Source organism: Solanum lycopersicum, chromosome 1 (assembly GCF_036512215.1).
Source record: "Solanum lycopersicum chromosome 1, SLM_r2.1".
In the NCBI taxonomy this organism is placed as follows: Eukaryota; Viridiplantae; Streptophyta; class Magnoliopsida; order Solanales; family Solanaceae; genus Solanum; species Solanum lycopersicum.
Genome location: NC_090800.1, coordinates 87,991,059 through 88,209,753, shown reverse-complemented (window position 1 = coordinate 88,209,753; position 218,695 = coordinate 87,991,059). Strand labels below are relative to the sequence as shown.

The 218,695-nt window shown below is 32.5% G+C and overlaps 28 protein-coding genes, 1 long non-coding RNA gene and 1 other non-coding gene across 47 annotated transcripts; 13 read left to right on the top strand and 17 right to left on the bottom strand.

The window, feature by feature from the left end:
* Positions 1-2,315: 2,315 nt before the first annotated feature.
* On the bottom strand, positions 2,316-9,057 carry LOC101244716 (uncharacterized). Of its 2 annotated transcripts, XR_011213557.1 has the most exons (15): positions 8,389-8,937; positions 8,197-8,286; positions 7,999-8,060; positions 7,223-7,323; positions 6,853-6,942; positions 5,776-5,898; positions 5,163-5,240; positions 4,710-4,795; positions 4,522-4,570; positions 4,005-4,061; positions 3,787-3,917; positions 3,286-3,369; positions 3,039-3,181; positions 2,866-2,932; positions 2,316-2,732 (listed from the first exon to the last, which is right to left on the bottom strand). XR_011213557.1 is itself a non-coding variant. In XM_004230412.5 (14 exons), the coding sequence occupies exons 1-14, from the start codon at positions 8,637-8,639 to the stop codon at positions 2,673-2,675; spliced, it is 1,329 nt and encodes a 442-aa protein (XP_004230460.1). In that variant the 5' UTR covers positions 8,640-9,057; the 3' UTR covers positions 2,316-2,672. The 2 variants fall into 2 exon arrangements, 1 of the variants encoding a protein (XP_004230460.1); XM_004230412.5 differs by lacking the exon at positions 3,039-3,181 and having other exon boundaries at positions 8,389-9,057.
* A 470-nt stretch (positions 9,058-9,527) lies between these two features.
* On the top strand, positions 9,528-11,914 carry LOC101258604 (protein WHAT'S THIS FACTOR 9, mitochondrial). Its single transcript, XM_004231281.5, has 2 exons — positions 9,528-11,124; positions 11,224-11,914. The coding sequence occupies exon 1, from the start codon at positions 9,875-9,877 to the stop codon at positions 11,114-11,116; it is 1,242 nt and encodes a 413-aa protein (XP_004231329.1). The 5' UTR covers positions 9,528-9,874; the 3' UTR covers positions 11,117-11,124; positions 11,224-11,914.
* A 5,630-nt stretch (positions 11,915-17,544) lies between these two features.
* LOC101258312 (glyoxylase I 4-like) lies at positions 17,545-18,564 on the top strand. The gene is made up of 3 exons (XM_004231280.5): positions 17,545-17,792; positions 17,882-18,222; positions 18,337-18,564. The coding sequence occupies exons 1-3, from the start codon at positions 17,626-17,628 to the stop codon at positions 18,432-18,434; spliced, it is 606 nt and encodes a 201-aa protein (XP_004231328.1). The 5' UTR covers positions 17,545-17,625; the 3' UTR covers positions 18,435-18,564.
* A 1,810-nt stretch (positions 18,565-20,374) lies between these two features.
* Positions 20,375-23,749, top strand: LOC101244126 (probable sodium/metabolite cotransporter BASS1, chloroplastic). 2 transcript variants are annotated; one of them, XM_019211795.3, is made up of 8 exons: positions 20,726-20,867; positions 20,971-21,004; positions 21,472-21,612; positions 22,277-22,432; positions 22,545-22,666; positions 22,773-22,934; positions 23,013-23,073; positions 23,489-23,749. In XM_019211795.3, the coding sequence occupies exons 3-8, from the start codon at positions 21,505-21,507 to the stop codon at positions 23,675-23,677; spliced, it is 798 nt and encodes a 265-aa protein (XP_019067340.1). In that variant the 5' UTR covers positions 20,726-20,867; positions 20,971-21,004; positions 21,472-21,504; the 3' UTR covers positions 23,678-23,749. The 2 variants fall into 2 exon arrangements, with proteins under 2 accessions (XP_019067339.1, XP_019067340.1); XM_019211794.3 differs by lacking the exon at positions 20,971-21,004 and having other exon boundaries at positions 20,375-20,867.
* A 148-nt stretch (positions 23,750-23,897) lies between these two features.
* Positions 23,898-29,356, top strand: LOC101257414 (protein SlTIFY3/SlJAZ13). Of its 5 annotated transcripts, XM_026027675.2 has the most exons (7): positions 23,898-26,447; positions 26,692-27,172; positions 27,959-28,067; positions 28,190-28,301; positions 28,584-28,686; positions 28,808-28,865; positions 28,952-29,356. In XM_026027675.2, the coding sequence occupies exons 3-7, from the start codon at positions 28,030-28,032 to the stop codon at positions 29,052-29,054; spliced, it is 414 nt and encodes a 137-aa protein (XP_025883460.1). In that variant the 5' UTR covers positions 23,898-26,447; positions 26,692-27,172; positions 27,959-28,029; the 3' UTR covers positions 29,055-29,356. The 5 variants fall into 5 exon arrangements, 2 of the variants coding, with proteins under 2 accessions (XP_025883460.1, XP_004231325.1); XM_004231277.5 differs by having other exon boundaries at positions 26,692-28,067; XR_002026580.3 differs by lacking the exons at positions 27,959-28,067; positions 28,190-28,301; positions 28,584-28,686; positions 28,808-28,865; positions 28,952-29,356 and having other exon boundaries at positions 26,692-26,776; positions 27,017-27,923.
* A 7,097-nt stretch (positions 29,357-36,453) lies between these two features.
* On the bottom strand, positions 36,454-37,701 carry LOC101243831 (glyoxylase I 4). Its single transcript, XM_004230409.5, has 3 exons — positions 37,338-37,701; positions 36,923-37,257; positions 36,454-36,834 (listed from the first exon to the last, which is right to left on the bottom strand). The coding sequence occupies exons 1-3, from the start codon at positions 37,577-37,579 to the stop codon at positions 36,737-36,739; spliced, it is 675 nt and encodes a 224-aa protein (XP_004230457.1). The 5' UTR covers positions 37,580-37,701; the 3' UTR covers positions 36,454-36,736.
* Positions 37,702-51,987: 14,286 nt separating this feature from the next.
* On the bottom strand, positions 51,988-54,831 carry LOC101268616 (protein DMP3). 2 transcript variants are annotated; one of them, XM_010316222.4, is made up of 4 exons: positions 54,515-54,828; positions 53,509-53,630; positions 52,990-53,056; positions 51,988-52,769 (listed from the first exon to the last, which is right to left on the bottom strand). In XM_010316222.4, the coding sequence occupies exon 4, from the start codon at positions 52,758-52,760 to the stop codon at positions 52,092-52,094; it is 669 nt and encodes a 222-aa protein (XP_010314524.1). In that variant the 5' UTR covers positions 52,761-52,769; positions 52,990-53,056; positions 53,509-53,630; positions 54,515-54,828; the 3' UTR covers positions 51,988-52,091. The 2 variants fall into 2 exon arrangements, with proteins under 2 accessions (XP_010314524.1, XP_004230455.1); XM_004230407.5 differs by lacking the exon at positions 52,990-53,056 and having other exon boundaries at positions 54,515-54,831.
* Positions 54,579-54,681, bottom strand: U6 (U6 small nuclear RNA). The gene is given in 1 exon segment (NR_138085.1): positions 54,579-54,681. It is a non-coding gene; the product is annotated as a U6 small nuclear RNA (small nuclear RNA).
* A 1,250-nt stretch (positions 54,832-56,081) lies between the features above and the next one.
* Positions 56,082-64,679, top strand: LOC101268321 (bromodomain-containing factor 1). Its single transcript, XM_004230406.4, has 8 exons — positions 56,082-56,428; positions 57,139-57,890; positions 58,318-58,395; positions 58,887-59,121; positions 59,314-59,416; positions 61,698-61,836; positions 63,422-63,775; positions 64,229-64,679. Exons 2-8 carry the CDS (start codon positions 57,273-57,275, stop codon positions 64,430-64,432), a joined length of 1,731 nt encoding a protein of 576 aa, XP_004230454.1. The 5' UTR covers positions 56,082-56,428; positions 57,139-57,272; the 3' UTR covers positions 64,433-64,679.
* Positions 64,680-64,743: 64 nt separating this feature from the next.
* LOC101268033 (uncharacterized) lies at positions 64,744-70,304 on the bottom strand. The gene is made up of 10 exons (XM_004230405.5): positions 69,905-70,304; positions 69,680-69,736; positions 68,677-68,754; positions 68,295-68,348; positions 67,647-67,729; positions 67,152-67,251; positions 67,013-67,075; positions 66,160-66,438; positions 65,441-65,501; positions 64,744-65,350 (listed from the first exon to the last, which is right to left on the bottom strand). The coding sequence occupies exons 1-10, from the start codon at positions 70,181-70,183 to the stop codon at positions 65,235-65,237; spliced, it is 1,170 nt and encodes a 389-aa protein (XP_004230453.1). The 5' UTR covers positions 70,184-70,304; the 3' UTR covers positions 64,744-65,234.
* Positions 70,305-71,163: 859 nt separating this feature from the next.
* LOC104645138 (agamous-like MADS-box protein AGL19) lies at positions 71,164-72,614 on the top strand. The gene is made up of 2 exons (XM_019212837.2): positions 71,164-71,221; positions 71,381-72,614. The coding sequence occupies exon 2, from the start codon at positions 71,390-71,392 to the stop codon at positions 72,323-72,325; it is 936 nt and encodes a 311-aa protein (XP_019068382.1). The 5' UTR covers positions 71,164-71,221; positions 71,381-71,389; the 3' UTR covers positions 72,326-72,614.
* Positions 72,615-72,832: 218 nt separating this feature from the next.
* LOC101267743 (YTH domain-containing protein ECT1) lies at positions 72,833-79,205 on the bottom strand. Of its 4 annotated transcripts, none has more exons than XM_010316199.4 (10): positions 78,703-79,205; positions 77,550-77,605; positions 76,768-76,829; positions 76,059-76,203; positions 75,253-75,302; positions 74,766-75,167; positions 74,046-74,555; positions 73,706-73,918; positions 73,407-73,577; positions 72,833-73,255 (listed from the first exon to the last, which is right to left on the bottom strand). In XM_010316199.4, the coding sequence occupies exons 2-10, from the start codon at positions 77,575-77,577 to the stop codon at positions 73,124-73,126; spliced, it is 1,713 nt and encodes a 570-aa protein (XP_010314501.1). In that variant the 5' UTR covers positions 77,578-77,605; positions 78,703-79,205; the 3' UTR covers positions 72,833-73,123. The 4 variants fall into 4 exon arrangements, with proteins under 4 accessions (XP_010314501.1, XP_010314509.1, XP_004230452.1 ...); XM_010316207.4 differs by having other exon boundaries at positions 76,104-76,203; positions 78,703-79,071; XM_004230404.5 differs by having other exon boundaries at positions 77,571-77,605; positions 78,703-79,046.
* Positions 79,206-80,269: 1,064 nt separating this feature from the next.
* Positions 80,270-85,080, bottom strand: LOC101267452 (leucine-rich repeat receptor-like serine/threonine-protein kinase BAM3). Its single transcript, XM_004230403.5, has 2 exons — positions 81,678-85,080; positions 80,270-80,983 (listed from the first exon to the last, which is right to left on the bottom strand). The coding sequence occupies exons 1-2, from the start codon at positions 84,238-84,240 to the stop codon at positions 80,559-80,561; spliced, it is 2,988 nt and encodes a 995-aa protein (XP_004230451.1). The 5' UTR covers positions 84,241-85,080; the 3' UTR covers positions 80,270-80,558.
* Positions 85,081-102,111: 17,031 nt separating this feature from the next.
* On the bottom strand, positions 102,112-103,038 carry LOC138347288 (uncharacterized). The gene is made up of 2 exons (XM_069295207.1): positions 102,688-103,038; positions 102,112-102,552 (listed from the first exon to the last, which is right to left on the bottom strand). The coding sequence occupies exons 1-2, from the start codon at positions 103,036-103,038 to the stop codon at positions 102,112-102,114; spliced, it is 792 nt and encodes a 263-aa protein (XP_069151308.1).
* Positions 103,039-105,737: 2,699 nt separating this feature from the next.
* Positions 105,738-109,314, top strand: LOC101266871 (large ribosomal subunit protein uL3y). 2 transcript variants are annotated; one of them, XM_010316185.4, is made up of 5 exons: positions 105,738-105,925; positions 107,215-107,317; positions 107,721-107,831; positions 108,103-108,407; positions 108,493-109,314. In XM_010316185.4, the coding sequence occupies exons 2-5, from the start codon at positions 107,233-107,235 to the stop codon at positions 109,159-109,161; spliced, it is 1,170 nt and encodes a 389-aa protein (XP_010314487.1). In that variant the 5' UTR covers positions 105,738-105,925; positions 107,215-107,232; the 3' UTR covers positions 109,162-109,314. The 2 variants fall into 2 exon arrangements, with proteins under 2 accessions (XP_010314487.1, XP_004230449.1); XM_004230401.5 differs by having other exon boundaries at positions 105,814-105,925; positions 107,224-107,317.
* A 3,491-nt stretch (positions 109,315-112,805) lies between these two features.
* On the top strand, positions 112,806-114,494 carry LOC101267165 (uncharacterized). The gene is made up of 3 exons (XM_004230402.5): positions 112,806-113,075; positions 113,526-113,883; positions 113,975-114,494. The coding sequence occupies exons 2-3, from the start codon at positions 113,569-113,571 to the stop codon at positions 114,116-114,118; spliced, it is 459 nt and encodes a 152-aa protein (XP_004230450.1). The 5' UTR covers positions 112,806-113,075; positions 113,526-113,568; the 3' UTR covers positions 114,119-114,494.
* A 234-nt stretch (positions 114,495-114,728) lies between these two features.
* Positions 114,729-121,247, bottom strand: LOC101266565 (MACPF domain-containing protein At4g24290). The gene is made up of 7 exons (XM_004230400.5): positions 120,302-121,247; positions 119,623-119,861; positions 118,783-118,984; positions 118,074-118,142; positions 117,788-117,974; positions 116,802-116,968; positions 114,729-115,566 (listed from the first exon to the last, which is right to left on the bottom strand). Exons 1-7 carry the CDS (start codon positions 120,560-120,562, stop codon positions 114,886-114,888), a joined length of 1,806 nt encoding a protein of 601 aa, XP_004230448.1. The 5' UTR covers positions 120,563-121,247; the 3' UTR covers positions 114,729-114,885.
* A 6,444-nt stretch (positions 121,248-127,691) lies between these two features.
* On the top strand, positions 127,692-135,252 carry LOC101266270 (coatomer subunit delta). Of its 2 annotated transcripts, none has more exons than XM_004230399.5 (12): positions 127,692-127,899; positions 128,400-128,459; positions 128,598-128,637; positions 130,319-130,542; positions 130,774-131,016; positions 131,130-131,301; positions 132,007-132,311; positions 132,863-133,055; positions 133,160-133,313; positions 134,141-134,203; positions 134,301-134,397; positions 134,929-135,252. In XM_004230399.5, exons 2-12 carry the CDS (start codon positions 128,457-128,459, stop codon positions 135,016-135,018), a joined length of 1,584 nt encoding a protein of 527 aa, XP_004230447.1. In that variant the 5' UTR covers positions 127,692-127,899; positions 128,400-128,456; the 3' UTR covers positions 135,019-135,252. The 2 variants fall into 2 exon arrangements, with proteins under 2 accessions (XP_004230447.1, XP_010314473.1); XM_010316171.4 differs by having other exon boundaries at positions 127,694-127,866.
* Positions 135,253-139,589: 4,337 nt separating this feature from the next.
* Positions 139,590-140,231, bottom strand: LOC101257118 (3'-5' exonuclease-like). The gene has a single exon (XM_004231276.4). The coding sequence runs from the start codon at positions 140,229-140,231 to the stop codon at positions 139,590-139,592; it is 642 nt and encodes a 213-aa protein (XP_004231324.1).
* Positions 140,232-141,327: 1,096 nt separating this feature from the next.
* LOC101265966 (RAF-like serine/threonine-protein kinase PRAF) lies at positions 141,328-143,054 on the top strand. Its single transcript, XM_004230398.5, has 2 exons — positions 141,328-141,819; positions 141,923-143,054. Exons 1-2 carry the CDS (start codon positions 141,630-141,632, stop codon positions 142,861-142,863), a joined length of 1,131 nt encoding a protein of 376 aa, XP_004230446.1. The 5' UTR covers positions 141,328-141,629; the 3' UTR covers positions 142,864-143,054.
* Positions 143,055-143,151: 97 nt separating this feature from the next.
* On the bottom strand, positions 143,152-147,743 carry LOC101265681 (stromal 70 kDa heat shock-related protein, chloroplastic). The gene is made up of 8 exons (XM_004230397.5): positions 147,011-147,743; positions 145,997-146,249; positions 145,414-145,493; positions 145,161-145,303; positions 144,974-145,072; positions 144,667-144,856; positions 144,182-144,580; positions 143,152-143,949 (listed from the first exon to the last, which is right to left on the bottom strand). The coding sequence occupies exons 1-8, from the start codon at positions 147,551-147,553 to the stop codon at positions 143,545-143,547; spliced, it is 2,112 nt and encodes a 703-aa protein (XP_004230445.1). The 5' UTR covers positions 147,554-147,743; the 3' UTR covers positions 143,152-143,544.
* A 488-nt stretch (positions 147,744-148,231) lies between these two features.
* On the bottom strand, positions 148,232-152,170 carry LOC101265372 (phosphoribosylamine--glycine ligase). The gene is made up of 4 exons (XM_004230396.5): positions 151,697-152,170; positions 150,887-151,260; positions 150,261-150,791; positions 148,232-148,979 (listed from the first exon to the last, which is right to left on the bottom strand). The coding sequence occupies exons 1-4, from the start codon at positions 151,926-151,928 to the stop codon at positions 148,572-148,574; spliced, it is 1,545 nt and encodes a 514-aa protein (XP_004230444.1). The 5' UTR covers positions 151,929-152,170; the 3' UTR covers positions 148,232-148,571.
* Positions 152,171-155,638: 3,468 nt separating this feature from the next.
* On the bottom strand, positions 155,639-164,991 carry LOC101265073 (shaggy-related protein kinase kappa). 4 transcript variants are annotated; one of them, XM_010316161.4, is made up of 14 exons: positions 164,635-164,976; positions 163,796-163,887; positions 162,889-163,131; positions 162,023-162,115; positions 161,887-161,946; positions 161,468-161,740; positions 161,207-161,281; positions 160,266-160,322; positions 160,040-160,180; positions 159,902-159,952; positions 159,042-159,137; positions 157,591-157,674; positions 157,399-157,501; positions 155,639-156,016 (listed from the first exon to the last, which is right to left on the bottom strand). In XM_010316161.4, the coding sequence occupies exons 3-14, from the start codon at positions 163,033-163,035 to the stop codon at positions 155,928-155,930; spliced, it is 1,269 nt and encodes a 422-aa protein (XP_010314463.1). In that variant the 5' UTR covers positions 163,036-163,131; positions 163,796-163,887; positions 164,635-164,976; the 3' UTR covers positions 155,639-155,927. The 4 variants fall into 4 exon arrangements, with proteins under 4 accessions (XP_010314463.1, XP_004230443.1, XP_010314460.1 ...); XM_004230395.5 differs by lacking the exon at positions 163,796-163,887 and having other exon boundaries at positions 164,635-164,991; XM_010316158.4 differs by lacking the exon at positions 163,796-163,887 and having other exon boundaries at positions 162,889-163,182.
* A 5,625-nt stretch (positions 164,992-170,616) lies between these two features.
* Positions 170,617-182,840, bottom strand: LOC101264766 (regulator of nonsense transcripts UPF3). The gene is made up of 13 exons (XM_069292878.1): positions 182,387-182,840; positions 179,943-180,049; positions 179,635-179,730; positions 179,453-179,551; positions 179,226-179,305; positions 178,765-178,878; positions 178,189-178,333; positions 173,899-173,966; positions 172,533-172,896; positions 172,134-172,232; positions 171,897-172,003; positions 171,737-171,789; positions 170,617-171,280 (listed from the first exon to the last, which is right to left on the bottom strand). Exons 1-12 carry the CDS (start codon positions 182,524-182,526, stop codon positions 171,751-171,753), a joined length of 1,458 nt encoding a protein of 485 aa, XP_069148979.1. The 5' UTR covers positions 182,527-182,840; the 3' UTR covers positions 170,617-171,280; positions 171,737-171,750.
* On the bottom strand, positions 180,626-182,193 carry LOC138340759 (uncharacterized). Its single transcript, XR_011213555.1, has 2 exons — positions 181,920-182,193; positions 180,626-181,824 (listed from the first exon to the last, which is right to left on the bottom strand). It is a non-coding gene; the product is annotated as an uncharacterized lncRNA (long non-coding RNA).
* A 4,577-nt stretch (positions 182,841-187,417) lies between the features above and the next one.
* LOC101264467 (KH domain-containing protein At1g09660/At1g09670) lies at positions 187,418-198,240 on the top strand. Its single transcript, XM_004230393.5, has 8 exons — positions 187,418-187,623; positions 187,707-187,824; positions 188,708-188,793; positions 192,093-192,235; positions 195,636-195,770; positions 195,860-195,976; positions 197,494-197,637; positions 197,735-198,240. The coding sequence occupies exons 2-8, from the start codon at positions 187,721-187,723 to the stop codon at positions 197,891-197,893; spliced, it is 888 nt and encodes a 295-aa protein (XP_004230441.1). The 5' UTR covers positions 187,418-187,623; positions 187,707-187,720; the 3' UTR covers positions 197,894-198,240.
* Positions 198,241-198,421: 181 nt separating this feature from the next.
* LOC101264160 (uncharacterized) lies at positions 198,422-203,129 on the bottom strand. The gene is made up of 3 exons (XM_004230392.5): positions 202,683-203,129; positions 200,386-200,661; positions 198,422-198,837 (listed from the first exon to the last, which is right to left on the bottom strand). Exons 1-2 carry the CDS (start codon positions 202,756-202,758, stop codon positions 200,420-200,422), a joined length of 318 nt encoding a protein of 105 aa, XP_004230440.1. The 5' UTR covers positions 202,759-203,129; the 3' UTR covers positions 198,422-198,837; positions 200,386-200,419.
* Positions 203,130-205,223: 2,094 nt separating this feature from the next.
* On the top strand, positions 205,224-208,614 carry opr2 (12-oxophytodienoate reductase 2). 3 transcript variants are annotated; one of them, XM_010325628.3, is made up of 7 exons: positions 205,248-205,423; positions 205,725-205,800; positions 206,135-206,261; positions 206,402-206,542; positions 207,065-207,240; positions 207,539-207,649; positions 207,832-208,611. In XM_010325628.3, exons 3-7 carry the CDS (start codon positions 206,188-206,190, stop codon positions 208,395-208,397), a joined length of 1,068 nt encoding a protein of 355 aa, XP_010323930.1. In that variant the 5' UTR covers positions 205,248-205,423; positions 205,725-205,800; positions 206,135-206,187; the 3' UTR covers positions 208,398-208,611. The 3 variants fall into 3 exon arrangements, with proteins under 3 accessions (XP_010323936.1, XP_010323930.1, NP_001233868.2); XM_010325634.3 differs by lacking the exon at positions 205,725-205,800 and having other exon boundaries at positions 205,224-205,423; NM_001246939.3 differs by lacking the exons at positions 205,248-205,423; positions 205,725-205,800 and having other exon boundaries at positions 206,037-206,261; positions 207,832-208,614.
* Positions 208,615-210,087: 1,473 nt separating this feature from the next.
* Positions 210,088-213,179, top strand: LOC101263852 (ras-related protein RABA2a). Its single transcript, XM_004230391.5, has 2 exons — positions 210,088-210,540; positions 212,504-213,179. The coding sequence occupies exons 1-2, from the start codon at positions 210,376-210,378 to the stop codon at positions 212,981-212,983; spliced, it is 645 nt and encodes a 214-aa protein (XP_004230439.1). The 5' UTR covers positions 210,088-210,375; the 3' UTR covers positions 212,984-213,179.
* Positions 213,180-213,598: 419 nt separating this feature from the next.
* RAB1B (small GTP-binding protein) lies at positions 213,599-218,485 on the bottom strand. Its single transcript, NM_001246899.2, has 8 exons — positions 218,389-218,485; positions 218,229-218,301; positions 217,976-218,023; positions 217,845-217,892; positions 216,329-216,400; positions 215,074-215,229; positions 214,247-214,350; positions 213,599-213,868 (listed from the first exon to the last, which is right to left on the bottom strand). Exons 1-8 carry the CDS (start codon positions 218,400-218,402, stop codon positions 213,775-213,777), a joined length of 609 nt encoding a protein of 202 aa, NP_001233828.1. The 5' UTR covers positions 218,403-218,485; the 3' UTR covers positions 213,599-213,774.
* Between the last annotated feature and the right edge of the window lie 210 nt (positions 218,486-218,695).

The window sequence follows — 218,695 nt, the reverse complement described above, 5'->3', positions numbered from 1 at the left end:
AAATTATGTTAGCTCATAAAAAATTGTGATAATATGTAGCTCAATTGATTCATAAGTAACAAAAGAAAAGTAGTTTATTAAGTACTAAAAAGTGATAAAAAAAATTCAAATAAAGCAAGAAAAAATTAGTAGAAATTAAGGGAAAAAAATTATTCGTATCGGGTATTCACATCAAGTCAATGTAATTTTCATTATTATGTAATTTTAATGAAATATAATGAACAATTATAAGTTTCAACACATGACATACACGTATTGACTTGGTGTAAACACCTTGTGTGGGTAAAGTTTAACCGAAATGGAGGGGTGAAGCAGCAAATTTAACTGGGATCAATAATCCAACTATTTATCAACTGAATCAAATTTAACATGCTCAAATTCAGTACAACTTATCTATATGACAACTCTACATATAACTTGAAAAATAAAAGAGAAATTAATTTTTACATATTTTGTAAATACAATATATTTAATTATACACTGAGTTATTTATCTAAGACTAAAATGATGTTTGAATTGGCTCAAAGTTGGACAAGTCAATTTTTGAATAAGTTTTTTGACTTCTGACAATATTTTTAATAAATATTAAAAATAACTTAAAATTAATTACCAGGTATTTATAAGATAAAGAATAATACAAAAATAAGTTAAAATAACTTAAAATAAGTCAAAAATAAAAAATAAACATCCCTTTAGTTTTTACTTTTTTGATTCAAAAACCATTTTAGTTTTTTTCTTTTTTATTTTATTTTAACTCAATCCAAACAGGATCTACAGATTAAATTCTCATTAAAAAAATCTGGACTCACTCGGTATATAATTACTTCCTCCATTTTAAAAAGGATGGTCTAAGTTGACTTGAAACGAAGTTTAAGAAAAGAAAGATGATTTTATAATTTTGTGGTTCTAAATCAAAGTTATGTTAAATATATCAAAATATTTTTTTAATCTTGTGATATTAAATATGTCACGTGAAAAGTTAAATTTAAAATATTACCAAAAAAGAAAATCATTTTGAAACGAATTAAGAAAAAATAGAATCATTCTTTTTAAAACGAAAGAGTAAAACATAGTATAGCATAGTAAAATTGGTATATTATAAAGCACGTGCCTGACAGCATACATGTGAGAAAATGGAGTGCTTGTCAGAAAGACAAAGGGTGGGGTCTCCAACCTCACACTACAGTGCTCTCGATTTTTTATATTTGAAAAATAAAATAGAAAAAGAGTTTTCCAATTACTCGTCATTTCACTGTTTGTTCTCCGTATATAAAAAGTTGAATAATAATATTTTAAATTTGAACAATTACTATTTACCTTTTCTACCTTTTGTTGGTTATTTTATTCTTTTTGAAATCAACATACTATTTTTCATATAAGGTCATAAATTGAATTTCTAATATTCGTAATTTTTTTTAAATGTAATATATTATTTTAAAAATATATATATATATTATTTAATAAATATAATATTTTCATTTTGAATTAATAATATTTTATTATTTTTGAAAAAATTGTCGCACCACTATAATTTAATTTTATTATTAATTTTCACAATAAAAAATGCACAATTTTAAATGGTTTACAATTGTTCAAATTATTCGTAATCCGCTTTCTCAAAAGAAGAAATATTTCGCGATGAAACAAGAATCGTTCCTAAGAGATGTTGAACGTACATTCGGAGCTTTGTAATCATGTTTTACAATTATTGTAGGACAATCACATTTTTGGAAAAAAGACTTATTATATTACACAACATGATAATCGAGGATGAACGTGATCTTAAAGCACCAATTCAAGATATTGTAGATGCTCCAACGGTAACGACAAACATGATAGTAAATGAAAATATTTGATTTGAACAATTTTTAGTTAGACAAAAAAATTAAGGACAAAAATATTCATTGTATACTCCGTAACACATTTATGGAAACAAACGTAATAATTGAATATTTATGTAATTATATTTTATTAATGATTTCACTTTTATTTGAATGGTCTATTAATTTAAATATTATATAATTTTTGCTTCCAATTTATGTTATTTAGGAATTTAGAATAAAATATAATTTGAAAAAGTAATATTTTATACCAAATGAAAATTATATAAATGCCTTTTACTCATGTATAAAAAAACCAATCATTTGGTAAACAATTTACTAAACATATACAACAGACAAATAACAGGTCTCCCCTTAATGTGCATATAAATAATCTTTAGATCTATATTAATTTATTATAATTAAAAAACTCAAGTCGAAAATAATTAGCAACAAATTCTCAAAATGCTAAATAATTTTTTAAACTTGACACAATTTGTAAGTTGGACATAATAGTGACCATATAGATTCTTTTATTTGGCAAAATTGTCTCTTAAACACACTGACATAACAATCTTTTGCACTTCACATGACAAGTTGTGTCTTTCACACTTCTACATTGAGTTTAATCTTTTGCACTTCACATGTCACAATCAATTTAGCTAAATCTTTTTTATTAAGAACAAAATAAAAGTTTAAACTTGTTGGTTCTTGTTGAGTTTTAAATTTTAATACTGGTTTCCAATGCATTTGGTTCTTGTTGCACCTTGCCACTGTCAACACTAATACTCTCTCCTGCCTTGTCATCTTCGACGCCTACTTCACCTGATGCCTCGTTACTAACTGCAGTCACTAAACCGCCTTCTCTTTGGATGAGTTCAGGGGACTCTCCAGAACTCTATTGTTTTGTATCTGCATAATACAATTGCATAACTTAAGAGAGAGTAGAGCTATCAATCGATATAGCCAATTAACTATAGCTAGGTAAGCTTGTCTTTAAAATCATGAGCCAGTTAAAGGTGAGTGAGTGTGCAACACAGCATACCTTTGCTCTATGGTTCAATGAGCTGGAGTTCAAAGCACAAAGGAATTCATCAACAGCCCTAACCCACCTGCACAAAGGAAGACATGATAACTACTTCTCATCATGGATATCATACTACTATATTAGTCGCCAGACACAATTCAATACAAAACTTGAAGGTGTACAAGCCATACATCTGAATGCTTACGACACACACATTATTCAGTTCTCTAATATCAGGTCCCCTGCAATCACAAAGTGTATCTCACAGAGAGCTCATTTCTTTTATGGATCCTTGGTTTTAGGCCATTTTCTCATGCTAAAAGAATTGAGATGACTGAATAATAGCGAGATGCAGTGATGATTAGTTCTAATAAGATGTAAAACAAATTAGAGTGCCAAGGCAAAAACCATATCTGTAATGAGGGGAACATATATTACCAGAGGCTTTTTGCGGTCATCCCTTCAAGATATCCCAAGTGTCCCCCGTGTTGTGTAGTAGCTAGTACGACATTTTTGTTTGCCCTGAAACAGAATCATGTTGTCATGCTATATATATTTACAGTAGCAGAACACACAGATTTGTATTTAAAGCAAAAAAGGTTATGATTCTCAGGCCTCAGAGCATACAGTGATGATATGAAGATGATTTTGAACTAATAAAAGAGACTTCACAATATAAGCAAGCCTCAACTTCCGTTAGGTGATAATGTGTTTTCATATAATAATTTGGTGTGTAAAAGGTTACTGGAAAACTGGAGTAAGTAAAAGAGATTTGGCTACTAGGTCAGGGGATGAAATATGTAGTAAGCCTAGTTAGTAACCATACAGTTACATCTTTTTCCATATCATCTTTCAACTGTACTGCTTCACATTGGTACCATATTAAGAAATTTGAAATGAAGCTAAAAGGAGAAACTTTGCAATGCAAGGATGACATACCGACATTCATCCCATGGAATTGTTTCCCTTGTACAGACTGGATCATCCAAGGCACTAATGCAGAGAAGGGGAACTCCCACTTTTCTTATATAACTGCTACAGCTAACTGTCCTGTAATAGGTATCAACAGTCTTGGGGAGAGGGGACAGAAATAAATGCTGATTAATTAATTAGGCATTGGACAGAAGTATTGAAAAAAGGTGGTTAGGTTATGTTACCTCAAAATTACCAAGAACACAAACAACATGTTTGTCATAATCTCTGATACAGCTTATCTGCAAGAGAAACAAAAAAAAAAAGCATCAGAATAAGCGATACACGAAAGAACTCCTAGAGTCTCCATAAATTGCCTTAGAGGGACACCCACAATAATAAGAACACCATATGTTTTATAGGGAACTCATATGCGAGTTCTAAATAGCTGGCCGCAGCATATGAATAGACCTAATATCATTTTTTTTATCAGTCAAATAGTCAAAATATTATAAATCCTCCTAACATTAGATTTGCTACGACGTGCTCCCCTTGGGCACGTGTTATATCTGCACCAGGGTTTAGATTTAAATGGAAAGGGTTCCATGAATGGAACCAGCGTGAGCGCCAAATGTATATAGATAGAAGATTCATATAAATAAAACTAGTTTGGAATTGAGGCTTAGTTGGTTGGTTGATTGATTTGAGTGATTGACAGAGAAGTTAAAGCTCTGACAGAGATCAGTAAGAGAAATAGATGACCTTAGAAATGCTGTCCCAATCTGTCAGACTCGGCAAAACACTCCGATGCCTGCAGAACTCAGATTTCAATACACAAAAGAATTAGGACACCTGAATTAAGGCCAACACAAAAAGAAAGTACAGTAGTTTTGACATAGAATTAGTTTAGGATTAATGTCATCACAGACAACAACGAAGCCATTACTTACAGCTCGGCGTAATCTTTTAATCCAATTCCTAAAATTCGGTCATAGGATCTCTGCACAAGCCTGCGCTTAATAAACCTATCACCAATCTGGAGAAAACAAAGAAGCCAAGACAGAGAAACGTTGTCACGAAAAATGAGCATAGGTCTTTGTGGTACAGAATCAACTTAAGATATAACTAGTTTGACTTTATTAAAATATGTTGCTGCCATCACTATCTTCATCTAGCATTTCCACTGAATTATTTCAGACTAAATAAACTCTTCCCGGATCATGATAATCCAACAGATCGTACCATCCAAAGCAACCCTTAACTTAAGAAATAAACAAAATGTATCTGAATCCAACTTAGCGGAAGATATACCAGATAAAGAATGACATGTATGAAACCAAAGAGTTGGCAATCCACCAAACCATAAAAAAGTCAAAGTATGCATATTAGTTTCAGTTACTAACCAAAAGGTCCCAAGGAGAACAGATTGAAGCCGCCCCAACAAGCGCAGTATTAACTCCTTCCTCACCAAGATATTTTACCTGGAAATCATTAATAGTCAATAAAATAATTCTTGGCTTCGTCCAGAACAGTTTCCATATTGCATATACATTTACTTAAAGCCTTTGAAATCGAATTATCAGAATATCAATTCATGTTTATGGTTTGTAACATATCAAACTTAAGCAAATGGACCAACTAGTAAGCTGAGAATAATCTTGTTTAGATGAAACTTTGCTACTAAATTTTATTATTTTTTCTAATGGTCAAAATTTGGACAATATACACTGGGGAATTACTATATAACTTTGAAAAACTGACAACTAAAGCATTATCATAAACAGTATAGACAGTTATCATATGCTTCTGTATATGAACCATACTGACAACAATAACTTCTGTTAAAATATTTAAGGTTAGAACCTACTATAATTCTCTTCCCTTATCTTTCAAATTTTAGCTTCAGTTTCCAGGTAACCATAAAGAAGATTATTTAGCACAGCAGTGATGCACAATTTTGTGATCATATTAGGAAAGCCAACAAAATATTCAACAACAAAGTAAGTAATTATGTACCAGAACATTAGAACCAATGCTAGTGCCAACAGCATATAAAGGAGCTTGAGGGTATTGGGCGTGGAGATGATCAATGACTTTGCGGATGTCCTCCGTGCATCCGGCATTGTAGAGGCGATCAGACTGCCATCAAGATATCATGAATATTTTACTTTTCATTGGTCAATATTATACATACTGTATATTGTTAACACAGTAAACATATTACTAGCAAAGTCATGCACCTTAGACTACTGCATAAAAAACAATACTAGACTTTCGCAAGTCTTATTCATATTACATTGAGAAATAATACTGGCATAGATTTCAAGAGGAGAAATAAGAAACTGCAGAGATGAGAGGCACCACATACATCAATAATTCTCAATTTCCTAAGGGGTAGGCTTCTAGGCTAAATTCAAAAAATGCAATCTACTAACAGAATCGTAAAGAATGGAAAAACAAAAAGACTGAATCTTTCAAGAATGTCGACTCTCCAGGGGACTATAGAGGACCACTGTATTTCCTAAGAGATGACTCAACTAAAAATTAAGCATCTTCCTTGAGCAAAGTATAAAATCCACCTAGAGGAAACTTCATTCATAAGTGTCACTTTGACCAAGGGAGCAAGTACAATACTTATTACTGATGATCCCATCTGAATACACAATTACTGTTGTGATATTCTATTTAACCCAAGTTATGAGATTTTAAGTATGTATCGGTTAATTTATTCCTTATGACCAATTACTTCAGCAGGATCTGCAAATATATTAATACACAGAATATCTGTATCTCAAGGTTGTTAACATGCAGTTGAGCACATATAAGATATACTTGGTGCATGAAGCTGGAAAATAAATTCTAAAATGTTGTGCAGCTATGCACCTAATCTTATGGTTTTCTGCTTGTGAAATAGTAATAAGGCAGTTTCAGATCAAAAACAAGCCGACGCAGCAGCAATACAAAATTAGAAAGTTCACAGCATTGCTCCTCTCGAAGGCAGTTCAACTGAAGAAAATATAGATCTTATTTTCTCTTATCAAAAGCAACAAAACTGGAAGAGATTAAATCCTTGCTTAAGGAAGGAGTACTCACAGTTATTGCCACTCCCCCAAGACCCCGATGATTGCTCACAACAACATTCCATCCAGATTTAACCATCTTGAAAGCAAGATGCTTGACGTACTGTTAAATTAAAGCAGAGTTAAAGCAAATACTTGACACCGAAAGCACATTTTATCAAGTAATTATATAATAGAGCTCAACCAATGCCAGTGTTCAGTGAAAATGATAAGAGACGACAAGAGAGGAAAAATGCTTACACTAGAGAAGGAAGAGGAAAAATAATTCAAGGAAACAAAGAACTATTTTAGCACAAAAAAGAATTCTCCACAGGAGAAAGAGACAAAAGCTAGCAGAAAACTCAATATTCAGAGGAGTACAAAAAGAGTGAAAGAAAGCTTACAGCAGAACCAGAATCGCTTGTTAAACCAGGAATCACCACAACGATGGGAGTTTTGTCATCACTCTGAACTCCATCAAAACCTTTGATGGATGGTTTTTTATCTATCAAATTATAAGGCAGAAGTTGGCATCAATTTACACCTCTAAATAGCATATATAAAGCAACAGAGGATAGTCAAGAACGACAACATTCATTTTGTTGTGCAAAAATACTGACTTGATCTGTTAAAAGCTTGTAACTTAAGATAGGTACTTGTTGAAGTAAATGCTTTTACAACTAGTGGCTTGCAGAATCAGCAGATATATATCATAATAACATCAAGTTCTATCAAAAGGCAATCAACAAAAAAATATCAAATCCACCCTTAAACATAACTTTCAGCAAACTAACAAGTAGATATTAGTCAATCAAATCATTTATTATATGATCTCATTATATCAGAATTAATTATTCGCTTTGTATCAATTTGTTTGTGTTACTTTCAAGTTGAGTAATCTGCTTAACTAATTCTTCATCACTGTGATGAACTACTAGAACTAGGTGGCAAGTTTTCTTAAATTTAAACCCTTTATAACTGGTTAGCTAACATAGTTGGGAAGTTCTCCAAGACGGAACAACACATCAACCATGCAACTCCATGAAGTCCTTCAATCTTGCAAAGAGATTACAAAAACTATCTATTATGATATATCTATTCCAGTTCTTTATTTGTTTATTTAGAGGTTTATAAGCTTTAAAATAAAAGGTTGATCTATCATATTATAAATGTACTTTACCATCCACATTCCGTAGCCAATCCAGAGCTATTGTCCCACCATCAGATGTTTTAAATATCTGTCTGGAGGCAAAGAATGCATCAGTGCACCAAAAATCAATTCTTCACTATGTAAAAGATATATAAGTATGAGAATATTCTCTCTTTTCTCAATTTCAAGCGAGTAAAATTAACATGTGAATCCGTACACAATTGTCACCTTTGATAATTGCAAGCAGGTACTCTTTCAAAGAACTGCAAAAAGATAGTCTGAAAATGAGGACTGCAAAGCCAGGGAGTAGAAGAAAACCTGCATTAAGCAATAGTTTACAAATCACCATCACATTTTCCCTAACTGATTAGATGTATATCAAGATTTCATTTTTACTTCATCCCCTTATTCAGTTTTTACCTGCCATGAAGAATTTTACACTTGGAAACAACTTCTTGATACAGGTTAGAGCAAGAATTAAAGGTCAAAGAGACAGATTGTCCCCTAAATCCATTGATTAATTCTTTTATGAAGTACATTTCCACAAAATTGTAGAGAAATACAATGAGTAGAAACAGAAATCCGAATAAATAATGAGAAATGGGTATCAAGAAAGCAGCTTTAAGCATGATAACATATGGAGATTCTGAGGTTAACCCAATGCAATCCATGGGAATCTCAAAAAGAAAGAAATCAAGAAAGAGTGATGGAGAAGAAAATTGTTGCTGCTAAATTTGATACAAAGGACAGTAGTTGAGCTACATCAAATTTATAAAAAAAAAAAAAAGCCGTCAGTCTTGACTAAACACTCTTGAGCCAATGTTCTCTTCTCCAATAATAATTGATAAAAATTTGTATGTCACTATCACCCTATATATTAACATATACTAGTGGTTATAGTATTCTTAAAATTGAATTTGGTATGATAATAAGACCGGGCAAATGCCTGACAATATAACTATTAATTATATAATCATTTGCTCATCAGAAAGATGGCTGGAGACTGAAATAAATATATATACTCCTATATAAAAGCAGAACATGTATAGGAAACAATACATTAAACAACTTGATAATTGTTCTGTTGATAAAATATCTTTAATTAATGTCTAAAAAATATATATATATTTTAGAATTTATCTAATTAATTCTGGTTGAGAGAAATAATTACAAATTTATTAGCCATAGCCCATAAATAAGGCAGCATTCATGTGCTATCTTTTTTGGTCAAAAATGGCTGTTGCCAAAGTTTAGAATTTTTTTGTGATAATTCATTGCCTTTATGGCTTTGATTAGTCTTCATTTCTTGCTTTTCAACTTTTGCATATTACTTAAATCACTTAATAATCTTTCTTTTTCTCCACATTTTTTCTTTGCTCGATTTTTCCATTCGAATTTTTAATTTTTATTAAAAGAGTTTGTTAAGTATAAAAATACATTTATATCGACTAAAATATCCTTCTAAAAATAATATCAAATTATGATTTTTTTTCGTAATTTTCAATAATTCCAACATAGTGCGAATATATAATTTATAGATCCAAACTAAATTATGCCTTAGCAAACTTAATCCAGAAATTGTTAGTCAATGTGCACGCGCATGACTTTTCCGTATGAACATGGAATTGCATAACAAATATTCGAGTCCGAAACCACAAAAAAAATTACAAAGTAAGTAAATAAAACAGGTTTGGAGATTAAAAAAATTATTTTATCCAATATTTTAATTTTTACTTATTATCATTATATTTTAATATAAAACAAAACTATTTTTTACTTTTCTTAAAGTATATAAGTTTTTCTTACGCTTTTATTTTACTAATTTAAAAAGAAAAAAAGTTCATATTTTTAATAATTTAACATTTAATTATGGTCAAATGGTGGTCAACGGCGGCATAATGGTGAAATGGGGTCATTGTTAACTGAATTGACCACCATGGTTCACTTCGCCACCATAACCACCGCCATCCACCATCATCTCCGGCGACAAATTCGAACTTTTGTGAACGCAAGGGTAAAATGGGTACGAGATCCATACCTGGATGCAGCAGTAGAGAAGGAGAAAAACCTCAAGTCATTACTTTCTCTCAAGAACTTAATCATCTCTCACCCATCAAAAGCTCCTCCTCTTCGCACCATTTCCCCTCTGAAACCCCAACTGAATCTTCCCACAACAGCCCTTAAATTCATTCAGAATTACCCTTTTGTTTTCAAAACCTTCAGGCCTCCGATACCCTTATCGACATTACACGTAAAGCTCACTCCAAATGTAGAATCGTTACATAATGATGAGACCCTTTTTCTTAATCTTTCACATTATCGAAAAGATTTAGCGCAAAGATTAGCGAAGTTATTGATGCTCACAAGAGCTAATAGACTTCCTTTCTTTGTTATCAACAGGTTTAAATTTGATTTGGGTTTGCCTCATGATTATTTGTTGAGTTTTTTACCTGAATTTCCTGAGTATTTTCAGATTTGTCAAATGGGTTTTAAGGGTGCTGATGGTCGTGAGATTTTCGGGTTGGAGTTGGTTAAATGGAGGATGGATTTAGCTGTTTCTGTAGTGGAGAAAGGGGCGAAAAGGGAGGATTTTGGGGGTGGGAAAAGAGTGCACATTAGGTATTCGATGAATTTACCAAGAGGATTTGATTTGCAGAAGAAGGTGAAAATTTGGGCTGAGGAGTGGCAGAATTTGCCATATATTTCACCTTATGAAGATGCATTTCACTTGGCTCCTAATACTGATCAAGCAGAGAAATGGACAGTAGGGGTGATTCATGAACTGTTGAGCTTACTTATATCGAAGAAGACGGAGAGGGAGAACATTTATTGCTTGGGAGATTATCTGGGATTCGGAATAAGGTTTAGAAAAGCTTTGGCGCATCATCCTGGTATATTTTACTTGTCGAATAAAATCAGGACGCATACTATAGTTTTGAGAGAGGCATTTAACAAGAACATATTGATCGAAAAACATCCATTGATGAGAATGAGGAATAAGTATATCAGTCTCATGACCAAAGTGTTGAGAAGGGGAATTCCAATCAATGCTGCAGCACTTAGGCACAGGAAGCGGCTGGCTTCTGTAAAAGCAGCCAACAGCAAGAGGATGAAACAAGTTAAAAGTATAGCGCCTAAAGAAGATTGATTGATAATGTGAGTGATAACTTCATGATCATGCATTATGTTATAAAGGCTTGTGTTTTGATGGATTTGTCTATCGGCGATTCACTAAATGTTGGTCGAAACTTGCAGGGATATAAGGGGAAAGCAAGGGAAGGAAACCTTAATATGCATAAGAAGCTGGCAACTGCTACTGAAGCTATCTTTACATTTGATAATTTAGCCTTATGCCGGGTACTATTTTCAAAATTGCCTTTTCTTTCGCGGTTGTTATTATGGTGTTGGCGATCTTCCTAGCCAAAAGGATGCGCGTTGGCAGGTCTATATCAAACAAGGTCCTAGCTATACATCACTTTACACACCTTTGTGATACTTGCTCCTCCTATCCGATCACTTCTGATCTTGTTTAGTATTGTATGGCAACACATCCATTGTAACATTTGGTACATAACATTCAACCTGGAATTTCGTTCCAACTAACAAGAATATGAAAATATTGTGTTCTAATGGGAAGAAGAAAAGTTACAACGGTTTGAAATTATGAAGTGTGAAACGAGGGGATTGCAACACTTCTTTGAGAAAAAAAATTACTATTTTCACTCTTTTTTTTTTTTTTTACAATGCAGAAATGAGAAAGAGGAGATAAATGAGTTGGAAAACTATTTATCTAGTTAAATTCATTCTTAAATAAACTTTGATACTCTTGTTTATAGTGTGATATTACTTTTTATAAATATTCTCTCATTGTTATTTTTCTATGTATATGATCTTTGTTTTTTTAATAATTCTCATTATATAATTGTTAAGGTGTGATAAACTGGAATACCTTGTTTCTAGTTTGAAATTAGTATATATATAAATATATATATATATATAACATGAAATATGTTTGTATTGTGTTTTGTTTTAGGGGCTCAAGAGAGGAAGGGAATAAGAATATATATAATGAACACATTAAGTAGCAATTTACTACCCCTTTATTCCTTCATTCCAAATGATATCATATTTTGACCCGTTAAGTTATTTGCCTATCAAGTCGGTACAAAGATTTAAATGTGTATCCAGGCATTGGAATATCTATCATAACTCAAGATTTTCCCTTTATATGTCTTCATTTTAAACATGCCTATCCTCTTATTAACTATAAGCTATTCAAAATGATGATGATTTTCGATACATTACATTGGTAACAGGACATGTCATAAAGATTCAAGAAAATTAAGCTTACTTTATTCATATATATAAACAATATTTTACATGTATCTCTGTTTTCTTTCACCAATTAAGAGATGGGGGAGTTAACAAACAAGTGATCATCTATCACTACTAGTATAAGTGTGCTTACTTATATATCTATACTAGTTTCTGGATACGAATGACTAAAATGCAATGAAAACATATAGTGTGTAAACAATATGCAATGAATAATATAATACAAAAATTATAAATAAATCTTTAATAATATAACCATAAAACACCAATGAGGGGCACATTTTGATGTTTCAAATTAATTCTTTTTAAGCAATCTACTATAACTTTTAAACTTTGGTTAATAGTTAGCAAACTTTTAATAAAGTCACAAATGTCTAATTTGAGCTCAAACAAGTATTAGACTTACGACTTCATAGAAAACTAAATTAAGATGTCTAATAGAGACGGAAAAAACACAGAAAAAATAGAGAAGGAAAAAAAATACAATGTATACATTCTTCATAAGACGTTGATCAATAATAATGTAGATTAAAAAATAAATACAAAATTAGTAAATAATATTTCGAGTTCTTATTGACTCTTTCTCCGATATCCTATCAAATTCAAGAGTCTTCTTCATGATATACGTCGGTAGCATAAACTATTTGAACATACATCAATTTGAAAATGTCTCAGTTTTTAAAAAGTAGCTTATCGATTATGAAATTGAAATCTAAATAAAAAATAATATTAAGAGAGAAGTAAACATAAATTGTAAAAAAACAAGATATCTAGCAAAATTATGGATGAATAATCATTAAAGCTACAAAAATCTCAATAAGAAGAATGAGTTATAACCATCAATTTTTTGTACGTGTCTCTACAATCCACATTAATAAAAGAAGTAGAATAAGATATTGTGATAATCTATGAGCTGATATAATATGAATAAGAAAAAATGATATTTTACATGGCAAAATACAATATACAAATATAAGATTCCAAATAAATTCAAGAGTTCATAAAACAGCAAACCAGTTGAAAAAATAGTCATCTAAAGTGATAATGATGAAAGTAGGATACAAAATATCACTATTAAAATCTTATACCTGAAAATCGCCGAAATAATCTCATCAAAAGGAGGTAATTGGTGAACAAAAATTATTCCTCCATTAGTTAGAGATTTATATAAAAGAAGCTTACGAGCCTCACCATTTAGTTTTTTTTTTAAAAAAAAATATTTATAGGAATTATAAATGGAGAACATAACTTTACCTCTACAATTGATATTAAGATAAGAAATTAAAGACTATTAATGTCATTAACTCATAACTGAGTATTATTAATAATTAAAATAGAAGATGAAAAGTTGAAGAATTTGTATGTTTAATGAAATAATCTTATACATGGGGAGATGGAGGGTTGCTCTTTTTACTAACCAATTTAATATAATTTAATTTAATCATAGTAATTATAGATAGAGAATAAAACATTAATCAAATTATTTCGACATTTAAAATCTCAAAAAAGAAAATATATGTATTATAGAAAATAGGTATTATTAAGTTAGACATTTTAATTAGGAATTAACCTAAGGAATTGCAAAAGTCTATCAACATTTTAATTAAAATGAAACAATTTAATATTCTAAATTAAATAGTTAAATGTTTTATAATATTTTAATTTATAATAAGGGTAAAATCGTAATTCAACTTTTAACTTTTTTTGTTCCCATTTATAATATATATGATATATGATATATAAGGTAAGTATTTCTTTATTCTGATCGTGATGGAATGGTAAGTATTTGTTCGAATTTTAGTTGGCACATAAGTAACCCTGCAACAAATTTTATTTGTGGTTTTGAAGTACTTAACTTGCCTTAGCAGCAGAAGCGCAGACCAATTATTCTTGCTTCGGAAAAGGGTCAAAATTGCCCCCCTAAATTGGTTGGGCTTTTTTGTTGACGGTTGTCGCTGCTAAAAGTCTAGTTCTATTATAGTGAGTTCTAGTTGGCAATTTTTAGGTGGAAGGATTAGTTCCACGTGGCTTGTCTCGTCAATAAAAATTTGAGATGTTAACTCTTGATGATATTTACAGTCTCTTAAGAAAGAATAAGGGCGTTTTTTTTATCTCAAAATATAACAAACAATACAAGTAATCTATATCACATAATTTAGAGGCAATTTTGATCTTTTTTCGCTCTTACTTTAATTTGAGCCTAAGCATTTCAATCGAATATAGAGATTATCGAGATAATAATTCATGAGTTTGCACGTTAAAAATACCTATATTATTTGCTATCACTCAATGCCTTTAAAAGGAGTCATTTGTTTTAGGCACCATTTTTTTTTACTAGTAATAAAATTATTATAAGTATCTTTTAACAAAAAAATTATATTGTGTCTTTCTTTTAGTTCATTTCAAATTATTAAAGAATAGTTCTTTCTTTTTGTCGATCTTTTCATTTAACTTTCACATAATATGTTTAAATCACAAGATTAAAAAAAATATTTTAATATATTTTTTCTATATATCTTTAATTTAAAATCATAAAAAACTAAAAAGAATTCATAAAAAAAGAAATAACTTTGAATTTTTAAAAAAATAAATTAAACCAATGCCACTAAATAACTTGAGCTATATATTTAAAAAAATTGACAAGTGACTATTGAATTTTTGTGGAAGTGAGTAGATTTGAATTATTATTGAACGCATTTTGCGGGTTAAGCTCAATCCGCACCGCTCCATTACCATCCCCTATTTGCTTCGCAAGAAATTCGTTAAATTCATATAAATTTTGTAACTTTGTATTTATACAAAATTATTTCTGAAGTGATACTAACAGATTCCATAGAACTCAATGCTTTAAAAACGAGTTCAATTTATATATAATTTTTATATAGTGTTTATACATATGTTGTCCATTAATGTATGTTGAGAGAAAAACGTGGACAAAGATTGAAGACTTATCCCTTTGACCTACAATTGTATATTCTATCTCAAGAATTAAATAACGCTATTTCCAAGTAGATAATATTAATTTCCTCCATCCAGAATTAATTGTCATGTTGCGTTTTTCGAAAGTCAATTTGATTAATTTTCAAAAGTAAATTATATCACATTAGTTCAATATTTTAAACAAAAAAAAAATAGATATACTAAAACTATATGAAAATTACTATAAATTACAATTTTTTGCATATTAATATGATGGAAAAGAACATCTTAAATATTAGTCAAAGTTTTTATAGTTTGACTCTAAAAATAGAAACCATGATAAACAATACCAGACGGAGGGAGTATTCATCTATCTATCTATCTCTATCTACTATCTCTCTCTATATATACTCTCTCCGTACGAAAATGTTTGTCATGTTGCGCTTATTGAAAGTCAATTTGACTAATTTTCAAAAGTAAATTAGATCGCACTAATTCGATATTTTAAACAAAAAAATTAAATATTCTAAAACTATATGAAAAGTACTATAAATTACAGTTTTTTGCATATTAATATGATGAAAAAAATGTATCTTAAAATGTTAGTCAAAGTTTTTATATTTGACTCCAAAAATAGAAACTATGACAAATAATATCGGATGGAGTATATTAGAGAAAAGTTATTTCATGTCTGAGAATTAAATAATTGAATACTTAACCCTTGACAGACTTTAACTAGCTAGCTAATCCATGCATGCATAATAGAGTAATGCTTTTAACTTGAGCTTTCTTTTTCAAAAGATGAAAACAAGACAAACAAGTAATCAAACGAGTCAAGGAAGTAATTATAAAATGTATGCACCAACTTTCAACTACTCTATCGTTTTATTAAATAAATACTTTCTCTGTTCCTAATTACTCGTTTACTTTTATATTAATACACTTATTAAAAAATAATGATTGAGATATTGAGTTTATCATTTTACCTCTATTAATTATAAAGTTGATAAATTAAAAATAATTAATTAATTTATTATAAAACTGAATAAATAAATATAAATATTCTACATGAAAAATCTCACATAATTTGTCAAATAGAGTGGATTACGACATGATAATATAAATCGACTTTATATGCCTAAATTTTGTGATAAAAGAAGTTTTTAAGTTTACCCTTCAACTTTTGATTAGCATTTATTTATATTATATATGTTCAAAGTTGGCAAACTTAAAGAGTTTTTTCAAAATGACAGAATTAATAATTTAGATCAAAAAGTCTAACGTAACATAAAATGGTTCAATATCAAAGGAACATCTTCACAAAATTTGACCTTTTCCTGATTAAATGTTTTGGTTTTACTACGTAAGTGTTGATTAAGTTACATTTCATGCTGTGAAGTCAATATAACAGGAAGCGTGTAACGTTGCCATTTACATATAGCTCAGACTTTGTATCTATTTTTTAATTTTAATGTCCTCGTATTGAAATGACACATATATAGTTTTTTTAATTCATTATAATTCGTAATTGCTATAATTTTTGTCACAGTCCACAATCTAACATTTGCTTTCATGTGATTGGACAAAACTTTACCATGTAATAGCGTGTAAATCAACAAAAAAATGTAAATTAAATTGTACATTAAATAAAGCCCTATACGACATGTTCCACTCAGAAAACATTAATGAAGAGTCAGTCTCAGATCATCCATGCAATCATCCGCATAACCGCATGGATAATCACTCTCTCAACCAATCGAGCCATCCGTTTGTTTATTTTTCATTCCCTAAAAAATAGGTGTTTTGGTTTTATCATGGGATCGATGGAGTAATATATGGTGACCACTTTAACCCTCAATTTTAGCTTTGACTCCATTGCTTTCACAAATTTATTTAATTTCTGACAAGCCAAAAAAAGAATTAAGAAAAACGTGCTATTTGAACTCTCAAGGGCTACAGCTAGCTGTGTACAGATCTAAAGAATATCTTATAGTAATTAAATATAAAAGTGAAGAGAGATATTATGTGTTCTTTGAGGGCCTGGCTTATGTTTGTTCTTAGCTGGAAAAATTAAATTCTCCTCGTATACAAGGCGGAGTCAAAATTAGAAGTTTATGATTTTGAGTTAATTTTATTTGAAGATTCACGTCTTAATACACATATATTTATTTAATTTTTTAATACAGAATATTTTTTAAAAAAACTAGTAAATTTATCCGAATTCACAAACTCTCGCCTAGTTCGGCCTCTGCAATACATTCCCACCTAACCCAATTGAAAGACCTCATTCCTGCCTCTATATATACATGTGTCTGCCCTCTTTAAGTCTTATGTAAAACTCCACACACACAACTAAAAAGGAATATTGAATTTCATACTTTATTAATTCCAACAAAATTAAGAATGGGTAAAGAGATAATGAGATCAGAATCATCAACCATGCCTATGTTGGCATTGAATCATGTTTCCTATATCTGCAAATCTGTTCCCAAATCTGTCAAATTTTATGAACAAGTCCTTGGCTTTAGTCTTATACAGAGGCCCTCTTCTTTCCAATTTGAAGGAGCTTGGTATATATATATATATATATATATAATATTCTCCCTCCCTCCTAATTATTTTAACTGTCAATTAATATATATGTTTTTAATAATTATAGGTTGTTCAACCATGGAATTGGAATCCATTTGTTAGGAAAAGAAGATGTGCAATCAAAAAGGGGAAAAATTAACCCAAAAGATAATCACATTTCATTTCAGTGTACAGATATGGATCTTATTATTCAGAGATTGAATGAAATGAATGTGGAATATGTAACTGCTACTGTTAAAGAAGGTGGAGTTAATGTAGATCAACTCTTTTTTCATGACCCAGATGGCAATATGATTGAAATTTGCAATTGCCAAAACATACCAATTATTCCACTTTCCTCTTGCCCAATCAAAAAGCTCTCTAATCTCCCAACATTTGACCAAAAAACAATGCCTAATTCTTTGTATGGTATGCACTTCTCTTCTTCTTTCTTCTACAGCGGCGGAATCATAATTTTTTCTATAATTAAACGTGTTAACCCAGTAATATTGTTCTAATATTACGTGTTTGAAAAAAATGCAGGGAAAGGTAGCAGCAGTAAGGAGAAATATTGCGGAGGAGAAATGGAATATGTAATGATGGAGAGCTTAGCCATGAATATCATAGACATTTCATTTTGAAATATATTAAATAAAGTATATTACTGTCTTGTAAAAAATGAGTCTCCTTTTTTCACCCACAAAGAAATACACAAATTTAATGTATAACCAAGTTTTCTTTTTCGAGGATATGAGAGGTTCTTTATTACTACTATTTATTTTTTGCAAACTGTATTACGTGTAATTTAAATAATAAAGTACATAACACGAATATTTACTACATTAAAAATGATCTTTGATAATTATAGCTTAATTATCGTTGAATATATATTTTTAGTGATAACTGATATTCTTTAAAAAAATTAAAATTAACTAATATCGATAAAGAATGTTTACTATTCTTTGTTAATGAATATAGAGATAAGTATTGAAAATGCCCCTAAAATTTGACGTGAATTATTATTCTAATTTTTCGACTATTCATAGTCTTAAAAACAATTTTTTTAGTTTTAATTAAATTAATTTAAAAATACTCCTGTTATTACATGTGCATCTATTCGTAGAATGTTCTACTGATGTTAATAGAAATTTTTCAAAAAAAAATTAATCCCTAGCTTCACTCTTCCATCCACTAAAACAAAAGAAAAAATCTTTTAATTTTTTTTTGGAGGTAAGAGGAGTCTGATAAAATTGAGGTATGGCGATATCTCTGTACTTCTCTCCTCTCACTTCAACAACCCCAAAACATTATTCAAGAATCCCCTTTTTATAAACCCATCACCACTTTAACAACCCCAAAGATTTTAATTCCCAATTTCAAGAAAATAAATTCTGAGAATCTCTGTGTGATTGAAGAAAAACCCAGATGGGTGTCCATTGCAGAAAGTGTTTATCCTGTTTATGTAACTGTTGGTGGGGTTATTGCCTGCTTAAAGCCCTCAAAAAATAACTGTTTGATTTTTATCTTGATATATTAAGAAAATAAAAGGCGACTTTTAATTTAATGATATAAAGAATGTATTAAAATTTGTTTTAATTTTATGGAGAATTGTCGAAAGAAAGGTTTACATAAGTGATTATCTATTATTTGGAATATGGATTTTTAAATATATTTTTAATTAATTAATTGTTGAACTTTTATATTTTGGTAAAAGTTTAGTTTTCATATACTTATATGTGTATCTTCTCCGCTATTTTTTCTATCTCATTTATTTTTTTTAAAAAATATATTTATATGATATTATTTAAAAGGAATTTCTGTCAATAATATTTAAATATTGAATATACAATTTAAATAATATGTGTTCCGCTTTTTTTTAAAAAAATATAAATTCACTTGTATTTTATTAGAGGTTTATTTCATTAAATTTTACCATATTAACTATGTTTTAAAATATCAAGTTTGACTATTAATATCTTATGCATTTATTTAGTGATAAAATAATATCAAAAAACAAGTATATTTTTTATCTGAAATATATAAAATTGGTCTAAAAATAGTACTAAAAAAATAGAAAATGAAACAAAATAGGAAAGAGAAAGAAAAATGGTTGAGGAAAAATGAAAATTATGGTTGATGTTGTAGGTAAAAATATTTTTTCAATTTTACGCTTGGATTTTTGATAGGATGATTTTAATAAATTTAATAATAAGAATAAAAATGAGATACTATGTTTAATTTATATTGTAATTTACTTTTCTTCAAAAACATGAAATACCATTAAAAAATTTAATTAATATAAAATAATGGGACTATAAAAAAGTATCCTCACACAAGTATAAGTTAGTATGCCTCAATTATAATAATTTTTTTCATAAATATGTATTTCATTTATTACTGAAGAATTTATGTCCATTTCTTTTTATATGAAAAGGTTCAAAGTTGATGATCATTGATCAAAAGATTGCAGTATTTAATTTTTTAAATGTTAAATCGAGCATAAATTTTTAAAATAAATTCTAAACAAAAGATTTAAAATTAAAAGAATTAAGTATACTTAATAAATAGATCACCTAAATACTACTCCTTTTAGTTACTGTAAAGTTCCATTCCAAGAATCAAGAATGGATCCCTACTGATTCAAGAAAGCTTGAAACTTTTCTTCTTCCAACTCAGCTATGGCGATATCTCTTTGCTTCTCTCCCCTCACTTCAACAACCCCAAAACACTATTCAAGAATCCCCCTTTATAAACCCATTACCACTTTAACAACCCCAAAGATTTTAAATCCCAATTTCAAGAAAGTAAAATGTGTTCCTGATCATCCTCAGAATCTTTCTGTGATTCAAGAAAAACCCAGATGGGCAAATTGGTTGTCAACTGCAGAAAGTCTTTATCCTGTTTATATAACTGTTGGTGGGGTTGTTGCTTGTTTAAAGCCCTCAACTTTTTCATGGTTTGTCAAGTGTAGTCCCACTTCATATAGTTTGACTCTTTGGTTTATAATGCTTGCTATGGGTCTTACATTGGAGATCAAAGAGTTAACTAACTTGTTATTGCAAAGGCCTCTTTCTGTGAGTACACTCAATTTTTTTTTAAAAAAAATTCACCCCTTTTCAGTGGTTTGATTTGTTTTAGATATATTAATATGCACTTAATGATGCTAATTGCTGACAGATTGTCGGTGTTCTCTAATCTTTCCATAAGAGATGTACGTAATCTTCCGTTGCCAACTTCATTAGCTCTTCTGGAAATTCAATTAATAGGACGGTCACATATGTGTTGTCCACTGCTAATGTGATTACCTTTTTCCCCTTATTTCGAACCTATGACTACAAATATGCAGCACTTGCATTTTGAAACATTCAATTGACAAAAAAAGAAATATAGATATATCTACAGAAAAGAAGCATAGATATATATACTTGGTCCCACATTTTAGCTACAAATATAATATTCGCATGCTATAACATTCAACCTAAGCTTTCAAAGAAAGAATGTATATGTGTCCACTTGGACCAAACATTTGGTTCAAGGACATGGTGACTGCTTGATTTCTTGATTTGATGAAAAGAGCAAGTACTTTGACTTTGTTTCTTATACTTTAGTAAGATATTATATTTGCATATAGGTAAACTCATATAGGCCAAAATCTTTGGTTTTCCTTCATCTTTCTAGATTCTGTTTGGTTGTGCTGCTCAATATACTATTATGCCAGCCTTGGGAATGATTCTCAGCAAAATCTTGGGTCTGCCTCCTTCAATTTCAGTTGGTCTGGTATTGCTTGCGTGTTGCCCTGGAGGTACAGCGTCTAACGTGGTAAGGTTACTTTCTTCCGTATTGTTCTTCTTAACGGTGTTAGTTAATCAGGTTTAATTTTAGATTGTAGATGTCCAATGCTTGCATTATATTTCAACAATGTGATGAACCATACTAGGTTTGTTTTTCTTGTGGTTTGTCCACTGAATTTTTGTTGAATTTCCTTTTGGTGTTTCTAGGATCCATGTCATATGTAATTTGTGGTCTTCATTGTCACACTTCAAGTTCAAATTGACAAGCCCATAAAGGAGAAAAAAACAGAAAGGCATGATGTTGCAAGTAGAAAATAGTTGTATGGGAAGCAATCCCTTATAAAGACTGTCCTCCTTTTCATTATTGAGGAATGCAAGTAATTTGGGTGAATCATACAATCACCATGCTTTATAGAAAGGTGTAATTCTCTCTTTCACCATGGCTTTTAGCAAGCATTCAAAGTTGGTTAATTCTGTGTATTTTTCCATCCGACTAGAAGTTCACTTCTGTTGCAATATTTCCTCTGCCAGTTTCTTTTTTCTGATTGGAACAAAAGTTTTGAATGAAATATCTGCTTTTATTGAATGCACTCTCTTGTATTTGGATATCAACTTCTTGATATGTGAATATATATGCCTTATAGCCAAAGCTCAATGCAAAGCCTCCTTTTTGCTTTCTAATTGATTTACAGGTAACCTTAATTGCACAAGGAGATGTCCCGTTATCAATAGTGATGACAGCCTGCACTACAGTTGGTGCAGTGGTTCTAACTCCCTTCTTGACAACGATTCTGGCTGGAACTTATGTTCCTGTGGATGCTGTTAAGCTTTCTATCAGCACGCTCCAGGTTTTGTCATTTCACTATTATGCGTAAATATAATGATATTTTGAGTTGATTCGTGTCTATATATGTTTACTGGTGTTGATAATTTTTTTTTTCTTTGTTGCTTCTTTTTCAGGTTGTGGTTGCTCCAATTCTCCTGGGTTCTTATATGCAGCAGAAATTTCCGAAAGCTGTAAAAAAAGTTACACCTTTTGCTCCCCTTCTTGCAGTCTTAGCTACATCTCTTGTTTCTGCCAGGTTTAATTGTTGCTCCTAAATCATTTTAGATAAATTGTTTCCTCAACTGCCCTTTCCTATTTCATTCCTTTCTCATACTATCTTCTTCTTCTTTTTTTCTGCCCAGTATATTCTCTGAAAATGTTGGTCATCTAAGATCTTCCATGGTTGGCATGTCATTATCTTCTGATTTGCCTCTAATCAGTCGTGCTCAGAATGTGCTAGCTAGCGAATTTGGACTCGTTGCGGTGTCTGTCGCATCGCTTCATTTTGCTGGTTTCTTTGTTGGGTAAGATTATCTTTGTTTCAATCTATTGGCCAGATTTAGCATCCATGTGATGATGTCATATGATGAATTCTTCGTCAGGTATCTTTCTGCGGCTTTGGCCGGTTTTAGCGAACCTCAAAGACGAGCTGTATCCATCGAGGTACATTCTTGATGGGAGTAAGACTTCCACACTTACTACTTTAGTAAATTATTGTCAAGCATGGAAAAGAATCAAAGACTTTTTCTTTGATCACTTCTCAATGGCACATATATCTAATAAATGAAACCAATATATTCCTGGATATGATTTCCACTTTTGTTAGTTCTAATTTCTCAAAACCAAAAATATTTTACTCAATGAAAAGGAAGATTGCCTCACTATTTCACTTCCCTCCACAACCTTATACAATTTCAACTGAATTCAGGAAAATGGTTTTGATAATTATCAATCCTTGCACGACAAATCTTACGAAATGTATTCCATCTTGAACCAAGTTGTTACTCACAGCCAAATGGAGCTTCTTCGCACGATATATGCAGCCAATGATGTTAAAGTTTCTGTACTTCCCTTGCAGGTGGGCATGCAAAATTCTGCCTTAGGAGTGGTTTTAGCGACCTCTCATTTCTCTTCACCAGCAGTTGCATTACCTGCTGCAACTTCAGCCATCATTATGAACATAATGGGTAGTTGCTTAGGTTTCTTTTGGAGATGTATTAACCCTACTCAACCAAAAAGTAGCCTTGAAGTGACTGATAAATCTTGAATATTCATGTTGAACCATTGTGTTCTTTTTCTTTCCATTTGTACACTCATGAATAAATTTTTGTTTTCATCATTCTCTGGGTTGACTTTTGAGACTCATCTAACGAAGGTCTGCAATCATAGAACTTTCATAAAGGGCCTAGAAATTCACATTTGAACTTCCGTAATCCACATATTCTCCCTAACTTTGCTTTTTATTTTGGCAACTGAATTCAGTTCTTCTCCTATCCTTGAAGATCAGTTTTTCAGGGAGGGAGAGGTTATCAGGAAAGTACCCGAAAGAAGGTGAAAGCATGTTTAAAAGGCAGTCTGCTGTACAAAACTCTCACCATATTTGAGGCCATTGTATCCAGCCTTACCTTGCATTTATGCAAGAGGTTGTTTCCATCACTTGAACCCCTATCCTCATGGTCAAATGGTGGATGGATGGTCTCCCGGAGAAGTGACGGCTATGTCTGATGCACAAAATTACTCAATTGAGTTGAGAGTGTATGTGAAGGTGCAGGTAGAGCTACCTTTAGTTATGATCCACTAGGTACATTATATCTAGCGAGCTTAATCCAATGATCAAAATTTCGTGCTTAGTCAAAGAAGAAGAATGCTAGAAATTTCAAAATGAGTGTGCATTTCTGGACAGCAGGTGGCAGAGGAGCAGCAAATGAGTTTGATTGGACTGAAATATTCGATTATATGCTCAAGAATCCAATCTCTTTCCGCACATATGCTTAGCAGGATTGTTTCAGGAAAATTGTTCGACAAATTGGACAATATTGGTGTCTGTACCAACCATGAACCAATGCACTTGACATGGAAACTGTGGTTGCAATTTGTCCGTAACCTGCAGTTTTCTCATGTCTTAACTATACACTCCGAGGTATCTTCTCTTCTGTTTCTGTCTCTCTTTTCAACCTTGTACAGGGGAAACAGGGGAGTTTCTTCAAGTCTTTATCAGGCATTTTTGTTCCTCCATTGCTGCTACTTCAACAGTCAGGCCATTTTCAGAGATATGTCTGGAGCACAGAGATATGGGATGTGATTTCAAGAGTTCTTCCAGAGGACAGAAATGGTAGTCGAATTATTTTGACTTCAAGGAATGGATGTGTAGCTATGCATGTTAACCCCGAAGTTCATGCTTACAAAATGATGCCATTGAGTTTATATGATAGTTGGAAGCTACTTCACAAGAAGTTATTTGGTGTAGAACAAAGTTGTCCTGCAGAATTGGAGGAAATAGGGAGGGCAATAGTTGGAAAATGTGAAGGACTGCCGTTATCTATATTGGTGGTTGCATGGCATCTCGAAAGTTCCCATGACGAAAGAAACTTGGGAAAATAGTAGCTAAAAATGTTAGTAGAGTTGTTACAAGTGATCCGGAAGGACGCATAGGATTACTTGCTATGGGTTACCACTACTTGCCTATTCACCTAAACCCTTGCTTCCTCCATATCGGAACATTTCCCGAGGGTAATGAGATTGATGCTTGGACATTGATCAGATGGGTTGCTGAGGGATTTCTAAAGAGTGACAGTTGAGAAGTCCTGAAGAAGTGGCTGAGGAATGCTTGGAGGATCTTGTCAGTAGAAATTTGATAATGGTTACGAGGAAGAAGGTAGATGGTCGGATCAAAAGTTGCAGTATGCATGAACTGTTACGGGATTTGAGTGTGAGAGATGCTGAAAAGGAAGAGCTTTTGAATATGATTACAAATAATGAAGTTCCTAATTTTTCAGCAGCAAATGAACAGAGTGCGCCGAACTTTAGTGTTCATACCTCCATTTCCTTGGAAAAGTTTATGAAGTCCTCACAAGTTGTACTTTCCTTGTACCTCTTCAAGGAACCAACAGGAAAAACTTCGGAATTCAAAGCTTTGAGAGTATTGGTCATTCCTAAGTCTTCCTTTATCTTTCGCCATCACATGACATTAGATTCAGCTATCCTGAGATACCTTGAAGTTACTAGTGACAGTGAGTTCACGGAATTCCTTGGATATATGCACAACCTTCAAACCTTTATATTTTATACCCGTAAAATATTAAAGGTTCTAACTTTGCCCAGAGAATTCTGGAATCTTAAGCAGTTGAGGCATCTCCGTGTTATGCATAACATTCATTTACCCAATCCTCAAGGCAATAACTCATCTGATGTTGATCTGCATCATCTACAGGAGGTTTCAAATCTCTGTATTGCTAGTTGTACAAAGGTGGTACTATCTTGCCTTGCGAATCTAAAGAAATTGAGGATCGATGATTTCAGAAGAGATATCGAATACAATGAGATAAAAACATCCTGGAGCTTACTCAGTCTTGTCTGCTTAAATAAACTTGAATCCCTTTACTTATGTTTTAGGATGTGTTCACTGTCGTCACGCCTGGCGAATTGTTGTTGTTTCCCAACATCTCTTAAGAGGTTGACCATGTTTGATCGTCACCTTCCGTGGGAAGATTTAGCAACTATTGCGAAGGTGCGCAATCTCGAAGTGCTCAAACTCAGGAACAATTCATTCTATGGTGACGTGTGGAAACTAAATGATGATGTTCAGTTCAAGCAGCTAAAGTTCCTGCTACTTGATAACGTATGCATGAAAAGGTGGGAGGCTAACAGTGATAACTTCCCAAATCTTCATTGCGTAGTGTTACAACTGATGTGTCACCTGGATAGAATCCCTCTGGAGTTTGCGGATATATGCACCTTGGAGTCAATTGAGTTATATTTCTCCTTGAATCTCTTGAAATCAGCAAGAGAAATTGAAAGAGGAAATTAATTCAATGGTGGTAAGTTTCACCGTTTGTGTAAAAATTACTCAAATTTTTGAAGTGCTATTTTTATAGTTATTTGTGGCTTCTCAAATGTATAGCCATGTTTCTCAAGATTAATTACTCAGATTACATTAGGCTCCCCCCTTCTTACACTATCATATATTCTGCTGCCTTGAAATGATTAGTTTTTCTGCGAAGAAATAGTTGATTTCGTCGCTAGTAACTGTTGAAAAGGAGGGATTTTTCTTTGTCTTTGCAGATTATTATGAATTGGTTAAAAAAACACGGTGGAAAGGCTTTTGCTTCCTTTAAGCAGGGTGAAAAAATTAGCCCATAAAAACATGGTCAGTTCAATTCACTCAATTTTAGTTTCGATAAATATTATTCCTGGTGCAACAAATCTGTTTCCAAATGATATATTGCATACAATGATGTTGAAATTTCTGTACACCACCCCTTGTAGGTGAGCATGCAAAATTCCACCCTGGGTGTGGTTTTAACGACCTCCCATTTCTCGTCCCCTGAAAAATATTTACATCATATGCTAAAGAACCCCATCTTTTATCCATATATATGCTTAGCAGGACTGTATCAGGGCACTTGTTCGACAAATTGGACAATATGGTGTCTGTATCAACCATGAATCAATGCATTTGAGATGGAAACTGTGGTGGCAATTTGTCAGCAATCTGCAGTTTTCTCCTGTCTTGAATCTTTCTAAACACACAGCGCATTCCGAGGTATCTTCTGTTCTATCTATTTCATCAACCTTGTACAGAAAACAGGGGAGTTTCTTCAAGTCTTGATCAGACATTTTTGTACTTGCTCCATTGCTGCTACTACTTTGAATAATCACACCATTTTCAGCAGCCTGTCTTATTAGAGACCTCCCTTCTATGCAGAAATGAAATATCAGGAGAACAATTATTCCTGAAGAAAAGAAAATCACAGATATTATAACACCCATTATGCAAAAAAAGAACAAAATTATTACTATTTATTTGCCAAACATAAGAACAAGAGATACAGCTTAGCAATGTTTCTTATTTATATTTATAGAGACAAGTTATGCTTACAACGTGGTTGCATGATTATTACTTAAAAACACCAAATTGTTTTAAAATATCATATTCTCTTTCTTTGTAAAACTTGAAGTTTACTTCTTTTGTTTGATCAAGGTATATATTATTGTCTTTTCTGGGAAGAGAATTGGACCTCATTATAATTAGAGTATATCCAAATATTTAATTATCTAAAGGGTTCTTGTGAGAAACGTTTTCAATTTCGAATTCATCGATATATATGCCTGCAGACCCATAATTGGTCATTTTTAGACGTTATTTCCAATCATCCATTATTTTAATTTTACACCAATACTTAACTAACTAAATCTATCCACCATGCACAGACAATTACACTATATAGTTTAGTTGTACACTGACCACATTCCAATTTAATTTGTTGAAGATTAAACAGTCCAAAAAAAAAAAAGTTTAGAATTTCATGTTCGATGAATAATTCTACAGATCAATTAGCTCATGATTTATTCAACAAATATGTACAAAAAGGCAACAATAGTATTGTTGTTCAAAGAAGGATGTCTAATCTAGAGTTGGCTATTTTACCACAACTCGGGTAAGTCAATATATCTACTTTAGTTTATATTTAATCAAAGGTAATTAAATATTATCGATGAGATCGCGGGTACTAATTGTGTTTGCATTTTAATTAATTCCTATGGTATTTCTCAAATATAGGCATGATGATACAAAGGATCCAGTTTCACAAAGGGTCACTTCTGAATCAGAACAGTTAACTATATTCTATGCTGGAATTGTACATGTTTATGACAATATTTCTGTTCAAAAGGTATCTACAAATATAAGAAATTGCAAAAATTGTGCGTTATTTTTTCTTATATTTGTTAGTTTTGGAAATTTTCCTGAGATAATATCTCAAACTACGCATTTTTTTCTCAGAAACTTGAGTGACTTTTTTGAATTAAAATTCAAAATTGAGCGAGTGACATTCTAAGAAATGAGTACATGACCGAGTGACTTTTGAGTTAAAATTTAAATTTGAGTGCCTTTTTGATAAAAGAGTGCATAGTTGAGTGACTATCTGAGTTATTATCTCAATTTTTCTTAATAGGCAGAGTCAATTATGAATCTGGCAAGTGAAAACTGTAACGCAAAGGAAATTAAACCAACTCAGAAGTCACAAGTTCCACATCATGTCTACAAGTTTCAAGCAGGTGATCACGCTCGTGGTTTGACTAATTTGAATTCACGCTGTGTTAGACATACTTCTCACATCTTTACGTTGATTGATTATATGATTTTTTTTTTGGTGGATTATGTTGTTTTCTACTGTAGAGTTGCCAATTGCAAGAAGGAAATCTCTCAAGAGATTCTTTGAGAAACGTCATAGCAGGTGAATTAATTACTAGCTTTTAAAATAATACATGTTCAATTAATACTCTTTAGTAATTAGTAATTGATCAGTTGTTGAATTTACAGGATTACTAGTAAACAACCATATGCCTCTCCTGAATGTGATCATGATCAAAGTGAAAATTGGAACGATACAAAGAAAATTAACATAACTCATGCGCAGGAATAATACGCACAAATCGAGAAATGGTTTAAAAAAAAAAGATCCAGAGTGGAAATTATAATTTGAAGGAAAAAGAAAAGTTGGTTTGGGCTAATTTGTGTTGATCCAAGTCCAGTCCCATTTTTCATAAAATCATGTGAAGTTCAAGTCTCAAGTCCATTTTCTTTATAATCCAGACCAGATCATTGCATGCGAATCTATTTTGCGTTGTTTTATTTTAAATATTGCCCCTCATTATAAATTAAAATAAAATTGTGGGCATAAATTTTATAAATTTTTGTCATAATATTTCATACTTTATATTTAAACATGACTTCAATTTCTAAAGAATTTGCTTATGCCCTACTAAGCATAAGCTCAATTGCTAAATGACAAAAACTAAAGAACACTCATTACGACGAAAGTAGATTTTAGCGGTAATAAATATACATCTTAACAAAAAATGTTGAAACATTCATCAACATTAGTCATTTGAATCCAATATCGTCATAGGCTTTAGTGGTATTTACAAAGAATGGTAATTACCGTTAAAAATAATTATTTAATGATAATTAAGTAATTGTTGTTAATTAATTACAGCTAAAGATTATTTTTGATGAAATAGCCATTTGATGGGTAAAAACGAGCAATTTTAATATATTTTTTAGATCTTTGTGTACTTGGTCAACTGATAAGTTTTCATAGCGTTGTTCTTTGAATTGTTTTATTCCTAACAAGTTTTACAAAGTTTCAATCAATTACCTAAACATAGAATAAAAGACACTCATTAATTACGTCAAGTAATTATCTTAGCTAAAACAGAGTTAATCTGATTAATGAAAATGACAATGAAGAGAAGAAAAGTGAAAAAAAATGAAACCTCACTTGCTAACAAAAAAAAAATATTACTTAAATTCAAACTAAATTTCTATTGAGAAATAGACTTGTATTATACTTTCACAAGAAGGAATAATTATAATATAATATACTACATTAAGTTGTGCGGTTTAATCACTATGTGATTGTGATTTTGTGACACAAATTTGAAAAAATCAAATATAATTTTTTTGATTAATATGCATCACCTTTGAATTAAAATTCACAAAACAAGACCATAGTTCAGTGTCGTTGTTGCGTACTGAAATTGTGTTGCCAAAGTGAAATACAAGTTTTATTTGATAAATATAATGTCCATTAGCTTATCCAAACAATATGACATATAATTAATTATCAAACTAATTCCACTCTCAGCACAGTATTGAAGTTCGATTAATTTTGATTTGCTACTTCAAAAAAAAAACATTATCAACGAAATTTTTATAATAATATGGTCTACACGAGGGAAGAAAAAATCACGGAATATATTCTTTGAAAAATGTATGAGTGGGTGTGTTACTTATTTTTATGTTCAGTAAATAAGTCGAAATTACTAACGTAAAAGCATTTCTATAGTATAGTAAAGATAAATATTATAAAAGGAAAGAACGGGGAGGTAAAGGGTGTGAACTGAGGATAAATTAAGATGTTAATAAACAAGCGTGAACAAAAATACAACTTATGAAATTTGTTTTTTTTAAAAGAATATATTTTCGATAAAGGTTTTTTCTTTTCTTTTACTTTATTTCTCTTGATTTCTTTTTAGGACCCGTTTAGCCATAAGATTTTCCAAATAATATTTGGAAAAATTTGGCAAAATAATGTTTGTCCATACAATTTGCTATTATTTGGCAAATATTTTTGGCAAATATCCCAAATTTTCAAATACTAGTTTTTTCTACTATTTGGGTCAAATCTCATTATTTGGGATCTTTTGAAAATTAAATTTTTACCCCAAATTTTTATCTTTTACAAAAATACCCTCCATAGTAGTTGTTTGCGTTGTATTACATATTTTTTTACGTGGAACACCAAAATAGTGATGAAATATTTACTGAATATTAAGTAATGATTTGATTGTTGATGAAAATGATAAAAATTTGGCTCAAGGTAACAAAGTGATGCATTTTGGATACTTCATGATGTATGTAGTGATGTTTGTTGCGCTCACTCCAAATTATCACATTGCTCTAGTATCATGGACACTATTTGTTATTGTCGTAACGAACATCCAAGTGACTTGTAATACAAACCTATAGTTAGTTTTGATAGTTCTAGAACTTATGGGTATAAATCATATTTTTCTAAAAAAGTGAAATATATTTTTCAAATCCTATGACCAAACACATGGTGAAATTTCACTCCAATTTTCATTAAAATAATATTTACCAAAAATATTTAGAAATCTATGATCAAACGCTTGCTTAATCTTTTGTTTAAACTCCAAATTTGAAGAAGATCCCAAAATATAGTGACATCCATATGTGACTTTACTTTACTTTACTACTACTATTAGAAATAAAATAATGTAAAATATAAAACACAAACTAAAGGTCCAAATTAAGATGAAGAGTTGAATTATTTTTCTGACAGTAAAAATAATGTAGGGTCATATATATATATATATATATATATATATATATATATATATATATATATATATATATATATATATATATATAAAAATATCACATGTTTGTGGGTCCAATGCTTAACACAAAAATGAGTTATGTGAATTGAGAAGTAAGAGTACTATTCATTTGATTGATCATTTCTGTGCTTATCAAAATAAAGATAACATTTTTCCTAAAAGTATTTTTATAAAAAAACTAATATATTTTACTCATATCAAATACTTCCAAGTACATGAAAATGACAAGTTATTGTTGCTTATTGATTTTTTTTTATTTTTTACTTCTTCTTACAAATTGAGTGGGCCCTCTCATTCAATATACTATTTTTATTTTTCTGTTTATTTAGTTCACAATTCCAAATTATTATAATTAATAATGATATTAAAATAGGTTGATCGATGTTTTAAATTATGATTCGTAGAGATAATTTGGTAAAGTGCAAAAAGCGACAGTCTAGATCTAAAAAAAATGTGTGAAGCATGATGAAGCATGTCCTTGTATAAGGAGGGATATCGATCATGATAAATTAAGACATATGAATATCTTTTTCGAGATCAATAAATTTGTTCATTTTAATGAATATATAATTATTGTGTATCAATCATTCCTATTTAATTAAAAGAAAAAGTGCCAAATAGATTTATAGATTAAGTGATTAGTGAATGCTTCTACATATAAGAAATTAGTAGTGGACTTTAGGTTGAATTTTGTTTTAGGCATAATACATAAATATGCCCTTTAACTTGGCTTCAAATCACATTTGTGTCATTCAATTTTAGGTGTGCATAAGTAGACCCTTAAATTTGTATAAAGTTGAACAAATAGATACACATGTCTTACATGTCATTTTTTGTTTTACGTGGTGTCCTACGTGTATTGTGTCATGTAGGACTCATGTGTTTATTTATTTAAAAGTTAGATAGTTAAAGTGTCTGTTTGTGTATTATGAAAGTTGGAGGTCAAAGTTAAAATTTAAAACCAAATTTAGGATCCAATATATGTATTATGTCTTTGTTTTAATTGTAACAACAAAATAGTATGAAAAATTGAATGTTCAATACCAATATGTATTGCTTCTTCTAATCTCTTCAAGCATAACAATAAATGTGTAAAGACAGACCTAATATATTAATATCGTCATGTTCTTCCCATATAAATAAATAAAATAAAATATATCATAAAGTCAATTATAACTTGTGCCCAATATATTAATTAGGCATGCCTTTAATATAACATAATATGTCACTTTTAATTAGGCCTTTGTCTTTACTTTTTGTTACAACTTGCAATTCATTACTTTTGTGTAAAAGACATTTACATATAAATATCCTCTAAAATATTGTCCTTGATTTTTATTTATAGGTTTATTTAGAATACATATATCAAGTTCGATTTACAAAAATATAACCCCTTTATCCATCTAAAAGTTAATAATTCCCTCCTAATTAAAATCATCGAAACACTATTTTTCCTTCCTAATTAGGTATTTCCTTATTATCTACCCACTTTAATATCTACTTAATAACAATTTTAGAAAATTTTAATTAGACATCAATAACCATAAAGGTCATGGAATCACTTAAATATGATTGATGACTTGTTGACCAAGAGCGTAGATATTTATTTTCACTTTTATTGAATACTCCTTCTGTCCAACGGTCCGCTATAGTAATTTCAATACTCGTTCAATTTATAAAATTAATGAATAATTTTATGCTTAGTTTCTAATTTGTCTTTATACTAATTATAGTGACTTTTTTGTTATATTTTTTTAAAATATTGTATTTAAAAAATAATTCTTCTTTTTATAATTTCTTAAAAATTGTATCAAGTCAATAAAATATTTACCTGATATAGTGTACTCATCTTTATTGCCATAATAAATACAACATTGACTCTTTGTCCACTAGCACTCAATACTCATAACATATCACGCACTTTCATCACTTATCTTTTCACACGTTTATTTGAATGAATTTATAACTTATAATTTCTAACATTAAAAGTTACAAATTATAATTTATTTTTATATTTTAACTTTAAACAAGTGTTAGAAGCACTTTTAATTTTTTACTCAAGCTATTTTAATCAATAAATATCTAAAATAAATTAATTTAAATAAGGTCTATGTCACATATTTATTTTTATATGTACTTATAGCGATACAATATGTGGTTAGTTTGATACAAATGAAAATATATTTTTTTAAATTTTTCATGATCAATTAGTTAATATTTTTTTTAAAGAAATCATAATATGGAAAAAATCTTTAATTGAGTTAGGTAAAATAAATTTTGATAAGTGAAATACGAATTAACTTCTCTTAGCCCCATCCCTACACAACCACCCATTCCGTATGAAAATTTTTATTTCGTATGAGGTACATCAAATCATATTGTATGAGGCATTATTTAATTAATAAATGGGATGAGACCCATCTACCAATTGACAAGTGAGATTTATTAAGTTTTTTTGACATTTTTTTTTGTTTTTCACTTATTTCAATATGTTTTTAGTTTTATTTGTTTAAAATATTTTCTTAATCAATCTAATTAGTTTACGTATTTTAATTTTTAATTTTTTGTTTTACACTTATTTCAATATATTTTTTATTTTTATTTTTTAACACGTTTTTTCTTAACTAGTCTAATTAGTTTATGTTCTTTTAGTTTTGCACTTATTTCAATATATTCTTTTATATTTTTAAAATATTTTTTTCTTAACTAATCCAATTAGATTATGCTTTTCTTTAATTATTTTTTGTTTTACACTTATTTCAATATATTTTTGTTTTCATTTAAAATGTCCTTAACTAATCTAATTAGTTTCTCTTTTTCTAATCTGTAGTGAATTTTGATTTGATTTTTTATGTTGTATAAGTTTTTATTTTACTATATTAATTTTTTTCTATTTTATGTTATTTATTCATATTTTAATAACTAGTTGTTTGTATTCAGTTTTTGTATATAAAATCAAGATATAAATAGTTTGTTTAATTTTAACAATTATTTTTTATCAAAAGTATAAATAAAAATTTGTAAAGTCAAAAAAAGTCTTTTAAGGAATAAATTAATAAAATTATTATTTTATTTATCATTTTCTAAGAAACCTGTAAGGAAAATAAATAAATAAAATATTTATTAAATTTTCACCTGACTTGAATTTCAGGAATGAAAAATATCATATAAATTAAAAGAATGATTACATATTTATATTAGTGTTATGAATATTTTCTAACTTATCATGAGTAAAATTATTAATATAAAAAAGCAAATTTAAAACAATGGTCGAAAGAGAAATCAAATAAAAAGTAAAAGAGAAGAAGGGAAAAACGTCATATAAGGAAGAACGGAAAAAAAAGTTTGGGCCATTTTTTTTTGAAATGGAACCCAGTTAACTACTTGTCAAAAAATAAATGAAAAAGTCATAAAATTCTTACCTATTACATAATATTTACGTTTAATTCTTAATATTTTCTTCGTTTAAAAAAAATGACTTTAAAATGAAGGGATTTAAAAAAGAATTGACTTTAAAATGGAGGGAGTAAAATATTTCTATCCCCCTATGGTTCTTACATCAACCCATTATGTTTGCTTACATAATATAGAAATAATATTTTTTATCTGCTTTTAGAACAGAACAATTTCAATAATATTTTTCATTTCAACTATAAAATTACATTTTTTTTATTTGTGTAGCATGTTCGAGTTCCACACAATTCCGCTATTTTTGAGTCCAGAAGATTCGAAATTAGAATTTGTTTTTCTGTTTTCACCGATAATTGTGGCGACATAATAATTGTAGTACAAAGTGAGCTGTCAAATAATTATTAATCAATCACGTGCTTGATGCGTCCCATTCTCCAAACGCAAGTTCCGTACTCTTTCAAAAAAAAAAAATACATATGAAAGCTCGAATAAAGATATAGCGCTTCTTAACTTGGCTCAAATGCAACTCCGTATTCGAGAAATTAAATTCAAAATTTTAATTAAAAATAAAAAATTACTTATTATTTTACTATGTTCCACGACTCATGTTTCACAAAGGTTATAAGTTAAGTGAAATATGTTCATATTTATTACATACATTCAAGTTTGGTTAATTTAAAGACAAAATATATAAATATGACTCTTTAATTGATATTAATTAATAATTATGACTTTTAATTTGATGTGCAGAAGTAGACACTTAAATTTGTACAATAATAAGTAAATGAACACATTCGTCCTACATGACACCCTACGTATTCTACATGACATATCATGTGTATTATGCCATATAAGACATTTGTGTCTACTTGTTCAATCAATTTAAATGTTTACTTGTGCATATTCAAAATTAAAAAGAATAATTATTTGTTGACGTCAAGTTAAGGGTTATGTTTATATATTATTGTCTAATTTAATTAAATAAAGCTCATTTTAAAATAATTCTATAATAATATTAAAATACGTAATGCGTTAAATTAATTAAAAGAATAAATATTTAGAACTAACGAATTATTTTATTAAAAACAAATTATCTGAAATTTGATAACTAAACAATAACTATCAAAACTATTAATTTTTATTCCACGCATCAAACTCCAAAATTCCTTCTTTTTTTTTTCTATTCCAAAACTGAGCCTAAATTCTTTTTTAATTCTCCCTCTAAAGCAAATCATTGTTTTATTTTTAGATATATATTTTTCCATTTAAATGCCAGCTCGATTGCAGCTAAGCTGATCCGTTCTTATAGCTTATTTTTAGTATGTTTATAAATTTAAACTTTATATGTATCCAAAATCTTTACAGTATTTTTAAAATCTTCTTACTCAATCAAGCACAACTATATTAATTAAAATTGAAATATTACTAATTCTACTTTCTACATTTAAAGGAAAATATTTACAGTGAAATTAATAAATAGAGTTGACATTTTTAGAACACATAGCATGGCTTGTATCATTTATTTTTTGACATGGGTAGCAACAATCATGCATTAACATAAATCTTAATTCTAGAGTACAATAATATTACATTATATTTATAATAATATATATGCTCTTCATCACCCCTCTCTACACATACTACTAATACATAATAATAATAATATTACAAAAAGGATTTTTTATGTTATATTTGGGTTGGTAAAAAAATAAATAAAAGAGCTAATAATGATGAGCAAAATTCACTTTTCTTTTTCTTCCACATGAATCACTCAAAAAGAAATGTCCATCATATCCAAAGCTAAATTTTCCATCATAAGAGATTCAACTTCTCCTGAACAATTCATCTTTGTATTTGTTTTTCCATTTCCTGCAATTACAAATTCGGTAAACAAACGAGAAGCGAGACGTATATATTTATTAGTTTGATGTAAACATGGTGGATGATGCGTACGTACCATAAAAGGAATCTGACATTGTTTGGTTGAAAGTTGGACTTGACATTTTTTTGAGTGGGCAAGAAGAAAGTGGAAGAACAGGTAAATTCTGACAATTGCAAATTTCAATCATATTGCCATCTGGGTCATGAAAAAAGAGTTGATCCACTGTAACTCCACCTTCTTTAACAGTAGCAGTTACATATTCAACATTCATATCATTCAATCTCTGAATAATAAGATCCATATCTGTGCACTGAAATGAAATGTGATTATCTTTTGGGTTAATTTTTCCCCTTTTTGATTGCACATCTTCTTTTCCTAACAAATGAATTCCAATTCCATGGTTGAATAACCTGGAAAAAAAAATTAATATTCAAATGTAAAAATTAATACTAACAAATTAGGGATTAGAATATGTGTGTGAGGATTTTACCAAGCACCATCAAAATCAAAGGAGGATGGACGTTTGATTAGTACGAAACCGAGGACTTGTTCATAAAATTGGGCAGATTTAGGAACAGATTTGCAGACATAAGAAACATGATTCAATGCTAACAGAGGCATTCTGTTTTCTTCATCATAAGAAGATGTTGTGGATGATGAATCTGATGATGCTGATGACCAGTTGAAGCTTGTTTCCTCAACTGATTCTGCTTTCACTATTTCTCTTCCCATTAAAAAAAACACTTGAGAAAATGTTACGATATAATCTTGTAATTAGCTTAAGCTATATGGAAAAATAATCAGTAAGACTAATTCTTTTATGTGTGGAACTTTCTGTTGCCAAAGCACAGATATTTATAACCAAAAAGAGTAGCTTAGGGGGTGTTTGGATTTTTTTGAAATAAGGGTGGGGTAGGGTAGGGGGGATAAGGAGGAATGGTACATATCAAAATCCTACATACATACACGTCAATACGTATAATCTTATCCACCACCAACAAACAGGTTTTACATTAATTTCTTAGTATCACCGTTTAATATTCTTTCTGCTCTTATTTACTAGTCCATTTTAACAAATAAAAAAAATATTTTTACTTAAATATATCCTTTGAGTGATTATTTATAAAAAATTAAAACTTTTAGAAGATCTTAAGTTTTTAATCATTCACTTCATAATTAACCAGAATGAATAAACAAAATCACCGTATAAATTACTTATTTTCTTAAAAGCACAACTCTCAAATAAATTTTATAATTCGCTTATTCAAATTTAATCAGAACTCAAAAATTAACTATCAAAACGCTAAATGGAAACACTTCTTAGTCTCACCAAATAGTACACATCACTATCTATGCGTCCCAGCAGTTTCACGTTTTGGTTGTCCGTATTCTTGAGTCTTGACGCTGCTGATTTTATTTGAACCACATTCACTCATTATAACTTCCTTACCTACCCAACCTTTAAACTTTTACGGTATTCTTTTTTATTTCATCTAGCACAATTTATTTAAACCTATATGACTAGATATAAAAAATAAATTTAAAACTAAATCACATGACTTTTCAGTACGTTTGGATAAATATAATCCCTTACTCGATTTCACTATTTATTTATTTTAAACTCCAATTAGAAGAAAGTTATACAGCTTTTTGATAGAAGGATGGATACACTTTAATAAGTTAAAACGAAATTTTTGAAAATATGATTGATGTAGTAGCAAAAGTGGTCACTAATTTAAGTACTTATCATTTCTCTGATTAAATTATAATTATTATGCTTCCTTGGTCCTCATATCAAATTGGACCTATCTTTTTGTGTTTCAATTAATTGTCAAAAGAAAAAAAAAATGGAAATATGAAAATTACCTTTTAAATCTGGTTGAATATTTAGGTGATCCATGATTACGATTAATTATTGAAGCGAATAGAATAAATATTATTTTAATATTTTTAGTCAGTGGTTTAACATATTTTGCCTTATTGAAAGAAATAATTTGTATTTATTAAATATCATTTTAATATTTTTTGTCAGTGTGTATGTTAGTTAATTAATTATACATCAAATACTAACTTAAATTTGTAAAAAGAGAAAAAATTAAAATTATTTTTTTGTTGTTAAGATCTATAGACTGTTCATGTATGTAAAAGAGTCAAAATAATTGAGGCCAAAACTGTAGAATCTAGGACAAACAAATACATGTGAAAAAACAGGTATACTCAACAAAAACAAAAATAATCTGAGAAGATGCCCTAAAAAAACATTTTAAGAAATTAAAATATTTTCATACGCTGCCTATTCTTATAATAGTTCCAAAGATTATTTTTTTAAAAAATGTGTCAAATACACTAGAGTCTACTATCTCAACAAATCTGTTTTTGTTTGTTACTGCTAACAACTATTATTACTTTTAAGTCTGATACGTTTGGATTTTTTTTTAAAAAAAAAGTTTAGATTTTAGTTATTTAGTATATTTTGATTTGGTGACTTTGGGATACGCAAAAATTGTTGTGATTAGGTGTTTTGGTTATTTTAGTGTTTCTACCTTCATTCCCACTTGTTAAACATGCTATTGAATAATCAAAACAGTCACTATATGATCACGTAATTCACTAATAATATTACAAAGTCGTCTAACCAATTATATATATATGGTAGCTCAAAATAGAGGTCGATTAAATAATCCTTCAAAATTTTTGAGTTTTAAAGTTTAATACTTTATGTATATTACATGAATTATTTAATTCAAAAACATAATCGTGCTATAAATGCCTTAATGGTACATGTAAAATCTCTCATTGTGAATTCTATTCTAGTTGTACATACGAGAGTGTTTCATACAATAAATACGAGTACGATTCTTTAATCTTCTCTTCAAATCTCCTTATTTAATTAAAAAAATTTCTAAAAAAAAGACACATGTGAACAAAATCTAATATTAGAAATATGGCAAAAATAAATGGTACTCCCTAAAAAATATATGGTCATAAAATTTATTATTATTATTATTATTTCTCATTTGGTGTCTCATACTTACATTGAAGATCAATTAATTTTATATTCATATCAGAATATTTCACATTGAAAAGTTAAATATTTACTATTATATACAATTTGATATCCAAAAAAATAAAAATATATCACCTCATATTAACGATGAATAAATATTTATGACTTCGTCAGTATTCTCGTTAGATATGCTTATAAGATTTGAGAAAGAAAGTGTGTGGTAGATCTGCAAATTAAAGTTTAAAATTAAAATGCCAGCTTGTCAAACCAAGCTTAGTCACGTCTGAACAAAAAAACAAAAGTTTTACCAAATTGAAAAAACATAAAATAAAAAAAATATAATAAGAAAAAAAAGAGCAAGTCTTTTCACTTATTTGACCTAATTTTTTTTAAAAAATCCAACATGCTAATTCCGCGTCAGTTAGAAATTTAAAAGACAAATCATTACAAAAAAGTTAAAAATTAAAGAAGAGGGTAGCACCTTTTGGGTACTATTCAAATATAAATATTTAAGAAATTTTATAAAAATTAATTAAGTAGGATGAGAATAACTATGAGTAGTTGACGACAAATTATGATTTTTTTTAAAATAAGAAAATATGTTAACATGCACAGCGCATTGATTTGATGCTAATTGCTATTTTAAGTAATTAATTAGTGGTCGAAGTTATAATTGGCAACCCAAACTAATGACTATTTCTATAGTGGAACTTTCACTATTTATAATTTATAGCTGACAATCTCTTAATTACTTACTATTTTTCTAATTTGTAAATAGAAAATTTATATTTGTTAAGTCAATAATCTATTAAACTATAAAACTAATTATAAGAAGTATAATTTAGACTTCTCGAAGAATTAATAAGTATTTTTTTTAATTAATTTTTATTTTGTTGTGGTGGGTGCTTATATTCATTTTGTTGTCGGCAACACGTTCTTACTACTTCAACATCAATCATTTATATACAGCAGGTTTTAGTACACTTATACATGTTCCTTTTTTTTTTTTTTTTACAAAATATCTAAAAATTAATTACTTCCTTTATTTTCAAATTACACGTAGAGTTATCAAATAGATAAGTTAGACTGAATTTAAACATGTTAAAATTGATTAAGTTGATAAATACTTGGATTATTGATTTCTTGGATCAAAATAGATTACAACACAGATCGCAATTTAACCCCTAGTTTCTATTAAGTTTTTCTTGTTTTATTTGTATTTTTATAATTTTTTAGTAATTTTCTTTTTTTAACTTCTGAATCAATTGAGCTACATATTATCATATTCTTTTATGAGCTAATAATTTAGTAGACGTATTAATAATTTACTCAATCATAAAAAAATATTACTATATTTTTATAAATTGATTTTATCACCAGCACATTTGGGATGTTGTGAAAAAACAGCATTAATTAATATACCATCATCACACATAAAATAAATAAAAAATAAAATACAAAGTATTTAATAAAGATCCATACGCAGACCATGTCGGGTCGGATGACAATCTGGATCCACCAGAATTCAAGCCACGAAAAATCAATAATTAATATTTTTAAAAATGGACGTTCTTTGTCAATTGCATTAATTATTGTAAAATTAAATGTATTAAGATGACCTGCTCCATAGTGTTTTTTTTTAATGTATAAACAAGTCACCCTACGTGACAGAATTCTTTTGTACGTTTTCCTACTACAAGTTGTAATAAGCTACTATTTATTTACTCTTTAAATTAATATATATAACCAAAAAAAATTCTTAAGGATCCAAATTAATATATATATATATATATATATATATATATATATATATATATATATATATATATATATATATATTTCATGTATGGGCTAAAATTATTGATGATTGAATATTCGTTGAACTTTTTAATAATAAGGAATTTCAAGTTTTAAATTTGAAAATCTTTTGCCTACAACGACAGGGTTGGACTCGTTGTATAAGACTTTTTTAGTAAAATTTAATGTGTAGTTTATAAACTATTACGAAGGATATGAATATATCATGTACACACACAACTGTAGATTTCATTGTGATGAAATAGAAACTTGCAACATTATTTAAGATTCTTCAAAGCAATAATTTTAAACTGGGATTCGATACTAAGAATCGTATGCCACAGTTTTTTCCGAGTATATCTAAATATTTAATGTTTGATAATGATTGATGTTTACAGATTCAATATTATTTGGCATTTGATTCATGATTGCCTTATAAAATTATTGAAGTGTTTAAAAATGTAATACTAAGATTCATTTCCTTTTTTCACTAACTTGAGAACAAGTTTTGGAATCAATTAACATACAAACTCTACATTACTTTTTCACAACAATCAAATGAAAAAAAAGAGGAGTTAGTTTGCAGAGATTAGCTTATACTCGTAAGTTTTAAGGGTGACTGAATTAGTACCGAGGGAATAATTTTTTTTATCCTTGATAAAAAATTTGAGATATTAATTTAAACTAATAGAGTCAATGTGAACGCCAAATAATTTTACACACGATGGCTTTTTACATGATTACCTAAACGAAGCAAATTGTTTACCTGCCTGTACGCGTTTATAAGCAATTTAGTGATAGATAAATTAGCAACGAAATTTATAGCTGATTCTAGTTTCGTTTGTTATTGTTTTTGCATGCTTTCAAGAATGTTTGGGTATTTTGTAAGTGTTTTAGTCACCATGAAATTCAGATTCGCGTCAGAAAATTCCACGAAGAATGTAGGGTGACTCTATATCTAAGGAGAATTGAATCAGAAACTTCTAATTAAGAATGAAAAACAATTTATTATTCCATTATCACTTTTATCGGTTATTATTTTCTATCTTTAATTTCATTTTTGTCACTTGTGTAATAGTGCATTTGCCCAATTATTTTGGTTGTGAATGCGATAGAGATCATTATAGTAGCAAGTAGGATCCTTTTAGATTTATATTATATATATATATATATATATATATATACTATTACCTACTTGGCCAGTACACTCACTCATTTCATTTGTTAAAAGTGGCTACACAATTGTAGGCCAAGCAATAATTATAATTATTTATAATCTTGATTCACATTAATAATTGTTTATATATCGTGTTAGCTATAATCAACCCCATTGGCTTAATCTCTCACATTATTTACTTAATTAACAAACGTGTTCATATGCCTTGATTTTGACTTGTACATTAATCCAGCAAGAAATAGCCCACTGATCTTTACCTACTAGTAGTATATCAATAATTATAATTATAATTTATAAAAGTTAAATTACTTTAAGAAACTATAATAGGAATATTTTAAAAAAAATTAAAGAGCCAATAAGAAGTGGTCCAATTGATGTTCCACAATTACGACTTTTTCGCTGTGCAATTTTCTCTAATCATGCTTTCGTGGGACATTTTCATTTTAATTTATGTGGTATAATAGTGACTTTTTTTTTAAAAAAAATAAAATTTTGGTCTAAATAAGTGTTAGAATATTTACATGACTAAAAACATCTTATTAAAGATAAAATACAAATTTCAAAGTCGAAGAGTTTTAGACTTTTCAATTAATTGATCTCGAATTGTTTAAAGTAATACGTTTTGGATTGTTATATTCTAAAGGAAATCAGTCTAAGATTTATACTATTTAATTGGTTTAGATAATAACACAATGTGCTTAAATTTTATTTAAAAGACCTAAATATTTATTTAGTCATTTTAAAAATTCATCTAATATATGATACATTCACCAACAAATAGTAAGATGTATGAATTTATACGGTTTAAAAAGCTTAAACTCATAAAATTTAAATCTTATATCCGGCTTTAGTTTTGACTTCACATGACCTATGCTGTATTTTCCTACATTTGATAAGTGGATATGCCTATTTGAAAAGTTGCTATAAATATATACAATATACGTTGAACAGACACTGACGTAAAATTAACACTGTTAAGGAGGTGTTTGGCCTTTTCACTTCCTTTTTAAAAATTAAAAAAATAAAATTAAAATTCCCCTAAACTATTTTATGACAAAATAATACAACTGATTGCTTCGAAGGGGCATCTTACTCAACTGAATAAACTCATATTTTTGTCGCTTTCATTTTCTTTTTTAATTACTAAAGATGTATGTTAAGTATTTATTTTCTTGTGAGTAGGCATGACATGGAGCTGATTATGAATCACATGATAATTATAGTCCTCAAAAAACAATACACTGTATTAAGCTGTAACACAATCTTTATATTATGAAAAAATATGAGTAATTAAAAAGAAATACTGCTACAAATATGATATTTAATTTCAAGAAATCATGCATGGTATATCTCAGATAATGTCTCTTCAATTAAATTTTTTTGTTAATGATTTGATTTCATAATGTACAATGTAAATTTTTCACTCTTTTCATTTTAGTTGAAGTATACGTTTTCTATTAAAAGATAATATTGTTTTCATTTGCAAAAAAAGAAAAAGAAAATTTACAAGTACCGGTTTTCTATTAAAATTTAGTCTAACTATTTAGTTTTTTTGTTATAAATATTATATCCTAGTCTATACACAACCTGCGACTTAACAAATTCATCATCAACGCATTTGCTTGAGATATTCAATCTTGAACCATGCGTGACAATTTCTAAAATCAACAACTTAAAAAACACGATTAATATATTAGTGTTACAAAAGGCAAAGGGAATTGACATTTCTTTAGACGGAATTCATAAAAGTTCAATACATGTGTGGGCTGAAACGCCTGATGATGCTTCTGGACCTACTCATAGACAACTATTTTTCCTATCCAAATCTCAATGCTGAACCTATATCACATTCAATTTCTAATTCTAATAGCAAAAATCATAATGGGGACTTTTGTAAGCTTCAGACAGCAAATAGGAGCATTCTGCATCCATACAATTGGAAAGATATAAGAAGCTCTTGAGCTAACACACTGAACTTCAAGTCAATTAGGAAGATCCTACGAATCTATTCCAAACTAATAATTGATTTTGATCAGAAAGCTAAAAGTAAGCATAGAGGAGTTCAAACAAGTAACCAATAGCCTCCATAAGCTTCGAATTATGAAAATATATATATATGTATGTAGAAAATGGATTGTGTGCCTAGCCCAACATTAAAAAAAAAAAAAACGCTCTTGGAGTTTATAAGGGGTACATATTATATTTTAGGTACAAGGGGATCATTAAGACATGCATATGGAAATAAGTATGTAGGTACAGAACTATAGTATCTGGCATACCTCTCTGGTGTATAACTTGACAGAAAAAATCACAAGCTCTAGAGAATTTCACAATGACAGGAGTCTGGAGCTCAAAGGAAATCAGCAAAAGTAAGGTGAGAGCAATGTCATGAGTAACTTCAAAATCCCTCGGGCATGAACGGTCAGTACATTCCCTGTCATGTTTTTCCACCAAATGGCAATCCGCAAGCAACACGGGACCTGGAAAGAAAACTATGAGCACCCACCAAACACTAAGAATCTGTCATACATGACTTTCTATATCAGGTTTGATATGCGAATGTAAACACTTTCTATAAAATTATTTTTGTCAATACTAATCGGCAAAGCACATTACCTACATATGTATAAAAGGGTATTTCATGAGTCATAACCAAACTTTGAAGACAAGGAAAGGTTGAAAAGACAATTCACCTCATCTAACATGGAGAACAAGCACATATCATAAGCTTAGTAAATAGTTTTACGTCCAAAAGAAAAGAAGCAACCTATTCGTTTCACAGACTCATCTCCAAGTATCCATCAGTAGGCTCAACAACATACTGGTCTGGGAATTCTCAAAGTCGCATCCTTGTATATAGTTTGTGTGAAGGATCTCTCGTCAAAATGCTGTGGACACTGAAACAACAAAGTTGATTACCAAACCTTCCATCACCTTCACAAATCAATTTTAAGTAGGATATGCAAAATTAATTAAACATACCAACACAAGTACTTAATTAATAAACTCTGATACTTGCAATACATGTAGACATTATGCATTTAGGTTATATATGGATGTTCATCCTTAGCAGCAGAGCAACTCTGTTATGTAAATAATGCAGGAATTATGTTCAAAGCCCTTTCTTTCTTCGGAAAACATTAAAGTAATCCCTTTGTAAGATCACTCAAGTCAAAACCACACAAATAAATATATTTGACCACTGAAATTCAAATATTGTGGCATAAATTAAATTGGGTTTGTTTACTATTTGTTTATATAATACTACTTAATGATATCAATATAATATATGACACTTATAAGCGAAATTTATCATACTACATAAGATTCTCATTTAGTATCAGTTAACAGAAAATTATAAGCTTATGAATGGAGAGTATGAACTATAATTATTTATGAGAGAATGAGTATTTCAGAAATTACTTTGGGTTTGAATATAAAGGAAGCTTGTGTGAATTCTCAATTAACGTGCATACTTAATTTGTACTAATAATAACTTTGCAATAACATAAACAACAAAATATAAAGCATGTACTAAAAAATAACAATTAATAACATAGGTATACACTAATGAATGTAAATAAGGAAAAAAAAATATTTCACTGGATGCATAGTATCCCCTTAAAAAAATTATTCTCTTCTAGTACTCCAGGTTTTAATAAATAGTTTCCCTCGTGATAGAACAATTTTATTCACCTATATATATTGATATAAAATAATGGTGTAAGTGAGCCACTGAACGGGAGCGAGTGCACAAATTTTTAATTGTGAAGAATAAGAAAAAGAAATTCAGAATTAGTGTTATTTTAAAATAAGAGGAAATCCTTCTATTTATAGACAACAAAGAGTAATGTAAACAAATATTTATAGTGTTTTATTGGAAAAGTCGCAACTCTTTGAAGAAGGTGCAACCCTTCAGAAAGATCACTGTCTTTCATAAAAAATCACAATTTTTCATAAAAAAATTACATTTTTTGTAAAAGTCACAACTTTTCATAAAAGTCGCAACTCTTCATATTTTATTCACACATTTTAAAATCCAATATGTACTTTAGAAATCAATTCAATGCTCTGACCTTCAATTTATATTGTACCACCCATAGACAAAAAATAATTACCTCAAAATCACTGAAGATAAAACAAAATTATCGAGAAACGGTAGACTAATGCATGTCTTTCAAAAAATTGCAACTCTTCATTTTTTATTCACATATTTAAAAGTTAACAACATATACTTCATATATCAATTCAAACCTCTAATAAATGACATTGACCTTCAATCTATATTGTATCATCCCTAGACAAAATAATGATTAACTCAAATCACCATAGGTAAAAATATCATTATTGAGAAACGTTACATTAATGCATGCAACAATACAAGTATATATAGGATTATGTTTGATCGAGTATTCCTATCTGGCGATAATTTTCTAAGTAAGGTCAAAATGGGGCTGATATTAATACATATGGGAGATTTGGTGGAGACTTAATTTGTAAAATGGTGTGACGGTTGTGCAAGTTTCAGAGAGGAGGAGAATGTTAATTTTGAAAATAAAAACTTTAAAGGGATTTCTGATTTGTGGTGGTGCTACGTAGGCGGGCATATAATTTTTATGCCAAACTACATGCTTTAACACACTCATAAGCCGTAAATGACACGCAAAATGTCATGTAGGTAAAAAGTGCTCAACTAGCATAGTTTTGAAGTCCTACAAGTGTTCAATAGGTACAAGTCTTAGAGCCTATTTGGATTGGCTTAAAAGTAGCTTTTAAGTCAAATATAAAAAGTCAAACTTAAATATTTTCAACTTTTAAGTCAAAAAATAAAAAGTAGGGAATAACTACTTTTTGCTTTAAATTTATTTTAAATTATTTCTAATCTTATCAAATATTTTCTAACTTATTTTAAGTCATTTTTTATATTTGTTAACACTTCCAAAAGTTTAAAACCGACGTAAAAGTAAATTTGATCAACTTTTAAGTCAATCCAAATACTCTTAATTGAAGTGTTTAGGTAAATTATGTAGACAACATTATATGGAAAGCATGGATTACTAAAATAACCCTAATTTTTTTTTTGCTGACAATAACACCCATTGAAAATAGAAAATTTGAAGAATTTAAAATTGCTTAATAATTTATACACTAAATCGACTATATTCATCTACTGTGCATCTAGCTATAGCTGAAATGTGTAAAAACCTGTTTTAGATTATTCCCCCCCCCCCACCCCCCCACCCCCCTCATTTACTTTCTTTCTTTATTGAATTCCATTAAAATTCTTACATAAAATTTAAATTACAATTCTCCTATTTAATTAATTATTTTTCTCCTATTTAAGATTCATCTTTACGAGAAAAAGGTACATTTACAAAAGAAAGGTTTTTGTTTGCCTTGAAAAGAAAAATTGAGATAGTTGATGCCCCATCTTGCCTAATATCTCTTATATATGTGAAAGAATTTTTTTTTTTAATCAATTACAACAATTTATGATTACTTTTATTATTGATCTATTTTTTTATGCAAGCAGAATACCATACCATACATGCAAAAATATTTTTTTTTTGCGAAAATATTTATATGCAAATTATTATTATAACAGACAAATAAATCTCAAATCTAATATAAAAAAATAAAAATATTGTATTGTTAATATCATCGAGTGACATATATGCGTATGTAATATAAAGTAACTATTACAAATAGTATTTCAACTATCTTATTGAACTCAAATGTCAAGTAATTAAAATATAATATTAATCTTCTCATCCTTGAACTAGCATTTTTGATATACTTTATCATGTTTCTTTTTCTAATATATCAATTGAAGTTGTATAAAATATTTTGATACTAATTAATATCAATATACGTGCACCGTACATACTCAAAACTAATTATTAAAAACAATTCTATAGAAATTGTGTATAATCATATCTCTAAATAACCAAAATCAAAACAGATATCCTCTGTCAAAAACACTAACACTATATGTATATAAGTTTGGACATTCGATCGATTTAATTTCATTTTGTAAATTTCGATTCGATTATTCAATTTTCAATTTGGCCAAATGTGCAATTAAACCAAACTGAAATAAGTTCGATCTGATTCAATTTGATTTTCACTCTAATCAAATTTAATTAACAATGATCTGTGGCATCTGAATAATTATAGCAAGTTGAAAAAAAAGCTATAGAAATGCACGAATTGAAAAAGATTAAAAAAACTGTAGACTTCAACATTACATGTATTTAACATTGTTAATTTCTCATATTTCTTTTGTATATTCTGATATGTGTAGGAACTCAACAAGTGCATAATCCCATCTCTAGCACAACTTTTTGTGAGCACAATAAACGCATAATCTCATATATTTATAAGCAATTTACATGTATTAACTTTTTCATTCCCTTATAACTAATTAAATATATGTTGTTACATACTTACGAGGTATGACAAATTGATCAACTTCCAAATACAGTGCACACCCCTCAATACTGACGAGTGGATACTCATCTTGTATTTAAAATTAAATATAACATAATTATTTTTTTTACATTAAGTTAAGACTTAAATTGTGATGAGTGGTGGCCAATGATCAGTGAGTACTTGAGAGACCACAAACGAGAATTCAAACTTGAGACGATATTAAAGATTTCTAAATTTTCAAATTGGAATTTGGATTTGACATGGGCTATTGAGCTAAAAGTTAATAACAGTGATTCAACTATGAGCGGCTAGCCATAGGTAAAGATATATATATATATATATGATATATCTAATTTTGGTTTTTTAATTAGCATCGAATCGAAAAACTGAAATTTTGACAATCAAAATCGAAACCAATCGAAATGATCGAAAAATCAAAATCAAAATTTAAAAATAATTGATTCGGTCAATTTTTTTTATTTTAACCATATTATGCCCAAGCCTATGTATACATGAACTTTAGGAATCGAAATTATGTTAATTTATTAAATCTATAATAAAAAAAATTATAAAGTTGTTTTTTTTTTTGGGCAACTTTCACATATAACAAACAAAAAATTCATATTTGTATGCTATAGCAAACTTTGCATAGTTACGCTCCGTAGCAAACATAAAACTATATAATTTGCTATACATATACAATTGTATAATTCGCTGGCCTAAATTGTATAATTCGCTTGCCTATTTCGCTGCAATTGTATAATTTGTTTTGCATACAGTTGAATCGAATTAAAATGTATGTATATTGCATAATTATAAGTGTATAGCAATAAGATATATGTTTTTCTCGCTTTATACAAAAACAGAAACACAATATATACACTTCTGTTGTATAAAGATAGAGAAAATTGTATTTCACTGCAATTGTATAATTCGCAATTGTATAATTCGTTGGCCTTTTTCTTTGCAATATTTGAAGTAAAATGTTTGTAAATTGTATAATTAAGTGTACAACACAAAGATATACATTTTTGCATGTGTATATACAATTTTCTCTCGTTTTATACAAAATAGAAACAGAATTATACACTTTTGTGTATAAAGAGAGAGAGGCGAGCGAGAAAGGAGAGTGGCGAGCGAGATTTTTGGGAGAGAGACGCTGACAAATTTTAGCTAATGTTTGCTATGGAGCACAATTAAATCAAACCCTAGCTATTTCATTTAATTTAGGTTATTAGTTTGCTATTATATACATTTTCCCTTTTTTTATTTCAATTTTGTCGGTTCTTTCAATTTACTCATTTTTTTTACAATTACACGATAAATAAAAGTGTACAAGCTCCGACAAAAATAAAACAATTTAATTACAGAGCAAATACTAACAAATTCAATACGTAAAAGTAATGCAATAATAATTAACTACACCAAATATATATATAGGTTTTATTTAAATTATATTTAACTTTATTTTATTTTTATTAGTATCAAACCATATCAAGAATTGTTGATTTTTCTTGTAAACATTAAATTAGTCACAATTTTTTTCAATTTGACTACTTGACGATTTGATTTGTATACCCCTACTTCCATATGTCAAAATTAATATTTTAATTGTTTTTTTTTAAAGATTAATATTCGATGAAGTTGCCCTCTCGATTATTGGATTGATATATATAAAAAGTTAAATTTTACTGTACATTTTACGTAAGTTTCTCTAGTTATAGCAACGGGAAATCCAACCTAAAGCATCTATGTTATATAATTTATAAAATGTGTACCAACACACAAGTAGTATACTTTAACTGTGTTTATAGATGGTCAAAAGTTACATTTACATTGAAAATGTGAGAATTTATTGTAGTTAAATTAGTCTTGGATCGAAAGCATCTTAATTAATACTACTGTATAATTGTGTATAAATATAATATATCGAGAAAAGATAATTATATTAAATATATAATGATTATACATCAAATATCTATATAATACATTTTTATCCTGTTCCTAATCATTAACATCACAAGGAAATGAATTAATGTCTTTGTACCAAGCACCAAAAGAAAAAAACTTTGTATATTTTCAAAATGAAAACATATTGTGATTTAATAGCTAAAAACGGACGATTAAAAATGCTTCTTTTTTTTTTTAATATAAGGCTCACATGTGCTGCCAGTTGAGTTAATATTTGTAATAATTTAACATCATCGCATCACCCATAAATTATAATCAATGACATTGGAATTTGCAAGAATAAGACAAATCATCTTTCAGAACATGTCAATTTATATCATTAATGTTTATCTACTCTGTCATGAATATAATATAAAGATAAATTATGATGAAAACACCAACTGTCCTAAACATGTTTAAAATAATATTGCTTTAATTTGCTGCAATTCAATTCTTATGTTTGTATGTACTTTTAGTACTAGTTGACAATATTATTCCTCTATAACCTGGCAAAATTTAACTCAAAAAATAACAGAGATTCCACCTTTTTAAGTTTCTTTTATTATCATTATCTATTATTAGTTTTATAAATTTTCAAAGTCTCTCATTTTCACGCATCAAATTAGTGTATCATGTATAAAATATAATGTATCTTACCTAACAATTAATATATCTCGTGCATCAAATTAATGTATCAGTGCTTTATATTATTATATCAGTTTGAAGTATTTAATTTCTTTTCTTTGCCCAATTTAACTTCCATGACCCATAGAAACATTATGTTAAAAACTTTATTATTAGCATATACACAATAATATGACTTTACAAAACATTAAACAAATGAATGAATTAGCAAATAACAACAATAATTGGCTTTGATTTCAGCGTTTATCAGGTGTAACAGGGAAGCCAATTCCATGTCTCCTAGTTGGAAAAACTACAAATAACAAACTACAAATTACCCCAATTCCAATAGGAACAACATCAAGTACCTGTTTTGTTTCATGATCTGGTGTAGGATAAAAGCAATTCACCACATTTTTATCTCTCAAAGCCACAGCAACAAATACAAGAACAGAGAGAATAGCGTGAACAAAATCAATAAAACCAACTCTATACCTGCTCAATTCACCAGGCACACCAGAAATCGAAGCTGCCTGATAATCGAAAATCCATAAACCTTTGAAAGTAGCTAATCCGTAGTAAATTTGCCCGTCTGGTGCTTTGAAACTATCGGTGAAACAAGCTAAAAAGCACGAAAATGCGAGTAGTGCAAGGAGGACTAATGTCAATGGACGAGATGCAGTGTCACACGATCCGTTGTTGGTGAAAATTGGGATTAGTAATTGGAATGCTAAGAGAGTTCCTGTTGGGAGTAGGTTGGCTAAATGTGCTGTGCTTTCTAAGGCACGTTGGGAAATTGATGGTCGCGGTATAGCTGGACGCTCTGCTTCATGATCGTTGTTGCTTGTTGGAAGTAATGGAATTTCTGATGCATCTGTGGATGTTTGTTTAGAGGAAGTTGATCTGGCTCGTAGAGACATGTCCATCTATCAGCACTAAAACAATCGAATATAAAGAGTCTTTGTTAAAACTTCAGGAATTCGAATACTAGAAAAAAAATTACGATGAAATTGAAGGAGGAGATGAGCATGAGCTAGGTAGGTATGATGATAATCTAAATGAAATTGATCATAATGGGAGTTTTATGCGTGTAAGGGAAAGAGGGATATACGTTTAGTTTGGTATTATATTGACCTAATAAAAAGTAGTAGTTACCTATATATTATACTATTGAGGAAACTTCTTGCTTGTCCAAAATGACTCTCATGTCTTCCTTCATGTGCTGGCAATACACGTTAATATTAGCTTTCAATATATGTTTGCTTCTAAGAATTGAATGATTCATTTTTCACATTTTAAAAAATAAAATATGATTCAATGTTTTAGACTAAAGTCAGAACAAACTAGTGGAAGGGAAGTTGGTGAGGTGTGACTTGGCACAACTTTTTTTTTTTTTTTGGTACCTTCTTGTGTTGTAGAAAATTGAAGATTAGTTATTTATTAGAACTTAGTTTTGATTGATTTTGTTAAGCAAGTTGAAGAACACTATTATGAAGAACACAGAAGATGAAGACCGCCAATAAGAAAAGTTGGTTTTCTCCACACTGCAAATGATTACACATTTATAAATTTGCCACATTTAGACACTCAACTAAACTACAAGAATTTATGTACATAAATATTCTCAAAAGTGCATTTGAAAAGAGACTTAAAAAATTTCAAAGCACAACATACCCATTATCTAGATTCTAGATCTTCATTCATTCAGTGTGTCTGTTCTTCCCTTTTATTGCAAGCACAATCAGTTCTCCCATCAACCAATTTTCGCGCTTCACGTCCATGCCTAACAATGGTTTCTGCAAGAGCAGAAGAAGCTTATTAAATCTGCTCTATGTGTAGACTAAAGACCTATTTTAGCACTAGGCATACAAGGATTGGTCAGTTCAAATTGGAATTGTCAAGTTATCATCCATAATGATCTATTCAAAACAACAAATTATTTTGATACAACAGCTAGTGGTTAAGAACTTCCTAAATTGTATCATATCAGCTGCATTTTGATTCCTTCTGGAACATAAGCCAGTTAGACTCGGTTGCATTGCATCGTCAAGCAATTTTTGCTAGACTCCAGTTATAAATTACAACACCTATTATGAGTTTACAAAGTTTAGCACAAACTAAAACCACAGAAAAACCTTTTTGTTGGTTAACATAATTCAACTTTTTGGCAGAGATAATTTTTCTCCCTTGCTCATTTGTACGAGGGATAACTAATTGCGAGATTAGTTTTTGGATGAACTTATCTCAAATTTGATTTACTTATCCCCGAATTGTAGTGTTATTTATATGGGATAACAATCATGGAATGACTAATCACATGATAATTAATCCGGGATAACTTGTACCCAAACCAAAGAGCCCTCGGAGACTATTAAAGATACTTTCTTTCCTTAATAGTCTAATTAAACTTAAAACTCCAATATAAGCCACCAGAAGAGATTAAGATTAACCCCCCCCCCCAAAAAAAAACTTGAGACAGTCATTTCGGAATGTAATTACACCATATAACACAAATCTCCTTCTAGTACTTAATGCCCAACAATATACTTAAAACATTCATTTGATACTATATAATTTGAAAAGATAAAACCTAATCATTTTGACCTAATCTTTCAAGTCCAGAACAAAGAATAAGCTCAGCGACTAAAGTTTCAGACTGATCAGATGCAGAGAGACTAACCTCAGATAGGCGACTTCAAAACCCCCCGAAAATTTGACAATGGAGCTTGAAAAGAATGGCAAAAAAAAATTTGGACCATTTCTCGATTTGTGCGTGTCATCCTTGCGCAGGGGCCATGCTAATCTTCTCTGTATCGTTCCAATTTTATCGGATGTCCCCGAAGGGACAAACTACACTGTTAGATTTCGCAATATAAACAGCATATAGCTTTTTTCTGTAAGCGATGAGGGAGAAATCTCTGGTTGAGTTGAGTCTTCATGCTAACACGGGCCTGGAATCGGTTTTGCGCTTTTTTCAATGAAGCCCAGTTGTGTGACGACTTAATTGTAATGGCCCGGCCTTCTTATTTTACTTGGTTGGGCCCAACTTCTTCGCTATTTACTCAACGTGAAAACTTACATAAATATACTATAAATTAAAAAGATTTATCATTTTAATAATAAACTTTTTTTTAACCAATTGATCACCGTTAATACATGTTTAATACACTTTTAATTCATATTACAAAAAATAATCTATTATTCACTTATAATTCAAGTTCTAATGATAGATAATATATTTATTGCACATTCTAACGTACTTATAATACAATGCATCAACTTCTTATCAAACAAGCATAATATATTTTTAAATACATATCTATTGCATACTTAATTCACTTCTAATACATGTTGCATATTTAACATAGTATTATTATAAATGATAATAAATAAAAAGTACCGCTAAAATTAGTAATTATCCATTAAAAGACACTCATCCAAGTAATTTTTCCAAATTGAAACTAACTGATAACAATCCTAGGTTACATATCGACAAGACCTCCTATTTCAGGATTTATCCATTTCACACCAACTAAAGAAAAACTTAATTATTGAGGTAGAGTAGTATAGAGACATAATGCAACTGAACTAAGAGAAAACTCGCAATACGAGAGTAAAAATCGTGTGGAGAAAAATTTATTCAAGTTAAATAGGATGAATATTGAGCGAAATATGTATATGTGTGTATTTTAAAGCATAAATTAGTTGTATGTGTACATAACTACATATGTGAAGGGATCAAATGTATGACTACAAATTACGTGGGAGATCAATTGTATGTGAATGTACATATTATACATATGACAATATTTGATAAAAGTAATATCATTTTCTAAGGATCAACAGAAGCCCTCCTAAATTGAGGCGGTGAATGAATAAGATTGGAGCGAAAAAATCACTTTATTGAGTTATATGAAAAATATTATTATTTATTGTTTAATTACTTTTTGAATACACAATAAAATAATAATAAATATGTACAGTGACAGTATAAATATATCTACACAACCAAGTAACTGATTGAGTAATTATATAAATTGGTTGATATCAATTTTTGATTCAGTAAGAAATGTAAATGATGTGTTGAAATTTATAAACATAATAAGTATTTATTACATCATATAATTTAAATTCAATTTTAAAAAATCACACCTCAAAACAATAACGAATAGTTACCAAGAAAGCAAAAAGAAAAAACCCGCAAAACAATATAACTTGCAAAAGGACCTCTTTAAAATTAAATCGAGTATCAAAAGCGTAATTTGCACAAAGCAAAATTTGAGGGGAGTTAAAGTGACATATTTATAAAAACGGTGGGTTAGTATTTTAACAATATTAAAAAATTACATTTATAAATAGTATTATCTCCAACGTGGAAGGGGAAGGCGAAAAGTGAAAACAAAAGAAAATAAGGGAAAAAAAAAGGGTTTTTTATGGGTCTTGGTTTCTTGTAATTCCGACAGAGTTTTTCCTTCCGAACCTTAAAACTTTCAAATATTTTTGGATATTTGAATTCAACCGCCAACGAATATCGAAGCAAAAGAAAATAGAGTGCAAGTTTTTCCCAACTGAAGGCTAAATTGCAGAAGAAAAGGTGAGATTCTTGGCCCAAAGTACCTTAAAGTGTTTGGTTCTTCTAGGTGATTTATGTTTTCTTTTATTAATGGGTGTTTTATCTTTGTTTTCTTGTTTTAGGTAAATGGGGTTCTGTTGGTTTGTCCAAGATTGTGTCTTTGAACTTCTTGAATCTTGATTCTTGATCCTTTGACAGATTTTGAGTTCGTTATTTTTTCTAATACTTTTGCTAATTGTCTTTTTGATTCTTGGGTTATATGTTGGTTTATCGATGTAGTTATTCTTTTGATGATATGTTGAGGGTTTAAATTAGATTGGTTTATTTCTTTTATGTTCTCTTATAAATCTTGGTTGTGGGTGAATTCTAGGGTTTGGTTTTGTTTCCTCTTATTGTTGGGTTTTGGAGAAGAGATTTAACATTGGAGTGACGCATTATAGTTCTGTGTTTTTTGAAGATTTACTTGTATCTTTAGTTAACTTCTCTTTATGGAAGACAAGCATAGAAAGAATGTATTGCAAATTCTATTCATTTTAATCAATTTTCTTATTTTGAGGTGTTGTAGATCATTGAAAAGTAAGCGTATATGACACATTAAGACATTGGTGCTTTATGCCCAAGTCAGGGCTCTTGAATTTGTTTTGTGATGGATTTCATTATGTAGCTCGCAGCTGAAGTGGATGTTCTTTAAATCTTTTCTAACTGGGGCGTGTTTATTGCGATTTCTGTAGGCTGATCAGTTCCGTGCTTGCAGTAGCGTTGTGCCAAAATATACAACTTAGCCGATCCTTTCACATCGTTCTAAGAGTATCAATTTTCAACTGACTAAAGGCTATAGCTCACCTGTATCTGTTTTTAAGGAAAGATGAAACGCCGTCGTGGAAGCAAAAAAGGTAAATCAAAGAAGCTTCGGACAACAGGTACAAGTGAGGGAGCATCTAATAATGGTAGCATGAATTCAGAAACTAGTTCTGGTACTGAAGATATCGACAATGATGGAGTTAACTCTGGCGTTGAGGCTGAGACACCATCCTCTACCGGAACTGCTCAACCGGAGAAACCTGTGATTGTTTATTCTGGTGTGCCAAGGGACAAACCTCCAGGTTTAGCAGTTTATGGACGTATGAAAGTAAAACTCAAAACAAAAAAAACACTAGACACTCAGCTCAATTCTTCAGAAGTAGCTACTCATAGTGATACTGATAAAAGTAGCCAGCAAGCTGGTCCAGAGAAACAGGTTGTCTCAAATGAGAAAATGGAAGACAGTGCAAACTCATTGCCTGAGGCTAATGTAACTACCCCAGGAATTGTGCTAAAAAAACCTGGAGGCATAAAGATCAAGTCTTCAAAGGGCTTTTCTTCAAGCATGAGCCCTTGTAGTAATGTTGAAATAGTGAAGGAAGAGAAGTCAAAAAAACAAGAGCCTGAGTTACTTCACCGTGATTTGAGATTAAACAAGCAAGAACTAGACACTGCTTTGGAGGTAAGCATGGCAAAGAACCTATTTATTCTGGCATGTTCACAAGATGTACATTTAAACAAACATATTCCATATGCCATGTGTGGCTGGTTATAGCTGTTGCCTGTTAGTTGGCAGGGAGGCTAAAGTTGAGCACAAGTACAATGGGAAGTTACCCCTCCATACTAACTATTTTAGCCCCTCCAAGATTGGGCGAATATGAAAATTTATGTACCTTTTACTTTCCTTTCACCCTTACCTTCACTGCAGTGATAGTAAATACTGAAAACATCAATGAACTTCTCTTTTGTTTTCCTCCTCCCCACCTCCCATCTGTTTCATGGACCAAACACAGTTTAAACATAGGTTACCATGCTAAGGGGATTCATAATCTTAAAAGACATCTTAACATTATCGCTTTTATACTGATTTATGTAATCTTGTTAATTAGGTTATAAGAAAAATTATGAAAATGGATGCTGCAGAGCCCTTCAATACTCCAGTCGATCCTATTGCTCTTGGAATTCCTGTAAGTAAATGATTTTTTTTCTTATATTTCTTTTATTCCATAATATGTAATGTCATCTAGAGTTGGCTTTGGAGGTTCAAATTCAACAATTAGGAATCTCATGTCCACTGTAGGAGGGTTTTGTTAAAGTAACAGAGAACCGTTGAAAATTTATTTGATTGACTAATACTATTGTAAATAGTTTTCATGTAGACTGAAAAAGTCCGTATCTTTTGGGGTCAACATCACTCCAACCTTCATTGAAACAAGTTGCTTGTGGCATTACTAAAGTTCAAAATATTACACCTCTAGTCCAATATCAGGAAACTGGTTTTACCTAGGAATATGAAGAAAACCCCTCTAAAGTGAATAGTGATGCACAGAAGTATGTAGAGATTGTAGTCTTGGTCTTCTGAATATTGTCACAAAATCTCTTGGATGCTTTTACCTAGTCCCTTTTCCCCTTCATCTAGTACATTAATAAATTCTTATTCAACTGGTGTGTGGAACAGGATTATTTTGATGTCATAACTACACCTATGGATTTCGGGACAATATGCAGTAATCTGGAAAGTGGTGGCAAATACATGAATTCCGAGGACGTCTATAAGGATGTGCAGTATATATGGGAAAACTGCTACAAGTATAATAATAAAGGTGATTATGTTATGGAGCTCATGAAGCGGGTGAAAAAGAATTTCGCGAAGTACTGGACAGCAGCTGGCTTATATACTGATCATCTGCAAAGTAAATCTCTCTTGTACCTAATATATTTTCATATCAGTATCACTCTGCTGAATTTGCTTATATGTTTTTCTTCCTTTTCTGCAAGTCTTTCAATTAGACTTTTTTCATCAATGTCGCATATTAACAGATGTACCTTGCTTCAGTCTTAAAATAGTTAATCAGCATTTAATACACGTCTTCTTACCTTATTAGGTGCCGAAAGCAGTCAAATTAAGGAGACTACACCTTCAAGTCATGGAAAGGAAGTTACAAAAAGTGGTTCTTTAACTCACAAACACAACAAAAGGCTTCAAGGGTATGTTGATCTATGTTCTGTTTATGTTTTTTCCTCATTGGCCATCACTTGTTTGCGGGGTCTAGATATGTTTTTATGATATAAATGTGGAAAAATTGGACACTTATTATCAGATAAGAATAACACGTTTCTTTAACCAGAAAAAGAACAAGAGAGTTACTCTAGTGGTAAAGACACTTGCACCTCCACTTCGAACCATAAGGTTGGTGTTCTAGCCACCAACAGAGCTAAGTGGGAAGGACCCTGCTGGGCTCCCGGAGAGGGAGCTTACCATATCAGTTAAGAAAGTTTTTTATACAACCAGAAAAAAAGTTTATAGAGATGAAAATCTTTATATGTTAATTTCTACATTTTTATTGATAAGGGTTGGAGATGGAAGATGATAAATCACTGATAATTATATCTTTAGTCTAAAACAGAAAATGGACATTTATACTCCTTTTCAAACTAGGCATGTTAATTGCGATATTGTGAAGTCTCAGGAGATGTCCGCCTTTATGAAGGAACTATGTGCTACAACTACTCTTATTCTGCTGCTTTTACCATCCCTACCAAATGGTATTCCTCTGATAATTGGCCGACTCTTTTTTCTTCCCATAGTTTTAGGCGGATCTTACATATCCAATGAAAGTACTTTCTTTTATTAATTTTTTTTTGGATGGTACATATCTTTTCCCTCTGTTGGGAAAATGCATTCTTCCTGCTGACACAATTAGTAAGGCATTCAGTGGTGGAGAGTCGATACTTATGGAATTGGCTAGGTGAGTGGGGAATGTTTTTCATAGAAGGACAAAGTCAAGGATGAGGTGAGCTGGCTAAGGGAGTTAAATGGCTGGTTATAAGTGCAAGAGAAAGGGATATCAGGGAAGGGTGATGCTCCATTGGGCATTGGCAGGACAGGACTTGGTGAACTAGATGCACAGAGCATGAGATATCTTGAAGGAGGTTCGCATAAGGAGGTCAATCTTCAGAGAGAAGCACTGATGGGAGGTCACTGCTAGGGCGTATGGAATGGGAGAGAACCAGATAATGGAATGAAAAATAAGAGAACTTAGCTTAATATCTGTAGTTAGCCTAGCTTCAATATCCCGATGAACCAGTGTTTTGGACGGCGAGAGGCGACAAAATGCGACTAGGGCCTGCCTCACCAACAAATACTATATTAATTACTATAGAATTAATTTTTTTTTTTAAAAAAAATAACAGACAGCACTGTTAAAGCAGTAGCATTCAGCAGCATTTTGCAGTGAACAAAGAAAACAGAGGAAAAAACAGAGCAGTGAAGAAAACACAGGAAAAAAAAAAGCAGTGAAGGCAGCAAGCAGTGAAGAGTGAAGACAGCAATCAGTTCAGAACTTCAGATTTCAGAATTTAAGATTCACTTCACAAGAAATTGAACAGAAGAAAAGAAGAAAAGAAGAGGAATGAAGAGAAGAAACGAAGAAAAGAAAAGGGGCCATACCTTTTGCGCGATTCGCTGAAGGAGAAGAAGAGATCGCGAGGTTGAGAGAAGAAACATGAGTCACGACTGACTGGAAATATGAAAAAAAACACCCTAATTTTGACTTGTATTATAAATTCAAGACCTTTTTAAAATTTTTAAAACAAATGTCGCCGCCATTAAGGTCGACATTACGTTGCCTCACGTCGCCTCTCATCGCCTAATTGATCTCGCCACGCCTCACTGAGAAATGGTGTTGCGTGGTCGCCTCGCCATAGCGCCTTTGGCGAATGGCGAGCACCATTAATAACACTGCGATGGACTCTTTCACCAAGGTTGAGATTCTCTTTTACATAGCTTAGGAGAGTTTGGAGTATTTAATTTTAGAACTAAATAAAGGATCTAAAAATTCTAAAAGCAGTCAAAGAAATAAATTTTATTTCATAAAAGTTGGAATTTGCTGATAATATATTTGCCTGATAATTTTTCAATGCCAAAGATAGCTGATACGGGCAGAGTTACCATTTATTTGTTGGCCTGGTAAAAATTAAAATTAAGAGATACAAATATTTGGCAAGTGTAAATGATGCAGAATCTTATATAGTGGTTTTTGACTCATTAGGTCACCAATTAGGAACTGTATCACACTTCTCTGCCTTACATTCTCTCTGTTTTAAAAAGTACTAAAACCTACTCACCCAGACTTTTCGATATGTTCCGGTATGTGCTATAAACTGGTGAAACTGGAAAAATTACAAAGAGGGTACTCTGGTACCAATTTACTGTTAATACTCACTCGAAGTGTAAATTTTTCCCTTGATTTTATTGGACTTTGTTCAGGCTCAAGAAGCACAAAGAAGGCTGCCTTTGTGCTATATGTGTGATGATACGGCGCAGGCAGGAGCGGGAGGAGATCACCCGGTCCTTGGATGACCAATGCGAGGCTAGTGATGATTATCCAGATGGCATGAAGCCTGAGGTACTTAAAACCTTTTTCTTTTACCTCTGATTTTATATATTTTTTTGTAAAATGCTTGGAATCTTTATAGTTGAGGGTTTAGATTAGGTAGTCGATTAGAATCTGTAGATAAAGAAGAGAACCTACTGTGGGCTCAAATTGTAACATTCACATTTTAGAACAGAGTGCAAGAATACATAATTACAGACAAAGAATCTTCTTAATTGATCCTAAATGATCTTATCTGATCCTAGACTATGCATAATATTTACAAAATTGTTAACACTCCATTCATGGTGGGACATACATATTGTATACTCTTTATTTATTACAATTGTTTTGGATACAGGATCTAGAAGTACTTTGTAATATCTACTCCCTCCATTACAATTTTTAGAAGTTTAAGGTAAAATTATTATTGAATATAAAAATGTGTCATTCTTTTCGGGATTAACTAAAAAAGAAGAGTGTTACATAAATTGGACAGAGGGAGTAATAACCAGTTAGTCGAAATTGACGAAGCTCGTCGAATATGTCCTAATTCGGTCTTTTGCCTAACAGTGTGTTTGTGTGCTTTGTTTTTCCCATTAAATACAGGATTTGAAGCCTCATGTAGTGCAACTTCTCTCTAATTAGTGATCAGTTCCTCTTTTCCTTTAATTTTTAATTGTTGAAGAAACTGCTTTAACCATATTAGCTCACAAGTAGCTGAGTACATGGCTCAAGACGCTGCATCTGTACCTGACGTGCTCAACTGCTCATCAGATTTACTTTTTGCTTTTCTAAGATATAAGATCTCTTGGATTGAAGATACTATATCCGCTAGTTTGCTTGGAGAACTTGCACAATCTGCATCAGAATTCCCACCAATATGTGAATTCCCCTGTCCTTATATAACAAACCTTGCTTGGAGAGAGCCCTTGATATTTCTTAGGAATCAGGTTAGTACATTTTAATGACTCTCACAAAGACCTTGAAGGAACCGATTATCCACTCATCAAATTAGATATTGAGTCGTGTAATTCTGAGATTGTAATAAAGCTTGCTTACAAGTGCCCGATGCTGGTTATGTGTCTATCAAAGGCTCTCTCCACCAATTAACATTAGAATCCATTGGAGTATCAATAGGTTTGTGCTTCTTTGTGACATGATTGCTTTCTGGATATCTTGCTGGTTAAGACTTGCTTTGATATACTCCCTTGCATCCCACATTAGTTGATCATTATACTAAAAATAGTTATCCCATGTTAGTCGTCCACTTTACTAAATCAAGAATGCATTAATTAAATTTTTTTTCTATATTAGCCTTGCAATTTTATTTTTTTTGAAAGTGATCATCACATTTATTTGTAAATTCCCAAGAAGTTTTCAAGGGGTGAATTAGTATTTATGATTTCTTTAGCATTGTGCAAATGAAAAGTGATCAACTAATATGGGATGGAGGGAGACATAAGAATCTTGGTTTAAATGGATCTCCGCATTAAATATTTGTTTAATGACTTGAGCATAGAGATGTTATTCTGTTTCCAATTTTTTTGTGACCATTCTGATAGTGTTGATACAATTTCCTTTCTAACTGTTGTTTCTCCATTTTCTTTCTGAAAAGGAAACTTCACCTGTAGAAAGTCGAGAATACACCTCATCAAATGTGGAGAATTCACCAGAGACAGATGTTGACACCATTATGCAAGAAAAAGGAGCAGAGAGAAAGTTGTCTGAAAATCAGGACGCTTTATGTGAGAAGCTAGGGGAAGAGATGAGGAGTGAAATGGGAATCCAAAGTAAAAGAACGGGGGTCACTTCTGAGCATTTGCAGTCAGGTTATACATCTTTAGATGAGCACAAAGCACATGATCAGAAGCAAAATGGGGAGCCAGGTCGAGAATTGCTGAATGACGGTGGAAAAGAAAATCTGCAGCATGGGAATGAAAATGCTGTAACTGGGCTGCAGAGGCCAAAGGTAAGCAATTGAAAGCAAATACTCTGCGATAAGTATTGTTTATACCTTTGTTTCCAGTATGAAAAGGCTTGTTCTAGTACCTGGTTCATCATATATCTGTTCATTCTTCAATACCTTATTATTCGTGAAATTGCATATTCCTACTTGAATGGCAGCCACTAATTTACAGCTATTGAAACAAACTGAAGAAACATATATGCTAAAATTGAAAATTTGCATGAATGAATTTCTGGAGTAGAAATCCATGTCAAGTGCATAACGCTATCTGAGCTACTGCCACTTGAACCAATCCAGTGAAATCTGAAACATTTTATTTTTCTGTTTGGAAAAAACTGAGCTGGAAATAATGTTTTTCATCCGTCTATTATACCAGGTTTTACAGTAAACAAAATTCAGTATCTTTCAACTTCCATTGTGTTGTAACTCTGTTTTGGGTGGTGAAATTTTGAGCAGGAATTGCAAGACAAGTACAAGAAGGCCAAGATGTGGGAGAACTTGCGTTATCTTGAAAATACAACAGCTATGGATTTATCTCGAGTTCTGTTTGCTGATGATCAAAGATCTGTCTGGAATGGACCACATTCACTGGTTAAGCGTGGGGGTTCCACCACTCGCAAGAGCTCCATTCGTTCAGCTATTTCCATGCTGATGAAGTAGGTTTTTTATTGACTGATGAATATGTGAATCCAAAGTTCTTTTTTTTTCGGTTGTGGAGGTGTACTGTAGGTCGAGTTGTATAATGTATGTTGAGGGTAATAAACTCTCCCATTAGATTGTAAACACAAGAATCAGGACTAGATTGTCTGGCATTTACTATTCAAGAACCCTCTTCAGTTGAGCGTTTGTAACCTTAATGGCTACTGCAATTATCTTTGTATCAAGGAGACAAATTTGAAATTGCCAAGCCATTTGCAGAACCAAAGGTAATTGAAATAACAACTAATATAGCATAACATCGGAAGCAAAGGTAAAATTAACAGGAAATAAGTGCATAAATGACACCAGCATGTTTGATTCATGTACATCCAGATTACATGAACTGTAACAATGAAAGTTGGTGTAGAACTACATCCTAGACTAGTATTGCCTTCTGTTTTCTCTCCAACCTAATACAACAAAATCAAGTTTTTTCTGGAAACAGACAAACAGGCATCTTGATTTGTTAAGGTATGGTGGTATCATCAACCTTCAAGAAACATCTCACGTGGAGAGTTGAAACTTAATATGACAACATAATCATCAGTTTTACAATCCACAATATGTTTCAATTCCCTATATCAGATGTTCCTGAAGGTTGACCATAACATAACGAATCAAAATATCTAATTGATACCAACTACTTGCATCCACCTCATTGCATTGCAAACAATGCTAGTTGTTAATAAGAAGCTGTTCAATTCGCTCGATCAAGAGATACGCTCAGAGAATATCAAACAAGTCTGCTAATAAATACTTCTTATTAGCTTTGATTATTCTCGGGAGGCAAATCATATTTGACATGTCCAAGATAAAGACCACAAGCAGGAGCCATCGGGGGTGCTGCAGCAATGGATTTTGCTTCAAGGATGCGTTTTACTGAAATGATGCATCAAAGAGCAATTAGTGACCAGAGACTAAAAATCCGCTATTATCTGCTGACATTAAACGTTTTGCATAAGAACATACCATCTGGATCTGTCAGATCACCAGCCCCAACTGACTTAAGGACTCCAACAAGCAGCCTAACCTGCGTGAGACTTATTTTTAGGAGTTGAATATGAAACTTATTTGTATAAAGATTGACAAATCGGATAAGATAATCAGTTAAAAAAGAGACACAAATTTGATGACATATTATTCCCATGTCTCAAGTCTTTCTGTAATTGTATCAAGATTACTCCACTTCTATTGTTTCAATTCAGAACAAAATATATACCTGCTCAAAAACTCATAACAAACATCAAAAAACAGAACCAGAAGCCAAAAATTTCTGAAACTCATCTCATGCAACACGATTAACTCGGCAAGGAGACCTAATGACATTATTCTGAAACATTTCAAAAATTTCAGAAATCTAGAATAAGAAAGAGTTTCACCTAAAAATAAAATTAATTAATCTGATATTGAAAGTTCTCCTTTCCCATGTCCATACTCTGTTTATCATTCCAATTTCCATACACCATTTATTATTCCAATTTTCATACTCCGTTTATTATTCGTTGGTATAGTTGTTGGATTTGGGGTATAATAAGACTAGATAAAGAACTTCTTTTCCCATGTCCAATTTTGACACACTATGTATTACTTATTCATTCGTATATTTATAGGTTGGGGTGGGGGGAGGGCAGCAATAAAAAACAGTTAAAAGGAAAGATAATAACATTCGGAAGAAACAAAACACCAACCTGATGGTAAAGAAAAGATCGTGCCCTTGCGGTTACCACGAAGCAACGGTGTCTTCTTCTAAGGCCAAATTCTTGACAAGCCTCACCGTTTGAACCTTCCAACTTTCCTTCATTGGTGTTAAAAGAGATTTGGGAGTGGTTGGTGTCTGAACCCAAGTATACAGTTGGATCCTCCATGACACTACTGCTCTTTAGTCTCTCTGAGATTGACGGAAAAAAAGGAGTTGAAACGACCTCAATAACATTAAGTTCATCCAGAGTTCTGATGGGTGAGTTGGCCTGTTAATGTTTGAAGTGTCAAGAGATAAACCTTAAATTTTAAGTTCATCCAAATTTCTATATAGGAAAATAGCAAGAGGGAAAATGAAGTAAAGTAATGAGAAGTAGTAAAATCTCAACCAATGGCAATAAAGAGTCGTGAAGTTGCTTCCTTTAACCTGAGCATAAGTGAAAATTTCCTACATATCCAATAAAACTATACCACATCCTCATCTTAATCTATGTCAGCACTTGGTTTTCATGTAATAGAAATGAATAGTTCAACAAGCTAACTTTCCAGTATACCTCCTCCACTCCAAATTCTTTTGATAATTAAAAAAATAAAAAGATGGAGAAGAAGAGGCATACTGGCCAGCTAACTTGTTGAGTTATTCATTACTCCAATTTCATTGTAAAAACGTTTAAGTTTTTTTTAATAACCTAGAAATCCCTGAGGGAAAAGTCAAGATATACGGTGAACAGATTGAAAGTAGAGAAGAAATATAGGGTATCATTTAGAGATTTTTTTTTTGGGAAAATCAGAATTAGATTTAAAAAAAAGCAGTATTGTGTGTCCAAGGATAGAAAAGCTGACCTGACAAGCAGCTGCTCTGAAAGAACTGAAGTCATGACGTCCAATAAGAATGTTACATGCTTTCTGGAAAATACACAAACAATATCGTTACATGAGATAATAATATTAAGCTTAAAAAATATATGTGCAGCTAGTCAACCTGCATGGCAAGAAGATCCAGATTCTCAGGCACATGCCAAGCCCGGTCCCTCTCAAAGCTAGATACTGGCTCCGGTCCAGATAACAATCGGTAGAAGTACCTAAAAAGAAGATTCCCAATGACCCGCACTCAGTCATTGATCTCATAAGCATGTGTCACACGGAAAGACGGGAAAACATAAATTTAGCATACACTAGTTCATATGTGAATTAAATATCGAGTGTGCAACACCTTATCCAAATAAACAGTTACTTTAAATATAACCACTGTTATCCTGTTAAACATCGACTCTCAGAATGGATTAGAGAACAATCAGGAGCAGTGACATACACGTAAATAACACCGTCCTAACCAGACAGAAGACTATTCCCTGCAGCTAACCTTTCTAATAGACATTGAAAAAATCAATTTTGAGAGATGGTGTGTTACTTGGATCACATATGCATGTACAGATTTAGTATTATTCTATGTGATCAAGAAGATATTGATGCCTACGTGCGTTCTTGAGCTTTGTATCTGGCATGAAAATCGTCTGGAACACACCGAACGTCAATAACCATTATATCACCCGCGTTCTTCTGCAATCAAACAATAATGAATAAAAATGGTCAGTACCTCCACAGATAGAAAAATATAATCAGCTTGATTAGCATTAGGTCACTTTGCCTCAATTTTATTCTTAATGTAATTTAGCAAACTTAAATACCAGCTTGAAATTTCATTCTTAATGTGATTTTAACAAACTGAAAATACCAGCTTGATTGGTATTGGGTTTTGTTGCAGGAAACACGAGGGGAATATAAAAGGAGAGAGAAATGACAGGTTTACTTTTGTTAAAGAATCAATGATTACTTCTAGAGTTCTAGTTGTTTGGTACAACTATTATCCTCTTCAACTGTAAACAGTTACTAGAAAATTCAATCTACAAGACTCATTCTAAGGAAATAGTGGAACTTAAAGATTGGAACTTTGATGAGCCTCCATATGCACATAAAAAGATGAAAAGATTCCAAATAAAAAGAAACAGAAATATACTTGGCAAATATCATGGGCAGATGGAAGATCAGCAAAGTTTAGAATCAAGACTTTGGAGGATTGTACAAAATTAAATATCAGGAATCAGAACTTGTTAGACAACTAAACCTGTAAAAAGTGGTTCACAGCTCTTTTTACCACCAGAGGTTCATGAGGAGGTAACTGCACGAGAAAAATACATGTGATAAGCGAGGTGACATAATAGGTTTAGAGGTAGAAACAACTTTAAAAGAAAATTATTTAGTATTGGAAGAAGTAGGCATGAATGGAATGGAAAAATTATAGAGGATTCACATACTGAAAACTAAAGACAATTGCAAGGAATAGATGAAAATTGGTCACTCAATCATGAATATAGAATATAATGAGAAGGAAATAACTCAACCTAACAGAAGCAGGATGATAACAAATTTCTCTGCATTACTCAAAAGATTGAAAATGCTTGTGCAGTGCAGATATTGTGAAACTTCCATAACAGACAGAAAAGTACCACATCACCAGGTTTCCTTTTGCTTATCCTTTCAACATCTACATGGCAAACATTTGATAAAGCATGTACTCCAGCATCCTAAGATAAACCAAAGTGAGCTGTAAGTGTGTTAATAATATTGAACATTTTAGTAACTTCTAAAGAGCTAAAAAGAAGACATAGATAACCAGCTTTCGCAGGATATAGACCCACAAAAACGGAAAGAAAACAACTAGTAGAAAGATGTTCTTTGAAAGTGACGATCATTTTTCCATTTTGAAGTCACACATTCCCACAGTGCATAATCCCGGAGTGTTAGGGTTACTGTTTGAAACTCGATTGGTAATTGCCCCGCCCCTCTACCCTCTACTCGATGCATGATACCAATTAGAGCAAAGATGATTTCCACCTCAATTATAACAAACTAGCAGTTACCATATCCTTTTTTGTCTACTTCCAAAATTCATCTTTTAGGCAAACAACAACATACCCAATGTATCCCACAAGTCGGGTTTGGGTTTCCCCTTCTTTTCCAAAAATCATTTTTCAGACCTTTGTTTATTATGCTCTTTTATAGGTTTCCCCTTCTTTTCCTTGATATTAATGTTTTCACCCTGATAATGAGAGGAACTGAATCTAGGAGGAGGGAGGGGGAAGAGAATAGATGAGAATGTGTAAGAACCTGCTTCGGTGTAACTAGTCCTCAAACAGCAAAAGGTAAATGGTACATAATGTTGTTAGAAATATAGAGGAAGTGTTAAAATCATATTTATTGATCTTCCATATTAAGTAGATTCTTTTTCTTTTTCTTAGTATAATCTCTTCTTTTCTAATTTGATAAGGACTTCCATATTAAGTACATTTAAACTCATTAAAGGTTGAATTTTGAAGATAAATCATAAATAAATCTGAGCTCCAGAGAATTCACATAACGTTTCTGAAGATAGACATGAAACAGGTTAGACAATTACATTTACTCACTCGTTTTAAGCATAGCTTATTACAACTAGAAAGTAACACTTACAGTTCGACTCGAGCAAAATACTGATACTGGCTGTCCAATGAACTTCTGGAAGGCTTCCTGCAAAATCAAAAAGAAAAAACAATGTAATTTGTCATCGCCATTTTTACACCAAACACTGAACTAAGTACCTTTGTGTAGCAGGTAGCTGATCAATCAACAGATAAGAAAACCTTTTCCTCCAACAACCAAAAGTATCACTCATTGACATATAAATGATAAATATACCTGAAGAACACCGACTACAGTTCTGCAATTAGGTTGTTGCTGAGCACCGGCGAAGCGAGTTCCTATGTACTCAATTGCTAGCAGGTACCGCTGTAGCCTAGGATTAGGATTCATTGTTCTAGTAACTGACTCTTTCTGCTCTTCTCCTTCAACAACGTCGTTGCCGCCGTCGTCGTTTACCTTGGGCAGTTTCGACGGCCGTTGGGGAGATTCCGGCCGTTGATCGAGCGAGTGTTTATTAGTCTCCGAGATCAACGGCTGTAATTGATCGTTTGACATTGCCGAGCTGTGTAGTTCTGAGCGTTAGAAATGCAACGAGGGTTTAAGGGAATTATGGCTGTGTACTTCTCCTTTTTTTAAAAAAAAAATTAAATATTTTGAGGGAAAAAATCAAATTAATATATTAATTCGATTCAATTTCTATGCAATATCAATTTGATAATGATTTCTTTAAACCAATAATTAATTTTTTTATCAATTTAATTGAATCAAATTTTCATTTCATATCATCAACATACACATACTTTATCATAACTCACGTTTTCATATTCAATTACTTTTTCCAGGAATTTTTCTATCTCTTAAAATTAAGATAAAATTTACATACACTTTACTTTCTTCAAACTCACCTATTAAATTACATTGAATATATATTATTATAATAAATAAATATAATTCATAGTTTGAAAAACAAAAGATCGAATACATAGTAAGTAACAAATAATGAGAAGATTTTATGGTAGGGGGGTGAGGGTGAAAAGATGATAGCACTAATCCAAACAGAATTAGCTAATCCCACTAGAAGGAAACTATAATCAACCAAAATCAATTAATCAGATGCTTATGGAGATTGATTATTTATAATGAAACTGATTTACTACAAAAAATATATATATATATATTATGCAGTTTTTTCTTTACTCATATGGCTCTTAATATTTACGTACTTATTTTTTTAAAAAAATTAGATCATTTAATAACCACGGAGATGCATAAATCTATTTACGCTGCTTTTGTAATTAATACGATTCATAACATTAATTGGTACCTTTTTTTTATTTAGGAAAATTATATACAAATATGGCAATTTTAGAATATTTTTTACTAAAAATATTTATGACGAAGTAAGGATCTAAGAAAATCAATTAATGGGATACTAAATTAAAGTTTTACATGTTCTTTCCTTTTAAAACTAATAGCATTAATTGATTTATTTAAACAAACCCCTTTTCTCCCTATTTATAAAAAGAAGTCACGTATTTATTTTTTTTGCTTGGTAAGTTGAAGTCATACTTTTGAGAAAACAAACTCAAAAAGGTACTTGTTTCTCTTCCAATAATAGTTTATTTATATGATTTGTTTTCATGGTTATATTATTGTTCTTGATTTCGAAGTTGTGTTCCTATATCAAAAGTTTTTTCGTAGAAATTGATAGCTTTAAATTTTTATTTTATTTTTTTTGAATATTTATTGTAGATCAAGAAGATGGGTCGTGCGAAATTGAAGATGGAATTAATAAGCAAGGAGAAATCAAGGAATGCAACGTTTAAGAAAAGGAAAGAAGGTTTATTGAAAAAGTTGTATGAATTCACTACACTTTGCAATGTGAATGGCCTTATGATAATGTATGGACCAAAACAAGGGAATGGATCAGAGTGTAGGCCTGAGATTTGGACAAATAGTAGTGGAAGTAGTAGTAGTACAAATAGTAAAAGCTTACAACAACAACAAGAAGAGATTGAGAATTTAATCGATGAGTATAAAAAGGAGAATAGTTTGCAATCTGGTAGTAGTAAAACCTTTGGATTGTCTGATTATTTCGTTGATCGAAACAAGAGGGTTGAGGAAGAGTTTATCAAGTTGAGAAAGATGAATATGGAGAAAAAATATCCATGTTGGCTAGAGTTTATGGATCAGTTATCTGAGTTTAAGTTGAGGGATTTTTTAACTTTGTTGGATGACAGAGTTGAAAATGTCAAGGCTAGGATTCATTTGCTTAAAGGGAATTTTAGTGGTTTGATGGGAGGAGAAATGATTGATTTGGGAGGAGGAAACCAATGGACTCATTACAATGACAATGTTATGGTCCAAGGAGGGGGGATGGAATATGGAGATTATAATCAATTGCAAGCTCCAATATATCATCAAGAAATGAGGATGGTGATGATGAATGAGAATGATTGGCCACAGTATAATAATGGTGCATCGTCGTCGTCCTCCGCGGGGAATGGGAGCAACAATATGATGTGTGCATTGATGAAATATGAAACTATGATGCCAAGTAATAATCACTTGGCATACTCACCCTATGTAGCTCCAACAATTCTGCAGCAAACTCCATGCATGATGATGCCACAGCATTCTTGGAGAGACAACGACAGAGATGACAAAGCTAAATTTTCACCTTATATGACCAAGTAATTTTTTGTTGGTTGCTTTATGAATTTGATCTTCCTTCAACTTTAGAAGTCGAGAATGGAGCCATTTCTTTTTATATACAGGATAATAGTATTTGTTTTAGTGTTTTGAAGTAGGGAGTATGTTTTTATTTCATATTTAGTGATGTCAGATCATCAAGAAATCCTTCCATCTTTAGTGAAAAATCAAGTTTGACTTGTTCTACTTTCATTAGCATTTGCTGTGGAAGTTTGCAGACAGAAATTGCTTCTTAAAATCTTCAATACAATTTGTTACGACTAATTTGCTTTTATCTAATGTAGGTTTATTATCAATAAAAAAAATGTGTTGGCAGAAAGACAACTTCATCAAACAACTTCCGACACACAATTACAGAACTCTTCACATACTTTTAAGATGTATACTTCAATAAAATTAGATGCAAAATTTCATAGTGACAAACTTGATTATGATAACACTAGAAGTTAATTCTGACTCTGATGCCAAATTGAAGTAGAGTAGACAGGGAGATGGGGGCAACTTTTTCTTTTAACATTATCAATACTGCAATAATCTAAAACAAAAGTAGAGATCTTTTGAAAGTAAACAAACATTGCAAAGTCAAAAGAAAAGAAACAGAACCCTTTAAAGATGAAGCAAAACTAATAGAGACTAGTAAGTAAATGCCATCCCAAAAGCCGGGCACAGCGGGACGAGTGTATGCCTATAAAGCTAATTAAACACAAAAAGAAGAAACAAGGACCCCTTTTGAAGCTTCAGGTCTACCTAGTCATAAAATGCCTCTTGGAGGCAACCTATGATTCAGACACTACTTTTGAATGGCCTTGAATTAATCGATAGGTTTTTGGTGAGAGAAACCAAAGGTGCAGTTGGATCAGTAGAGTTGGTCTTCAGCTCCTCCTCGAGTACCTTGTCTCCTCCTTTGAATTGCTTCTGCAACACAGGAAACATACGAATTTCATACAATGTGTCTGGTACAAAGTGTCCACAGTTTAAAGAGAAACATGAGGTATCTTATAGCTAAAATGCAGAGTGGCACTACTTGTTGAATATTTATAGAAATGCACAAGGAGTAGAAACTCACAAGAGAATCAGCTTTCTCGTATGCATCAGCTTGAATAACTGGTTTTGAACTCCTTTTAGCCTTGAGCACTTTCTCACGCTTCTCATAGAAATTGAAATCATCCAATATAGATGTCTTCTCTGAGTAATTCTTAAGTATGTTAAGCATTTCCAAACCTTCCTTCAATCCAATCTGGAATGACAGCATACTTGTTAGATCTCTAATTTTAAAATTAAGAATTGACACAGGCAGACTGAACTAAAAATTAAACATCTTCGACAAAAATAGCCAAAAATGGAGAAGCAAAAACTGAGATACACCTCCTGTGTATCTCTGCTATAGGTTACAGGTCTATTATCATTGTTTTCAAGGATGATGTGCCTGAACTGTGTATTTGGTACATCTTTAACTATGTGCCACTTCAGTGGGAAGAACCCACTCCACTTATCAAGCTGCCAAAAGTCCATGTTTCTGTTGAAGTCAACCTGCCCAACCATCTCAGCTACACCTAAAAACTGTCCACTTCCATTTACCTAAAAATTCAAGAGAAAAAAACTTAGATTTTTATGACCATCCTTTCAAAGACACGTCCATGCACACAAATGAAAAAAAACGTTCAGATGTAATCGAAGAATAAAAAACAGAAACATGATAACTTACAGAAAAGAAGAGGAACACTGGACAGCTTGAACCAGTTCCACTTGCTTTAGCCTCAGATTCAACAAAGGCAGTGTCCAATTTCTTGTTTCCATTTGGAGTACTTGACCACACATCATATTTGACACACTTGTGGATATCATCTTCACTGTATGACTTGATAATGTAAAATTTTGCATTGTCATACTGAGTCTTAAAATCCTCCTTGTTATACTTCTCCCTCTGAACAGCTGGCACAAGCTGATCCTCCTCAGCAGATGGTTTTGAAGGGACACTTCTACCGTTGGCACGGGGACCACGAGGTAACTCATTAGTTGCCTCAAACACACCATTTCTGGTGAAATTTCCCCGTGGTTTAGCTCTGTAGTTTCCATTCCACATTCTACTGTTTGTTTGACAGTTGATGGGATCATAAGGCATGAAAAAACCTTGATTCTGACTCGTGTATGATGGGTAGTCCCCAACCAGATGAAACCCCTTCATCAGGCCTCCAGACTGGACATCGGACTGAAACTGCAAAGACAGGGGTATAAAACTCGTCAAAAGAAAACAAGAGGAAGATATACACTTTCAAACACAAGGAAAAACATAGAAAATAAAAACTTAAAGAGACATTTTCCCTCTGAAAGGAATGAAAGAGACATTTCAGCATAGATTTTCCCATTCAACATTAGCAAAGAAAGCCATCATATAGTTAGTTAATCAGAGGAAATTTAAACAGACCTTGTTCACTGGATTAAAAGGCTGAGCTTGATGGAAAGACTTTGGAGGATTTGACATGGCAGTAGCTGGTCGACTCTTTGGGTTAAAGAGTACGGTCGAGTTTTTGCTTGAGAAAGAACTATTTGTTTTTGTGGAATTAAAACCATTCGACTTGACTGAACCATTTCGTCCAAAAGTTGATTTAACGTTCCCGGATTTTGGAGCAGCACTATTGGTGATATCAGCACAGTATGGCGAGCCCCATGTATAACATGGCATGGAATCTGAACCATATGAGACAGGTTGCTGGAGATATCCGGACGAAGGATAGGGCTGCTTCCCATCGCCTCCCACAAATCCAGCACTGTAAGGATTATAGCCAGGCATATAGTAGAGAAGGGAACCATTGTCTGATTGAACACCCTGACAATCACCAGATTGTGTTTAAGCTTATATAAGACAACAAAACAAATTAAGATGACACAACCCTTATTGAAGTAAAACCTACCGCATTAAAGTAAGCCTGCTCATCTAACTGATTATAAGTCCCATTATATCCTGCAAAAAGCAAATTCAAATTACACTATCATCCAACGGGTTATTATATTTAATTGCAAAAGGCAAACACATACAAGTCCACAGATCAAACTTCAATGGAGAGGAGTAAAGACCTGAAGATATAATAAAATAGTTAAGCATCAAAACTATATCAAACCTCTACCAGTAATGGTTCCATATACTTCTGCCGAACCCTCCTAGCAGCATTGAGAACTACCTAATTCACTACCCAGTAAAAAGAGCCCCAAAAAAAAACCACCAAAGCAGGGTTCAATTACTTGCTTCATATTTCTACTTCCATAAGCTTTTTCTATTCCAGTGTGTCAGTTCGATTTTCATTTCCATAAAAATTGCTACATTTCTCTTCTTTTTTGCACCTTATATTTACAATGAATAGAAGAAACATAACTTGAAATAATAAAATGTGCCACAATTCATAAACAAGCATCAAAGGATGCAGCAATCTCCACCTAGGAGTATTAATAAAATATGTACTTAAGATGTAGCTTATCATAAGTCAGCCCTAGTAGAATATAAAAACTTGGTTGATATGTGTTCTTCTGCATCTTTGATAACTCTGTGTATATGATACACAAAAACACACTACTCATAAAGTTAACAAGTTCCAACCAAGATTTTCCAATGCATTTATATAGGGAATAGAATCATGAAGTGGTCATAACTGGTCTGTGACCATTAAATAGGAGCAGGTCCGAAAATTAAAGGAACTATGACAAACCCAAGTCAGTATCTAACCTGGATAGTAGTAATCGCAATAGCTAGTAGGTGGATAATAAGCACCTTGCTCTGCAGCAGGTGGTTGATCATTTTCACACTTGATGCTGGTCACAGCTCCCAAAGAAGCCACCGAGTCAGCAGCTTTTCCATCTTTTTTTGAAACCTATACATATTGAGTTTACAAAAAAACAGATACGAAAAAAAATATAAAAATGTCTGAAGTACATAAAACGAAGTGATGAGCATGATTTATATGAACCAAACAAATGCAGAAGCACAGAGAACATTCGTAGCTCAAGACAAAGACTAAACAGTATTCTTCTAACCAAACAAATGCTTATGACAGAAAAGATTAGTGGGAAAAGAGAATTAGCTCGAGATATACGATACTACTCTCATTACTTCATCTAAAAATAAGAGAAGCACTTGATTAACTATTAACCATGTTCTCTATCCTCGACCTGGATAGTTCATACTTCAATATCTAGGGTCAAGTACTTGCGGGTGAGTTGAAGATGTGGTCCTTGTATAATCACCTCTATCCAACTCTTTCCCGCCTACCTCCCCTCTCCTTAGACATATGGGGAACCTACGTGCTATTTTCGCAAAAATTAGTCACAAAAAGCAAGCATTATTTTATTTTCCGGTATAGTAACATATTTATAAATTTAACACTCCCAACACAAATATATCATGTACAATAAGAGAGAAATGAATAGTAGCATACCAAATCCTTCTCAATCAGTTTGTTAGAGGGATCAGATTTCAGTCCCGGAGCAACAGCTTCAGCTTGAAAAAAGTTAAGTCATGACGAAATTGCAATAAGTATAATAAGACCGAGTTCAAGATTTGATAGAGCAATAAGTATAATAAGACCGAGCTCAAGACTTGATAAAACAACTAGTACCATCAAACAGAAGACTTTTTCGAAATAAAAATCCAGATTATACACAGGGTGGGCTAATTCAAGCATTAATAGTCTTCTTATAATCAAGTGGCATAATCTTATACACAGTATTCATTGGCTCATCGCACATCAGAAGCTAGCATAAGCACATAGACTAGGGCGATAAATGTTTGCAATGGTGCTATAAAGATTTAGCATGTTCCTTTGCAATTTCCATCTCCACATGAGGGCTTGAGGAGAGGCAGGGGATAAGATATCAAAGCTGTTTACTGAAACATCCTTTTATCTTAATCAGGGATAAAAGCTGTTTCCTGTAAAGACATTTGGTAGAGTTTGGATTTCATAGATTCATGTATGGAAACACTTCTTTGAGAATTCGAAAATTCATATATTATACCCAATCACCCCCCTAACATTCTGAAATATGCTCATCAGCAAGAAAATCATACTGTGGAGCAATCCAGTCATCAATGCCAAATAAAAGATTGAGACATCATTCGCATTTTAAAAACCATGTTCCAAAAATTTCAAACATGTAATAAAGCATCTAGAGAATCTACCAAAGGACCCACGAAAATTGCAGTCAAATATTAACAGGATACGTTTTTCTATAATCTTCTCACCAGCCATTATCAAGCTTCAAAAGCCAATTCCTGACCTGCAAACAGTTGACGGAATGCATAAGGTAAAAAGGAAACAGAAACTTTTGAGAACAAATAATCATAAGCAAATTCTTAATGATTTAAAAACATAATTGAGAGCTCCAAAATCATGACATTAAGGGGGAAAATCTACTAGAAAAGAAGAAAACAACCCGAACAACCACACAGACATGAATACCCTTCCAGGAGCTTTGAATTAAACACATGCCTTACAATCATATGTAGACAAAGACAGACAAGAAAAACATTCCAAGCCATTGACTTGTAGATAACAGAACATACCAAAAAAAAATTCAAAAACAAGAATTCATGCCTAGATACAAGGAAGTAAAAGATAGCCTGTAATGTAGAGAGAAAAAACTGGTTTCCCTCACTTTATTATCCTAATAATTGACCAACAAAAAAGGGTGGACCTAGTTTCAAATGATTATCCCATAAAACAAGGAAAAAGAGAATATAGCCCCTCAATCTATACTTGTGTTTCTGCTTCACAACAACGCAGAATAGCAGCAAACAAATAAAGGACAATAGATTCCCAATAAAATCACACCACATATAATGGTTATTTCCTGGAAAAACATCAAAGCAATAAAATAGACTAAACTAGGGTTGAAAATTAATCACCTAAAAAAAATAAACTGAAAACAACTCTACTGTGGGTTTTACAGGTATCCTTTGTCGTAAATGAAAAACTGAACACAACCCAAAAGCTTCACTTCATCATTCGTGCACATAGGAAAAGACACCACAAACTTTTTCATACTTATACATAAAGAAAATTACCAAAATCTCAATAAAAATAGAAACCCATCTCAAATTTCACCTAAAAAGCAAAACTAACAAAACCCCAATAAAGATAAAAAAAAAAACCTTTTGCAGTGAAACCCAGAAAAATCTTTCCAGGAAAAAAAGTTCAGATCTTTCTTTATCATGTTTTTATGTATGTCGCGTAAAAAAAAATCCAAAAACACCCTTTTCCCGCTCAAAATCACATGAAACTAAACACCCCAGATAAATCTTTCAACAAATAAACAAACGTTATAGATCTTTATATCAAACAAGAAAAAAATCAAGAAAACAAAGAAAAACTCACCTTATATAAGCAAATAAACAAAACCACCGATCCAGATAACCGGAAAACCGCTATGAAACAGAGAAGCGGTTTCCCTGTAGCGAAGGTTTTTGAGGGAAACGAAAGAGGAAGAATGTAAAGAGGACTGCGTGAGTGTATAATAGGAGGCGTGGAGTGAAAAGGAACTGTGACTAAACCCTTAATTTTAATCTAACGGCTTATATTCGTTTCTTGATTTGGTATCAACTCATCTGGACCGTTAATTTTATAGTCAATGACTGGTACTCAAGATTCTTTTGTGTTTTTTTTTTTTTTAAATTCATTTGAATTGTGGACGAGCACTATTTGGAAGAGTCCAGTTGTTTACTTTTTTTTTAATATTATTATTATGAAATAAAAAATATCTATGGATTTTTATTTGTATTATTGAAGGAGATATTTTAGAAAATTAAATTGGATTTTGGGATAATTTTAAATTGTTTGAATTAAAGAATTAGATAGAAAAAAATATAGAAGTCGTTGTAAATATTAGGTTTGATTGTTAGTGGTATATTGACATCTTTGTTTTTTCCCCTAAAATAAAAAATTGGATTTAATGAGAAAGGGAAAGTATGTGCATTAGAATGAAACACATGACATTTAATTTAAAATATTCTTCATTGTGCAATGCCATTTTTTGATAAATATCTATATATAGAAAGTAGTGTTTGTTTATATAATATAAAATAAAAGATCAAGTTTATTGAATTATAAAATAAAAATATACGGTGTAGTAAATGGAGTTACTTTAAATTTAATGGGGATTTTGATTTTGAGTCTCAATAAAAAATATTTCATTCTAAGCGATCTACTTGGTATGAATTTGAATTAGTCAGATATCAATAACAGAAAAATGTTCAAGAAATTTTTCTTATTTATATTTGACAAATTTGAAAAAATTATTATAAATAAGAAGATAAAAAAAGTGAAAATATGAAGAGAAAAAAAAAAGACCTCAAATATTCCAAGGAATACATATGAACAATCAATCATATTTTAAATTCATGTGTGGAATCTTCAATAATTATGGGATTAAAAGAATATAATGATACTCATATATATAACTAAGAAAACTCCAGGATAGTTGGATAGAGGTAACATTGCATGAAAACTCATTCACTTGAAGTTTGTATAGGAGTATAATAATATAAATAATATTTTTAATGTTTCAATTAATATTTGTTATCTTCATTTAATTATACAATAATTTATGATTTGGGCCTCGTTCAAGTGTTCAAGCGTTGGAGACTGGGCCTCAATATTGAACTACACAGTATTGGAATGCGAGGCCCAATAAATGTATACCCAAATCAGTTATGTCGTTCGGAATCTTTCATTTTAAACGAAAATCTGAATCAATTTCAGACATAAAAAGTTTGAAGATGAAAAAAATCATGTCTAGAGTTAAAATGTCCAAAATTTGAGAAATTTATTTGAACTTTGATAATTTATTCATTTCACTTGAAATATCATATTGAATCGAGAACCAATTCACCCGTAACAACATAACCAACAATAAACAATTAAACATTATTGAATCGAGAATCAATTCACCGGTAAAGGGAAGAATATATACCTGTATATAACCATATGATACAAAAAGCATTCAGAACCAACTTAATTGGGCCTGGCCTGCCTTTGCCAAGAACTTAAACACCCCCAACCCTAACAACTAATTAAAAGCAACTAATTAACCACTAATAATACATAATACTAATTATATTCCTACTTCTCTTTGTCATAAAACCCCTATCCTTAAATAAGCATAAAGAATAATACAAAGTTAACATTAAAACAACTTGCCAAGAGGACCATATTATATAAAAAATGAAAATTGGTTAGACCAAATTTTCTTTTCGAATCTTCGGACAAGTAATTTGGTCATTCTCAAGACTTTTTAGCTTTTGTAAAACAACTTTTGAAGACGAAGGTCGATGATATTCTGGTGATTGCCTTGGAAATTCGGACAACATTTGAATGACTTCCCTCATTGTTGGACGTTCTACGCTATTTTCTTGAATACATAGCATAGAAATAAAGAACAAATGCATTGCTTCATCTTGAGGCACACTAGTTAACCTTGGATCCACAATGTGTGTTACTTGTTCCCTTTTACAATTTGTCACTTTCTTGCTCCATTGTACTATGTCCACTCCGTCTCCAAACTCTCCCACCGGACGACGCCCGGTGATCAGCTCCAATAGAACCACACCAAAACTATATACATCGCTCTTTTCATCTACTCTCAATGTATATGCATATTCTGCAACAATTTGAAACAAAAAATATTCACACTGCTGCTTTTTCTTCTTTCTTTAATTGAAAAAGTTTACTACTTTAAAGAGTTTTTATACAATAAAATATATAAAATTGCGACTATATATTATAATACTCTACTCTATTTAGTTGATGCCTACAAGTTGATTATTTTTTTAAAGTGCATGTTGAGTTGGCAAGCACGATAATCGAGGGGCCCAATTATCTGTGTGTCAGTTTTTTGACCCACTTTAGCAGTGTGATCTTCTATTGGGCCCCCACTAAGAACTCTTTCTAGTGGCACAGAAATTAAGTGCTCTCTCGTAAAACGGGCCCATGATACGATTTACGATTACCCATAAAATTCCAACAAAGCCCTAAACTCTATATGCCCCCTTCAATCACGGGCCTCTTCATTTTAGCCCAAAATTTCAAACTAAAAAGAAAAAAAAAGTTGGATTTTATAACCGATTGATAAGACTAATTGTTGTTGTATGTACGACCAGGAAAAAATCACTTTGTCAGAGTAGTAATGTCTATATACCTAACTAAATTAACTAACTAACGTACATACATCTATGATTGTTACACAATAATTGTCCCCTCTACGCAGTACGCAGTGTGTATTTTATTTTTCGAGATTATTAATTTCGCTTATTATGAACGATAATGTGTGAGTAGAAGTTAAATAAGTAACGTACCAGGGGCAATGTAACCGTAGGAGCCAGCAACAGCAGACATGCATTCCGAGGCACCACCATCTACCAAGAATTTTGCTAGTCCAAAATCTGCAACATGAGCTTCGAAGTTTGAATTCAGCAAAATGTTGTTGGATTTGACGTCTCTATGAACAATTAATGGCGAGCAGTCGTGGTGAAGATAGCACAATCCTTTAGCAGCTTCTATCGCGATTTTGTACCTCAAATTCCAGCTAAGGAATCCGCCTTTTTTCCCATGTAACGCCTCTCCTAAACTACCATTTCTCATGTACTCATACACAAGGAGATTCGTTTCCTTGTTGGAACAAAATGCAACTAGTCTTACAATGTTTCTGTGTCGAATGTTGCCTAGTGTCCGTATCTCCGCCCTGAAACCATGATCATGGCTGTTGTTTCCAAAGCCAAGCAGTTTTTTCACTGCAATTTCAACTCCATTTGGCATTTTTCCATGGTAAACAATCCCCGCTCCTCCTCTGCCTATCACATTGCCATCTTTTACACATTCAAGAACATTAGCAACACTGAATTCAACCTTCTGAAATGCTGTCATTTTCCAAGAATCCGCGCCTGTTTTCTTGAAAGACTTGGCCTTTATGATAGCTGCAGCTGCAAAAACTAGTGAACAGATTAACAACCCGAGGGCGAAGATCAGCTTGAAATCTCCATGTGACTTTCCAGGTGGATCAGTGATTAGCGTGAAATTGCAAGGGTTGTTCAATAAAGAACCACAGAGTTGAGGATTGCCCGCGAAAGAAGTAGCATTGAAGTAAGCAAACTGGCCTGATTCTGGGAGCTTGCCTGACAAATCATTGAATGAGAAATCAGCAGTAGTGAGACTCCTCATGGTACCAATTGACTTTGGTATGGTCTCATTCAAGTGGTTTCTTGACAAGTTCAAGTAGTTCAAGATTCGGATTTCGGATACTCGAGGTGGAATTGAGCCAGAGAAGTTGTTCTGGCTCAAGTCTAGATAAGTCAAGTGGACACAGTTGCCTATTTCAGGGGGGATTTCACCAGAAAGAAAGTTATGACTGAGGTCAATTTTTAAAGCTTGTGTGAGTTGACCTATAGAAGTAGGAATAGGACCAGAGAATTGGTTCCCTCCAAGTGAAAGGATTTGAAGGGAAGAGAAGTTAGAAAGTGAAAATGGTAAAGAACCTGAAAGTTGATTGTTTGATAAATTCAACTGACCTAACTTTGCTGGCTTTGAAGAAGTGATACTATTTTCTGATAAGTTACCAGACAAATAGTTGTTATGCAGCTCAACTAAGTTTAGCTCAGGCATGTAAATGAATCCATTTGGGATACTACCATTCAAGTAGTTTTGTCCCAATCTCAGCCTAACAAGACTCAAACATGTGCCTAAATCTTCTGGTATTGAACCAAAGAGGAAATTCTTGAGTAAAATCAAGATTCTGAGTTGCTTAGAAGCACACAAGTGTTTAGGAATTGTACCAGTGAGCTTATTTGAAGACAAATCCAGCTCTTGCAGCTTCTCATTTTGGCCTAACTTCTGCGGGATTATACCGGTGAAGTTGTTCATCCAGAGACCAAGAACCTTCAGGTCAGGATAATCAGCGATGAAATCCGGTATAGAGCCATGTAATTTGTTCATGAACAGGTTGAAAAGACTTAGCTGCTGAAGGTTAATGAGCTCAAATGGGATTTCACCAGTAAGTGCATTGGCTGAAAGATCAAGATTGACTAAGCCAGTAAGGTTGCCTAGTTCCTTTGGTATTTGACCTGAAAGAAGATTTATATGTAGAAAAAGTGTGTTTAACAATTTCAAATTCCCTAATTCAGGAGGAATTGGACCATCTAATTCACAGTTAGAAATATCCATGTGAACAAGATTCTCCAACTTCCCAAATTCCTTAGGAATCCCACCTACAAAAACATTGAAATATCCCAAATAAATCTCTTTCAAGTTGGTAAGATTCCCCAATGCTCTAGGGATTCTTCCATGCAGGTCATTTCCAGCAAGTTGTAAGTACTCCAACCCAATCAAATCCCCATAACTCTCCGGTATTCGTCCGTAGAAATAATTGCCACCTAAGTCCAAATACTTGAGTTTCTCCAAGCTAACAACTCCAACAGGAAGAAAAGATGAGAAGTTGTTGTTGTAAGCATCAAGAACCTCCAAATTAGCCAAACTTGTGTAGTTCCAATCAAGACTCCCACTAAACATGTTGTTTGAAATGTTGAGTGACTTAAGACTCCTCATGTTCTCAATCTTGATTTCACCAGTGAAGTTGTTACCATCAATTGAAAGCTCAACAAGCTTATCTAACCTTGAAATAACAGGGGAAACAGAGCCATAAAGCTCCATATTGGACAAGTTTATCGATACAACTCGGTCTTGTAAGCATTTGATTCCCACCCAAGAACAAACTGAGCTAGGATTTGAAACATCCCATGAACTCAAAACAGAATTTGAGAAGTCAAATCCTTGTTTTAGACTCAACAAGGCATGAACATCAGTACTAATAGAAGAAAGGGAAGTGCCTACAAGAGTAAAGAGTGTGACAAGAATAAGTGGCAACATATTTTCTTGGAAGTTTTTTTCAAAGAAAGTGAATTTGTTTGGACTTGAAGAAGAAACAAAGTGAGTTATTATGAAACTTTGAGGCAATGTAAAAGGAGAAAAAAGTTAAAGGAATCTGAGAAACTTCAGGTATAGATAGATTTAAAGAATCAAACATCTTCAAAAGAAAGAAAGTAAGTCTTCAAGATCAAGGAAGAAGCTAAGCCTTCACTTTTCCTCTTTCTTTTTTTTTTCCTTTTATCTCTCAGTGAAGAACAACACATTACATAGAAGATCAAAGTTAGTTTTTAGCCTAAATTAAATGGTATTTTCTTTAACTATTAAGTGTATATATACATATAATGAATTATACTTATTTGAGCAAAGTAACAAAGAAAGAAAGAAAAAAAAAGCAGGTCCCTACTGACTTTAAAAAACAGCCGTTGGATGAAAAAACAGAAATTTAAAGTTGAGATTATGAGAAAAAAGTTGATACTATACTATTATCTTTCTCACACTCTACATTATTATTCAATATGACAAGAATACCCTTTAACTTTTAAGTGGAAAAGATACTTTAATTTAAGTGAGAGATGATGAAATTGCACTTTCAAATCATTCATGAAGGAATGGCTGAGTTGGTCTCAATTTTCTGATATGATGATGATAAGTATGGATAAAGAATTTTAGCCACCAACGAGAATTGTGATGGAGTGATAAGTACTCTTTTATTCTCAATCACAAGTCTCAGGTTCAAATCTAAGAGATATAAAATTATCTTTGTTAGAAAACATTTTATCCATAATGTGAAAATTTTTAATACGAATCCAAATTTAATCAAACTCTATCGAGCATTTCGGAAAAAAATAGCCTATGACAATAAAATAACTTAAAAGAAAGAGGGAAAAGGTGTGTATATGTAATCAATGCATGCCACTATTACATAGCAAATGTTGACCCAAAATTGATAATGATTAAGGACACATAATGGAGAATTATAGATTTAGTATGTGCTAGCTAACTAGGCCAGCTACTTATCTGATCATATGGAGAATATAATTTAGGCTGCACAGAAGAATTCTCATCTAAGAATTTTTTATACTACATATATCATGAATGTATATAGCTTGTTATAAAATTATGACCTATCTTATTATTAACAGTTGTTTATAGGAGATGTTTTACTCAGTCTGTGTATAAAAATAACTTTTTTTTTCTATATTATAAACACTCATATATATGGAAATACATGTTTCAAATTCTGTTACTTCAATTTCCTTTTATGTCATAATTGAGCACTAACAAAAATATCTACATCTAAGATCATAATGACACTTTTTAATTTATGCATTATAATTCCGATAAGTCAGTTTGCGAACATCTCACTTAATTTCAATATATATGTACTATATATCTTTCACTAGCCCAAAACCTATAGTGACATCACAAACCAAATGACGTTAACATGCCGATTCGACAAAACTCTATTTTTGTTTAAATTTTTTTTTATTAAAACTTAATAATTTTTTTAAAAAAATCTAGAATACATAAACTCAAATTTCTAGTTTCGCCTACGTGTCACAAACGTTACTTGCTTGCATAATATTTATGTTGTAAAGGGTGAACAAGTAAAGAAGTAGTGATGATCCTCTTTTCATATCTTTGGGACAAAAACTTTTTCTGCATGGGTTATTGTTCTGGCAATAGATGAAATAATAAACCTAAAAACTATACTAGAAAAACACAATTTATGTACTTGGTATAGAGTATCTTAAGCATAATAAAAAAAAAAGGAATTAATTAATTTTCAAAGTCCTAAAATTGTGATTCTTTTCTTACAGTACAGTTTCTTGAAGTTGGAGACATGTGCCTGCAACAAACACAGTAGTAAAAAGATGATGATTATTAATATATCATTACTATGTTTTGTGAGGAATGATCAATATATAATTATGTTGTATAGATAGGTTGCATGGAAGAAACAACCAGAGAAGCTTTTTCTATCTTTTATTGAATGGTAAGTTTGCTTCTTTTTTTTTCACGCGACTTTTAATATCGATAGTAAAGCTTGACTAAATTTAAATTTCGATTAAAAGTCACATACTCTTAACAAAGATAACTCTGTAACCACAAGGAATTCAAATTGACCGAGACCTGTTAATTAAAGAAAAATATGTACTTAACACTCAACCACGATCCCGATTGGCATAGTAAACTTGCTTTATTCTTGATTGCCCCTGCTAGATTAAAGAAAAAATTGGACCAATTTTCTATGTGAAAATGTGTGTATTATTTGAGCTTTATTAGAAGATGGAATAGTCCTAAAGAGAGGGCTGCAAAAGTAAAAGCAAGAGAGAGATCATATAAACATTTGCTTTTGATCTTCCACGTCAAAAGAAAAGTATAGTAACAAGAGAAAAGTAAAAGGGGGAAAATAAAAACAACTTGTTGATTTCCCTAATAGCTCTTTCACATAAAAAAGTGTGCTATTGTATTGTGTTTAACTTGTAACACATTCAAAGAAAAAATCATGGACCCAAATATGTATGGGAAACTGTGCTGTGGGCGCGGCAATATCTGTGTATATATGCAGTTCTAGTAGAGTCCCTTTTATTCTTTTGTTAGCCTACTATTCACGGTGAAGTCTGATTGATATCGATTTATATTAAATATTTTTTTTTAAAAGGTAAAATAGTACTTCACGCTAAATGTGATTCATTCATAGGATTAATACTTTGAGAGTTGAGACCTTTTCTTAGGATAAAGGAGTACTTCAACTTTTGATGATAGTTTCAATAGCCTGAAATGAAAATTACGAGAAATTTAAAACTCAAATCGCAAAATAGATAGAAAGGATAAAGACTAATTAATTCGAAATCATTTTTTTAAGATGAGTTCATCTTTTGATAAGTAGATTTGGTGGGATAATAAAATCAATATTCATGATATTAATAATGATAATCAACGAGTACAACTTTAGAACACACGCAAAAGTTTTTTTGAAAAATTAAAAATAGAAATGCCAAATAAAATCACTTTATTATCAATATATTAAAGTGTCTAAATCAGACGGACAATAAATTCAGCCTAAGAAAATTTAAGATATCACGTAAATTCACTCAGACACGATTGGTCATGTAAAGGAAAATGGAAGTGTCCTTAGCACATATATAGTACAAAATAGTGATTCCACTGATGTTTAAAACTCTCATGGCAAGGGTAGACTATTGTTAGGACAAGCTAAGGAGGAGTGCCCTTTTGAGGTGTCCCTGTCCATGAATTTGTTGTGCAGATCTACAATTTGTGAAGGGTCATTTTCATGTGCCTATTTTTATATTGGCCCTCTTATTAAAAACTAGCTAAAAGATACATTGTGTCACAATTGATTCAACAATATGATCATCTTATATTTACTTCAAAATCCAAAATAAAGTCCCACCTTTGCTAGCTTTTCTTTCTTTTTCCTTTCAATTTCAACGCCATAATCAATTCCTATATATATCTATATTACCATTGCAATATATAATTCAATTATCAAGGACTGACTAAAAGCATATGCAATGTTTCAAAGATTTGAAAGTTTACATATCTTTTGGTATTCAACATTCAATTCCAGTGATAGCAAGATAAGAAATAAGTTGTCTATGTATTATTTTTCGTATAACTTATACGACGTTTGATTGAAAATTTAATAATCTGTTGTTCAGTTGTTCTAGTACAAGTTATGATAGATATTATTTTATATATAATAAAAGATGAAATAATTAACCTCTACGTTTACAGTGAATATCATGATTAAGTCCAAATTATTATTATCGACTTACGATGACCGTGAGTAAAATTAAATGACGTTGGATAGTTACTAAAGAGGGACATATAATGTCTGTATATGATGGTGTAGACGTGACATATTTCCGAATTGTTTTTCTTAGAAGTATTCATTTGTTTTCACTTATTCTAGATCTCATCACACAAGATTCCAAATTCATCATGTGTATCCACCATCTCATAACATGATACATGTGGAGGCGAAATCAAAATTTAAAAATTACGAATTTTAAATTCTAAGATTAATACAAATTTAGAATCAAAGATACTGAATTCAAACACTTTAGTCCTGCCCCTCATGAGTATCTATCATCGGAGGAACTTACCGTATAAAGACTTGCTGTGTGTATTTTGATTTTTCTTAGTGAAAATTCGATGTTGCGTAGTCGTACATGGCTAGCTAACACAAGATGTCCCAAAATATTATATCAATTATTACATGTATCATTGTTTTGATCAGAGATTGTGACTTGGGAAAAATCAACTTGCATAGTGATAAGAAAAACTTTTTTCTCTTCTCAAATGAGTAATAAAAAGAAAATTTTAACTATTATTTGGACATATGTACATGTATTGTGTTTTTGGTCCCCCTCTGTACGTACGTAGCATGGCTAAAATATTGATATATAACTTCTGTGTTTGGTGTTTTTTAATTACCATCCAAAACCTAACAGACAAGTTAGTGCTACAATACCAATATTGTACAACAACAAATTTAACCCCTCAATTATGTATATGCATGCACCTACATTATAGTTTAATTTTTTTTTAAACCAAAATTAAGCTAGTTACAGATAATGCACAAACTATTGGATTATATTTTATACTTCAATTTAGTAGTTATTGGTTTTTCACACTCGGTGTCTGATATTCCATATTGATGTCGCATATGATAAATTAGATGACATGGACAGTTTTTGAACTGAATCGAGTTTAAAGTTTAGCCGTTAATGCAAATGTAATCATGTTTTAATCCAAAAATAAAATTTGGAAATCTCTCAAACTAAAACATGGGAATAACTCCAACACAAAATTTCATGAATAATTCATGCGTGGAATTCAAAATTTGTTCCTTTGATTCTCTTATATATTAGTGGTAAGGATCAATTTATATCGAAAATCGAGTATGGTTTAAAATTGTAGAAAAATAACTTTAAATGGAGCAAAAGATAAAAAGGAATATGAGAGAGAAATATGCTTTCTCAAAAGTGGAAAGATATTTAGTTTATAGATACTCAATTTAATCTTGGTTTTTTATCTTAAAAATAGCTAAGAGAAAAAGTTTTGTTATGGAAAAGGGAAAAGAATAAAAAGGCACCAGATTTAAAAACTTATCTCGCTCTATCAATAAGTATACATAAAAAATAAATTAAAGTTATAAAGTGTAACTATTTGACAAATATATAGAGAGAGGATCAAATTCTAATCATAATAATGTATCAAAATTTCAACAATTAACATATTGTCCAAGGAAGAACAAAACCACCATGATCATATATAATTAAGTTAATAACCTTAAAATCTTAGGATGAAATTAAAGGTAAATATATATTAATGATTATTGCCTTTTTGACTAAAAGAAGGTGTCCAATTGATGAGTAAAATAAAGATATATAATGACTCATCAGTCCAAAAGAGATGGCTTTGTGTCATTTTATCTTTTCCTTTGGAACATCTTTGGCTTTAGAGAAAATGGTGTTGTGAAGCTTTTTTTTTCTTCTTCTTTCTTTTCCATCAAAGTTAGGTTTGTTTTAATCAAAGAAAAAGAGACATCTTGTTTTGGGTCCTATTTGTTTTGCCTTTAGTAGTAGCAAATATTAAAAAAGGAAAATAATTTACTCTCTCAAAAAGAGAAATCTTATATAGAACTGAAAAATTATAGGCTAAATTAAATAAATCCAAAAATATTTTTATTATTATATATATAATACTATTATATTGTACAATTTAGTTATGTTAAGTCTGCATGATTCTTTTCGAAAAAAGGCCTTGACCCCATTAAAGAAATTTTTTTCTTTTTCTTTTTTTGCAAAAAATATAATTTTTTTTTTGAATATCACATATTACAATTTCCACCTCAAAAGCTCGAATGAAGTTCCATACTGTTAATCACTTAATTTTTTTTTTCTCAATACATTGTGCTGTGATAATTATTTTAAGATAAAAAAAGAAGAATCGCCACCTAACGTATTAAGATGTCAATTTCTAATTAAATTCATATGTACTCATCAAAGTCTTGTGAACTAAAATTTACACTTAATTCATTATCAAATGAAGATTTACAATCTGTCATCTCTTGTTCAATACTCACAATTTAAATTCTTCTAGTCTGCGTTACTCCAAACAATTGGTAAAAAATAGTAAATCAATTAAGCTACACGCTAAGTCGAGCACTAACATGCCATCACTTTAACATTTCCACATTGTTTTTGAATCACACACTAATTTCAAACACTATTAATATTATGTGATATATAATATTTACTTCGATAATAATTCATAAATTCTTTTTTATATTTATACACGCACGTATAACAACAACAAATTAATAAAGCTAAAAAGATCTTTAGTAATTTTTATAAATAAATTAACGATGTTGCGGATGACGATAGAGATTATCCTTATCAGTTTATCCAGTTAAGTAGTAGTGATTAGTGAATGCGACAATTAACATTAATTATTTTTAATAATTAGCAAAATAAATCAAAATAATGAATCAGGGATCCAATATCAATCATCGATAATCCAATTGAATTTTGTAGTGACGTGTGTTTGGTGCAATATATATTAATTAGTTATATATAATTTGATTGTGATGGACATAGTCAATGTCACAATTTATGGAATATTAGCATGCATATACAAATATTCAAAGAGTTGATGATAAATATATGAATGTCATTTTCAAGTGGTAAGCTACGAATTTCTTTTCTGATTTTGTGAATCTTCAATACTTTGTCTAAGGGTCCCAAATTACTACATATATCGATCCTTACACACACACACATATATATATATGCCACTTTTAACTATTCCTATAAAAGTTAAATCAAGTGATTAACAAATTGATTGTGCTCATCAAAATTGCTGATTTTTTTCTTTCATCATGCTTTCGTTGAGGTTATAGCATAAGACAAAAGAAAGGATTGTTCGGGCGGTGAAAATTCTCTAAATTTCGATCTTAAGATTGTATGAGTTTATATACTACTAGAAAATAAGGAATTAGCTATGATTAAAAATTTATAGCTAAACAACAAAATTCTTATATCTGTTTCATTTAGGAATAAATAATAATAAAATGTAAATTGTTATCATGTATACATACATAAGTAAGTTAGAGTGTGTTTGGTACGAAGAAAAACATTTTCTGGAAAATGTTTTCCAATTTTCTCATGTTTGGTTGGGACAAAAGTTTTGGAAAATATTTTCCAAATCAACTCATTTTCATCAAAATTAAAGAAAATGACTTCCCTTCAAAAATTAAGGAAAACATTTTTCAAAGCTCTCCTCCAATTTCAAATTACATTTTTTTTTTGGGAAAAACATCAATTTTAAAAAAAGTATTTTCAATTTCAAAATTTTATTTTTTTCACCCGATCTCTGACCACCGTCCCCCACCCAACACCACCCCTCCCCAAAAAATTAATTTTGCTTTTTAATAATATTTTCAACTCCAAAATTTTATTTTTAAGTTTCTACCTCTCCACCCCCCGAGCCAGCCCCCTCACCCCCACTCTCGTCCCCCAAAAAAATAATTTTGTTTTTTAAAAATACTATCAATTTCAAAATTTTATTTTTTCACTCCTACCCCCTCCCTCTGCCTCCCCCCCCCCCACCCACTACCCACCTATCACCACCACCAAAAAAGAATTGTTTTTTAAAAATATTTTCAATTTCATAAATTATTTTGTATTCTAATAAAAATAAAATATATTCCTCAAAAATATTTTTCATTTATAAATCAAACACTAAAAATCATTTCCGGAAAATATTTTCTACTCACCAACCAAACATGAGAAAATAAATCCAAAATCTACTTGTTTTTCAGGAAAACATTTTCTAAGAAAATATTTTTCTTCATACCAAACACACCCTATACTATAAAAATAAATTCATCTAGAAGAGTACAAGGAAAAAGGAATTGGTTAAACATCATCAATGTGTGAGAGATTGTCATGTATGTATATGGAAAACAAAAAGTTGTTGCTATTTAAATATGTGAAGTAAACATATATACTTCACATATTTAATTTCTACTTTAAAATTATATTGCAAAACATAACTCCAGGCTTGAAACAGTAAGCTACTCTCAACATGGAAATATATGTGTACACATTATAATTAACTATATATAATAAGCTGCTTAATATGGAAATATTCATTTTAGTTGAACTTCATTATATATGGGAAAAGTTTAACGAGGATATTTAAAATATAAGGTCATTAAAACGCGATGACGTTCATGAAGGCGACTAATTTCACATTGAACTCAAAGGATAAAATTAACGATCATCTTATAAAATGAGTTATGAATCAATTGTTGAGATACCATATGAATTAAATCTCAAAAATAATCTATACGAACACGATCATTATTATCTAATTTTCTATTTGAAGTGATGGACAAGCGTGCAAACCTTAAAGTCAGAAGCTTAGACTACATTTATGTGAACTTCATTATCATTATGATAATATAACTAGGCCCCAAGTTAACCACCGCCTCACATGTATACCATTCTTAATTATGACTAAATTTTGCAGAATATCTTTCATTTTTCTATAAAGATTATAACTTAATTTTATGGTATTATCGAATTGATTCGATATTATTAGTTAGTTAAGGTATACATAATTGTCAAAAGAGATGCTATATTTTTATCTTCATATGAAATTCAAAGATTTTTATTTGAAGGACTTAATTGAACTACTTTATTGAAAAATTATATTTAATTGTAATCAACTACGTACACGCGTGCGTTGCACACAAAACTTAAATATGCATGAAAAAAACAAGATTATTACTGTCTTAAAAGGACCACATTATTGGTAATTTTATATATGGCTACAAGACAAAGATTCATGTCTTTGATGAAAATCTCTTTAAGATTCTTGTCGTTATGTAAGCACTATCTCAATTTGCTACCCAGAATCGTATCACATAAACCTCTGCAAAATCTTTGTCCTATACAATTCCAATATTAATTCCATTTATCTTTACTTTATCCTCACAAACACATTTAATCCCACGATAAAATAATTATATTTTCTAGTTAAATATACATATTATTTTATATCAGAAATGTATGTTTTACGTATATCATATAATAATATGCATAAAAAATATATATTTACTAGTTATAATATTAATAAAAGGTACTTATATTACCTCCAAATTATTAAGACATGTGAAGAAATTAAAGAGTATAATTAGTAATAATCATTACTCGATGCAATAACATAAACATCAAGCCGCCAAGTGTCTATTTCATAGTACAATAATTAATTTAATGTTTGCTTCTAATTAATGACTCGAGATTCTGCTGTTTTGCTTTTCGAAACAACTTTAAATATTTTTTAGGAAAATAAAATAAGACTTTGTACTTATTCTTTATGTCCATTATAAATGTTCCATTTCAAGAACATTGTTTATTTCTTCACGTCATAAATAAAGAGAGAATATATTCTACTAGTAGGAAAAAAAAGTCATGAATATTGGCGATATTCTCACAAGTCACGTTATTACAATAATAATAATATACCTAGCTATCCTAGTTATTTTACAAATGAAATTTAAAAAGAATACGTTATTTTCAATAGTCATTAAATTCGAAAATATGAAAATAAAAGTATTATTATATTTTTTTAAAAAAATAACGATAACAAACGCAAATAAAATATAATAAATTGATGAGAATATATATTGTCCCCATTTGACATTATGGAAATTGACTTTGGTTTTTGTAGGGTTCATTAGACTCTGTCATTGGTGGAATTCCAACTCATGTTCAATTGTTTTTGTCTACTCTTTGTCTTTTACAAGTATCATTGCCACTCATATCCCCCATTCTCCACTTACCTCACACCCTCAATTTTTTTATATATCTTAAAAAAAATAATTTTGTCCCAAATTATATTGTACTATTGTTTTTACATAAAGATGATTGGGTTATTAATTTCTCACTCTAATTTTTATTTTTTATGGATTAAAAGAAATAGAATTCATAATAGCAATATTGTGCAGAATGAACATGTCTTATTTTCTGTACATCAATCAACTATATAATATGATAATTTGATTGAAAATCTTTTTATCGTCTTTAAAAAAGGGAAAAAATTATACAAGTATAAAGGGAATAGGAATATTGACTTTAAAACATTTTTTCATTCACAAAGCAAGGAATATATTCACTATTTCTTTAAATTGTTCAATTTTTTTTCTTTTTTCATCAAAGTTATAAGCAATACACCATAAAGGGGAAAAGAAGAAAATAAATATAGGGGAGGGGGTGGTTCTTTGAAAGTTTTATCAAGTGGAGAGAATAATATCAACAATTAAAGTACTCTTTTGTAATATTTCTTGGCTATTATTGCAAAGTGGATGACTCAAATTTATTTAGTCAATGCCACTTGTTTATCCTAAAATTTTTAATTTGCCATATGGTTTAAGATGCTAATTGCACATGCTTTATAATTATCTTAAATTACTTCTCCACTCATTCAAATAGGCATCTCTATGAAATAATAATCATAGCACGAGTATCTGGGTCTTCTATTGAGTAAAGAATGTAAATAATTATTAAGGAAGGTTTTTTCTTTTTAAATGTCATTATTTTAGCATCTACTTGGATCACTTGTCAATATTTAAAGGAATATTATATATAATAGCAAACTAATAATTTAAAATAAGTGGAGTAACTAGGGTTTGATTTAATTTTGCTTCATAGCAAACGTTTGCAAAAAATTATCAGACGCCTCTCTCCCAAATATCTCGCTCGCCACTCTCCTCCAATCTGTCGCTCGCTTCCTCACTGTTTTTACAAACACAAGTCTATAAAATTGTTTCTAATTGTATAAACAGAGAAAATTGTATAAATACATATATTTTTGTTCCCCTCTCTCCCCTCTTCCATATCTTGTTCGTCACTCTCCCAAATCTCGCTCGCCACCCTCGCCTTTCTCACATATACAAACGGAATCGAAATGTATAAATTGCGTTTATGTTTGTTTAAAGTGTGAGAAAATTGTATATACAAATGCAAGTACATATATTTTCGTTTTATTCACTTATAATTATACAAAAAAAAAATTTCCCTGCCCAGTTTCTTTTGCCTTTCTCTCTTTCTCATTTTATACAATTTTCAAATTGTATCTAATTTCTCTCTTTCTCGTTTTCTACAATTCGATTCAATTATATATTCATTGTCAAGTCTCTTTTGTCTTTCTCTCTTTCTCATTTTATACAAATTCAAATTGTATATAATCGTTCTATACACTTATAATAATTCAATTCGTTTTATACACTTCGTTTTTATACAGTTCTCTACCCAAGTGTCTTTCTCTTTCTTGTTTTATACACTTCGTTTTATACAATTTGCTTCAATTGTATATGTATAGCGAATTATACAGTTTCTATGTTTGCCATGGAGCGCAATTATGCAAACATTGCTATAGCATACCAATATGAATTTTTTATTTGCTATATGTGAAAGTTACCCTATTTTAAATATCTAATAAAATGTCAAAGTTTTAGCTTGTTATTCTCTTGTCAATATTTTCAATAATTGATAAAATGTCAAAGTTTTAGTTTGTTATTCTTTTTATTTATGTATTTTTTATTTGTTTGATTTGAACGAATACAATTATTTAATAACAAAAATGAGAAAATAATGGGAGCAAATATTTTTTTAAAAAGGAACATATCACTTAAATATCTTATAAATTACAATTTTAAAAATAATTGGTTGTGTTCATTTCAATACGTACAATATGTACATTTGTATTTCTTATGATTTTCATGTCTGGATTTGTATAATGACATTGTATTTTTTTATTAGTTTGTATTCATTCCAATAGATATACCGAATGAATTTTTAGTTAGTTATTTAAGAATTGTGTTTGTATCTATATACTTACGTAAGAACTTGTGTTCATTCAAAAAGGATACAACATTGGTTTGTGTATTTTTCAAATAACATATATTCTTTCTTTAAATTCCAACAAAATTTGTATTCCATCATAAAAACGTATGAATTTGAAATCATAGTAACAATTAAAATTTGATTTTAAAAAAAAATTGTATTTCATGACAAAAATATATTTTTTATATGTTATATATTTCAAAAAATATATATTATATTCATTTTCTAATTTATAAAGTATCTACTAAATAGTATTATAGATTATTTTTGTATTCCAAGCATCCAACATATAAAAGAAAATCAAACAATTCAATACTTATGAATGATTTATCTAAATATTGACATTAAAAAAAATACTTTTTGAATGATTTATTCAAATATTGACATTCAAAAAAGGCGCTTCAATTCTTTGAATCTAATTCAATACTTTTGAACAATTTATCCTAATATTGACACTTAAAAAATGACACTTCTTCACCTAATACTTCTTCCATTCAACATTCACATCCAACATACAAACATATGAAATACTTTTATATCTCAATACTTTGACAAAAATATGAATATCTTTTAAATAATTTCTAAGATTTCTTAAGAAATGGAGAATTTTAATTTTTAAAATGACAATTTAAGTTACTTGGGGATATGAAATAATAAAAGAAATCTTGATAAAGAGAGAAATAGAAATGATGTAATTTGGGTTAAAAAATTTGGAGAGCGAAAAGTGGATAATGAAGTCTTTTATTTTTTGTTTTTACCCATGAAAGAGTTAGAAAGTGTGCCCAGTGTGAGAAATAAAACAAATGTAAATGAATTATATTAAAATACACTTTATTTGCTAAAATATTGATTTGACATTTTTAATTATTATTTAAAAGTGTAGATATTTTTAATAATTATGTTACGCGATGATATTCTTTATGAGTTTGTATTATGTAAAATAGCCAATAAATGTATAAGTTTTTTATGAGTGTATATATATAATTGATGTATTAGTTTTTTATATTGCATTACATCTTGATAAATAAATGTGGTCTGTAAAATTTCCTTGTCAACTAGTCCATCTACCTATATCATTGATTTACTTTGTCAATTTTAAAATATTAATGTCACTCGTATAATATTTTATCTGTAGCGAAAATTAAGTAGTTGGTAAGAGCAAGATAATACTAAAAGTAAGACAAAAACAATTTTTGAAAACATTAAAATGTATTTGTAGATACGTTTAGCGGCGGGAGATAATCAAAATTATTATGAAGTTATTTTTAAATTTTAAATAAAATATGAATCATGAAAAAAAATAAAAATTAATTAAGAGAATTCATTTAAACATTTTTCTTAAATTAATAAAAGCTTAAGACAAGCTAACTTGATCATGTTACGATTTGATGCTAATTGTTACTGTTTTACAAAAATATATATAAATTAGTAAAAATACTAAAGACGAGAAAACTTCATTCTGTTAATTATGATGCTAATTGTTTATGTTTTCTTAATAGAATTAAATACGCAAAGACTAAAAAAAAGGGGGGAGACTAAAAATAGCGTTGAATTAAATTTTTTTAAAAAAACTTAGAATTATAGAAGAAAATTTATCAAGGAAAAAATTAATACAGATAATCATTTCAAATATACTTATTACTTAACCATTCATCCTCCATTATAATGATTCTAAAAATTTACTTAACTTTTTTCCTACACTTTAATTATAAGAAAATATTATTTATCGTTAATAATTATAAATATTCATATTATTTGTGAACAATTTTTTTATATTTACTTTATTCAGAAAAAATTCAAGAGTTTAATTATAAGTTTTTAGTAGATATATAAGTTTTTTTTTAATCTTAACATAAAACCTTTTATCATTCATCTATAATTGTTCATTTATTACTTATTTTATTATGCATTTTAACAATAATATATTATATTTATGTTAACTCTATATCACTAAAAATTATTTTACCGAACTAAAATCATGTATCACCCATTTTCTTTCAAAGAATCAATATACAGAGAACTTTATATCTTAATATATAAATATTGAATTACTTTTTTAAGTCTTCAAATTATAGGTAGCTTATTTATTACGAATAATTTTTCATATTTCAAAGTCTGTTTTTGAATTTATTACTATTTTAATTCTTTTGATATTTTTAAAAAAAATTAAAAGACTAAAAATCTCACTTTAATTTTTTAACAAAACATCAAAGTTAACCATATTTAATTTTGAGAACTCATTCAAATGGATAATGAAGTCATAAATTTTTAATTATATATTATAACTAACATAACATAATAGGTACTATTCAACCAAAAAAAAGTAGAGATATTTGACCATACAAGTATTTATTTTTTGAAAAAATTAATTTATGTATTGAGTTGAAATTACAAAGCTAAATGATAAAATTTATTAACTAATCTATTTGAATTTAAAAATTAAATAAAAATGAAAACTTTAAGACCGCGCATAGCGCGGTTAAGTTTACTAGTAATAAGATAAATCCTGATAAAGAGAGAAATAGAAATGATGTAATTTGGGTTAAAAAATTTGGAGAGCGAAAAGTGGATAATGAAGTCTTTTATTTTTTGTTTTTACCCGTGAAAGAGTTAGAAAGTGTGCCCAGTGTGAGAAATAAAACGAATGTAAATGAATTATATTAAAATACACTTTTTTTGCTAAAATATTGATTTGACATTTTTAATTATTATTTAAAAGTGTAGATATTTTTAATAATTATATTACGCGATGATATTCTTTAGGAGTTTGTATTATGTAAAATAGCCAATAAATGTATAAGTTATTTACGAGTGTGTATATATAATTGATGTATTAGTTTTTTATATTGCATTATATTTTGATAAATAAATGTGGTCTGTAAAATTTCCTTGTCAACTAGTCCATCTACCTATATCATTGATTTACTTTGCCAATTTTTAAATATTAATGTCACTCGTATAAGATTTAATCTGTAGCAAAAATTAAATATTTGGTAATAAATTGAACATCTGAATGTGTTGAGTTTCTCCATGTTTCGAGCCCTTCTTTGCTTGAAACTGTTTGAAACATAATCATAGAAAATAAAATATAATTTAAGGGGACAATTTTATACAAAAAAAATAAATAAATAAAACATACGACTTTACAATAACTCCATAAATATTTTGTTAATGCTTTAGCGAGCTGTTCGTATTTTGTTAAGTGATTTGGACAACACTGGGCTCATGTAGATCATGGTCTACGGGCCATTCACGTGATTTTTTGGGATAAAAAATGGGCTTATTTGGGCTTTTCCTAAATAAATATAGAAAAAATTACTTAAATACACTACTTTAATTATCTTAATAACCATTTATCCCAACTTATTTTAAAAATTTCAAAAATCCCTTATTCCTCCAATTTAAAAAAATATAAATGATACATCATGATTTTCCACCTTTTTTTCACCCAATTGGCAAGTTTAACTTTACCAAAAACTAAATCCTATTTTTAAGCTACCCACTTCCCCATTAACATCCCCAATTAAAATTTACCATATTAATTTTTATTCCTTTTCCTTTTTAATTCCCTACATTGTAGGTGTATAATTGTCTACTTTTAATTCCCTTATTCCACACGTTTACATTTGCAGGTTTATTTTGAATTCCAGTTCAAATTTCATCCATATCTATTTGATATTCTAGGACTCTCTTTCCATCTACCAAATTTTCTCCTTCAGTCTATTTCTTGCAGGAAAATTTTGAATTCCCTTCAAATTTTCATCCATATTTATTTGTTATTTTGTAGGACTATCTTTACATCTAAATAGATTTTCTCATTCATTCAATTCATCGTGTTAGTATACAAATATCATGGAAGAGTGTGGTAACTCCAAACGTGTGTATGATTCTGATGATGAGCTGTGGGCTGAGAATAGATCTAAGCGATTGCATGACCCATTGTTGATGAAGAACAACAATGATGAGCCAAAGAAGAAGACTGAAGAAATCAAGAAAAAAAGGCAAAGAAAAGTTACATCAACAGTGTCAAGACCCACACTTCCTAAAGTATGTGTTTAAAATTGATAATTTTGTTTTTTTGTTTATAATACCCTAAGTGTAAACTGTTGTATGCGTTTGTAAACTGTAATTAACAATGAAGATTGATACATTCAAATTAAAGTACAACCAACATGTTTCTGTACATTTTATAGTGTGTATCAGATTCATAATTTTTGTCAATAATTTTGAATTGTGTATCACTGAAAGCACACTGTCTGTAAAATTTTAAGATTCTTCAGTAAAATTTCGATTAGTAAAAGCATTATGTTGTTTTCAGTTTTAGGGTCTATAATATGGTAATAATTTTGTGGGTTGTTATTAGTAAAATAAAACTATGTGGTACAGTTGTGTGATGTATCAGATACACCATGTCTATTTACAATGTTGAGAAGTTCAGTTTATAAGATGTATCATATACATATTATGATTCCTATGTCTTATAATTTTAACTTTAATGTATCATATACATTCAATTAAAATTGAATATGATGGTTGTTATAGATTATAATAGGTGCTAGTTATAGAATGTATCATATACATCCTAAAACATTATGTGCTAGTTATAGAATGTATCATATACATCCTAAAAGCATTTTACAAATTTGTATTTCTTGTTTTATTGTAGGGACTGCGGGTTATACGTAGCTACATTTGCAGAGTTTTTGAGTGACCAACTTGTTATACCACCTGATACTGATGGACATCTTGCAAATTACCTACGCAATAGATATGCTGCATTGTTATGGAGATACGGCAGTGACAAGGTCAATGGTGGATACATAAGTGACAATGACGATCCACCAAAGCCTAAGAGTCAATTCACAACACCAACTGAAGATGACATTGTTAATATAGATTAGTAATTAGCTGGGACAGGATGAACAAGTTTATGTGTTGTTTTGTGTTGAAGACAATTATCTTTTGTGTTTTTCTAAAATATTATTGGTATTACAATATTTTATTAGTTATGAATGTTATATTTTTTCAAGTTATTGTTTTAGAAACAGTTGTTGCTTTACAAATTTTTTAGTGTTTCATTTTAAGTAATTTTGACAGCTAATTTACAAAATGAAGTATATTACACTTAAGTTCTAATGTGTATGATACATTATTACGTTTTTTTCACTTTATACAAATGATGTATATGATACATAAGTATAATATACACTTGAAAAAATATTGCAGTTATATATTTAACAACTTGAATTATATGAATGTATATGATACATCATATACATAAACAAACTTAACCCTGATTACTATTACAGTGAAACGCACCACTAGAATGTACTATATCAAAATTACAGTTCATAAGGCTGTACACACTAAACATGTCGTACACATTTGAACAAGTCAAGTTTTGGGACACTAGAATAACTCATGATTTGCCGAATAAACGAAAAATATAACATATTTTTCACTAAAATGAATGTATCTGATACATTACTTGTTACAAATAAGCTCAGCTTGAATTACTGTAAAACTGAAACCCAAACACTGTTGAATATAATATATCAAATTTATAACTCATAAGTATGTATACACGAATCATATAGTAAACAATTGAACAAATCAATATTTTGTACACTTGAATATCTCAAAATACAATATACACGGAACACATAACATCTTTTCAATAATATTCATGTATATGATACATCACATACACAAACAAACTCCTATATCATTACTGTTACATTGGAAACGCACCACTGTTGAATCTATTTATTTATAAAATTTGGAGTTTAAATTTGGCACATAATTAAACTGCAAAGCCATATATTTGAACATCAAATTAAGTTGTGTAACCAATACACTTTATTTAGTCAAAATTATAAAGAAAAAAATAGATAGAAGTACCATAAAACACTAATGTCTTATTCTTTCAATCCTCTTTCGGGAAGAAAGTACATGTTCTCCTGTTATGTCCTTCTTGTCCACACTGCCCACAACAATTATTGTTCACTGTTATTTTCTCATCCGCATTTTTCTTTCTTCGCTTTCTTGGTCGTCCAGCCAACCTTCTGTACCTAGGTGGCCGGACAATTTCATCTAAAACATGTTCTGGAATGTTCCAATCCTCCTTATCTGGCATTGGAACCATTACAACCTCGTACGTTTTTTCTAATGCATACGGCTTGTAGTAATCAGAGCAATATGGCTGCAAATTGGTAACATTCTTGTGCTTCAAAACTGCAATTGTGTGTGCGCAAGGTATCTCATCATGTTGAAACCTTCCACATGTGCAAGTTTTCCTCTCAATGCATACAATGTATCTTTTTCCGGCTTCATGAACTGTGAAAATATATTCCGATGATGGAACAACCTACAAATTTAAGAAGTTAGTGATACATTACGTAATATTCAATTTATATATCATTTTTAAAAAAAAAACAATTAACATTGAAAATTACTTTGTATCTTATAGATAAAACAGAAGGTCAATGAAATTGATAAATACCTTCATCTTTGAACTTTTAGATGCGTTTACAATCAATATCTCCTCAAATCTTCGGCCCAATGTGTCCTTTGTATATGACGCTATTTCTCTATTTTTATAGTTCCAACTACCAAATAAAAGTCTAGCTTCCTCCAAGAAGTCTATTATAGTTAACTTACGTGCATCGACAAGGCATCCATTGATACACTCAGCGATGTTCGAAGTCATCATTCTACCTCTGTTTATGGTTGAATGAACTCTTGACCACTTCTCATAACCAGCTTCTTCAAGGTAATCCTTCACCCTATGATCAACCTTCACAACCTTAGCCATTAATTTATCAAAATCTTCCTTTCTGTATGCTTTTGCCATTGAGTAAAATATATCATTTAGTGTTTTTTTACTCCTTTTGAAGCTTGAACATACATTCTTCCACAGATGCCATATGCACAATGAGGTACGTTTGGGTATACAATGCTTACACTCTTTATGATACTTTCATTTCTATCCGATACAATACACATGTTTTCACGCTCACCAAATGCATTTTTGAAATTTTCGAAGAACCATGTCCACGAACAGTCATTTTCAGTGTCTACAACACCATATGCCAATGGCAATATGCATCCTAATTACAAAGAAAAGCAATGCTATAAATATAACAACAAGATATACACTGTTTTTGAATTATGTATCAGATACAATATAAAGAAATATAAACAGAGAAAAACAAACAGATCATTGAGTAAGCATTGAAATACCTTTTCTTATCCGATCTTTTCACTCGAAAATTGAAGTTGTTCTTTATTTTATATTTAGCCATTACAGCAACGAGTGTATCTTTGTCCTTATACAACAACCCAGTCTTCACTTCAGTACTATTGGAATCAGTTATGTAATTCGTAGCATTTAATTCTGGAATATAATCAATGTCACAAATTCTAGACTCGACCAGAGCAAGAGCTTCAGTATCTCTTTCGGTACCTTCCACACATACGACTTCACCTGATGAACAATCAAAATTACGTATATCCCCAACAATTTTATCAGTTGTATCAATACAAAGCGGATACATGCCAATTCCAGTTGCATTCTTTTTCACTTCGAAATAAAGTTTCACACCCATGTCATTTTTGATTTTCAACGGACATGAGCTTCCCTCGACAATGTATCGTATTTCAATATCCTTTGTAACATTGTCGATCTCAAGCTCTGCTAAAATCAACGTTTTCAGATTCACAAACGAAATAGAATGGCCAACAACAATTCCATCAACTTTGTAACCTTCATAATTAATATCGCTTACCCAAATTCCAGAATGCCGCAGCAGAATTGAGATATTCATCTTCAAAACCTTTTTTTTTGAATTCTTAGTATGCAGATCAACCTTTACAAGAATATTTTTGAATTATGAAGCTAATCTGATTTAAAATTTGAATTTACTAATCAGTTACACAATCTGATGACCATTAATTACGTGATTTCAGTTAACAATAACAGGAATCACGTTAATTAATCCTAATTAATCGCAGCAGCCTTTTTTAATTATGATGTATCAGTTAATATGTATCCCGTGCCAGAGTGATGTATCCCTTGCCAGAGTGATGTATCCCTACTAATCCGTTACACAATCTGATGACCATTAATTACGTGATTTCAGTTAAGAATAACAGAAATCACGTTAATTAACCCTAATTAATCGCAGCAGCCTTTAACTTTGATGTATCAGTTCTTATGTATCCCGTGCCAGAGTGATGTATCCCGCTTCTTTGCTTTTTAAGGGATTTTTTGTAATTTCAATTCTTAAAGGGATAAATGGTTATTTTGTATTTATAATATGTGGTTCCTATAATTTATACATAAATATATAGGCCCTAATTTTCAGACCACCAACTCAATAACTGGGCCTGGCCCAATGTTTTATGAAAGTCGTCTTGTAAAATGGCCAGATCAATGCACCTTCTATTGAGGAACTACTCCTAAGCTAGCTCTACTTGAGAAATGAATAACTTAATCCTTTGCTTGCTACTATTTATGCTGAGCAAGAGCTTGGGCTATGTCAAGTCAAGCCGTTGCGCTCTAGCAGTTACTCTTCAGAGATATGGAACTCCAAGCCGATGGGCTATGTCAAGTTAAGCCGTTGCGCTCTAGCAGTTACTCTTCAGAGACATGGAACTCCAAGCCGATCAACAGGCCCTCCAAAAATTCATTCATAGCTAAAGATTTTCTTTACTCATATGGAATCATTGTTATTATGATTTTTTGAACGAATCTAAAGAAATAAATTCAAGTTAATCGTATTGACAATATTATTTTTTTTTCCCAGAAAAAACAAATAGCAATAAAAACTATACAAAATGACTTTACCTCTTTAAGAGTTCTCTCTTGGTGTTTTTCCACTTTATTTTCTTTATTTATACTTTTATAGCAACATATGCTGTATGTAATTTATATACACGATATATACAATGATATATACTAACATACAAGACATGTGATATATATATACACATTTCCTGCTCTAATGATAGAGGTTGTCAATGTCATTTCACAAACCAAATATATAGGACGTATTATATTCTATTAAAAGTAAAAATATGTCGACTCAAACATATTTTGGTTACGTATATACTAAAATGATGTCAAATTTAAGAATACCACATACAATCTCAATATGAGTTCACCATCTTCAAAGCCAATGGTCTCCTTCAAATTATGAGATCTATTTCTTTTTATCTAATGTATATATTATGTGTTAGTTTGATAAATTTATAATTTAAAAACCCCATTAATCATATATCAGAAATAGGTTTTCAAAACAACAAGATTGCATCAGTGTGATTTTAATTCTTGCAACACTAGTATACCAAAAATATCATAGTTTGAAAATATCTTTTCACATTTTAAATGTTACAATTCTTTAATTTGTGGTTATATTTTTCAATACTAAACTATTAAGTTTTATTCAAATGCCAAAATTTGTACTAGTATTTCAACTTAAAATAGGTTTTAAAAATCAAATGCAAAAAATTTGTACTAGTATTTAAATAAAAATATTTCACAAAATTAATGGGAACAAATTTTAAGCCCATTCAGCCACTCTCCATCATTTAGCGGCATACAACGGGGGTATATATGTCAAAAGACAGCAACTGGAAACCCTAATTCTATCCGCCCGTTACTATATAAAGTGTCATAGGGTTACAGTTCCCAGAAAGCTACCATTTGTATCCGGCGCCGATTCCGTCAGTTCTCTGAGGTAATATCGTTCAATTTCCGATCGGTTAATTTTGCAAAATATTCTCAATTATGTTTCCTTCTTAGCAAATTGATGAACTTCTGATTCTAGTCATCACATATAGAGTAGTAATGTGATTAGATACAGCTGATTAACAAATTTTGACAACTGTTCGGCATGTAATGTTTTATAACTGAAATTTGTTCATCTTGATCTAGATCTCATCCGTGTAGCTTTGATTTTTCATACTTTTTCAAGCACTTATTGGTAAACGTTTAGCATGTTTGTCTTTGTTGAATCCGGAATGGAATAGTTCTGACTGCTTTGGAATTGATTTAAATGTTCGTATAATCCTATAGCTGTAGTGCGGTTTTGAGGTTTGATTGATTGCTACACGTTTTCCAAATTTAAGTAATGTTTATCTCAAGGAGTTCTCGTTTTAATCTGATTGATGTAATATCGATTGCACTGAACTTTGAGTGATTTAGTTCTTATAAATCATTTTTTTCTCTTTAAATTATTTTTTTTCCGTGCTTTTCATGCTATATTACAAGTAAGAATGTTGGATTTGCACTAAATTATTAGGAGTGGTAGAAATGTATTCCCTATAACAACTTGAAAAGTAATCAAGGCTGGAGTCTCAGAAGGGCTCTTTCACCAGGACACCATTAATTTGGGTTTTTGGAATGAAAGACAGTTGAGTCCTGAGAATTGGCATGTTCTACTTGCCATAGGCCTTTGGTCAGGGAGCTTTTCTATTCATCTTCTAGAATTGGTGTTTGATCTGCATATCTTACTTGACTAGAGCAACACGATATATTTTTTTTCTCAATTTGTATATGTTATTTGGTCTAATATTTATGCTATTTTTTGAAACAAATTACTTCTATGTACTCTGTGCACTTTTTAAATAACCCTTGAAATATTTATACTTCTCTTTGTACTTCACTTGGTTTGATATTTAATTTACATTTTTTTAATTTTTTGTATTTCTACTTCAGTTCTTTTCTATGTTGCATTTTCTTTTTGTTGGTTTGATTGATATTCTATTTTTGTGTTAATTAGTTTATTATCGGTAGTGATTTTAAAGATGTTTGTAGATTTGTGTTTATTTTATTGAATTAGATTACAGACAGCCTGTCTATTGGTTTTCCGTATGGTAAATATCTCACTTCTTGTGGATATTTTGATTTTATTGAAACCACTTGCAATACTTTCTTCCATTTTCTTAGCTACAAGTTTGTACTCCCATATGTTGTCTCGTTTACTCTCCTTGAAGGTTGAGGCCACTTAGCCTTTTATTTTTTTAGCTATTACAGGTAGGAAAAATGTCGCATCGTAAGTTTGAGCACCCAAGACATGGTTCTTTGGGATTTCTTCCAAGGAAAAGAGCTGCGCGACACAGAGGAAAAGGTTTCAATTCAAATCCTTTTCTATTTTTGTTAGTATTGCATTATTGCTGTTGATAGCAGGTGTTACTTATTTTGGAGTTCAAATACGGTAGTGTGTTTTCCCACTTGATATTTGTCTTGAAGTTTTTGAGTTTTTTGAAGTGAAACTACTAACACCATTGAAATTCAACTTTTTTATTTATTTAACAATGGACCGCAACTTCAAAGCCTACCTACTATGTAATGGACAGAAATCTAAGAATGTGCTGTCTTTGGATTTATTCCACAACTTTAGTCTCTCTTGTTTTAGGGGTGACAGACATTTTTGAACCAACCAGTCTATTATCACCTTGAAGTTGGGTGTGGATGTAATGTTTAAAATATCTTGGTGAATCTAATCTTTTGATCTATTTTTGTTTATGCAGTGAAGGCTTTCCCCAAAGATGATCCAACGAAACCTTGCAGGTTGACAGCTTTCCTTGGATATAAAGCTGGCATGACCCATATTGTCAGAGAAGTTGAAAAACCAGGGTCAAGTAAGTATTGCTTACTACTTAGAAGATTCTGCTGTCAAATGCCAGTGCTGGCATTAGGGTTAAGAAAATTATGTGTCGTTAAAGATCTAGGTTTATACATGTTAGATGTTTCTTCACGCTACAAATCTTAAAGTTATATTGTGAATGTCTTGATAAGTAACTATGTTCGTATGTTGGGCTACTTGGAAAATGCCCATATTGAGCTTTGTTAACTGTTTCCTAGTAAGCAAATACAACATAGTTCTGTCATTTATGAGTTGCATTTGTGCAGAGCTCCATAAGAAAGAGACTTGTGAAGCTGTTACCATAATTGAGACACCTCCAATGATTGTTGTTGGTGTTGTCGGTTATGTGAAAACACCACGTGGACTTCGTTGCCTGAGCACTGTCTGGGCTCAGCATCTTAGTGAAGAAATCAAAAGGAGGTTCTACAAGAACTGGTGCATGTCCAAAAAGAAGGCCTTTGCCAAGTACTCAAAGAAGTATGAAACTGATGAAGGTAAGAAGGATATTAATGCACAGTTGGAGAAGATGAAGAAGTATTGTTCTGTGATCCGCGTTCTTGCCCATACTCAGGTATTTGCTCTTTTTGAATGTCATTATGTTTACCTTATTGTTCTCTTTAGAGAGATTAAGGATCCCTATAATTTTTTCTTTGCAGATTAGGAAAATGAAAGGTCTCAAGCAAAAGAAGGCACATCTTATGGAGATTCAGGTTAATGGTGGGGATGCTGCCCAGAAGGTTGATTATGCCTATGGCTTTTTTGAGAAACAGATTCCCGTTGATGCAATTTTCCAAAAGGATGAGATGATTGATATCATTGGTGTGACTAAAGGTAAGGGGTATGAGGGTGTTGTTACTCGTTGGGGCGTGACCCGGCTCCCACGTAAGACTCATCGTGGTCTTAGAAAGGTGGCTTGTATTGGTGCTTGGCATCCAGCTAGGGTGTCATTTACTGTTGCTAGGGCTGGGCAGAATGGTTATCACCATCGTACTGAGATGAACAAGAAAGTCTACAGGCTGGGCAAGGCTGGACAGGAGTCTCATTCTGCCATTACTGAGTTTGACAGGACTGAGAAGGAAATCACTCCAATCGGTGGATTCCCTCACTATGGTGTTGTGAAAGAGGACTTCCTGTTGATTAAGGGCTGCTGTGTTGGACCAAAGAAGCGTGTTGTGACTTTGAGGCAGTCGTTGTTGAACCAGACATCTAGGGTTGCAATGGAGGAGATCAAGCTCAAGTTCATTGACACATCATCCAAGTTTGGCCATGGACGCTTCCAGACTACACAGGAGAAGGCAAAATTCTATGGACGCATTAAAGCTTGAGAATTTGTCAAGATCATATCGGCTTTTTTTTTTGTCAGGAGATGAACTTCATTTATAAGTTGCTATGTCGTTTCTTATTTATTCTCAATACTGTGACAATTTTGTCAGATTAAAGTTGATGCTTGTTATTTCAATAAGCATTTTTTGGACGCACATCTTTTTTATGTCCCGTATCCTCCCCTTTTCATACTTGATATATGTTTTACTAGAGTCAGAAATGATATCTTTATCTTCACAGGGTAGAGCTTAGCATTTCCCGTGGGCATGATTGTGAATTATTTCCCTGAGTTCTCGTTATAAGAATGATTCTATGTTAATCCGTTTGGCTCCTCTTCTGTACCTAAATTGGTGTTGGTAAGCAATTACACTATTCTCTTTTGTGGATTCTAAGCTATTCGTGACATACAATGAACGATTTATAATCTGTCTTTTGACCAACATGTTTAATGATTTTCATATTTAAAGATACATGTAATCATATACCATTAAATTTGCTGATGTGTTGATGCTTAGTTTTTGTTCATAGAAAAATGGGATCATAGATAAAAGCTCAGGATAATACCATTAAATTTGCTGATGTGTTGATGCTTAGTTTTTGTTCATAGAAAAATGGGATCATACGTAAAAGCTCAAGATAATAAAGGCATCATTTCACATGGGAAGCAAGAACGTCAACATAAATATCATGAGAAAAGAGAAATGGAAGGAGAGTGGGATTTTATGCCCTATAAAGCAAACAAAGGAAACCTGCGATGTGGAAAAGAAGCAATTGATATGAATGATAACAACAACTTCCTCTTTACTAAGATGGTTTGGAGTCACTTTTTGTACGACTCAACTATTACATCAAATACTGCATCTCGCTATAACAATACACTGAATATCTCGATCCATCAAGACTCGAGCAAAGCTTTTATACACCTCAACTAATACCTGCTATATATAACACTCCTACCTTCTTTGCCACTTCAAGGTAAATTATACTACTTTGTAAGTGCCAAGTTTGTTTTATTGGAAAACTTGAGATTAAAAATTAGAGTGGGGGGTTGGGGGCACAAAGTGGAAAAACTGAGAGAGCAGACAATGTCTGAACATTGCTTTATTCTTCTAGACATGGGCCAACTGGAGCCCCCCAAAAATGTCTTTGTAGTAAAAATTTGTGCTCTTTCCTTGAGATGACCCCAATATAAATAAAGCAGAGGCATTATAATTTTAATACCAAAATGAAGAAAACATAATCTAATTTAGATTGTAAAATCCCCCCTCCTTTTTCTCTTTTTTGTGGGCTGTTTCTAAACACTCTGGAAAAGCAAAATAAAATAAAAATAAAAATAAAATTAAACAAAATGTTTCCTTCCCCTCACTTCCTATTATCATCTTTAGCTAGCGTTTGGCTATAGATATCCAAATATTCTAGGAAAATATTATTTGAGTGAAAAATTGATAAAATTTCACCATGTGTTTGGCCATAGAATTTGGAAATTATATTTCACCTTTTGAGAAAAATATAATTTATACCCATAAATTTTAAAAACTATCGAAACTAACTATAGATTTGTATTACAAGTCAATTGGATGTTCGTTACAACAATAACAAATAGTGTCCATGACACTAGAGCAATTTGGTAATTTGGAGTGAGTGCAACAAACATCATTCCATACATCGTGAAATATACAAAGCACGTGACCTTGTTACCTTGAGCCAATTTTTCATCATTATCATCAACAATCAAATCATTATATAATATTCAGTAAATATTTTATCACTATTTTGGTGTCCCACATAAAAATTTATGTAATACAATGCAAGCAACTACTTTAGAGGGTGTTTTTGTAAAAGATAAAAGTTTGGGGTAAAAATTTAATCTTCAAAAGATTTCAAATAATGAGATTTGGCCCAAATATTAAAAAAAACTTGTATTTGAGATATTTGCCAAATAATGACAAATTGTATGGACAAACATTATTTGCTAAATTTTTTCCAAATATTATTTGGGAAATCTTATAGCCAAATGGGCCCTTAGAAACCGTACCTACTTAACACGAAATTAGATTAGTCTGACTAATAAAAATGAGATACCATAAGTTTTAGCCTATTTTCTGAGTAATCGAATTAGTGATATCAGTGAGCATGACATATAGTACGATTGAACTTATTTAGTGAGAAATAGTCAAGGTTAATGAAAATGAGACACGTCACAATTAAACAAAAAAAAAAGAGAAAGAAGAACTTTCACATTTTTATTTTTTTCTCATTTCTGCTTCAAGTAAATTATCATATTTTAGACCATTCTCATAGAGAGCAGCCAGAATTGAAGTGGGGTGGATGGATATAAAGTTTCAACATAAAAGTGGATATTGTGCAAATAATTCAAGAAACTTAAGCTACTATTAGTGCTTCTGACAAAAAGCTTGTGGGGTTTAGTAGACAAAGATTTTAAGTAGGTAAAATTGAACAATAAATCAAAGAAAATGGTGTACCACCCGATATGATATGTGGTGGAGCGTATGAGACTGCTTCTTTCTTTAATTAGATATTTTGTATTCGAATATGAGATATGAAAATATTCTTAATAAGTAACTGCTTTTCTTTAATAGATTCTGTGCAGTGTGAATTTAGAATAGTCGAGCTCTAATATAATTAGTTAAGGTAATCAAGAAAAATGGTCTCAATCACTAACTTTTTTTTTCTGTCTTTTCTCCTTTTGGTTATAAAAAAAAAACTTTATTTTTCTTTCTTCAATTGAATCATGGCTCTTCTGGTATAGCATTAGCTGTAAGATTATCACAAATTCCACCAGCTGCAGCTTTTTTTTTTCTTTCTTTTTTAGAAAAATAAAAAAATAAAATTGTTTGGCAGTTTTTGCTTATCCTGACTATCTAGTGGGAAATCATTTTTTTTTGTTTGTATGTTTTTGCTAACTTTGAATAATGAAACCTTAAGTTTTTTTTTTTTTTTTTACCATCTATTTCTATGTAAACTTCGTAAAAAGAAACTCTAAATTTGACTATACAATATATTATTGATTAATAAAATTTATAGTTTTATGCCCTTTTATATATATTACCTTTTCTTCTTTTTCGATTCTTAATTTTTCAAAATTAATAAAGATCTCAGTCTATTACATCTCGTATTAAAGCACTTTCTAATCTACCGACCCTTGGAGCAAAGGGTTAGGCAGCTAGTATGAGTCCAATCGCGCGAGCTTTAGCCTCTTTGATAAATAGACAATCAGACATATCATTATTAATAAAAGAAAATAAAGTATCATGACATGTAAAATTATATTAATCGTATAAAATTGGAATTGAATTTAGCTTAAGAGAAAGCCATGAATTATGGTATCTTGAAAATGAATGCTTTTGCAAGCATCAAAGAGGGGTCACACTCTTTGCTTTAGGCTCTACAGACAAAGAGGGCCAACACTTTTTGAGTTCTTTAAGTTTGCTTCCCTAAATGTACAAACAAAGGTATAGTACTGATTAAGTTTGGCATCAAGATCATGTACAATAAACAACATAACCCAAAAGAAAACAAAAAGAGTTCAACTTTTGTGCACTGACTTTAGGTGTATGATTTTTTCTTATATTATTAGGTCTAACGTTACGTATAACACTATAGTTAAAATATATTGATTTTTTTTAACTTAATTCCAAAGAAAAGTCTAGTAACTAAGATTATCTTATAATTTTGTCTTTATATTTCTTTCCAACTAGGTATAAAGCTACCTAGTTTGAGCTGTGATTTTCAATAAAATTGGAGTCATATGTCTGTCTGTTTCTTTCTATCACATGAAACTATAGAATATACGAAGTCCTTAATCTTTCTCAGGATTAAATTCTCTTTCAAAAATTTATGTTTATTTATCACATTCTTATTTCCAAGTAGATAACATCACAGAGCAAGATTCAAGGTATTTTCTCCTCTATTTTTGCAGCTCATGATTTTTACCTGTATTATTTTAAGTGTGTTAAAAAAAATGGGAAACTGATATTGCTTGATGATGAAGTGAATATTGTGTGTGTTGATTTAAGGTTAAGGGTATGCATAGTTTTTATTAAGCTATACTTTTTTCTTGGAGATCATCATTTGTATAATAAATTAATAAAAACAAGAAAACATGATATTTCTCTTCACTTCAAAGCTAAAAAACACCACTTTTGCTACAATGAAGTTGTTTTCTTATGGCTTTATCATATAGAAGTAAAGTTCTAAATTCCCATGATAGATTTGTCAGCATTCTTTCGTCGTGTCGATTTTTCTAATGAGTCTTTTAGTCCTATTAGAGAACTTGTCCTTTTGTTTGTTGTTGTTTTGATAAAATATTGGACTGAGATAAGATTATATGGTCTGACATGGACAGTGAAGATTCATATAGTCGACCTCAACTTGGTTGATATTGATCAATGAAATACGTGGATACGAATATGAGTGAGGTTGGTTCAGAAAGATCAAATCCATGGAACAATATTCACACAAGTTCAGAACCTAGTCCTTCCCAAACACAAGTAAACAGAGAAGGACAATGGAAGAATTTCGGGACATCAATGGATGCTATTTCTTTTGGCTTTGTTGCTACAGCTATACTCATATCCATGTTTCTCATCATGGCCATATTTGAACATCTATTCAAACCTAGCCCTCCTTTCTCTTCGCCTCTAGGTAGTAGACACAGTTCCTTGGAGTTGGGGCCTATTCAGAAACGTGCAAGTTCAGAAACAGTAAGTGTGGAGCATTTTCTTTTTTTTTTGGTTCAAACATCATTCCCTCCACTTGATTTAATCTTAAAATGATCATCTTTTGTATGAACAGGTACCAACGCGATATTCATCGGATTATACAGTTATGATGCCAGGACAACAGTATCCTACCTTCATTGCTAAGCCAACTCCATTGGCTTGTCCAAGGGAAGGGGTTTATTGGCCTTCCCATGAACATAGTTTTCCCTTCTCTTAATGATTCTACAAGACTAATTATTGTATTATCATATTTATGAATCCTAATGTGACCATAAAAAAAGTTCAACAATTGCAGAATCTAGCACTCTCTTACCATATGCTCAGACCTGTAAAATTAGCTGTCGGGCGAAAACTGAAGTTTGGAACATTGGGAAGAAGGGACATTCATTGTTTTTGTGTGACATATTTGGTTTTTTTGCTTTGTATATTGACTGAGTTCCCCTCTTTCTGTATTGTCTTTTCCAATATGTGAGATGTGGGGATGATCTGGGAAGTTCAGTAGGTTGAGTTTTTAGTTTGTTGCTTTGAGGTAAGCTTATTTTACCATGTATTGTCTTTTGACTATTGAGCTTATGCACTTCTTTCTATTTCCAGCAGTTTTGTGTCACTTGATGCTAATTCTAGGAAACATGGCTAATGTTTTGTGCATAAATCTGAAATCAATCAAACAATTGTGACTTCCCTAATTGGTTAAACATCATAGTGAGCATAGGAAAGAGGTTCAAAGAGATTTTTTGGAGAAGTGAGAATTATATTACAATCAATATTGTCATGATTTACATTTAAGCGCAAACAAAATCAGAACAAAGATTAGAGACATCTCAAAGTAGAGAACAGTTGCTTCATCCCCTTTTTTGGCACTTCCGCCAGATTTTGTACAACAGGTGTTTCAACATCAAGAAAGCCAGCAACAAACTACACTGCAACTTCTCCCTGTAGCATTTGCATTGTTTTGAGTATGAATAAAAGAGAACCTCTTCTAAATTACTCTGATATTTCATCATCGGGTTGTATTACAGTTAGCAAGGAATATTTGACCCTCACAGAGATCCTTCCTTTCTCAACCATAAGCCTTGCACCTGAAACAACCCAATAACCAGGAGGTTCCTGTGGTCCTCGAGTCATCTCAGTAGTATCGACAAATTTCAAGAGCTTAGGGGCTTGCACAGGAACTGGAGGACCACCAGGGTAAATGGCAGAATTTATGTTCACATCATCTGGCCGAGGAGGTGGCTTCTGAACTGATGTAAAGTGCTGGCTAATGAGAGTTGATATCAGGCCAGATTTGCGAGCCAACCCAGGGGAACCATCCCACTCAGCGTGCTTTACCATAGTAGCTCCCATGACAGTCGAGAAACGGAGTCTCAGAAAGAGGACCTTTTTAAACCCATAATCCCCTAATTCCAATTGTGCTCCAGTAACTATGTTAAGGTCTTCATCAGATTCAACAGGTGCGGTGCAAACGTGAGAAAAGTTCTTCCATTGAACTTTTTCATAGTATTTGCGATCATATGATTCTCGGCGAAAGTTGCCTTTTGGATCATCTTCAAGTTGGAAGACTTTAGGAAGAGATGAAAGATGCTGTAAATGGACGGCTAAGCGGTTACTCCTTCTACCTTCAAGGTACAAACGAAGTCCAGTCACCGGCCTCTTGCCAACATCAACCTGCAAGAATATTATGAATCACATGGACGCCTGGAAAGAAGGTACTAAGCAGACTAATCAACAATTTTTTCCCCTCCTTTTTCTTCCTTTCCTGATCCCGAGCATTTGATACAAGACCAAAAGAAGCTAGTGGGAGCTTCCATCTCATGTTGCAAAGTGAACCCAATTAGAAGCTAAAAATGGAAGTAAATGGAAACAATCTTCCTAAAGATTGAAAACAGTTAGCTATGCACTCCGAGCTGCTCCTCACCCATAATAATTCACAAGCGCACACATTGTGATTTAGTTCTTGTCTCACATCCTCTGCTAAAAACATTATTTTAAGGGATCATGTGTACAAGTACAGCCAAATCCTTACAAAATCCAAAGATGGCATAGTTTGAAGTCAACCTATTTAACATAACCACAAATAGCATGACTTTTGTTTTATATTCCATGAATTGTTGCAAACTAATTGGAGATAATGATGAGAAATTCTTTGTTATTAGGAAAGAAGAGGGAGAAGAAATTTCATTTGGAAGATTGGAAAAGTATACCCCCAGTTAATTTGGAGTTAGAATTTGGATTGTCCACATTTAACATGGTGCTGCCAGTAGCATAATTAGATTTGTCTGAGAAGAGAAAACTTTATGGAAAAAGATAATAGCTGTTTAGTAAGAACTTCATAATAGATGGTTATCGGGTGAGGCGACAACCTCTCATGGGGCGAATTTACTTAAGTGATCAAGAGATGGAAGGAAAAGTAAATAGGATACACTTCAGAGAGGATGTAACTGATCCTTTTTGAAGGATAACTTTTTTAAAAAATGTATTACTTAACAAGGATGACAAGGGACCACATGGGATAGAAGCTTCCAAAAAGACATCTAGGGTTGAAAATTAATAAGGTTGAGGAGTATCTGACGAATACTATGATAGCTAGTAAGGTGAGACTGGAAGACCAGATGATATAGTGAGGGTCGAAACAGAACCCTTGACTGGGATCATATTACATGGAGTTAGTTGAGATGGGAAAAAAGGCGGCTTGGATTAAGATATGGAACACCACTCCCAAAGAAAAACATAGCTTTTCCCTTGAGGTGGTGTTATATGCAATGTTAATGACTTAAGGAAGATGACGGGATTGTTTTGAGTTGGTGCTGCTACACAAGGAGCAGAAGGAGAATATAAACCACCTTTTGCTCCATTGCAGGTCTTCTATAGAAAATTGAGGTGTTAAAATTAAGGGAGCTCACCGGAGTGGTGTTCACATAAAGCCTGGGACCCAGTAAACTGAACTGCAAAGACGGAAAACTTAAATGCCTTCTCTGTGGACCAAGCGGAAGATCACCGAATACTGGTGCCCATTGCCTTGGCAGCTGAAATTCCAAAAACTGGTGAAGCTCTTCAATTGGTGGTTTATCTGCATAAATAGACACACTTCCATATAAAGGTGAAGAATTAAGGACAGAATTTCCAGGTAATTACATAATAAAATATCCCATGCAATTAATACAGTGTAAAAAAAAATCTTGATAAAGGATAGCTGTTTGACAACATTTGAGTTGAAATTGGGGAAGGGGAAAGAATATTTAAAGTTGGAACTCAAAAGAAAAAAGTTGTGGAAGTTGAAGTTGTGGACATGAACTTCACTTGGAAAATAAGTTAACGAGAGTCGAAGATTTGTGGCTGAAAGTGAAAAAGGTTTTGCAAGGTTTAAAAAATACTCCAAAATCAGACAACACATTAATTTTTTGAGAAAATGCAAACATATTTGAATCAGCCATCATCTTTTAGACCCACAATTAGCCGGGCTCAGTAGGCACTTCCACTTCTTATTTTGATAAAATCATTAATATTTTAAGAAAATGTAAACGTAAAGGTGCAAAATACAGGAACTTAACAGGCCCTCCTCCAACTTATATTTTGCCCAAAACTACTAATTGTAAGAGGTTCAAAATTAGCATGAACTCAACAGGCCCTCCTCCATCCTATTGTTTGCCCATAATATATGTTGCTCAGACTCTTCAAAATTGACAATAGGTGCATGTCGGATCCTCCAAAACTAGTGTATTTTTGGAGGATCCAACACAGGTGCAGCGACATTTTTGGACAGTTTGAGCACCATAACTATTAAATGGAAATGTTACATTTAGCAATGTGCATTGTACATGGAAGCCTAAAACTTATATCACACACAGGATAGAAGCAAGAAAATAACAAATAATATGCTCTAACTTACAGCGTAAGTACAAATTTATAGCATGACTTAAAAATCCACTTCCTGAGATGCCATTCAACAGTGAAGTTATAGGAATGAAGGACATTGAGATCACATCAGGCTCCTGATCAACACTTTGTAACCACTGATTATGCATCAGGCCTCTGCTATCACTTCCACCTCTCCTCTTGCAAATACAAACAGTATCCTGCAATTTCAGTAGCCAATGGGCAAGTTGACAAACTTGTTTCAGAACTCTAAAGTGCACAAAATTTTACAGACCTGATGAAAATTCTATACCACCTACCTCCTTATGTGCATATGAACCTGATATATTGGGATCGGCAAACCTCAGTCGGTGCTCCCTGATTTCAAACTGAGGCAACATTATCAAATCAGAGACAGAGACAATAGATTCATAATAATTGTGACGTAATACATAATAATATGTCATGATTTTTTTCTCTATTAATCTAATGGTTATGACAAAAGACGTTACTTAGAACTTGACAATAAGGATTTCAACTAATATCCAATTGTAAGACAAATGAGCTACAGAGTAAATCCATCTGCAGATATTGATTGACATTGTCTATGCGGCCATAGAAGATCTTACAAGCCTTTCTGATTCAGCAAATATTGCAGAGATTTTTAAAATAACATTTCAAGGAGAGAGAAAGGACTTTACAAAATAACCGAGAATAAGGTTGGAAATTATGACCATTCAAGCAATAGCAATGACTGATGACACATAAAGACCCTAAATTGTTTGGGTCAGAATCACTTCCGAGTCATAAAGGTACAAGAGAAATAGAAAAACATAAACTTCACATTATCTTGTTTCTGAATCCAAAAGGATTGATACATCCATCAATCTGGCCTTCACAATCCCTTTCTTAAAATAGAAAATGTAATTAGTGCACAGGCTCCAAAAGCTTCACGTAAGAACATAACTCATGTTTTTGTGAGTGTTTGTCATAGTTATGGAAATTGGAGGGTCAGATGATATCCTTTACCTTCTCATTCTGATGTGTCTGCTGCGATTCTACTCCCCCTTGTTCATTTGCACCTGAAAACCTCTTATCTGCCATTGTCTTCAAACGTTTTTGCACGTCAGCGGGCAGAAGCGATGAGGAGTGCTGTTGTTTCATATATATTACATCTTTTCCCCCCATCTTTATACCAACAATGACATGAGTACCAAATTTTTCAATAAACCTGGAGAATGAACATAATGTCAGAACTAGTATGACAAAGTCTAATAGACTAGAACTTTCCAGTAAACAATGTGTGGCTTGTAATTGACCAGTTTATAAGTAAATTGAAGGTGGATACCAGATAGTCTCCTAATAAGCAGTTGCTTTAAAGCCCAGAACTCAAGTTTGTAACTTGGAGAGCTCTAAGATTCTGATCAACTAAAATGCCTCGCGTAAATAAAAAGGAATATGCAAAAACTCAAAATACATTGACGTACAATCATTATTTGAGGTATCAAGCAGTTGCATCAAAGCCCTCTTACTCAATTTGTAACTTGGAGAGCTCTATGGTTCTGATCAACTAGAATGCCTCAAGTAAATAAAAAAGACTTCACATAAAACTTGAAGGACGTTGACATACAGTTACTATTTGAGGTGTCATTAACTGTTTACTTTCCTTTCTCTTCTCTCATATAAAAAGGGAACAAAATGGTCAAAAAGTTGATTAGACAGTAAGGGTAGTAAAAGCGAGAGCCACATAGAGTATGGATCTAAGGTTGTTTTTAAAATTGGACCTCCTTCAGACAATGAAGACTATCTTGAAATACGAAGGAAAAAAATGTCAATGTTTAAGAGTTCCAAATACGCAACAAATATTACCTTGCTAATGCTGCAGGATCCCATGTTGATGGAACTTCCTTTTTAACATAATCACACAGCACCATTTGAGATTTTTCTAGAGCAACAGAGTACAACGTGATGAACACACCATCAAAAGCAAGGGTTTTAGTGTATGCAGCATCCTTCTGCCAAGAACCAGAAAACTCGAACATAGTATTGAAGAGCCCCGAAGGAATTTTACCATTCACGGATACTTCCTGATTGAACTGCTCTGACATCTGCAGGTAAAAAAGTTAACTCTTAGATTGACACAGAAACACGATGGGAAAATTTGCAGAGAATTGCTACTCTGACCAACTTAATAATCAACAGCAAAGTTGAGATTACAAGTAAATGCACAAAGGTGAATAATATTCTCATATATGTTTTCTGCTATCTCTTCATAGTGATTAAGGAACAAAAACCGAATAACATGGAGATAGTATCATTCTTCCTAGTTCGTATGGTAAGAAATTTTACATTAATATATTTTTAAGAGTTAATATAGAAAACAGTTGGCATCATAAAATACAGATAAAAGAACACCATCCACGCGCTACGGCAACCAGAAAAGATTCTAACCTCTCCATATTAAAGCAAATAACATTAGCAAAATGATATCACTATATATGTAGCAACATAAGACCCAATGACCAAAGACAAGTAGAAACAGAGATACCTGCTGGAAAGAAAGAACATCAGAGCCAAACCGTGTGTGTTCTCCTTTATCACATTTGATAGATTTTGACACATTAGGTATTGAAATTCCACCAGGAAGCACAACCTCCCCACTCTCATTTTCATCAATTTCAATTAAACGACTATTATCTGGATGACCTTTACAATACTTGAGCCTCAAATCCAATGATATATCATATCCACATCCTATAGACTGAATCGCAACCTTAGCTGCTTCAGCAGCAGATAACTTCAACGCCATTTGTCACAACATCCTTCTACTATCAAAAACCGACTTCAAGTTACAGAAATGTTCAACCTATAAATGAACCGTGTAAAAGAAAAAGCCCCTGCGTGTTCCTAGACTGGTCAAAATACAGCTGTAACTAACTGAAAGTTTCGGAACTTGAAGTATCAATCTAGAAATTTGAAAAATTATATCGAGGATACTCGTTTTGCACCAAATCAACCACACACTGAAACCCTAGAATCACGCAAGTACTCGAAAAACCTCCGTCATGAATCGGCGAGCATTTCAGTCTAGTACGGACTCGAAACCCTAGCAGAGGTGTGTATCGAAATGGAGAGTTGGAGATCCGAAGATTTGGTATTTGACTTTGAAGCAAAGCTCAGATCTAGAGAAGAGCTTTGAAGACGACGGCGATGAATTTTCAGAAGACGATTTTGAGGTTAATGCGCTTGATATGGAAACTCTGTATTTTAATGTTCTTTTAACTCTTTTTAGGATTTTTGCTTTTTGTATGATAATGGAGATTTTAACAGTGACAGGAGTTGAGTGACCACGTCAACGGAGTTGACTAACATTTTTTGCGGTCTAAATACAGCCAATCACCGAAAGAAACGTGTCTGGACTGGTACTCTTCCCAACAAAAGAGGGAAATTTATTTTTGCATATACGGCAAAATGTTTACACTAAGAATTACGACGAGTGTTTATGGTTCGGTTACGACGAGTGTTTATGGTTCGATTTGGATTAGTTATTTAATTAAAATTAAATTAAATTAATTAATTTTTTAAATTTTAAAAATTAAATGAAAAAGTAATTGGTTTTTTTGGTTCTTTCGATTTAAAAGTAATAAATTTTTTGGAAGAGGGCCTAAAATTCATTCAAAGTATTGAAAATGGTATAAAATTATTCTTCATCTACTTATTGGATCCAAAATATTCTTGTCATCCACCTTTTGGTTCAAAATTGACTACTTATTTAATAATTTTAAATTTAAATTATCTAAATATTTTTTAAATATTTGGCACTAAACTATTTGTTATAATTTAACTTATTGGTATAATTTATAAATCAATTCACTACCCACCCATTACTAATTATACCCCTCCAAATTAATAAGGTCGTCACATTAGTAATCCAACAACAGAAAAGTTAATGTCAATTGAGTGTTTTTAAAAATTTGAGGTGAAAAATATCATATATTCAAGTTTCTAAATAAAAATTATCGATAAACTTAAAAGTCGGACTATTTTCATCTTAATTATTCTTACTTCTCAATTATGTGATGTTACTTGATAGATAATTTTTTTTCAAAATAATATATTAAAAGTTTTAAAACAAATAATAAATATTTATAAAATTATATTTTAAAAAAAGTGTATGAATTAATTTGGGATGTATTACTTCTTTGCCTTTAATCATAAACTTCTAACTCAATCTTGAAAAAAAATCCTATTGAAAGTGTACTCTTAAATAAGTGGCTCAACCTAAATTTAATTGGGGCTTCTATTCGGACTCGAATAATTTTAAATGTCACTTTCAGAAATCTATAATTTCATTGTGTTTTAGTAGTGTTTATGTCGATTTTGATATTATAATTGAATTATTAATTGGCAGGGTTTAGTTAGTAATGAGTGCGTAGTAGGTTGATTTATAAATTATATTAATAAATTAAATTATAACCAATAGTTGAAGCGAAGTATTTGAAAAATATTTAAGGAGTTTAATTTTAAAACAATTAAATAAGTGGTCAATTTTGAACACAAATATGGATGACAGGGGTATTTTAGAGCCAATAGACATATGAGAAGGACATTTTAGATCCAATAGGTGGATGAAGGGTAATTTTGCATCATTTTCAATACTTCAAGAGTATTAAGAATATAAGTGTCTCAATCAATACACAAACACATAATATATGAACAATTCACATGAAAGCAAATGTCGGTTCAATTAAGCAATACTAAAGTTATAATTATACGAAGAAGGTGATTAAATTAAGAGAAAGTGTGACTATTTTATAATATGAGGTCACTAGGTAAATAGTTCTCCCTTTGTCCCTTTTTACTTGTCTACTTTTGAATTGACACACATATTAAGAAAATAATTAATGACGTGGTGAATTTATCATTTTATCCCTATTAATTATGAAATGGATGAAAAGTTCTACATTTTTCAAAGTAATTAGTCATTTAATTGAGGGTATGATAGGTAAAAAAATTGTTCTTTCTTGATTTGTCAATATTGACAAGTAATTAGGAACAACTATAAAAGGAAAAATAGACAAGTAAAAAGAAACGGAAGGAGTACTAGCATAATGAATTTTAATGAATTTGGACTTGGACTTAGGATTGTAATAGTTTGACTAAAGTGTTGAACGAGAAAATGGTAGAATTAAAGACTTAAGTTAATTAAAATTTAGCAAAAATATTATTTTATGAATAACATATAAATAAGGGAAAATACCCAAGTACCCCCTCAACCTATGCCCGAAATCCCAGAGACACACTTATACTACACTAAGGTCCTATTACCCCCCTGAACTTATTTTATATGTAATTTTCTACCCCTTTTTAGCCTACGTGGCACTAGTTCGGAAAAAAAAGTCAACCATCGTTGGGCTCACAAGATAGTGCCACGCAAGCTAAAAGGGGGTAAAAAAATATTAATAAAATAAGTTCAGGGGTAATAGGACCTTAGTATAGTATAAGTGTGTCTCTGAGATTTCGGGCATAGGTTGAGCGGGTACTTGGACATTATCCCTATAAATATTTATAAAATTTATATATCTAATTTATCGATTTGGTTATTTTATTGTAAAAAGATAATATCAATTTTCAAAATTTAATACCAAACAAAATCAAATATTAATTTTTGTAATCAGTTTGATTCGTATTGCGGTTCAATTAGATTTTTTAACCACAATTATGAATAACCCTAGTGACCATAACTTCATAATTATTGGAGACGCTAAAAATTATCGTAAATAATACTCCCTTAACTCGTTCAATTTTATTTTGACACTAATAACTATTTGAAGTCTAGTATTGAAGTTAGGAGCGTGCTAGCTAAATGAATTTTACTATAAGTACTATTTATTTTTTCTTTCTCTCTTTGCTATAATTTCATTTGAATTGCTCACCGAATAATTAATACTCAATCACTCACATCTCTGTTAATTCAATGATTTTACTAAAGTCTAGTAGCACATTCCTAAACTTATGACTACGACATTAAAGAAATGAAAGCTATCTTGTTGAATGAATTTCTTAAAAGAATCAGTTTTGGAGTGAGAAAATAAAATACGAAAGAAGTCGTGAAAAATATATATCTTTGGGAAATAACTTTGACGAGAAGATTAAAGAAAGCATTAGGGCATTCCCTTAAAAGAAGAAAGAAGATAATTAAATGATATCGCTCATATGAGTAATGTTAGTTATTTTAATATTGAAAATTAATATTTAATATTAATAATAAATTAATTTTTTATTTTTTTAAAAAGAGAAAATACATTATAATCCCATTCAACTATGATATTTTTTTAAAAAAAAGATATCGAAACTTTGAAAAGATCCTAATACCCATTTAATTCCTCCGTTTAAAAAAGAATAACCTCTTTTCATTATCATTCTGTTTAAGAAAGAATGATCCCTTTCATTTTTAATAACAATTTTTCATGTGGCATATTTAAGGCCAAAAGATTAAAGGACAATTTTGTACATTTGACATAACTTTAATTTAGGACCACGTGATTAAAAGTTATTTTATTTTCTTAAACTCTATATCAATTCAAACTAGATTATTCTTTGTAAAACGAAGGGGAGTAATTTTATTCAAGGTGGATTTATTATTCCCTTATGATCCTATGTGGCACATGGAGTATACTTTACTCGCCACTAGCAAGTGAGACGAGTAAAAAAAAGTATTGTTATTTATTTTAACATTTATTTAATTAAAAATTCTGTTTTTTCACTTTATCTGTTTTACGTTTTTTTTTAAAAAAAAAAAAAATTAATCATTTTTTGTCTACTTCTATCCAGAAGAGTTCTCTGACTCATTTTTAGCTGAGGGATTTCAAATTAATGAGATTATAGACAAAAAAAAAGATGAAAGCGGAGTGAGATTGCAAAGGAAGATCGAAAAGGATTAGTGAGAGAAACATCGAAGATTTGATGACGAAGGAGGGAAAATCGTCGGGGGCATGTTCAAACCCAGTAAAAAATACCCTATGTGAATACGATAAATGTTGATTTTGAGCAAACATTAAATGCAAATTACACAAATGGTTGAACGATCGAAGAAGAACAACCGGAGATTTGTTAGTATTTTTTATTTTTGATTTGCTAGAGAAAATGATTAGATGATGTTAAAGTGTGTGGGTGGTGGGTATGGTAGAGAGTTGCTGGTGGCGTGAAGAAACATACCGACACAGTTGAACATTGAAGAAGAGGAATAGAGATTTCAATTTTTTTAGAAAACATGTAGAATAAAAATAACATATATGAAAATAAAAATATTTATATAAAAAATAAAATAATTGACACGTGCGTTTATTCACTTCCCTTGTTAAACATGGGGGTTGACCCAAAAAGAGAACACTTTTACCATTTTTAAATTGTTCTAGGGGTTACTAGTGTTGACCTCGTAATCGAATGTTTTAATAATGACAATGCATATACTAACTAGTCACTTGATGAAAGAAAGGAACGAGATACATCACAAAGCACAAGCTCTCATAATTAAGAAATTTAGATGATTGCGGGAATCAAGTTAATTATGAGCAAATCTAGTTAAGAGAGGAAAGTGAATATTTGATCAATCAGATCAAATTTCGCAGTTTGTAAGAATTAAAGAAAGACATACAAGGAAAAACCTCTCAAGTAAATCAAGAAGGACAAGCGATTAAATCAAGGGACAATTAAAGAGGAAATATTGAGTCAGCAGTCAAAAATCACAATTGAGAGAAATCAAATCAAGAGATAAAAATCAAGCCAAAATTCAAAATCATCCCACAAGAAAAAAATTGATTTGTCATGCACATATCGGATATAGATATGAATCAGCAAATCAATTATGAATGAATCAAAGATAAGATCAATGATCATTCATTCAAACACCCTAGGATTTTTGATAAGAGCACATCCTATATAAACCTTCTCGATCATTGGTGTGAGGTACGCAACTTCAATTGAACTTATTTGTAATCTTCTTCCAGCTTTGATAAATTTTTGTACACAAGAGTGAACAATTGTAAAAGAAAAAGAGAAGGAAAGATTCTGAGGATAGGTTATACAAGTAGAGGTAGTGTCCACAATAGAAATTCTGATTTGCATATCAGACAAGCTTCGAAGACTACACATTCTTTATAACCAAGTTTGCTCGAGCTCTTAAAGAAACCCTTAAAATCCAAGGAGATTGGACTAGGCACCATATCAGTATAAACTTTTCATGTTCATTTAATTTCAACATATTACTCTGTTTTATATTGTTGAACTGACTTGCAGGTGAATCGACTACTCCTCACAGGAAGTTGCTGGACGAATTTTTAATTCACTCTCCTCCATCTTGACTTTCAACTTGGACCTTTATAAAGTTTGAGTATTTTTTTTAAAAAAAATTATTATAGTTGATTGAAATAATGATATATTTTATCTTTTTAAAAATAAGCAAATAAATCAAATAATTAATTTTAATATATCAAACTAGTAAAAGTCTACAAAGATGATAATTATCATCCTGTGTCCCAATAAAAGAACAGAAAATTATCATACAAGAGAAAAAGGAAAAAGTACATACTCCTATTTACATTGAAGTTCTTATCACAAATTATAGTTGATCATACAACATTTCCAATTAAAATATACACAGACATTTAGAACTATCTGCAAATGATAATAATCATGATATAAATATATTGGATTAACATTTTTTTAAAGTAAGAAGTCTCTTAAAATTATTCTTATACTATTATTTTGTTGATATATTTAATGAATAAATTAAGTAATGAGAAATTAGTCCAATATATTTATATGATTATTATTAATGTAATTGAAGGCCTAAAATAAAATTTTAACTGAGACCCATAAAATTGAGTACATATTTATTTTAAAATTATTTTCTGATTGTTTAGATGCATATTATTACTTTAACTATTTTATAGATGATTTTTGAGTACTTCTAAATTTTTTTAAAATTAGTTTTAGATAAAATTTTATTAATTCAATGCTGAAAAATATCCTTTTATTCAAGCAATCCTTATATGAATTGTTAACATAATTCTATATGTAATAAATTGATAAATTTTAAGCAAGAATAAGAGTTAAAACCATACAATTTGACTTTGATAACTTGATATACCTAACTTTGATTGAAAATTTAAGTTAAAAAAATGTGATTCACATTGTTCAACACTGTTCGACTAATGATATAAATTTTTGATAGAGTATTACTTAAACTTATCAAAGATTTAAAGAAAAAAGAGTGAATTTTTTTTAAAAAATAAATAATGTGAATGTTAGCAATGAAATGTGATAAGACAAAAAAACGTTTTCTTCCAAAATTAGGGGCCTAAGACATGTGCCTTAAATTTTATAAGCAAGAGCCGCCCATGAACGTCGCCTAACTATTTAATCAAAGTTCACACTTGAAATGACATGGTACCGTCGATACATGCGAACTAGTTATATTGTTTACTGGCATTTTCAAGACATTTGAACAAAATAAAATTAGAAAAATATGATGAGCAATGACATTTACTAGATATTTTGTTAGGAAACATATCAAAGCTGATAAAAAAAAATATAATTCATGTCACATTTTAATCATATTACAAGGCTAAATATGAAATAATAAACTAAACATTGGAAGTTATATAATAACGTAAAAAATACTTATAAAGGAGATTATATGTAATATATATATATTTATATATATATTATTGATTTGATTTTGATTTTTTTTTTATAAGAACAAATCGAATTAAGAATAGTTAAAAAAATTTGCAACGTTAAAACTTAAATCAATCAAACTATATCATAAATTTATTTTTAATTTATCAATTCAATTAAACTTGACAATTTGACTTTTGAACCACTAATTTTGAGTTTTAACATTACGAAATAATACGTCCTAAGGAAAAACTACTACAATAATAAATGTAAATTTGCAAAATTAGAAAAAGTTTTCGAACTTGCTTCAATTTTAATTAAAAGGGAGCCGGAAGAAAAACAAGTAGTGTCGTCGCACCGTAAGATCTTGAACTCCCGGGTCATATATAAGTTCGTGGAGCGCCTATATTCTCTTCACCATCTCATTACTCTGTAAGCATTCTTCAATCTTCAATCTTCAGTAAGGTAACTGCCGATTTCTCTGTATACTTCTTCTCACTATTTGATCTTTCGCCAGCTTCTTACTTCTGATCTTCATCGTTAGATCTAGGGATTTGTTACTGTCCGATCTGATTTTTCAATCATTCATCTCTCAAATCTGTACGAAGATCCGATCATTTTGCGTAGATTTCACCCTTTTATGTTGTAATTTTGGTGAATTTGTACAGTGTATGTCGTGTTTTATTGTTTCTAAATTTTATCGCATTGCCGATGTCTATGAAGCAAATGATGTTTTAATTTTGTATACACTCATCTATCTAACAATCTGTACAAAGATCCGAGAAATTTGCGTGGATTTCACCGTTTTATGTGTAATTTTAGTGAATTTGTACAGTGTATGTCATTTTTCGTTGTTTCTAAAATTTTATCGCATTGTTGAAGTAAATGATGTTTTAATCTATCTGTCTGTTGTTTGGAATTTTTTTGATGTTTCTTACTGTTTTGAGTTTGCATTCATAATCCAGGTGGTATACGATCTATTGCCCAGGATCTGATACAACAAAATCTACTAAGCAACAAAGATGGTAATACTTCAGCTGATAAATTTGTATCGATATAGTTGTGTAGATTTGAATGATATGTCATTTTTTAAAAATAAAGCTAGAGATTATTAGCTAAGGAGAACACTGCAATGATAACTATACTCCGTATATGCTGTGCAGGTTGTTCTAGCGGCTTCCATAATTTCTAAATCTGGCAAAGGTATGTCACATTCTACATATGTTTTTGGAATTATCTGGTTTGTGGAGACTAGTGCAATGTTAGTTGATGATTTTTGGCAGAATTCTACTGAAGTCAGAGAATGTACAAGCAAAAATTGCTACTCCATCCTTTACACTTTATATGTTTGATTGGAAATGAAGTTTAAGAATAGCATACTTACAATGGCAAAATGGGATAAGATTAAAGAGTTCATGGATATAAAGAACTGTTCTCTTCATTATTATTATTATTATTTTTTTGTGGAAGAATGTTGTTGGAGTGTAAAGCTCGAAATAACATTTGACATTAAAGAAGTTGCCGTTTCATTCACATTAATATGCAAGACTTATCTGGTCAAATTTAAAAATTACAGTAAAAGGCAGAGGAAATAGTTCCATTAAGTTATAGCTAGAGGCACAAAAATAACCTCTAAGAATGTGATTTTGGACATGTAAAATCCAAGCTTGCAACAAAGAATAGGCTGAACAATTGGCAGTGAAGTACTTTATAAAGGAGTTGGAATGTCTCAAGTTAATCATCATTTGATTAAGGAGAGTTTTTCAACATCTCTTTTGTTTAACTAGTATTAGTTGCAAAGATGCTGAAGTGTTCACGTTGGTATCATTGTGTTTGATTATTTGTAATGGTTGACACTTGTATTCCAAGTAATATATTTGTCATCATAAACAACTGTTGGTTCATGCAAAATTACATTTTTGGCTTGTTACTTCTTCTTATGATGCTTTTCGGTGTGTTGCTAGTGTATGTAGTGGTTGTCGTAATAATTGGTGGATTAAAAACATTTCATTCCAAGAAAAGTGCAGAAAAGAATTATTACGCCTTGGACTGCTTTTAGGAATTAGTAATGTTTACTCCTACTTAATTAGTTTGGATGTTATAAGACTATCTCGTTAAAAGAAATGTGAGAGGTTTCCGCCCATCAAAGAAAGAAAAAAACAATGTTGACAGGCTTCCTGTGGTATTCTTTTTTTTTTAACAGAGGAAGAAAGACAAGGGAAGAGAAAATATGAGTATTTGTGCTGCCACTGCTATGTCCTTCTTTGTAGTAGTATAGATGTGACTAATAAATATAAAATAATATTTTCCTAGAAGGAGAATGGAAGGGAATGAAAGTTATGTAGAAGAAAGCAATAAAACATGAAACGCAAACTTAAACTAGAAAGTAAATGGCAGAAAAGAGACAATGTCAACATTCTAAAAATGAGAATATAACTGTAACTGTTTGTCTTTTCTGGCTGCTGTGTTTGAGCGTAGTGGTACAATAATGACAAAGCTGGGAAAGGGTCAATTTGTTGTAACCACAAAAGGTCCTATTTCCTCAGTTTGGCTTTTCACATAACTGTGATGTTTCCATCATCTAATTCCATAGGTCTAGGTCAGAATTTTATTCTTTCTTATATTTTCATTTGAAAGGTGTAAGAGCTTCTGTCAACTATGATAACCCTCTTGTGGGGTATCAGTAATCCCATGATTCTGTTTTGTTAGTTCATTTGATTTTCTGCTCTTACAGAAGAAGCTTCTTTTGTTTGTTTGTGTTAGGACTTAGGATGTGTTACTCAACCATATCTTGCATGTTGATGTTCAATATTCTTTTATTCATGTAATAGGATAGATTTGCCACCGACAAATATTGACCATGTCATCTCATTGTCTTCTGCAGCTCTTGTCTCGAGGCAATTTGTTGATATGTCTCGTATAAGAATTGAAGGATATCTTGCAGCTTTTCCCAAATTGGTTGGTATAGGAAAGCAGCATACATATATTGAGACTGAAAATGTGCGATATGTTTATCAGCCGATAGAATCTCTGTACTTGCTCCTTGTGACCAACAAACAGAGCAACATTCTTGAAGATTTGGAGACACTGAGGCTGCTGTCTAAACTAGTATCCTTTCTCTTCCTCTGATACTGGAGTTATATTATCCTTTCTTCTCAGCATTAGATTGTCTTTATCCGTCTTTGTTCATAGAATATTACTGCTTTTTAATTTCTGTAACCTGCAAAATGTAACTCCAAGTTCAATCCAAATAAATCTAAATAAGCAAGTTTCATATTCATGCTACAAGAGATTTTTCTGTAAATGGAGAAGTTTGGAAAATTCCTTGACCATTATTAGGTGCCTGAATATTCTTATTCACTAGATGAGGAAGGAATTGGCAGGACGGCTTTTGAGCTTATTTTTGCATTTGATGAAGTGATCTCTCTTGGGCACAAGGAAAATGTTACAGTTACACAAGTCAAGCAGTACTGTGAAATGGAGAGTCACGAGGAGAGATTACACAAGTTAGTCTTACAGAACAAGATAAATGAAACTAAGGATGTCATGAAGCGTAAAGCCAGTGAAATTGACAAAAGCAAGGTAGTTCAGGAGGCGCATGTCAGCTATGCTAAATGTTAAATTTATTATCTTATTTCATGTCTTGGGTCTATTTGATTGTACCGTTAACATAATTTTCTACACATTTACTGCAGATTGAGAGGAATAGAGGTGACAAAGGAGGTTTCATGTCACTGCAATCCATGAGTTCTGGAAGAATTGATACTGGCTTTGGCAGCGACTCAGGCATATCCAACATAGGAGGCAATGGTTCTGGTGGATTTGCTCTACCCCCTGATGTGGACACATTTTCCACCAAATCCAAGGGTTTGTTTCTGAATCACCCTGCAATGTGACGTGTCTTTGGATCGTTGCTAGATCTCTGTAGAGGGGGTGCATCAACCCTTTTTTCATGTTTGCTCGTGCACTTCTTTTACATGTCTTTAAGCTGCAGACACACCCTTCTGATGTTATAGGTACATATACTGTGTAAAGAAGCAGCACACAATTTTGATAGGAAGGAAAAATCCACCTTTTAAAAAAAACTGAGTTGGGTATATAGTGGTGACCCAAAAGAATATAGTATGAAAAAGATATGCTGTTGTAGGTGATTAAGAAGAATGAAAATGAAGGAGAAGGAGGACACTCAACTTTCTTCCAAATGTTCCCCTTGCAGAACGGAAGGTTTTGATAAATATGACACACTCGAGAAAACTATCTAGAATTCCTACGAAACCCTCGCCTTTAGTCTCTTAAGGAAGAAGGGAAAACGGAACCTCCTTTTGTTTGTCTTCTTCCTTTAGTTGTGATAGTTGTATATTTCCGACTTGCTGTGTTTGTGACAACTTATTGAGGTGATCTTTCTTGATATCTGAAAAGTTTGCATCTAGATGGGGTTACTGTATCTTGGTTGTGAAGCACATTCCTGTTTATCCTTTTGAAATACCAAATTTGCAGGTTCTCTTGGAGAACCATAGAGAACTTTTTGGAAACCAATTATGAAGATGTATCTTATAACAATTTTGTGTACAGGTCGTCCAGCTGCATCTGCTACTGCTCCACCGAAAGGTCTTGGTATGCAACTGGGTAAAACACAGAAGACCAACCAATTTCTGGAATCCCTAAAAGCTGAGGGTGAGGTAATTGTCGAGGATGTGAGGCCAAGCGTTGGTCAGGCCAAACCAGCTGCTGCTCCACTAACTGATCCCGTCACGTTGACTGTTGAAGAGAAGATAAATGTAACACTAAAGCGTGATGGTGGTCTCAGCAATTTTGTCGTCCAGGGTACTTTGTCTCTCCAAATTCTGAACCAAGAAGATGCTTTTATCCAAGTGCAGGTACTCTCTCTCTCTCTCTCTCTCTCTCTCTTCAAGTATGCTTAGGCTCCTCTGAAAAGTTCATTGTGAAAACTTCCGTCAATGTCCAATGTCAACAAATTTAGTTATATTCCCTTTCTATGCCAAAAAATAAAATGAAAAATAAAATGATGCAGTGTGCATGTAGATTTCCTTGGTGTAGTGTAGTGTATCATTTATGTCATCTGCAGCCAAACACCGTTTCCAGCTCTACTCATTTGATTGCATTTGATATGCGACTGGCAATCATTTGAAATTTTGAAAAGGGTAAAGAGGAACCTAAATATTTTTTTCTGCATTTACTTGCAATACATGACTTCTTCTCTAAGAAAATTTGTAAAACATTTCCAATATGCACTCTTTACAATATAGCTGAAGACTCACTTGGCCCCTTTCCGTCTGAAATTGTACAAACTGGACTGTCTAGCTCTGCATTTGGAAGTCTATCTGACTTTTAGAAGGCATTCATATTTGCTTTGCTTGTGAATTTTGTGATATTGTAGTTTACTGCTCATTCCATACTATATATTCAGATTGAAACCAGTGGTAATCCAGCAATCCTCTTCAAAGCACACCCAAACATGAACAAGGAGTTGTTTGCAAATGAAAATATTCTTGGCCTTAAAGATCCCAATAGGTCATTTCCCACAGGGCAAGGTGGTGATGGTGTTAGTCTTTTGAGGTGGAGAATGCAAAGCACAGATGAGTCAATTTTGCCTTTGACAAGTAAGCTTCATGAATTTCAGTTAACACTTTTCTAAATCTCAGTGCTGTCTTCTGTGTTTAATTAATGTTATTATTCATCATTGATTTCAAATATTTTGTCTCAGTTAACTGCTGGCCTTCAGTTTCTGGAAGTGAAACCTATGTGAATATCGAGTATGAAACCCCCGCGCAGATTGATTTACAAAATGTTGTAATTTCTGTACCCCTTCCAGCTCTCAGGGAGGCTCCAAATGTACAACAGATTGATGGAGAGTGGAGGTGATTTTTTAACTTAAAACTCAAGCTTTTGTTCTTCTGCTATGTTTAAGCAATCATCCTTTTATCAGAGATCTATTCTCACTGGATTTTAAAACTGAAACTTACACTAATCTTCTTAAGAAATGGCTTTGCACCGAAGACCATGGTACTTTTAAGATGCTAATTTGTTTATTGCTTTTAAAAATGCCCATTTTGCATAACTAGTTTGCATTCACTGTGGTCAGTGCGAAGCAGCTGCTTCATGTTTATTATTTGATGTGGTTGCATATCGATAGGATTTTTGTAGAATCATTGGCTTGGAAAGTTCACACATGATGTGGTTCTTCAAAGGGAGGGATGAATGTCACACAGTTATTCCTTCAAAAGCTAGCTTCAATTCTGTTTGCTTTCCTTGAAGAAGAAATATGAACTCCTATATTCATTTTGGTTGCACCTCGTAAGAACTATCAAATAAGATTGTTTAGTAGCATGTCTGTAGTGCTTAAGCGAAATTCAGTGGAGAGAAACTGACATGAAAAGGTAAAAAATGGTAGTGGGGCCACTGGCTGTAGTTTAGCTATATTGTTCTATTTGTGTGGTATGATAATATTGAGGAAAATGGTAAGTCAGTTAAAATGCAGTGCAGAATGGTATAATTTTTCATCCCTTTATTCATAGACCTTATTGACAGACCTAATTGTAGTTGGTATAATCTTAAGTACTTTTCTGAGGCATAGATGATTGACTGACCTTATTGACTGGGAACTTGAATGGAACTGCTGGATTTGTGCAGTACAGATTATCATATGTTCTGGTAGATTTTAATATTTTTCACTCTCCAATTGCAGGTACGATTCCAGAAATTCTGTTTTGGAGTGGTCTGTTCTTCTCATTGACAATTCGAACCGCAGGTTAGCTAATGTTAAAAGTTTGTTCAATTGAAGTACACAGCTCTTAAGGTTGTTTGTCTTTCAGTCTTTCTAATGTGAAAGTTTGCGTACTTTGCAGTGGATCACTAGAGTTTGTTGTTCCAGCTGCTGATCCATCAGCATTCTTTCCAATTTCTGCACAGTTTACTTCTTCGAGAACCTTCAGTGATGTGAAGGTTTGCTCCTAATCTTCCATGTGATATTGCTCAGTCATTTTGGTGTTTATGTGGTGTAGTTCTAATTCCTCCCCACTCTATGCTGACCATTAGCAGTTAGTGTCTGGAGATTATCTGATGCTCTTGCTACATGTTTGTTGCTATTTTTGATTTATTTGCATGCAATCATTATATCTGATCTGCTATTATACTTGTTCATTTAGCGTGAGTAACTTCTTCTTGTGGTTGTTATGGTTTACTCTCTTGCAACCTTAACTGTTCAAACGATGTCGATGGAATTTGCTGTGTTGTGATTCTATGCAGTTGATCTTGTCCATATAAAATTTAGAAGCAATTGTTTTGGTGGATGATGATATTATAGCCTCCTAATTTTTTCTCAGATTACTAGGAAAGAAGTATTATTGCAGTAAAGAAATCAATATTGAATATCAAAAAGGCTCTGAGAATAAAAAAAAACTTGTCTCGTTTCTCCTAGATTCGCTTCACTGTCTGCTGATACTTTTGTAACACGAATTGGTTTAAAATTTTCAGGTTGTCAACGTGCTGCCTCTAAAAGGTGGGGCCACTCCCAAGCATTCTCAAAGAACACTGCTGGCCACGGAGAGTTACCAGGTTGTGTGACCACAAGGACATTATAAAATTGTGCCGTTACAGCAAACATTATAGGGCTTGTTTTATTTCATTTTTGTTCAGACTTTTGTTTGCCCTTTTCCTTGTTATCCTTTCCCAAAGTTCTTTCATGTACGGAGATGGAATAACTTTGTTAGGTTGAACTTAGAAAGTCTTGTGCATTTATAGCGTACGCCGATCAACTTACTTTTGCGCAATTGAATTGAACCAAAATTTGAAGCTTCACTGTTTTCTTTATTTGTTCTATTATTTCTTATTCGTTTTTTCTCACGCCTCGTTGGTCATTGAAAATGTTCTTTGTTTACTACTAACCTTAAGTAGAACAACTTGCTAGGATACCATCAGCAGAGACACTTCTTCTATTTACATATTTAATTAAGTCTGAAGTTGTTGCTATCGACTATCTGAAGCTGTTAAATCTAGAGAATGCTTCGGATAATTCAAAACCAATTGTTTGAAGAAGTTTCCTTTTGTTGGAGAAAAAAAACGTCTTTACTTTATTTTTGAGGGTAAATCAAGAATGTGTACCAAGGGTACTCTTTAACTAAATGAACTCATTCCTATAGAATTAACTTTGGGCTAATGATAAGTCGATCTTTTTCTTTTCAATTAGGGAGCAATGTATATAAAATAGAATTATCTTTAATAAAGGAATAAAAAATTTACGAAGACTTTATCTTATCTTTCAAGTGTCAGCCTCAACCATGTGTCTTCATCGTACACGCACCAATAGAAGTGATACAAACCGACATGCATAAATTATTGAATTTACATAGTAAGTAATATACTTTCCATTTCTATTAAAAAAAAATCTCTATCATCTTAAATTTTACATCTCTTAAATAAATATAAATTAATTTATTTTAATTATTAAATTGATTAATAATTATAAATAATTTTCTTATGTTGATCAAATTAACACTTGTCAAAATTAATAAATATTTATTTTCAATAAATAAAAACTAACAATATGCATCAGTCAACTATTTAAAAATAGAAAGTGAAACTAGAAGTGGGAGACAGCTAGTGTGAAATGATGATTTTGACTCCTCCCATTATGGGCAATAGCTTTGGTTCGCCCGCCCTATACTCGAATCCCCTCTCACAGAAACAACTGGCTCCGCGTTGATGTTCATTTATAGGATCCTCACATTCATTACCCTCTCTTTTTCATCATACGTATATTATCTAATTTTAGTTAAATTTTCTATTCTAAAATAATTAAGAATATTTTAATAAATTTATAAATTATAATACAATATAATTCAATCAAACCAACTAATAAAATGTCCTGTAAATTACAAGTCTAGTCAAACATTGTATCTACCATACAATATAATAGAGTACTGTACAATACATTACATTATAAAGCAACAACAGAAAACAATGATCCTAATCGAGTGTAAAAATACTACCAGTCATTAGTAATTAATCATTCATAAACATTGAAAAAATAACAACTAAAAAGAAATACAAAAGTGCCAAAGGCCGGATCTACTCTCGAAATAATGGTGCAGGCCAACATGTCGTCTCTCAGCCAAACTAGGTATTTTACATATACATTTATTTTTTTAAAAAAAATTGATCTAATATTATTTATTGGCACACATACTGTAAAAAGATCTGAACGATAATACACTTAATTGAATGTTGATATAAACCACTGAATGCATTTTTTTTTCTTTAGCAATGTACCCAAGTTCTTGAAATCTAATGTACTATTCAAACAGTAATAAACAGATAAACGTATGGAGTAACATTGTATAAGATCTTCATGAAGCACGCCAAGTGGTGTATGGTAATATTTTCACGTGTTAAATTATTTAAATTTGAGGTAAGTATTGAATAGTTTTGCCTAACCAGCATACATGTGCAGACCTGTAAAAAAAACCAATGGTAAAAGTAAAATGTATTTTACACATCAGTTACTTCATTCACTAATATCCAAACTCCAAAGTGTATAACTAAATCCCTGTTTTCTTAGTCAATAATTGACAAATTATATCGTAGCTGGATACAGATTCCAATATTTCTGGTTCATGTTAGAATATACCTTCAAATTTTATTGATTCTACTTACTTTTAAACACATATACATGATTCGAGTCAAGTACATGCATATCTACCTGTATTACTTTAATCTTTAGATGCTGACATAATAATATGTTATCACTTTTATGTGTAGGGTGAATCTATCTCAGCTTACCTTCCAATCAACTTCATTTTTTTTTTGTCCTGACCATGCTTTTCAACTCTTAAAACCTATCTCTACCTCATTTCCACATCATATTTATACACACATTTTCTTGGATAGCTTCTAGTCAAAAGAGAAAATGGATGGGTACACCAAGATCAATGGAACCAACAAATCAAGATCCAACAATTTCTCAGATCTCCACCACAAGAAAACCAATGAGAATCTTAGCCCAAATCACACTGTTTTTCATGATGTCATAGATCTTGAATCCATGCCCAAAAGCCAACAAAGCAAGAAACAAGAACCCCATGATGAGAATGAGAATGAGAAAGAGAATCAAGATGCCATTGCCAATGAAGAAAATATGAAGGGCAGCAACAACAATCCTAATGCTGTGAAGTTGAGCAGGGCTTGCTCTGTTTCATCAGCAGCTTCAGCAAACAGGTTCAGACTAGAAAGACAAGGGAGCAAGAATACAACTACATCACCATTTGAATCAGTGAAAAGAGCTTTCTCAATGGGAAGATCTTCATCAGTTTCTGAGAAGTATTGCAGGATTCATGATCAGGGATTCACCGTTTCGTCTCCGATATTGGATGATGTTGCTGAAGCTCACGAGGATAGTAGGGAGAAGAAGAAAAAGAAAAATGGAAGTGGCAGAATCCTAAAAGCCTGTAAGCGCCTTTTTGGAATCTGAAAGTCACCATTAAAATGAATCATTTCATTCTTTTTCTTTTAAAAGTAAACTTAATCCAGTACTTCTGCTTTTTCAACGTCAAAAGAGTTCTTTAGTAACTGGGGCTACACAATGAAGAACATATGGAGTATTATTATATTGTTCATTACCCCCTAGTCCCCACACTCACCATTTTGGCCTAGCTCATGAGTGGAGAGAATTCAAGATTTAAAGTCCACAATTTCAAGACAGATGTGAACTAATATATATTTATAGTTTTATTTTCTTTTGCATATACATATATAGTTTGAGTCGGACGGTGTGAGTTCAGTTCAATTCACTCTAAATCTCCCTCTGAATTCACTGTCTTAAGAAGAGAAGTTTGTATGTGTATTGTACTCAAGGGAGACACTCCTACTTGTATCTTGAGAATGTTAAATCTTTGGCATTTTATCTTTTCTCTTTTGTGAACTTCTTCTTTTGTTAAATCTTATGTAGTATAATAATAAGCACAAAAAGTGGGGTTTTATAATCTTAGAAGTTATAAGTGCAAGTTGAGTTTTGAGTTAAATTTGGTATTCAACAACATTTCCAGTGTAATCCCACAAGTGAGGTTAGTAGAATGTAAGCATACCTTACCCCCCTACATTTGGTTGTCATATAATTAAGTTTAAATTTTTAGTGTTCTATTATATTTTAGATGCTTAATCCCTAATTATCTAACTGTCGAAGTCAAATTCACATGTTTGACTATGAAGAAGCTTATTTAGATCCAAATCTAGGCATAAACTAATGACTTTTCAATTCAAAGCCTTGCCAGTAGTTATAATAGTGACATAACAATTGTCTGGGAAAGTGAGGTGAACTTTTGAGGGAACATGGGTCCAAAAAAACAAAAGAAAAAGCAAATAAAAGTCTAGATAACAAAATAAGGAAAATGAGTTTAAAATAAGTATAATTATCAACAAGCATGTGGACATCAGACAATGAAGACAAAAATGGAAGTACCAAGACTTCACAATTGGTTTCACACAGGATCAATTATGAGGCCATAAACTATTAAGCACAAAACAATATAATAACACAATCCTTGTGTCACAAATATCAAAATCAGACACTGAGCAGGTTTCTTAATTGTTCAAAAATGATCAAGCAGTGGAGAAGGACAACTCAACCCAAGACTCTTTTTATATAAGATCTTTTCTACTCTTCACTCTCCAAAAATGATGACGCACCAGCATCCGATCCTCCAAAAAATGCACTGCTTTTGAAGGATCCGACACGCACCCAACGAGTCCAATTCAACATAGCATGTCAATACTGAATTTAATGATCCCTTTGAAACATTGTTATCTAATTGAGTCTTTACCTTTTTCCCATCCTAGATGTAATACAAATATACCAATTTTGACAAATCATTCTAAACAATAACTATACGATAATCGAAGTACAAGAAACAACAAAGTAGTAAAAGAAATCAGATGACAATCTAGTGCGAACAAGTCATTTAAGTTAAAATACTACAACTATTTACAAAGGAACACAAAATCATATATCTCTCATAATCAAGATAGTAAACTAGAATCAACACAAGATAGAGGAAATAGTTTCACACACACACTTACAAATTTGAGTAGAAGAAAACGATAACTGGTATATTTTACTTACATATTTACTTGTGTCCACTCTTCTAGTACCAAGCACTTAAGACCCTCCCAACTTCAAAAGAAATATATGCATCAAGGCAAGCATAACATATCTGTTCACGGCTAAGCCAGCGCTCATCCCAATCACTGGTTGTCACACTCTTGGGCTTCTCAATCTCTATTCCCGCAATTTTCCTCCCCAAATGTTTGAGCCCCGAATTAAGAAGCTTCTTCTTGTTCAGTTCCTCAGCCGCCCACTCCCGGAGATCAACAATGTCCGATACTTCAAGATTATAGTCCTCCCACAGCTTGTCCACGTCACTACGAATACCAACTCCAACGAATGTGTAGTCGTCGTTGTTCAGGAAGTGTCGGAGTCGGCGGGGGATGTGTCTGGAGTGGAGAACTTGGTAGATGAGGCAGGATTTTCCGACACAGAGCTGGATAGTGGCGACGGGGTTTCGGTCGGCGACGGGATTGGATTTTGGGCGCCACTCGATGTCAAGCCCTACAATCAAACGGTGAAGACGGGATCTGTTTTGGGTTTCGATTTTTCTGATCCATGAGGCGACGGAACAAGGATCAACGGTGACACTAGTTTCGATTTCAGTGTCGTCCAGAATGACATTGTAGATTCTGTGGTTACAATTGCAGGTCAATTTATACTCGATTAACTGCACATCCATGGCGTTCAAAGGCAAGAACCGAATCTCTCTACTCTTGCTGTGAATTTTGAAGCAAGAAATACAATTAAATCAAGTGGCTTGTGAAGTTTGCAAAACTCCGAAAATCAATCAAAGATGTAAGAGTGGAGGTGCCACTAAAATTAAAGCACTAACTTTAAAGTGTATAAAGTTAAAAAGAATTTTGATCAGTCAGCTAATTTGTTCTATTTATATTACGGAAAATGATCAAAATTGTTATAGATCAAATAGATCATTTATATCTTTTGTTAATAACAATTTCATATAATCACTCAACTATGCGTTCGTTCTTTTTCAGAAAGTCAGGTAACTTTCAATTTTAATTCAATTTCATGTTGTCTTAGGATGGTGATTGTTTCATTTTTTATGTCATTTGTTTAGCATTTTGTCTTGTTTTTTTAATTTATTTTTTATCAGCTTTTTTTTTTTTAAATCGCTTTATAATGTTTTTTTTGAGCTACTGGTATATGAAATATTTTTCCTATCTAGTACAATTTATTATAAATTATTTTTCTTAAATTTTAATTATAAAATTATATTAAATATATTATTATTATTTTTATTCAAAGACGTAAAAATGCCATCCCGGCTTGATACTATTACCCAAAAATTATGTACATGTTAAGTTGACAAATACACCATACTAATCGGCATCCTAATGGGTCCAAATAATCAACGTACCCTATTTTTCAACTTAGTATTTGCTTTACTATGACTTGATAATGATTAGCTAATATTATACTTATTAAATTATGTAACTATATTAGAAATTACATAATTTGATTTAAACACATGACACAAATTCACGTAATATATGTGTTTTCCATTATTTTAGTTTCATCCAAACACATCCTCCGTGTTAGTAACGTAACATAAAGTATCTTATCCTTTTTGATTGTTATTCCAAAATAGGTGCCTTACAATTCTCTTTAACATTATTATAAAATACCATAATATTACTCAACGAATGTAGAGCAACTCAATTAAATTATCAACCTTTAATTTCCTGAATACAAGGAAACATTTAAAAATCCATTTTTATCCCCCTCAAAAATCGAATCAAAATGAAAGAATCCTCAGAATAATACGAAATACCATAAAAAAATTCACAAATTAATAGCCTATATACCAGAAAGTCCCTTCTTTTTTTCCTGCTATTCTCACTATTGTTAGAACCAGACAATCAAATCTGTGGCAAAAAATAAATAAATAAAATTTATACGTATTATTATAAATATTCAAATACATGAATGTTCTTGTCTTTGTTTATCTCAATTCTTGAAACATAGTTATATTCTTAAATTATTCTAAATTCTTCCCTTTGTGTATATTAATTTTTTATTTTCTATTGTTGGGTTTTTAGCATTTGTTTTTATAATAATGCCAATAGTGGAGGAACCTGTTTTATGTGGTTCACCACTAGGGTCCAGCCCAACCTCCCCTAAGAGTAGGATTAAATTTCTTTGTAGCCAGGGAGGAAAAATTCTTCCTCAACCAGCTGATGGCCACCTCAAGTATGTCGGTGGCGAGACACGTGTTATCTCCGTTCCTCGAGACATTAAACTTTCAGGTAAAAATATGTTTTATGCATTGAACAGTACGATTTTATATGAATATATATATATATGTGTGTGTGTGGGGAATTGAAAAGACGATGTTTCACCTTGATGCAGAATTGATGAAGAAGCTAACTCCTCAAATTGAAGGTGATATGGTTCTGAAATATCAACTAGTACACGAGGAGCTTGATGCATTGATCTCGGTTAAAACAGAGGAGGATCTACGCCATATGTTGGATGAATATGATCGTTGTGAGAGTGCAGGGATCCCGAGACTACGTGCATTTCTGTTCCCAGCAAAGCCTGTTGTGGTGGATCACCACACAACGCCACCAGAACCTTTAGAACAACGATACATCGATGCGATTAATGGTATAGTACGTGCAAGGGAAGCAGGGATTAGGATACAGCAACCACCACAACCAGCTCTAAGCATAAGTCAAGCCTCTTTTGGGTTTTCCTCTGCTTGTTCTTCACCAAGATCTCCTGACAGTTGCACTACTGATGGTGTTAATCATGAGTCACTGCTGCAAAGTATTTTTCAAAATAGAAGTCAATTGCACAAAGTGCAGAGTTCCCCTAGCTTTTACAATGTCAGTAACCAGCAGCAGCATGGGTTACATCAAAACTTGCAACAACAACATCACTATTACAACCATAGACAACAACAACACTACAATGGTTATCATTTAAACAAACATAGTCATGGTCCTGGTGATCCAATCAAAGGGCCAGACAGGTTGTTTTCTGTTAGGTCGGTTGGCCGAGCGGAAGGGTTAAGGTATCACATGGATCCTAACCAACATTACTATCAGTCACCCTCTTATAGGCACAGCCGTGGTGGTGGATGTTGTATAAAATGTATGCATTTTGATGACTATGAAAGGAGAAATGGAAGTATATCGCCATGCAGTTACTCTATAGAAATAGGAAATGGAAATGGTTGTGCTTCTCCAGGAGGTTATTCTGTGGAAAGAAGAACCAGTAGTCTTTCTCCCAGTCCCATTCCATTAAGCCCTCGCTTCTCAAATATGGCTGGTTCAGCGGATACATAAAAACTCTTTAAGAGATCATCACACACACACACACGCCCCAACCTATTTGGTACACGTTATTGTACAGTAAATAATTATATTTCATTATATCATTTATCTTTATCATATCATATTAGAAGGGATGTACATTCGTCTTTTGAATTTTACCATGGGCTTTGTATAATAAAAAAAATACTGATATTCTGATGGAACATCATTTTGTACTTGCAAGGCCGGAATTCTTCTGCTAGGATTTGTCCATTAATGATAGCATCAACATCAGGTGTGAGATTGAAAAGATAAAATAGGTACTGAGAAATAAGTACAAATTCATTCACTCCAATAACAGCAAGTAATCCAAGAACACAAGGACTACCTATAGAATTGTGGAAAAGTAGGGTGAGAGAACCAGAAAGGTCAGTTTCTCTAACCTTAAGGTTTGAACCACTAACATTTTTCTAAAAATATTCATGGGTAGACAGACAGACACTGTTTCATTTTGCAATCAAGAATAACTCCACCTACCTCAACACTTCTAACCTCTAGTTCCCCTGTATGAATTATCTTTTTAGCGTACCCCATTCCACCAGAAATTGTCCCCCAAAATCGTAATTGTGCACAAAGTTAAATCCCTTATACACAACCTAAGCAAGAGTATAAAAGCTGAAAATTAAATATAGCCTCAAAATTGCTCTTCTATGCTCACTTGCTGTCGGTGAAATCAGCATCAATTACGTCATTTCCATCAGGTCCCTTCCCAGATGATGATTCTGAAGGTCCATCAGCACCGCCAGGTGCTGGACCAGCACCTGGTGCAGCACCAGGCTGGTTGTAGAGTGACTGACCAAGCTGCATTACTTCTTGGTTAAGGGCAGCCATAGCATCCTTCATGGTCTGAGTTGACCCTCCTGAGATTGCTTCTTTAAGCTCTCCAAGTTTAGCCTCAACCTTTTCTTTCACTGGCCCTGGTACTTTGTCTCCAAGTTCCTTCAACTGCTTCTCTGTCTGGTAGACAACAGAATCGGCCTGGTTCTTTGTGTCTATGGCGTCTCTCTTCTCTTTGTCTTCCTGGGCAAATCTTTCAGCTTCTTTAACCATTCTCTCGACCTGTTTCCATGCAACCAGAAATCCCATCACATATGAGCAGCAAGGGGAGCTAAAATGGAATGACACGCAAAACATATTGCTCCATATACAACCAACGGCAATAAAAGCCAATAATAGAAGGAAATTTTTTTAAAAAGGCAAATTCCAGCAACTTATAAACACAAAACTTGTTGACCAAGCTAGAATTGTTAAAGGAGACAGTCCCTAGTAGAATTGGAAGTCAAAATCATACCTCATCACCAGGCAATGTGCTGGCACCTGTAATGGTGATGTCTTGCTTCTTCCCAGTACCCTTGTCAATAGCAGTCACGGAAAGAATACCATTGGCATCAATGTCAAATTTCACTTCAATTTGTGGAACCCCTCTTGGGGCAGGAGGAATTCCATCAAGCCGGAAGCTACCTAAAGATTTGTTGTCCCTAACAAATTCTCGCTCTCCTTGGAGGACATTAATTTCTACACTTGTCTGACCATCAGCAGCGGTAGAGAACACTTCTGATTTGGAGGTAGGCAATGTTGTATTTCTTGGAATGATCTTTGTCATCACACCACCAAGTGTTTCCAAACCAATGGACAATGGTGTGACATCTAAAAGGACAATATCGCTGACATCTCCGGCCAAAACTCCAGCCTAGAATAATGAAGAAATTGAAATGTGCACCAACATACACTAATCAAGACCAGAATACAAGAACCAGGAACAAACAAAGGTCTTACCTGCACTGCAGCACCAAGAGCAACGACTTCATCGGGATTAACTGTAACATTGGGGTCCTTTCCAGTCAATTTCTTAACAAGTTCCTGAACAGCTGGGATACGTGTAGAACCACCAACAAGGATGACCTCATCAATATCGCTGAAGGAGAGCTTGGCATCTCTCAAGGAATTCTGAACAGGAGTTTTAAGCCTAATTGCAGAACAAGCGCAAAAAAGCTGACATCAAATCCTCTAATCTTGTAAAAGCCAGCAACTTAACCATTAAAGTTTATAAGCTATAAAAGGAAGTGTGTTATATTGCTGTTACCTGTCAAGCAGATCTGAGCATAGTTCTTCAAATTTCCCACGTGTGATAGTGGTCTCAATGTGTTTAGGACCATCAGCAGTAGCCGTAATGAATGGTAAACTACAACAGAAAATGTAATTTCAAAATCAACGGACTACACCCCCAAAGGGCAAAGAAGAAAAATAAAGCTTGAAAACGTCATAAATACCTGATGTTAGTCTGGGTCAGCGATGACAGTTCCATCTTAGCTTTCTCAGCAGTCTCAGTCAGACGTTGAAGAGCTTGTTTGTCCTTTAGAAGATCAATACCTTCATCTCTTTTGAAACTTGCAGCAAGCCAATCAACAATCCTCTGCATGAGTGGAATACTTCAAAATTACTTCGAGCAGGTACTAGTGATTTAGAGGTAAATTGCTCAATCAAGTGACAAATACATTTTCGTTTAGGGGACAGAAAATAAACCTTGTCAAAATCATCACCACCAAGATGGGTGTCACCAGAAGTTGACAACACCTCAAAGACACCGTCACCAACCTCAAGAACTGCAAGAAAAAAATTTGTTACAATTGCCACAAGCATGAGTTCACAGAGACATGGATAAAGTCAAGTCATTAAGTCATGATGTTAAAAGACATCCTATAGTAGAATTCCCCACACTATATAGGAAAGCTACAGTAGCAAAAACCCAGCACAGAGGTCGTATAATATAAGAAACAACAGTTAAGAGTTACCAGCTATAAGCCCATTCCTAAGAATCTTTCAACCACAGCTCAAGCTCAAAAAGTTATGGGATAACCAGCAGTAAAGAGCAGCTACTAGCTCAAACCTTTAATTTTAGTTTCTATAAAGTACCCCTACAAACTTGTTTTTAACCTATCCCCTTCTCCAATGAATTATGGCTGAACGTACAGCATGATTGTTGGAAACTCAAAGTATGAAAAACACCAAACTGGTCGCAACAACATAGCCACGCACGAAAAGCAGGGAACGGTCTCAAGACACAACAGAGCTAACACCCAGGAGGGAACCATAGTGCAATTATTACCTGATACATCAAAAGTACCACCTCCAAGATCAAAAACCAAAATTGTTTCGTTACTTTTCTTTTCAAAACCATAAGCCAAGGAGGCAGCAGTGGGTTCATTAATTATCCGAAGAACTTCTAATCCAGCAATGCGACCTGCATCCTTAGTTGCTGTCCTCTGAGAATCATTGAAGTATGCAGGAACCGTGACAACAGCCTTGGAAACCTTGTCATTCAAAAATTTGGATGCATCATCCACCAACTTCCTCAGGACCTAAACCAGAAAATAAAATCATTAGTAAGTCAACAGAACCATGGAAGCAAACTCAGGTCAGCTCACTTGACTATGGAACCAAAAAATAAAAATCCAAGAAATAAGTATCAGGCAGTATGCTCAAGTCTCTATATGCCCTCTTTTCTAATCAACTTTGCAATAGTGTCACATAACTAATGCTTTATTGAACAGCAAAATCATATTGTTCACACTAACTACAGCAAAAGGCATATAAATTAATGAACTTCAAGATCTCAAATTGCAAAGACAGTTAGTTACACTGCCGGTGTTCTTGCCGTGGAGTAAAAGACTGTCTAAAAAAATGTACACCTCCTCCTTCCGGCATATGGAGGAATATTTTCCTGGACTTGAAGTGAATGTTACATTAAACTGTGGACTATGTTGTCTCATAGGAAAAATAATGTTCTTTTACAATCCCCGACTCCTATTACATATCTCTTACTTCAATCAATACTTAGATATTTCGAGGTAATCAATATTTAGATATTGTTGCCTTATGTTGAGCGCTATCCTAATACTTTTTCCTACACCCTGCAATATCATCTGCTATCAACTCTTCTACCTATTCCATACCAAAAGCACCCTAGATGTCCAGACTTGCTCAAGGACCACAGTTTCTTTGTCAGAATGTTCAGAAACACCAGCTGCAATCTCATTCTAAGCATACAATTAATACTAGTCTAGACATGCAAGACAAATCTTAAGCGTGTTTATGAAGCAGAATACAAGATTGCTAATACCTGAGCTGAAATTTCTTCAGCAGCGAATGATTTGCCAATGGCAGGGCAATCAAGCTTGACATTTCCATTCTCATCTCTGATGACATTGTAGGACACCTGCTTCGACTCCTCATCCACCTCATTCATCTTCCTTCCAATGAATCTCTTCACTGAAAAGAAGGTATTCTCCGGGTTCACCACAGCCTGACGCTTAGCAATTTGACCAACAAGCCTATCCCCACTCTTAGTATAAGCGACCACTGAAGGAGTTGTCCTCTGTCCTTCAGCATTCGTCACTATGGTAGGCTTCCCTCCTTCCATAGCAGCCACAGCAGAATTAGTAGTCCCCAAGTCAATTCCCACCACCTTCTCCGCCACCACACGCATCGGTGCATAACCACCGTTATTCCCCCGGCTCTTCTTCTGCTTCAATCCAAAAGCTAGGGTTCTATTGTTCAGTTTCTGGCCCAAAAACACAGACTTTAAAGGTTTTCTAGTGGAAGAAGATGAATTAGCGAAATATGTAGCTCCAAGAGCATGAATTTGAGCAGTTGAAGACGCCATAGCAAACCCCAAATAACCCTAAAGAGAAAGAAGAATTGAGAATTTGGGGATTAGAGGAAAAGGCGAGTTAGGAGAAAGAGGAGTTGAAAGCAAAGTGTAGAAGAAGAGAAGATAAGGAGGAGGGTGAGGGTTAGGTGAGTACACGTGGACGGTTCTAGAATCATCTTTTTGGCTTTGCACGTTTGTGATTGAAATTAAAGCTTCTGATTGGTTCATTTAATATTGGGCCCGCTCCTCAGGCCCAATGGACTTATATAGGCCGGTAATCACAAACTTTTCTCTTAATATACCAATACCCATTTTATTGCCTCAAACAGTAATTTTTTCAAAAAATAAAAATAAAAATTGAATTAATAAAGTATTTAATAATCAATTATACTTCCCCATATATTAAGGACTATATAACTAACACTCTAACAAGATATTGATTCCTCGATTTCCTCCTAATCAGTTTCTTCTGTGATCAAGTTCTATATTTAAGGAAATAATAATGTTAAATAATTGGTTAGGAATATTTTGTCGGGTCAAATAAAATGGTATTTTTTTTTCTCGAATAAGCAACTTGCGTAGTTAAAATTACTAAATACCATTAGACATACATTGTCACATTGCCAAGAACTTACAAAATGTAACTTCAAAGGCAAGGAGAGAACGAACTTAGGCCACTACTCTAATGTATTTTCACACAACAAATTGCTTTTGTTGAAGATATGGATAAGATACAACATATAGGATGCTCCTAATCAGAGTATTTCATTTAAACTGCAGGGGGAACAAGAAGAAAAAAATAACGATACAACAGCTTTCATTAGGCAATATAGAATCAATCACCTTGTTAGAAAGTTCTACAGTCAATTCAAGACTTTCTATCTATTCCTGGACCTTTTCCTCACACCTAGTGTTACGTGGTTTCTCAAAGAGCCATGCCATGCTTCAGTCTCTTCGTAAACATCATGCCAAAGCTGATAGCCATGTCGTGCTGCAGTCCCAATGGAACGGATGATTGTAGGAGCTCACCTTAAGAATATTGTTTTTGAGGCAGTGCTCTCCAACCAATATCCCGTCTATAAAAACCACAGGCCCAATTAATTTGTTCAACGGCTTGATAAGCTCTATCCCGAGCCTCTTCAAGATCCTTTCCTTTTGCTGTGACTCCAAGAACACGTCCCCCAGTAGCAATGAAATTTCCATCTGCATCAAAAGCAGTTCCAGCATGGAATACTTTGACTGAAGGAGCAACTTGCTCTGCTTCCTCAAGCTTATGGATGATTGTTCCTTTCTGGTAGTTGCCAGGATAGCCATTACTTGCCATTACAACCACCATGGCTGATCCAGGGGACCAGTCCAAAGACATCCCATGTAGCTTCCCATGGCAAGCTGCCAGCAAAATTTCGACCAAATCAGACTCTAACCGGACCATCAATACCTGCAAAGGATAAGAAAAAGACTTCAAAACTGTTTTATGAGATATAGTAATTACACTGAGCACAATTATATCCCACTCCTGTATCCATTACATGTTTCATCAAGTACCATGTAAAACCTACAGAAAAAAAAGTATCCAGAAAAATTTGCCAACTATAACCAAATAGTATTGACAAGCATCAAACTTCTACTCTTTCTGTGATGAACATAGCCCTTCCCTACAATTCTGCCTTCCCAAATACACAACGCACAGGACAAACATATAGGATGAACTAACTTAATTACTGTTGCTTTAACAAAGAAAGTATGCAAACCTAAGTTAAACACAAAGTCATCTGTAAATTCGGAATCACCTATCTCACTATACAGTAATTGATTTCCATCGTAGTATACATTTTACAAAAATGTTACCCACTCTTTGGGATAGTAATTGCCCAAAAAAGGCTCAACCAAATGTTCACTTGAATGCCTATTCAACTACTCAAATTGCACCGCAGATGCAACTAAATAGGAAATAGAGGGTCCATAGCAAGCTAAATCTATAATTTAATACTGTCTTGGAAAAAGTTATGGATTGAGGAAGTATAATAGCTTCCACACTCCGATAAAATGTTATGAAGGCATGAAGCTACACTCAAGGAGTGGTGTTCTAATGTGACAATTGTAACTTGTCATCCAAGATAAGAATCCCAAAACCAAAAGACTGTTGAGTATGTATAACAGATCAGATATTTCTAAGTTCATAACTGAAGTGAGAGCACCCGCTTACTTAGTAATAACAACTCTAGTTATCCACCTCTTGGAACAAAAATGATCTTGAACCAATTTAACAATATTCTTCACACGTAGGACATGATGGTAATAAATCTCTTTCACAAAAAAAGGAAAAAAAAAGAGTACATGTTACTTTGGAAAGCACCTAGCTTTCTATTGCTTCTGAAAGACTAAAACCTTGTGCACATAGCAACTATGTTGCTCGGACTCTCCAAAAACGCCAATGGGTGCGTGTCAGATTCGCCAAAAGTAGTGTATTTTTGAAGAATCCGAGACGGGTGCGGCATCAAAAGTGAAGAGTCCGCGCAACTAAGCATAGCAAATGCCAAATCATGTAATAGAAAAGCAGTATGTTTCACATAACAAATTCAACATATACCAAAGTGAAGAACCAAAAAGTCTGATGCTTTCCTATGTGTAATATGAAACTAGGATCAATGGTACTAACACAAATTGCAATTAGAACATAAAAAGTTTGATTGCACCTGGCAAGTCAAATCCAACTAACCTGACATTCTGGATCTCCAAAGCGTACATTGTACTCAATTAACTTCGGCAAACCAGATTTCTTCTCGATCATGAGCCCAGCATACAGAACCCCAACAAACTTGCAGCCTTCTTCGGCCATTCCCTTCACTGTAGGGAAAATGATAGACTCCATGACCATTGATTGCAGTTCCTTTGTCAAGACAGGAGCTGGAGAATATGCCCCCATCCCACCAGTATTTGGTCCTGTATCTCCATCTCCAACTCGTTTGTGGTCTTGAGCAGATTCCAGAGGTATGGCATGCTCACCATCTACTAGAGCAAAAAATGATGCTTCCTCTCCTTCCAAATATTCCTCTACAATGACTCGAGAGCCAGCAGAACCAAAAACATTGTCTACAAGCATAGAATCAACAGCCTCATATGCTTGCTCTAATGTCATGGCAACAATCACTCCTTTACCAGCAGCCAATCCATCCGCTTTAACAACAATTGGGGCACCTTCCTGTTTGATGTACTCTTTTGCAGCGGATGGGTCTGTAAATGCTTGATACTGCAGATATTCCACCATAGATAAAGTCAAGATATGAAGTGAACCAAAACAAGAAAAACAAGTAAATATAGATGGAACTAGAAGTACGCACAGACCTTTGCAGTTGGAATTCCATATTTATCACATAAGCTCTTCATGAAGTTCTTAGAACCTTCTAAAGCAGCTGCTTCTGATGAGGGGCCAAAGGTAGGAATTCCTTCCTTGACAAGGTCATTAGCAAGGCCTGCAACAAGCGGAGCCTCTGGTCCAACCACAACCAGTCCAACTCCCCATTTACGACAGAAAGCAATCACAGCTGAACTATCTAAAACATCAAGGTCTGATATACAAGTCGCATCACCTGAGCTGGAAATTCCAGCATTACCCGGTGCACAGAAAATAGCGTCACAAGAAGGGGATCGCCTCAAAGCATGACAAAGCGCATGCTCTCTCCCACCTCCTCCAATTACCAAGACAACCACACTTTCCTCTATAATAACAATTAGAAAGGAATCAATAAATAATGCTAAGGAACTTGTACAATATCTATCGCAGAGCAACAGCTACTGTATCTGTATGTGCCAGATAAATATAAACACCAAAAGACAATACTTAGTATTGAAAAAGACGAAAAGAAAGGGTCTTCCGGCATTACAAGGCAATTCCAAGCTATTGAATAACAACTCAAAATTCATTCTCTACTCTTAAGGGGAAGTGAAAATCAATATCTAATAAAAGAAGCAGGTATTAACATATCCCTTCAGTGAGAGGTAATAGAATCACATTCGAATAGGCAAAATTCCCAAGACATTTTTTAGCCAACCAAATGACAAAAACTGAGGGGAAGCAATCAAAACACCGAATTTCTCAGTTTTTCCGATTCTTACAAACACATAGAAAGACAAAATGGGTGCTGTAGTTCTTACTGGGGTTGCTATTATCCACTGGAAGGCTGTTGAAAACGGCGAAAGATTTTTGTGTATCAAAACGAAGGCAAGAACTCCGACGAACTCGAAGACTGAAACAACCCCAATTGCTGGAACTGAAGTTGGAACAACGTTGTTCTTTAGCCGAGAACAGCTTTACTGGATGATTTTGGGAATTGCTTACAAACTTCAAAGCAGAAGCAGCTCCTATATTGAGTGACATACATGCCATTTTTTCTTTACCAATTCACCTCCTTCCTTTCACTTCTCAAAACCAAAAAAAAAGTTGAAGAACAATAGCTATGCGATGAAGAAGACAGAGTGTTTTAGGTTTTAGTGATGTTTTAACAAAGAGAGAGACTAATTACTTTTTAATATTTCTGTTGGGGTTTTAGCACTAATTAGCCCTTTTCCGTTAAGTGACGGCGAATCAAATGACTTTAACGCAAATCTTTGAGAAAACTTTAGTTAATTGTTTTTTGGTAAACGTTTGACAATCTTGTTTCATTTTATTTCTTTTTGAATGTTCAAATTTTCATAGATAGAATTATGATCTTCTTTTTAAATTCATTTCAATTTATGTAATTTTGATTGATATCATCAATTTTAACTAATTTTATTTTGATTTATCTAAATTCTATTAATTTGTCAAATTTAATTGCACAATTTACATTTCATTTTTAATTGTAATTTTTATCGATCGAATTTATACTCGAAGAAGTTCAACGTCTTTTTACGGTGAGGCCTGCGGGACACTCGTAGAATATTACTACATGAAAAATAATTACTAATATATAAAAGAGTCTAGGAAGCAGTTGTTCGTCAACATGGTTGCTTCGTAGACAAGGGTAATTTGGTAAGTTACTCCCTAATCTGCTTTTACTCTGCTGTGATTGTTTATACAGTTTGTTTTAAGAGTTGTGCGTTTAATGTTTTGTTTTCTCTAATTCCTTTTGTGTCCTTTTGTTGATAATGCAGTATTTTTAAAGTTTATTTGTCCCTTCTTTTGTATCTTTTTACAACAAAACCATTGCTATCTATTGGTAAATATAGTGAAATTTGAGCCTTTTTCATTACTAAAAGGCATAAAAATGCTAATGTTCCCATCAGTAATATTTAGAATTCATTTGTAATTATTTTAGGCTTTCTTTATTATTGTGTTTGAGATCATGCAGATAAAATTAACTAATAAAATTTAATATTTCATTACATTAATAAGGCTAAAATTTAAATGATTATATGATTCTTTATAGGGCAACTTTCACATATAGCAAACAAAAAATTTATATTTGTATGCTATTACAAACTCTGCATAATTGCGGTTCATAGCAAACATAAAACTGTATAATTTGCTATACATATACAATTGTATAATTCGCTGGCCTATTTCGCTGCAATTGTATAATTTGTATTGCATACAGTTGAATCAAATTAAAATGTATTTATATTGCATAATTATAAGTGTATAGCAAGAAGATATATGTTTTTCTCCCTTTATACAAAAATAGAAACACAATATATACACTTCTGTTGTATAAAGCTAGAGAAAATTGTATTTCACCGCAATTGTATAATTCGCAATTGTATAATTCGCTGGCCTTTTTCTCTGCAATATTTGAAGTAAAATGTTTGTAAATTGTATAATTAAGTTATAACACGAAGATATACATTTTTGCATGTGTATATACAATTTTCTCTCGCTTTATACAAAACAGAAACAGAATTATACACTTCTGTGTATAAAGCGAGAGGCGAGCGAGAATGGAGAGTGGCAAGCGAGATTTTTGGGGGAGAGACGCTGACAAATTTTAGCTAATGTTTGCTATGGAGAACAATTAAATCAAACCCTAGCTATTCCATTTAATTTAGGTTATTAGTTTGCTATTACATACAATTTTCCCTTCTTTATATACTCAAAATTTTATTAATGTCATATAAATTAGAATAGAAAAATAATATTTATTATTTAGATTTCATATAAATAGTATTATAAATTATTATAATTATTGAATTCAAAAATTGAAAAATTATATAAAAATAATACTCTCTAAATTCTATTGTACCACATAATTAGGATAAAAGAATTTCATTTGTGTCACATTAATTTGACCATTAATTCTGTACTTTCTTCCTTTTAATTCTTTCTTACTTTTCTTTTTTATCCGGCTATATATTTGAAACTTACAATAATAATACTTTAAATCACAATAATTAATAAGTTAAAATATTTAAAAGTCAAAAAAAAAAATATTCTCAAAAAATATATGAGTGACTCATAAAATGGGTTAGAGGAAATGACATATATTATTTGACAATGACGTAAAAAGTATTATAAATTATAACAATTAAAAACTTAAAATTTTAAAAGACTAACAAAAATTGGTTGACTCTCAATATTATATCAATACCACATAAATTGGGACATGAGAAATAACAAAAAATTATTTAAAAATTAATAAAAGGCACTACAAATTACAAAAATTAACACTTTAAAATATTTAAAAGACATAAAAACAATATATTTTTTTTATCTATGTCGCATAAATTGGGAAAACGAAATAGTATATATTACTTCAAAATCGCTTAAAAAAATTATAAATCACAATAATTAATAACTTGAAATATTTTTAAAAAATTATATAAAATTTTGAACAACTTTTCACGTTTCATTTGTGTGACATAAATTAAAATAAAAATAATATAAATTGGACCCTTGCTCACAGGGATCCCGTACTACAGGCAACAAACACTTCGTCAACATGCTTGCTTGTAGCTGGCGGTAGTTTGTTAACTTAAAGTTTCTCTTTAAAAAAAAATTATCTTCTATCATTATATAATATATTAAAAATTATGTAAAAAAATATCATAAATCATAATAACTATAGCTTCAAAATATTTGAAAATATATAAAAATATTTTGTTATTCTCTCAAAATTTCGTCTATACCACATAAATTGAGATAAAGAGAGAAAAATATCATACAAAACACATAAAATATTATAACTCACAATAATTAATAATTTAAATATAAAAAAAATTATAAAAAAATTAATTGACTTAACTTTTGAAATTTCATTTGTATCACATAAATCAACACAAAGTAAGTAATATATATTATGTGAAAATTACGTAAAAATATTATAAACCACAATAATTAGCGAAAAGTGTAATATATATTGGGTCCATGCTGACACGGGATCCGTATCTAGTATATTTATACATGTGAAAAGATTATTTGCCTTGAGATGCTTTGAAGACGACACAAAATAGAAACAAAAAGTGCAAATGCCCCCTATAAATCTATGTTTTGATTATTATTTTTTAACAAAAAATTAAGAATAGGGGAAGGGGATCGAATTATCGAACTCTCACAAAACAATGAAAAGAAATTGCTATCCCAGCGTCAAACGTCTTCTTGCTTTCTTATAGCATCAAGAATGCAAATAGTACAAAAGATAATAAGTACAAAAGTGAATCTGTGAGCTCTATTCTTATAGGGATCTAACAAAGTCCAAAGAGGTGCCAACCAATTAACGACTATAAGCAAGGAGTATGAAGAAACCACAATGTGGATAAGCCGATAAAGATATTGAAGCAACTGAACAGACAATTGACAATGCCAAGAGTACCTACAACTTCACATGTCACGACTCAAGAGCAAAAAGGTATATACATCCATGCTCATGGTATAAGACCTTTGAAGCCCGTTACTCTTGGCCACATAAGATTAGCTCTTCAAAATGTAATACCAATAGTCAATTGAAGATGCCATTATCAAAACCAACATTAATCCAATTTGCGGAGATCAGCTCTTTCGATTCCAGTAAATAACATGGGCGTATGTGATCATGTTTCACTGAACAACACATGCAAGGAAATACCAAAGACACATAGCTAGTATTATTCTTTTTTATCTGAAAATCAGCTATTAATGCCCATGAATTAAAGAAAAACTGAAATGATTATATATATAAACCCTCAGCTTTTCGTCATCCAAACCTAAATCTCACTGTGTTTTCGCAAGTATACAAAATGTGCTTTGACATATATGCACGGTATTCATACCAGCTATTGGAAAAAATTACAAGATGCTCTCTCACGTATGTGGAACGGCAAGTCTAACATCGTTGTGAACTTGATCTACAGCCACATTTAGCAAGCACTCACAGATGAGGTGCAAACACTTGTATCATATTGTACTTAGGGACAGTGGCAGAACACAAAATAGTCACTAGGGTCGCAAAGCCATGAATAAATTCTGCCTTCGAGCATGTTCTGGAACAAGGCGCTGGAGAGTTACAGTAGGAATTCCAGTGAGCTCTACAAAGGTGCATACCACAATAATGAGGATACATACATCAAAAGAGCTAGAGAAAAATTTAGGGTCAACAAATTGAGAAATTGAATATTCAGACATTTCTAAGATATTGCCACACAAGTGGCAAATGTTGAATGCTATATGGCTTAATCACTAGTAGCAAATATGAAATTCAAAAATAAACACCAATTGAGTTGAAGAAAATAACCAGGTATCATTTTGGAGATTGAAGGTATATTAGTAGGGACTAGAGACTTCCATTTTTCATCTGTTTCTTCACACTTTTTCGATAAAACTCTAAATCTACTTGATTGTGGTTCAATCAAACATAGACACTGAACAGTCACATGATCAGGCAAAGATTAAAATACAACACTAATATGACAAAAAAATAAAAATGTTTCATATCAGTCAAAAATTGAAAAAATATACCAATAGTTAATTAGTCTATTATTATGAAAATGCTATATGTGAAATATTAATATCAAAACATATCAATGGTGTCATATCACAATACTAATAACTAATACCATCACATGCTATGAGGAGCTTGTTGTCTAGATATCGCAAGGTTGTGGGATTATCTACTTAGACATTCACTAGGTTCCATTAGGGTCATCTATCTAGTATCGACAAACAAATCATCTAGTGTTTCTTCTTCTCCTATTCTAATTTTTCCTTTGTTTTGAGATTTTCTTTGTCTAAACAACTTAAATCTTTTTATCTGAGACTATGATTATTAACTCAGAACTAAGAACCATGCTGGAGCAGAAACAGCTCAACCAACCAACATATGATCTGCCCATGTGGTATCGAGTTATGCTTCTGTTTTTTTTTCTTTTTTTGATAAACAAAGTTGTGGTTAAACTTCCTTCATAATTAGAGAACATCATCATAATTAACAACTACAGCTAAATAAATTAGTTGAAGGCATATATGTACAATTCAGCCCTATTCAGGTAGCCCCTCTTCTCTTTCATCTCTTTTCTTTCTCTTATGTGGTGGCAGTTGAGATCAGGTTTATTCAGTTCAAAGCCTCAGTCTGAAACCAGTCGTATCTAATGTAATAAATCACCCACATAATATGCTTATAATGAGGTGGTCGGTCTGGAGGGAGAGAAATGGAAGGTGTTTTGAAGACAAAATCAGATCAGTCCACGATGTGAAACGAAATTGTTTGAAGGCTTTTATTTTTTTGGTGTAAACAAAACTGTATAGAGGAAATACAGGAGTTAGTAGAATTTCTAGGAGCTTTGTAAAGCTAGAGTCTACTTGCTTTGTAACTTGTTTCTGATGGTGGCCAGCATTCGCAAATGCTGAATAATACAACATTACTAATCCTTTAATTTAAAAAAAAAGAAAAAACATTATTGGTGTACGTTACCTTGGGGCTTGAAATTGTAAAGTGGTGGAAGAGGACGACCATTGGGAAGACGAGTATTAGGATCCCTCAATTCATCAAAGAATGGATGAATACAGGCCTCTAACTGCACGATCAAAGCAGAAATCAATAGGCAACTACAGCCAAACCTTAAGACGATGAGATTGAATTAATTTAGAATGAATGTAGACTTACAGCAGTGCATCTCAAATAAGGTGAATACTGGAAAAATCGACAAATCAGGTCAACTGCTTCTGGAGGCAATCGCTTCTGAAAAACCTGCAAGATGCATCATGAGATATAGTTAGACTTGTATAAAGGAAATAACTTACGGAAGGGAAACGACGACTGAGAAATATGAACTCTCTGTATATGACGGAAAACAATCAGGAAAAAAGCACAATTTATCAGAATATATGGCATAAAAGAAAATAAATGAGAATGATCCCATTCACTGGACTAGTTGATAGCAAAAGTTTCTAGGTGCATCACACGAAATGCTTCTTAACTCAAGTACTACAGCTGGCAATGACATGGTGTTTATACTTTTTTTAACCAATATGACACGGTGTACATTCTGAGGCACAAAGGCTCTTCCAGGCTTGAAAGCATCTCAAACAGCCTCGAATAGAAGTATTTATATATGTAAGACATGATGAAATTAAGGCTCATTGTAAAACTCTTCTAAGAATATTTCCAATTTGGTATTCTTCTCTGTTTGTCCAGACTTAAATTTCTACTCACATTTTGTTCTGTATAATTTGGATCTTACAATGTCTTACCATCAGACACATGTGAACCACTGGGAAGAATGTTAATGTCTTAGATGGTATACTATGATTTTCAAGCATCATATTAGGGAGGAGCACCAATATACCACCACCCTATCATATATTCTGGATCCAAGCGCAAGATGTTTATCTTTTGCCAACAGGCTCCGATTTTTGACAGAGACTGCTCTCATTCTTAATTCCTGATTTCCAGGGTCCCATCTTTCCACACCATGGAAGGGGGTGAGTAAAAAAGTCACCCACCAGTCCTACTTTTTTTCTCCAAAGAGCCAGTTCTCCACTAGCTTTTAGAAATTTCTAAATGTCATTTACTATCGTAGTCAGCAAGAGAGAGGGGCACGCTTGAAGAATTTTATACCACCGACTCTTGCCTATAGATCATCAGCCCAGATTCAATAAAGCAATAAAATGAGGCAAATACAACCTAAAGGGAAATTAAGTTATCAGATTTATTTAGACATACACTTCCACCCATACTTATGTTTTTAATATATCTTGCTCCTTTTTTTGGGCGCAAGTACTTTATCCACCTTTGAACTTTTAAGTTGTAAAGCAGAAAGAAGCAACTTCCAAACCTGTCCTTTACCAACTTAAAGTAATTAACATCTGTACTTCTAATGTCATCCTTCATAACTGATGTCAGGAAAAAATGAATCAAATCAAGTAGCCAGTATTTTCTAGTTACCTAAATCTGACTTTCAGTACAGGGAAGAATAAAATAAAAGCTACGATCATAACCCATTTTCATCAAAAAGTCGAAGTGATGGAATGACGAAGAGCACATAAGCATGATTTAATGAGCACCAATAATCAACATTTATATATTGAATTTCAGCTTTACGTTACACAGCATACCTTATGCCATGGGTGTGGCTTTATCTGTGGAAATTTAAACTCAGTGTAGTTTGGATTCATACATTTTATCTCCTCTCTAGTAGGTGTCCCCAAAACCTGCATAAAATTTGAAGTAGAATAGGAAAGTTGACTTATTATTGAGGAAGATGGTCCATAGCAAATACTGACAAAAGTAGGCTGACAGATAACAATCCATCTTTTTCTGTCAACATGTATAGATACATTACAACCAAAAGTCCTCAAAAACTTAGTCTCAAGGTATATACAAAGAGGACTCAACCCCCCACCACCCCACTCCAATTCTCTTCCGGGTGGAGCATAAAAACACTTTAAAGTGTATGACAGCACCAGAGACATGAATTAATGTGTTCATCAACAAGAACCCCTAAAACTGGTTGGGCCTTTCAAAAGTAAAAAAAGTGGATGAGAGAAACTTCATTGACTCAAGGAGAGATATCTAGTATCGAACAAAATATATTTTAATTGGTACAAATAGAACAAAAGATATCCAATATAGGTCAAAACGAACGAGTGCAAGTTGCACAAACTTCAACAAATGCAGGATCTAATATTTTTGCTTTCTCTGATTTGTTGCCCATTGAACTAAGAAAGTTGAATATTTTTCATATAACATTAGGTATTAACATCACATAGATAATTTGTCTATGATCATACTGTTTGAACTTTTAAGCCATAATGTTTAAGTCTAATTTTTTTTTACAATTGGATGTTCCCGAAAGGAGACATTTTCTCTTGTTTACTGAGGCAACAAAGGTCCAACTGAATTGTAAAGGTAAGAAAATCAGCAAAGTATCTTTTGAGAAGATAATATCAATAATAGAAAATTTTCTAAAATTCACCTTTATAATCTCTACTAATTGATCAACCCCACTCTCTCCAGGAAACAATGGCTGTTAAACAGAATTGTTAGAAGTATTAGAATAAAGAATACAACATATGATTAAGAATAGCACAAAAATAGTAAGACAGGAACTTACCTGTCCAAGAAGTAACTCAGCCATCACACAACCTGTAGACCAAATATCAATAGCTGTTGTGTATTCGGTGGCACCAAATATGAGTTCAGGGGCACGATAATATCTCGAACAGATATATGACACATTGGGTTCACCTTTCACCTAAACAGTGGTTAAAGAATTCGGTTGGAAAACTGTAGCAAGTGCAATTCTTAAATTCAAAGTGGTCTTTGCAGAGAAAAATTACCAAAACTTTTGCACTTCCAAAATCACAAAGCTTCAGCTGATGTGTGTGTGGATTTACCTAAGTATTAAACAGTAATTCAGTTTAGTGAGAAAAAATCACGGTGATAATCAGAAGACACCATCAATATAGCAGTGCCATAACACTTCCCAAAAATAAGCTGATATCATCATGGATTCTGCCATAAGATTATAGTATTGCATCTCTCTTTCTAAAAGGTGTAAATGATATCCTCTTAGACAGTTCAACTTAAAAAGATTTGTCTTCTTATCTGCTAGATACTAAGTTACTTGGACTCTAGAGTCTACTCAGTGGCTTGTCTAACAAATAATAGCATGTTAAAGAACTTTTCAATGCCCTTTACCACTTCACTCGTAATGACCTTAAGAGTTTATCCAAAATTGGAGTATTTTACCGGGAATAACATATCATTATACACACATCATAAGACCCTAAATATACAATTTGTAAGCATTTATACAAAACGGTCAGATGTTCCTCTTTTCAATTCATTTCCTACTTTTTGCTGTAGAGTTTAACTCTTCATTAAATAGGACAATCTGTGATTCTTTATTGCTTTCTGTGTGAGAGTTTTTAATGAAGAATCGCGTTTTCTATGAGATAAAGTATGGAATTTTTTTCACTCAGTTAACCTTAAAATATACAATACAGAAACATATCAAAGTCTATTATGCAAACAAAAAGGTACAGTTGATCCAGCTAGATTATTAAGCTACAAATTAGCACGTGCACAAAAAGTGTTCAGCTTATCATACTCATCCAGAAAAGAAAAGAAAAACACACCAACTCATCTAATACGATTAGAGGACCTTTTATCCAGAAAGAATAACCAAAGAATGAGGTCCAGAACAAGAAAAAGTAAAAATTAACAAAGTATATAGTCAAAAGAGCAGAAATTCACTATCATAAAAGAAACACCTAACCAGCAAATTCTGAGGCTTAATATCACGGTGACAGATGCCAATACAGTTATGAATATAAGCCAGTGCTCTGCATATCTGAGACAAACAACGGAAAAACCTGTTGTAAGTGAGACATTACATGGCCTCAAATCAATAACTGGTCCAGCATTAAAAGTTTGAAACTTCTGCAAGTAAATAATGGTATTTTCTAATAGAATAATTCAAGATATTTTAAGCTAGAGTATAATTAAAAGTTTAAAACCACCAGAAAATGCCACATGCCTGATAGGTATAGAGTTTGACATATATCAATGGCATCCTCTGGTTCATTCTGCTGTATTGTCTCGCAATACGATTGACAGATTCTGGAACAAATTCAAGGACAAGGTTGAGGTATACTTCCTCCTTGTCTGTAGTTGAGAAGAAAGAGTGTTTAAGAGCAACAATATTAGGATGATCCAACATTTGCATAATCTGCAGTTCTCTGTTCTTGTAACGTTTATCTTGAAGAACCTTCTTAATTGCCACAATCTCTCCAGTCTCTCTACATTTCGCCTGTGACAATAGAAAATTTATATCACAATAATATAGAACACTGTAAAGAAAAACAGAAGTAGATAATCCAATAATAATTGACACACACGCTCATATATCTACATACTTAAAGATACAAAGATAGCAGAAATTATAGCAGTTCTTACTTGGAAAACCACACCAAAAGAACCAGTTCCAACCACATGTTCTGCTATGTAACTTACATTCTGTGAATCCAAATAAAAATAGTCATTTTTCATCCCAAACACATGATAAGTAATACTTCTCATAACTAATTAGAACCTGCTTAGGTTGACCATTTCGACCACCAATACTGGTTCTAATAACATGCCCTGTTTCTGCACCCACACCATCAATTATATCTGGTTCACTGTCCTGCATGATATTACACCAAAAGATAGGAAGAATGATGTTTTCAGATAAATGATCATCGAAGCTGTAAGGCTCCAATAAGCTGAGCGGGAGAAGTATTCTTGAGAGACACAAATTTAACATATATGTATACCAGAGCACTATAAGCAAAAACAAAAAAGAAGCAAATTTACTTGTTGAATCTAACAATGAAGGGAAGAAAGCAAGAAAAATTCAGTTATAGAATGAATAAGTCATACAGTGATAACAATAGAGAACTCCTTAGGAATATTAACTTAAGGCCATAATTATCATTAAGATGTGTGTACTTACAGTTACCATGTTAATAACTAATCATGCTTCTATGGCATCGAACAGGAAAAATCTTTGTAATATATCTTCGTTGATAGGTTCATAGGGTGGGAGAGATATGGATTTGCAAGGATTCAACACTAAGTCAAGGTTTTCAACTTTCATATGACTCGTTATCAAGTTCATTTGAATGAATACAACATAGAGGTTGATATGAACTGATTTAAGTAAGAAATTCAAATCCTGTCTATGTCCAAGAAGGGGCGGGGTATTTAAGCCAGCGGATTTGAATTACATAGGACCAATATGTCTATCGAAGGACCCTAGAGTGGATACTGAAGCATTAGCAACGAACTCCAGGAAACACGTAACATGGTATGTTCAGCTTATCAGAAAAACTAGTAATTGCTGTAACTAAGACCACAAGTGATAAGGTTAACTATGCAACATTGACTAATTGGTATAGTGAAAATTTAGAAGCTCACCCCATCATCATCATGGTCCGCCCTGTCTCTCAACCTCATCTCAAACATCTCTCTTCCCAACCAGTCAACTGAACTAGATGAACTCTTGAATCCATTCGCACTTCTAGAACTGCCTGCTCCTCCGTGGCCAAGGCCAGTGGACGCCATAAATGAACCTTGCAGAAGTCACAGACACTAATCTCTGCACCTCTCTGCATAATTCCTTCTGGTGCAGCCCTCCATTCCGTGGATGTTCCTGTCTATCTAGTTTGATGACAAGGTCCTTAACTCAGTATAGTTGAAGAGAAATTCTGACTATAATTAAGCAAAATCAGATAGTTGGTATGAGATAAACAAAAATGCTGCAAATAGGAAGCGAAACACAGTAATAAAAATATTGATTCATTGAGCATTAACCAAATTGAGAAGACCAGATAAAAGGGAAATGTACAAAACCAGCCAATAAATGCCACATTTACTGCATGGCATTTATATTCCAGATTTACTTGGGAGTGGGGGGGTCGGAATGAACCATCAATCAGGGTGCTGAATGAAAGAGTCAAAGAACCTCATTATGTTAGTCTTAAATATAGAGTGCTTATGGTTCTTATCGCTGTATGCCAGGTTCTATAAGTTCAAACATCAAGAAACGAACCAGTTTCTTCGGCCACACCTCAATGGCACTTGTAAACACATAAGTACAAGGAAGTTTATTCTACTAGGCGCGACAGAGTACTCAACCAAGCATTTAGCTCGATAGATTACTCCTACACCAGATAGTTCTCAGGCACAAGATTGTCAACATGCCCCAAGGAGAAGGTACACTCAAATTGAATATCTTGTGGCACCACATCTTTAGGCAAAGGGCAGGTTTAGCTATAGCCCAGTCAATTGTTGACAAAGAAAAACCGAAAAACCGAGTACACACCATGTCCAATGAACCATCTGACTAAGTTCTCATGAAGTCAACACATACGTTTCACAGCTAGGGACTTAGGCAAAGATTCAACAGGTTAGTACCTAAGAGAAAGGGCAAAATACGATCAAATATTCCTGATAAATAACAAATTTCTGTTTTGCATAGAAATTCGATTGAGAAGACAATGCAAATATGGAAGTCAAACATCAGCAGAAACACAAGTACTTCTCATTTTATTATAAAAGAACTATATATCAATCAATCACTACACCTCAAAGCCAAACTAAGTCATGTGGTTATCATTATTTTTTCCATTTAATTCAAGTCCAGGTATTCACTATATAACCAGATATACTTCGGCCGAAAGTAAAATAAACAGATCTATATCCAATATGAATAGTCCTTTATTAGATGAAATGAGAGTGAAGAAAGCATTTTAGCATAAGTGACCGCAATTGCCCAATTATTTTAGCAAAAACAGCTCTCTCGTAACATACTTAACCCTTCCTAATCAATGCGGAACCTCTCTGACCACTATTCATTAACTCACCATGACAAACTGAGCTGCTCAAAATATGAACCTTTCTTATTTGATATATTGCTTAAGAATATGAACATAGATTTCAAACTTCCATCTTCACGACTAATTTCTCTCCAATAGATTGCAGTTTACACTAGATCAACTCCTTCATACACACAGTGATGATAAAACGTGAAATTACACAAGATTTTCAACGCATAATCCGACGAATTACAAGTAACGGAAAGAAAATTAAGTATAAATCCGCGTCCGTTACGAAACGATCGTCTAAGAGCAAAAACCATATATTGTAATAACAAAAACTAACCTCGATGAATACAAAGCAGTATCGAAGCATTTCTTCTTCAACGATTCCAGCAAATAGAGATTTTCAATCAATTTACACCACAAAATGCATATTCAAATTGTAGAAATTGAATAGAAAAAGTCAGTTGAAGAGTCAGATCAAACGCAGACGAGTTAATTTTTGAATAATTTCTTCTGGTTTCGTCGTTTGGTTCTTTCTAAAATGCGAGAAGTGTGAAGAGAGAGAGAGAGAGTGTGTTTTAGAGAGTGACAGTCTTCTCTGACAAGTGTAATGAGTATAAGATGACCCTTTTTCTTCGAACGTTATCTCTCATAAGAGAGATATTATGCTGCTTTCACACCCACTAATGGTGGTTCCAATCACCCAATCAATTTATTCTTTTTCTTATTTCTCATTAAAAAATGATAAATATATCATCGAACTATCGTAAACTATATACAGTCATACTTTAGAGATATTGTGCTCCTACCGTCTAAAAACTAGAATATATATACCCTTCAGTCTAATATAAGACTAAACAGGACACGTGACGCTATCTTATCCATCCATTCAATGTTGTCGGTGAATAAAATTATGACACGTGTATGTCCGCTAACATAAAGAATATATATGCTCTAGATTTTTAACGATAGAGACACTAATGTCCCTAAAATATGACGAGAGGCAATTGCATACTATTTACAATAGTTTGGAATATATTTGTCTTTTATCCCTTATTATACCCAAAGGTTTAATTGAAACTTTAAAAGAACAAAAAATACTAAAATTGGGTTGAAAATAGTTGTATTTGCACATATATTTTGCTTGGAAAATGAAAAAAAAATTATAAGCGAAAGTGATATTTCTCTAAAATTAATCTAGGTTCGTTTTCGAAACTTGATAAGTCATAATACACGAGATTTAAATTCAAACACCTATTGAGCAAAAGCAAAGACCTTAGTAATAGTTTATTTGGTATTTGAGATGTTTGAAATGTGATAATTGACAAGGAATTACTTGAATGGCAAACACCTCTTTATGTTTTCATCGAAGTTTCTTAGTTTGAGTCATAAAGAAACAAATGGATAAGATGGAGAGGTGTTTTGAAAAAAGTTAAGAGATGTAAATTTTTAAATCTCTACACGATAAATTCAATTTTGAAAGTAAATTTCTACGTATTTAAAATAAATTAAAGGAGAATAAATAGTAATTTTTATTTTACAGTTGTGAGATTAAACTTAATGAAGAATCCATAATTCAAATCATTAGATGTAATCTCATTCTTTTGTAGGATTGAGCATTATCATACCTTGAACAGATAGGTCCAATAATGCTTCAAAAGTCATTTTCTTTCCCTTTCACCTCCCCCTCCAATTAAAAAAATCCAAATATTTGTCAATTCTTATTAAAGTAAGTTTTCATTAAAATTACTCCATTGATTTTATTTAATAACCAGAGTTCTTATGAAACTTTTGTTATTATCATAGTCAAAAGTATTTACTAGAAGAAAAAAATAAAATAAATGATAATTCAGTGTATCAAGCATTTCATATTCACGTAGTGTTCAAAAAATTTATAACTTTAAAAGTTATGATATAAATAATTTATCCTAATACAAATATAAGCGTTTAATTTCACGACTCAAATTTATGATTAAACATTCAAAAGAGAATTGTAATTTTAAAAAGTTCTGATATAAATCACATGTGAATACAAACATGAATATTTAATTCCACAACTTAAATATATAACTGATGAAGCCCCATGTCACAGTCATACATCCAAGGTTGGAATTGAGAATTAATGTAAAATGGATATCCATAAATGCTAATAGAAGCAACCAAGGAAAACCAAACAATCATATAACTCCAAAGGGGTGATCCAAGTTTTCTTTTTATATAAAAAGTTGTTTTAACTTTGAATAAATGAAATGATTCCATGTATTATTTTATTAAAACATGATTCATATAAAATCAAAGTCAAAATACATTTCTAACTTACCTTTAAATATCTTCTTCACTAATTAATACAAACGGACTGTTTATTCCCTTAATGTTAACAAACGAAAAGAGCGTATATACTTGAAATCAAAATTTTTAACTAAAAATAAAAAAATATTTATTACTTCATTAGGGGCGAAAAAGTTATTTCTTAAAAGAAATGTTAAGATCCCAAAGTCTAAAGTTGAAACTTGGAAGTATCAATTACAATTTTTATTTTATTTTTAATATTTAGAGGCAAACAGATAAGGGTGTGAAGCAAGTGGTTTTATAAGTTTTAGAATAATAAAAATGATGCAGACATTTATATTCTTTGTTGGTGGCCAAATGAAAATGTTGTTAATTATTTAAACCACGTGACCCCACTTAATCGTTGGATTAAGACAGGACCTCTCACGTGATAAAGACACGTGTCATCATTTTGGTCCCATAGTTTGCATTATCGACAACCTATAGCGATAAACGATAAATATAACTTGCAAGAAGCAAGTTAGGTGTATTAATTTGTCAAATTAAATAATTCAAAATAAAACAATTCATATTACTTGTTCAGTTTAGTGAATTAAAATTTTTTAATTCTATCTTTATAATTAAATAACTACATATAGTAGTAGAATTATAGTAACAAATCTAACTAGCGTTTGATCATAAATTTTTAAATATTCTTGACAAATATTATTCGAAATTTTACCATGTATTTGATCATAGTATTTGGAAAATATATTTCAATTTTATAGAAAAATATGGTTTATACACATAAATTTTGAAAATATCAAAACTAATCATTGATTTGTATTACAAGTCAATTAGATCTTTGTTACAACAATAACAAATAGTGTCCATGACAATAGAGCAATGTGGTAATTTGCAGTGAGTGCAACAAGCATCATTTCATACATCGTGAAGTAAACAAAACACATGACTTTATTATTTTGAGCCGATTCTTCATCATTTTCATCAATAATCATATTATCATTTCACATTCACCGAATATTTATCACTACTTTGAAATTAACGTAAAAAATTATGTAATACAACGGAAGCAATAACTATAGAGAGTATTTTTGTAAAAAAGATAAAAGTTCGGGTTAAACTTTCTACTTTTTAAAAATCCCAAATAATAAGATTTGATCCAAATATTAGAAAAAATTAATATTTAAAAATTTGAGATATTTGCTAAAAATATTTGCCAAGTAATAGCAAAGTGTATGAACAAACACTATTTATCAAATTTTCTCTCAAATATTATTTGAGAAATCTATGGCCAAGCGATCTCTTAAAGTTTCTCAAAATACCATTATAATGGCAGTTTAGTAAAATAAATATATAATTAAAATTTTATTAAGGAATGTATCCAATCGAACAGGGGCAAGTAATATAAAATAAAAGAAGTATTCCTTCCCTCCACTTTTTATTTGTCTACTATGCTAAAATATCTATTTAAAATATAAAAAATAATTTATCACTTAATTTCTAATTTAATCTTATCAATTATTTTTTATTTTTTATTCGTATATTCATTATATACTTAATTTACTAGTTCGGGCTATTATAAATAATAAAAAATTCTTATTTTCTTCGTATATTTATAAGATAAGTAAAAATTATAATTTTAAAAAATATTTATATACATTTTAAATAAATATTGGAGTACGAAATATTGGACTAATTCTATGATGCAGAGGGGGGAAACAAAAGATAAAAAAGTAAACATGGACCATCCCACATTGTTGACTTTTTAAATATATTTTTTTTGGGGAGTACTATTCTTTCTCTACTTTCAAAAAAGTAAAGCCACCATAGTCCACATACCTAGGGTACTAGCACAGTAAATGAGTTTTAGTTATTTCTCGAGGTTTCATTATTAGTTTGCTGCTTACAAAACAGTAGTGATAGCAATTATAATTACGGAAAAAGGCTTAAAAATCTTTAAAGTATTGAAAATTGTATAAAATTATCTTCCATTCACCTATTGGCTCCAAAATACCCTTCCCATCCACCTATTGGGTCCAAAATACCCTTTTTCATCCACCTTTTGGTTCAAAATTGATCACTTATTTAACGGTTTTATATTTAAACTATTTAAATATTTTTTAAAGAACGTGGTGCTCAACTATATGTTATAATTTAACTTATTAGTATAATTTATAAATCAATCCACTACCCACCCCATTAATAATTAAATCCCTCTAAATTAATGAACCCGTCACATTATTAATGCAAACTACTGCCAATTGAGTGTTTTTAAAAATTATAGAAATAAATTATCATACATTCAACTGGCTAAATAAAAATCACCAATAAACTTAAAAGTCTGACTATGTTTATCTTAATTATTCTTACGTCTCAATTATGTAATGTTACTTTATAGATAACTTTTTTTCAAAATAATATATTAAAGTTTTAAAACAAATCATAAATATTTATAAAATTATATTTAAAAAAGGTGAATGAATCAATCGGTATGCATTACTTCTTTACCTTTTAATCATAAATTTCTAATTCTATTTTGAAAGAAAGCGTCCTCCTAAATAAGCGGCTCAACCTAAATTTAATTGGGGCTCCGATTCGGACTCGAATAATTTTGAATGTCATTTTCAGAAATCTATAATTTCATCGTGTTTTAGTAGTGTGTATGACAATTTGTCAATTTTGATATTATAATTGGATTATTAATTGGGTGAGGTTTAGTTAGTAATGAGTGTGTTATGGTTTTGTTTATAAATTATATTAATAAATTATAATTATAATTAATAATTGAACGTCAAGTATTTTAAAAAATATTTAAAGAGTTTAATTTTAAAACAATTAAAAAAGTGATCAATTTTGAACACAAATGTGGATGACAAGGGTATTTTGGAGCCAATAGGTGGGTGGGAAGGATAGTTTGGAGCCAATAGGTGGATGGAAGGTAATGCATTTGATTAGAAAGATTGCGATAGAAAATGATATTAAGAAAGCACGAGTTTGAATATTTCTTCTTGAAGGGTCAGTATACAATTCTAATTTGGAATTTTTCGTACAATAATTTAGTGATTCCTCTAAATCATCTTTACCCTACATGTGGTTGAACATTTTCATTTTAGAAAAATAATTTCTCTCATATAAAATATTATACTTTTGAATACATGCATAATTATAATGTGAATGTGAATAGAAAAAGGTTGAGTGTATATATAAACTTTTATGCGCGTAATTTCTTTCAACCAAAAAAAAAAAAACATAACATAGACTGGTCCCTTTTAAATGAAGGACCACCTAGGAGGGACTAGATAACATGTCAATTGACCTGTAACTTCTTTTTTTTGTGTAATCATTGGTATTAGGAATTATTGGCCTATTAATTAAAAGAGGACTTCATTTAGATGATCAATCAACTAATCACACCCCTTGATGGGGTCCTATGCCTATTCCCTTGCTAAGAAATAATAGCCAATTTATGTGAAAGAAAGAAAAGCAGTGGTCCAAGCTAAGATGCATGCGGCCAAAGAAGAAGCTTTTCAACAACCATCAAAACTAAAAAAGTGAAGGCAAAAAAAAGCATATACCAAATCTTATGGCCTACTAGAGGGTGGTGATCCTAAATCCTTCACTTTTCCATCTTTTTCAAGTTCTGAGCACACACCAAAAGATCATTCAACAATAAGTGCTCTACAATTCAAGGAAAAAGCAAAACTTGAGAAATTTACCTTAAAATCAATTGGAGAATATAACCCTAGTGGTTAACATGTAGCCATTGAGGCAGCAAATGTTTTAAGCTAGTCGAAGGGTGGCGACTCACAAGGGGAGTGTAGACCAGAGCAAGAGGGAGCCAAGCCAAAGTGTATCAAGCACATCTTTTTTTCTCTTTTGCATCTTCACTGGGTGTAGCAAGTTGCATTTTTTTTAACAAAAAAATAAGGTGCTTTTTTCACCAGGAGACGAAACAAACAAGAGGAAAGTACCCCAGAAAAGTACAACAAAAATTAATCTACAACCGTATACACATAAACTGAACCAACTCTTTTTAGACAGACAGATCAAGATGCTCTTTCATTTCAGCAAACACACTTTACACAAGCATACCCCAAAATCCAGACCAAAAAAAAACAAGTGAATCCATCTGTTCAATGCCTTGGCAATACCACCTGCTTAGACGCGACTATAATAAGCCTCCACAAAGATGGCAGAGCATACTCCAAGCTTTCCTTCTTTGACAATCTTCAATCAGTCAAGATTAGAACTAACATGGTGTAATCAGCATATGTGTAGGATTAATGGGCGCACTCTTCACACAATTCCACATTTGTATTTACAGTTTTAACAAAGGAAATCTTCCATCTATAGAACTATATTATTTGATAATGAGCCGATCACAGGAACAAGGATACCCACAGCTCCGACAAAAAGATCCCATAAGGTACACCAGCTGAAAATTGTGGTGTATATATGTCACTGACACGACTTTCTTCCTTCTTGCTCCTACTCCAACCATCTTAGATTTAGTAAGTTCAATGCTACTTTAGCAGTATATACCAGTTTTTAGATCACCCTGGCAAGTCAAAAATTCCATCAAGGCCTTCAAATCCTTATCTTTGCTCCATCAACTTTGCTCATACATGATGTGTCAACAAAGAGAGCTCCAGCCACTAGACATGCACCTTATATGGTAAAAACCAAGTATTTCGCTGCAGAAAAAAACAGATTACACAGTTGAAGACTCCACACAGAGAGAAGAGTTCCATAAGTTAATTTCTTAATTAAAACTTTCACATGGATGTTTTTTAAAATACCCCGAGTTCATTGCCCTTCTTAACGCCATTAAAAAAATGAATAGTAATCACTCAAGAGTCCACAGTGCTCTGAATCGATTAGCCTACTAGATTGCGCACGCACTCACACAAAAGATATAGGCCAGACTTTTAGGCAAAACCAAAATACGTAGATAATAAAGTATATCCTTGTGACACCACAACATTCAAATGACTGCTGTGGCAATACACAACACTTTGATGCCAATCAGTTATTTCTGTTAAGCAATTTTTGGATGCATATTTTCATCTATCAAGCATTCTTGTGCAACATCAAGAAAATGAAAATCAAACTTCTTGAAGAGAGAAACGAACAGCCAATTTAAAACTTACCGTTAGAGAAATAACTAAGTACCAGAACTTGACTTTTGGACCCACACTTGTTTCTGCATTAAAATCATATAACCCACATGTGAGCAAATCAGTAAATACACAAAAGGAAAACACAACTGCATACACTAAATTATGGAACATTGTAAAACAAAAGGCATACCTCATGGGTATTATAGCTAGAAGGACCTCCCCTTCTTAAGGGCTTTCCTTCCCCTACTGAAATTCCATCGTCCCTCATACCACGACGACCACCATGTTTATAAGTACCTAGATCCATCGAATAATGCAAAAGTGATCAAACAGGTCCCACTGATGAAAAGAGGGAAAAGACTATTGAGCATATCATTCACATATAGCAAAGAATCACAAAATTCCATGAACCATAAACAAAACTAACCATTATCAAAAGAAGAATGAGAATTACGTCCACTTCCCATGGGTCTGAACTCCGCAACACGAGCATTTACCAGACCATGTTTGGTTTCACCTGGACTTCCTAAAGAAAAAGAAAAAAAATAGAAAGGTTTCTCCAAAAGAAAAAATCAGGGAATAGAAAACTTAGCGAACTCTAATCCTTAACAAACATGATTACGTGTCAATTTTAATAAAGAGTTTTTTTAGAGGATAGTAACACTCTTAATTAAGGGATTTAAGAAATGACAAATGTACTCTTACCTATCCTGATACAAATGAGAGATGAGAGAATAAAAAGCAGAAAAGTCCTCTTTCAACCAAGATCTACCATCTGGCGGGAAGGTCAAAACAAACTAAACATGACTGATACTACTGAACAAACCTTCAACAAAATCTGGCACTTCGGAAGATTGAGAGGCAGATGAAGATAAAGATTCATCACTAGCATGTAAACTATCAGAACGACGAAGAGGAGTCCAAACACCACGATCCGGCCTATCCCTGATCCTAGTGCGTTTTTCCTGTTTCTCAGTGTGGACAACATGCAAATCAGCTCCAAGAACCCTATCTTCATTAGCTCCATTAGTTTCTCTCTGAAACAACTGGACACTTGGTGGCCTAGGAGGCTTTTTGTCCTTATCCACCCTGTGTTTTTCTTGTTGGGATGCAGATGGGGCCTGATTTTGACGAGCATCCTTGAGAAGAATACTTCTAATGATTCTTCCACTTGCCTCACGACGCTGGTTCTGTTTCAGAGCAGATGAAATTATTGTAACAATAAGTGCAACATTGTCCTGAATCGATGAACCACTAGAAACCTATGTACGAAAGAGAAGTCTGGCAAGCATAAAGTTTTTTTTGATAAAGGCAACTTTATAATCACATCAAACTCATCAGTAAAACCTGATGACGTGGGATTTACAGCACTTGGGGGGTAACTTCAAAAGCCAAAACTAGGCAAAAACTTTATAATTGAGCTAAAAAATCCACTACACCAAAAATACAGCAGACTCGAGCTCTGGCATGTATGAAGTTCCAGACATATAAACTAAAAATAATCTCCCAGGATACAGTTTTCAAGAAGAATAAATCAATATTATTGATTAAGACCGAGTTGGTGTTAAATATATTTAAGTGGTGGATACAAATTATCGTTACGCATCAAATGAAATAAGCCAACTATCTACACAAGGGACTCCCCTCTACATCAGAAAACAGATGAAATGACAGAACTTTGTGACTGCTCAATAGACAATATAATATTAGCACAAAGTAGGAAGACACAGGTGTTTTTTTTGGGGGGGAGGAGGGGGTCAAGGCCGCCCTTTCTTTGTCAAGGTAAGCAAGATTATTCTGTCACATGCATTACAACCTTAAATTATCATACAATCGTGTCGAACGGCAAACAAGTTTTTTATTTACCAAAAACAGCCTTACAGAGTATAAATCACCTAAAAGGGTTTGATGGACCAATTTATATGCACAAAAATGTTTCCACTGATCCTGATAACATCTGTCTGAAGTTTGGAGTCAAGAATATGAGGGATGATCTGGACTGGTTAACTAAAAGAGATTAGCAACAATGATCTTCACCTATATGTCTCTCACTTCCAGAGATTATGAAAGGTGCACAGGAGCTAATTTCATTTTCAGCATGGCACCCCACCCCTTTCCCCCAAAAAGGAATTATAACCAAACATATATTAGCTTGTAACCAAAAAACTAATGTCTGAGATGGTAAAGCTTACATTAGGATTTTCTTTTTCCTTTTCCTTCAAGAGCAGGATTTTCTTCTTCCCAACATCGGCAGCTCCACCTAAAACAAATATAGAGGATCTTAGACAATTATAAACAACGTACAAAAATAAATGTCACGAATGGGAAGGAAAGGAGGTCAACAATCTAAAATTTTGAACACTCAAAAAGTAAGGCACAATAAAAAGTTCTTCGATCAAAAGCTAGAAGCCACTAAATTAGACAATCTTCAGAGCCAGATCTAGTATAATAGATAAAAAAAATAGACCCTGATAGTACACATCTAAATTTGGTAACTCAATTAAATGAACAACTACCCATCCCCCTTAGACAGTTTTTAGAGCACATGCTGATCGATCAATATCATTAAAAAAAAAAATTGAAACTGCTAAATGTGTGAATATTCAATCAACATCATAAATTAAAATGTAAAAGATTGTTATCGTTCATAAGCTTAATAACAATAAAGATAAAGAATATAACACAACAAGAAAAAAAATCCAAATGAGGGAGGATCATTTCAGGTTTCAAGTCATCACTCAACACAGGCAACTGTTATTAGAGAATCATATTATGTTGTAGCTTCTCTACTTTTTGGTATGTTACTTGTGAATGGGAGGTTATAGCATTATTAATAAAATTAAGCCAAGGACATAGATTGACACATAAAGTTGACAGAAACTATCAGATAGACAACTTAACTTTGCAAATGACCAAATAGACACCTTTTCTTGGAAAAAGTGTCTCGGAAACCCATTAATCCATTAGATCTTTCATGTGAGAAATACAATCGCCAATGACACATCAAATGACATATGAAAAATTGACAGGGTCATTAAGTAAAAGTCACCTCATTAGAAAGAAAAATGGTTAGGATCAGCCCTCACCCCCATTTTATTTTTAAAAATTTAAGCCTTTCCATATTAGTAAACAATAAATACACCTTCAGAACACTTGGAATCCGACCACCTCCCAGGACCCCTTTCCTCTTGTGCCATCTTCCACGTTAGTTCATTTTTCATAACAAACAAACTCAAAATAGTACCATTGTTAAGTCTAACTTCGAGGCATTCACCATTTGAGGGTCATCAGAAGATCTGACAGCAAGACTTTGTGGAAGTTCAGATTGAGATTTTTGAGCTCTACTATGAGAAAATATGTTATCATACTGTCAGCAACCAACTTTCTTTCTGGCAGATGACAACTTTGAGGCCATAGTCCCATTTTGAAGCCACCAAGTCAATCTGCCTGCTTTCCTTCCATATTAGTAAACAATAAATACACCTTCAGAACACTTGGAATCCGACCACCTCCCAGGACCCCTTTCCTCTTGTGCCATCTTCCACGTTAGTTCATTTTTCATAACAAACAAACTCAAAATAGTACCATTGTTAAGTCTAACTTCGAGGCATTCACCATTTGAGGGTCATCAGAAGATCTGACAGCAAGACTTTGTGGAAGTTCAGATTGAGATTTTTGAGCTCTACTATGAGAAAATATGTTATCATACTGTCAGCAACCAACTTTCTTTCTGGCAGATGACAACTTTGAGGCCATAGTCCCATTTTGAAGCCACCAAGTCAATCTGCCTGCTTTCCTTGCAACGGAGTACGGACTTCACTCTCATTTAGACATTGCGCCTCATTTTATTTCATTTTTATAAGGAGATTGCCTCAATTTACTTTGTTGTCTCACTTGTTAGTTGTTACCATACATTGATGGAAATTACTGATAGAGCCCCCATCATAAACCCAAAAGGTTGCAACGGACAAAAGATATGTAACAGTAGTACCTTGTGACTTCATAATGAGAAAGGAGAAAAGTCCAGGAAGTGGCAGGTAGAAGTCTAATTTCTAACTGTTGGCTAAACAAAATTACTTACTAGTTACTGGCACTAGGTATCAATAGTTCATGTTATGCTTTATGGAGAGAGAACGATGTATGGATTTCAAATGTTCTTTTCAGTTTTATGCAAATATTTGTTCTTTGCCTCATATAGTTAATGGAAAACTGGAAGAGCGTGCGAAGGGTGAAAATGTGGGGCCCATACAATCTTTTATAAAATAGATTTTGAAGGACTTTCAGACGCTCAAATTTGAACATAAACATGCATTTTGTCATGTCAGTGTGAGATTACGAGATAATTTTGCCAAGAATAGGGGTGCACCTAAACACTGACATAGTTAAGGTGTCTATTTGACAGTAAGTGCCAACTTTCAAGTGTCTATCTACTTATTACCTAACCCAAAAAATGCAGCAGAAAGATGTAGATTAAGAACTCTCACCCCCTTATCACCTACCGACCTTCCATTTTCCTCTCGTTGTTTCCTAGAGCAGCCTTCTTGGGTTCTTTCCAGTTTCCCTAAAACCACTTTCTCTCACCACATTAATGGAGTTGATATTCTCTTTTACTCATCAAAACATAGACCAGCAAAAAAGCTTCCTTACTTTCAATCTAAATTCTGTGAGACATGTCAAGTGGACAGAAGATCATTGTCTCATTTACACTAGTCATCCCTCTAGAATGGAATTCTTTATTTCTTTTTTGTTACAAAAGTACCATCTGCAGATGAATTTCAAGAATATCATCAGATTTTAATATAACAAGCTCCAATGTTTAAATACACCGCGAAAACACGGTAAATTCATTCCAGCCTTCAACAAATTAAGATTTTCTTTTCCATTTGAACCATCCTAAACATATCGCTCAATTTCCTTAATAAAGAATAAAAGTATCATCTAGCATAATTTTATCTTGGACCAAGTTCTACCTAATAAAAGTATCATCTAGCATGATTTTATCTTGGACCAAGTTCTACCTAATAAAAGCACTTCTTAGTCTGCTCAGGATTAAGGAATGTTGTATCTTCAAGAACACATGAATGAACCTTTTTTTCTTTTTTATTTGTGTGATAGGTCAAAACATATGCAGCCAACATGAGAGTGCTGTTGAAACCCCCCATCATTTATTGCCTAACAAAAGCGAAGGTAGAAGTCCACATTAAGTAACTGAAAATGCACCATTACAAAGAGAATCTACCTGGCCTTAATAACTTCCATCCACTTTTTTGGGGGGGACTTGTAACACATTTTATAAACAACAGTAACAAACTCTTTAGAGTTTGCTCTGGTCAAAAGGCATTCAACAGAATTTTTGTTACAACTTACAAGAAAGGTTATGTGACCGATGATACTCCCACCAGACTATACTCCCCTCCCCCCCCAGAATGAATGAATAAAAAGGAACAAGTATTGCTAACTGGTGTAAGTGTCAAGAAAGTTACAGCTTGCTGTTTGAACTGTTAGCAGGCCCTGGTAATGTTATGGAAAACGAAAGGCCTATGTAAAGTTGCATGTGTGATTGGATTGCCTTGTATGAAAAATTTGTCAATTCAATATAACTTGGATTCTTTTAGATAAGGTAAAATAATGTTAATATAACTTGATCAAAAGCGGAATAACAAGGCAGGTGTTTTATTGTGAAGGGAGATGACAAACCCCAATATTTTCCTTTTGCATCACCGTAGCCAATATAACTTGATCAAAAGAGGAATGACATTAGGTCAGTATTGTATTACGAAAGGATCTGACAAACCCCAATCCTCTCCTTCATCACCCTATAGCAACTAAGATTTGAAGTATGTTCATAAATCTTTTGATGCCCATCAAGTGATGATACCAAAGAAACTGAGATTGACAATACAAAGCTGGAACGGGAGAAAAGTCGTGAATATCCAAAGTATTTGAAAGTCACACACAGTATGTATTGAGAGAAAGGAACAGAGCTGTTGAAATTTTGAAATTGCAAGGGCCTACACATAGCTTATAACCACATGTTTAGAGCTGCTGTCTTTTTTGGTGTAATGTTATTGTCAATTAAGAAGATGCTATGATGCAAATTTTTAGTTCTTGTACTATTATGTAAATCTAGTGCTCGCACTGTAGAGGTACAATTAATATATTTTTACTTTGTCATTCTCAAAAAAGTCCAAAACCATGTCAATATGATTACGATTTATGATTGTTTCTTGCTTAAAGAAGAACATGTAAGAAAAATGGAAGACCCTAGAGTGCCAGAAGGCTCTCCATGAAGGTTCGGTGGAAGGGAAACGTAGACAGCCTTACCTACCCATTGGAAAGGTTGGCTCCAAAATTAGAAACCCGGTCGCCAGTAGAAACGCAAGCGCTTCTCTGTTACTCCAAGGCTTGCCCTCATGGGATGATAATAGACACACAAGCATGCAAACATGTGATTACAACTGACAACTTAAGTGTAGGCATACCAGTTTCCTCTTCAACTGCATTAGCCACAGATCCAGGAGCAGAGGTACCAGACTTCTCAGCACGCTGCTGATCATCACGTTTTGGAGCTAGAATATATGTTTTGTCTTTGCCACTCCCAGCCTTAGAACTATCTCGAAGAACATACTGTACACGATCAGACAGTTCCATAAGCGACTAGAAAAGAGAAGTGACACTAACCACATCCATCAAAAGAAATATCCCCAGAGTAAAAGTTACTGTCCAGATCGTAGTTAAAAATATAAAAACAGACATGCATACATATATATTAATACTATACCAAGAATAATTCAATCAAAAGAATATCTCCAACCAATTATCAGAGGTAAGGAAAATCAACAGTGAAAAGCTGATACAGAAGTCAAATCAGGATATTACTGTTTTCACAAGCACATAGATCACAGATGATGTGACCGAGAGAAGATCAAACACAGAATGATTGCATGAACGGTATCTCACTTTCGAAAGAGAGTCTCAACTATAGATAGATAAATAAATAGATCTATAACCAGGAGTACCAATTGTACAAACGTTGGATTGTAACATGACACCCTTACCATGGTAGTGGAAGCCCGTCTCTTTTCAGAGCTTCGTTTAGACGCACTTGAGCTAGGACTTCCTGCGGATGTGCCACTCGCTCTTCTGGTTGGTCTTCCATTAGCTATAGATTTCTGTCAATGACCAGGGATAAAACTTAGTACTAATCTTTTAAACTTGGAGAAAGATGCTCCAAATCATGAGAAATACATCATTTTTGTTAAACACAAAACTGAGAGTATACTATAATCCTGAGAAGTGTGGCCAATGTAAAAGATGGTTAATGGAAAAGCTCATTGCCAACAGATTCAGTCTGCTCGTAAAAATCCTGGAACTATTTTTTTTTTGGGTGGTGGTGGTGGTGTGTGTGCGGGGGGGGGGGGAGGTGAATGTACTAAGAGGGAGGGAAGGGGTACGAGAGAGAAAGAAACCTCAATTGAAAATCGAACAAGTTAAAGTATCATAAAACGAAATCACCTACCCGAGCTCCACTCTTGGCGGCTCTTTTCTGACGTATGTAATCCATCAAAGGAGTAACTATAGGAGCATCCTTTGCAGAACCTAAAAACCAAAGAAGCAGTCAAACTTAAGTCCAGAGAACATGCAATCCACCTTCATAGTTTGCTATCCTGCATCTCTCATTAATAGATTAAGTCTCAGTTTGATGCAGGAGGATAGCGTATGCATTCGATAAAAATTCAAACTAACCCGCGCGTTCAGCTTCCTTTCTTTCCAACTGTATTTCTGCACTCGGAAGATTCTCAATAGGTTTTGAGATAAATTCAAGGAACTCCAGATATTCAGGATCTACAAGGGCATCAACTTAACCATGAGTGAGGACTAGAAAAGATAGCAGTAGGTCAGATGCAATCAGCGCATTGATTTAGTACCTTTCAAGATGGTTCCTTCACGGCCATCCTTCTTGGACCAGTGTTGTGGAACACGCTGTGAAGGAGCATACTCAACAATAGTTTTGAACTGAGTGCCTAGTACAGACATACACTAGGGTAAGAAACATATCAATATAATTGCAAAACTAAGAACTGTCAGGACCCAGATAAAGCAAGGGCTCAAACTTTTCTTGTTACAATTAACAGGATAAGAACTTTAAGCCTGTAGCAAGATGTCCGGGTGGATTTAAAACAATTTTAAACATCATATGGAAGGGAGAATACAGATTTAGGCCAAATTTCTTTACCTTTCTCGTTTACAAAAACGTGTCCATCAAAGAACTCCGCAAACTCGATAACATCTTCTGGCCTCTTAAATTCAATATAGGCTCTTGAATAAGTTTGATGCTTCTGACTGCAGGAGAAAAATTGAGGTAAAGGAAACTATGAGGGACACTAAACTTGAAAAACAAAGTACACTTTTGGCAACCTAAAGCATATTAAGTTCATGTTGTGTAAAGAGCTGGGAAAATAAAAATTTTAGAATGGAACACAGTTAAATAATCTTACCAACAGAGTAAATAATAAAGAAAAATTACAATGGGCATAAGGATAAAATAAAATCCATCAAGGACATTGATCCAACTGAAACTTCAGTGAATGGAAAACTAGGATAAGCATCTACATAATAATATACGTACTATCATTCTTAAAAAAAGGTGTGTACTGTGTACACAGTTAAACACGCGTGAGTAAATGTAAATAGGAAGTACCAACAAATGGAGATAAAGTATCCCCTGACAATGTTTTCTATGATGTCTAAGCATGCATCGATGTGGATAAGAAGTTATAGGATTATAGCAATCCAAAAGATCACCTGGATATAAGAAAGCAAAAAAAAGGTGTCTTTTTAAAATTTTATTTTTGTGTGTGTATTTGGGTGGGGAGGGGGGGGGATAAATAGACTAATAAAGGGTCTTTTGGACCAAACTTGACAAAGATAAGAACTAAAATACTCACACAAAAGGATGTTACATTACACCAAAAGCAGTTTTTGGCAACCCATTTGCCCAAGTGGCAGTATAATCTAGTTCAACATTCTCTTCACAACAGCACCTCATCAATTTTAATTTGTAATCAAAACAATAGAGGTGAGATCATCCTTCATTGATAAACATTCCACCCCCCATTTCAAGCAAATTTGAGGAAGGCATACCGTTCCAGAAGAAAAAGAGATGGAAAGGAAAAAACACAGATAAGTGACTTCAAAATCTGCTTTCCAAAAGTGTGAACCCCTCTTACGGTGGCAATCTAGTCAGCATTTTCTTCCAAACAGCACCACAGCAGTTAGTATTTCTGACTAAAGTCTAACAAGTAAAGGCAGTAAAGATAATCTCCCTAATTTGCAAAATAATTCAACTCCGTATAGATTCTGAAAATAGATAGACCATCCAACAAAAAATCTCCAACTAGCAAGGACTACGGTAAATGAGGTGAGCTAGGACAAAAACGTAAATTCCGGTAAGTTTTCTAGAAAAGACGATAAATTTGATGAATTAATTTCCAGATAACCTGTATCAACGCATATCCGGATAAAACAAAATAAGAAAAGAACAGACTGGACAAACTACAATGCTTTAAATTAGATTCAGAGCTATCACTGGCAAACACTCTCATACAGGTGGCAATCTAGTTCACAGTTTTCTTCAATATGCAGCACACCCGGTCATTGCTCTAACAAAAATACCTATACAAGTTAAGGAAATAAACGCTATCACCTTATCTGAATAAACTGCTCAATTCGTATTTGTACTAATTATGCAAAAAGTTTTACCATCCAAAAGAGATCTCCAAATAATGAGAGACATTAAAGAAGGGAAAATAAGGATAAAATCATAGGTACAGGTGAATCAATCCAGAAGACCCAGAAAAGAAAAAAATATAAAAAATCCAGAAGACCCCAGTCTCTCACCAAGGAAAACAAGCTACGAAAGAATGATAGCACAATACAGACAACTACACCAACAACGATCTCATTTGCAACCATGCCCTTTACATGCAAACAAAAGGGAGGGAATATTTATTGCAGCGCTGCTTTCTTTTCTTTAAGGGGTATTTCAACTCCTTAAGCGTGACCACTTTTTAACAGGATATCTGGTATTTGTGCAACCAAATCTACCAAAAACATACCTGTCTCTCCAATCAACAACAAATAACAATCAATCAGTGACACTACTGACAATCTGAAACCTAAACGAACACATACAATATAAAGAAATACTTACAAAGCTTGCCTACATAACATGATTTCTTGCATCTTGGTGTAAATAAATATTTGGTTGGTGCTGTGTTTTTTCAATAATATCCAATTCTATCCATTCAAGAAATAAAAATCTTCAAAAAAAATTCGGAAGTTCACAACCTATCAAAATCAACATGAAGTTAAGACTCCTGATAGAATCTTTGATTTTCTTTACTTTCTTTCTTTCTTTATATCCTTTGTTGGATGGGGTTATTATTGCCTATACAATCTTAATCAGGAGCCAGGAACCATATTACCTAAACACACAAAATTTTCATGAAAAATCAAGAACTCGGAAATCAAGAATCCAGATATAATCTTTGATTTCTTTCTTTCTTTTTCCATAATCGGTTATAATTAACTACACAATCAATCAGTCCCAGTAAGTAAAATTTGTATTTAAAAAAAACGCCAAAATTAGTTTGAAAACCAAGAACTCAAAACCCTAACCTGGACTTGCCGGGTAGAAAACAGAACCAGTTGTATCGACCAGCGAATCGGGAATCAACTTGGTCAAGAAGCATGGACTGAGAAATTGTCGGCGGCAAGTGCCGCAGCACTACTTTTGATCGATCTAACGGCCCCTTCATGCGAATACTTTTTCCTTTGATCTTTTACACCAAGAAAAAGAAAATAAAGAAAATTAGAAATCACAAATTCACATCTCCCCTTAGAGCTTCCACAACATCGATTGACGAAATTCACAATTGTTTTGCCCTAATTTTTCCAATTTCATTGCGAATGTTCATGCATGAGAAAACCAGAGAGAGAAGAACGAATTATAGAGAGAGTGCCGAAAGGGGAATTTACTTATATAGAGATACGAATACGGATACTCGACGCAGTGCTGTCAAAAGCCTTTTTTTTTTTCTTTTTCTTCGACTCCTCCTCCTCTCCGTCGTTTGAGAATCGAAATATAATATATATATATATATTATCATCCAATCTATCAAAATATATAAAATATATAGACCTATTTCAGAATCTCATATTTGAATAAATTAAAAATGATAATTTATATATATATATCATAATAGTTATAATAGGATTAAGAATATACGTATGTTTAACAGTTTATAAAATGTGTTTTTGTTACTCGATCTAAAGTAACTATATCTACTAGGTCTCGTTCACATACAAAATACACAAACACATAGAGTTGGAACTATATTATTCTCATAATCAAGATAAGTTATATATAATCTTGTGCTTCAATTATCTTGATGACATTTCCAATTTTCTTCAAGATTGTGAACAAAAAAAAATTGTACTAGGAAGAACGGATGATTTAATCCTTTACGCATAACCTAAAACTATATATACTATATAATCTTCCATATTAAGTAAACAAACATATGATTTACTGAAACTGAATAAAATTATTCTATAGTAAATATTATATCTAAATATATAATTAATAATATATATATATATCAATACAATATTGGTTGATAATAAAAAAATAATTAAAATCAATAAATTAAAAATAGACCAAAAATGCCTAAAGTAAAAAAAAATAATCGTCTTACTCATGAACTTTATATTAATTCAAAAAAGCCAATTCAACCTTATTAATTAAGCATTGGTAAAAATAATAATAATTTTGCCATTATGTACAAGTGAATTATTTGTATGTTCTTTATCAAGTTCAACAATTATTCATGTTAGTTGACATGCAATTTTAAATATGTATAATAAATATATAAGCAATAGTCATTTTTAATTGTGTGTGTATAAATAAATTTGATATATTGACATTTCTTATAAATATAAAATAAAGTGTAAATGCAATAATGAAAAAAAAATAAACATTATGATGAGGGTATTTTTATTATTATTTACTTTTATATGTGACGATGGTTCATGTTAATGGTAGAAAAATATCAAAAAATAAATTATAAAAAAATAAAAAAAATTGATGAATTTTAACTACAAATAAGACATACATGCGTCTTATAAGTATGGACATATATGTGCAATTAACTCAAATTTCTTACTTTCTCATAAATAATTCAAGTTATTTGGAGCTTTTATAATATTTTTATGAATATAGTTCATTTAGCTGAATTGTTGTATAACCAATACAATTTTGTATTATCAAAAGAAAATTTTAATTATTGGAGACTTAATAAAAAGATTTTGTCAAACAGACATAATTATCATATTTAAAATTACTGAACACATTAACGAATATGATTCAACACATCAACAATATTATACATTATTTTTTCTTATTATATAAATACAATTTTAAGATATACTGCACATAGATTTTTCTTGTTTCTTTTGAAGTGCATAAATTTACTTTTTATGTAGGAGTCATGGGTCATCTATTTGGGTCGAGTCATACGGTGAATTTTTTTTTAAAAAAAGTTGTTCTTACAAAAATATATATATAATTGCTTTTTTGTTTTATTTTTTGTTGCATGATTTCTATTACAAAATTCTTTTTGATAGCTATAAATAAAATACACTTTTAATGGATGTATAAAAGATATTTCAATGATATTAAGAAGAAGAAGAAAAAAAAAAGGTTAATTGTTAGAAGAATAAAAAAATTTAAATTGGGTAAGATTAGAAACATGTGTCCATTCAGTCAATACGTAAATGCAAACAAATCAAACCAAACTATTTTAAAATAACTTTTTTTTTTAGAAAAGTTTCTTAAAAAAAAAAAGATAATTTGTGTTTGACTAATTTATTTGAAATTTGTATTTGTGTTTGATTAATTTTTTTTAAAAATATTTTTAACAGTCAAATTATAAAAAAAAAGACAACTAAAATGCACTAATATTATAAAAAAATTAATATTTTTTAAAAATTAAATTTTACATGGGTGGTTTTTTTTCTAATCTTGTAAAATGTTGTTGTTATCTTTTTTTTAGTTCTACAAAATAATACGTAAAATAATATATAAAAATAAATAAATTTTTAAATGAAATTCAACAAAACTTATGAAATATGCTAATTAATTAAGAAGAATATATTGATAAATATGTACATATGAAAAAGAATATCTTAATTTTAAGAAAAAAAAAACTTTTAGTTTCTTTTCGACAACAGAAAATGCTTTTGCTTCCATTTAAAGATGTTTTTACCGATTTGTCAATACTTATTTTTTTGGAAAACTTTCACATAGTGAGACTGGGGGAGAGAGGCGACAGAGAGGGAAAAAAAGTGGGAAAAAGGTGAATTTTATATACAGATTGGTTAGATAATTGTATATTATACATATGTATTTGTACATATAGAAAGAGAGATTAGGAGAGGGAGGAGAGAGGCGAGCGACAATGGGAGAGGGGGAGAGAGGCGAGCGATATCGAGAGAGGGGGGAGAGAGGCGAGCGAGAGAGGGCAGAGAATGGGAGAGAGGTGAATTGTATATATATAATTGTATATAGCTGTATATTATACATATACATTTGTATAAATGGCAAGCGAGATTGGGAGAGGGAGGAGAGAGGCGAGCAAGATTGAGAGAGAGAGGAGAGAGTCGAGCAGGAGAGGGAAGAGAGGTGAATTGTATATGTATATAGGTTAAAAAATTGTATATTATACATATTTAATTGTATATCCTGACGAATTATACATTACAAACATAACTAATTATACAAACTCGAAGTCAACCCACGTAATTAATGTATAATGTTAGTCGCGAGTGGTAATTATAGCAAACTATAGCTATAATGAGTAATTAAATAGTATAAATTTACATAGCCTTATAATTTTTCCTTTTTTTTAACAATTTTTTTTAAATTACTATAAATATATTTATCATTTATTCTAAATTCAAAAAGAACATCATTGTAAGTGATACTCGACAGCAAAGAAGAAAATGACATAAAGGGATTAAGGTGGGAATAAATTCGATTTATTGTTTTTCTTCTTCTAATTATGTGTTTTTTTGTCACAAAACTTGTTAGAAAAGAATAAAAAAATAGACAACTTAAGATCCACAAAAAGTTTTTTTTTTTTGGTTTAAACAGTGAAAAGGAAAATAAGAAATAACGTATTTTAGTTAAAAATCTGTTACACGTGTCCTTTTTTTATACCAAAAAAATACTAATTCATTTAATACCCTGGTGCACAGAAGTTTTTCTATTTGTGGGAATTTTCTTTATACATAATATATAATCAAAGAAATATTTATACGTATTTGATAAAATTATTTTCAATTAAAGAATTGAATTCTTGCTATTAGTATAATTTATTATAAAGCTCTTTAAATTATTCGTTACTCGTTATTTCTCAGAGTCTTGGGACTCTTCAATCATCAGAAAGTAGCAGTTCTCTATCCTTTCCAATGGAAATGTCTCGCTATAGTGAGATATTATCAGCTTTGGATCGAATATTAGAAAAGAAAACTTCACAGATTCGATCAAGTTGCTATAAAATGTCAATAACAAATTTTTACTTAATCAGTGAAGGATAAAGGGAAACAAAACTTAATGACTTCGATAACGATCGGTGGAGATTTCCGCACGGCATCAAACTAAATTTCAAAAATATTGGTTCAATTCAATTAAAAAATATATATATTTTTGCACAATGACCAAATCAATGATACTTTTCTCGAACTAATAAAAAAAAGTCCTTTTTCTAATTTAGATAGAGACACTATGTGAATGGAGGAAAACTATGTATGGGTGCAATCCTCTAGAGAGTTTCAATAGGTTAAAAAATTTATATCGCTAATTTTTTTCTATTGCAATTTTTTAACGAATAATTTTCTAGTGTAATTAGCTCAAAGAAAGATGGATTTCAAGAGATAGAATTATTCGGTCATGCAATACTTATTGAATACAAAGAAGAAAATGCATTTCGACCCAGTCGTAGTTCTCAATCATTTCGTGGCACCGAGCGTAGCTGAACCATCTACAATGGGGGGAGCTAATGCACAGGGAAGAAGCTTAGATAAAAGAATACGAAGTGAAAAACCCGCAATACGAGAGCAAAAACCTTCTGTGTGTAAGAAGAAAAGCTTAATCGAGTTAGATAGGATGTAGATCGAGCGCAATAAGTTACAGGAGTGATTATTTCGCTTTGGAAGGAACACCTATCAACCACCAACAAGGAGTCGCTTTGATTACGCAGTTTAGATTCTTACTTATTTGGAAACTAGATTTGCTGCCCCTACAGACTCTTCTTTCGAAGAATCTGATTCGCTAACATTGGTATACTGAATTTGCGGCATGGCATAGAATAAAACATCAATGGGTCTTCCTTGCCAACCTTCGCTTCTAGAAGGAAGTAAGTAGAAGCTGACCCTCAAGCTGAGAAAAGGCGGAGAATTTTGGAATTCAAGAAAAGAAAGGCATTGCCCAATACATTTATTCTATACAATAGGAAATCCTAGGAATGTGCTGTAGTTAAACATTTCGGTCAAGTTCATTAGTTTCAAATTAATTTAAATGTATCATTAATTAAATGCTTACTATTAATTGGATATTATAAATTTTTTATGTATAGATAAAAAGAACAAATATATGTGATGGTGAAAAAAGGTCTTACTCCATTGGCACACCCTTTTGTGAGTAGCAGCCATTAGTATTTATAGGGAGTTTTCCCACTGAGCAGTCCCTTTCTTCCCCCCACAACAACAACTCAAGGTCCAATAAGGGGGGAAGCAGACTGAAGTCTCTCTTCCCCACCTTCCCCTTTTTGCCTTGCAATCAACAGCTGTTCACAGTAAGACCCCCTTTTGTATCTTTGTATGTATGTATCGCAGACATTATCAAAAGTTTGTTTCTTGACTAAAGATTTTATTGTAGAATTGGTTTCTTAGATGAATTTGGAGAATAGAATACCCCCTGGGAGTTACTTCCAGTACTCTCCAACTGGAATCCATGGTCCACTTCATAGGTCATCTTCTCTTACAGATCGTGAAAGGTTAAATCTTGATTCTTGTTTGAGTAATTATATTATTGTTTTCAATCAGCTTTCGTTAGTTACTGCTTTCTTGGAATGTTGGGTCTGGATCTGTTTTGTTGGGTTTTGTGGTTTCTTGGTTGTCTTCTTCTGTTAATTGTCTCTATAGGCATCTTGAGTCAATAAAACCTTGATAATATCGTCTATATGATTGTTGGATATTGGTTTCTAAGTTGTTCTTACATGTGGTGACACTTTAGGATCCTTTTCTGTGGTACAAGATCCAAGATTTCAAGGCACCCACAATTATTTTAATAATTGGTTCAAATTTTATGTGAATATATAGTTGTAATTTACTTAAAGACGAAAGCAGTGGTTGTGCCTGCATCTACTATCTTCAACACGCATCAGGGCTTAACCAGGTGGATCCAAATATATTACTGTGCCACTTTCCCTATACTCTATTAGACTCTAGGCTTGGTTGATCACTTGACTCAGGTTCCTTTTGCTGTTGAATCAAGGTTTTCTTGGTTGTGTCATGAAAATCGGGTTGAGTAGTTGAGTTTTCTCAATTGAATAGGATATTCTGATTATAACTACTCTTTATTTGATTTAAGTTTATTCAAGTTCTCGTTTACCAAGGAAAATTTCTCGGTGTTTAGCCGATTTTCTCAGTAACCTCATGTACAAGGTCAATAATGTTTGTCATAAGACTGTTCTATGTTTAACCACGAGTTAAGTCCATATTTGCTGCCTGATTAGCATCTACATTGGACTCTAGTTCAAGCGGTCAATTTTTATAAATAACTGAAATAGAGTATACCCTATTACCATTACTTTCTTTGTCAACTCTAGATACATCTCTCCTTATTAATATGTGATTTGGCTGGTTGCGAAATGACAGATATTTGGCAGAGTTATTGGGGGAGAGGCAAAAATTGGGGCCATTCATGCAGATACTTCCTATATGCAATAGACTTCTAAACCAAGGTAGTAAATTGTAACCATGAGAACTTTTTATAATAGTTCTGGGTATCTCTATGTTGGAGCAGAAGATTCTTTCTTCTGTTGAAAGCTTTTTAAATGTTTTATCCCAACAAACTGTTTAATTGTTTGATGACGATAGCCTGATTGGTTAATTTAAAATAAAAGATGTAAATGATTGCATAGTTCAAACACCAGTCGTGGGCGGGCTTGGGCTTATCCTGTGTACGAAGTGCTTCTGGCTGGTGCAGGTGAGTGGGCGATTGGGCATATACTGTTCGCAATATTCCCATAGCGTTTCTGCAAAGAGATAGTTTCCACCTTTGAACATATATCTACAAGTTACGGGAGGAGAATACCGTTGCGCCAAAGCTTGCTCTCATAGTCAGAACACTCTTGGAAAATTTGACGTGTTGCTACACAAGATTCCAAGTGAGTAGAGGGTCTTAAGAGTTATTATTTCTTTTTTCCGTAACACCACATCCCGACCAACCAGCATGAAGAAGAAATATATATAACCCCAAAAAGTTTAAGTAAGAGTCTCTTTATACCTTTCTTCAGCCTCACATAGATATAAGTTTAACTTCCATCAATTGCATGTTCGGCTGCTACACATCATATTCAATGTTCCTTTTTTGTACACACGTGCTTGACAGCCCACGTGTAGAAGGATTTGCTTTCGAAGCATATTAAGGTTTAATAATATAACGACATAGATTGCATTCTTTCGTGCTTTTTGATCTCCCAAATGTAAAGAACAAATAATTCAAGTACTTTGGAGTTGAATAATTTGATGAAAAAGATGGAAACATTTGTTGTTTCTGCAATGGTTTTTTTTGGTCAACAACCAATAATTACAAAATAAATGGCGAAGAAAGTTCTCCTGATATGCCTAAATTGTTGACCTTAATGGTAGAATTATTAATAGATGTCAGTGTTTTGGGAAGCGAGAAGCGGAAAAAAGCGACGAGGGCTTGCTTCACAGAAGTGAGAAGCGTGAAGCGAAACGCGCACTTTTTTAAAAAAAAGCAACATTTAGTATGAAAATAAAAAAATATTAAATAACTAAATAAAGGTAATATAGTCTTAGATTGAAAGAAATTACATAGGCAAAAATACTCATAAGTCATAACATATAAAGCAAAAAAATCAAAAACATAACTAAATCACAAAGATTCAAACTCCTATTCTTCAACAAGGCTGCTAGACTAATCACAAAATTAAAAACAACAACAAAAGAATTGAAAAAAAAACACAAAAGAGGCAGCAGTTAGTAATTAGAAACAGAGCAGGCAACAGAGATGAAGAAAAGAAGAGAAGAAGAAAAAACTAGAGTAGTCGAAACTCAGAGAGATGAAGAGATGAAGCACAGGCGAAGATTGTATATTTTAGGAGATAAGAAACTCATAGAGATGAACTAATAAACATTAGCTAAAAAAGAGATGAACAAAAAGTTACCTGCAGTCGCGGTCGAGGTTGAAGAGAGAGGCAGCCTCAGTCGAGATCGTCAGGAGAGAAAGAAGGGAAAGAAGTATTGTGAAAGAAGAGAGGTTGAAGAGAGAGGCAGCCTCAGTCGAGATCGTCAGGAGAGAAAGAAGGGAAAGAAGTATTGTGAAAGAAGAGCCGCGAGGAGAGAAAGAAGGGAAAGAGTCGTGAAAGAAGAGTCGTGAGGAGAGAGAAGGTTATATTTCAGATTATTTTTTTAAAAAAAAAACCTATTTTTTTTAAAACCCTAATTGTCGCTTTTTTTTTTTTTTTTATAAAAAGCACGCTTTATTGCGCTTTTGCCTTAGGGTCGCTTCTCGCTTCTTCATCTGAAGCGAGAGCTTTTTTCAGATCGCCTCGCCTCAAGATAAAAAAGCGCACAAGGGCCGCCTCGCTTTGAAGCGCACTTTAAGCTCGCTTTTCACAACACTGGTAGATGTTATTTTGTTAAGTTTAGGATCTTTCATTGTCTTGATCAGACTGTCTTATGCAACTACTCTGATGTGTTTTCTTTAAAATGTTTAAATATCAGCAAACGTAAGACTGACCCACGGATTTATTTTGTGGTCTAAATACATGAGTTTTCTCCTCAAGTTAAAGGCAAATCACTTGAGCTTTCTTTTTGCTGGATGTCCGTTATCTTACCCTGTTGCACATGATGCCTTATTGGATGTCCAATCATTCTGACTGCATCATAGCCAGAAATCAGTCATTAATGGAAAATTTTTAGCGTCATGATTCTTTAGTGATAAAATGAAGGCGATAAAGTGCAAGTTGGAGGTTTTGTAAGCCTATGATTGGGCCATGGGGGTGGAATCTTAATAGGCTAGGAATGATTTACTTATCAAGAGGGAAAAAAAAACCAAGGACTGATTTGTATTAATTTGGGGTTTTTGATTTGTATTGAAACAAAACTAATAAGCTTGATTTATTGGTGCTACAAATAATGCTTTACAAAGAGGAAGAAGATTGAGACATAAATAAAGAATATATTGTTCTGGGAGTCCTTTGTAATCTCCAGGTACACTGCTTTAAGTTAAATATTTATTAATATCATGCACTAAATTAGCTAGAAAAGCTTAACCAAGGAGAGTGTCCAAATATATTGGATTCAAAGAATCCGTCAATTTTTTGCTACTTTTCTTTTTTCCTATTGTCTAGAGGTTTAAAGGGCAACTTTTTTTGGTTGACTTCTGACATCGGGAGGATTCTAAAATCTAAACTAAGATGTGAACACTAATATCTAATTAACTAAAGAATCAGTAAGTGGAATAGGAAAGAATTATTTACCAAATGCTAAGTTGCCAAACAGAAGTCTCTAAGTAGCTTTCCTGGATGCAACATTAATAAGTGTAAATTCAAATCTACAAATCATAGAATTTGATTGAAAGCCTGACCTGGACAAGTGTCTGATTTCCACTTTCTTCCACTTTTCTTCAGCATCATTATATAGTCCTGGAATAATGGACTTTTTGCATCAATACAAAGTTTGATGTTGAGTTTGACCCTGTAGCTTAATATTTTGCTCTCTAAGTTGTGTGTTTGACAGTGGATGAAGCTAGGGATTGGGACAGTAGTTCTAAGGAAAATGATTCATTTGTGTTCTCTATGCATGCTATTTTTCAAACTTCAAATATGGTATTACTATATGTTCAAAAGGGATGAAGGTGAATTTGGTTAAAAATGAAGCTAAAATGATGTCTATGGATATCTTGGTAAATCCACTACTGACGATCTTCGCTGAAATCTTGTGAAAGGTAAATTGAGGGAAGCATCCAATTAAGTGACTGAATAAGGTTTTGGATTTCTTACTTCTGCAGAAATCATGCGAACAACAGCTTTGTTGTCAAATCAGTTCGTGGATCAGGAGAGGATGGGACAAGAGAGTCCACATAGATCAGTCAGTCAACATATGAATGGAGGTCAGATAAATAAGGGGGCATGGAGTGCAATGCAAACTGAGGTATGATAAGCTTCTATACTTAATGGAGGTTACCTTAGGTATGTATGGCTGTTATGGGTCATACTTTGGAATGTAATTATGGCACGACCGTTGTGCGTAATGTGGTCATACTCTTCCAGACTTGTTCTTATCACGTAATGAGTATGCTAGAGTCATTAGTATAACATTGTTGATTTCAGTTAATTGATTTTTCCTGATTCTCAAACTATCTAAGTAGCAAAGTAGTACAGAAGTCTTACAGTGTTAGACAACAAGCCCCAAGCTCTGATGGAAAAATAATCAAAATACATCAAGAGATCTGCATTACCTATCTAACATAGCCTATGGATAATTGTTGAGTAAGCCAGCCTACTATTCAACCTAAGGAATAGAGAGCCCCTGGAAAGGATTGCTTGAACAGCCATCCTCACTTACACATCACGTCTTCTTCTCTTCTGGGGAAATGACGCCATGTTTCTCTCCTGCAGCACCAATTATAGACGGCATGCTAAATCCTGATCTGTATAGGATAGCTTGCACTGACTTGCCACTAGCATGTCTAAAGCCCACGTCACTTCTTCATGCCACTCCAGAGATACCCTTAGAATCCCAGCCATGAGAGCAGCCTATCCCAAACGGCAGCTGCGTACTGGCACTTGAAGAACAAACTGTCCAGGCTCTCATCAGTGTTGGTGCAAAGAAGGCAGGAAATAGCAGGTAGAATACTCCATTTGGCTAACCTATATCTAGGTAAAAGTGTTCCCCAAAAAGCCATCTTGGTACCCTAACTTAATCCCCTTCACTAGTGTAGTGTCCCCCCTCAGCTTATAATGGGCAGTTTGTGTGCTGATTTTAGTCATAGCAACAACATCCTGCTCCTCATAGCCAGCTGCTTCCAGAGTTCTTTTGGCATTGAGGATCTTTTTGATCATCCATGAGGCTTGCTTATCATGCACATGCCATGTACTGTGTCACCTATAATGAAGTAGGTATGGACCCATTGGATCCATAACCTGCCTTTTTCAAACACAGATTCCAGGAAGTGCTTACAAATGGTAGCTCTATTCCATACAATCATGTCTAAGAAACCAAGACCACCCACTGTCTTTGGGGATACATAACTTTTCCGAAGCAATCAAAGCCTTTTTGCGGTCTCAGCAACCCCAGCCCACAGGAATCCTTACACAAGGACTCTGCTACGTGGATCATTTTCTTCGGCAGAATAAAAACTTGTGACCAAGGGTTTTGGACAGACAACAAGACAGATTTGATTAATTGTAACCTACCAGCATATGATAGGAATCTAGAGGCCAAGGCTTAGTCTTGTCTATCATCTTATCTATAAGGGGCTTTACTGAGTCAATGAGGTTTTCTTTTAGGTGAGGCCATGAGGAGTATACTTTGGTACTTGAAAGGAAGAGCACCTTTGTGAATCCCAGAAGCTGTAGTATAGCTGCTTGGTCAGCCACATTAACACCTCCAAAATAAATGCTCTCTTCTCAGTCCACAAGACCAGAAGCACTAGAGAAGGCATTAAAAATGTCACATAGAGACAGACTTAAGGTCAACCCTGCAAAAAAGCAACAAGTCATCTGCAAACCCAAGGTGAGTAATGCACAATTTCTCACACTAGGGATGAAAATTAAAACCAGGTTGCTTCTTCAAGGTTTTGAGTTGCCTATTCAAGTATTCCATGGGTAGTACAAAAAGGAATTGGGACAAGGGGTCTCCTTGCCTTAGACCCTTCTTGGCACGGGAAGGGGTGCCATTAATGAGTGTAAATTGTGAAACTGTGTGACACAGGTCATAATCCAGCTTATGGAACTGTGTGGGAAAGCTCAAACCCTTGAGAACCTGTTGTGGGGAGGTCCTGTCAATGGATTCATAAGCTTTCTTCATGCCAAGCTTTAGCATACACCTAGGTGAGATCTTTTTCCTCCCTTACTATTTAATGAGCTCATGGCTCATAATAATGTTATCAGTAATTACGCTACCACTCTACCAGGGATAAATTGCATCCACCAATCTATCCATCACCTTCTGCATCCTGTGGGTCAGTATTTTTGAGATAAGTTTGTATAAGATATTACAACATGATAATGGCCTGTACTCGGTGATCTTAGTTGGGTTATGCGCCTTGGGAATCAGTGTTACTGTTCCCAAGACTGCATCAGTGACCTCCTCTCGAATACCCCCCCCCCCCCTCTTCCTTTTTGAAAGCATTGTAGCCATCACAACCAGGAGCTTTTGAGACCTCATCCCTTGTTTGGACAAAACGATTCCCACAGCTTCATTGGTCTTTTGCTGGCTTGGCAAAATCTAAACTGCACTAGCCGAAGCTATCTTTCTTGAGCTTGCCGAGCTACTAGGTCCACCCACCTTAACAGGCATATTAGATAAAATGCTTCTGTATGTAGATGCACGTCAGGGGGATTCACTTTCTTAAGCTCAGGAAATATTGTGCTCAATTTGTTGTTTCAATTATCTATTTGGCTTGAGCGGTAGAATACTATGCTTGTTCGCAAACGTTAGAAACAAATGTAAGTACAGCAGGTGGATTTTTCATGCATCATTATCGATAGTAGTAGCTTTGTGGAGGATAATATTGCCAACTCTGTGCGGAGTTTCAGCAATCAAATTTACTGTTTGACCTGTGTTTTTATCCTTATATGCCATCCAATAAAATTCTCAGATGTTTTTATGGACTTCTTGCTCTTCCTAGAAATGTAATCTATCCCAGTGTTATCAAAGGCGCGCTTAAGCCCTAAAGCAAGTCTCAAAATGTGTTGAGCGCTTCGCCTCACTTTATGTGCTCTTTAGTGTCGTCATCAAGGTTCTAAGGCCAGTGAGCCTCTAATGAAGAATTTGAGGTTAAATAATTGATATTTTACTTTATCATAATTTTTTTTTTCAATTTCTTTGGTCATATATATGTCATATATGTTTATAGTTATTAGTGTTGGACTAAACATATATATTTTATTCTTTTCTCCCTTTGCGCCTTTTTTTGTTAAAGCCCATGCTTTATCTGCGCTTAAAGCACCCATACCTTGGAGCTTTTTTGCGCTTTTCGCCTTTGATAACACCGAATTCTATCCTTGCCACATGGTTTACTTTAATGAAAACATAACCCCCGTTTTTTTTCCTTACACTTGTTGCTTCCTTGTCAAAGCACAAAACATAACCTAGTAAGCCATAAATAGAAAGAAAAAAAAAGCTTAGCACTTTTTGTGGTGTTAGCCTTAGTCAGGTATTATAGGAGTTGTTACTCCTATTCCGCATTACAGATATTGTATGTAGGTTTTGATAATATATTCGCTGAGTCCATCTTAATAGTTAATACCTTGAAGGAGTTTGAATAACTGCTTGCAGACATTGCTACTGGATGATTTACCACTTGATGTTTTTTTACTTACTACAGGAAAATAGACTTCTCCAGAAAATAGCACCATTTCAACCTTCACCTCTGGATTGGCATGTTGTGCCGGGAACTGCAACCACTCCTGTTGTGAAGAGAGTCATAAGACTGGATGTTCCTGTGGAGAATTTCCCAAATGTATGTGAACGTTATTAGGGTGGTGTTTCATGTTGCTCTTTTTCTTTCTAAATTTTGGAACAGATCTTGACCAAATAAAAAACATGCAGTATAATTTTGTCGGTCGAATTTTGGGACCACGTGGGAATTCCCTAAAGAGGGTTGAAGCCATTACAGAGTGCAGAGTCTACATCAGAGGACAAGGTTCAGTCAAGGACTCGATCAAGGTAAGCCCTTTTTTTCTTCTCACTCAATATTTGTTGTAAGAGCAAAGCTTGAATAAACTTAAGATCTACTATGGCTTGCTTCATGAGGGCATAGTATGCCTCTATAAGAGAAGTGTTCTCTGTCACACACGCACATACATCCTTTGCTTTTGTCTGAAAATGACTGCTCTGAAGTGCTTTGTCAAAACTATGCTTAATACTCGTAGTGGATTTTTTGAGTCTCGGACAAACTGACCTGGTACATCTGTTGGTGGAGGTAGCAAGTAGCTAAAAGATTAATTGAGATTCACACAAGCTGGCCTAGGAACCATTGTTATACAAGCAAAAAACAGTAAAAACATATCCAATTTAGTGGTCTAAATTAGTTGTTGTGGATGTTATATTTTGACTTCAAATTTATGAGCAAGGGTTGCAACTGATGCCACATTCATCTCTTTATCTTTTCTAGAGCCATTATCTGATGATGGGTTTGCATCCATCTTTCCAAACGACTAGCTGATAAAATCTTTATGGGTGGAATGTGTATTGTTCAGTCTCCCTGTCTTAAAATCATTCTACTCTACTGGTGTGAAGTTTAGTGCCTGAAATGTGCAATTGATTATTTAGATAAGTGCTGAAAATATCAAATGCCATAGTCATCTCTCTTCTGTTTTTATCTGAAGAGGTGGTCAACCTTGACCAATCAAATTCTGCTAACAATTACAAGAGGCTAATTGCTAAGCTGCAGAGAAAAGCAAGCAGTAACATAAATAAAAAATTTATGCACCCATAGGTGTAGCTTGGTGGTCAATGAAACTGGAGTGGACCATGGGAGACCAGGGTTCAAATTCCAGCTGAGGCAAACAGTACTAGGTGATTTCTGTCCCATCTATCAAGTGTTGGTGGATAGAGTCACATAGTACTTGTGTTGTTAGGAGGTACTAAGTATCCTGTGGGTAAGTCTAGGTGCACATAAGTTGGGCCAGACTTTAGGGGGTTGTCTAACAGGTACGAGGGTCAGTTGAGGTGTCAAAATGAAGTAATGCCAACTTTAGGGGGTTGTCATGTATTTGTCTGCCTGGTAGATGAAATTGACTTCAAATATGGCATTCTCATGTTGCTATAGCAGACATGGCTTGAATCTATAATATTCAAGTGAACTCCATGTGTTGATTGAAACTAAAGCCTGATACATGCCATCTTTGGTCTTCTTTTCACTCGTAAATAAATTTCAGGGAGGCAATTTTTTATGTGCCTCATAGTTCTCTGCTAGCCAACCATGTGCTTTCTGTAGCGTTTAAGCCTAACCAAGGAAGTACTGTTGCTTTTTATCAGTTGCAGAAATTCTGGCTGAAAGATATCTTCTCCATATGTCTATGAAGAGTTCCATTGTTTTTTTTCCTTGTATGATCAAACCACCTAGCAGACATCATTCTCATTTTTAGAAAGAATAATTGTTTTAATGTCCTGAATCATTTTATTGTTTAAATTATAAGTTAGTTTTAAATTGCTTTTTGCATTTTTCCCCCCTCCTGTAGGAAGAGAAATTGAAAGATAAACCTGGGTATGAGCATCTCAAAGAGCCACTACATCTCCTGGTGGAGGCTGAATTTCCGGAAGACATCATTGACGCGCGCATTGATCATGCAGTGTCGATCCTAGAGAACTTGTTAAAGCCTGTGGTACGAGTTAAAAGGATATAGCTGCGATTTGCCATCATTTGCTTCCATCTTTTATCTAGCCCTTTGACTCTTTTCTCCCTCGTTTTTCCTGTATCAGGATGAATCTGTGGATGTTTATAAGAAGCAACAACTAAGAGAATTGGCCATGCTAAATGGCACACTAAGGGAAGAAAGCCCAAGCATGAGTCCGCGAATGAGCCCTAGCATGTCTCCATTTAGTAATACAGGAATGAAACGAGCAAAGACGGGAAGATGACAAGTAATTGCTGAAATGCTGTTTGTCTAGTGATCGACACAGATGATAGCTTATCTGCGCGATTAGGAAGACTTCCCAAGTTTGCTTCTGGTACAGAATGCAGGAATCTTCAAACAGATTCTTTAGATATAGGCGTAATGTTTTTTTTCCCTTTTTCTGTAACCATCTCTCCTAGAGGTATTGACCTTTAGTCTTAATCTAGGTTTAGTGGTCAATGTGATAAATCAATCAGAATAATCTGTTTCTTATTCGAAACTTGTGAGATTCATGTATTATTTTAATTATTGCAGGTCAAACTGCATCAACTTCTGAATAAATATATTGAGAAGAACAGAAGTTTGACAAGATATGCTGAATATTTTGCTTTAAATTATACCAATACTTCAGTTCCTTGCTTTAGGGTCACTGATGTTAGTTCTAACTCTAACCTGAAGTCTTGTTTGTTCAATGGCTTGTCATTTCATGTTGTGAAAAATAGTAAAATTTTCATTGATGAAGTGTGACTTCTTATTTAGAGGATACAACATCTAACACACAAAGAACAAAAATATATTAAGGCCTAGTGATACATCAGAGGGTACAAAATCAAATTTGCACAACTTGAAGTACAGTCTAGCTCATTTGAGCTTTGATTAAAATTATTCCTCAATTTTTAGAGCAATCTAACAAGCTGCAAACACCTACTAACAACTATTACAGAGTGAAATTGTGACAGATGAATTACAATCCTCATTTGGGAGGGTGACGTTTGGCAATATCTGTTATCCATTGATCGCTGTACCCAAAGAACAGAATGCATGATAGTTTTGTTTCTGCTAACACTGATACATATTTCTACAAATTGTGAAATGAAGATTTCTCTTCATTTATGTCAATATTCTGGAATCAATCCAACTCATTGTCATCATTGAATCAAGAATCTGGGTTTAAGTTACTACTTACATCTGCACACAACGAGATGATATCAGGTAAATAGTAATTGAAAGCAAAAGTGAGATGCAAAAAGCGGACAAGACTGATCTATCCAAATAGTTGACAGCCTTTGCATATAATATCACATTTTCAGCAGATACTGGATACCAAAAAAAAACATATAGGCATTCAAAAAAGAAATAGAAAAAGATACTTGTTCATCAGCATGACCACACAAACTGACACTCAAGAGCCTAAACAGTAACATGATAATATAACAGCCAAATTACAAAAGATTAAAGAAACTACGCAGAATAGAGCACGTGCACATCAAACAATTGTCCAGTCCTTCCCCTGGGGAATCACCTCTAGGAGTCGAGACCAAATCAAAGCATACAGGAACTATGTTACTGATAAAGCATAATAACAGGGCATATATAAGCTCATGCTTATAAAATCTGATACAGGAACAGGCTGACACTCGAGCCTAAATAGTAACATGATAATATAACAGCCAAATTACAAAAGACTAAAAGAAACTACGTAGAATATACCATGTGCACATCAAACAATTGTCCAGGCCCTCCTGGGGAATCACCCTTAGGAGTCAAGACCAAATCAAAGTATACAGACAGGTATGTTACTTATAAAGCATAATAACAGGGCACATATAAGCCCATGCTAATAAAATTTGATACAAGAACAGGCCTTAACATTTGTAACGAAAACTATTAGAGCATATATGCCAGTCGTTAAATTTACAGAGCACACATAAGCTAATAACTTATAAAATCTGATTAGTTCCACATTCCAATATTTTTTGCCAATAGACAAGACAACCTCAACACAGAATAACTGAAAATCAGGGTGAAAGAATTTAGCAAAGGAGAAACATAAGATTCTGTTGCAGTTATATTTGGCAAGAGAAAGCAAGCCATATATCACTCATCTTGATACAATTTTGAGATTAGCTGAAGGGAACTACTTTACTGATAAAGCATAGCAACAACAAAGACTAGATAGCTTGATTGCCTGCAACTTGGTACAAAAAGGAAATAAAAGAAGACTGTACAAAAAGATAAAAGCATCCTACAGATATGCTGAACAAAGTTGTATGAAAAAAATGACTAAAGACTACCCTTATAGCATATCTATACAGTAATAAACATTAGGAAGGTGAACAATGAGTAATATTTGCTCCTTCCTTCCCATTTTTTATACGACAGTTTGGCAAAGCAAGTTGGTTGAAAGAGTTACTTTGCTCAGGTATGACATCAGTAATGCCAGACAAAAGCATTTCTCATATCATGCTGAAGTTTTTGTATAAGATTACTTACAGAGACAGCCGAACTACACAGTTTACAGTTTAAGCTAAAAATTTTACATGCAGTTGATCAGAGTTAGTATTTTTGAACATTTTGAGACACTCAAAAGAACCCGAACGTCTTCTTAAATGGTAAAAGGGGTATGTGCTAACAACATTATGCTCATTCACCAAACATAAATTCCAAAATTCCATGTAAAAGCTAGGAATAGAAAGCAGAGCAACATTTCCAAGAGAGTACAACAAGGAGCCTCACCTCAGTACATTGGTCGTTAACATTTGACACAAATTTAATCCCGAAGACCCAGCTCAAGCTCAAGCTCATCATCTTCTTCAAACAACTTTAGCAGACGAGCATACTGCTCTTCACGCTTCTTCTTTTGCCAAAACTTGAAAAGGAAAAATGATAGAAGCACTACTGCCACAAGGGCAACACATACAATGAGTACAATTGACCCAGTGTTACTGCTGGATGCAGCATGACTATCAACTTTTGTTCCATTTCTGGGATTTAAAGAATCGTCTGAAAAGCCTGAAAGTAAATAATACACATATAAACAATCAAACTGACAAAACCGAAACAAATTCAAGTACAAGAATGCTTTTCATAAAAATGTAACCATAAACAGGTTTGATGGGATATTTTTCCTGGGTATCTTTGAACAAGGACAAAAGAACATAAAATGGCAGCAACACCTATGGGGAGCTAGATTATTATAGCATACTGATTCCATGTCAAGGAAGGACAAATTGTGGAACCCCTAGTTGAGCTCAAATCTTTTCCACAACAACACTGACTCTCCTTTTTATGTCCCAGAAACATAGAAGATGGTGCCAGATGGTATGATATGGTGAAGAGAACGCAAATGATGAATATTAGACATATAGGATTGGATACTAAATTCACGAGAAGCAAACAATCGAACTGGGAGCAGTCAAGAGTCAAGGTAAGGGATGGACAAATACAAGTGTCTAAGCCTTACCGGGGCTTACTCAAATAATGGAACCATGTCATGCCCGTAATAACATTCATAAAAGAAAGAAAAAACCAATATAGGAACTTCAACTAAGAAAGAAGAAGAATAAGAAGAATTGCTTAAGTAAGGTAGTCGCTTCTATGACATCTTCTATTACTTCATCAAAAATAAATAAATAATGGAACCATGTCGGGGCAGTCATTACTAGTGGACTGAATGCACAAGACAGTGGTCTCTTTCTACAACGCCCAGCTGGGACACTTTGATTAAAATTATGGTCTGCTGGCTAGTCAGAAAGCTTATCCTGCAGTAATCTCTCATGTAAATCGGTATGGCTAGTTGATCATACTCATTTTCCTTGTAAATTTTGCAACTTCAACAACGTACTGGGAAGTGCTTCAGACTTTTCCTTTCCGCATTGGTGAGTGCTTAGGTGACATTGTCAGCATATTGGGCAAATGGATTGGACCAATCCTCAAAGTTCCATTGATTGAGAAGAAAGAAGGTCATGATTAGCTCTAGGCAGAAAAACATAGCATATTGTTTTCACCTACTAGCAATCATTTACCAAAAGCGAAATTATTAACATGATATTTTCATCACCTTTTCAGTTATTTTTGTCATTCCTCAATTTCTCCTCCATTGTCTACAAATTTGAGGTCTGCCAGCTGGATCAACTTAACAACTATCTCCTTTAAAACATAGTTTTCTCATTTTCCCATTTAAGAGCTATAAGGGTATATTCCAAATTGGTCAATATTTGCATGCAGTTCTACCCAAAATAGTAAAGTATACTGCATACCCTTGGCAACTCAGAAATGGTAGAGATATAGCAAACACAAGGAGAAGCCTATCTAGTTGGACACTCAACTACCCACTAACCTACCACCCTAAACTGCCTCCTCAGGAAGCTGGAGATGCGATATGTCTTGTCTAATCACCTTTTCCCCAATACTTCTTTGACCTACCTCTACCTCTCATGAAGCTCACCACAGAAAACCTTCTCAGCCCCCCTCTTTGGAGCATCTGCATCTCTCCTCTTCCCATGTCAAAACCATAGTAACTCATTTCACCACCACCAACAACAACAACAAAAAGAAAAAGAACCTGAAGCTGTAATTTAGTTGTTGTAACATCAAGACAAGATCAGCTTCATTTTCTTGAATTTGTCACAAGACTCCCTTTTTCTCAAACCCAGACAGAATACTGACAATTAGAAACTGACAACCTTTTCACATACAACCGTTGCCCCAAAATACGACAGTAAAAAGCAAGAGTAAATTAGAAATTCATCTTAGCTTCCTATATACGCAATCTTTATTCTTTTTATGCTTTATTACAATTTTTTTTTGCACATTTTCTTGAAAAAAATAAAGAGGGTAAATGATATCAAATTGAATCAAGATCGTTAATTGACACTCTTATTTCCGAATTCCAAACTCATCATTCTTTCTTAAACAGAAAGGATCTATTAGGAACATTCACCAGTATGAAATAACCAATTAAAACCATCATACAACTAAAATAGAATCGGAAAAAAAAGGGAAAATCAAGATCTGGGTGATTGCATGCAAACCTGTGATGAATTGATGAAAAAACGAAAGGAAGAAGAGAAGAAAGGGAATGGATCTCCCATTAGAGACCCCTTTCATCTCCCTGTTTTGCTTTTTTTCTCTATACTTTCTCTTTTTCTCCGTAGCTATCAAAACACCTTTTCTTTGTCTAATGGTCTTTTTCTCTTCTGTTTTCTTCTTTCTTCTATCTTTCTGTTATCTACTTTTCTCCTTTTTCTTTGTACACAATATATTTACCGTTTGGACATAAATACTACTCTTTTAAGGAATTGCAAATTAAATATTTATTTTATTAAATTATATATTATTACAACTTAATATATTAGATCAATTTCATAAATCGTGTGTTTAGGAAGGATAAATAGTTTACATAGAGCAACGACTCAAAATTTTTTAAACCGAAACATAAAACTATAAAACTAGAAAAGAAAGAAAAAAAATAACAATATGTTAAATAAGTATAAGCAACAAATATCACTACATGTGGAGGAAAAAGAAAACACGTGAAACATAACATAGTAATAAAAGTACGATACGATAAGATAATCTTCTAACATTCTAATCAGTTAAAATTGTGTCATATTTTTCTGATCAACTCCTCTAATTCTTTGTCGAACTATCTTTACCTTTTCCTAACCCTTGCTAAAATCAACCTCTCACACTCCCCCACCTCATTGACACGTACATCTTCACACTTTCTCTTCATATGTTTAAACTATATCAATCTCACTTTTCTTATTATATCGATCATGAAAACTATTTCCATCTAGTTACGTATAACTTTGTTCTTAAGGATATTGCTTCTAATTGCCCACACATCTTCATCTTATAAACATAACTATTTTTGATTCATTAACACTTTGCCTTATATAATATTTCCTTCATTTCAAATTAATTGGGTTGAGACATTTTTTATTTTCATGAATTTAATTGTTTAACTTTAAGATCACTTTTAGAATAGTTTTTTAATTTTACGATTTATAATTTAGTATTGAAATTAATTATTAATTAATATTTACTTATTTTAATCATAATTTGACAATAATTAACAATGATAAAAATGAAAAATTATACCTAATTTATGTCTTAATTTTTTATTTTTTTTTAAAAAAAGATGTGAAACACCTCAATAATTCAATTAATTTAAATTGAAGAACGTAGTCGCAAAATTGATCTAACCATTACTTTGTTAACTTACTAAGCCTTTAAAAATTCATATATTTATATAAAAGACAACTTTAGGCCCGCCTATGTGGCACTACAAGCTAGAATTTCCTTTTAAATTTATTTATTTTCAAAACTAGTCTTCCCATTTCATGAAAAGTTGTTACTTTCATGAAGAGTTGCGATTTTTATAAAATAATGTGACTTCTATGAAAGGTCGTGACATTTCCGAAGGATTGTAACTTTTATGAATGGTTGTACCCTTTCCATGTAACTTTTTCAAAAAGTTGTAACCTTTTCAATTAGACACAATAAATATTTGTTCACACTATTAATTGATTTCTATAAATAGAGGAAATTCATCTCATTTTAAACAATGATAATTCTGAACATCTTCTTTTTCTACATAATTAAATATTATTTTTATTTCAGTACACTACTGAATGAAATCGTTCTATCCTGAGAGAATCTATTTCTTTAATTCTCGGGTGATAGAGGGAAATAATTTCCTTAAAGGGGACACTTGACATTCAATGGGCTCGATTTTTTCCTTTCTGTTTTATTATTTTATTGTTAGAGATCCTGATATGTTTGTTTTATAGTTGTTTATGTTTCTTCAAAGTTATTGGTATAAGTATTTGTTGATACAAATTAAATATCACATGTTAATTGAGTACGCACACCAGTTTTTCCAAATAAAATTGTAGTTTCAAATTGAACTTCATCACCCCGGTATGTTGATTTTAAAAAACACCCAAACAAACTTAATAGTTTTATGTAATATTTTGCCAATCAAGTGTATATAATAAGTTGAATTATTGTCCTATATGATACATTTTTCCTTTAATTTTTCATTTTAATAATTAATTATAATACATTTAAATGAAGTAATTTAAAATGATACATGCAAAGAAAACAATATTACTGAACTTTTTACACGTTGAATTAGAATATTCGTTCATTTTTTTCGATCTTTTAAAATATATTTATCCCTTCACCAATGATTATTTATTTATTAGAAAATTTAATATTTTTGATTGATGTTCATTTGTTTTTCCATAAATATCATATAGTAACATTTCTTGAAAGTAAAAAAAATGAATTATAAAATCGAATTTAACATAATTGATTGAAAGATAAATGATAAGACGTTATAATTATCACGTTTCTTTACATTATTAATGTTTGTTACTACGTAACCTTGTATGTAAGATAATATAATATTTTAATTTTAAGTAGCCGATATGTTTTAAATATTATTTTTTAAATTTTGTGATATTCTTACTAGTAAAAGAATAATAACAGTGTTCCAATAATTAAGATATTTTCGACTTAATGTAATTAAACTGGATAAAATAAGGCAAAAATCTTATAAATGTGAGAAAAGGAGTAGCTGCAGGCCTGCAGCATAAATTTGGTATGCATGTCAACCGACTCGGTAACAATGGCGTGGTGGAGAACTGATAAAGGAGGGCCAATGATGGTACTTTCGGATTTGAGAAGTGCTTTTAACTCTGTCTCCGACGGAATGCCACCGTCACCCGCACTCTCCGTCAGGCAAATGGAATTCTTTTTTCAGGTAATCTTATTGATAATTTTGCAATGTTCTAGAACATAGAAGTGCTTGATTGTTCTCTTCTCTTTTTTCATAAATTTACGGCCAATTTTTACAACAATCTCATTGATCCCCGAAGTTACGGGTTAAATTCTCAAATGGCTGGCTGCTCAGTACCATTGGAGAAATTAATTCTACGATTAGGGCAAAATTGGTGCATTCATAATTCATTTGATTCCTTAAGACCAGATTAGGTAGAATACAAACATGCTAACTGCACTATTCTAATCTTGACGTTTACCAATAACTCACTATCGCAATGTAGGCTCTGCGTGTTTATGGGTTTTGACACCTTTGGAGCACATGATCAGGTGCAAATTGCCTATTTTTTTTGGGGCAAAGTAAGTTATTTTAAATCATTGATCACATATTCATTTGCAAGTTGCCCTATTATTATATGCAAATTTCCTAGCTTTCAGATGAAGCAAGTCATTTTTATACATTGACCAAACAATTTTTATTTCATTGTTCTTTCTTTTATAAATTCATAATCATGTAAAACACGCAATAGCTTCTTTGGTCAATGCTAGCTACCCCATATAATTACAAAGTGGAATATAGTTTTAGTTGTCAAGTTGTTTAGAACATTTAATAAGATTATTCCTAAAATTATTTTGTTATCAGCAAAGACATTCATACAGTTAGTAGCTGACATATTTTTCTATAAATTTGGAGGTTATTCTGACTTTGCCTAGCACACAAAGTAAGAGAAGAGAGAGACTTTGAAGATGGAAGCAAACTCTAACTCTGCTGTGCCCCTCTGTACTCCTTACAAACTGGGGAGATTCAAACTCACTCATAGGTCAGTATATACACGTCACGTCATTTTTATCAGTTACCTTTGATTTTTACCTTCATATTGTTATCGAGCCTAGAAGAATTAGCTCTTTAAACGTAATAACTGTTGTATATTTAGACTCTTATAACTCTTGAATATTGCAGAATAGTTTTTCCAGCACTTACGAGGAACAGATCACAAAATAATACTCCACAGCCACATTTAACTGAATACTATTCTCAAAGAGCTACTAATGGAGGGCTTATCATTTCTGAAGCAGCTGCTGCATCTGATATTTCTAAGGAGTACGTAGATTACCCCTCTCTTCCTCCTCCCCTAGCTCAAAATAAGATAGTTTTCATGTATTTCTCTATTATATGAAATCGAGCAAAGCATGTTCAATTCTGGTTTGAGTACAAAAATACAACTCCACTTACATGTGGGATATCTAACTTCACTTGTGATTGATGCCCAGACATTAGTATTCTGATAGAAAATGAATAATTAAGCTCAATTACTAATAATCAAATCCTCAAGAACTATACATGATGTTTTCCACTGCTCTCCCTTATTGTCGTTTTTTCCCTATTCATAACTACTCTGATTTTGCTGCACTTGAGCTGAGGGTCCTTCAAAAACAACCTCCCTACTTCATGAGGTAGGGCTAAGGTATACTTACGCTCAACCCTTGCCAAACTCTACTTGTGAAATTTCACTGATATGTTGTTGTTATCAAGAATAAAACATGAGATAGATACAAGTTTTTTCCATGTAAAACTCTTGATTTTTTTTTAAGTTTTACTAATAATTTGCACATTTTCTTAAAGGTGCCCTAACTTGCCTGGAATATGGAATGAGGAGCAAGTGGAAGCATGGAAACCAGTAGTGAATGGTGTTCATGAGAAAGGAGGCGTCTTCTTTTGTCAAATTTGGCATTCAGGCCGCTTATCTGTCCCGACTGTTAGTGCATTATTTTTCTCGATCGGCATTGGCTGGTCCACAAGTAAGAATGACCTAGTTTGACTTGACTCGGAGTTTAAGAAAATAAAGAAGACTTTTGAATCTTGCGGTGTCCTAAATTAAAGTTTTGTCGAACGTAAAAAATTGTGCTTTAATCTTGTGGCCTTAAACATGCCACGTGGAAAACTAAAACTAAAATGTTACCAAACAAAAGAAAGAGATCATTCCTTTTGAACCAGACTAAAAAGGAAAGGAGATCATTCTTTTTTTAACGGAGGGAATAGTAGTTTCTGCTGCATCTGTCAATTATATGCTGTTTCTGTCTTCTTTTTCACATGCAGGACCTGATGATAAAGTGTATGCGAAACCAACACCTCTTCCTCTGGAGTCTGATAAAATTCCTTGCATTGTAAATGATTTCAGGATTGCAGCCCGTAACGCGATTAAAGCTGGTAACTTATATCAATCCCCATTAAATAACTGATGAACTTCAATATTTACCAATAACAAGATTGACGATGGAATCCAAAAATTATAATGAAGATTTAGAAGTATTCATTTACTCAATGACATACCTATAGTTCATTTTCCAAGCATTTGATAACTTAACTAGTTTCACGTGATATATATGAAGGATTTGATGGAATTGAGATCAACGCTTCAAGTGGCGGCTACCTGATTGATGAATTCATGAATGATCAAGTCCATGGTTGGACTGATGAATATGATGAAAGTATTAAGGACCGTTGTCGTCTTGCCCTGGAAATTGTAGAAGCAGTGGCAAATGAAATTGGAGCTGATAAAATTGGTATAAAATTATCTCCTTTTGATGGCAAAAAGGACTCAAATTCAGAAGCACTAGCAACTTACATGGCAAATGAACTAAGCAAGCTTGGCGTTCTCTATCTTCATGTGATGGAGCCCAGAGAAACAGTTAATAGAAGTCTTCTTCCCATTAGGAAGGCTTTTAAGGGGACACTTATTGCTTCTGGTGGTTATGGTAAATCTGATGGAGAGAAAGCCATCGACGAGAATTATGCAGATTTGATCTCATTTGGACGTATGTTCTTGGCTAATCCAGATTTACCAAAGCGTTTTGAGGTTAATGCTCCACTTAACAAGTATAATAGGAGCACTTTCTACACCAATGATCCAATTATTGGCTACACTGATTATCCATTTCTTGAAGTTGCTTCCTAATTATTCACATGTATATCTCGCAGGAGTTGTGTCTACTCTAATTAAATGCAATTAATAAATGATCATGTTGGTGTTGTGTCTATGATGAGAACTCTGTTGTATTATAAAATAAGTTCACATGGTTATGTAAAGAATCATGTAGAGTTGTGTGTACATTTGATGAAAACACTGTATGGTTGGTTTGCTTGTGTTGAAATTGAAGGTTTATTTGTAAGTTCGCCCTTCAAGAGTTCAATTGTTCCTTTCTCATTTAGCACTACATACATGATCTTAAAAGAACAAATTGAAGTCAAGGGACTATCACAAATAATCTCTTGCAGTTCTGCATAAATTTCATTTTTTTCGGACCCCACTTAATCTATCAGAATCAATCTCTCTACTCTACAATGATAGAACTAGGGTCTAGGTACCTCTCAATTCTCATTCTTTCCATATTTCACTTATCGTATTAGACGATTTGTTGATATTGACTTGTTCTGAAGAACAAGTACGAACTCTTTTAATTTTATCCATGTGGTCAAGTTTCAATATTCGTTGTTGTAGACAACACTGAGGAAACAAAATGCTTCCATGAGAGCCTTTAACATTACTTGCAAAGCCAAGCAAGAATCTCATGATATTAAAAAGGGGAGCAGAATTGTATCTGTGTGTATTTCATTAAACTTATACATTTTAATTTTATATTCCAACATTTTAAAATAAAAAGTCTTAACTCATAATATGATTAGTTTTGTTGGAGCAAAAGATTGCATCACATAAAAAAGATCAAAAATTTATTTTCTATCAATGTCAATTCAATCGACCTCTTCATACTAAATTTATCTAATAAAATTTATAATTTCTACATGATTATAAGATATTTGACAAGATCAAATTTATTTTTTACGCACCAAAAATAAACATATTAAAGAAAGGGAAAATTGTATATAATAGCAAACTAATAACCTAAAATAAATGGAGTAGCTAGGGTTTGATTTTATTGTGCTCCATAGCAAACGTTAGCCAAAGTTTGTCAGGCGCCTCTCTCCCAAAAATCTCGCTCGCCACTCTCCCATTCTCGCTCGCCACTCTCCCTCTGCTCGCCTCTCTCGCTTTATACACAGAAGTGTATAAATTCTGTTTCTGTTTCGTATAATGCGAGAGAAAATTGTATATACACATGCAAAAACATATATCTTCCTGTTATACACTTAATTATACAATTTACAAACGTTTTACTTCAATTCAATTGTAAACAAATGCAAATTTTATACAAATATTACAATTGCAAATTATACAATTGCAGTGAAATATAATTTTCTCTAGATTTATACAACAGAAGTTTATATATTGTGTTTATGTTTTTGTATAAAGCGAGAGAAAAACATATATCTTCTTGCTATACACTTATGATTATGCAATATACATACATTTTAATTCTATTCAGTTATATGCAAAGCAAATTTTATAAAAAAAAATTGCAGAGAAATAGGCAGCGAATTATATAATTGTGCATTATACAATTGTAGTGAAATATGATAGCGAATTATATAATTGCAGCGAAATAGGCCAGCGAATTATACAATTGTATATGTATAGCGAATTATACAATTTTATGTTTACTATAGAGCGCAATTATGCAAACTTTGGTATGACATACGAATATAAATTTTTTATTTGCTATATATAAAAGTTGTCCTTAAAGAAATGCGGTTCGAAGAATTGGAAATTTAAAAATGCGCAAATTTTGGAGGTCAAAATTTGAAAAGCACACGATCTTTGAAATCTCACACTGCTTCAAGGGCAAATTCGTAACTGAACACCGAGAATTTGGGGGTATTTGCGTCATAAAAAAATTCTCTGTTTCTCTCACGCTTCATTGTCATCCTCATCAACGATCGTTAATCATTCACAGAGAGAGAGATCCGAATCCGAAGGCGTTTTAGAGTATTTGAGTAAATCTGAATCGGCAGAAGGAGCGATTCAACAGGGCGAGGAAATGGCGAGAAGAGCGGAAGAGGAGTACGATTACTTGTTTAAGGTTGTATTAATCGGCGATTCAGGAGTCGGAAAATCCAACTTGCTTTCCCGATTCACCAGAAATGAGTTTCTCTTAGAGTCCAAATCCACTATCGGCGTTGAATTCGCCACTCGTACACTCCAGGTCCCTTTTTCACTCCTCATCCTTTGTTTTTGTTCGTTTCCTCAAGCGCGCGTTTTTGAATAATGCAGTTGTGTATACCCGACGTTTGCATTAACTGAAAAATTGATGTATTAAGTGCTAATACTCGATACGTGTCTCCTGTAAGCAATTCAATTGTACCATAAGAGTTATGTGCTTCTTTGTTGAGTTTAATGGGAGAGTGCTAAGTATTATTTATTGTTGTGATCGCGTTGATTTTGTATTTATGGGCATGTTGATATGTTAGGTTCAGTAACATTAATAGATGCCTTGTTTCCAAAATTGACTTCCTTGCTTGGTGGCATGGAGTTAGGGTTTGGATGGGATGTAGATGTATTATATTACCTTGTGATTAGACTTACATGACTTTTCTAGATCTATGAAACCCTTGCAGTGCTTGGTTTTTAATTTGCAGTGTGTAAGAGTTATGCATTGTGATGGTATGAAATACATAAAATGAAGTGCAGATAAAATTAGCTTTTTTATTTTCATTTAAAATGGAGTGAGTAGAAAAGAAATGGCATTATATATTCTATGGTCGCTTTGCTTTGCTGCTAGTAAAACCCAAACATCCTTGCTTCTACTTTTCACTTCTTTTCTGTTGGCCATTCACTCCATTTGTATTTTTTTTCCATATATGGTGAAGTTATTAGAAGTTACTTGAATACAAACAGTAGCTGTGTTCTTCCCTGGATTTATTTGGTATTAGTATCCCTTCCTCTCCTTGTATGATTAATCTTCTCTAAAAAAACTTATGTATGTCTATATTAATTAATTCAAACCTTCTATAAGCAGGATATATTGATATGGTTACCAGTCCATGTTAGGAAAAACTCAGAGCCATTCCTTTATTGGAAGTAAGTGTTAGTAAAGGGAAGAAGAAGAGAGCATCTTTACAGCTGAAATGAAATGCATACCTTGTATTTGTCCATTGTTATCAAAACTGTGAATGATTTCATTGTCTTGAAAATCCTCAATTAATTTGAGTGAGAAACACATTCCTCATCTGTGATTGGTCGTATCTTGGTGGACTGTATAAGAGCCTTGTTAGTAAAAATGACATGAAGGATTGAAAGAGGTAAAGGAGACATGATGTGTAATCTGGCTAGAAGTACTTCTAGTTGGACTTCTCACTTAGCAAAAATGATTCTTATCAAACTGTGTGTTTGTTCTTAAGGACGGACTACCCTTATTTCCTTCTCTTACCCAACCATTTGTGTAACAAAATGACTCTAGAAGCTAGATGTTGTAATTGCTTAAAAACCATATCCTGATCTATCAGAAATAACATCTCTACCTCACCTCTGGGCGCTGAGGTAGAGGTAAGGTCTGAATACTCTACCCTCTCCATCCCCCTCTTTGTGGTACTACATTGGGTATGTTGTTGTTTATCTAAGGGAGCTTCTACTGTAACGAAAGCTCTCATATTTTGTAGATCTTTGATACAGAAATATATAATGCCAGACAATGAAAGAAAAAAGCTTTTATGGTTAAAGCAAATGTTGTTGCATGATCATTTGCTTGTGTTTTGATCTAGCTGTTTATTACAAGTTTTAAACTCTAGGAAACCTAATGTGATAATGCCTCCATTACCTGTTAAATGTTACTCTTGAATCAAATGAAGAGGTCCATTCTACTATTAATCGAAGTCTGGAAGGACCTAGTTGTCTTCATTCTGAGCAACTGGTTTTCCAAATAGGGAGTAACAGGGCATCTTCCAGGTTCACTGAGGTCAAACACGACTCTGGAAGACCAGTCCATTGCATTCTATCTTTAAGAGATGCCATGAGTCTAGTCCTTTGTGATAATTCAACAAAGATTCACCACGCTGTACTCCATTGAATAACACCTCTGTTCTTGTTGCTATTGGTACTGCTACAATTTTTGGTAATTGTAGAATTTATGTTGTATTAAAATTCTTGTTGCTCAATTTTGATGTGCCTAGGTTGAGGGAAGGACCGTCAAGGCTCAGATTTGGGACACAGCTGGACAGGAGAGATACAGAGCCATTACAAGTGCTTACTATAGGGGTGCTCTTGGAGCTCTTCTGGTATATGATGTGACAAAACCCACTACCTTTGAGAATGTTAGTCGGTGGTTGAAGGAACTGAGGGACCATGCAGATTCAAACATTGTGATTATGCTCATTGGAAACAAAACCGATCTGAAGCACCTCAGAGCAGTTGCTACTGAGGATGCTCAAAGCTTTGCTGAAAAAGAGGGCCTTTCTTTCATTGAAACGTCTGCATTGGAGGCAACAAATGTAGAGAAGTCTTTCCAGACAATTCTTTCAGAAATCTATCGGATAATCAGTAAGAAGCCACTTTCTTCAGAGGAGCCAGCAAATGCTAACATCAAAGAAGGAAAGACTCTTGTTGTTGGGGCAGAGGAGCCTGCTCCCAAGAAGGCATGTTGCTCTGCATAGTAATGGTCATTAGTTTTTTAAGCCTCTAAATTGTTCCTTTTGTTAGTGGTAATTACTACTGTTTCTTTCTCTTTTTTCTCTTCTATATTTTTGGTTTATGATATACCTATTTTCATCATTAGGAATGTTCATGTGCAATACATGTTAAAATCTTGCTATACCATGCCTCATTAAGAATGAGATCAATTATTTCAAATGACATATCAGCAATTATTTCCCTTCGTTTTAATTTGGTCTGTCTTAGAAATAAAAAAAGTACTCTGAATCTTATGGTCTTCTAAGTAAAAGTACGTATGACATACCCTTCAGATACAAGAATTCTGGGGAGGTTAATGGTGATAATTAGTATTTCCACTTATAAACGGTAAGAATTCCATGTTTAATTTCCCACCAAAACAAGCATTTCTTTGAAAATATTACTCTAAATTCGTTACACGTGTTATGCATGGACCGAATTGAGTTAGGGCTGGACTACCTAGTATTCTGGTGTAGTCTACTCAGCTGATTATTTTAATCTATTCTAGCAATAATGTTATATAAGGCATATTTTAATTTCATCTCATCACTAGTAGCTAGTTAACTAATTCTAATCAAGTTATTCATCCAAGATCCTAATTGCATCAAACAGTAATTGTTACATGCACCTGAAGCACAGTTGCAAATGTATTTCCACTAACGGGAAGATACACAGGAGTTGAGACATTCTAGCTCTAGTAAACATATGTTTTAGTTACAATCTGTTCGACATTTTGCAATTGGAACAGAGGGATACAGCAACGCAACATCAGCAGTTAACCACAACAGTTGCCCTTCTGCTCAATTGGTTGTCCCTTGATTTGAACAGTGCTACCTGTCCTCTTTGCTCCAGCTGGTTGGTTACCCATTCTGCAAAACAAAATTTCGGTTCAGCTCTTGGATGAAACTGTGTGAAGACTTAACTACAAACTGCTAAGAAATGTGGTTCGGGGCGGGAACAGAATCTCTACTTGTTACCAACATTGTTCACCTCAGTTAAATACACATTCATATATAGTAAGCTAGTAACTAGTTCATAGAAAAAATAGCAGCAACAGTCTGGCCATATAACATAGCTATATATATCAACAATTTCATACCCCCTAATGCAATTTATTCAGGTAAACTACAAACATGTTGAAATGTATCAGTGTTCATTACCCAAATTGAATCAACAAATTGTGAGAGGAATGATGTGGCTACACATTTTACAGAAATAAACGTGGAAGGAAATATTAGCCCACTTACTTTTTCTTTATCTCTCCAGCCATCGTTAAGAAAGCCTGCTCCACGTTGATGGAGTCTTTTGCACTTGTCTCAAGGAAAGGGATACCTAGTTCATCTGCCAGAGCCTGAATAAATTTGAAGTGATGTTACAAATGCATAATTGCTTTAACTGGGAATATGAAATAACTGACAATTAACTCATATAGCTAAGAATTTCATCCATGCGGTCAAGTTTCAATATTTGTTAGAATAATTTGAAGACTATTATACAATCACATGTTTCATTATGTCACTGTTTCGGACTGACAGTGACAGCTAACAATGAGGTAGATTGTAGCAGCTTAAGTATGTACTCTTCAATTTTCCACTGAGAGACACAAACTACAGACAATGGTCGCATAAAGTACTCCAAACATAAGCCCTACAAAGAAAATGTAGCATAAGTGAATTTGCAATTTTTTACTTTTTCAATCTGATCACTTTTTTTCGAAGATTTTTGTCCAACATCTTCATTGAGAAGAAATGTAAACACCAAAGTAGGTAGTACCCTTTTCAATCCAAAAGACACTATAGTCTAGATGTCTACAAGGAAACCAAAAACCCTACTTGAGCATAGTAAAGAATTAACATGTTTGTGGCACATCACTTGAGTTCAAGGGAGAAATTAAATGAAAAGAACATGAGAGAATTGTTAGAAAACAATTTAAAAAATAGAGGAAAATGAGATGATTATCAGCATTTGTCAGCAAGCTGAGTTCAAAGATGTAATATTACCACTAAACTAAGCTTGAATAGTACAAATGAAAATGAAACGTAATGTTTTCTGTTAAAGAGGCAACAAAAAATACCTTTCCCATCTGTGTGTCCACGACCTTGTTTTCTACCAAATCGCATTTGTTTCCCACGAGAAGCTTGCACACACTCTCATTTGCATATCTGTCAATTTCATTCAGCCATTGCTTGACATTGTTGAAGCTCTCCATTTCAGTTACATCATAAACAATCTACCATAATACAACCACAAATAAGAACACTTCAAGAACAAAAGAAGCCACATGACCATTTTTCTTTAACCAGTATGTTTAAAAGACTATGACATTAAGCTAGAAGAGACAAGAAAAGAAAGCAAAAAAGTTTTACAGCTAGGGATGCAATGAATCTCAAATCTATCTGCTCGAAAGAAATCAATGGCACACTTATTTGAGGATGACATGTATTACAAAAAGGCATGGCAAGCAAACTAAGAAAAATTTTTACATTGTACAAACCACACCATTTCCTCCAAACCCCTGAAAAAACAAAATACATTGTCAACATTTTGACATCTTTTATCTCAGTTTTAACATCCTCTGCTTTTTGAAAACAATAATGGGACAAAGTTAATTTTATCACTTCTCCTCCACCTTACTTTATATGACACTCTTTCCATTTTGGCCCATCACAAGAAGTTCAAAGCCTTTATAATTGAGAAAAAACTAACTTTTCTTCTTTTCCAGTTCTATTCTCTTCAAAAGTTCCATCATATATTTAAAAGTGAATAAGGACTTGCGAGTCCCACAATGCATGAACATAACAAGAAGTGAGAGAATGGGCCATTAAAAAATTGTCAGGATAAAGGAGAAACCAAAAATAAATAAATAAAAGAAAAGAATAGGCATACAATGGATTCAGAGGGACAATCTTTGCAAGTAATAAATGGTTTTCTGGTGTCAATATTCAATGTCAATATTAACTAGGAAAGATAGAGTAAATGTCAACCAATTACACCTCGGAGCCAACATAACTATCAGTTACCTTCACTAAACTTGAAATCAAACCCGCCGTGGTTCGGAATTGACATAACAGGGATCACAGAGTGGGTGATTGATTATCCTAACCTTATAAATATATAACTAGAGAAGATATGAATATGCAGGTCGTATTTTCAAAAGATTCAAAATCTGAGGCATTATGGATGCAAGAATAAGTATCATAAGCAATACACAAATACCAAAAAGCTGCAGACTAAATAAGATGCGCTAGGGAGGTGACAAATTCATATTTAAACTATTGCTCTAATATTTATGACCAGGGAAGTTCTCATCAATGTATGTAATATCTCACAATAATCCCATGCGCTCCCCTGTAGTAACTGCTTGTTATAGTCCGGAAACGTTCCTGTCCAGCAGTATCCCACTGCAAAAAGAGACAGCAGTGTGGCATTATAATATGTAAATTAGATAGAGTAAGCATCAAAGAAGTAGTTGATCAATTTAGTCAGTATGCTTTTAGCAAATGCCAGCAGTATGCTTTTTAGCAAATGCCAGCTTCCCACACTGATATCAGTCATATCACTAAAAGAGGTGAAGTGGATATATGATTGTGCTAATCAAAACATTGATCCTCTACCGAGCCTTCAACATTTTAGTTTTAGCACACAGTACCAATTAATCAAATAATAGTCGCAAATTTTATTGCACTAGCCTGACTGACCAACACGCTAACCAAGAAAGAGAAAACACTGCATCAAAGAATAGCAAAATAACACAACTCAATTTACTGAATAACATCAATTATATCTCTGACATCCATGTAATAAGATACTCCCTCTGTTTCACAAAGAATGATTTAGTTTGACTTGACATAGAGTTAAAGAAAATAAAGAAAACTTTTGAATCTTAAGGTACTAAAATAAATTTATGTCAAATGTTCAAAATTGTCCTTTAATCTTGTGGCCTTAAAAGTTGAAATTAAAATGTTATCAAAACAAGAGAGATGTCATTCTTTTACAAACAAACTAACAAGGAAAGAGGATCATTCTTTTTGAAACGGAGGGAGTACAAAAGAATACGATGTAGCAGCAGACTATACCCTACCAAACTCTGCGACCTAGAAAAGGCAAAAGAGAAAGGCTAATCAATCAATTTTCCTGTTCACCACCAGAATGACATCCTTTTTCCTTTCACCTTTTGCCTCACATCCAATTTGATCACCCTTTCTCTACCTATATCTTCTCTAAATCTTGGTTAAAAAAAAAGAGAAAAAAGTCGCGCACAAGTACTTGTTAACAAGAAGAGGATCGAAGTATTACTTTCTTATCAATACAGACAAAGATCTATAAAATCTAGCACGTGGCATGGGACTTCTGGGCATTGCTTGGGTCAAGCTATGCGGCCTAGTGATATACAAACACCCCCACAGCACACTTTCTATATATTTGTCTTCATCCAATCAATGACGTCCATGCCGTAAGAGTATCAGACTCAGACTCGGCAAAAGCTAACATATAAATGAACCCACCTTTCTTTTGCAAAAGCTAACATATAAATGAACCGCCTTTCTTTTGTAATCATTAGAATGATTCTGCTTTAAAAATAACACGATAGTATTTCAGTAGCAAACAGAGACACAATGGATGATTAAAGCAATAACATGCCCACAAGCATCTCAAAGTTTGCAAGACTTCAAACTAAGAAATGGACAATTTGAGATCCCTATCTAATTCAACTGATAAAGCATATGGTTAAAATGACCTGTGAATCAACTGAGTAGCGTCAACATAAGCTCAATATACTATAAGCTAAATATTGGACTTAACAACAATCATGTTAACTAAAATGCAACAATCAACTATACTTACAATTTGCAGCTTGATTGTCTTTCCATCCTGCTCCACAGTCCTAATTTTCTACAATCCAAAAATCATTCCAAAACTTTCATAAAAGACAAACAGCAAGTGACATAAAACAACTAGAGAGACGAGATTCTTACGAAATCAACTCCAATGGTGCTAATGTAACTGTCAACATACGAATCATCCTAAAACATAATCAATCAAAACAACAAAATCATATCCATCAAGCAATAAATCATTATTATCCTACAAAAAAAAGAAAAAATCACCGGCATTTTACCCTAACAAAGAAAATCGAACAATAACATACGCATTATACAACAGAAAATTCATTCACACATACAAATAGAGTACAATCAAAAGAGATCAAAGTAAAATACGTGTACATACGGCGAATCTGAGAAGAAGACAGGATTTGCCGACAGAAGAATCGCCGATCAACAACAGTTTGAACAAGTAATCGCTGCAATCAAAGAAACAAAAAAAATCAGTAATAAAAATGAAAAAAATCATGGAGAAAAGTTGCGATGGAATATGCAGAATATCGTACTATTCGTTGCTCATGTTTGCTTCTTCCCTTCTTTTGGCTAACAGAGTTTTCTGAGAAGTGAGAGAGATGATTTCTCTTTTCGTGTGTATGTCTTTATTAGTCGACTCTTTGGTTTTTTATTTCTTTTTATAATTAATACTCCTATCATTTTGACGAAAAAAGAAAATAAAAGAAAATTTAAAAAGAAATGTCTCAAAGTAATATCGAAGAAAATGATTACCTACCTGTCAATTCATTCCATTATTATTATACCACTTCTCAATTTAGATGTCATTCGGTGCGTTACTACTAATATAAAGATTAGTTA

What these genes read in the sequence shown, in the direction of transcription:
- LOC101265681 (XM_004230397.5), bottom strand. Translation starts at nt 147,553, where the DNA reads ATGGCGTCTTCAACTGCTCAAATTCATGCTCTTGGAGCTACATATTTC. An exon ending in GTGGTGATGATTTTGACAAG is followed by an intron (nt 145,304 to 145,413) that starts GTTTATTTTCTG and finishes CCACTCATGCAG; the next exon opens with AGGATTGTTGATTGGCTTGC. An exon ending in CTGACCCAGACTAACATCAG is followed by an intron (nt 145,073 to 145,160) that starts GTATTTATGACG and finishes TTTCTGTTGTAG; the next exon opens with TTTACCATTCATTACGGCTA.
- LOC101266565 (XM_004230400.5), bottom strand. Translation starts at nt 120,562, where the DNA reads ATGGCGTTGAAGTTATCTGCTGCTGAAGCAGCTAAGGTTGCGATTCAG. An exon ending in ATGTTCTTTCTTTCCAGCAG is followed by an intron (nt 119,862 to 120,301) that starts GTATCTCTGTTT and finishes TTTTACCTGCAG; the next exon opens with ATGTCAGAGCAGTTCAATCA. An exon ending in GTTCATATGCACATAAGGAG is followed by an intron (nt 117,975 to 118,073) that starts GTAGGTGGTATA and finishes CTGAAATTGCAG; the next exon opens with GATACTGTTTGTATTTGCAA.
- LOC101268033 (XM_004230405.5), bottom strand. Translation starts at nt 70,183, where the DNA reads ATGTCAAACGATCAATTACAGCCGTTGATCTCGGAGACTAATAAACAC. An exon ending in TCAGAGCAGCTGCTTGTCAG is followed by an intron (nt 66,439 to 67,012) that starts GTCAGCTTTTCT and finishes AAACATTAACAG; the next exon opens with GCCAACTCACCCATCAGAAC. An exon ending in GATCTTTTCTTTACCATCAG is followed by an intron (nt 65,502 to 66,159) that starts GTTGGTGTTTTG and finishes AGTCTCACGCAG; the next exon opens with GTTAGGCTGCTTGTTGGAGT.
- LOC101264766 (XM_069292878.1), bottom strand. Translation starts at nt 182,526, where the DNA reads ATGAAGGGGCCGTTAGATCGATCAAAAGTAGTGCTGCGGCACTTGCCG. An exon ending in AAAGGAAGCTGAACGCGCGG is followed by an intron (nt 179,306 to 179,452) that starts GTTAGTTTGAAT and finishes TTTGGTTTTTAG; the next exon opens with GTTCTGCAAAGGATGCTCCT. An exon ending in AGGAAAAAGAAAATCCTAAT is followed by an intron (nt 172,897 to 173,898) that starts GTAAGCTTTACC and finishes GCTCTGAAACAG; the next exon opens with AACCAGCGTCGTGAGGCAAG.
- RAB1B (NM_001246899.2), bottom strand. An exon ending in AGACAATCAAGCTGCAAATT is followed by an intron (nt 216,401 to 217,844) that starts GTAAGTATAGTT and finishes CTCTTTTTGCAG; the next exon opens with TGGGATACTGCTGGACAGGA. An exon ending in GCTGGAGAGATAAAGAAAAA is followed by an intron (nt 213,869 to 214,246) that starts GTAAGTGGGCTA and finishes TTTGTTTTGCAG; the next exon opens with AATGGGTAACCAACCAGCTG.
- LOC101244126 (XM_019211794.3), top strand. Translation starts at nt 20,472, where the DNA reads ATGGCGATATCTCTTTGCTTCTCTCCCCTCACTTCAACAACCCCAAAA. An exon ending in GAGGTACAGCGTCTAACGTG is followed by an intron (nt 21,613 to 22,276) that starts GTAAGGTTACTT and finishes ATTGATTTACAG; the next exon opens with GTAACCTTAATTGCACAAGG. An exon ending in TTTCTATCAGCACGCTCCAG is followed by an intron (nt 22,433 to 22,544) that starts GTTTTGTCATTT and finishes CTTCTTTTTCAG; the next exon opens with GTTGTGGTTGCTCCAATTCT.
- LOC101244716 (XM_004230412.5), bottom strand. Translation starts at nt 8,639, where the DNA reads ATGGATTGCATTGGGTTAACCTCAGAATCTCCATATGTTATCATGCTT. An exon ending in TTGGCTACGGAATGTGGATG is followed by an intron (nt 7,324 to 7,998) that starts GTAAAGTACATT and finishes ATAATTTGATAG; the next exon opens with ATAAAAAACCATCCATCAAA. An exon ending in CATTGAACCATAGAGCAAAG is followed by an intron (nt 2,733 to 2,865) that starts GTATGCTGTGTT and finishes TGTATTATGCAG; the next exon opens with ATACAAAACAATAGAGTTCT.
- LOC101258312 (XM_004231280.5), top strand. Translation starts at nt 17,626, where the DNA reads ATGGGTAAAGAGATAATGAGATCAGAATCATCAACCATGCCTATGTTG. An exon ending in TTCCAATTTGAAGGAGCTTG is followed by an intron (nt 17,793 to 17,881) that starts GTATATATATAT and finishes TAATAATTATAG; the next exon opens with GTTGTTCAACCATGGAATTG. An exon ending in AATGCCTAATTCTTTGTATG is followed by an intron (nt 18,223 to 18,336) that starts GTATGCACTTCT and finishes AAAAAAATGCAG; the next exon opens with GGAAAGGTAGCAGCAGTAAG.
- LOC101267165 (XM_004230402.5), top strand. Translation starts at nt 113,569, where the DNA reads ATGAAATACGTGGATACGAATATGAGTGAGGTTGGTTCAGAAAGATCA. An exon ending in AACGTGCAAGTTCAGAAACA is followed by an intron (nt 113,884 to 113,974) that starts GTAAGTGTGGAG and finishes TTGTATGAACAG; the next exon opens with GTACCAACGCGATATTCATC.
- LOC101264160 (XM_004230392.5), bottom strand. Translation starts at nt 202,758, where the DNA reads ATGAAAGGGGTCTCTAATGGGAGATCCATTCCCTTTCTTCTCTTCTTC. An exon ending in TTTTCATCAATTCATCACAG is followed by an intron (nt 200,662 to 202,682) that starts GTTTGCATGCAA and finishes ATTTACTTTCAG; the next exon opens with GCTTTTCAGACGATTCTTTA.
- LOC101263852 (XM_004230391.5), top strand. Translation starts at nt 210,376, where the DNA reads ATGGCGAGAAGAGCGGAAGAGGAGTACGATTACTTGTTTAAGGTTGTA. An exon ending in TCGCCACTCGTACACTCCAG is followed by an intron (nt 210,541 to 212,503) that starts GTCCCTTTTTCA and finishes TGATGTGCCTAG; the next exon opens with GTTGAGGGAAGGACCGTCAA.
- LOC101267452 (XM_004230403.5), bottom strand. Translation starts at nt 84,240, where the DNA reads ATGTTGCCACTTATTCTTGTCACACTCTTTACTCTTGTAGGCACTTCC. An exon ending in CTACGGTTACATTGCCCCTG is followed by an intron (nt 80,984 to 81,677) that starts GTACGTTACTTA and finishes AAATTGTTGCAG; the next exon opens with AATATGCATATACATTGAGA.
- LOC101257118 (XM_004231276.4), bottom strand. Translation starts at nt 140,231, where the DNA reads ATGGATGTGCAGTTAATCGAGTATAAATTGACCTGCAATTGTAACCAC.
- LOC101265966 (XM_004230398.5), top strand. Translation starts at nt 141,630, where the DNA reads ATGCCAATAGTGGAGGAACCTGTTTTATGTGGTTCACCACTAGGGTCC. An exon ending in TCGAGACATTAAACTTTCAG is followed by an intron (nt 141,820 to 141,922) that starts GTAAAAATATGT and finishes ACCTTGATGCAG; the next exon opens with AATTGATGAAGAAGCTAACT.
- LOC101257414 (XM_004231277.5), top strand. Translation starts at nt 27,943, where the DNA reads ATGAATAATTCTACAGATCAATTAGCTCATGATTTATTCAACAAATAT. An exon ending in GCTATTTTACCACAACTCGG is followed by an intron (nt 28,068 to 28,189) that starts GTAAGTCAATAT and finishes TCTCAAATATAG; the next exon opens with GCATGATGATACAAAGGATC. An exon ending in ACAATATTTCTGTTCAAAAG is followed by an intron (nt 28,302 to 28,583) that starts GTATCTACAAAT and finishes TTTTCTTAATAG; the next exon opens with GCAGAGTCAATTATGAATCT.
- LOC101258604 (XM_004231281.5), top strand. Translation starts at nt 9,875, where the DNA reads ATGGGGTCATTGTTAACTGAATTGACCACCATGGTTCACTTCGCCACC.
- LOC101243831 (XM_004230409.5), bottom strand. Translation starts at nt 37,579, where the DNA reads ATGGGAAGAGAAATAGTGAAAGCAGAATCAGTTGAGGAAACAAGCTTC. An exon ending in TTTGATTTTGATGGTGCTTG is followed by an intron (nt 37,258 to 37,337) that starts GTAAAATCCTCA and finishes TTTTTTTTCCAG; the next exon opens with GTTATTCAACCATGGAATTG. An exon ending in AATGTCAGATTCCTTTTATG is followed by an intron (nt 36,835 to 36,922) that starts GTACGTACGCAT and finishes TTGTAATTGCAG; the next exon opens with GAAATGGAAAAACAAATACA.
- LOC138347288 (XM_069295207.1), bottom strand. Translation starts at nt 103,038, where the DNA reads ATGGCAAAAGCATACAGAAAGGAAGATTTTGATAAATTAATGGCTAAG. An exon ending in CTAAAAGTTCAAAGATGAAG is followed by an intron (nt 102,553 to 102,687) that starts GTATTTATCAAT and finishes TTAAATTTGTAG; the next exon opens with GTTGTTCCATCATCGGAATA.
- LOC101265372 (XM_004230396.5), bottom strand. Translation starts at nt 151,928, where the DNA reads ATGGCATGTATGTCACTCAATATAGGAGCTGCTTCTGCTTTGAAGTTT. An exon ending in AGTGGATAATAGCAACCCCA is followed by an intron (nt 151,261 to 151,696) that starts GTAAGAACTACA and finishes TTGTTATTATAG; the next exon opens with AGGAAAGTGTGGTTGTCTTG. An exon ending in ATGGAATTCCAACTGCAAAG is followed by an intron (nt 150,792 to 150,886) that starts GTCTGTGCGTAC and finishes GAATATCTGCAG; the next exon opens with TATCAAGCATTTACAGACCC.
- LOC101265073 (XM_004230395.5), bottom strand. Translation starts at nt 163,035, where the DNA reads ATGGCGTCCACTGGCCTTGGCCACGGAGGAGCAGGCAGTTCTAGAAGT. An exon ending in TCAAACTCTATACCTATCAG is followed by an intron (nt 161,282 to 161,467) that starts GCATGTGGCATT and finishes TGTTTGTCTCAG; the next exon opens with ATATGCAGAGCACTGGCTTA. An exon ending in CTTATTTGAGATGCACTGCT is followed by an intron (nt 157,502 to 157,590) that starts GTAAGTCTACAT and finishes TTGATCGTGCAG; the next exon opens with TTAGAGGCCTGTATTCATCC.
- opr2 (NM_001246939.3), top strand. Translation starts at nt 206,188, where the DNA reads ATGGAAGCAAACTCTAACTCTGCTGTGCCCCTCTGTACTCCTTACAAA. An exon ending in GCATCTGATATTTCTAAGGA is followed by an intron (nt 206,543 to 207,064) that starts GTACGTAGATTA and finishes ATTTTCTTAAAG; the next exon opens with GTGCCCTAACTTGCCTGGAA. An exon ending in CGGCATTGGCTGGTCCACAA is followed by an intron (nt 207,241 to 207,538) that starts GTAAGAATGACC and finishes TTTCACATGCAG; the next exon opens with GACCTGATGATAAAGTGTAT.
- LOC101266871 (XM_010316185.4), top strand. Translation starts at nt 107,233, where the DNA reads ATGTCGCATCGTAAGTTTGAGCACCCAAGACATGGTTCTTTGGGATTT. An exon ending in TGCGCGACACAGAGGAAAAG is followed by an intron (nt 107,318 to 107,720) that starts GTTTCAATTCAA and finishes TTGTTTATGCAG; the next exon opens with TGAAGGCTTTCCCCAAAGAT. An exon ending in GCGTTCTTGCCCATACTCAG is followed by an intron (nt 108,408 to 108,492) that starts GTATTTGCTCTT and finishes TTTTCTTTGCAG; the next exon opens with ATTAGGAAAATGAAAGGTCT.
- LOC101266270 (XM_004230399.5), top strand. An exon ending in TGAGGCTGCTGTCTAAACTA is followed by an intron (nt 130,543 to 130,773) that starts GTATCCTTTCTC and finishes GACCATTATTAG; the next exon opens with GTGCCTGAATATTCTTATTC. An exon ending in GAACCTTCAGTGATGTGAAG is followed by an intron (nt 134,398 to 134,928) that starts GTTTGCTCCTAA and finishes TAAAATTTTCAG; the next exon opens with GTTGTCAACGTGCTGCCTCT.
- LOC101267743 (XM_010316199.4), bottom strand. Translation starts at nt 77,577, where the DNA reads ATGGCTGGTGAGAAGATTATAGAAAAAC. An exon ending in TTGCGATTACTACTATCCAG is followed by an intron (nt 75,303 to 76,058) that starts GTTAGATACTGA and finishes TGCTTTTTGCAG; the next exon opens with GATATAATGGGACTTATAAT. An exon ending in AGCAGGCTTACTTTAATGCG is followed by an intron (nt 75,168 to 75,252) that starts GTAGGTTTTACT and finishes GGTGATTGTCAG; the next exon opens with GGTGTTCAATCAGACAATGG.
- LOC101264467 (XM_004230393.5), top strand. Translation starts at nt 187,721, where the DNA reads ATGAATTTGGAGAATAGAATACCCCCTGGGAGTTACTTCCAGTACTCT. An exon ending in TCTCTTACAGATCGTGAAAG is followed by an intron (nt 187,825 to 188,707) that starts GTTAAATCTTGA and finishes GCGAAATGACAG; the next exon opens with ATATTTGGCAGAGTTATTGG. An exon ending in CAGTCAAGGACTCGATCAAG is followed by an intron (nt 195,977 to 197,493) that starts GTAAGCCCTTTT and finishes CCCCTCCTGTAG; the next exon opens with GAAGAGAAATTGAAAGATAA.
- LOC101268321 (XM_004230406.4), top strand. Translation starts at nt 57,273, where the DNA reads ATGAAACGCCGTCGTGGAAGCAAAAAAGGTAAATCAAAGAAGCTTCGG. An exon ending in ATATACTGATCATCTGCAAA is followed by an intron (nt 59,122 to 59,313) that starts GTAAATCTCTCT and finishes TTACCTTATTAG; the next exon opens with GTGCCGAAAGCAGTCAAATT. An exon ending in CACAACAAAAGGCTTCAAGG is followed by an intron (nt 59,417 to 61,697) that starts GTATGTTGATCT and finishes GACTTTGTTCAG; the next exon opens with GCTCAAGAAGCACAAAGAAG.
- LOC104645138 (XM_019212837.2), top strand. Translation starts at nt 71,390, where the DNA reads ATGGGTCGTGCGAAATTGAAGATGGAATTAATAAGCAAGGAGAAATCA.
- LOC101268616 (XM_004230407.5), bottom strand. Translation starts at nt 52,760, where the DNA reads ATGGACATGTCTCTACGAGCCAGATCAACTTCCTCTAAACAAACATCC.